At 44.8% G+C, this 283,272-nt stretch overlaps 5 protein-coding genes, 1 non-coding gene and 1 pseudogene across 32 annotated transcripts; 4 read left to right on the forward strand and 3 right to left on the reverse strand.

Annotated features, from left to right (window-relative positions):
• Positions 1-26,668: 26,668 nt before the first annotated feature.
• SOWAHD (sosondowah ankyrin repeat domain family member D) lies at positions 26,669-28,502 on the reverse strand. The gene has a single exon (XM_070290860.1). The coding sequence runs from the start codon at positions 28,193-28,195 to the stop codon at positions 27,227-27,229; it is 969 nt and encodes a 322-aa protein (XP_070146961.1). The 5' UTR covers positions 28,196-28,502; the 3' UTR covers positions 26,669-27,226.
• Positions 28,317-184,338, forward strand: SEPTIN6 (septin 6). Of its 27 annotated transcripts, XM_070290852.1 has the most exons (16): positions 28,338-28,510; positions 39,475-39,603; positions 62,811-62,943; positions 100,037-100,123; positions 104,267-104,343; positions 108,208-108,310; positions 124,613-124,727; positions 133,738-133,933; positions 153,510-153,696; positions 156,562-156,723; positions 165,986-166,082; positions 168,214-168,382; positions 171,549-171,681; positions 174,089-174,279; positions 176,465-176,509; positions 180,049-183,109. In XM_070290852.1, exons 6-15 carry the CDS (start codon positions 108,281-108,283, stop codon positions 176,466-176,468), a joined length of 1,284 nt encoding a protein of 427 aa, XP_070146953.1. In that variant the 5' UTR covers positions 28,338-28,510; positions 39,475-39,603; positions 62,811-62,943; positions 100,037-100,123; positions 104,267-104,343; positions 108,208-108,280; the 3' UTR covers positions 176,469-176,509; positions 180,049-183,109. The 27 variants fall into 27 exon arrangements, with proteins under 27 accessions (XP_070146960.1, XP_070146958.1, XP_070146959.1 ...); XM_070290836.1 differs by lacking the exon at positions 104,267-104,343 and having other exon boundaries at positions 108,211-108,310; XM_070290850.1 differs by lacking the exon at positions 62,811-62,943.
• On the reverse strand, positions 102,091-102,217 carry LOC138931271 (small nucleolar RNA SNORA40). Its single transcript, XR_011446517.1, has one exon. It is a non-coding gene; the product is annotated as a small nucleolar RNA SNORA40 (small nucleolar RNA).
• A 5,184-nt stretch (positions 184,339-189,522) lies between the features above and the next one.
• LOC138930507 (anaphase-promoting complex subunit 10 pseudogene) lies at positions 189,523-190,132 on the forward strand (annotated as a pseudogene).
• Positions 190,133-191,244: 1,112 nt separating this feature from the next.
• Positions 191,245-206,618, forward strand: NKRF (NFKB repressing factor). Its single transcript, XM_070290861.1, has 4 exons — positions 191,245-191,349; positions 191,422-192,025; positions 202,246-202,376; positions 203,396-206,618. The coding sequence occupies exons 2-4, from the start codon at positions 191,760-191,762 to the stop codon at positions 205,351-205,353; spliced, it is 2,355 nt and encodes a 784-aa protein (XP_070146962.1). The 5' UTR covers positions 191,245-191,349; positions 191,422-191,759; the 3' UTR covers positions 205,354-206,618.
• Positions 206,619-209,288: 2,670 nt separating this feature from the next.
• Positions 209,289-219,616, reverse strand: UBE2A (ubiquitin conjugating enzyme E2 A). The gene is made up of 6 exons (XM_070290862.1): positions 219,333-219,616; positions 219,131-219,211; positions 218,742-218,767; positions 212,199-212,288; positions 210,824-210,912; positions 209,289-210,577 (listed from the first exon to the last, which is right to left on the reverse strand). The coding sequence occupies exons 1-6, from the start codon at positions 219,374-219,376 to the stop codon at positions 210,449-210,451; spliced, it is 459 nt and encodes a 152-aa protein (XP_070146963.1). The 5' UTR covers positions 219,377-219,616; the 3' UTR covers positions 209,289-210,448.
• An 8,376-nt stretch (positions 219,617-227,992) lies between these two features.
• On the forward strand, positions 227,993-240,264 carry STEEP1 (STING1 ER exit protein 1). Its single transcript, XM_070290863.1, has 7 exons — positions 227,993-228,232; positions 229,295-229,412; positions 234,825-234,866; positions 236,542-236,680; positions 237,210-237,299; positions 237,926-238,018; positions 239,833-240,264. Exons 1-7 carry the CDS (start codon positions 228,109-228,111, stop codon positions 239,893-239,895), a joined length of 669 nt encoding a protein of 222 aa, XP_070146964.1. The 5' UTR covers positions 227,993-228,108; the 3' UTR covers positions 239,896-240,264.
• Positions 240,265-283,272: the final 43,008 nt, after the last annotated feature.

The following is a 283,272-nucleotide window of genomic DNA, read 5'->3' on the forward strand; positions in this document are numbered from 1 at the left end:
ACTTTTTAAAAATAAACTGTGGGGGGAGGGATGCTTGCCATAAGACATGCAGGATCTTAGTTACCCTACCAGGGGTTGAACCCACTTGGCTGCCAGGAAAGTCCCATAAAAAGCATGTTTATATGCTGTTCTATGGTGTGAACCAGGGTTTGGCAAAGTGGTCTCCCGCCTGTTTTTGTACGGTCTGTGTACTAAAGTTATGCATTTTTAAATGGTTGAAAAAATCAAGTATTTTTGACATTTAATAAATTCAAGTTTACCTACCAGGCATTATTCCTAGGTACTTGGGATTAACCAATGGATGGATAGACAAATGTATGTTAGGCTAGTAATAGGCCAATACACAGGCCATAGCTAATGTCTGGGAAAGATGCATGCTCAATTACTCAGTCATGTCTGACTCTTTGGACCACAGGTGCCTCTGTCTATGGGATTTTGCAGGCAAGATTAATAGACAGGGTTGCCATTTCCCACTCTGGGGGATCTTCCCCACCAAAGGATCAAATCTCCTGCATTGGCAGGCAGATTCTTTAATCACTGGAGGGAGCTAAAATGCCCTAGTTACCTGTGGAGTTAGGTTGGAACTGCAGCAGGGCAGAGGGGATCCTGTTTGGTGTTATCTGCCTACCCAGTTTGTACACCACCTGTGCTGGAGCAAGCCAAGAAAGCAAGTGACAGGAGCTGTCAGTGCAGCAAGTGGGGGTAGTGGCCATACATAGCCAAGGGGTCCCTGACTTGTAACCACACTAGGAGACACATGACCACAATGACCACTGTACTCACCAGAAGTTTTAGAGTGGCTGCCAAATAACCAGCCTAGGAATGTGGGCGCTACCAACAGATCTTGGAAGCACATTTTCTAGTTTACGAATCCCAGATTTCAAATATTTCTTCTTAGTGCATCAATCTTTGCTTTATATTCAAAGACAGCTGTCACTGTGTGAACAGCAAGGCAGAGGGACTTTATAACAATTGACAGTCATGTGATGGAAGTTACTAACCATTTGGGCTTCTCTGGTGGCTCAGAGGTTAAAGCACCTCCCTGCAATGCAGGAGACCTGGGTTGAGAAGATCCCTGGAGAAGGAAATGGCAACCCATTCCAGTATTCTTGCCTGGAGAATCCCATGAAGGGAGGAGTCTGGTAGGCTACAGTCCACGGGGTTGCAACTGAGCTACTTCAGTTTCACTTTGGAGTCCTAGGGATACCTCAGCCTTATCATTCAGAGTAGGTGGGAATTCTTGAGCCTAGGGAATTTATGAAAAAGCTAAGGTCACATGGCAGAGGGAGCTTTCTCTACAGACCTTAAAAAGGAGGGTTAAAATTGAAAGAGAAAATGATAGACATTTTGGGTGGGTTGGTTGGCCATGTAAAAGGGGTTTGTTTCTTTTGAGCCTGGGGTTGGCCAGGTCCTGGATCCAGTGGCTCCACACCGCACCTTGTTTAGTCGATAAGTCATACCGGACTCTGCGACCCCATGGACCGCAGTGCCAGGCTCCCAGTATTTGTTTGCTCCATGGACTAGATCCCTTACTTCCTGAAGGGAGGAATAGGAGCTTTGAGACGTGTAGGACTTAACATTTATCTTTAAGAGGTACAGTGTAAGATCAGCTTTTGAAAGACAGTCAACCCCATGGTGACCTAAGAAGCAGGCAGCAGAGTCTGGCCAAGAGTTGGCAGTCTGGAGGAACAGGACTACAGAGTCTCTGTATTCCAGTTCTGTTGGTGCATCAGCTGTGAGCCTCAGTGTCATCTGCAACATGGGGCTAATGGGACTTCCCTCAAAGGGCTTTGAGGATGAAGTAAATAATGCACAGAAGCAGTTGATTCAATGACTAGGAAAAGGGAGAATAAAGGGGAGTGAGCAGAAATAAAAGTTTTGGTGTGGGCTGTACTCATGGTCAGTCACTCAGTCTAACTCTTGGGACCCCATGAACTGTAGCCCACCAGGTTTCTCTGTCCATGGGATTTCCCAGGCAAAAGTACTGCAGTGGCAGAGATCAAACCTGTGTCTCCTGCTTTAGCTTCCCTGGTGGCTCAGAGGTTAAAGTGTCTGCCTCCAATGTGAGAGACCCGGGTTCGATCCCTGGGTTGGGAAGATCCCCTGAGAAGGAAATGGTAACCCACTCCAGTATTCTTGCCTGGAGAATCCCATGGATGGAGAAGCCTGATAGGCTACAGTCCATGGGATTGCAAAGAGTCGGGCATGACTGAGCGTCTTCACCTTCACCTTCTTTACCACTGAGTCACCTGGGAAGCCTGGATAAAGCAAAAATAGACACAGGGACTGAAGATGGTGGGAAGGGGCAGGTTGGCATGGGGGGATCAGGCAGAACTGGTGTGGAATTGATGCTCAATATTAGCCTTTAGATAGATAGCCGTTCCCTATTTCCAGGGTTTGCATTTGGAGTAGAGTAATCCCTTGAGGACTTGGAAAGAAAGGAATAGGGTGACTTAAGAGCTAAAATCCTGGGCCTTACACTTGCCTCTAGTTGAATCCCAGCTCTGTTCAGAGATCCACTGGAGAAGGGATAGGCTACCCACTCCAGTACTCTTGGGCTTCCTTTGTGGCTCAGCTGGTAAAGAATCTGCCTGCAATTCAGGAGACGTGGGTTGGGAAAATCCCCTGTAGAAGGGAAGGGCTACCCACACCACTATTCTGGCCTGGAGAATTCCGTGGACTGTATAGTCCATGGGGTCGCAAAGAGTCAGATATGACTGAGCAACTTGCGCTTTAAGGATTGAATGATAATGTCTGTAAAGGATCAGTTCTACCAGATAATCCTCCCATTTTACAGATTGAAGAAAAGTGAAACAGTTCTCAAACAAAAAAATTTTTTTTAAAAAGCAAATTCCCTGGCAGTCCAGTGGTTAGGACACCGTTTTCATTGTGGTGACCAGGGATAAAGAAAAAAAGTTACACAATCCTCATTCCTGCTAACAGCCACTAACAGTTTGAGTAACTTACAATGGCAGGTGACTGCTCTCAACAGGAATGTCAATGAGAACCAGGTTGAACAGGGAATTGATTTTTCTTGGAAAGAGCGGGGTGAAATATTAACCATTTACACTTCCCTGAGGGTATTTTACCCCAGAGAAGCAAACATGAAGCCCATGCTTATGTACAATGTTGAGTATTTGAGGAGCCAGAGGCAAGTATGACCTGCTGGGTGATGCAATCGAGGGCATGCCGTGAGTCTATGCCTGTGCATGTCACATATGCCCATCTAGGAAGGCAGGAAGGGAAGGTGGCAAACCCTCAGGAAATGAATCGATCGTTCATTGGGAGCAACCTCCCCCCCCCCCCAGGGGACGTTTGGCACTGTCTGGAGACATATTTGGTTGCAAAAAATGGGGGGAGGGGAGGTGCCAGTGGCAGCTAGAGGATGTTTAGCCAAGGATTCTGCAGAGTCGGACACAACTGAGGTGACTTAGCACACACACATGTTGTTAAACATCCTTACATCCGTAGGACAGTCCTCTACAACAGAGAAGTGTGTGTGTGTTTGTGTATGTGTTCACACGCACTCAGTCGTGTCTGACTCTTTGGACCCCATGGACTGTAGCTTGCCAGGCTCCTTAGTCCGTGGAATTTTCCAGGCAAGAATACTGGACTGGAGTGGGTTGCCATTTCCTTCTCCAGGGGATCTTCCCCACCCAGGGGTCGAACTGCGTCTCCTACATTGGCAGGCGGACTCTTTACCACTTCACCACCTGGGAAGCCCACAACAAAGAATTATCTGGCTGAAGATGTCAGTAATGCTGAAGTTGCGAAATCATGGTTTAATAGCACTGAAACCAGCCAGAGTCAGCTTCTTGAGACAGATGTGCTGGGCTCACCACTTCCCCCTCCAACCCTTCACACTACTCTTGGGAAAAATCTCACTCTTAACATGGCCCCAAAGGAGTAGGGGTGGCTCCCACCCTCTCTTCACTCAAAGTTGGATCCAGCCACACCGGGCTCCAGGTCTCAAAGCACAGCTCCACCCAACCTCAGCCTTCCCACTGTTACTCCCTTGACCCCCTTCACCTGGTGAACTCCCATTCATCCTTCAGTTCTCAAGCTACTTTGCACCTTCTGGCGGTGACCTTCCTTCACTGCCCCTCTCCCCTCAATCTAGTCAGGGCCTGCTGCTTAGCACCTCTTAAATCACCCCTTGAGTTTCCGTCCTGATTGTAACTGTAAAGGTCTATATGTGGTTAGTTAATTGATGTCTGTCTCCCTCACTTGACTGAGCTCTGCAAGGATAGGTCAGTCTTGCTCATTGCTGATTGCTTTTATGTACCAGCATCTGGCATAACAGAGCTGCCCAATAGATACATTTGTTGAGTGAGGAAAGCAGGCACTCAATAAATTTGTTGAATAAATGAGGAAAGGGATACATACGGGAGCAAGAGCAGTACAAAATGTGTGCCTTGATGTGTGTTTACAAGGAGTGAAGGAAGAATGACTTGCCTGGGGAGTTGGGAAGGCCTCACCCAGGTTCAAGAGGCCAGTGGTGTGTGTGCACATACATGCATGGTAGCTAGGCAACTGGGGTTTAAGGTGCTAGGGGGAAAATTGGAGACTCAGGCACATCATGGAAGCTCAGGCATAACTGGTAGGGAAAGGTGAGAACTTCCCAGCACTCACCCTCTGTTGGGGTACCTTGTCACCACACTGCGGGGCCGACGCTTGCCCTTGAATTCCGGTCACTGACGAGGCCACCTGCAGCTGCCTAGAAGCAGCAGGACAGGACTCGTGTCTCACCCTGATCCTAAATGGAACTGTGTTCTCTGGACCAATTTGAATAATTTAGAGTCCAGCAGAGTTGATACTACAGATGTTTTAGAAATGTTCCATAAAGACAAAGATGCCTATCTTTGAGTGAGAGAAATGATAGAAAAAATGCACCAAAAAAGCCAACACCAACAGCACAGGCAAGGCCAGAGGCATTTTCTAGAAGAAGCAAAGAAAAAGTTTCAAAGTTAACAACTCTCTCCTCTTAACAAAACACCAAAACTCCCACTACTATCAATACTGGAATTACAGGCCATTTAAAAAATTCTCTTGAAATACAACATATACACAGAAAAGTGCCCTTTCCGTGTGTGCACCTCGGTGAGTTTTCACAGCGTGAATCTAGCTGTGTCACCACCACACACATTGTTTCAGTTTGCTGTTTTCTGTGGGTGTTTTCAGAGGCTTCAGGAATACTGAGACATGTCAAGGACACCAGGGATAATCCTGAAACATTAATCTCTGAGCTGTGGGATCTGAAAAAGACATACCTTTTTGACCTGAGACCAAATTTTTTGGTTTGGGTTGCAAGGAGTTCAAGCTAGAGTCTAATGTTTCCTCTCTCAAGACACTCAGGGACGAGTCCCAGGTTCTTATCTGGAGCTGCTTGTTCTGTGGGAGCCTTTGTAGCTGTCTTACGCACACCCTGGCACCTCTTTCTGAGAGTTCTCTGAGTCACTTATTTGGGTGGGTTCCAAACAGCAAAGGGTAGAGGTAACTTTTTCTGTTGTTATCAATTCGTTATTGTGGTTGTAATAAAAAATTTTTGTGTAATTTTTGGTCACACTATACAGCATGCAGAATCTTAGTTCCCGGTCCAGAGATCAAACCTGAGGCCCTGGCAGTGGAAGCATGGAGTCTTAACCACTGGACTGCCAAGGAAGTTGCTGGAATAAAAAATGTTTAAAAAAATAACTGTAGGGGAAACTGAATGCAAGGTATATAGGAACTTTCTATAATATTTTTGCAACTTTTCTATAAACCTAAAACTATTTGAAAATAGACTATTGATTTTAAAATAAAATGACCAACCATACATCTAAACCTAGGGGTGAAATTGATTGATTAAGCATGCATTTTAAAGCGCTCAAGGAGACATGCTGATCGGCGAGTGAGTCCCTGGTATGTTTATAAATCACCAAGGCTGTCGAGCTCCACCAATGATGTCTACATCATAAACAACTACCTTAAGGCAGTGACTACTCAAGTTAGTTCCCCATTTGTTGGCAGAGGAAATGCACTTTGCTGTTTTTTTCACAACCCTCTGGGTTGTGCTTTGGTTAATTGCATGGAGACTGCAGAGTGACAGGGAAAGCTCACAGAGCATTGCAGCTGGGCAGGTCTGGGTTTATATCATGTACCTTTCATTCACTACTTTGGGGAGTTCCTTAAGCTCCCTGAGCATGTATAAAATAGAAGTGAATAATACTGTGCCACAGACTTGCTGTGAAAATTACATGAGATGGCATGTCTAAAGTGTCTAGTCTATTGCCAGGACTTAGTAAATGGTAGCAATCATGTTTCAGAGTTTCTGATGTAACTTAGTTAGTATTAGCAGGACTTAGTAAATGGTAGCAATCATGTTTCAGAGTTTCTGATGTAAGTTAGTATTAGTTAGTTGCTCAGTCACGTCCTACTCTTTGCAATCTCATGGACTGTAGCCCACCAGGTTCCTCTGTCCATGGGATTCTTCAGGCAAGATACTGGAGTGGGTAGCCATTCCTTTCTCCAGAGGATCTTCCTGACCTAGGGATCGAACCCGGGTCTCCCTCATTGCAGGCAGAAGCCCCTCCTGGTATAAACCTATAACCAATATTTTGTCTTCTTTTTTTCTTTTTCGTTCTTTCCTCCCTTCCATCCATCCTTCCTTGTTTCTGTCCTCCCTCCCTGCCCCTCTCCTTCCTCTTTTATTTTTGACCAGATTGGGGAGGGGATGGACAATATCTGTTGCAGCAGGAAATAACAGAAAGCTGACACTGGTGTAGACATTCAGGTGCAAACTGAAAACTGAAAGTGAATGGATAAAAAATAAGCTGCTATAAGACTTGTTAAATTAGGGAGAAAGTTGAAGTCTGGAGTCCAGTGCTAAGAAAACAGTAAACAGTCCCAAGAATGTGAGGATGTTCATCTCCAAATAGGAACAGGGAAGAATAACCTTCATTCATTTAACAAATATTTCTAGAACATTTACATGTGCCAAAGAGTGTGCCAGCTGCTGGGGTTACAGTGGTGAATAAGTGACACGTGGACGCTCCTGAAGGATCTCATAGTCTAGTCCAGGGGCGACACATATACCCTTGCAAGTTTATTGATTTAATACTTGCGTGTGACTCATGCTTGTGTGGTTTTTTTAATATAATAAATGCATTTTAAAAATGAATGTCATGACCCACTAATAGGTTGCATCTGCAGTTTTAAAAACGCTGATGTGAACTGGGAAGTAGACACATAGACAATGTTATAAGTGCAATGATAGAGAAGTATTCCTCAGGGTCAAGGGAAGTATTCTGAACTCAAATATTTTTAAAAACTTTGGTTAAGGCCGATGCCAAAATAGTATATGTCCCTAGTGTGAGATACATTTTTGCATCTTGAAATCACCAAAGTGACACTCATATGTTTGTAATATGCATATGCATATATTTAGCATGTAATTTGTGGACCCCAGAATGACAACATTTTATACAAACAAAAGCTTTGTGTTTTAAAAGACACCTTTTCACTCACATTTTGAAAAACACTAGAGATAGTATGTTTTTCCATTATCAATTGTCGGGTAACAAACTCCCCACACAGTGACCTAAAAGGAACATTTTGTTTCTGTAATCATTTTTACTTCCTGGGTTGGGAACTGGAAGCTATGCTCCCAAGCTGGCTTTTACACTCACATGTTGGCTGCCTGGGTGTTGCTTGGCCTTTCTCTCCACATGGCATCTCAGCCACCAGGCCTCTCTGTGTGGCTTGGGCTTCTCAGTGTGGTGATCTCAAGGTAGTCGATTGCTTAGGTTGCAGCTGGCTTGACTGACTGTTCCAAGAGACAGGAACAGGAAGCTGTTGCCAGTCTCCAAGGACCCAGAAACTGACAGGAGGACCAGCTTCACGGCTTCTGACCCACACAGTCACACGGGACCCTGTGCTTAGTTTGATGCTCTGCTTTTGTGATCTTGAAATTCTTAATACATTTTTTGGTGGGATCTTTCATGTTCATTGTGGGCTCTGACCAGTATATCTCTCTGGCTGTATTTTGCTGGTCTAAGCACGGAGCCTACCTGGATTCAAGGAAGGGGGATAGAGATCCCACCTGTCGTTGGGAAGAGTATCACAGAACTCGTATTTGTCTTTAATCAGTCACAGCATGGTAGGAGAGACAGCATGGGAATACTGGAATCAAGAAATCTGAGGGCTTTCCCTGGTGGTCCAGTGGTTAAGAATCTGCCTTGCAATGCAAGGGACACTGGTTTGATTCCTGGTCTGGGAAGGTCCCACATGCCTTGGAGCAGCTAAACCCATAAATCACAACAACTGAACCAGCACTCTAGAGCCCAAGAGCTGCAATGACTGAGCCCATGCACTGCAACTGCCGAAGCCTAAAACCCTAAACCTCCACAACTAGAGAAAGCCCATGTGTGGCAATGAAGACCCACCACAGCTTAAAAAAAATTAATAAATCTTAAGGAAAAAAATAAATCTGAGGCCTAGTCCCAGTTTTACAGCTACAATGAGCCTGTTACTGACAAACCAAGTCACCTTGGGGACTTCAGTTTTGTGCCACTCAAAATGTATATCTGATTCATTAGAAAAAGTGTTTCCACAGTGCTCACCAAAAGGAGCATGGGAACAGAAGAGAAATGAGCTCCAAAGGGGGAAAAAAAAAACCTGCAAATCTAAACTCAAGCCTCCAGTCTCCACTTGTTCATTCTGCAAATACCTAATGCAGAAGCAGACACAGGGTTCTGGGTGCTGGGCTGCAGCAGTGAGCCGTATTAACAGGTCCCCATCTTCACAGGCTAACAGTCTGCAGGGGGCGGGCGAGTGTGCCGACCGCCAGGGACCCTGATGCTAAGTGCTGTGGTGAGGAGGGCACTGGGTCCTTGGGAACCTACCCCGAACATGGGAGGGAAGGAGGGGCTGAGGAAGAGCAAGCTGAGTCCCCAAGGCCAAAGAGGAATTAGATCTGGTGGGTGGAGTGTGGTGTGTTCATATCCTACACAGAGGAGACAGACGGTGAAAAGGCCCAGTCAAGAGACACAGATGTATAGAACAGTATTTTGAACTCTGTGGGAGAGGGAGAGGATGCGATGATTTGGGAGAATGGCATTGAAACATGTATAGTATCATATAAGAAATGAATCGCCAGTCTAGGTTCGATGCAGGGTGCAGGATGCTTGGGGCTGGTGCACTGGGATGACCCGGAGGGATGGTGTGTGGTGGGGGAGGTGGGAGGGGGGTTCGGGATTGGGAACACGTGTACACCCGTGGCAGATTCATGTTGATGTGTGGCAAAAACAATACAATATTGTAAAGTAAAAATAATAATAATAATAAATAATAAAAAAGAACTATTTTAGGGACTTGAAAGTCACTCTGTGTGGCAGAAGTATGGAAAGGGGACATCCTTGGAGGTGGTGGGAGAGGGTGCCAAGTGGAAGTAGTGATGAATGAGGAAGCTGGAGAATAAGCAGAGGCCAGATCACTAGGAGACCGACGCCTTGAGAGAGAGATTGGATTGCGTCTTGAGACCCAGAAAAACATTGAAGGGCTTGAAACTTGACAGATGCCTATCTGGTTTGGGTTTAAGAAGCTACTGAGATTAGTGTGTGGAGTGCTGAGATCAGACTGGCTGGGGATGGGGCAGGACTGGCTAGTAGAGACTAGTGAGAGGCTGTGGTTTGTCATCTGGGTGAAAAAGGATGGTGACCAGCATTAGGGCAGAGGCAGTGGAGACAGAGTTACATGGGCAGAGGAGAGATTTCCTAGAAGCAACAAGACTTGTGACTGAGTATAAGTGGAAGAGGAAGAGGGAGGTGGCAAGGATGATGCCCAAATTTCTGGCTTAAGAAGGTGGATGGTAGCGTCATTTGCTGAGAGGGAAAGACCATGAGAATACTGTTCTGGTGGGAAAGTAGAGTGAGTAATCAAGCTGGTTCAGTTTGGGGTCTATATCTAGCTTGGGATGGCTGTAAGCCTTTCAGGTGAAGGTATTCCATAGACAGCTGGAGAGTGAAAATGCGAGTCAAGAGAGAAATGGAGAAAGCTGCTGGGTTTTTTTTGACCCGAGTGACAGCTTGTTTGAATCATGATTTGAAGGGCCCAGAAGGGAAGAAGTAGGAAGACTGAGGGGACTGTATGCAGTCACTGAACCAAAGCTCCCAAGGGCTGAGAAGTAATGACTCAGAACTCAGGATTCGGGATTTGTCTCACAGACAAAGAGACCCCAGGAGTTAAGAGGTCAGACTCCCGAGTCTGGGTTGGAACACTTCATTCTATTACCTTCTGACTGTGAGACTTTTGGACAAGTCACTTGCTTTCCTTGAGCCTCAGTTTTCCTTGACTACAAAATGGGGAAATTATGAGAACCTACCTCAGAATTTTGAGCATGATGATTAAAGGAGATAATGCATGCAATATGTTTCAGTTCAGTTCAGTTCAGTCGCTCAGTCGTCTCCGACTCTTTGCGACCCCATGAATCGCAGCACGCCAGGCCTCCCTGTCCATCACCAACTCCCGGAGTTCACTCGGACTCACGTCCATCGAGTCGGTGATGCCATCCAGCCATGTCATCCTCTGTCGTCCCCTTCTTCTCCTGCCCCCAATCCCTCCCAGCGTCAGAGTCTTTTCCAATGAGTCAACTCTTCTCATGAGGTGGCCAAAGTACTGGAGTTTCAGCTTTAGCATCATTCCTTCCAAAGAAATTCCAGGGCTGATCTCCTTCAGAATGGACTGGTTGGATCTCCTTGCAGTCCAAGAGACTCTCAAGAGTCTTCTCCAACACCACAGTTCAAAAGCATCAATTCTTTGGTGCTCAGCCTTCTTCACAGTCCAACTCTCACATCTGTACATGACCACAGGGAAAACCATAGCCTTGACTAGATGGACCTTAGTCGGCAAAGTAATGTCTCTGTTTTTGAATATGCTATCTAGGTTGGTCATAACTTTTCTTCCAAGGAGTAAGCGTCTTAATTTCATGGCTGCAATCACCATCTGCAGTGATTTTGGAGCCCCCAAAAATAAAGTCTGACACTGTTTCCACTGTTTCCCCATCTATTTCCCATGAAGTGATGGCAATATGTTTGCTGTCAACTAAAAAAAGCCTCCCTCCAGAAAAAAAACCCTCCCACAATCTAAAATATGTGAATTATGTTTTATTTGGGGACCTGACTGAGAACTATAGCCCAGGAGACAGCCTCTCAGAGAGCTCTGAGGAAATGTTTCAGAGAAATAAAGGAGGAGCCAGGATATATCAGAGAAGGCAATGGCACCCCACTCCAGTACTCTTAACTGGAAAATCCCATGGATGGGGGAGCCTGGTAGGCTGCCGTCTATGGGGTCACACAGAGTCGGACATGACGGAAGTGACTTAGCAGCAGCAGCAGCAGCAGGATATATAGGAGAAAAAATGGGGGAAAATGTAGTCAAACATGAAAAGATTACTGCTAATCACACAAAAACATCTCAAGTTAATGATTTTAGTGCTTTTCTCTGTGTGGAAAAATTCGGGTGTGGGCTATAGAAGTCATTTCTTAGATATGCATCTTAACTATCTAGGGCCAGTATCCAGTTTCTCTCTCTCCAGAATTCTCCTTGGGAGAATTCGCCTTGCCGTCAAGGCGTTTGCAGTGGCTGCTGGTTTGATAGCAGGCGACATTTTATTTACTAAAACATCAGGCAACATTTTTTTTCGTCCACATTACTGTAGTGCCTGGCACACAGTTAACACTGCATCAGTGGTAACTGTCATTACTATATCAAAGCACAGGAAGGGAAAAATGAGTGCACATGAAGGTCAGTTCATAGATTTGATTGCAGGAAGTTGAACAAATTCTTTTTAGGTGGTTTTTATCTTTTTGATGAAATAGAAAATGAGGTTATCTACTGGGGGGCTACTTGCTAACATTTCTGGGGGGTAGAAAAGCCACTCTTTTGGCATTGAGTAGGATACAGGACAGTCACTATCAACAGAGGGTCAACAGACTACCAGCCACTTAAATCATCAAGACTTGCTTTTATTTTTAAAAAAACTTTTTATTTTGTATTGGGGTATAGCCAATGAACAATATTGTGATAGTTTCAGACGAACAGCAAAGGGACTCAGCCATACATATACATGTATCCATTTACCTCAAACTCCCCTCCCAGCCAAGCTGCCACATAACATTGAGCAATTCCCTGGGCTGGACAGTAGGTCCTTGTTGGGTTGAGGGGAAGTGATAGCTAAGGAGTTTGGGGTGGACATGTACACACTGTTACCAATTAAGACTTGCTTTTAAATTAAAGTAAAAATGAAAACAGCAGAATGACTCCTCATTTTGTAGCCTAGTACTAAAACTTGTAGAGTACAGGGAATTCCATGACGGTCCAGTGGTCAGAGGGCTTCCCAGGTGGTGCTAGTGGTAAAGAAGCTACCTGCCAATGTGGGAGACTTAAGAGATGTGGGTTCCCCGGGTCGGGAAGATCCCCTGGAAGGGGAAATGGCAACCCACTCCAGTATTCTTGCCTGGAGAATCCCATGGACAGAGGAGCCTGGTGGGCTATGGTCCATAGGATCACCAAGAGTCAGACACGACTGAAGGGACAGCACGCACACACGCTAGTGGTTAGGACTTGGCACTTTCACTGCTGTGGGCTTGAGTTCAATCCCTGGTTAGGGAACTAAGATCCTGCAAGCAGTACAGTGCGAGCAAAAACTAAAATAAATTTAACTCAGTTATCATAAAAAAAAAATCTTGTAGAGTACATATTCAGAAGTATTTATCTGATTTTTTCCTGATCTAATATTTTTTAATAAGCTTTATTTTTACAATAGTTTTAGATTTACAGAAAAGCTGAGAGGATAATATAAAGTTCATAGTTTATTCAGATTTTTTTTAGTTTTTACCTAATTGCCCTTTTCTGCTCCAAGATCCTATCCAGGACACCACTTGCATATGGTAGTTATGTCTCAGCGTGGATCCCTGTTCCAAGTTCACAGGACAAAAATCTCTGGAACTGACCAAGCCCCATAGCAACTGTTGCCGCGATCCTCCAGATCTAAACTGGACAGTTCCCTGAGATTTTTGTCCTATGACCTTGGTATAGGGCTCCACACCTGTAACTTTGGTATAGGGCTCCACACTTAGGCTCCTCTTGGCTGTGACAGTGTCTCAGACTCTCCTTGTTTTTGATGACTGTTGTTGAACCCAAGTGTGTGGGCCCAATGCACAGGGAGGCCTAACAAGCCGAAACATCTGAGTTTAAAGCAGAACTCCTTGCTTGGCAATAAACCTTTCTCTGTTCCAAACACTGATGCTTTGCTTGGTTTGGCCTATGTATCAGGCTCATGAACTTGGGTTCAACAACACGACCTTGACAGGTTGTTGTTTTGTTTAAGTATGTGACTATTTTTGGTTGCACACAGGGTCTTTGTTGCTGTGCGAGGACTTCGCTTGTTGCTGAGCATGGGCTATAGAGCTGCAAACAGGCATAGTTGCTCCACGGCATTTGGAATCTTCCCAGACCAGGGATCGAACCCATGTCCCCTGCACTGACAGGTGTATTCTTAACCACTGGACCACCAGGGAAATCCCCAACCTTGACAGTTTTGAGGCATACTGGTCAAATATTTTGTAGGATGCCCTTCTATTGGATTTTGTTTGATGCGTTTCTCATTATGAGACTGGTTATAAGTTTTGGGGAAGGAAGATCACAGAGGTAAAGGGCTGTTCTTATCAGGTCATTTCAAGGGTATGTACTCTCACCATGATTTATCACTGTTGATATTAACCTTGATCAACTGGCTGAAGCAGTGTTGATCAGGTTTCTCCACTGTACAGTTACTCTATTTTCCCCCTTTCCAACTGTACTCTTTGAAAGGAAGTCAGCACATGCAGGTCTCTTAAGAAGTGGGGAGTTATGCTCCCCTTCTTTAACTCTTCAAGGGTTGAGTATCTCCATAAATTATCTGAAATTTTTCTGCATGGGAGATTTGTTTCTTATTCCCTATTTATTTATCCTATCATTTCTTTATATCAAGATGGACTTGTGGATGCTTATTTTATACTTATGATATAATCCAATACTCCCCCAGCCCAGAATCAGCCATTTCTTCAAGCAAAACAAGAAACCTTGATTCCTTTTATTGAAGAATGGTATTTAGAAACCACTATCCAGGCATTAGACGTGTTCTATCTGAATAAACTTTAATTTGATCACAAATTTATTATCCCAGAGTAACATAGTTGCTTTTGGTATGAGTCAAGGTTCACCCAGAGAAGCAGGACCAGTAGGAGATATATGTTAAGGGATTTATTGCAAGAAATTGGCTTCTGCAATTATGAGGACCGAAGAGGCAAACTGGGAATTCCCAGGGCAGGCCTTCAAGAAAGCAGACAGGACTTCATGGGCACCAGCCATCCACTGGCTGAAGTTGCTGTCTAACAGAAGAATTTCTCTTGAGGCTTTGCAACTGATTAAATCAGGCCCATTCAGATTATCAATAATAATCTCCTTTACTTCAAGTGAGCTAACTATGGACTTTAATTACATCTCGAAAATACCTTGACTGAAACACCTAGATTAGTGTTTGATGACTGGTAGCCTTGCCAAGTTGACATATCAAAAGACCATCAATCCAGGAGGACCTTATCTGTTGAGTGTGTTCCATAAAGTACATTTTCTTGATGACTGAGAAGTATACCCTGATGAACCCCAGCTTTTAGACTGTTACTTATTTAGGAAGCATCATAAACTTCTCTGCCTTCTTCAGTGGAGATACTAAACAATTTAGTCTGGTTGTAATGACCCAGGGCCCCTATGTGAACACCGTTTATCACACTGAACTGAGCTTACAGGGATGCTTCAGGGACTATGAGGCCTGGAAGGAGCCTTATCTCCACATCCGGGGATTCATTGCTCTAGCTCTTTTAGTTCCTCTGTCAGCTTTCTATTTATATACTTTTTCCTCTTTCCCTTTCTGAAAGCTGCCCCTCCTCACTTCTCTTGCATTAATTCAATAACTCTGTGTGTGTTCTCACTGCTCTCAAATCTAAGAGGATATTTGTCTCTGGTTCTTTCTCTTTCTTTCTTTTTTTTTTTTAATTATTTTTTAAGTAACAGCTTTATTAAGGTACAATTCACAGACTATACAATTCACTCATTTAAAGTGTAGAGTTCAGTGGTTTTTAGTATATTTACAGATATGTGTAACCATTACCACAGTCAATTTTAGAACATTTTTGTCACCTTAAAAAGAAATTTCCAATAGAAAGCCCAGAAACAAACCCATGTACTTATGGTCAATTAATCTATGACAAAGGAAGCAAGAAAATACAATGGGGAAAATACAGTCTCTTCAATAAGTGATGCTGGGACTACTAGGTAGCTACATGCAAACAAATTAAATTAGAGCATTCTCTAACATCATATACAAAAAATAAACCCAAAATTAAAAAAAAATTCAAAATGGATTAAAGACATAAATGTAAGACCGGATACTTTAAAACTCCTAGAGGAAAACATACACAGAACATTCTTTGACATAAATCACAGCAATATTTTTGGATCTGCCTCCTAGAGTAATGGAAATAAATTAAAACCAAAAATAAACAAATGAGATCCAATTAAACTTAAAAGCTTTTGCATAGCAAAGGAACCCATAAACAAAAAGAAAAGACAACCTATCGGCTGGGAGAAAATATTTGCAAATGATGCTACTGACAATAGATTAATTTCCCCAAAAATGCTAACAACTCATATAGTTTAATATAAAAAAAACCAATGTCAGACTTCCCTGCTGGTCCAGTGGTTAAGACTTCATGGTCCCAATGCAGGACGTCTTGGTTCAGTTCTTGGTCAGGGAACTAGATCCCACATGCAACTAAAGATTCCACATGCTGCTACAAAGATTGAAGATCCCAAGTGCCATAACTAAGACCTGGCACAGCCAAATAAATGAATAAAAATATTTAAAAACCCAACCCAACCAAAAAATGGGCAGAAGACCTAAATAGACATTTCTCCAAAGAAGACATACAGATGACCAATAAGCACATGAAAAGATGCTCAATATCACTCAATGTTTCATTGTAGTTTGTAAACCAAAACTACAATGAGGTATCACCTCACACCAGTCAGAATGGCCATCATTAAAAAGTCTACAAAAAAAAAAAAGTCTACAAACACTAAATGCTGGAGAGGGTGTGGAGAAAAGGGAATCTTCCTGCACTCCCTGCATTCCCTGGTAGGAATGCAAACTGGTGCAGCCACTGTGGAAAACAGTATGGAGGTTCATTAAAAAAGTAAAACTAGAGCTACCATATGATCCTGCAGTCCCACTCCTGAGCATACATCCAGAGAAAACTCTAATTCGAATAGATACATGCACCCCAATGTTCATTGCAGCATTATTTGCAATAATAAAGCAATCTAAATGTCCATCAACGGAGGAATGGATAAAGAAGTAGTACAGATATATATTGGAAAATTAGCTATAAAAAAGAACTAAATAATGCCATTTGCAGCAACATGACCTAGAGATTATCATATTAAGTATATCAGACAGAGAAAGACAAATATATTGCTTATATGTGGAATCTAAAAAAAGACACAAATGAATTTATTTACAAAACAAAAATAGTCACAGACATAGAAAACAAACCAAAAAGAATTAGGGAAAAAAAGAGGATTAGATGGAGAGAAATTAGAAGCTTCAGATAAACATATACATACTACTATATATAAAATAGATAAACAACAAGGACCTACTGTACAGCACAGGGAACGATATGCAATCGTGTAATCTGAATGCAGGATCTGATTTCCCCAACCAGGGACTGAATCCTTGCCTCCCATAGTGGAGGTGCAGAGTCTTAACCACTGGGCCCAGGGAAGTCCCAATAAAAAAAAATGATTAAAAAAATGTCCTACCCTTTAGCTATCACCCCCCTCCCATCCCTCATCCTCTTCAATGCTAGGCAACCATTAGTCTTCTTTCTGTCCCTATGGATTTGCCTATTCTGGACATTTCATATTAATGGAACTATATAATATGTGGAATTTTGTGACTAGCTTATTTCACTTAGCACATATTTTCAAGGATCATTCATATTATAGCAAGAATCAATTGTGGTTTAGTCGCCAAGTCATGTCAGACTCTTTATTGACCCCATGGACTGTAGCCTGCCAGGCTCCTTCTCTCCATGGAATTTTCCAGGCAAGAATCCTGGAGTGGGTTGCCATTTCCTTCTCCAGGGACTCTTCCCAACCCAGGGATCAAAACCGTGTCTCCTGCATTGGCAGGCGGATTCTTTACCACTGAGCCACCAGGGAAGCTGGCATGAATCAGTACTTCATCACTTTTCATGACTGGATAAGATTCCATTGTATGGCTACATCACATTTTGTTTGTCCTTTCCTCTGTTGATAGAAAACAGCATTGTTTCCATCTTTTGGTTATTATGAATAATACTGCTATGAACATTCACATATGTTTATATTTTCATGTCTCTTGGGTAGATACCTAGGAGTGGAGTTGCTCAGTCATATGGTAAATAGGTTCTGGTACCAACTCGATGGACATGAGTTTGAGTAAGCTCCAGGAGTTGGTGATGGACAGGGAAGTCTGGCATGCTGCAATCCATGGGGTCGCAAAGAGTCAGACACAGCTGAGCAACCTGAACTGACTGAACTGAACAACGAACAATTTTCCAACACCAGCTGAGTGTTCTACAATGCAACTCATTTCTGACACTACACATAGACAGCATCAGTTTCCATAGGTCCAAGGTTCAATCCCACAAGACTGTCCCTGGCCCCACCCCTTCAGATGCTTGTCACAACCCCAGACTCTCACCTGTGCTTCTGACTGACAGGCTACAGATGGGAGCTTCCAACTACCACACCCCTTGGGTTTCACAGGCCAGTTGCAAGTGCAGGTTGTTACCTGTACTGATCGACTGGCTATAAATCAGAGATCCCCTGCTTGGGATCGATTCATTTGCTAGAGAGGCTCACAGAACTCTGAGAAACATCCTGTGTACTAGATCACTGGTTTATTATAAAATGATGTAACCCAGAAACAGCCAGATGGAAGAGACGCAAAGGGCAAGGTATGAAGAACAGGTTAAGCGCTTCCATGCCCAATCTGAACGTGCCATGTTCCCCAAATCACCATGTGTTTAACCAACCTGGAAACTCTCCAAACCCTGTCCTCCATTGGGCTTCCCTGGTGGCTCAGCAGTAAAGAATCTGCTTGCAATGCAGGAGACCCAGGTTCAATCCCTGGGCAGGTAAGATCCAGGGGAAGATCCCCTGGAGGAGAGCATGGCACTCCGGTATCCTTGCCTGGAGAATTCCCATGGACTGAGGAGCCTGGTGGGCTACAGTTCATAGTGTCACAAAGAGTCAGACATGACTGAAATGACGTAGCACACACGCACTAACAGAAGCTTCATTAGATAAGCACAACTGATTAAATCACTGGCCAATAACTGATTCAACCTCCAGCCCCTCTCTCCTCCTGGAGGTTGGTGGGAGGGGTGGTACTGAAAATTCCACCCCCTCCTCGCACCTTTGGTTCCCCTGGCAACCAGCCCCTAACTTTAGGTTACCTAAGGGCTTTCCCCAAAGTCACCTTTTAACATACAAAAGCCACCTTTATCACTCTTATCGTAGGAAATTCCAAGGGTTTTAGGAGCAGCTCTGCACCAGGAATGGGGTTGAAGACTAAATACATGTTTTTCATCATAAATTTTCAGAGAAGGCAATGGCACCCCACTCCAGTACTCTTGCCTGGAAAATCCCATGGACGGAGGGGCCTGGTGGGCTGCAGTCCTTGGGGTCGCTAGGAGTCGGACACGACTGAGCGACTTCACTTTCACTTTTCACTGTCATGCATTGGAGAAGGAAATGGCAACCCATTGCATGAGTGCATGCTAAGTCACTTCAGTCATGTCCGACTGCTTGCAACCCCATAGGCTGTAGCCCACCAGACTTTTCTGTCAGTGGGATTCTCCAGGCAATACTGGAGTGGGCTGCCATTTCCTTCTCTAGGGGATCTTCCTGACTCAAGGATTGAACCCAAGTCTCACATCTACTTTCATTGGCAGGCGGGTTCTTTACCACTTGCACCACCTGGATAGCCCCATAAATCACAGTATTACATATAATAATCCCATGTTTAACTTTTGAGGAAATGGCATACTATTGTCCAAAGTGACTGTACCATTTTACATTCCTACCAGCCATGACATTGAGCACATTTTCCTGTGCTTGTTGGCAATTTGCATATCTCTTAGAAGTGTCTGTTCAAGTGTTTGCCACTTTTTATATCAGGCTGTTTATATTTTTGTTGAATTGTAGGAGTTCTCTATATATTCTAGATACTAGGCTTCCCTGGTGGCTCAGGGGTAAAGAATCTACCTGCAATGCAGGAGCTACAGGAGGCGCAGGTTCGATCCCTTGGTCAGGAAGATTCCCATGGAGAAGAGCATGGCAACCCGCTCCAGTATTCTTGCCTGGAAAATTTCACGGTCAGAGGTACCTGGCAGGCTGCAGCCCTCAGGGTCACAAAGAGTTGGACACAACTGAACGACTGAGCATGATCAGTCTAATAACTGCGTGGATAACGTCTCAAGTGTGATAAGGATTAGCAAAGGTGCAGTTCAAACATAGCCTGAGGGTCAGAGAAGACTTCCCCAAGGAGGTGACATTTAAACTGACATTTGAAGGGTAAGAGTAGACCAGGTAAAAGGGGGCAAGGAATAGAGGGAGAGTGTTTCTAAACAGGGAATAGCATATAGGAATCCCAGAGCTCAGGAGAACACAGCTCTTTTGAGGAACAGTGAGGACTGTGTGGCTGGAGCAGAGTGGGGGTGGGTTGAGTGGGGAAAGAATGAAATGTCTTAGGGAGAGAATGTAAAGTAAAGAGAACTTTCCAGGACTTTAGCCTGGTAAGTGCCAGCAACTGAAGCCATAGGAAGTCATGGAAGACTAGAGAAGAGAGTTTCAAGGAGGAGGAAGTAGTCCACACTGGCCAGTGGTGTCAAGAAATGATGGGTGGTAAAGAATCCACCTGCCAATGCAGGAGATGCGAGTTTGATCCCTGGGTCTGGAAGATCCCCTGGAGAAGGAAATGGCAACCCACTCCAAGATTCTTGCCTGGGAAATACTATGGACAGAGAAGCCTGGTGGGCTACAGTCCATGGGGTCACAAGAAGTTGGACACAACTGAGCAACTGAACACAAACACACACGTGCATGCTTGCCAAGAAGTGAACAAAGGTGAGGACTTCTCTTTGGCAGCTGGGCCCTGATAGCTCAGTTGGTAAAGAATCTGCCCGGAGTGCAGAAGGAGACCCTGGCTCGGGAAGATCCCCTGGAGAAGGGAAAGGCTACCCACTGCAGTATTCTAGCCTGGAGAAGTCCATGGACTGTATAGTTCATGGGATCGCAAAGAGTAGGACACGACTGAGCGACTTTCACTTCACTTCAGGTCATTCTGGGAGACCTTTGTGGCGGAGGCAGAAACCAGAATGCAGAGGAGTGATTAAGAGGTGAGGAAATGGAGGGACTTCCCTGCTGGTCCAGTGGTTAAGAATCTGCCTTGCAATGCATGGGATTCCTGGTCGGGGAACTAAGATCCCACATGCCGCGGAGCAACTAAGCCCATGCACAGTAACTACTGAGCCCATGTGCTCTGGAGCCTGCAGCTGTAAGGCAGCAAAAAAAGAGAGAGAGAAAGAGAGAGAGGTAAGGAAACGGAGATATGAAGGGAACTGCCTTCCTTTGGAAAAGTTTGGCTGGGAAGTGTTTGTCACCCAAAAAGCCTGGCTCCTAGTAGGTGGTCAACAAGTGTTTATTGCACTAAGCTAAACTGAGGGCGCTCTCCAAGATACAGAAGAGGGACAAATGACGGAATTAGGCTGTGGGAGGAGGCAGGCTTGAGAGCATGCATTACCTCTTGAAAGGAGACAGGCATGCTCCTTCCCTTCATTAAAATGAACGGAAAGAGCGAAGACGGAGGCTGGGTGTGGAATGCAGGGTATGTTGGCTGGGATAGGAGGGGGCATTTCTGTAGATAACAGGGTCAGGAGATGAGCAACTTGTATGCTTTTATTCTCTTCAGAGGATTTCAGGTTCAGCTCTAAGTCCAGTTTATGACTTTCTCTGGAAATAATAGCTAACCTGTTTAATAGCTGGTGGGCAATTACTTAGTTGCTGCTTTGACTTCTATGGGCTGAGAACAAGGTAAGTCAGCTTGTTTTGATTGTGTCTAAAGTAAAAATGGGTAGGCGGTGAACAACATCAGCAGAGGAACCAATACCTCCTTTGTGGAGCAGCCACTCATCTAGTACAAAAGGAAAATAATCTGCAATCATGGACACATTTTGGTGGTGGGACAATGCAGGTAACCACTAGAACCTGCTGTGTACCTTTCAATTTTTCCAAATGAGAATTTGTTAGTAAATTCTTTTTTTTTTCCTTTTTAAAAAATATTGATTGATATGGCTGCATCTGGTCTTAGTGGCACCATGTGGGATCTTAGTTCCCCAACTAAGGACTGAACCTGTGTTCCCTGCATTGAAAGGCATATTCTTAACCACTGGACCACCAAGGAAGTCTCCTAATAAATTCTTGAATACATTTGTTAATGAATACATTTACTGTTATTTCTTATTTCCTATGTGTCCTGCGGATTGCTAGGTGTTGTGCATTGTGTTTTCTCGAATCATCGGAACATCCCTGCAAGGGAGCTTGTATTGGTCCCATGTTACTGCTGAGGAAACTGCAGCTCAGAGAGGTGAATGATTTGCTCAAGGTCACTAATCAGTAGCAGGTTTGGAAGCCAGGTTAGACTGAGTGCTTTCGACCACTCTAGCTCTTTTGGCGATTTTGCTCCAGGGGCCACTGTGCGCCCTCCGCTGGTCTAAGATGGATGCACGGGGTAGGGAGGCGAGGTCCAACCCAGATTCACCTCACTAGCTCCTCACTTGTCAGTTTTACATCTGGGGCTCTGAGGTGAGCTTCATTTGAGCAAAGGCTGCGTGTGTGCTAAGTCTCTTCAATTGTGTCCGACTCTTAGGGACCGCACGGACTGTAGCCCGCCAGGCTCCTCTGTCCATGGGATTCTCCAGGTAAGAATACTGGAGTGGGTTGCCATTGCCTTCTCCGGGGGATCTTCCCCACCCCAGGATTGAACCTACGTCTCCTGCATCTCTTGCATTGGCAGGCGGGTTCTTTACCGGTAGTGCCACCTGGGAAGCCCCAAGCTAAGGCTATGGAGAAGAAAAAAAACAAAGTCTGAAGGCCACTGCCTTACACAGGGGTCTCTGAACTTCCCAGCAGAAGCCTGGCTTTCCTTGAAGCATTTCTCCTGAAAGACACTGCTTGAATGATGTGTTTTCCCCCACTTGTCTCTCCTGACACATCTATCCTCCACAGGACTGTAAGAGTGATTTTTCTAAAATCCCATCCTGTTTCTCCCCTGCTTAGAAACCTATGGCTCCCAGCTACCTCGAGGTTAAAATTCTCTGTTCCTCTTTTAGCATGGCCTTGAAGACCCTTTGTGATCTGGACCCCCGTCTACTTCTTCTCCAGAGTTGCTGTTAATTACTCCCCAGCTCCCACCTTCCTGCCAAACTGGCTGACTCACATCTCCTGGTACTCGCTCTGTGCACTGATACATACTCCAGTGGTCCTGCCAGGAGGCTGCTCCCCTGTCTCCACTGACATACTCCTGCTCACCCCTCCAGCCTCAGATCAGGTATGATCTTCCTCCCCAAAGCCTTTCCTGCACCTTTTGGCCTGGGTTAGGCCCCATCCTCTGTGCAGGATCCCTTCCTCCAACCCTGTTGCTTACCTGGTTACAGCCCTGCTTCAGCGTCCTTTTCTTGTCCATCTGTCCCACTAGAATGCAGATTTGCATCATCTGCTTAACTCTGCTTTGCTCCCCTGGAAAGAAGTTTCTCAGGGAACTTGTTCTTTCTCTTGGGGTGAGCATACCAGAAATGCCAATGGCTTGATGTGAGGCATGCGGAGTTTTCAGCATGGGAGTTTGTCCCCTGCAGCCAAACCTCAATTTTACATGGAGGAGGTAGGCTAAGCAACATCACATGATGAAAAAAATTTGTGGGAAGAATAGCTGACGACAGGAAAAAACTCTAGAAAGCTGCTTTCAAATCTTCCAGCTGACTTGGTTTTCATTCTGGACAGAACAGGGCAGATGCTTGTCGTAGGTCCTTGAATCTGCTTATAGTTAAGATTCTGAGGTTCGGAGTTTTCCTATAAGAACGGACTACTGTTAGAAGTGTCCTTTGGATGTGGGGCAAAGTCACATGCCAATCTTCTTTCTAAGCCCTGTGGCAGGAAGGGAAGGCCTTCACCCAGCCAGCCTTCACCAAGCCCAACCCACCTTGGGAGAGGCTGTGAAGCAGAAACCACCATCCTGCATCAGTTAGCCAATTTGCATCTAGAAAATGGGCATGGGGGTGGAGGAGGGTTATACCAGGTGCCCATGCCAAATACCACAAGCAGGAGATGCTTGCCCTTCCACTGCGGACATCAAAGAAGTTCTTTTACATTTTTTCTTTTTCTTTGGCTGTGGCGCACAGCTTGTAAAATCTTAATACCCCGACCAAGGATCAAAACTAGGACCCTGCAGTGAAAGCACTGAGTTCTAATCACTGGACCACCAGGGAAGTCCCAAAGAAGTTCATTTAGAAGATGAAAAATTAGCGCATATATATGGAATCTAGAAAGATGATACTAATGAGCATATTTGCAGGGCAGCGGTGGAGACACAGACATGGAGAACAGACTTGTGGACACAGAGGGGGAAGCAGGGGTTGGGAAGAACTGAGAGAGTAGCATGGAAACATAGACACTACCATGTGTGAAATAGATAGCCAGTGGGGATTTGCTGTGTGACTCAGGAAGCTCAAACTGGTGCTCTGTGACAACCTAGAGGGGTGAGATGGAGAGGAAGGTTCAAGAGGGAGGGGACATATGTATACCTATGGCTGATTCATGTTGATGTATGGCAGAGACTGTCACAATATTATCCTCCAATTAAAAATAAATATTTTCTTTTAAAAAAGAAATGCTACATTCAGAAGAACTGTACATAAAGGTCTTAATGACCCAGATAACCACAATGGTGCGATCACTCACCTAGAGTTAGACATCCTGTAGTGTGAAGTCAAGCGGGTCTTAGAAAGCATTATTTTGAACAAAGCTAATGGAGGTGACAGAATTCCATCAGAGCTATTTAAAATCCTAAAAGATAATGCTGTGAAAGTGCTGCAACTCAATATGCCAGCAAAATTGAAAAACTCAGCAATGGCCACAGGACTGGAAAAAGTCAGTTTTCATTCCAATCCCAAAGAAAGGCAATGTGAAAAAATGTTCAAACTACAGTACAATTGTGCTCATTTCACATGCTAGCAAGGTGATGCTCAAAATGCTCCAAGTTAGGCTTCAACAGCATATGAACTGAGAACTTCCAGATGTACAAGCTGGGTTTAGAAAAGGCGGAGGAAGCAGAGATCAAATTGCCAACATCTGTTGGATCATAGAAAAAGCAAGCGAATTCCAAAAAAACTTCTGCTTCATTGATTATGCTAAAGCCTTTGACTGTATGGATCACAACAAACTGTGGAAAATTCTTAAAGAGGTGGGAATACCAGACCACCTTACTTGTCTCCTAGAAAATCTGTATGCAGGACAAGAAGCAACAGTTAGAACCCAACATGGAACAACGGACTGGTTCCAAATTGGGAAAGGAGTACGTCAAGCTTGTATATTGTCACCCTGCTTATTTAACTTACACGCAGAGTACATCATGTGAAATGCCGGGCTGGATGAATTCCAAGCTGGAATCAAGATTGCTGACAGAAATATCAGCAACCTCAGATATGCAGATGATCCCACTCTAATGGCAGAGTGAAGAGGAACTATAGAGCCTCTGGATGAGGGTGGAAAAGGAGAGTGAAAAAGCTGGTTTAAAACTCACATTCAAAAACCCAAGATGATGGCATCTGGTCCCATCACTTCATGGCAAATAGATGGGGAAAAAGTGGAAAATGACAGAATTTATTTTCTTGTGCTCCAAAATCACTGTGTATGGTGACTACAGCTACAAAATTAAGACACTTGCTCCTTTGCCGACAAACGTTCGTATAGTCAAAGCTATAATTTTTCCAGTAGTCATGTACGAATGTGAGAGTTGGACCATAAAGAAGGCTGAGCACTGAAGAACTGATGTTTGCAAATTGTGGTGCTGGAGAAAACTTGAGAGTCCCTTAGATAGAAAGGAGATCAAACCAGTCAATCCTAAAGGAAATCAACCTTGAATATTCATTGGAAGTAATTCATTGGAAGGACTGATGTTGAAGCTGAAGCTCCAATACTTTGGCCACCTGATGGAAGAGTCAGCTCATCGGAAAAGACCCTGATGCTGGGAAAGATTGAAGGCAGGAGGAGAAGGGAGTGACAGGGATGAGATGATTGGATGGTATCACCGAGTCAACAGACAGGCGTTTGAGCAATCTCTGGGAGATAGTGAAGGGCAGAGAACCTAGTGTTCTGCAATCCATGGGTTGCAAAGAGTTGGACACAACTTAGTGATTGAACAACAGCAATGTTGTGTAAATATGTTTAAGGTATAGTTACTAGAGACATGGGGCAGACTGAGAATAAATAGGAAGGATTTGGATCATTTCATGGATAAGAGTCTAATGGGTTATTAAGGGCAGGTGGGAACATTTTGAGCTGAGAAGAGGCAAACAGGCCTGCCAGGCAGAGATGGAAACCTGGACGGATGCACTCAGGGTGGTGTCTCTGGGCTGTGTGGGGTGGTGACTCAGTTCCTCCCGGCCTTCAAGGACTGGGATGGGAGGGCTAAGGACATAGCAGTCCATTGCAAGGGCCACCCAAGCCTCCAGGGATACAGTGCTATTTCAAAAATCTGCTGTTCTCAGAGACAGCATGGATTTCCAGCCACCCACTGCTTCTCCGTCTATTCAGCTCCAATCAAGCAACCCTCCTGTATTCTACTCAGTTCACAGTATTTCTAAATGGGAGCAATTTACCAAACTACAACTTATATATTAAATAAAATTAAAAGAAATCCGCAATGCTGATGATTAAAGCCCTTTCTTGGAGACAAGTGCCAAGGGGTGTGTCTCATTGGAGGGCAGAAGTCAAGGTAAATTCATGACTCACCAGGAAATATTAGAAAAAAATATCTGGAAGCTTTTTCCTTTTACTTCCCCTCTGCTTCCTTCATGGAGAAGGAAATGGCAACCCACTCCAGTATTCTGGCCTGGAGGATTCCATGGACTGAAAGCCTGGCAGGCTATAGTCCACAGGGTTGCAAAGAGTTGGACACGACTGAGCAACACACACACACACACACACACACACACACACACACACACACACACCCCTCCCTGCAGACAGCTCCTCTGGACTGAGACTCACAGGAGGCCAGACCTAGATGCCAAAGAGTCTGGGAGACAGGTAAACAGCGTGTTTCTACTCAGGGCCAAGGTGAAAGTAGCTCCTTTGGTGTACAGCTTGGCCACTTTCTCTTGAGAGTGAGGTCCAGAGTCTGTTTTGGACCTCCTCCCTGCAAACACAGGGAGCTTCTCCCTTGGTGGTTAATGAAAAAAAAAAAAAATGTCACTCAAATGACAACTTTATCATGTGAAAGGAAAACATTCCATTTTAATACGCTAAAGAAGTCATTGGGGATACATTAGAAAGGGTCCCCTACCGGTAAGCCCTGCTTGTCTCCTGAGCAGGTTGACAAGGGCTGGTTCATCCCCCAAAATAACTTGTTAATAGCTAAGTCAGGCCTGCAGTTAGACCTCCTCTGGATCACTGGTTTACAGTCTCATCTCATTCTTCTAGCAAATGTTTCCTAATAAACCCAGAGCTTCTGCCTGCCAAGAAATGGCTACTGGAAGCATAACTTTCCTTGTCCCAAGCTTCTGCCCCGAACTCCTAAATCCTGTAGTTTGGGGACTCGGCACAAGGACCGCTTGGTGCCTGGTTTCAGCGTCTCTTGGCCGGTGTAGTACAAGACCCACACCGAGGGGGTCTGCTCCTGGCAGGCCCAGCGCCCATGGCTGCTGCTCGAGCTGAGTCCCGGGCGCCTCCCCATGGGGGTGGGGGGGCAGGTCGCGGGACCACCCAGGACAGAGGCCTCGTCGCTGCGTCGGGGTCCCTCCACGCTCTCCAGTCTCCGTCGCCTTCAACGGTCCTGGAAGAAGGGGAACATATGGCGGAGAAAGCCTTGAATTTGCGCCACCCGGCTGCCCACGGAGTCTTTCCCCTTGGCTGGCGCCACCGCTGGTCTGGCCGTCTTCTCCACGACCTGCGCGCCCACTGCACTCGGGGCGTGTCTCAGCGTCCACGCGGCGGCGCCGCTGCTGCTGCTGTTGTTGTTGGCGTTGTTAGGATTCCCGTCTCGGCCGCCTGCCCTCTCCCAGTCCTCGGCCCCCGACAGCTCCCGCAGGCTCCAGGGCGCGTCGGGCCTCAGGTAGTGACAGGCCCGGTGGCCGCTGTGGTCGCGGCGCGTGGGGTCAGCTCCCAAGGCGCCCACCAGCACCTTGATGACCATATCGTGGCCCTGCAGGGCCGCCAGGTGTAGGGGCGTGAGGCCGCCGCTACCCGGGGCGCTCACGTCGAGCCGCAGCCCCTGGCGCTGGGCAAAGTCGTGCACTAGGATGAGTTCCTCGTGGCGCCCGTGCTTGGCCAGCCAGTGCAGCACCGAGTAGCCCGTGATCGGGTCTCCCCGCAGCAGTAGCCCCGGCTCGGCCTCCAGCAGCTCCTGCAGTGCCTCAAAGCGGCCTTCGGCGGCCGCCAGTATCCACGCGTGCTCCCGGGGCTCCAGGCACAGCCCGCTACCGCCCAGTCCGTTCGGCCCGCCCGGGGACTGCTCCTCCAGGCGCTCCTCGGACAACCACCCGGCGGGAGCCGCCCCCTGCAGCCCCAGCAGCTCCAGCCGCGCTCCCCGCCGGCGCGCCGAGCCTGTTCCCGAGGGCATCAGCGCGCCAAGGAAAGGGGGCTCCCTGGAGGCGGCGGCGTTGCCCCGGTACCTGCTCAGGCTGCCGGCGTCCACTCTCGAGGGGCGGGGCTGCGGGGCGCTCCGCGGGCTCAGCTTGGTCGGTGCGAAGGAGGCCTTGGGGGCCGGCTTGGCGGCCCCTCGGGGCTCGGCCATGGTCCGGCCGCCACGGCGGTCCCAATGTCTAGCGTCGGCTGCCCTTCCCGGGCCCCACCGAGAGGAACTGGCGCTGGCTTTGGGGAAGGAAGCAGCTTGAGCAATTGAGCTCGGAGGGAGGGAGCGAAGGAAGGGAGGAAAGGGAGGGAGAGCGCAAGCGAGCCGAGGGAGGGCCCGGGCGTTGCGGGGGTGGGGGCGACGCGGAGGGGTGGGAGCTCCGGCCCGGCCCCCAGGACGAGCCCCTCTCCAGCGCCCGGGGTGCAGCCGCCGCCTCGGTCCCCCCAGGTTTCGGGCGTCCCCGCCCCAAACGGCCAGGTGAGCTGCCGGCCCCGCCTCCCGCCCGGCGAGGGCAACCTTGGGGCGGGCGCGGGGGCGGGCTGCGAGCGGGGTTCGAGAGCCGCCCGGAGCCGCCCGGCTGCTCCAAACGCAGGGTTCTCTGAATCCCCACAGCTACCGGGGTGAAGAGGATCCAGGGAACCCCCTCGCCGGCGAACTGAGCTCGGCTTCCAGCCCAGGCCTCCGGGAGCGTGATCTTTAAGGCTCCGGGGCGCTAGCTCCCCGCCCCTTCCTTCGTCCTTCCCTCTTATCTCCTCAGAAGTCTCCATGCACTTTGTCCTTGAGCCGCCTTTGTCCCGCGCCTCGCATTCGGGGAGGTGGCCTGGCTGCCCCGTGTGACTAGGGTTCCCTTGCACTCCCCTTTTGTGCCTTGACCCCTTCCCGCAGTTGCCCCGGATTCCTGCAGAGAAACTCGGGAAAGGGTCCAGGCGGGAGCCCTTTCAGGGAACTGAGGACTATTCCCTTGCTTAGGGCTTCCCTGATGGCTCAGTGGTACAGAATCCGCCTGCCTATGCAGGAGACTTAAGAGACGTGGGTTGGATCCCTGGGTCGGGAAGATCCCCTGGAAGAGGGCATGAAAACCCCCTCCAATATTCTTGCCTGCGAAGTCCCATGGACAGGGGAGCCTGGTGGGCTACAGTCCATGGAGTCAAAAAAGAGCTGGACAGGACTTAGCGACTAAACAACAGTATTATCCTGCTTCTTCTCCGGGGGCTCCCTACCCAGCTCTCTGTCCTCATCTCCTCTTTAACCTTTCCTGACTAGCCGTGAAGAAGTAGGTGAATCAGTCATTGGCCAGGAACGCCTTACCCTCTTCGGAGATGTATCCTGCTCTCTTCTAGAAGGACCTGCTGATTTCTGGGAATTCATTGTTTTAGGGTTTTTAAAAGAGGAGGCTGTTTTACCTTTTCACTCCTAACAGCCTCCTCTTTGTTCTTTTCTTCTCTCAATAAATGGTAGTTCTTGCATCTCCCACACCCTCCCCCATGTTAGGGAGTTCAGTCAGTGAGCAGTGGGGAGCCACAGAAGGTTCTTGAGCCATAGACACAGCCATGATTAAGGTAGGTTTAAGGAAGATGATTAGGGGTTTCCCTCATAGCTCAGTTGATAAAGAATCTGCCTGCAATGCAGGAGACCCAGCTTTGATTCCTGGGTTGGGGAGATCCCCTGGAGAAGGAAATGACAACCCACTCCAGTGTTCTTGCCTAGAGAATCCCATAGACAGAAGAGCCTGGCAGGGTACAGTCCATGGGGTCGCAAGAGGTGGACATGACTGAATGACTAAACCACCACCACCAAGGAAGATGATTATGGGAGATGCAGAAAGCCAGGAGACAGTTCCAATAGTCTAGGCCAAAGGGAGGCTAAGCCAGGCCCCTCTACTGGGTCTCACAGTGATGGAAGGTACCAGAGGCTTTTCCACCTTAACCCTCAAATATTTGAGACCAGTCCTAAATATCTGGAGCTTCCCTTCATGACACCCTATGCATTTGTAGTCCATTTTTTGAACATTTTTTTCATGTGCCACTCTGCCAAATGCTTATATGTGTTATTCTATTAACCTTCCCAAAGATCTCAAGAGCTAAGTATTGTTACTATCCTCCCTTTGCACAGAGGTTAGGCCACTTGCCCAAGGTCACCCAGAAGGAAGTAAAAGAGCAGGTATGGGTGACACCATAGCCTTTGTTCTGGCACAGAGGACCTGGCATTCAAACCAAGCTTATCAACTGCAAATCACTCACACAAGTCCCAAATTCCAGCCAAATGAGTGCATTTGTCCTAACCTGAGCATATCTTGAATTCACCCTCCTCTACCCAAATGTCCTCCCTTATAGCTTCTATTTGGTGAAGTTCTTCCCCCTGCCCTTCAAGGTTGGTCTCAGTTGCCACCTTCTCCACTGAGCCTCCTCTGATTACCCCTGCCCAGAATGATCCTTTTCAGTCCTCCAGCCACCTATTTGGATTACTCCTTCGGCAGCCAGAAGAGACTGCCCTGGGTTGTATTTCTCTCCCTTAGCTCTGACATGCCAATCAAACTAAATTCTTTGATGACTCTGTTGTGCTGCCCTTGTGCACCTAGTAGGTGAGTGAGAAATACTTTAACCACCTTTTAGTTTGGCAGCCTGGGGAAATGTAATTGTGTATACCTGTGGCTGGGGTGGGGGTGGGACCATTGTATGCACCCGTGTTGGGGGAGGTGTCTGCCCGCAGAACCTGGAGGGGGGGATCCCACTCCCGCATCTCTGCCCCAGACTGAATCTGCAGGACACCTAAAGCAACTCATAGACTTGGTCAGTTCGTGAAACAGAAGCAAAAGGTGAACAAGTGGTTGCTTCACTAAGCTAACCAAAGCCACCTCGTGACCTTTGCTGATTCCTCAGAGACCAGGCCCAGAGTGGGCCCCAAGCTTTCAGGCTTTCATTTTCAAAATGAACCCTGACTGACAAGCAGCTACTTCCGTTGCTCTAGAAACTTCCCTCCACAACCTCAAATCTGTAAACACCAAACCACACACACTTCCAGAATATGCAAACAGCTGCAACAGTGTTTTTTTTTAATCAAAATGCCAGCATGGAGAATGCAGGATGGAAGAATGCTTGAACTATTAATTTTCCTCACCACTAAGCAGGTAGTTCCCTTCCCTATCAGCAGTAACATTATCTCTGGTTCCAGTTCAACGACCGCAAAGGCACAGACCCAGGATGCACATGCCCTTGCTTAACTGTTGCCAGAGACCGAAGCCAGGGTGCCGCCCTAGCAGCTCTTTACTTAGTAAGTGCTTTGTATAGGTCACCAATTGCATACACGATTCAGCAGAACCACAGCGCCCATCTCTGTTTCAGTAGACAGGGTCTGTGGACAAAGAATGTGCTTGTCATTCCAGTAAAGAAATGCCATCAAGCCATTGGCCACTGCAGCCGATGACCCCCTGCATCCCTCCACCCTGTGTGCTCTGACTGAAACTCAGGATGGAGAAAAAAAGGATACTGGCCCCAGAGAGTTTAGATGCTTATATAAGGAATACTTTCAATAAGCCCAGGCTCTTACATCTTGCCATACTCAGGAAAGGGCTAAAATCACTAGTTTGAGATATCTATTTTTGGGGGGGGGATTAGCAGTAATCTTTGATATTCAAACACATGCTTTTACTTTTTCTTCAAGAGCTCCATATATCCTGGCTCCTCCTTTACCTCTTTGAAAGAGTTCCTCAGCGCTCTCTGAGAGGCCATCTCCTGGGCTATAGTCCTCAGTAAGTCCCCCGAATAAGACGGAACTTGCAACTTCTAGGTTGTGTGTTTTTCTTCAATCAACAGGTCTCTGGAGTGGGGTGAAGAGAGCAGAAAGCAGAAGAGATAGTACAGACCCTCCTAAGCCCAAAATGCCCATCTTCTGAGGCAGCTACTCCCCCTGCAAGGGAATGGGGCAAAACCCTTAAAGCCTTTGGAGATGGCCTCTTGAAAAGTTGGATGTAGGGTGAAGGTTTGGATTTCGAATGGTGGTAGTGGTTGTTGTTCTAGTTGCTAAGTTGTGTCTGACTCTTTGAGACCCCATGGACTACCCCACCAGGCTCCTCTGTCCATGGGATTTCCCAGGCAAGAAGACTGAAGTGAGTTGCCATTCCCCCCACCCCCAACCCCCTCACCCCCTACCCCCTACCCCCTCCCCCGCCAGGGAATCTTCCTGACCCAGGAGTCGAACCCATGTCTCTTGTGTCTCCTGCATTGGTAGGTGGTTTCTTTACCACTGAGCCATCGGGGAAGCCCTTAAATGGTGGTACTTGGTATCTTTTCCAAATGGCAGCCTCTCCAGTGTTTCTGGGGGTTTGTTTATTTGTCCTGGAATATTCAAACTATAAGAACTGTTAATGTTTCCTTAGTCAGGGTTTTCATTTTCCAGATAAGGTTTAGCTGTCAGAGAGGATGGAAGGACACAGAGAAACTTTAAGCTGAAGTATTGAAAATCAAACTTGATGAGGAGTACAGCTCAGAAATCTTATTGGAGGCTGGTGGGAAATCATAATTGAATTACAAAAATTTAATTTGCACACAGGAGAAGGTGTACAAATTCACCCCAGGAGAAGTCAAGAGCATGTGTATCTGGCTCACAGTGGAGTTTGCCAATGGAGCTCATGGATTCAGAAAAATTCATGGGGGGGACTTCCCTGGTGGTCCAGTGGCTAAGACTCCACACCCTCAATGCAGGGGACCTGGATTTGATCCCTGGTCTGGGAACTAGATCCTGTATGCCACAACTAAGACATAGTACAGTCAAATAAATAAATATAGATATTAAGAAATCCATGAATGTAGAGCAGATATGAGCAGATTGTGTGAAATATGAGAAGTAAAGTTCCCTAGGGCAGGAGCAGGGAACATTCTTAAGGTTCCAGATATAAATGATAAGTCTCCTTTCCTCCAAAGACCTGTGCTGATATCACCACATGATTCTCAGTAAGAGAGAAAGCTTCTTTCTCACTGAGCAAAAGAGCTTGACTATGAGTGTGTAAATGTGTGTTCATGTGTGTGTGCACACACTGACAGACATCACTGCCTCTGGTTGTCATTTGCCTCTTTCCAAGTGTCAGGGCCTCTGAAGGGATCCCTGTGAAAGGTTTAACATTCTGAATATCTTTTCCTTAGGTTATAGAACAAATCATCTTTAGTAAACACTTAAAACATCCTCTTTTTAGTGTTTTGGACTTGCTTTTTTCCCCTTTTATAAAAAAGTATGATCTTACTTTGGGAGCTGGGTAAGCTTGGAATAATAGAAGGTGGTAAGACCAAGCTGAAATCTGTGTATGATGAGAACACGGTTTTTCAAAGTAACTGAAGAGAAAGATGTGGGCAGGGAGCAGAAAGAAATCTTTAGGCCTGAGTGTAAGCAGGAAGCCTGCCTAAGACTCGAGCTGTAATGGCTTAACTGGAGTCCAAGTGTCAAGCGTGGGCCATGAAGTGTAAGAAGAAAAAAAATTTCCGTTACATCTTTTACTGACGGTGAAGAAAAATATCACCTCATTGAAGAGGCCTGAGGTGTTACCATGTGGAGACACAAGAGGGCGCTCCAACTATTATTAGACATTAAGAAAACCAGATTATATTCTTTGCAGCCAAAGATGGAGAAGCTCTATACAATCAGCAAAAACAAGACTGGGAGCTGACTATGGCTCAGATTGTGAACTCCTTATTGCCAAATTCAGACTTAAATTGAAGAAAGTAGGGAAAACTACTAGACCATTCAAGTATGACCTAAATCAAATCCCTTATGATTATACAGTGGAAGTGAGAAATAGATTTAAGGAATTAGATCTGATAGATAGAGTGTCTGATGAACTATGGACTGAGGTTCATGATATTGTACAGGAGACAGGGATCAAGACCATCCCCAGGAAAAAGAAATGTAAAAAAGCAAAATGGCTGTCTGGGGAGGCCTTACAAATGGCTATGAAAAGAAGAGAAGCAGAAGGCAAAGGAGAAAAGGAAAGATATAAGCATCTGAATGCAGAGTTCCAAAGAATAGCAAGAAGAGATAAGAGACTTCCTCAGTGATCAATGCAAAGAAATAGAGGAAAACAAGAGAATGGGAAAGACTAGAGATCTCTTCAAGAAAATTAGAGATACCAAGGGAACATTTCATGCAAAGATGGGCTCGATAAAGGACAGAAATGGTATGGACCTAACAGAAGCAGAAGAGATTAAGAAGAGGTGGCAAGAATACACAGAAGAATTGTACAAAAAAGATCTTCATGACCTAGATAATCACGATGGTGTGATCACTCACCTAGAGCCAGACATCCTGGAATGTGAAGTCAAGTGGGCCTTAGGAACCATCACTACGAACAAAGCTAGTGGAGGTGATGGAATTCCAGTTGAGCTGTTTCAAATCCTGAAAGATGATGCTGTGAAAGTGCTGCCCTCAATATGCCAGCAAATTTGGAAAACTCAGCAGAGGCCACAGGACTGGAAAAGGTCAGTTTTCATTCCAATCCCAAAGAAAGGCAATGCCAAAGAATGTTGAAACTACCGCACAATTGCACACATCTCACACGCTAGTAAAGTAATGCTCAAAATTCTCCAAGCCAGGCTTCAGCAATACGTGAACCGTGAACTTCCAAATGTTCAAGCTCGTTTTAGAAAAGGCAGAGGAACCAGAGATCAAATTGCCAACATCCTCTGGATCATCGAAAAAGCAAGGGAGTGCCAGAAAAACGTCTATTTTTGCTTTGTTGACTATGCCAAAGCTTTTGACTGGGTGGATCACAATAAACTGTGATCATTTTGGGGCGGGGGGCTCCAAATCACTGCAGATGATGACTGCAGCCATGAAATTAAAAGATGCTTACTCCTTGGGAGAAAAGTTATGTCCAACCTAGACAGCATATTAAAAAGCAGAAACATTACTTTGCAAACAAAGGTCCGTCTAGTCAAGGCTATGGTTTTTCCAGTAGTCATGTATGGATGTGAGAGTTGGACTACAAAGAAAGCTGAGTGCCGAAGAATTGATGCTTTTGAACTATGGTGTTGGAGAAGACTCTTGAGAGTCCCTTGGACTGCAAGGAGATCCAAATAGACCATCTTAAAGGAGATCAGTCCTGAGTGTTCATTGGACGGACAGATGTTCAAGCTGAAACTCCAGTACTTTGGCCATCTGATGCGAAGAACTTACTCATTTGAAAAGACCCTGATGCTGGGAAAGATTGAAGTGAATTGAACTGAAGAAAACCAGAAAGGTCAAACAGATTTCTACCTGGGAACAGAGACATTGCAGGCCCTTTATTGATGTGAATTCAGGTTTCTACCCAGGATCAGGCTGCTCACCCTTGGCCCTTAAGTAGATTCAAGGAAGGAGGTACTAGCCATATGGGCTTTGGTGAGAAGGTCAGGGTGTCATGTTGAAGAGAATGTGAACAATCTGGAGAGAGAAGGAGGGTGATGAATAGAACAAATGTTTCCTTACTTTATTCGAGAGGTGTGAGTTTCTGTAATATGTAAGACTTGCAATGATAATGCTTTATGGTTTTCAAAGTGCTTTCATATTTTTAAATTATTTCTTTGATCCGGGCAGCAAGGCTGTGAGTTATGTAGAGAAAACAGTATTTATAGCCAACTCTCTCACACAAGACTGAGAGAAGTTAAGTGAACTGCCCTGTATCATGCAGCTCAAAAGTGATGGAGCCAGACCTGTGCTCATGCCTCTGGGTCACACTGCCTTACTCATTTGGGTGCGGCGGGCAGGGATAGCTCTCTGTGACATTGTGCAGAAAGTGAATACTGTCCCTGGTGACTTCCACCTCTCTTTTTGACATCCAGGCGCCCATCGCCCAATGTAGCACTCCCTAATAACATGGACAGCAACCACGTGCTGGTATTGAGCACTTAGGTGCTTGGCAGGCTCCATGCTAAACATTAAACCTGCCTTATCATGCATGAGTATTCACAATAGCCACAATGCAGAAACAGCCAAAATGCCCGTCCACTGGTGAATGCATAAGCAAAATGTGCTATATCCATGCAGTGAAATATTATTTGGTGACAAAAAGGAATGAAGTAATGATACATGCGACATACAACATAGAGGAACCCTGAAAGCATTGTGCTAAAGTGAAAGAAGCCGGACACAAGAGACTGCATGCAGGCTGATTCTATTTGTATGCAATGTCCAGAAGAGGCAGGTCCACAGACACAGAAAGTAGGTTGCCTAGGCTGGGTGAGGAGAGTTGGGGAGGGGAAGGGAACGCGGAGAATGACTGCCACTGGGTTTCCTCTTGGGGTAATGAAAGTGTTCTGGACTTAGATATTGGTGATGGTGTCCCACCTTGTGCATGTACAAAAACCCACTGGATGGTTCATTTCACTTTATAATGGTGGTGTTTATAGTATGTGATTTATATTTCAGTAAAACTGTTACCAAGAGTGCATCATCTCTCTTGTTCTTTTTTTTCCTCTTAATCTTTATAACAGCTCTAGGAGTTGGGGAATAATGAGAACTTGAGGCTCAGAGAAATTAATTGGTCACATTCTTGCAGCTAGTAAATGGCAAGGGAATACATCCAACTTTGCCTGAAGGCAAGGCTCTTGCTTTTCTTTCTTTTTTTATGGGGGTGTAGTTGCTTTACAATGTTGTAAGGCTCTTGCTTTTCACCATTTCACAGTGCCTCTAATGCATTACTCATATAGAGGATATGGTAAGAGCCAATATTCACCAAGGACTTATTGTGTGCCCAGCACATTGCATTCATGACCTGGTTGATGCCTACAACAACGTAGGCACTATTCAAGCAGAGGTCTCTCAACTTTTTTGATTGTACATCTCTCTACTGAAAATATTTTGAGAAGCATTCTCAATATTTAAGTGTTTTGTAAAATGATGTACATGTTACTCTATTAATACGTTATGTATGTTCTAAAGCATACATCAAAAGGACATTTTAAAAGGATGAGATAAAGATGAAATATCGTTTAAACTTTTTATAATATCTGCAGTACAAAAAACTCTTTTGGCTCTCACTACGATGTCATGAATACATTTTTTCCCCGCAGAGAATGTGACTGCATACACTTCATTAAAAAAAAAAAAAAACTTGGGTGAGTATCAGTTCAGTTCAGTTCAGTCACTCAGTCGTGTCCAACTCTTTGCGACCCCATGAATCACAGCACGCCAGGCCTCCCTGTCCATCACCAACTCCCAGAGGTCACTCAGACTCATGTCCATCGATTCGGTGATGCCATCCAGCCATCTCATCCTCTGTCGTCCCCTTCTCCTCCTGCCCTCAATCCCTCCAAGCATCAGAGTCTTTTCCAATGAGTCAACTCTTCGCATGAGGTGGCCAAAGTACTGGAGCTTCAGCTTTAGCATCATTCCTTCCAAAGAAATCCCAGGGCTGATCTCCTTCAGAATGGACTGGTTGGATCTCCTTGCAGTCCAAGGGACTCTCAAGAGTCTTCAACACCACAGTTCAAAAGCATCAATTCTTCGGCGCTCAGCCTTCTTCACAGTCCAACTCTCACATTCATACATGACTACTGGAAAAACCATATAGTAATATAGTAATACAGCTATAATTATAGACTATAATACAGCTATGTGAAGGTGTGGATCTAAGTTTAGTTTGTTTCAGCACTTGGTTGCAGTGACTGTCATAGATGAGAAAGATGTTTGAATAACTCTCAATGGAAGGCAGATTCCAGAGGCTGCATTTACCATGTCATCACGATTCTTTTTCAATTCCACCCCCCAATTATGCAATGTTTTTTGATAAAGTTTAGCTGGTAAGCCATCTCCTTTCCTGATGCCAATTATTAACTTTTACCATCCAATCAGCACTTGTTGCACTTTTGCGTTTTTAACAAATGGGTTTGAAATCCACCAAAACTCTACAATTGAAAGATTTTAAAACAGGGTAGACATTTTCAGTCCCAGATTTTAAGTGTGTAGATATGAGAGGTTTTCTAGGTATGAAACTTACATCATTTTTGGCAATAAAATTACATAACAATGAAAACACAAATATCTGTTCTCCAAATGTTCTCTCCATGAACTAAGTTTCCTTCCAAAGCAGTTATTTTCCTCACTCACTGTTGAACTCTCAACTTAACCTTGAAGACTGACATGGGGGTGTATTTATTATAACTGTTTAAAAAAATACCCACTGACTCTTAAAGGACCCTACAGAAAAGGTCAGTAAATTTAAAATGCATTTTTCTGTGAAGGGAAATTTTATCTTTTAGTCTGAAAACTCTTTTAAGTGCCCTGCCACAAAATAACCAGCTAACCTCTATGTGATAACACAGAAGTTAAGAAAGTGACAAAGGGAGTGTCACTCCCTACCTTGTTACAAAATAGACTACTGTGAACATTTCAGAAGTCTAGTTTCTGTACTATATTTTTAAAGTCAATCACAATTCTTTTTAACAAAAAATTATCTATTTACCTATTTTTTACTACAAGGGGTCTTCGTTGCTGTGTGTAGGCTTTCTCTGGTTGCGCTGAGCAGGGGCTACTCTCTTGTTGCAGAGTACAGGCTCCAGGGCAGTCAGGCTTTAGTAGTTGTGGGTCACCGTCTTAGTTGGTGACCTTAGTTGGTAACAATGTTTGTTAGTTTCCACATGTTAGTTTCCACATGCCTTCCCAAATCTTTCCAAACCAAGGACTGAACCCATATCCCTTGCATTGGTAGGTGGATCCCAATCACTGCACCACCAGGGAAGTCCTCTCTGTACCCTACTGATAAATCTTTTAGCACTTTGTACATTTTAGGCTTCAATATCTTTGCTGTGAAAGGTTGCCAACTTTTTCAGTAAACTTCCTTTGAAATTCACCCCCACCTTTTGAAAAAACTTCCTGTCAAAGTAGCACTTGGAAAAAAATTAGTCATTTTGTTCATACAACATCTTCTTTCTGTCTTTCCTTTGGTAGCCCGTATCATTAGAGTAAAAAACTGCTTTTCCAGTTTTCCTGCAAGGCATTAAAAAAAAATTAAAGCGTTTCAATACTCTGTAATGACCTACATGGGAATAGAATCTAAAAAAGAGTGGATATATGTAGATGTATAACTGAGTCACTTTGCTGTACAGCAGAAACTAACAAACATTGTATATTAACTATGTATGTGTTAGTTAGTCGTGGCTGACTCTGTGACCCCATAGACTGTAACCCAACAGGCCCTCCTGTCCATGGAATTCTCCAGGCAAGAATACTGGAATGGATTGTCATGCCCTCTTCCAGGGGATCTTCTCTACCCAGGGATCAAACCCTGGTCTCCTGCATTGCGGGCAGATTCTTTACCATCTAAGCCACCAGGAAAGCAGATTTTAAAGTTCTTGCTAATCATGATAGCTTCATATCATTATTAGCTAATATATCAAAGCAAAGTATACACTTAAAATGAGTTTTTTATTAACATAGCAGACATGAATCATATTTTAAATAGCTTTCTTTTTTTCCAGGTTGAACTTTTTTTTTTTCTTTTGGGCATGTCACACGGCTTGTGGGATCTTATTTCCCTGAGCACGAACTGAACCCAACCCTGGCAGTGAAAGAGTGGAGTCCTAACCAGTGGACTGCCAGGGAATTCCGTAAGTAGCTTTCTTGATGTTTTCTTTTTCTTTCTTTTTTTTTGGGGGGGGGCTGATTTCTTATCAGAACCAATTTGTTCATTGTTGTTTTTATAATGCTTTTAAGTGGGGCTGATGAAAAGCTTATACTAGGAATGGGAGATGAATCAGTTTTGCCATTTTCCTGTTGCCCACTTGTATTCTTCATAGTCTTCATTCAGGCTGTGGTTTATTTGTCGGAATCTTTTCAAACCACTTTTCCATTTGAGGAGAACTGGTTTAGTTAAAACCAGATGATATAATCTGTAAATTCAGAACCCAACACAGACATTACAGAACTTTTCAATAGGCTAAAAATGAAAGAGGGTGGATGCCACCACCAAACCCTTCTGTGCTGTGAATTTACCATTCCTTCTTCGGGATATACCCATCAGTGTCCATCTTACAAACAGATCAAATGAGGGTGCCAGTGTCACCACATGTCTTGGGTACATTATAGTTTAATGTCTTTTATCTTTTTGCTTCAAAATAAATTTAACTTAAAGCTGGAATATTTTCTTCATACACCTCAATGTATCGTCTTGTACATGTCACTTTAGAGACAACTGGTTTATTACACTGATTCCATTTTACAAATGAGACAACTGAGGTCCTGACAGGCAAAGAAATGAACTCAAGGATACACAGCTAGTATGTGATAGAGCTAGTATTCAAACAGACCTGTTTGGGTCCAGTGCCCATGCTCCCTCTATTACAACCAAAAGACCCTGGCTGGTTCAATGACACATGATTTCTGGTGACACCAGAAGGAGGGAAGATTGATGATCTTATTAATAACTCCCAGCTGGGGGCTCTTTTCCCTTCAGGTGGTCTACAGAAGAGAAAGGGGCAGGCTTAGAAGGAGGACACTTGCAAATCTGGAATCTAACCACCAGTCATCAGGCACTTACTATGTGTAAGTCACAGAGCTCAGGGACTTCCTTGGTGGTCCAGTGGTTAAGACTGCACTCCCAATGAAGGGGGCCTGGGGTTTGATCCCTGGTCAGGAAGCTAGATCCTGCATGCTGCAAATAAGACCCAGAGCAGACAACAACAACAACAACAACAACAACAACAACACACACACACACACACAGCCAAGCACTGAATCCTTATGACCCTGGAAGGGAGCTCCGAGTGGTATGCCCAATTCACAGTTGACAAAATGGAATAGATGGTCATGCTGGCACTCCAAGCCAAAAATGGAATGACTCCCAAACCTGGGATCTTAACCAATACACAGTGTGGCCTCTAATCCACCTGCCTCATAGACAGTATTGTTTCAGTAAGCACACAGGAAGAGCAACATGCCAGGCTCTGGGCCAACTGCTTTCCATGTATTGCATCTCATTTAACTCTCACAACAGCTTCATAAGAAAGGTACTGCCAGACACTGTCCCCATTTTACAGATCCAGAAACTCAGAGAGATTAGGTAACTTGTCCAAGGTCATCAGGGTTGCCAGCAAGTGGCAGATCTTCTTCCAGTCTGGCCTCCCTTTCATCATTGCTTTGGGCAGGGACTGGGCAGAATCTTCCAGAGCCAGCCTTTCATGGGGAGGCCACATCCATCTACCAGCATCTCCTCACTGAGTGGATGGAATCCAGAGAGGTCAAGAACAATGTGGTCTGTGGGCAGATGCCAGCTCAACAAGATAAGAAAGGACATTAAGAGTTTGGAAAGTTTTTTTTTCAGTCTTTTTATATTTATTTATTGAAGTATAGTTGGTTTACAATGTTGTCCTTGTTGTTTATTTTATATACAGTGGTGTGTATACTTTAATCCCAAACTCCTAATTTACAGCCCTCCTTTCCCCTTTGGTAACCATAAGTTTGTTTTCTATGTCTGTGGTCTATTTCTGTTTTGTAAATAAGTTCATTTGTGTCATATTTTACATTCCACATATAAGCAATATCATATGATACTTGTTTTTTTTCTGTCTGACTTACTTCACTTAATATGGTAATCTCTAGGACCATCCATGTTGCTGCAAATAACATTATTTCATTCTTTTCTATGGCTGAGTACTATCCCATTGTATATATACCATACACATACATAGTATTTTTAAAAGTTCATAATAAATACCTTTATTTAGTGATCAGAATCATTCAAACATGGGGCTTGCCAGGATAAAGAATAACAGAAGAGGTACTTGGTGATGAGAGTTTGGGAACTGGGCTATAAGACTCTCTCAGGACAGATGATGCCTGCTTCATCTTAGAGTCGTCAGTGCTGGCGCGTACCTCAAGTGCTCATTACATACACAGTGCAAAGAGAACACATTAATACAATAAGCTCCCATGTACCCATTTCTGTGTGTGTTTATTCGCTCAGTTGTGTCAACTCTTTGCGACTCCATGGTCTGTAGCCCTCCAGGCTCCTCTGTCCATGGGATTCTCCAGGCAAGAATACTGGAGTGGGTTGCCATGCCCTCCTCCAGGGCATCTTCCCAACCCAGGGATAGAACCCAGGTCTCTTGCACTGCAGGAAGATTCTTTACCATCTGAGTCACCAGGGAAGCCCATTACCCAGCTTCAAGAACCATAGCTCACGGCCAATTTAGCCTTCTTATGCTCCCACCTGACTGACCCCTAAACCTCCTTGCAGATTGTTTTGAAGCGAGTCCCAGATATTGTATAATTCTACCCAGAAATAGTCTAATATGTCACTCTGAAAGATAAGTGCTTTATAAATGCAACATCATCATACCTAAAAAATGAACAATAATTCCTTAAATATCATCTAGGGACTTCCCGGCTGGTCCAGTAGCTAAGACTCTGCCCTCCTGGGTTTGATCCCTGGTCAGGGAACTAGATCCTCCATGCTGCAAGAGAGTTTGGAAACATTTATACAAGTTCGATATTGCTGCAGCATCCAAGTGCCTAATTATTTTTCAAAAAGTTTTACCAAAGTATCTGTTCACAGCAGATAGTTTGAAAAGCACTGGTATAGACAAATCTAGTCCATGCTCCATGCCCACAAGCTGTCCTTTTGAGAGTAGGGGTGATCAGTTCTGAGCCAGCAGAGGGGGTGAATTGCCTGCAAATGATTCCCAAAGGATTATAGGAAAGCCTTGGTTCAATCAAGTTGAACCTGATTCTGAGGGTTTGTCAAAGACAATAAAGGCCTGATCCTGTTCCTCTTGGGAAGCCTCCAAGAAGAATGAGGCAGTTGGCTTTACATGATGTTGATGCTGCCTTAGAAGATCCAGCCTTATCTTTATTTCGAGGACACCCTCAGTAGTTCTCCAATGACTGTCCATCAGCAGAGGGCATCACTGTGACATCCTCCAATCCAGAGATGCCACTGCTGTCCTCAGTTTCCAGAGGCATTGCTATCTCCCCAGATACAGGACATGATCCAGTTAACTGTTGGGAGCATAGGCAGTGAGGTGTTGGGAAACGAGATTGTAAAGTGAGCTTTAGGAGCCTAAGATAAAGGTCTGGGCAGATGACCAGACTCGTTTTTCCCTTCCGCTTTCTGTCAGTGCAAATGCTGCCTATCCCAGTGCAAATGCTGCCTATCCTGGCTCTGCTTTCGCCAGGCAGCTCTGCTTGACTACTCTGATCCTAGTTACTTCCCCCTTCACAGCATCTTTATATCCTGTCACACCCAACACTTCATCATATAGGGTCCTACATGGTTCTCATGTGACTTGTCTCAATTTCTTGTGTAGGTTAAAGGTTGCCAAAACAACTGCAGGAGAAAAGGCAAGGATTTAACAACCAGAACTGAGACATGACAAGAGGGGCCTGGGCCTCAAGAGTAAGGGGGCTTCCCAGTTATCATAATTGAAGTCTGAGGTTAGGGATGGCCCAGTAGTAAGGGTGACTCCCTGCAGGGTCCCAGAATGCTGGGCTGGAACTGCTGATGTCCTTCTGGGCTAGAGCTGGTGGATGGGCTGAGTCTGTAGCTAGAGGGTTGGTTGATCCTCGGAAAGTGGCTCTAGACTTGGAGGGGGAGGAAGAGAATCTCGGAACCAGGTAGGACCTGAGCCTGCACTGTTCCTTGGCCTCCCATCCAAAGCCCTTCACAATGTGACCCCATCATAATGGTAACAGTTAACATCTGGTGAGCACTTCCTATGTGCTCCAGGTTTCCATGTATTAACTCATTTAGTCCTCAAACTAACCTTGTGAGCAGGTTTCATTATTATTCCCATTTTACAGCTGAAGAAAATGAGGCAGAGAAGTTAAGAGGTTAACTGACTCCCCCAAGTTTGCACAGCTAGCATGGGGCGGAGCTAGGATTCAAACAGGCAATGTGGCTCTAGGGGCAGAAGTTCAGCCAAAAGCCTTTGCTCTGAAATCTTTGTCTTGTAATCAGGGCCTTCAAAGCCTTAACTTGAAGGACTGGCTCTAATAGTGGAGCTCTCAGATATGCCAGCACCTGATAGGGGAGAAAATTCGGATCTCAGAGGCTTTCCCTTAGAGGCACACTCAACTCTGCCATCCGAACCCTAAGTTTCACAGTGGCTCCTCTGTGAGGCTGTATCTACCTCTTATATGAGATAAATGAGGGAAGAGATTCCCCTGCTTGGGTTTGTGGCATCCTTCTAAATGACCCCAGGCCTCCATGCCATGGACTCAGTGTTTCAATGACCCTTGTATGGGCTGAGTTCACTTGGACATTGATTCCACTCAAATGAGTGGAACCTGGTTAGACCTCAACTTGAAGCAGTTTTAGAAGGATTTTGTATTGTGCCCCTTGGTCATTCATTCTATTTCTGGAGATCAAGAAATAAGGAATTGCCATTATGGGTGCTGAGACTGTCTTCATCTGTGTATTCTGTGGTTTTGGGGAAATAACTCTATTTTTTTTCTTTTTTTTAAATGAAGGTATAGTTGATGATATTCACTATGTTCCCTGTGCTGTATAATATATTCTTGTAGGTGATTTATTTATTTTGCAAAATCATTTTTGAAATTTATTTGGCTACGCTGGGTCTTGGTTGCAGCACACGGGATCTTTGTTGCATCGTGTGGGATCTTCGTTGTGGTGCACAGACTCTCTGTGGGTGGCGCACTAGCTCAGCAGTTGAAGCATGTGGGCTTAGTTGCTCTGCAGCATGTGGGATCTTAGTTCCCAGATCAGGGATTGAACTGGCATCCCCTGCATTGCAAGGGAGATTCCTAACCACTGGACAACCACGGAAGTCCCTCATTTCATACACGACAGTTTCTATCTCTTAATCCCTTACTGCTATCTTGCCTCTCCCCTACACTGTTAACCACTACTTTGTTCTCTATATCTATGAATCTATTTCTTTTTTGTTATATTTGCCACTTTGTTGTATTTTTTCAATTCCACGTACAAGATATATCATACAATATTTGTCTTTCTCTCTCTGACTTGTTTCACTAAACACAATTCCCTCTCTGTCTGTTTTCTTCTATGGTTATAGGGCTTCCCTGGTAGCTCAGCTGGTAAAGACTCTGTCTGCAATGCAGGAGACCCTGGTTCGATTCCTGGCTCAGGAAGATCTGCTGGAGAAGGGATAAGCTACCCACTGCAGTATTCTTAAGCTTCCCTGGTGGCTCAGCTGGTAAAAAAGATCCACCTGCAATATGGGAGACCTGGGTTTCATCCCTTGGTTGGGAAGATCCCCTGGAGAAGAGAAAGGCTACCCACTCCAGTATTCTGGCCTGGAGAATTCCATGGACTGTGTAGTCCGTGGAGTAGCAAAGAGTTGGACACAACTGAACAACTTTCACTAGGGCAGGTGTGGGCGGTCCTTCATGACTGGTCTGCTAAGAGCATGATGTTGGTCCAGGTTGGCAGAGAGGCAAGGAGGGCCTCAAGCTGGGCACAGGCTTTCAAGAGGAGACATTGTCCCTGAGTCAGCTCTCCCCATGGGTGGCTAGAGACATCCCCAAAGAGCAGGGAAAAGGAGGAGAGAGCACTGCGGTTGGTCGCAGTGCCTTTGCTAATGGATTTGTGCACCATCTTTGGCACGCATACCACAGGTTCCCAATCCCTGGAAGAAAGTCAACCCTGACCCTGCTGTAACAGTTGAGGGATCAAGGTCAACTGCCTGCTGGATGCTCTAGGACCCTGGAGCCACCAGTTCAGTAATACCTATCCTGGGGTGGTTCCCATTCTTCTGCAAGTTTAACTGCTCCCTGAAGGCACAAGGAAGAACTGGCCCCAGACTGGTCACCCTTTCCAGTTGGCCAGCTGGCATCATCAAGAGTTCTGTTCCTAGGGTCCCCTGGCAGCCTGTTTGGCAAGAGCGGGCTGGGAAGAATAGTCACTTGGTTTGTTTTCTGTCTGCCAGACGCTCAGAGCTGCTGGAAATCCAGGCGGATGCAATAACTCGACATGGTTTCATTCATGGAAATCCAGAGGGAGGACTCACTCCTTCCAAAGATGGATAGGGCCCTCATGCCTAATCTGGCAAGTCGGGTAGGGCTCCCATTTCTCCACACATTTCAAAGTCTAATTAAATGCCGGGGCTGCCTCATGTACCTCCTTCTGTGCTCACTGAACACTTGTTTCTCAGGGCTCCTGGGGACCGAAGATTTTGTAAAGGAACAAAACAGACCAAAAACACATATGCAAGTTATCCATATTTATGAGTGAACAATGAGTAAGACAGCAGATTGATGAAGCTTCCCCGCCAAGAGAGGAATTGGATTCCAGGCTGCAGGAATGGCAGGACAACAGCCAGAGCAAAGCGGGTGGGGGCGCAAAAAGCTTGCCCTGCGCAGGATTGGCCAGACTCAACCCGGAATATTGTGCTCACTTTGGGAGCCCAGCTACAGGGGTGACCGAGAGTGAAGGTGAGAAGAGTTGGGAGTGTTTAGCAGGAGGAGGAGAAGGCTCCCGGGAAACATGACAGCTGCCTTTAGAAAACCAGAGGGCTGGCCCGTGGGAGAGAGGAAGGGGACTTAAGGCAGAGTGGAGGAGTGGAAAGTGTGGGCTATGGATTCAGGAACCCTCAGCTGAATTCTTCACTCTGCGATTTACTAGGCCTGCTCTCTTAGGTCGCTTAATCTCCTGAAGCCTCGTATTTTTCATCAGTGCAGTGACTTGAAAGATAATTCCTCCCTGGGCTATGAGGATCCACTGAGAGGAGGGTCCATAAAAGAATACATGAAATCCGCAAACAGCCATTGATATTGCTGTGAGTCTGTGGTCCCAGAGCGCATAGCCTGGTCCAGTGGGTGAAACTGACAGAGAGGCAAACTGTGATGCAGTACAGTTACAAAGAGCTACCTAACCACTCTAGGGGTAGTGGATACAAATAACTGCTTTGAGAAGTAATCAGTTTGTCATCACTGGAGATGTTCAAGCAAAGGCTGGACCAGTATTTTCTAGGAGTCCCGTATATGGGGGAGTTCCCGTATATGGAAGAAAGCTGGAGCAATCACCTCTAAGGTCTTTTCCAACCCTTCGGGTGGAGGTTTTGTTCTTTAATATTAATTAATGTATTTATTTGGCTGCGTCAGATCTTAGTTGCAGCATGGCAGCTCTAGAGCATGTGGGCACAGGGGTCGATAGTTGTGGAGCACATGCTGAGTTGCTCTGTGGCGTGTGGGGCCTCAGTTCCCTAACTAGCGACCTAACTGACATCCCCGACATTGCAAGGCAGATTCTTTTTTTTAAAAAAACCTTTTATTTATTTATTTATCATTGGTTGGAGAAGGCAGTGGCACCCCACTCCAGTACTCTTGCCTGGAAAATCCCATGGACGGAGGATCCGGGTAGGCTGCAGTCCATGGGGTCGCAAAGAGTCGGACATGATTGAGCGACTTCACTTTCACTTTTCACTTTCCTGCATTGGAGAAGGAAATGGCAACCCACTCCAGTGTTCGTGCCTGGAGAATCCCAGGGACGGGGGAGCCTGGTGGGCTGCTGTCTATGGGGTCGCACAGAGTCAGACACGACTGAAGCGACTTAGCAGCAGCAGCAACAGTGCTGAGTCTTGGTTGCCATATGCAGGCTTTCTCTAGTTGTGCTGAGTGGGAGCTACCCTCTAGTTGGGCTTCTCATTGCGGTGACTTCTCTTGTTGCGGAGCGCCGGCTCCAGGGCGTGCGGGCTTCAGTTGTTGCAATGTGTCGGCTCAGTAGTTGTAGCTCTCAGGCTTAGTTGCCCCGAGGCATGTGGAATCCTCCCAAACCAGGGATCGAACTTGTGTCTCCTACAGTGGAGACATGGAATCCTAACCACTGCAAGGCGGATTTTTAACCAGTGGATCACCAGGGAAGTTCCCAGGGTTGAAGATTCTATACTGAGCTTCTGCCAAGTCTTGTTGGCATTTGACGTGATTCCCTCTCACTGACCTCAATACTTTGCTCCAGCAGTAGCCGCCTCTCTCCTGTGTCACTTTCCCCCCTCTCTACTGGATCCTTTCTATCACCACACAAATAGGCTGTTTAACCTTGAAATGAAGAAAGAAAGAAAAATGGTTTCCTCCGGCTGTTGCCCCATTTCTCTCCTTCCCCTTTCCTAAACCTTTCAAAAGCATGATCTGCATTTGCTGTGCACCCCACCCAGGTCTTTCTTCTCGAGCTCTCTCCTTTACATACTCCAAACTGGCTTTTGTCACTGTCATGCTACCAAAGTTCTTCTTGTTAAGATCACTGTGAGATAATAGAGACTGTATATACTGATCTCTGACCCAGTTGCTGGCACAGATCTCCTGAATCCCTTGTAATTTCCTAAGTGATAAGAACACTTTGAACGTCTTTTGTTCTGTGTCTTTGACCCCATTGCGGACCCAGGCCTCCTAAAACCCTGGTAAACTTGTAAGTAATCAGAGCAAGGTGGGTTTCCCAGGTGGCTCAGATAATAAAGAATCTGCCTGCAATGCAGGAGACCAGAGTTCAATCCCTGGGTTGGGAAGATCCCCTGGAGGCAGTCATGGCAACCCATTCCAGTACTCTTGCCTGGAGAATCCCATGGACAGAGGAGCCTGGTGGGCTACAGTCCACAGGGTCACATAGAGTTGGACACGACTGAAGCGACCGAGTGTGGCACACAGAGCCATGAGGAACATCTTTTGTTCTGCTGAGGTGGTTCTCGGTGCATGGCTTCTAGATGGGAGTGGTCTCCAGAAAGACCAAGCCACAGTTAAAATCTTGGGATTTTCAGTCCCCCCCCCACCCATATTCTCCAGAGAGGGAAGAGGGGCTGGAAATGGAGTTAATAATGGATCATGCCCATAACATTTATAGAAGCCTCCATAATATCTCAATAGTAGGGGGTCTGGAGAGCTTTCAGGTTGATAAACACACCCATGTCAGGAGGATGACACATCTCAGCTCCACAGGGACAGAAGCTCCTGCACTTGGGATCCTCTCAGACCTCACCCCATGTAGCTCTTCATCTGGCTCTTCTGCGGCCTTTATCATATCCTTTGATAACCTGGTAAATGTGTTTCCCTGAGTTCTGTGAAGGGTTCTAACAAATTAATTGAGCCAAAGAAGGGGATCGTTGGAACCTCTGATCTGTAGCTGGTTGGTGAGAAGCATAAGTGATACCCTTGGCTTGTGACTGGCACCTGAAGTTGGGGGTGTATGTGGCAGTCTTGTGGGCCTGAGCTCTTCACCTGTGAGATCTGATGCTGTCTCTGAGTAAATACTGTCAGAATTGTGTTGAATTATTGGTCCCCCATACCACTGGTGTCTTAGAATTACTTTTTAGTGTGGGGAATCCCACTCCCCCTACATTTGGTGACCAGAAGTGTCAGAAGTGAAGTGTTCTCTTTGTAGGTAGAGACACAGGGAAGAAATACACAGTGAAGAACCAGGTTTTTCCCTACATAGGAAGGAAAAATACTGAGGTTTTCTCTACAGGATCACTAACAACCTGTGTGTGTGTGCTAAGTCACTTCAATCATGTCTGACTCTTTGCGACCCTGTGGACTGTAGCCTGCTAGGCTCCTCTGTCCATGGGAATTCTCCAGGCAAGAATACTGGAGTGGGTTGCCATGCCCTTCTGCAGGGGATCTTCCCGACCGAGAGATCGAACCCGTGCCTCCTGCGTCTCCTACATTGCAGGCAGATTCTTTACTGCTGAGCCACGAGGGAAGCCCCATCAGCAACCTGCTGCTGCTGCTACTGCTGCTGCTAAGTCACTTCAAATCCAAGGATCAGTTTTCTCCATCCTCCTGTGACTTGTCTCATCTGCATAACCGACCAAGTTGATCTCTTCTTCATCCTCCTCCACAGTTTCCTACCTTCCTGGTTCTCAGTCTCCTTGGCAGGTTCCTCTCATTGCCTGACTTGGAAATGATGGAGTGCCCCAGGGCTGTGTCCTGACATCTCTTTTCTTTCCTCATGTTTCCCAGTGGTCTCATCCAGCCCTGTGGCTTTAAATATACATACAGACATGGTTCTTGCCTCTATATAATGCACAACTCCCACAGTCATAGTTCCAGCAGGGGTCTCTTTTTTAAAAAAAATTTTATTGAATTATAGTTGATTTACAATGTTGTGTTACTTTCTGCCGTAATGCAAAGTGATTCAGATATATATATATATATATATATATATATATATATATATATACTTTTCCATGATGTTTTATCACAGGATATTGAATATAGTTCCATGTGTTACACATAGGACCTTGTTGTTTATCCATTCTCAGTATAATAGTTTGCATCTGCCAATCCCAAACTCCCAATCCAACCCTCCCTTTGTTTCTGTTTAGTAGATAAGTTCATTTGTGAGGGACCTCTATCTTGAACTCCACACCTGTATAACCAACGGCCTTCTTGGCATCACCATCTGGATATCTAGTTGTTACATCATATTTAGCAGGTGCAACACCAAATCCTTGATGCCCCCCCCCCAAACCTGCTCCTCTCAGTCTTCTTCATTTCTGAAATGGGGGCTACATGCTTTCAATGGAGCACTCAGACCAAAAAACTTGGGTCAGATTGGGGCAGGCCACCCCCAATATGCCACTTTGGCATATTAATTATTTTGAATTAAAATTGTCTGAGAAACAGCCAGTGCAGAAAGGACACTATGACCCTCCTCTCTGTCCCCCCGAAAACAGGAGATAGGGAGACATCCTCATTAACAACAGTAGGGAGGTCTCTTCAACCCTTAGAGGAGCTGTGTTAACAAACTCTGCTTGGTTACTTCACTGATTAGTACCCAAGCCTAAGTTTCTTTGTTTTGTCATTTCTTCACACATTTATTGTTTCTTTGTCTGAAAGGTATAAAAGCTGCCTGCTTTGGTCATTTCTTTGAGCCTCATATTTCTATGAATTCCTGTAAGTACCAAATCAAAATTTGATTTTCTCCTGATAATCGGTCTTACATCAATTTAATGACTAGACCAACCAAAAGAACCTAAAAGGATAGAGGGAAAGTCTTTTCCTCCCCAATAGTTTTCACACATCCCACAGCCAGTTCCTCAGCAAATCCAGTCAGTTCTCTCTGCAACAGGTATTCGAATCCAACCACTTCTCACTTCTGGGTAAAACGCAGCTCACATCGCATCACTTCTCTGCTCAGAAAGGCCCAGTGGTTCCATCTTACTCAAAGCCCAAGTTTTCCTCTCCAACTAGTCTCCGCACCCCTCACCCTGCCTGCTCTGGGAATCAGCTGACTTTTGCTTCAGGACCCCGGCTAGGCTACTGGTATGGAATGCTCCTTCCCCAGGTGTCTGGTTGGCCTGCTCACTCACCTCCTGCCTTCCCTGATCATTCTATTTAAAATTGAACCTCCTCCTGCCATCCCCTCCCTGCTTTCCTTTTCTCCCCAGGGCTCATTATCACCTAGCACACTATCAGTTTCACTCACTTATGTTACTTCCCCGCCCCCAACATTAGAATGTCAGCTCTATGAGGGTAAGGATTTTTAGGCTGTACAAGCCTCTCTACCTCTTAGAACAGTGTCTGGCACAGGGTGAGTGCTCAATACATGTTTGTTAATCTCCCAGATGGACTGGTAAGTGACAAACACAAGTTGTAGAACAATGAGAATTAGCGTGATCTAGTTTATGTAAAAGAACACCCACAAAGCGCCACTCTGCACCTGTATACATTCATGCATATGGATGTAAATTCATGCAACGGGCTCCGAAAATATTACTGAGTCCAAGCTAGCTCTGCTCACCACATGACAGGTCAATGAATCCGAGAGATGAGGTGTTGAGGCAAGGAAGGGACTTTAATTTGGGGGCCAGCTGACCGAGAAGATGGCAGGTTAGTGCCTCAAAATAACCATCTTACCAAGGCCTGGTTGCCAGGTTCTTTTATGGATCAGAGATGGAGGGGAGGTGAGGAAACAAAGTAAAAAGACTATTCAATTCTTGCAAATATCCCCTAGAATGGCAAGCCTCAGGCAGGGGAATATGTTACTTTCACTTTCTTATAGTCCTTTACAGAAGGGAGGCTGAGGTTATCTCCCTGAGGCAAGTCATTATGTATGTTTATAATAATAAAAAAGGGTTAAAGTCACAGAAGCTGGTCCAGTGTAAACGTAAAATTAACCCTTCCTGGTTACAGAAGGATCACACCAAAGCACTGACACTGCTTATAAGCAGGGCTCTTCTCAGTGGGCCTGGGGGTGCATGGGAGTGTCCAGGGAGATTTTAGTCATATCTGTGTAGTCCTGTTAGTTGTTCAGCCGTGTCTGACTCTTTGGACGCTATGGACTGTAGCCTGCCAGGCTCCTCTGTCCATGGGATTCTCCAGGCAAGAATACTGGAGAGGGTTGCCATCTGTAAAGTTTTCTTTTCTCCCCTAGGAAAATGTATCCCTGTCTTACTTTAATAGGATTTAAAAGAAATGAAAATGAAGCAATTAAAAGTCACATTTTAAAGTGAAGACAAAAGTTTAAAGGACTCATTTGTGCATGCTCAGACTCTTTGTGACCCCATGGACTGTAACCCACCAGGCTCCTCTGCCTGTGGAATTTTCCAGGCAAGAATACTAGATTGGGTTGCCATTTCCTTTTCCAGGGAATGTTCCTGACCCAGGGATTGAACCCAGGTCTCTAGCATTGGCACGCAAATTCTTTACTGTCTTTACAAGGGAAGCCCTCAAAGGCACTCAGGAGTGATAAAAGCCATTCTCAGGGCTGGGGCCGGCTGAGAGCTTCCAGGATGCACCTCCCTCCTTTCCCATCCTCCCACCCTGAATAAGACACATGATTTTTTTTAGGCCTTGTGGTTTGTGGGACCTTAGTTCCCCAGTCCGGGATTGAACCTGGCCCTCACAGAGTCCTAACTACTGGATGCCAGGGATTTCCTGACACATGGTGTTTCTGTAACTGGGACTGGACTCACATAGTTCACTTTTTGGTGGGGGACCCAGAGCCCCAGCTTCTCACCCAGATCTCTGTAAGTTGAAGGTCTGAATTCCGAAGTGGCAGGAACAGAGTCCCTGAGATGCTAGATCCACAGACCCAGGTTGCCTCTGGCCATGTAGATTGGTCCTGGGAATTCTTCTTTCTAGAGCCTTCTCTCATGGCTGGGGTGAAGGATGGAAGAATAGAACACTGGTCAGAGTTAACATATAATAATCTTGCACCTCCGCCCCAGACTCAGTTGATGGGGGACTGACTCCATTCTGCTGCCAGAAGACAGAAGACAGCAGATCCCTGTGTTTCAGAGAGGAAGCCAATTCTGACTCCATGTTGGAAACTTTTTCTTGGACTTGCTTCTATTATTATAATCATACTCAATGGCTTGCCTGGAGGACCCTGCCCCTTTGCTTGACTGTAAACTAAAATGCCTTTGTTCAGCTCCTGAAGAGAGAGTTTTTCCCTGCTCACCTGTGAATAGAAGAGATTAACAAACACATCCCTTCTGAAGGCTGGACATTCCCTTGGAGATGTTTTGCAAGACAGAAGGCCCTTTCACTTTACTTCCTCACTTCATCTCCCTCTCTAAGCTGACTTTTGACTTTAGTTCCTCATAGCTTCTCTCCCTCTGATCTGTAAAAGAACCTGGCATCCAGACCCCAGTAAGATGGTTATTTGAGGCACTAGCCTGACATCTTCTGGGTCTGCCAGCTCCCCAGTTAAAGTCTCTTCCTTGCCTCAACACCTCATCTCTCAGATTCATTGGCCTGTCGTCTGGCGAGCAGAGTGAGCTTGGACTTGGTAACACGTGAGAATTGGGTTTCTCACTTCTGCCTGCCCTTCACCTCTGATCTCACCAGCAGGGCCAGGCTGATGGACAGGCCATGGACAGGCCCCTACCTTCTTACCAGTAAGGCCTGGAAGCCACATTTCTGTGTTCAATTCACAGTATTGGGGAAGGAAAAAAAAATCTCCTTTACCCTTTCTAAAGTTTTCTGGTTGGTCTAAGAAAATGACATGAGATAGACTAATAGAAAATCCAAATTTAATTATGCATGTGCAGGGGCTCTATAGAACACCAGTGCCAAGGACAAGATGAGAAGTGGTGGGGTGGGGGGGACTTCAAAGGGGAAGAAGGCAGTTTTCATGGAGATAGAAAAACAGGGGTTTGGTAAATGAATATTTGCTGGGCCAAGCAGAGACAGTGGGATACAGAGAAGACTTCAGTTTCCAGACCCTGGTGAGTCTCCTTACTGAAAGTGTTTACCACAGACTGGGACTTGAACCCAACCAAAATCCAGTTTGGGACTCAAACCCAGCCAAAATCCTGCTTGGGACTTGAACCCACAAGCTGGAACTCAATTCAGTTCAGTTAAGTCACTCAGTCGTGTCCGACTCTTTGCAACCCCATAAATCGCAGCACGCCAGGCCTCCCTGTCCATCACCAACTCCCGGAGTTCACTCAAACTCATGTCCATCAAATTGGTGATGCCATCCAGCCATCTCATCCTGGGTCGTCCCCTTCTCCTCCTGCCCCCAATCCCTCCCAGCATCAGGGTCTTTTCCAATGAATCAACTCTTCACATGAGGTAGCCGAAGTATTGGAGTTTCAGCTTCAGCATCAGTCCTTCCAATGAGCACCCAGGACTGATCTCCTTTAGAATGGACTGGTTGGATCTCCTTGCAGTCCAAAGGACTCTCAAGAGTCTTCTCCAACACCACAATTCAAAAGCATCAATTCTTCGGTGCTCAGCTTTCTTCACAGTCCAACTCTCATATCCATACATGACCACTGGAAAAACCATAGCCTTGACTAGACGGATCTTTGTGGGCAAAGTAATATCTCTGCTTTTGAATATGCTATCTAGGTTGGTCATAACTTTCCTTCCAAGGAGTAAGCGTCTTTTAATTTCATGGCTGCAGCCACCATCTGCAGTGATTTTGGAGCCCAAAGAAATAAAGTCTGACACTGTTTCTACTGTTTCCCCATCTATTTGCCATGAAGTGATGGGACCAGATGCCATGATCTTCGTTTTCTGCATGTTGAGCTTTAAGCCAACTTTTTCACTCTCCTCTTTCACTTTCATCAAGAGGCTTTTGAGTTCCTCTTCACTTTCTGCCATAAGGATGGTGTCATCTGCATATCTGAGGTTATTGATATTTCTCCTGGCAATCCTGATTCCAGCTTGTGCTTCTTCCAGCCCAGAGTTTCTCATGATGTTCTCTGTGTATTAGTTAAATAAGCAGGGTGACAATATACAGCCTTGACGTACTCCTTTTCCTATTTGGAACCAGTCTGTTGTTCCATGTCCAGTTCTAACTATTGCTTCCTGGCCTGCATACAGGTTTCTCAAGAGGCAGGTCAGGTGGTCTGGTATTCCCATCTCTTTCAGAATTTTCCACAGTTTATTGTGATCCACCCAGTCAAAGGCTTTGGCATAGTCAATAAAGCAGAAATAGATGTTTTTCTGAAACTCTCTTGCTTTTTCCATGATCCAGTGGATATTGGCAATTTGATCTCTGGTTCCTCTGCCTTTTCTAAAATGAGCTTGAACATTTGGAAGTTCACAGTTCACGTATTGCTGAAGCCTGGCTTGGAGAATTTTGAGCATTACTTTACTAGCATGTGAGATGTGTGCAATTGTGCGGTAGTTTCAACATTCTTTGGCATTTCCTTTCTTTGGAATAGGAATGAAAATTGACCTTTTCCAGTCCTGTGGCCACTGCTGAGTTTTCCAAATTTGCTGGCATATTGAGGGCAGCACTTTCACAGCATCATCTTTCAGGATTTGAAACAGCTCAACTGGAATTCCATCACCTCCACTAGCTTTGTTCATAGTGATGCATTCTAAGGCCCACTTGACTTCACATTCCAGGATGTCTGGCTCTAGGTGAATGATCACAGCATCGTGATTATCTAGGTCATGAAGATCTTTTTTGTACAATTCTTCTGTGTATTCTTGCCACCTCTTCTTAATCTCTTCTGCTTCTGTTAGGTCCATACCATTTCTGTCCTTTATCGAGCCCATCTTTGCATGAAATGTTCCCTTGGTATCTCTAATTTTCTTGAAGAGATCTCTAGTCTTTCCCATTCTGTTGTTTTTCCTCTATTTCTTTGCATTGATCACTGAGGAAGGCTTTCTTATCTCTTCTTGCTATTCTTTGGAACTCTGCATTCAGATGCTTATATCTTTCCTTTTCTCCTTTGCTTTTCACCTCTCTTCTTTTCACAGCTATTTATAAGGCCTCCTCAGACAACCATTTTGGTTTTTTACATTTCTTTTTCATGGAAATGGTCTTGATCCCTTTCTCCTCTACAACATCATGAACCTCCATCCATAGTTCATCAGGCACTCTGTCTATCAGATCTAGTCCCTTAAATCTATTTCTCACTTCCACTGTATAATCATAAGGGATTTGATTTAGGTCATACCTGAATGGTCTAGTGCTTTTCCCTACTTTCTTCAATGTAAGTCTGAATTTGACAATAACGGGTTCATGATCTGAGCCACAGTCAGCTCTGGTCTTGGTTTTGCTGACTGTATAGAGCTTCTCCATCTTTGGCTGCAAAGAATATAATCAATCTGACTTTGGTGTTGACTATCTGGTGATGTCCATGTGTAGAGTCTTCTCTTGTGTTGTTGGCAGAGGGTGTTTGCTATGACCAGTGTGTTCTCTTGGCAAAACTCTATTAGCCTTTGCCCTGCTTCATTCCATACTCAAATGAAGTACGAGTTTGGCTGGGACTCAAACCCAGCCAAAACCCTGCTTGGGACTTGAACCCACAAGCTGGGACTCAAACCCAGCCAAAATCCATGGTACCTGGTTTCAGGACCTAATGAAGATCAGGTTGTTGATGTCTCATGGCAGAAAGAATTCAGTGAGACAAAGTGACAGATAAGAATTGGATTTATTCAGATTCAGAGAGAAGCACACTCCACAGACAGAGTGTGGGCCATCACAGGGCGAGTGTGGCCCTGATATTTGGCATGGTTAGTTTTTATAGCCTGGGTAATTTCATATGTTAATGAATGGGAGGATTATTCCAACTATTTTTGGGAAGGGGTGGAGATTTCCAGGATTTGGGCCACCACCATCTCCTTGGTCTTTTAACAGTGCCTTAAGGGGACAACAGAGGATGAGATGGTGGGAGGCCTGGTGTGCTGCAGTCCATGGGGTCGCAAAGAGCAGACATGCCTGAGTGACTGAACTGAACTGAACTGGAACGGTCATGGCACCTCTGGGTGTGTCATTTCACTTGCTGATTGAGGATCAAGTTCTAGTCTTATCTGCCATCTTTGTTCCATTTGATTCTAATTGTCATATGTTGTGTCCTTGGGCTATGTCATTCATTCAAAAGTTGTGCCCTGCCCCTTTCCCTCCTATTACATTACCACAATGAGACCATTTTCTTCCCAGGTATCTTTGATGGTAGTTCTCTTTCTGGACCAGGCCCCCATCTAAATTATTTTAGGCTGTTAAGAAGGAGGTAAAACAAGACTTTCTAACTCTTTTGATTCCTGAAAATTAATCAACTTAAGACAATCCTCATGACAAAGAGACTTTTGAGAGTAACCAATTTTGCTCCCCAACAACAGTCACAAAGGACGGGTTCATGTGCTATTTTCTCCAAAGACTGCCTCAAACTCTCCCCACTCTTTCACTTCCCTCCTTCAGTCAAAACTGCCCACCTGGGCTGAAGCCCCTGGATAGGGTCGATTGAAATACTTTTAACAAAGCTGAGGGCAAGAGTTATGTCTTGGTCTTCTTTCTGCCACCAGCCTGGGCAGTCCCTAGCCTAGGCCTTGCCCATATGTCCTGTGCTGCCGGCTGGCTGTACTGGGCCTTGTCATTGTCCTTTAGCTCTGTTTGGGCTTCCCTTGTGGCTCAGCTGGTAAAGAATCTGCCTGCAATGTGGGAGACCTGAGTTTGGTCCCTGAGTTGGGAAGATCCCCTGGAGAAGGGAAAGGCTACCCACTCCAGTATTTTGGCCTGGAGAATTCCATGGATTGTATAGTCCATGGGGTTGTAAAGAGTCAGACACAACTGAACAACTTTCACTTTAGCTTTGTTCAGAGAATATTCTGACAAGCCCTCCTCTGGCCCCTCTTCCCATTGCAAACAGACCTGTGGTTGGCAGAGCTGGTTTAGAAGCTGTAAAAGAGGAACTCAGCCTTTTCCTTCCTATTGAAGGGAAGCAGAATATACCACCCTAGAATATGTCTCTTTGGCATATTGATTATCTTTAACTGATTATTTTTAAGAAACAGCAGACATGGGTGAAGCTCTGAAAACTGAGTGGGCATTCCTCTTTAGTAAAAGACAGTTACATTTGTAGGGAATATCTCCATGTGTAAAGGTGTCTCCCCCTTTTTACTAGGAAGAGAAGGATGACTCTGAATCTCTAGAAACTCTTATCAATGCCGAAAGCAATGACTTAAATCTGCATAACAGCTTTTTCACTGCTTACCATGCTTTTCCTGGTAACCTCCCCAAACTGCCGCTCATCCCCCCCCAGCATCTTTTGCCTGGTATGGTATCATCTTTTGATGGTATTTAAAGTGATGATCACTTGGGCCATTTCTAGAAGTAACTCAGTTTTCCTGGGTCTCTCCTGTGTGTATAGGAGTTATACATGTTATTAAACTTCTGTTTGTTTTTTTTTCCTGATAATCTATCTTTTATTACAGAGGTGTCTCAGCCAAAAACCTAGAAAGATACAGGGAGAATCATTTTTTCTCCTCCTATACTCTGTAGGGGAAAAATCCAGTTCTTCCACTTTATGTATTTCTCCCCTGTGAGTCTCCTCTACTACTGACGCCAGACACTTCACTTTCAGTCACCAAATACATGGCTTTTCCCCTACATCAAAAAATTCTGTGACACCAGCTGGGTGTCCTACAATTTAATTCCATTGTGATATTATGTACCCAGTGATAGCCTCAGACTTCACAGGTTAAGGGCTCAGTTTCACAAGAGTGCCCTCAATCACCACTTCAGCTGCCACTGGTGACCCCAGGTTCTCATCTATACTGCTGGCCAACAGGCTATAGGGCTAGAGATCTGCAAAATTCCAATGACCCTCTCCTTTAGTTCAACTAATTTGCTAGGGAGGCTCAGAAAACTCAAGGAAATGCCTATGTTTACCAGCTCATCAAAGGATGTAAAAAAGAATACACCGATGTATAGCCAGATGAAGAGACACACAGGGCAAGGTCTGGGAGGGTCCCAAGTGCAGGAGCTTCTGTCCCCATGGAGCGGGGACGTGTCAACTTCCCATGTGGATGTGGTCACCAACCTGGAAGCTCCCAAATCCCTTACTATTGGGATTTTATGGAAGTTTCCTCACATGTGTATGATCCATTATTAACTCCAGTTCCAGCCCCTCTCTCCTCTCTGGAGGATGGAGGTGGAGCTAAAAGTGCCATGCTTCCAATCTTGGTCTTTCTGATGATCAGCTCTGTCAGGGAGCCCTTGGGCAATTTGCAAAAACTGGGCCCTCTGCCTCACTCTTCATGAACAAGTTTCCTGTTTGTAGAAGGAAGTGGTAACAATGATAATATTAATACCTACTTCTGAGGTTGTAGTGACAATGAAATTAGTTCTTCACCCCTGTTAAAGCTCTTAGAACAATGTCTGGCACATAGTAGGTGCTTGATACAAGGAGGCAGTTATTTTTACTTTTATTGATATCATCTTTTATTTAGTTTACTGGTTATAAGGAATTCCCTGGCAGTCCAATGGTTAGAACTCTGTGCTTCCACTGCAGGGGTCACGCGTTTGATCCCTGGTCAGGGAACTAAGATCCTGCAAGTTGTGTGGCACAGACAAAAGAAAAAAAATACTGATTATAACAGCCCAGCAAGAGAGAACTAGCAGAATGGGCTTTGGAGTCAGACAAACCTGGTTTGAATGCCAACTTGGGAACTTAACTAGGTGTCCTTGGCAATACTCTGCATGGTTCTGTGCCTTGGCTTCCTTCACCAGACAGTGGAGGTCGTAATAATTACTTCTGCCTTCTAGCAGTGTCCTAAGAATTGAAGTCGCTCTTCCAAAGACAGTACATAGCATGATGCTGGCTTGTGGCAACACTTAGTTAATGGGAGCTGGGTTTGGTTTGGTTTTATGAGCTTCTTATACAAATTTTTTTCTACTGGAATATAGTCGCTTAAAAATGTTGTGCTAGTTTCTGATGTACAGGAAAGTGAATCAGCTATCTGTATACATACATCCCTTCAGAGTCACCCCAGAGCATTGAGTAGAGTTCCCTATGCTATACAGTAGGTTGGTTTAGCTGGTAAAAGAATCCGCCTGCAATGTGGGAAACCTGGGTTCATTCCCTGGGTTGGGAAGATCCCCTGGAGAAGGGAAAGGCTACCCACTCCAGTATTCTGGCCTGGAGAATTCCATGGACTGTATAGTCCATGGGGTCACAAAGAGTTGGACACGAGTGAGCAACTTCCTCTCACTCAGTTATACATAGTAGTGTGTATATGTCAATCCCAATCTCCCAGCTCCTCCTTTCCTGTTTTATGACCTTGATTCGGCCGTGAGTTCTCTGACTGGCCTCAGGCTCCTCCGTCCTCTTCTTGGTGCTTGTCTGCTTCAGCTGTCACTCAGAGAGCAGTATTCGGCCCTCGCCTCCTGCGTTGGGATCCACTCAGTCTCCTCCCACCCCTCAGCTCCTGCCTGATGGGCTGTGACAGGGGCCCTTCCCGTCCTCTGGTGCCCTTTCCAGCCCCTGGCCCACTCACCTCCTCCAGGGAGGGGACTTCAGGGCTCCTGGCCTGGACTTTGGTGACTAGACAGGGAGTGCTATGTCTACTTGTCACCAAGATGTTGAGATGGCACGCATTCGGCCACCTTGCCCTGCAGCCCCAGCTCCCAGCTGAGAAGGACGCTGCGACTAGAATTACCGTCATGCCCCCAGCCATTCCCAGGCCTGCAAGTGACATTTCTCTGCTACTTCACGGTCATGAAGGAGGGTTCTGTGCAGTTTTCTCTGGAGCCTAGACAGCCCTCCCACCCTCTCCTGCCTCTCAGCTCAGCTCATCACCTCCTTCCCTCAACCAGTGCCTCAAACTGCCAGCCTGACACAGCCTCAATGTGACAGACACCACCCCGGGTGCTGTTTCATCTGTCTTTCTGCTATGCCCTGTCTTCTGTCTCCTCTGGCACTATCGCCTTCAAAGGGCTCTCGGCTCCGAGTGGGTCCTCAGCTCTGAGTGGGTCTTCTCTGCGAGCCTTGTCGGCTGCCAGCCGGCCCTCTCTGAAGCTCACTCTGGGGAGGGAGTCCTGCCAAGGGCCGACCTGGATCTCTGTTGTGAGAGAAGCAGCCACCATGTCCCCCAGAGAGACACTGGCTTCCACACTCAAGAGCCGCTGTGCCTTAGGAATTCGCTTCCTCTGCTCCTCAAATTTAAAAAAAAAAAAAAAAGGCTAAAATGGGCAGCCAAGGAAAGAGGGAAAGACCTTACTGTGATTGAAGCCCTGGGTCTGCCGTCAGCCATCTTATTCTTATTCTCTCTGAGCCTCTGTTTTCCTGTTTGAAAAATGGACACAAAGCGAATGACTTCATTACGTCCCAGGCCTTTTGTGAAGGCTCCATGAAATCATGGATGTGAACACTTTAAAAAACTATTTATTTGTATTTATTTGCCTGCACTGGGTCTTAGTTGCTGCATGTGAGGTCTTTGATCTTCGTTGAGGCAAGCAGGATTTTTAGTTGTGGCCTGAAAATTCCTAGCTATGACATGTCAGATCTAGTTCCCTGATCAGGGATGGAACCCCGGCCCCTTACATTGGGAGCACAAGCTCTTAGCCCCTGAATGTGAACACTTTCGCAGCTTATCAGTGAGGAAAAGAGCTGTTGCTGCTGTCATGTGTGTTGTGCGTACAGCACTGCAACTCAGACACAAAATGCTGATTTGTGTGTGTGTGAGAATGGAAAAAAATTGCCATTGATTCTCCCTGAAGTACTCAAGGACTTTGCTCGATCAAGTGTCACGTGTCGGCACCATTAACCCCTTTCCTCCCCACTCAATGGAGCATGGTCATCCACACTCAAGCATACTGTACTGGTCCCTCTCTTCAAGAAAAACACAACCTTTTTGACCCAATATCCCCATCTACCCACCACTCCACTTCAGGGTCCTCTTTTGCAGCAAGACTCCAGGGAATTCAAGTTGTCCTCCCTGGCAGTCTCTAATTCCTCACCTCCCATTATCTCTTGAACACATTGCGGTACAGTACGTACCTCACCAAGCCTCAGAATCCACCCTCGGCAAGGCAAGACCAGCTACATCATTTGCAGGGCCCAGGGCAAAGTGAAAATGTGGGGCCCTTTGTTCAAAAGTCTATTTGTTTCCCACAGTTATCATAACAAATCACCGCACATTGTGTGGCTTAAAACAACACAAATGGATTCTCTCACAGTTCTAGAAGCTGGAAGTCCAAAATCAAGATGTCAGCAGGGTGGGTTCCTCCTGAAGCCTTTTAGAGTCCATCCCACCTGCGTCTCCTAGCTCCTGATGGCCACAGACAATGCTTGGTGTCCCTCGGCTTGTAGGCGCATCTCTCCAAGGTCTGCATCCGCGTCCATCTTCACATCACCTTCTGGGTGTGCCTTTCCCTACTCTTCTCTCATTGGGACTCACAGGGTTTAGGGCCCACCCTAATCCAATCTGATCTTACTTTAAGATCTTTACCTAAAGTACATCTGCAGAAACCCTTTCTCCTAATATGATCTTTGGGGAGAGGGCTTGTCATCCATCCCATTGCAGAAAGTTGCTTCAGAATATCCAAGGACTTCCCTGGAGTTCCAGTGGTGAAGGCTTTGTGTTTCCATTGCAGGGGGCATGGGTTCGAGGAACTAAGATCCTGCAAGCCATGTGGCATGGCCAAAACAATTTTTTTAAGTTTCCAGATGGCGACAGAAGAGCCTGAGATCAGTGGGGGACCTTGCTGAGAGAGAGCTGTCCCCATGCATGCCCATGAGGTGGGGGTGTGCCAAGGCCATCCACGGCCTCCCTTCCTGCTGTTGAGTCCAATGGTGAGTTCTGAGTCCTCATGTTACTGGGGCTCTCAGGGCGTTTGACGTGGTTAATCACTCCATCCTCCGTTTGAGCCTTGCTTCTCTTGGCTTCCCGAACAGCAAACTCTCCTGCTTTTCCTTGGAGCCCCCTGGCCAGTCAGTCAGTCCGTCCTCAGGGCCTCCAGCTGCCTCCTTCTCCCCTTCTCCTCTAGTGTCCACGGCTCTGGCTTTGGACTGCCTCCCTCTGTGTACTCCCTCCCTTGAGGGTCTCTCTGGTCTGGTTTGAGGTTTATAAACACAGACACCTGCTGCTCTGAATCCTCCCCTTAGAGATCCAATAGGCCTTGCAAACTCGGCAAATCCAAACTGGAGTACTCCTCAGCTTCCTTTCGTCTCCTCCGTGTCACCTAATGGCATCTCCAGCCTTCCAGTTGCTTGGGTGAAGACCTTTGCACCATCGTAACTCCGCGCTTCCCTCTCGCGCCTCCCCAGCCTACTCAGATGTCACCACACCTTGCTGTGCATGGCTCACAAGACCCTCCTGTGATTGGGTCCTCTTCTACCTCAGCCACCCCATCTCCTATGGCACACATGTACTGAGTCAAAGGGTGAATCTATCTGACCATGTTGCTCTCCCAGCTTAGACTCCAACAATGCTCCCTCACACCTCCATGCCTTTGCCCACGCTGCACCGTCTCCTCAGAAGGTGCTTCCTGCTCCTACTCTGCCTGGAAAACTCTTGTTCATCCTTGAAGACCCAACCCAGCTGTCACCAGCTTTGTGAAGATCCCACATCTCCAGGCAATTGGCCAGTCTTTCATCCCTCTGTGACCCTGCAGCATCCTACAAGGGCCTCAGCTAATGCCCCTCATGCGATCTGTCTTCTCCAGTAAATGGGGCACTTCCTGAGGGCAGGCACTGGGTCTTCTCAACCTGTATCCTCAGAGTCTAGTCTGGTGTCCACTTGGCTCTCTGGTAAAAGTTTGCTGGCTGAATGAATAAATGAACCAGCAGATGAGGCTGAAGAAGGGAAAAGAAAGGAGGGAAAGAGGGAGCTCTTTCTCAGTGGGTGTCCTCAGGGTGCCTGGGAGCCCTGTTCTCCAGACTAATCCTGACACTCTGCCCCTCATCCAAACTTAGGTGCTAAGCTCTCTGCCACAGGGCCTTAGTTTCCACTATCCCCAAATTAGAACCCACAGTCTGACAAGTTTAAGCATGAATTTTAGAGACAGCAAGACTGAATTTTTGAAATCTGTCACATGCAGGACCTATGTCAACTGAGGTTGATATTCTGGTGAATGTCATGAAGAATCAGGGCTTATGGATCTGATATGTGTGCTGCATGCTAAGTCGCTTCAGTCATGTCCAGCTCTTTGTGACCCTATGGACTGTAACCCACCAGGCTCCTCTGTCCATGGAATTTTCCAGGCAAGAATATTGGAGTGGGTTGCCATGCCCTCCCCTCCAGGGGATCTTCCCGACCTAGGGATTAAACCTGTGTCTCTGGCATCTCCTGCACTGGTAGGTGGGTTCTTTACCACTAGCACCACCTGGGAAGCCCCGTGGGTCTGATATCAATACATATTTATTAGAGATTACTTACAAAATATGGGTAAGTACAGAGAGAACCCATCCACAATCCTACACCCTAGATGCATTATTACTATTTTGACGTAACATCCTCTGGTATGTATGTAGGCATTAATGTATGTGCATATGAAACATAGTACACACATGTAAGTGCATATGTAAAATACATGAATGGAATCTCACTGCACTTTCCATTTCATACCAGTGGATCTCCATACTGTAGCAGGTGACTGCCCCCACCATCTTAATTCCATTAATAGCAGTTTGGTGCTCATGCCAGACACCCCAGGAGGTGTGGCTCTGTCTAGGTGCCCCATGCCACTCCCACCTGCAAGCAGGATCTCTAGATGTGCCAATGTGCCCAAAGGGCCAGGGCCGGCCGTGGGCAAATAGAGCAATGGTGGGCAGAACCAGGAGCTGGGGCAACCCTAACCATGGATCACCTATTCTCCAGATCCTTCCCATGAGGATCAGTGCCAGCTTTCCCAGGAGCTGAGGGAGGGGACATTCCACAAGGATGAAAAGGGAACCCTGCTTGGAGAAATCCAGCAGTTGGGGGGCTTTGCCGCCTGAACCGACTGTCTGAATGCTATGCTGCTGTGTTGCTTTTTTCCAGATGCTTCTGGGACATCACACTGAATGGTGTAAGAGGCACTCATATTTTCTCCTCTATATTAAAAAATGCAAAAAATCAATAACAACATTTACCCCAATCACTTATTTTCCTTGCCTCTCCCAAGGTAACACCTTTCCTTTGTTGTTCAGTTGTTCAGTTGTGTCCAAGTCTGTGCAACCCCATGGACTGCAGCACACCAGGCTTCCCTGTCCTTCATCTCCCAGAGCTTGCTCAAACTCATGTCTATTGAGTCAGTGATGCCATCCAACCATCTCGTCCTCTGTTGTCCCCTTCTCCTCCTGCCTTTAATATTTCCCAGCATCAGGGTGTTTTCCAATGAGTCGGCTCTTCGCATCACTTTTCCTAGAAGGAAATTATTGGAATGAAAAAGATGTGTGTGTGTGTGTGTGTGTGTTTTTAAATAAAACGGAACCTGGAGGTAAGAACTTGGTGGGCCACTAAGGGGCAGCAAAGCGCGCCTATTCTTAAAGTAAGACAAGAAAGCCTTGCACATCCAGCCAGTAAGGAGAATAAGTCTTTGGCTATATAGCAATAAAGGCTCAGCCACTGAATTTACAAATGACCCACTCCAGTGTTGATCTTTGAAAAAGCAATGAGTTTAAATTTCATCTGAACCACGTGAAATATGCCCTTGGGCTGGTCACTATCTATTTCACGCTCAAGTTACTCAATCTTAAACTAGGGATACCTGCTTCTCAATACCACACCATTTACATATCATTGTCTTGATAATTAAGTGGGATAACTAAGGTAATAGGTAAAATGCTGGGCATAAAGCAAATATTCACATGTTAAATATCACTATAACCACATAAAGAACCAAGGGAACTCTTGTGAAAGTCATTCAGTCGTGTCCAGCTCTTTGTGACCCCATAGACTATATGGTCCATGGAATTCTCCAGGCCAGAATACTGGAGTGGGTAGCCTTTTCCTTCTCCAGGGAATCTTCCTGACCCAGGAATCGAACTGGGGTCTCCTGCATTGCAGGCAGATTCTTTACCAACTGAGCTATTGAATAGCTATCATATGTCAGGCGCTTTGAAGCCTTAGAGCAATCAAGCGAGGAAAGTGAGAAGTTAAATGAGAGACTTAATGAATGACAGTTGACAGGTTCAATAACATGGTCAAGGCCAATTAGCTAGCAACAATGCATGGGTGTTGTTGTTTAGTTGCTAAATCATGTCAGACTCTTTTTCAATCACATGGACTATATCACATGCCCAGTTCCTATGTCTGTGGAATTTTCCAGGCAAGAATACTAGAGTGGGTTGCCATTTCCTTCTCCAGGGGATCTTCCCAACCCAGGGATCAAACATGCATCTCTTGCGTCTCCTGCACTGGCAGGTGGATTCTTTACCACTGTGCCACCTAGGAAGCCCAGCTAGCAACAATACTAGCAGCTAACGCAAAGCAGGCACTAATTTTTGCCAGGCACTCACTGTTCTAAGTTGCATGAATTATCTCACGTCTTACAGCAATCCTCTGGTGCAGGTACTATGCTTATACCCATTTGTCTGAAAGGGAGACTGAGGCACAACAAGAAACTGCCCCAAAGTCACTGCTTTTCCCTAAGGTTGGCTCTGTCATCTTAATCTCCAGTTCTCAAGTAAACCCTTTTCCGATCATCATCAGCAGATATTTATTGTGTGTCAATGATTTACAAGGACAGGGAAGCCTGAAGTGCTGCAGTTCATGGGGTCACAGAGAGTTGGACACGACTTAGCAACTGAACATTAACAATTTACAAGACATTGTGTTGAGCACAGTAAAGACTTGCACTGTTACTGAGGGACATAAAAGAAGACCTGACTGGAGGGAAGCACCATGTTCAGGAACGGGAAGACTCAATATCTAAAGATGTCAGTTGTGGCATGTAGAATTCATAGTTGTGAGATAACAGAAAATATAAGTGTTGGGCTCTGGCCTGGTTGCTGGCACAGAGCTCCTGAAACCCTGTAATTTCCTAACTGATGAGAGCAAAGGAGCATCTTTTGTTCTAATATTTGGTTTTTAACCCTGGTTTCTGACACAGGGCTCCTGCAACCCTTGTAATTACCTGAGTGGTAGGAGTGTCTTTTGTTCTCATGAGGCGACTCTGGGTGGGCTCCTGGATGGCTCCAGGTGGGGGCTGGTCACCAGACAGAAAAGCCATGTTTAGAAGCTTGAAAATTTCAGTGACGCCTGCCGTCCATTCTCTTGAAAAGGGAGAAAGGCTGAAAATGGAATAATAATGTTCAATCACGACTATGTCATCGAGTCGCCATAAAAATCCCTAAAGTATGGGCTTTGAGAGCCTCCAGATTGGCGCACAGTTGGAGGTGCCTGGAGAATAGTGCAGCTGAAGAGCAAATGCAAGCTTTGCCCCCTTCCCACATTACTCGCCCTGTGCATCATTTCCACCTGGATATTCTTCTGTACCCTTGTCATAGCCTTTAATTAAACTGGTAAATGTGAGGAAGTGTTTCTCTGAGTTGTATGAGCTATTCTAGCAGATTAATTTGGCTTCCCTGTAGCTCAGCTGGTAAAGAATCCACCTGCAATGCAGGAGACCTGGGTTTGATCCCTGGGTTAATTGACCCCTAAGGAGTGGTGTCACTGGAACCTCTGATTTGCAGCAGCTTGGTAAAAAGCACAGGTAACCAGAACTTGCAATTAGCTTCTGAGATCGGGGTGAGGGGGCATTTTGTAATACTGACCCTTAACCTATGGGATCTGACACTAGCAGATTGTATCAGAATTGATACAATCACCAGTACCTGGTGGTGTACTGGTTGGGATTACGGACTTACAATGCCACGGTCTGGGTACCATCTCTGGAAACAGAAATCCCACAAGTCATGCAGTGAGGACAAGGGCATTTTGATGAGGGTGAAAGGGAGTGAAAAAGCTGGCTTAAATCTCAACATTCCAAATACTAAGATCAGGGCATCCAATCACATCACATCATGGCAAATTAAGGGGGGGGGGGGTGGAAGCAGTGACAAATTTCATTATCTTGGGCTCCTAAATCACTAAGGACGGTGACTGAAGCCATGAAATTAAAACATGCTTGCTGATAGCTCAGTTGGTAAAGAATCCACCTGCAACGCAAGAGAACCTATTTCGATTCCTGGGTTGGGAAGAGCCCCTGGAGAAGGGAAAGGCTACCGAACCAGTATTCTGGACTGGAGAATTCCATGGACTGTATAGTCCACGGGGTCGCAAAGAGTCAGATAGGATTGAGCAACTTTCACTTTCACTTCATTGCGAAGGAAACCTATGACACAGCTAGACAGTGTATTCAGAAGCAGAGACATCTGTTTGCTGACAAAGGTCTGTACAGTCAAAGCTATGGTTTTTCCAATAGTCATGTACAGATGTGAGAGTTGGACGATAAAAAGGCTGAGTGCCGAAGAACTGACGCTTTCAAACTATGTTATTAGAGAAGAGTCCCTTGGACTGCAAAATCAGACCAGTCGATCCTAAAGAAAATCAATCCTGAATCTTCATTAGAAGGACTGATGCTGAAGCTGAAACTCCAGTAATTTGACCACCTGATGCCAAGAGCCAATTCAGTGGAATAGGCCCTGATGCTGGGAAACACTGAAAGCAAAAGGAGATGGTAGCAGAAGAGGATGAGAGGATTAGATAGCAACACCAACTCAATGGACAGGGATTAGAGCAAATTCCAGGAGATAGTGAAGGACAAGGAAGCCTGGCCTGCTGCAGTCCATGCGGTTGCAAAGATCCGACAGACTTAGTCACTGGCCAACAACAGGCAGTATTTTGTCCTGATTAGCTGACTCCTAGCCTGCTATTTGCTCTGATTGGCAGAGTGCTAGCCTGTACTTGCACTGATTGGCTGACACTAAGCTGGTACTTTGCTCTGATTGGCTAACTCCTAGTCTCCACTTTACCCTGATTGACTCCAAGCTTGTAGTTGTGGTGAGTGGCTGAATCCTAGCCTATACTTTGCCCTGGTTGTCTGACTCCAAATTTATGCTTTGCCCTGCTGGGGTGACTTCAAGATTTTACTTTGCTCTGATTGGGTGACTCCTATGCTGTACTTTGCACTGATTGGCTGAGTGTTAGCCTGTATTTTGCCTTGATTGGCTGATGTCTAGCCTATCTTTTGGTGTGATTTGCTGACTCAAAGCTAGTACTTTGCTCTGATTGGCTGAGTGCTAACATGTGTTTTGCCTTGATTGAATGACTCCTAGCCAGTATCTTGCCTTGATTCGATGTCTCTTAGCCGGTTCAGTTCAGTTCAGTTCAGTCGCTCAGTCGTGTCCGACTCTTTGCGACCCCATGAATTGCAGCACGCCAGGCCTCCCTGTCCATCACCAACTCCCGGAGTTCACTCAGACTCACGTCCATCGAGTCGGTGATGCCATCCAGCCATCTCATCCTGGGTCGTCCCCTTCTCCTCCTGCCCCCAATCCCTCCCAGCATCAGAGTCTTTTCCAATGAGTCAACTCTTCGCATGAGGTGTCCAAAGTACTGGAGCTTCAGCTTTAGCATCATTCCTTCCAAAGAAATCCCAGGGTTGATCTCCTTCAGAATGGACTGGTTGGATCTCCTTGCAGTCCAAGGGACTCTCAAGAGTCTTCTCCAACACCACAGTTGAAAAGCATCAGTTCTTCGGCGCTCAGCCTTCTTCACAGTCCAACTCTCACATCCATACATGACCACAGGAAAAACCATAGCCTTGACTAGACGGACCTTAGTCTTAGCCAGTAGTTTGCTCTAATTGATTGACTCCTAGCCTAGCCTTTGTCTTGACTGACTCGAAGCCAGTACTTTGCCTTGAATGGCTGACTCCTAGACTGTACCTTGTCCTGATTGGCTGGCTCTTAGCCAGTTGTTTGCTCTGATTGGTTGACTCCTAGAACATACACTGTTCTGATTGGCTGACTCCAGGCCACTATTTTGCCCTGATTGGCTGGCTCCTAGCCTGTAGTTTGTTCTTATTGGCTGGAAATTAACACGTTTGCTCTGATAGACTCCTAGCCTATACTTTGTTTTGATTGAATGACTTCAAGCCAGTACCTTGCCCTGATTGGCTGTCTCTTAGCCAGTAGTTGGCTCTGATTGCTGACTCCTGGCTTGTACATTGCTCTACTGGCTGACACCTAGCCTGTACTTTTCTCTGATTGGCAGGCTTCAAGCTTGATAGTTGGCCCTAATTGAAGTACTTCTAGATGGTACCTTTCCCTGATTGGCTGTCTCATAGCTAGTAGTTTGCTCTGATTGGTTGATTCCTAGCCTATTCTTGACTGGAATAGCCGATGTCAAGGTTTTGCTTTGCCTCTGATTGGCAGACTTGTAGCCTGTGCTTTGCTCTGAATGGCTGAGTGCCAGCATGCAGTTGCCTTGATTGGCTGCCTCCTAGACTATACTTTGTCCTGATTGGTTGACTCCAAGCCTGTACTTGCCCTGATTGGTTGACTTCTACCCTATAACTTGCCTTGATTGGCTAGCTCTTAGCCAGTAGTTTTCTCTGATTGGTTGACTCCTAGTGTAGGGAACAAGGTATAAGGAAGGTTGAGAAGTGCTTGCAAACGAGACTCTCAACCAGGGCTGGACATTCTTGCAAATGAGATGTTCAGCTAAGAATCCTCTGTTTGCTCCCTTGGGAAAAGAACATTTCTTGCACACAAGAATGTTTCTCTGATTCCTCAAAAGGAACAGACCCAGAGACAAAACGGATTCTAAGTTGATAAGGAAGTTCCCCCAAACAAAGTCTTAGCTGCAGTAAATAAGTCAAGGTAAAGGTTATCTCGCCCTGCGCCTGTGCACTGTATAGTCTCTGAATCATAGTGCTTGGCAACTTGTCCTATAGGTTGTTGTGCAAGGGATATAAAATAAAGCAGCAGCAAAAAAAATAAAATAAATAAAATAAAATAAAGCAGCTGTAAGAAGCAAGTGTTAAAATATAAAGATTCAAACCACTCTGCAGTGTTGGTGTTTCATTCCGTCGCCAGCACCTAGCATATATTTTGACCTGATTGGCTTACTCTAAGTCCATATTTTTTCCCGGATTTGCTGACACTAATTTGTACCTTGCCCTGATTGACTATCTCTTAGCCAGTAGCTTTATCTCACTGGTAGAATCCTAACCTATACTTTGTCCTGATTGGCTGACTCTAAACATTTGCTTGATTGGCTAGCCTGTATTTGTCCTGATAGGCTGACTCCAAGCCTGTACTTTGCCCTAATTGGCTGAGTCCTAGGCTGTACTTACCCTTATTGGCTGTTTCTTAGCCAGTAGTTTGTTTTGATTGCTTGCATCCTAGCTTGTACACTGATCTATTGGCTGATTCCTATCCTGTACTTTGCACTGATTGGAAGAATCCAACTTTGTATTTGCCCTTGATTCGCTGACTTCTAGACTGTGCATTGACCTAATTGGCTGTAACTTAGCCAGTAGTTTGGCCTCTTTGGTTGACTCCAAGCCTATCTTTTACCCTGAGTGGCTGATGCCAAGCTTGTACTTTGCTCTGATTGGCTGACTACTAGACGGTACTTTGCTCTGAATGGCTGAATGCTAGCCTGCATTTTGCCTTGATTAGCTGAATTCTAGCCTATATTATGTCTTGATTGGCTGACTCCAGTCTGTATTTTGCCTGATTGGCTGACTCCTAGCCTATACCCTTTCCTGATTGACTGATTCCTATCCTGTACGTTGCCCTGATTAGCTCCTTCTTATAGCCAGTAGTTTCCTCTGATTGATTGACTCTTAGCATTTATTTTGACTTGATTGGCTGACTCCAAGCCTGTACTTTACCCTGACTGACTCCTATCATGTACTGGCCCTCTTAACCAGTAGTTTAGGCTGATTGGCTGCCTCCTAGACTATACTTCGTCCTGATTGGCTGGTTTCAACCCTTTACTTTGCCCTGATTCAATGATTCCAAGCATGCATTTTACCTTGACTGACTCCTGGCGTGCACCTGCCCTGATTCTCTGACTCTTAGCCTATACTTTGTTTTGATTGGTTCACTTCGAGCCTATACTTTGCCCTGATTGACTGAACCCTAGCATGTACTTTGCCCTGATAGGCTGACTCCAAGCTTGTACTTTGCTCTGGTTGGCTGACTCCTAACCTGTACTTTGCTTGGATTGGCAGAATGTTAGCCTATATTATGTCATTGTTGCCTGAACCTAACTGGTACTTTTTCCTGATTGGCTAATTCCATGCCAGTACCTCACCATGATTGGCTGACTCCTAGCCACCTCTGTGCCCTGATTGGCTGACTCCTAGCTAGTAAGTTACTCTGACTGGTTTACTTCTGGCCAGTTCTTTGCTCTATTTGCTGACTTCTAGCCAGTACTTTGCCCTGATATGCTGACTCCTAGCCTCTACTTTACCCTAATTGGCTGACTCCTAGCATCCTCTTTGATCTGACTGGGTAACGTCTAGCACATACTTTGTTCTGATTGACTGAAAACTAACCTCTACTTTGTTGTTACTGGCTGCCTCTTACCAGATAGGCTGAATCTGAGCATATACATTTTCCTGATTGGCTGAATCCTAGACTGCACTTTGCCCTGATTGCCTACTCTAAGCTTCTAGCTTCCTGTGATTGGCTGACTACTAGCCTGTAATTTATTTGAAGAAAGTATGGTAAACCACTAGGGGAGTCTATGCTCACCTAAAACATATCCTTTAGGTTTATACATTGGGTGGGTATGTACTCGGTCCCTTCAGTGATGTCCAACTCGGAAACCCTGTGGTATGCAAGGTTCCTCTGTCCATGGGATTCTGCAGTCAAGAATATTGGAAGGGGTTGCCATGCCATCATCCAGGGGATCTTCCCAACCTTGGCTCGAACATACGTCTCCTGCATTGGAGGCAGATCCATTACTGCTGAGCCAACTGCGAAGCCCCATCGTTATACACTGAAGGATATTAATAGATGCAGGGGTTTAGATCTGGTAGACAGAGTGCTTGAAGAACTACGGACAGGGGTTCATAACACTGTACAGGAGACGGTGACCAAAAAGGTCCCTAGAAAAAGAAAGGCAGTAAGGAGCAGCGGCTATGCTTTGCTGGAGCAGCCATGAAGAGATACTCCACGCCCAAGGAAAGAGAAACCCAAGTAAAATGGTAGTTTTTGCAAGAGGGCATCAGAGGGCAGATACACTGAAACCATACTCAGAAATCTAGTCAATCTAATCACACTAGGACCACAGCCTTGTCTAACGCAATGAAACTAAGCCATGCCCGCAGGGCAACCCAAGATGGGCGGGTCATGGTGGAGAGGTCTGACAGAATGTGGTCCACTGGAGAAGGAAATGGCAAGCCACTTCAGTATTCTTGCCTTGAGAACCCCATGAACAGTATGAAAAGGCAAAATGATAGGACACTGAAGGACAGGGAGGCCTGGAGTGCTGCAATTCACGGGGTCTCAAAGAATTGGACACGACTGAGCAACTGAACTGAACTAAACTGAATGCAAAGTCATTGTCTGAGAAGGCTTTACATATAGACGGGAATGAAGAGAAGCGACGAGCAAGGGAAAGAAGGAGAGATACGAACAGTGGAATGCAGAGTTCAAGAGAATAACAAGGAGAAATAGATCTTGCGTGAACAATGGAAGGAAGTAGAGGAAAACAATACAATGGAAAGGTCTCAAGAATACTGGAGATATCAAGGGACTGTTTCACGCAAGGACTGGCACAGTAAAACACAGAAACAGTAAGGAAATAACAGAAACAGAAGAGATTGAGAAGAGGTGGCAAGGATACACAGAAAAACTATACAAAAAGAGTCTTCACAACTGGAATAACCACAGTGGTGTGGTCACGGACGTCCTGGAGCATGAAGTCAAGTGGGCCCTAGGAAGCATTACTACAAACAAAGCTAGTGGATGTGATGGAATCTAGCTGACCTATCTAAAATCCTGAAAGATGATGCTGTTAGAGTGCTGCACTCAGTAAGTCAGCAAATTTGGGAAACTCTGCAGTGGCCACAGGACTGGAAAAGGTCAGTTTTCATTCCAATCCCAAAGAAGGGCACTGCCAAAGAATGTTGAAATATTGGACAATAGCACTCATTTCATATACTCAAAAAAAAAAAAAGGTTATGCTCAAAATCCTTCAAGCTAGTCTTCAGCAGTATGTGAACCGAGAACTTCCACATGTAAAAGCTGGATTTAGAAAAGGCAGAGAAATCAGAGATCCAAATCCAATTGCCAATATTCGTTGGACCATAAAGAAAGGGAATTCCAGAAAACATCTGCTTTTGCTTCATTGACTACACTAAAGCCTCTGTGTGGATCACAAGAAGATGTGGAAAATTCTTAAAGAGATAGGAATACCAGACCACCTTACCTGCCTCCTGAGAAACCTGTATGTGGTTCAAGATGCAATTGTTATGGGAATTAGCTGTATGACTCAGGGAACTCAAACCCAGGGTCCCTAACAACCTAGAAAGGTGGGATGAGGGAGGTGGGAGGGATGTAAACTGGGAGGGGACATAGGTAAACCTAAGACTGATTCATACTGATGTTTTGTAGAAACCAACAAAATGCTGTAAAGCAATTATCTGTCAATTAAAAATAAATAAATTTTTTAAAATAAAGCAACTGTTAGAGCCTTACATGGAACAACTGACTGGCTTAAAATTGGGAAAGGAGTATGAAAAGGCTGTATATTGCCAGGCTGAGCGCCGAAGAATTGATGCGTTTGAACTGTGGTGTTGGAGAAGACTCTTGAGAGTCCCTTGGACAGCAAGGAGATCCAACCAGTCCATTCTGAAGGAGATCAACCCTGGGATTTCTTTGGAAGGAATGATGCTAAAGCTGAAGCTCCAGTACTTTGGACACCTCATGAGAAGAGTTGACTCATTGGAAAAGACTCTGATGCTGGGAGGGATTGGGGGCAGGAGGAGAAGGGGACGACCCAGGATGAGATGGCTGGATGGCATCACCGACTCGATGGACGTGAGTCTGAGTGAACTCCGGGAGTTGGTGATGGACAGGGAGGCCTGGCATGCTGCAGTTCATGGGGTCGCAAAGAGTTGGACGCGATTGAGCGACTGAACTGAACTGAACTTATTCAGCTTTTAGGCAGAGAACATCATACAACAGGCTGGGCTGGAGAATCACAAGCTGGAATCAAAATTGCTGGGAGAAATGTCAGCAACCTCATATATGCAAATGATGCCACTCTACTGGCAGCAAGTGAGAGGAACTAAAGAGCTTTTTGATGAGAGTGAAAGAGGAGAGTGAAAAAGCTGGCTTAAAACTCAACATTCCAAATACTAAGATTAGGGCATCCAGTCCCATCACTTCATGGTAAATAAAAGGGGAACAAGTGGAAGCAGTGACTGATTTTATTATCTTGGGTTCCTGAATCACCAAGGATGGTGACTGCAGCCATGCCATTAAAAGAAGCCTGCCCCTTGGAAGGAAAGCTATGACAAACCTAGACAGTGTATTCAAAAGCAGAGACATCATTTGCAAAGAAAGGTCCATCTAGTCAAAGCTATGGTTTTTCCAGTAGTCATGTACTGATGTGAGAGTTGGACCATAAAGAAGTCTGAGCACTGAAGAATTGATGCTTTTGAACTGTGGTGTTTGTGAAGACTCTTGAGAGTCCCTTGGACTGCAAGGAGATCAAACCAGTCAATCCTAAAGGAAATCAACCCTGAATCTTCATTAGAACTGATGCTGAGGCTGAAACTCCAGTAATTTGGCCACCTGATGCCGGAAGCCAAATTTGTGGAAAAGGCCCTGATGGTGGCAAACACCAAAAGCAAAAGGAGATGTAAGTGGATGAGCCGATTAGATGGTAACACTTACTCAATGGACAGGAATTAGAGCAAATCCGGGAGACAGTGAAGGACAAGGAAGCCTGGCCTGTTGCAGTCCATGGGATTGCAAATATCCGACAGACCTAGCCACTGAGCAACGACAACAAGCAGTATTTTGTCCTGATTAGCAGTCCCCTAGCCTGTAATTCATGGGAAATAGATGGGGAAACAGTGGAAACAATGTCAGACTTTATTTTTTTCAGCTCCAAAATCACTGCAGATAGTGACTGCAGCCATGAAATTAAAAGACGCTTACTCCTTGGAAGAAAAGTTATGACCAACCTAGATAGCATATTCAAAAGCAGAGACATTACTTTGCCGTCTAAGGTCCGTCTAGTCAAGGCTATGGTTTTTCCAGTAGTCATGTATGGATGTGAGAGTTGGACTGTGAAGGCTGAGCGCCGAAGAATTGATGCTTTTGAACTGTGGTGTTGGAGAAGACTCTTGAGAGTCCCTTGGACTGCAAGGAGATCCAACCAGTCCATTCTGAAAGAGATCAGCCCTGGGATTTCTTTGGAAGGAATGATGCTAAAGCTGAAACTCCAATACCTTGGCCACCTCATGCGAAGAGTTGACTCATTGGAAAAGACTCTGATGCTGGGAGGGATTGGGGGCAGGAGGAAAAGGGGATGACAGAGTATGAGATGGCTGGATGGCATCACTGACTCGATGGACGTGAGTCTGAGTGAACTCCGGGAGTTGGTGATGGACAGGGAGGCCTGGCATGCTGCAGTTCATGGGGTCGCAAAGAGTCGGACACGATTGAGCGACTGAACTGAACTGAACTGAGCCTGTAATTTCCCATGAACGGAGGAGCCCGGTAGGCTGCAGTCCATGGGGTGGCGAAGAGTCAGACACGACTGAGCGACTTCCCTTTGACTTTTCACTTTCATGCATTGGAGAAGGAAATGGCAACCCACTGCCGTGTTCTTGCCTGCAGAATCCCAGGGACGGTGGGGCCTGTTGGGCTGCCATCTATGGGGTCGCACAGAGTCGGACACGACTGAAGCGACTTAGCAGCAGCAACAGCAGCCTGTAATTTTCTCTGATTAGCTAAGTGCTACCGTATACTTGCACTGTTTGGCTGACTCTTAGTCTCCACTTTATTTTGATTGGTTGACTCCAAGCTTGTACTTTGCCCTGATTGTCCGACTCCAAATTTGTGCTTTGCCCTGCTAGGGTGACTGCAAGATTCTACTTTTCTCTGATTGGGTGAGTCCTATGCTGTACTTTGCACTGATTGGCTGAGTGCTAGCATGTGTTTTTCATTGATTCAATGACTCCTAGCCTGTTCCTTGCCCTGATTGGATGTCTTATAGCCGGTAGTTTGCTCTGATTGATCTACTCCTATCCTATTCTTTGCCGTGATTGTCTGACTCCAAGCCGGTAATTTGCCCTAAATGGCTGACTCTTTGGTTGTGCCTTGTCCTGATTGGCTGTCTTTAGCCAGTTCTTTGCTCTGATTGGTTGACCCTAGCCTGTATATTGTGGTATTGGCTGGCTCCTAGCTACTACTTTTTTCTGATTGGCAGAATCCAAGCTTGTACTTGACCCTGATTGGCTGACTTTTAGACTGTACCTTGCCTTATTTGGTTGGGTCTTAGCCAGTAGTTTGCTCTGATTGGTTGTGTCTTAGCTTATCCTTTAACCTGAATGGCTGACGCCAAGGTTGTACTTTGCTCTGATTGACTGAGTGCTACCCTGCATATTGCCCAGATTGGCTGAGTCCTAGCCTGTACTTTGTCCTGATTGTGTGACTCCAAGCCTCTACTTTGCCTGTTTGGCTGACTCTGAGTTTGTACCTTGCCTTGATTGGCTGACTCTTAGCCAGTAGTTTACTCTGATTGGTTGACTCTGAGAATCCGGATTGGTTGACTCCAGGCTGATCTTGTGCCCTGATTGGCTGGCTCCTAGTCTGTAGCTTGCCCTCATTGGCTGGCTCTTAATGTAGTTTGCTATGATTGATTGACTCCTAGCCTATACTTTGTCTTGATTGACTGACTCCTAACCTATACTTTATCTTGATTGATTGACTCCAAGCCAGAACTTTACCCTGAATGGTTGACTCCTAGCCTGTACTTTGCCCTTATTTGCTGTCTCTTAGCCAGTAGTTTGCTCTGATTGCTTGACTCCTAGCCTGTACAATGCTCTACTGGCTGGCTTTTAGCCTGTACTTTTCTCTGATTGGCAGGCTTCTAGCTTGATACGAGGCCCTAATTTGATGACTTCAAGATGGTACTCTGCACAGATTGGCTGGCTCTTAACGCAGTTTGCTGTGACTGATTGACTTCTAGCCTATCCTTTGTCTTGTTTGATTGACTCTAAGCCAGTACTTTGACCTGAATGGCTAACTCCTAGCCTGTACCTTGCCCTGACTAGCTGTCTTTTAGCCAGTAGTTTGCTCTGATTGCTTGACTCCTAGCCTATACATTGCTCTATTGACTGACTCTTAGCCTGTACTTTTCTCTGATTGGCAGGCTTCAAGCTTGATACTTGGCCCTAATTGGATGACTTCTAGATGGTACCTTGAATTGACTGGCTGTCTCTTAGCCAGTAGTTTGCTCTGATTGGTTGACTCTTAGCATATACTTTGCCCTGATTGGCTTGCTGTAATGGTACTTTGCTCTGATTGGCAGACTCCTTGCCTACACTTTACACTGCTTGGCTGACTCCAAGCTTGTACTTTGCTCTGATTGGCTGAATCCTTGCCTGTACTTTGCCCTGATTGTCTGACTTCAATTTTATACTTGCCCTGATTTAGTGACTTCAATGGAGAAGGTGATGACACCCCACTCCAGTACTCTTGCCTGGGCGATCCCATGGATGGAGGAGCCTGGTAGGCTGCAGTCGATGGGGTCGCTAAGACTCGGACACGACTGAGCGACTTCCCTTTCACTTTTCACTTTCCTGCATTGGAGAAGGAAATGGCAACCCACTTCAGTGTTGCTGCCTGGAGAATCCCAGGGACGGTGGAGCCTGGTGGGCTGCCGTCTATGGGGTCATACAGAGTCAGACACGACTGAAGTGACTTAGCAGCAGCAGTGACTTCAAGCTTCTACTTTGCTCTGATTGGGTGACTCCTAGGCTGTACTTTGCATTGATTGGCTGAGAGCTAGCCTGTTTTTTTGTCTTGATTGACTGACTCCTAGCCTATCCTTTGGCCTGATTCGCTGACTCCAAGCTGGTACTTTGCTCTGATTGGCTGCGTGCTAGCCGGTGTTTTGTCTATACTAAGCTAACGTCTGACTCTTAGCTAGTACTTTGATCTGATTGGCAGATTCCAAGCTTGTACTTGACCCCGATCAGCTGATTTTTAGACTGTTCCTTGCCCTGTCTTATTGGCTGTTAGCCAGTAGTTTGCTATGATTGGTTGAGTCCTAGTTAATCATTTGCTCTGAATGGCTGACACCAAGACTGTACTTTGCTCTGATTGAGTGCTACCCTGCATTTTGCCTTGATTGGCTGAGTCCTAGCCTACACTTTGTTCTGACTGTCTGAGTCCAAACCTCTACTTTGTCTGGTTGGCTGACTCGGATCCTGTACCTTGCTTTGACTGTCTGACTCTTAGCCAGTAGTTTACACTGATTGGTTGACTCCTAGAATATGCTGACTTCATTGGCTGACTCCAGGCCAGTATTTTGCCCTGATTGGTTGGCTCCTAGTCTGTAGCTTGCCCTAATTGGCTGGCTGTTAACCAGAAGTTTTTTCTGATTGATTGACTCCTAGCCTGTATATTGCTCTATTGGCTGACTCCTAGCTCGCGCTTTGCTTTGACCGGCAGAATCCAACTTTGTATTAGGCCCAGATTTGCTGACTTCTAGACTGTTCATTGTCCTAATTGGCTGTATCTTAGCCAGTAGTTTGGTCTCTTTGGCTGACTCCAACCTTGTACTTTGTTCTGATTGGCTGACTACTTGCCTGTACTTTGCTCTGAATGGCTGAATGCTAGTCGTCATTTTGCCTGGATACCTGAATCCTAACGTATATTATGTCTTGATTGGCTGCCTCCAGCCTATACTTTGCCCTAATTGACTGAACCTAGCTGGTACTTTCCCTTGATTGGCTGACTCCATGCCTGTACTTTGCCCAGAATGGCTGACACCTAGCCCATACCAGATGGCCAACACTGAAATCACATTGATTATATTCTTTGCTGCCAAGGATGGAGAAGCTGTATACAGTCAGCAAAAACAAGACCGGAAGCTGGCTGTGGCTCAGCTCATAAACTCCTTATTGCAAAATTCAGACTTACATTGAAGAAAGTAGGGAAAATCACTAGACCATTCAGGTATGACCTAAATCAAATCCCTTATGAGTATACAGTGGAAGTGTATAGATTCAAAGGATTTTGAATAGATTCGAAGGATTAGATCTGATAGAGTGCCTGAAGGACTATGGAGTGAGGTTCATAACATTGTATAGGAGGCTGTGATCAAAACCATCCCCAAGAAAAAGAAATGCAAAAAGGCAAAATGGTTGTCTGAGGAGGCCTTGCAAATAGCTGAGAAAAGAGAAGGTAAAGGAGGAAAGGAAAGATATATCCATCTGCATGCAGAGTTCCAAACAATAGCAAGGAGAGATAAGAAGCCTTCCTAAGTGATCAATGCAAAGAAATAGAGGAAAAGAATAGAATAGGAAAGACTAGAAATCTCTTCAAGTAAATTAGAGATAGCAAAGGAACATTTCATGCAAAGATGGGCAGAGCAAAGGACAGAAATGGTATGGACCTAACAGAAGCAGAAGAGATTAAGAAGAGGTGGCAAGAATACACAGAAAAACTATACAAAAAATATCTTAATGATCCAGATAACCACGATAGTGTGATCACCAACCTAGAGCCAGACATCCTGGAATGTGAAGTCAAGTGGCCCTTAGGAAGCATCACTACGAACAAAGATAGTGGAGTTGATGGAATTCCAGCTGAGGTATTTCAAATCCTAAAAGGTAATGCAGTTAAAGTGCTGCACTCAACATATCAGCAATTTTGATAAATGTAGCAGTGGCCACAGGCCTGGAAAAGGTCAGTTTTCATTCCAATCCCAAAGAAGGGCAATGCCAAAGAATGCTGAAGCTACTGGACAATTGCGCTCATTTTGTATGTTAGCAAAGTTATGCTCAAGATCGTTCAAGGTAGTCTTTAGCAGTACGTGAACTGAGAACTTCCACATATACAAGCTGGATTTAGAAAACGCAGAGGAATCAAATATTCAATTGCTGATATTCATTGGACCATAAAGAAAGCAAGGGAATTACAGAAAAAACATTTACTTTTGTTTCATTGACTACACCAAATCCTTTGACTATATGGATCACAACAAGCTGTGGAAAAGTCTTAAAGAGATGGGAATACCAGATCACCTTACCTGTCTCCTAAGAAACCTGCATGTGGTTCAAGAAGCAGCTGTTAGAACTTTACATGGAACAACGGAGTGGTTTAAAATTGGAAAAGGAGTACAAAAAGGCTGTATACTGCCAGCCTGTTTATGTAACTTTTAGGCAGAGAACATCATGTGAAATGCCCAGCTGGAGAAATCACAAGTTGGAATCAAGGTTGCTGGGAGAAATATCAACAACCTCACATATGCAAACGATACCACTCTAATGGCAGAACATGAAGAGGAACTAAAGAGCCTCTTGTTGTGGCTGAAGGAGGAGAGTGAAAAATCTGGCTAAATCTCAACATTCAAAAAATTAAGATCAGGGCATCAACTCCCATCACTTCATGGTAAATAAAGAGAGGAAAAGTGAAAGCACTGACTGATTTTATTATCTTGGGCTCCAAAATCAATGGGGATGGTGACTGCAGTCATGAAATTAAAAGACGCCTGCCCCTTGGAAGGAATGCTATGACAAACCTAGACATCGTATTCAAAAGCAGAGACATCATTTGCAAACAAAGGTCCGTCTAGTCAAAGATATGGTGTTTCCAGGAGCCATGTCCGGATGTGAGAGTTGGACCGTAAAGAAGGCTGAGCACCTAAGCATTGATGCCTTTGAAATGTGTTGCTGGAGAAGTCTTTTTAGATTGCAAGATCAAAGCAGTCAATCTTAAGGAAATCAACCCTGAATATTCATTGGAAGGAGTGATGCTGAGGGTGAAGCTCCAATACTTTGTCTGCTGCTGCTGCTGCTGCTGCTGCTATGTAGTTTCAGTCATGTCCAACTCTGTGCGATCCCATAGATGGCAGCCCCGCCAGGCTCCCCCGTCCCTGAGATTCTCCAGGCAAGAACACTGAAGTGGGTTGCCATTTCCTTCTCCAATGCATGAAAGTGAAAAGTGAAAGGGAAGTCGCTCAGTCGTGTCCGACTCTTCGCGACCCCATGGACTGCAGCCTACCAGGCTCCTCCGTCCATGGAATTTTCCAGGCAAGAGTACTAGAGTGGGGTGCCATTGCCTTCTCCATCTGGCCTCCCTACTGAGGCTATTAACACTCTCACTTTCATCATGCTTTTTAGTAGCTGTTTATTTTTACTAAAGATTCTACCATGAATTTCTCATCATGTTGATAAACATAATTTGCACAATCATTTTTAATAGCCGCATAGTATTCCACAGTATGAATGCACTGTGATTTATTTAACTAATAATATTCTGTGGTTGAACATTTAGGTTGTTTTTCATCCTTCTACTATTATAAACAACGCTTCAAGAGCTATCCTCCTGTTTATACCATTATGCACACTAGTGGTCATTTTCTTGGAATAAAATTTCGTGGATAGAATTGTGGAGTGCAACAGTGTGAACATTTGCAGATCCATCCATCAAGGACATAGCATTATACACACCCAGCACCAGAATATGACAGTGCTCATTTTCCTCAATCCTTACCCACACTGGGTATTCTTTTTCCAGGGAGAATTAAGATTTATCTTTTAAAAAACTTTTTATTTTGTATTGGGGTATAGCCGATTAACAAACAATGTGATAGTTTCAGGTGAACAGCAAAGGAACTCAGCCATACATATACATGTATCCATTCTCCCTCAAACTCCCCTCCTATCCAGGCAGCCACATAACATTGAGCAGTGTTCCATGTGCTAAACAGTAGATCCTTGTTGATTATCCATTTCCACACTGGGTATTTTTAACCACTGCCAATCTATGGGCACAGTAGGGCAGTTCATTGTTGCTTTGATTAGCATTTTAAATTGTTCCTGAGGTTTATTCATTTATTTAACAAATATAATTCAGGGCCTACAATGTGCCAAACACTGTATTTGACACCAGAGATACAATAGTGAACAAAAATAGCCACAGATGTTGACCTTATGGCACTTACAAGCTAATGAAAGAGATAGACATTAATCAAATGATCCCATAAATAGAAAAAAACCTGCAACCACGATAAGGGTTATGGAGGAGAAGTACAAAGAGCTCTGAGAGCATAAAATAGGGCACTTGGGCCATCAGGCTTTTGAACTGTGATGTTGGAGAAGACTCTCGAGAGTCCCTTGGACAGCAAGGAGATCAAACTAGTCCATCCTAAAGGAAATCAGTCCTGAATATTCATTGGAAGGACTGAAGCTGAAGCTCCAATATTTGGGCCACCTTGTATGAAGAACTGACTCATTTGAAAAGATCCTGATGCTGGGAAAGATTGAAGGTAGGAGGAGAAGGGGATGACAGAAGATGAGATGGTTGGATGGCATCACCGACTCGATGGACATGAGTTTGAGCAAGCTCTGGGAGTTGGTGATGGACAGGGAAGCCTGGTGTGCTGCAGTCCATGGGGTCACAAAGAGTCAGACATGACTGAGGGACTAACTGAACTGAACTGTGCCATCAGGAAAGGCTTCTCTGACGAAGTGATAACTGGTAGCTGAAGGGAGAGTTTGAGTCACCAGGTGAAGCAGGGAATGAAGCACCCATAGAGGGAACAGCAAGTGCAAAGATCCTGTGGTAGAAGGGAGCACGATGAGGCACTTGAAAGCAGTCCAGTGGACTTGGAGTGCAAAAGGACTGATCTGAGAGATAAGCAGGGACTAGGACATTTGGGGTGGTTGAAGGGGTTAAGTATTTTGGTCTTCATCCTAAGTGCAAAGGGAAATCATTGAAGAGTTTAAAGCAGGAGGATGACATAATAGATCTGCAGTATGAAAAGATCACTGTGGCTCCAGTGTAGGGAACAGACTGGCAGGGAACCCAAGTGGATGCACATAGACCATCCAAGAGGGCAGTAGTTGAGATGAGTGATGATGAGAGAGGTTTGGAGCAGCAGGTAGTTTTATGGATGGAGAGCAACTCATGGATACAAACTGGTAGTATCAGGACAAATATTATGTATAGAACTAAGAATCAAGCTGAAAATGAATCATCACCCAGTCCCGTCTGTCTCCACATGGACTCTCTCTTGCATCTATTCCACAAACCCTGTTCCAACTCACTCATCCTCTCCTGCCCAGACCATACACCAATCACTTGCATGGTCTCAGTCTCACCTCCAGTTTCTTTCCTGGACCTGTCATCATAGAGATTTTTCTTAATAATAGCTTTATTGAGATATAATTCACATGCCATACAATTTACCTGTTTAGAAGGTACAGTTCAATGGCTTTTTAGTGTTTCACAGATATGGGTAACCATCATCACTTATCTAATTTTAGAACATTTTCACCACCTCAAAAAGAAATCCCATAGCCATTAGCACTCAATTCCCATTCCCTTCCAATCTTCCCAGCTCTTGGCAACACTAATATACTCTCTGCCTCTGTAGATTTCCCTCTTCTGAACACTTCATAAAATTGGAATCATACAATATATGATCTTTGGTGACTGGTTTCTCTCACTTAGCATCATGTTTTCAAAGTTAATCCAAGTTGTAGCATGTATCAGTACTTTATTCCTTTTGATTGCAGGATAATATCCCATTGTCTAGATATACCACATTTAAGTCATCAATATTCATTGATTGATGGACATTTGGGTTGTTCTGACTTTTGGGCTATTATGATTCATGCTGCTATGAACATTCATGTACTGGTTTTTGAGTTAATGTATGTATTCATTTCTCTTGGGTCTATTTCTAGGAATGGAATTGCTGGGTCATATGGTAACTCTGTGCTTAACATTTGAGGAACTGCCAGACTGCTTTCCAAAGTGGCTTATACATCACTGCCAGCTGTCAATGAGGGTTTCAATGTCTCCGCTTATTTGCCAACACTTATTATTATACGTCGTTTTGATTGTAGCACACCATCCTAGCAGGTGTGAAGTAGGTCTATCTCAGGATTCAAAGTGCAGTCCACTGAAGGCTAGTGGTGTTGAGCATCTTTTCACAAAATTATGCACAACTTGTCTATCTTCTTTGGAGAAATGTCTACTCAGATCCTTTGCTGCTTTTCCTTCTTGTTTTTTTTTTTTTTAAACTTTTATTTACTTACTTATTTGGCTACACCAGATCTATGTGGCAGCACACAGGATCTTTAGTTGCAGCATGCAAACTCAATTGTGGCATGTGGAATCTAGTTCCCTGACCAGGGATCGAACTCAGCTTCCTGCACTGGGATTGCTGAGTCTTAGCCACTGGATCACCAGAAAAGTCCCTCCTTTGCTTATTCTTTTATTTTTTTTCTGAGGTTTAGTGGTTTTTTTTTTTTTGGGGGGGGGGTGGTATAACTGACATATAACATTGTATTAGTTCGGGTATACAACATAATAATTTGATGTTTGTTTATATTGTGAAATAATCACCGTAATAAGTCCATCACCGTGCATTAGTCAGTTCAGTTCAGTTGCTCAGTAGTGTCTGACTCTTTGCAATCCCATGGACTGCAGCACACCAGGCTTCTCTATCTGTCACCAACTGCCAGAGCCTACTCAAACTCATGTCCATCGCGTTGGTGATACCATCCAACCATCTCATCCTCTGTCGTCCCCTTCTCCTGCCTTCAATCTTTCCCAGCATCAGGGTCTTTTCCAATGAATCGGTTCTTTGCATCAGGTGGCCAAAGTGTTGGAGTTTCAGCTTCAGCATCAATCCTTCCAATGAATATTCAGGACTGATTTCCTTTAGGATTAACTGGTTAGATCTCCTTGCAGACCAAGGGACTCTCAAGAGTCTTCTCCAACACCGAAGTTCAAAAGTATTAATTCCTCAGCGCTCCGCTTTCTTCACAGTCCAACTCTCAGATCCATACATGACTACTGGAAAAACCATAGCTTTGACTAGATGGACCTTTGTTAGCAAAGTAATGTCTTTGCTTTTTAGTATGCTATCTAGGTTGGTTATAGCTTTTCTTCCAAGGAGCAAACATCTTTTAATTTCATGGCTGCAGTCACCATCTGCAGTGATTTTGGAGCCCCCCAAAATAAAGTCTTTCACTGTTTCCATTGTTTCCCCATCTATTTGCCATGAAATGATGGGACCGGATGCCATGATCTTAGTTTTCTGAATGTTGAGTTTTAAGCCAACTTTTTCACTCTCCTCTTTTACTTTCATCAAGAGACTCTTTAGTTCTTCTTTGCTTTCTGGTATAAGGGTGGTGTCATCTGCATATCTGAGGTTATTGATATTTCTCCCAGCAATCTTGATTCCATCTTGTGCTTCATCCAGCCCAGCATTTCTCATGATGTACTCTGTGTATAAGTTAAATATACAGGATGACAATATGCAGCCTTGGTGTACTCCTTTTCCAACTTGGAACCAGTCTGTTGCTCCATGTCCAGTTCTAACTGTTGTTCTTGACCTGCATACAGATTTCTCAGGAGGCAGGTCAGGTGGTCTGGTATTCCCATCTCCACCCAAAGCATGATCTGGCTACTGGTAATTCAGTCCTCTCAAATTCTGACTCCCAGACACAAGGAATACTTTAGAGTTCCTTGAACCAGCAGTGGGATTTCTTCTTTCTGGTCTTTGCGTGCACTATTATTATTGCCTCAGTTCAGTTGCTCAGTTATGTCCAACTCTTTGCGACTCCATGGACTGCAGCATGCCAGGCTTCCTGGTCCATCACCAACTCCCAGGGCTTGCTCAAACTCATATCCATCGAGTCAGTGATGCCATCCAACCATTTCACCCTCTGTTGTCCCCTTCTCCTCCTGCCCTCAATCTTTCCCAGCATTAGTGTCTTTCCCAATTAGTCAGTTCTTCGCATCAAGTGGTCAAAGTATTGAAGTTTCAGTTTCAGCATCAGCCCTTCCAATGCATATTCAGGACTGATTTCCTTTAGGATGGATTGATCTTCTTGCAGTCCAAGGGACTCTTAAGAGTCTTCTCCAACACCGCAGTTCAAAAGCATCAATTCTTCAGCACTCAGCTTTCTTTATGGTCCAACCCTTACATCCATACACGACTACTGGAAAAACCATAGCTTTGACTAGATGGACTTTTGTTGGCAAAGTAATGTCTTTGCTTTTAATATGCTGTCTAGGTTTGTCATAGCTTTTTTTCCAAGGAGCAAGTGTCTTTTAATTTTATGACTACAGTTGTTGCCTAAGCTATCTCTAATCTCAACTGTTCCTTTCCCAGGGAACTGTTACTCAGGGTTCAAGACCTAGGAAAGTTTTCCAAACCCACATGTGATTAACCTGTTACTCTTCCATGGTCTCTCAATACCCTGTGCATATTGACCTCTGCTTACTGCATGGCACATCTCCTCTAGAAAAAAGTTGGAAATGTGTCTGTCTCCCTCAACAGACTGGAAGCTCCTTGAGGGCACCAACAGATCTAGGTCATCTCTATTTTTTCCAGCAGCCCTCATAGATTAGCCTGAGCAAAGAGGGGAGTGTTAAATTTTATTGAATAAACAAACAAGGGCTCAGTCTCCACTGATGCTCAAGCCAGTGTGTTTATGACACTATTAAATGAAGAGGCAAGAAAAGAGTTCGTATACACTGGTCATAGCTGTATAAAAACAGACATGTGGGCTTTGAATATTGAGAGATATTTAGGAGGTGAAATAGATTGGTTTTTGTAAGACTGAGATGAGGGTTGAGGAAGAAAGATGACTCCTATGATTCTGATCTGTGTGACAGGATAGATGGTGGTGCTGTTCTCTGAGACGTGGATCACTGATGAAAATCTGGTTGAGGGTCAAGAGCAGGAAGGGGATGATGTATTTGTTCTTGAATTTGTTGAGTTTATTTCTTTTGAAATATCTAATGCTGATGTCAGATGGATACATGAGGCTGGAGCAAGATAGTTGGGGCTGGAGGTGCAAATATGTAACGTATTGGATATTGTCCTCAACAATATTTTTTATTTTTTGATGATGCCACGCAGCCTGTGGAATCTTGCTTCCCCAACCAGGGATCAAACCCATGCCCCCTGCATTGAAAGTATGGAGCCTTAGCCACTAGACCACCAAGGAAGTTTCAACAATAGTTTTTAATAGCCAGCAGAAAAGAATTTTACATGTCTCTTTATTACAGTGATCAGAAGTGGAAGGCATAGCATTAGAAGTAAAACTCAGGGAAGGTGATCCTGCAAAGGTGACTGAACACATGGGTTTCAAGTGGTCTAGTTTGACTGAAAAAGAGAACTCAGAGTACCCAGGAGAATGAATGAACTGTATGTCCTCATCCAACGTGTGTGACATCCTGGGAAAGGGCACGTGTTTGTGTCTGCTTGAGAGTTTTAGCAAAACCAACTAATCTAATTTACTTAAGAACTAATACAGCACTTATTATGTGCCAGTACTATTCTAAGCATTTTACAAATTTCAACATATTTTATCCTCATGACAACCCCCTAACACAGGTCATCTTATTATCGTTATCTGAATTTTACAGGGAAAGAAACTAAGGCACAAAGAAGTTAAAAATTTTGCCTAATGCACATAGCTGGCAAGAGGCGCACTGATACTTAAACCTAAAGGGTCTGACTCCAGAGTCCTTTTTTTTTTTTTTTTGTAGTGCCAACCCACATGAATTAGGTATCAACCAGCTTTTTATTAAAATTTTTAAAAAATTTTATATTGGAATATACTTTATTACTGGAGAAGGAAATGGCAACCCGTTCCAGCATTCTTGCCTGGAAACTTCCATGAACAGAGAAGTCTGGAGGGCTACAGTCCATGGGGTCGCAAACAGTCAGACACAGCTGAGCAACTAGCACAAAGCTTGTGGCCAATTAACAGTGTTGTGATAGTTTCAGGGGAACAGGGAAGGGACTCAGCCATACACATGCATGTAGCCATTCTCTCCCAAACTCCCTTCCTATCCAAGCTACCACATAACATTGAGTAGGTCCTTGCCCAACCAGTTTTTTTAAAAGGACTTTAAAAAGTTCAAAACATGGAAAAGTTCACTTGTTATACGTAGAGCATCTGCTTTGAAAGGCAAATAAGATTTCAACAATGTATTCAATCCAAGAGAAATTTGGTGGGCCCAGCTGTCATTGCCGCATGCCTCATGCCATGGATTTTCCAAGTCTGGTTCACCACGTGATGTGACGGAGAAAACAATAAAGACTATGAATTTCCTCTGTGCTCACATCTTTAATCATGAACACTTTAGGAGCTATTTAGAAGAGATTGATCCCAGGTATGGAGATTTACTGAGCTGCCATCTCCAATCAAGGACTTTTTGGAATCAGAGGCCCCAAATCCAATTTGTTAGACCTCCAGTGATTCACAAGATTATATTTCCTTATGGATATGACAAGACATCAGAGCACATTGAACTTGAAACTTCAGGGGACAAACAAAAGCTCTGTTGATTTGTTCAAGGAAAGGCAGACTCTACCTGGACACCTGGATGGGCAGATGGGGACTGGAAACCCCTCTGTTCCCACTGCTGAACTGTCTTGGGTTCAATACATTCCTATATTGTAAAGAAGTCTGTAATAGATTTGGTGGGAAAGAGGTCACACTTGTGTGATGGTTCCCTTCCCTGGATGTAGGAGGGATGCAGAGGAGAGTTTACACCACAGGAGCCCAAGAGCCCGGGACTAGAGGAGGCAGTCTCTTACCTCAGGCTAGATATGCAGAGTCAGGGATCTGTAAGCCAGAATGACCAGAGCAATATAGCAGGGGCAGAGCCAGCCTCCAGGACTGGGCCATGCTTGGCAGGTGCCAGGAATGGTTGATTGTCCTGTATTTCATGCATCCCTGGTAGGGTGCAGAGTGCCCAGGAGAGTTTAAGGCACAGTAATGGGATGGCCAGAAGAGGTTGATAGTTTTCTTTTTTTTTTTTCCCTAGTATAATAGCTTTGTCCTTGCTAAGTAGCTTCAGCCATGCCTGACTCTTTGCCACTCTATAGCCTGTAGCCCACCAGGCTCCTCTGTACATGAGATTCTCCAGGCAAGAATACTGGAGTGGATTGTCATTCCCTTCTCCAAAGGATCTTCCCAACCCAGGGACTGAATCCCTGTCTCTTATGTCTCTTGCATTGCAGGCGGATTCTTTACCACTGAACTATCAGAGAAGCCCATATAATAGCTTTAAAAAATATTTATTTGTGTCTTTATTTGGCTGCATCAAATCTTAGTTGCGGCACATGGGATCTTCATTGCATCATGTGAGATCTTTTGTTGCAGCCTGTGGACTTAGCTGCCTCGCAGCATGTGGGATCTTAGTTCCCCGACCAGGAATTAAACCCATGTCCCCTGCATTGCAAGGTGGATTCTTAACCATTGAACACCAGGGAAGCCGCCAGCATAGTAGTTTTGCGTGCATGCATGCTAAATTGCTTCAGTTGTGTCGGACTTTTTGAGACCCCCATGGACTGTAGCCTGCCAGGCTCCTCTGTCCATGGGATTCTTCAGGCAAGAACACTGGAGTGGGTTGCTGTGCCCTCCTCCAAGGGATCTTCCCACCCCAGGGATCAAACCCCTCTCTCTTATGTTTCCTGCATTGGCAAGAGGGTCCTTTACCACTAGTGCCACCTGGGAAGCCCATAATAGTATTAATTCACACACCACACAATCCATCTGTTTCACAAGTTTTGGTGAGCATAGACAGTCCTTTATTTTCACAAGCAAAATATGCTTTAAAAGACATTTTTATTGCTTGTAGACTTTTGGATCGCTGCCATTCTGACTGGTGTGAAATGGTACCTCATTGTGGTCTTGATTTGCATTTCTCTGATAATGTTTGATACAGGATACAGGATGCTTGGGGCTGGTGCACTGGATGACCCAGAGAGATGATATGGGGAGGGTGGTGAGAGGGGGGTTCAGGATTGGGAACTCATGTACACCCGTGGCAGATTCATGTCAATGTATGGCAAAACCAATACAGTATTGTAAAGTAAAAAAAAAAGAAAATTAAAAACAAAAACAAAAAACAAACAAAAAAGACATTTTTATGACTGCCTTGGGAGCACAAACAACATTAGGTTGTCATTTATTCATTTACACATTGCTTACAACTAAATCAGAAAACCTACTATTAGTGTGTGTCAATGTTCAACATTGTGAACTGGATTCATCAAGAATTTTGAGGTGAACATTCTCCCAACCTCTCAGTTTGAATGGCCAAGCTCTAAACAAGGTTGAGGTCTTTCTAATGCAGCTGAGAGTATGTTCTCTTTCTTAAGACTGCCGAAATGGAAACCCCCATTGGGAGTGTCTCTGGAGTCAGCATGAGACAGCCCTAGACTAAACTAGCACCCACTGTTTCAGGTCATTTTGTTAAGTGCCAGTGTTCTGTTCTTATTATTGAATCAACCAAAATTTATCACTGATAAACAACAGACCTACAAATGTGCACTTTTGAGTGAATACAGCTGATTAAACTTGGAGGGGATGCTTTTGTATTACTGTTTCTACAGTCCATATTGTTGACCAGCCAACAAGCCATATTTCACTATTACCATTAGTGTATGCAATCTGTACATATCTGTATCTTTTATCATGTGACTTACAATGGAAAAAATGTGGATGCCATACCCCAAGCAAGCTATCCTCAAATTTCAGTTTTCTTGTCTAGATTTGTGATCAGAATGACATGGCAGATCATTTAAACTTGTCATCTCTGATAAGGGCTTAGAGAGCTTTTTTCTCTCTGCTGTTTATGGAGGAGTGATGCATTTATTTTGGAAACCAATAAGGGAGGTGGTTGGTATATATTATATTAGGAAAGTTGACCTCTGGTCACCAAAGTGGAAGGTCATAGGCCTTCTGGAGGTGAACCATGAAGCTATTTATGGTGAAGTCAAATCTTCCAAGAAGCAGGAAGCAGCTTGGACTATTTGCTAACAAGTCAAAAAACACTCCGTTCAGTCCCTAAGTTTCACAGTATGGAAAGTGAAAGTTGCTCAGTCATGTCCGATTCACTGCGACCCCCCATGGACTGTATAGTCCATGGAATTCTCCAGGCTAAAATAGTGGAGTGGGTAGCCTTTCCTTTCTCCAAGGGATATTCCCAACCCAGGGATTGAACCCAGGTCTCCCAGATTGCAGGCAGTTCTTTACCAGCTGAGCCACCAGGGAAGCCCAAGAGTACTAAAATGGGTGCATGACATTAACCAATAACCAGCCATAATCCTGCTAGAACCTCAGTACTATTCCTGCTCTGCAAAGGTCACGCAGGCTCTCTCTAAGGAGTGGGTATTGAGCATGCCATATAAAAGCAAGCTTCCAGAAAGGGTTTTTGTCCTTTCTGCTGAGATCCTACCTGTGCTCAAGGCATGCTTGTTTTTACCTTGTTTACTTTTATTTTTTTAAAACGTTTATCCTTTATAATTTTTTGGCCACCCAGTGAGGCATGCGGGATCTTCCTTCCCTGACTAGGGATCAAACCCACACTGCCTGCCGTGGAAGCACAGAGTCTTAACCACTGGACCACCAGGGAAGTCCCCCTTGCTTACTTTAAATTTTTTTTATTGACGTATAGTTGATTTACAGTATTGTGTGAATTTCTTCTGTATAGCAAAGTGACTCAGTTATACATATATATGTATATGTATGTGTATATATATATATTTTTGTTACAATAGTTTATCACAAGATATTGAATACAGTTCCCTATGCTATATGAAGGACCTCATTGTATGCTTACTTTAAAAACTACTTGCTCTTTGAGGGAGAATGGATCCATGTATATGAATGGCTGAGTCCCTTCGTTGTTTACCTGAAACTATCACAACATTGTTAATCGGCTATACCCCAATACAAAATAAAAAGTTAAAAGAAAAAAAAAAGTCCTTGCTCTTCAAAGTCCCCATAACCCACATCTCTGCAGGGAAAACAAAAGGTTTTTAATTCTGGAACCTACTCCCCCATCTGCTATATACACACCCATGCTCACCCTCAGTTTTTGACTCTAGCTCAAGATAATAGACTCACAGCACTGGAACCCACATCTGAACCTCTGTTTACCATCTGCACTTCTCCACCCAGTAAGTGTTTTCTTCTTAGACCTCAGCCTGATGAGATGACCATTGCCTTTCTCTTTTACACCCAACCATCTCCTACTTCCATTCAGGCCTCAACTTAGTTATCACCATCTCTGGAAAGCCTTACTTTGTTATCTGAATTGGGTACCCATCCCCTGAGGGTCTCAGAGCATCCGTGGTTTTCTCTTGTTGTGTTATAATGGCCTGCATGTCTTTTTCTCCCTCCACTCCCCCGTTATAATAGCACTTGTACACTGCTATGTCCCCAGCATTATGTACACTGCTCAGCAGCACTCTGTAAACCTCTACTGAATAAACAAATAAATGAATCCATTCCACTGGCTTACCCACCCCTGAAACTCTGGCTGTATCCTTGGCTTGACCCCTCAGCTGCAGATTGACACTATGGGATGTCTGATTTTAAATAATGTGAGTTCCCCATGAGTGGGCCTGGCTGAATTAGCTGCAAGTCAATATGCCCCCAGGTGAGTGAGCCTACTTTATAAAGTTATTTAACACTTGACCAATTGAGTATGGAAAATACACGCTACAGTCAAAGGTTACAATTTTACCTTAATTACTTCAAATAGGAGCAAAATACGAGATCTGATTATCTTTTGAGGTTCTTCTTGGCAGGTGATGATAGAATCTTGTCACTAGCTTACTTTTGTAAGGTCCCTGAATGTCTCATTTGCCATGGTAGGCGGGACTATCTGTGCAGGTGATTGAAAGGCAGATTCAAATTATTGGAGCAGAAATTTTAAAAGAGGGGGCGGGCTCTTGGCAAGTCTATGTCCTATAATGGTATTTAAAATAATAAATTGAAAAGATGAGGTTAGAGTGTTACCTGACCACAAGTAGAACTCACAAGATGGTAGTACCTTGGTGAAGTCACTGAGAGCCACAGTCTGTTCACCACCTTTGCAGTTTAAAACACCTCAGCTGGGGACTTCCCCAGTGGTCCAGTGGTTAAGACTTTGCCTTCCAATGCAGTGGCTGCACATTTGATCCCTGGTAAAGGTCAGTTTTCATTCCAATTCCTAAGAAAGGCAATGCCAAAGAATACTCAAACTACCGCACAATTGCACTCATCTCACATGCTAGTAAAGTAATGCTCAAAATTCTCCAAGCCAGGCTTCAGCAATACGTGAATCGTGAACTTCCTGATGTTCAAGCTGGTTTTAGAAAAGGCAGAGGAATCAGAGATCAAATTGCCAACATCCGCTGGATCACGGAAAAAGCAAGAGAGTTCCAGAAAAACATCTAGTTCTGCTTTATTGACTATGCAAAAGCCTTTGACTGTGTGGATCCCAATAAACTGTGGAAAATTCTGAGAGAGATGGGAATACCAGACCACCTGACCTGCCTCTTGAGAAACCTGTATGCAGGCCAGGAAGCAACAGTTAGAACTGGATATGGAACAACAGACTGGTTCCAAATAGGAAAAGGAGTACGTCAAGGGTGTATATTGTCATCCAGCTTATTTAACTTATATGCAGAGTACATCATGAGAAGTGCTGGACTGGAAGAAACACAAGCTGGAATCAAGATTGCTGGGAGAAATATCAATAACCTCAGATATGCAAATGACACCACCCTTATGGCAGAAAGTGAAGAGGAACTAAAAAGCCTCTTGATGAAAGTGAAAGAGGAGAGTGAAAAAGTTGGCTTAAAGCTCAACATTCAGAAAACGAAGATCATGGCATCCGGTCCCATCACTTCATGGGAAGTAGATGGGGAAACAGTGGAAAAAGTGTCAGACTTTGTTTTTTTTGGGGCTCCAAAATCATTGCAGATGGTGACTGCAGCCATGAAATTAAAAGACACTTACTCCTTGGAAGAAAAGTTATGACCAACCTAGATAACATATTCAAAAGCAGAGACATTACTTTGCCAACTAAGGTCTGTCTAGTCAAGGCTATGGTTTTTCCTGTGGTCATGTATGGATGTGAGAGTTGGACTGTGAAGAAGGCTGAGCGCCAAAGAATTGATGCTTTTGAACTGTGGTGTTGGAGAAGACTCTTGAGAGTCCCTTGGACTGCAAGGAGATCCAACCAGTCCATTCTGAAGGAGATCAGCCCTGGGATTTCTTTGGAAGGAATGATGCTAAAGCTGAAGCTCCAGTTCTTTGGCCACCTCATGCAAAGAGTTGACTCATTGGAAAAGGCTTTGATGCTGGGAGGGATTGAGGGCAGGAGGAGAAGGGGACGACAGAGGATGAGATGGCTGGATGGCATCACTGACCCGATGGATGTGAATCTAAGTGAACTCCGGGAGTTGGTGATGGACAGGGAGGCCTGGCGTGCTGCGATTCATGGGGTCTCATGAATCATGGGGTCTCACGACTGAGTGACTGAACTGAACTGAACTGAACTGGGGAACTAAAATCCCAACTATCTTGTGGCCAAAAACCAAAATGTAACGCAGAAGCAATATTGTAACAAATTCAATGGAGACTTTGAAAATGGTCTACATAAAAAATACCTGAAATATAACAAAACACCTCAGCTTCAGAAAAGCTAATTCATCATAGCCAGTTTCACAAAAAATAAAGCAGAGTGCCAATTTACTAATAGACAAAAACTGCAGAACTCCAAGGGAAAATCATAAAGGGAGATATTGATAGACTTTTGACTATACAAAGAATTTAACTTCTTTACCCAAAAATCCACTATAAATAAACTTAATGACAAAGGGTTAATATCCTCACTATATAAAGAGCTTATAGGACTAAAGAAGGAGAAAAAAGTGTTTCAATATAAAAGTAGGCAAGGGACACGTATGAGAATTTCATAAAAGGAAAAATATAACTGATAACTGAACATAAATCTTTCTGCTGTTAGTGGTGTGCTGAAGCCTACTGGCAGGCTTTGTGACCTCATGGACTGCAGCATGCCAGGCTTCCCTGTCCATCACCAGCTCCTGGAGGTTGCTCAAACTCATGTCCATTTAGGCAGTGATGCCATCCAACCATCCCATCTTCTGTCGTCCCCTTTTCCTCCTGCCTTCAATCTTTCCCAGCATCAGGGTCTTTTCCAATGAGTCAGTTCTTCGCATCAGGTAGGGCTTGAGACTTCATATTAACAGTTTGACGTCAGTTGTTGTAAGAATATTTATACCATGGAAATCAGCTGCTGCTGCTGTTGCTAAGTTGCTTGAGTCGTATTCGACTCTGTGTGACCCCATAGACAGCAGTCCACCAGGCTCCCCCGTCACTTGGATTCTCCTGGCAAGAATTCTGAAGTGGGTTATCATTTCCTTCTCCAATACATGAAAGTGAAAAGTGAAAGTGAAGTCACTCAGTCGTGTCCGACTATTAGCAACCCCATGGACTTTAGCCTACCAGGCTCCTCCATCCATGGGATTTTCCGGGCAAGAGCACCGGAGTGGGGTGCCATTGCCTTCTCCGATGGAAATCAGCAAATGCTACATATCCGGGTTGTTTCCCTCACCCCTCAAAGAACCAGTTATTAAGCATTTACCAGCTCATCACTGTGTATATTCAGTGACTCTCTCTCACCTGGATCCTTTCCAACAACATTCAAACATTCTCAAGTCTTTTCTGCCATCTTTAAGGAAATCTCAGCCCCCACATCTTCCTCCAGCTACCATTCTGTCTGTTTTTCTTCACAGTCAAACTTCTCCAAAGAATTGACTCTATTTCCTGACTTCATTTAGTCATTTTCCAATCATCCTTCAACATACTCAAGCCAGTTTTTGCCACCATCACTTCCCTGAAACAGCTCTTGTTGAGTTCATTGACCTCCACGAACCTTAAATTCTATGAACAGTTTTCCCTTACTTTCTTTGACCTCATGGCAGTATTCAATTCTGTTGATATTTACCTTCTTGAAATTATCTTGTCTTTGGGCTTTGATGGCACAGGATACTGGTTTTCCTCTCTAGCTTCTCCTTTTCAGTTCCCTTCTCAAGTTCTTCTTCTCATTTCCCATCTAGAAATGCTGGTGTTTTCCAGGGATTAGTCTTGGGTCCTCTTCTTTACTCTCTCCCTAGGTCATTTCATTTATTCCCATGGCTTTACACATTACCTATACACCAATGACTTCTTGATTTTTGTCTCCAGGCCTGACCTTTTATGGGAGCTCCAGTTGCCTACTTGGCATCTTCCCCTTCAGTGTTTCAAAAGCATCTCAAACTCAAGCTAGTTCCAAACTGGAGCCAAAGATGGTCTCTCTCTTCTTCAAACCAGAGGTTTTCCAGTGTTCCCCATCTCCATAAAAAGCACCACCATACAAGCCAGAAACATAAGAGTCAACTTTGGCATCCCTGTCTCCTCCATCTCCCACATTACCAAGTCTAGGTTGTCTTTATCTTCTAAATAGCTAGCCAGTAAGCTTTCTTCTCTCCATCTTCTACCACCCTAGTACAAGCCTCCATGATCTTTCAGCTGGACAACTAAAAGAGCCTCCTAACTGGTTTCCTTTTTTAATTAATTAATTTATTTGGCTGTGCTGGGTCCTCGCCGCTGTGTGGTCCCCTCTCCAGTTGCAGTGAGCAGGGGGTACTCTCTAGCCATGGTGCTCGGGTTTCTCATTGTGGTGGCCTCTACCACTGTGGAGCACGGGCTTTAGGGTGCATGGGCTTCTGGCTCCCAGGCTCTAGAGCACAGGTTCAATTGTAGTGGCGCACAGGCTTCATTTCTGTGTGGCTTGTGGGATCTTCCTGGACCAGAGCTTGAACCCATGTCTCCTGCATTGGCAGGTGGGTTCTTTACCACTGAGTCACCAGGAAAGCTCCCTAACTGGTTGTCTTCCTTCCTTCCTTTATTTTGGGCCATGCTGTGAGGCATAGGATCTTAGTTCCTTGACCAGGGATTGAACCTGTGGCCTCTGCCATGGACCACCAGGAAATTCCCTTAACTGGTTTTCTGCCTCCATTTTCTTCTCTTCAATATGCTCTCGACACTGAAGCCAGGGAACTTTTCAAAACACGAGTCTGATCATGTCATAGTCCTGTCTCAAATCCCTCAGTGGCTTCCCATTGCTTAGCATAAAAAATTCCAAACAGCTCGGAACAATGACCAAAGCCCTGAATGATTTGGCTCTATGCCCATGTCTCCAGCCTCATTGCATTCCACTCCAGTCTGTCTGTACTCCAGGCACACCAGTTTCCTGTCTGTCCCTTGAATGGAGCCTCGGCACATGCTCTTCCCTTTGCTCTTTCCCTTTCACTTTTGGCTTCAGTTCTCCCTTCACCTAGCTGACTCCTACTTAATCTATAGATCTCAACTCAAACACCACTTCCTCCAGGAAGCCCTCTACACTCACAGGCTAAAAGTGAAAGTGAAGTCGCTCAGTCGTGTCCAACTCTTTGGGACCCCGTGGACTGTAGCCCTCCAGGCTCCTCCGTCCATGGGATTCTCCAGGCAAGAATGCTGGAACGGGTTGCCATTTCCTTCTCCAGGGGATCTTCCCCACCCAGGGATCGAACCCAGGTCTCCCGCATTGCATGCAAACACTTTAACCTCTGAGCCACCAGGAAGCTCTGGTGGCTAGACTGAGTCAAATCTACATCCCCCCACCCCTGCCATTATAAGTTCTCAGGGCACAATAAATACCTCCTTGCCATTATAAGTTCTCAGGGCACAATAAATGTCTCCTTAATTGCTCTAGGGGCTTCCTGGTGGCTCAGAGGTTAAAGCGTTTGCCTGCAATGCAGGAGACCTGTGTTCGATCCCTGGGTCAGGAAGATCCTCTGGAGAAGGAAATGGTGATGCACTCCAGTACTCTTGCCTGGAAAATTCCATGGACGGAGGAGCCTGGAGGGCTATAGTCCACGGGGTCGCAAAGAGTCAGGCATGACTGAGCGACTTCACTTTCACTTTCACTTAATTGGTCTTATTGCAGTTTTAGTTCTTCCTTTATGCATATGACTATTTGATTATTATCTGTGCTCCCTGCTAGACCATAAGCTCCATGAAGGCAAGGACCAAGTTTGTTTTTACTCATCATTGATCTCTGGCACCTAGTCTAAGACTTGGTATACAGTAGGTACTCTGGTGGCTCAGATGGTAAAGAATCTGCCTGCCCTGCAGGAGACCCAGGTTCAATCCCTGGGCTGGGAAGATCCCCTGGAGAAATGATTGGCTACTCACTCCATCCAGTATTCTTGCCTGGAAAATTCCATGGACAGAGGAGCCTGGCGGGCTACAGTCCATGGGGTCACAAAGAGTCAGACATAACTGAGCAACTAACACGTTCACTTTCATTTTTCAGGTACTCTATTAATATTTGTGAGGCTAATGATTCCTATGTATAGAAAATACATAAAACAGCAATTTCCTAGTGGTCCAGTGGTTAGGACTCCATGCTGTCACTACGGAGAGTGCAGGTTCAATCTCTGATTAGGGAACTAAGATCCCAAAGCTGCTTGGCACGACCAGAAAACAAAAACAAAAACCCCACACAAAATGAAGCCAACCAGTATTTCTCCCTTTGTTATGGCTTCCAGGAAGCTGAGAATCCTATTTAAAACTTAAGTACAGCGATTATATCAACCCACTAGATTTAGCATATCTGAATCCTCTCTTTTGATAATGATGTTCTATTCCCAGTTTATTGACCCATAAAATATGCTTTGGAATAAGATACTCTGTGTGTGTATGCACATGTGTATGGATACAAAACTAAACCAAAGCATTTTCAAAGCACTGACAGAATGATTTTAAAAATATTTAACTTCACCTTAACCAATGACTAATGGTTGGTGATGGTGAAGCCCGTATCTCACTGAGGTGTCATTACCATCTTGATTCTGTTTCTGTGGCTTATTTCAATCCCTTCACAGTGCTGGTGGCTCATCTATGGAAGACTGCAAGGTCACTGGGTAGACACCTTGTTTCTCTAGACTCTGTACGATGTCTAGGGGCTGTCGGTGAGTATCATTCAACTCACAGAACTTATTGTCTTTTTAAACCTCTTTAAAAATTAATTAAGTGATTGATTTACTTATTTACTTTTGACTCTGCTGGGTCTTCATCGCTGTGCTCTGGCTTTGTCTAGTTGCAGCGAGTGGGGCCTCCTCTCTAGTTGCAGTGCACCAGCTTCTCATTGCAGTGGCTTCTCTTGTTGAGGAGCCTGGGCTCTAGGGTGCACAGTAAACCTTGTTTTAATCTTGTGAAATGTAACACATATCCTGAAGCATTCCTAAAGCAGAAAGACAAAGCAAAAATCAATACTTATAAAGCAAACACCCATGTGACCATTGCTAGGTTAAGAAATTGAGCACTGGGGGAATTCCTTGGCTGTCCAGTGGTTATGACTCGCTGCCTTCACTTCCAGGGCTGGGTTCAATCCCTGGTAGGGGAACTGAGATCCCACAAGCTATGAGGCATGGCAAAAACAAACACAAAAAACAAAAAAGAAAAGAAACAGAGCATTGGTACTCATTGTCTATGCTGCATCTTGGTTACTGCCTTATGACGTATTTGGTATTCACTATTCTCTGGTGGCCCAGATAGTGAAGAATCCGCCTGCAATGCGGGAGACCTAGGTTCAGTCCCCAGGTGGGGAAGATCCCCTGGAGGAGGGCATGGCAACCCACTCCAGTATTCTTGCCTGGAGAATCCCATAGACAGAGGAGCCTGGAGGGCTATAGTCCGTGGGATTGCAGAGAGTCAGGCACTACTGAGCGACTAAACACAAGTATAGTGCAGGACATTTGACTGTTAGTGGGTATATATCTGAGTCTTCCCTGGTGGCTCAGATGGTAAAGCGTCTGCCTGCAATGCAGGAGACGCGGGATCGATCCCTGGGTTGGGAAGATCTCCTGGAGAAGGAAATGGCAACCCACTCCAGTACTCTTGCCTGGAGAATCCCAGGGACGGAGGAGCCTGGTAGACTACAGTCCATGTCTGGTTTCCTCAGTTAGACGGGAACTTCCCACAGAACAGAAGCCATATCTCATATTTCTTTCTACCTCTCCCAGTGCCCAGTGCAGTGCCCTGGTAGGTACATCATGCATTTTACATGATTATACATCTTAGGCAAACTCTGTGACTCTGGGAAAACCACTGAGGACTAATTGTGGTGAACAAGAATTGTTTGGGAAAATACAAAATTGTATCATTTGTCTAAAATGGTGTGTACAGGTAAGTTTCTAAGGATAGCTAGTATCCCTGATGGGGGTGGTGAGCCAAACCTGCCCTTGAGTTCTGGCTCTTGCCCAATGCAGAAAGTCAGCCTAGAACCATGGCAGTAGCCTCCTGACTGCTCTCCCTGTCTCTGTTCTTCTTCTTTTTTTTTTTTTTTCTGCACAAAGGTTTCTTTTTATTCATAACATAGGCAAAGTTATTTAAGTCAATAAATTTTTAAGGATGTTCACATGTCCTGATTCTTTCCACTGCCAATCACCATAGCTCCTCCAAAGTTGTCATCTTCAAGGTAGCCCTTTCAAAAAGTTCTGCTCAATCCACAGCTGTGATGTTTGCCACAGTTGTTTTAGTTGAGTCTTTTTGATCTTTAATGGAGTGCACTTCAAAGTTTGCCACCTGTAATCTTCAAGATCCAATTTCCTCAAGCAGTTTACTATAGGATCCTGTTTAGGTTCAGGAGATGGGATCTGTCTAGTTCTCTAAAAACTTATCAAGTTCAAATCATATTAATTCCTAAGTTATCACACCCTAAAACTTGACAGAGATAATTGGGATATGCCAATACCTTTGGAAAATCCAGACACTGTATTCCGAAGATAAAAGCCTAAAAAAAGAAGCCCATCTTTGTTTCATGTCAACATTAAAACTGAGTACTAGGATCAATACAGCTGGTAATTTAAAAGCTTATTTAACTCTACAGCCCTGGAAGCAATCTTTATGCTCATCAATACACACCCATTTTATGGATCATGTTCCTTCTTATCTGTATCAAAACTCATACTGAACAATGAGTTGTGGGTTGCAAAAGAGGATTTACTTTCACACTTGTCTGTAAGTCTTTGTCCACAAATTAAACAAAAACAAACACAAGTGCTATCTGTCTCTGTTCTTGCCTTCATTCAATCAGTTATTCTTGTGGTGTCTTGAGTGCACTGTGTAAACCTAGATCTCACTGCTGTACCGCCACTCACTAACCATCATGCAGTGGTTCTCCACAACTGCCTGGAGAGCTTCTTACACACCATACTCCTCCCAAGCAAAGATTCTGATTTGGCAGGTCTGAGGTGGCCTCTTGGCCTCTGTTTCTATAAGAAGAAGGACAGGTGATTCTGCTGCAGCCATTCATCAAGAAACTCTTCAAACACTCTTATTCTCAAGAGGGTGCAACCTTAGCATCTTTAACATGGTGCACAAGGCCCTTATAATGGATGCCCTTTTTAAAGCATGCCCTATTCCCTCCCTTCCAATCCGATCCCATGTCACTGTCACCATCATTTCTTGCCTGAACTGCTACAACCGTGACTTAATTCCCGAGTCCTAACTGCTTTCATCACTCTCTGCTCCAGTCTCCTCCCCAAGCTGGAACAAGAGTGACATTTCAAAATTGCAAATGCATTCATTCTGCTCCCCTGCTCTAAACCCTTTGGTGGCTCCTCACCATCTAAGGGACAGTTTCTCCAGCTGGTTCAGGTGGCATGGCAGCTGGAAGTCATGGTATTCTTTCTAGAGTGCCAGGAAATAATTGATATATTCCATGGCACCATACAAAATCAAACACGTTTCAAAAGAACACTTCTGCTAGCAGAAAATACATCTACATAATGTGAGTGTGATACAAAATCATAGCCACAAGCACAGATGTCCATGAAAAAAGAAATAAACTGTTGAATTAAGCATGATCAGTCCTGGGACTGTCTGTTTAATATTCTTGTGCTATATGTTCATTCATTCTGTTGCCTGCTCACAGATAAGAAGGAGCATCTGTCAAAGACTGAAGAAAACTTTGTGGTTAAAAAAAGTTAAAATAGAAAAGTTTCTACCCATTAATTGATTTTTTTTTCACTGTAAGCATCCGTCTCACTTGGCTCCAGAATGGAGCAGGTGTTGGCCCTAGAGAGCACAGCTTGAGACTCCAGACTCTGAGGCGTAAAGGCTGAGCTCTTTGGCATGACCAACGTGCCCCTTCAAGCTCTGATGCCAGCTTCTCTCAGCCTCATTTATAACCGCTGTCCTCTCCTCTACCATTCCCTCTGGCCAAGAGTTGGAATTCCCTAAATGTTCTTGCCTTTTTTTTCTGTGATTTTACACATGGTGTTCTGCTACTGTTCACCCCACCCCTTGATGGCCAGATAAGCTACTACTCTTTCTTCAGGATTCAATCCAAATGGGTCTTTTTTTTTTCTTTTTGGCCATGCTGCGTGCCTTGTGTGATCTTAGTTCTCCCAGCAGACCAGGGAGTGAACCCCCGCCTTTTGCAGTGGAAGTGTGGAGCCCTAACCACTGGACCACCAGGAAAGTTCCCAAATGGGTCTTTGAGTTGCCTTCCCTCACCTCTCTGGGTGTCTACCTCCCCAGGATCTTGCCCCTGCCTGATTAGATCACTTATCCCATTACTGGTTGTTTGTGGAGCTGGCAACTGGCCAGGGGGCTACCTCAGGTCACAACAGGGTTTCTTGCCATCCGTTTTTCTTGAGTCCTCCGGCACTGAGCACAGTGGCTGATGTGCAATGGAGGCTTAGGTCATATTCGTGGAATGAAGAGTAAAATTTCAAAGGAAGCAAAGTTTATCTTTAGAAACTTCCAGCTGCCTACAGGGGTTCCCTCTCCATCTTTTAGGGCACCCCTTTTCCAACCTAGGCACTGTCTTCTCATGCTGCCCATTGGAGTAATCCACCAGGATCTGCCATTAGTATGACAGTCCAGGCTTCAGAATTTTCCCTCAATATCCTGCCAAACTTTACTCACTCCTGTGTCCCATCCATGGCCAGATTTCAGGTAAACCAGTGGTTCTCAAACTTTAGCATAAATGAGAGTTCCTTGGAGGACTTGTTCAAACACAGGTTACTGGGTCTCAGTGCTCGAGGTTGTGATTTGGTAGGTCTGTCTAGGCTGGGGCCTGAGCGTTTGCATTTCTAACTTCCCAGGTGACACTGAGACTGTTAGACAAAGATCACCTTTTGAGAACTACTGGAATAAACTGATGTCAAACCAGAGGCAGGAGGTAATGATGCACAAAGGAATCCTTATTTCCTCTTGACTTAGCCCCTTCACTGAGTTTCTGATTCTATCAGCATTGTCCGATTTGGTTAATCTCAGGTCATTTTCCCTCTACTTCACTTTGTCCTCTTCTTCCAACTTTCTGATCTTATTTTTCAGATGATTATCGGCGTCTCCACTTTAGAGCAACGTGACCATCCTTTCGTCTTCCGTAAAGCCAGTTTCAGGACAAAGCTCTTTCCTGAGCTCTTAGTTCCATTTCACTGCCCTCTTCTCCCTCCCTCCCCACATTGCTGACCCCTTCCCCCAGCCAGTCTGAGCACTCCCTTCCCCAGCCATCAGGGTGAGTTTTCTAAAGCTTGGCTTTAATTACGGCCCCCTCCTATCTAGCAGGGATGGCCATTTCCCCTCCCTGGGGAGTCCGGTTCCACAAACAACATTAGCAAGTTAATGACAGTCACCTGCTGGCCTGCGGAAGTTGCTGCTTGCTCCAACTTCCTTAAGGACAGTGGAAACACTGAAAACACCACATTTACATGCTTCCGTTTATCCATTCACTCAACAAACATTGATTGAGCATCTGCCAGATAACTGTGCAGGGCCCAAGGGACCCTGTGAGGATACAATGAACATGAAAATAGGTTCATGGGTCCCGAGGATCCATGAGACCTCAACAGGGACAGACATGCAAGGAGGTGACTGACCACTAGTGAGCCCTCCTGCCTCACCCCTTTGTGTCCGCCCTGTGCCTGGGCTAGTGACCCAGGACCAAAGACTGGGAGATAGAACCCAGCGAATTTCCAAATTTCTTTGTTCTCCTTCCCTTCCCCCCACTTCTTCGTTGAAATAAGGGTGGTAATCCATAGCATTCAGTTATGGCCCCCCCTGCATGGAGTCAGGCAAGGAATGTAAAGCCCAGAATGCAGTGAGCTAGAGCGTCTCTACACATACACACACCCACACTGACCCTCACATTGACATGCACAGACTGACAGACACACAGCACTGGCATGCACAGCTTTTCATACATACCAATACACAGCAGAAGTACACACTGACACACACATCGATACAGACGCACTCACTGAAACACACACACACGGTAGCAGATAAAAAAAACAAACAGTAAATACATGCCTGTACACACACACACAGTGACACACCTTGACACACAGATACAGCGGATGCACACTGACAGACAAATGCACACCTAGGCACACATCAACAGCCACTGCACCCCGCAGAAACCCGGAAGCCTGAGGCGCTTGCAGCCGCAGGTGGCAGGTTTTTGAGAGACCAAAGGGTTGAGGGAGACTTGAGTTACACACTTGGTTCCAGTCTGCGAGGGCCATTGTTTTGGAGGCGGAGGCCTCCGCGAGGTTGTGAGGGTTCCTAGGGACAGAAGGGCAGAGGGGGGCATATGGGCGGGGCACCAAGGTTTCGGCGCTTCGGTAGCCCCTGTACCGGGTGGAAATGCTTCGAGTTTTGGTGGGCGAGGAGCGCTTAGGCGGGAGCGGGGTGATGTTGGAAGGGGGCAGGCAGGGTTCCCAGGGAGCCCCGCAGTCGGCCAGTCCAGCTCCGCCGGGCACTGCGCTTGCTCGCCGACGCTGCGGGTATCAGCTCTCAGCTCTGCTTTCCAAATGTACAGCTCGGCTCCCGCCACCCACCAAACCGCAGATCCAGGTCAGAGTTAATGACCTCCAGCCCTTCCCCGCTCTCCACGCCCCAGCCTTTGCAGCGCAGACCTGTCTGCCGGCCAGACACCGGGTCTGCGAGCCGCCCGCCCCCACTGCTCCCCGCTCCGATCCGGTCCCGGCCCAGCCTTATGACTGTTCCGCAAATACCAGCCTGGTCCCGCACGTGTCGGAGACCCGAATCCAGGGCCTGGCGCTTCGCCCAGGCCCTGCCCCAGCGCCCTGGCGGGCCTCAGAGACGATAGTCACCCTGGTTCTCTGCCACCATCATCTGCCCTTCCGGCCAGCGCTGTCCGTCCACAGAGCTTCCTAGTTCTGTTCCCTGATTGTGCCAGGCTCTTCTCTTTCGGCCCCTCCCGGGTCTCCCGCACAATGGGCACCTCCAGAGCCTGGCTCTTCTGTCCCTACAGAGCCACCTCCGGAATGTGTCTCTTCCTTCTCCTGTACCCGCCGCCGCACCGCCCCCTCCCCCCGCCCGCCCCAGTCCAAACCCTCTGTCCGCCGGTTCAGAAAATGCTTAATTGGGCGCTTGGTGGATGCCAGGCCCCGAAGTAGGCTCTGGGAATGCATTTTGCGGAGTCGTTGTTCTCAAGGTTCACACGCACGTGAGGAGCTTCCGGAGACCGTGTGACACGCACTGTCCCGGCAGGTGGAATCGGGGCCAAGGGAGCGCCTCCTATGGCCACCCCAGTTTCTCTGCCTGCCCTTTTCCCCACGCGCGGGCCTCCGGGTCGGGTCTCTTCTCCCTCTCAGAGCTTCCCGTTTTTCTTTTTTCCTCCCTCCTTCCTCTCCACCGCAGGCGCTCCCGCCTCGGGCCAGCTCCCATACCGCATCCCGGCCCCCTCGCCGGCCGGGCTTCCCCCCAGGGATCTGTCTCCCCCCGCGGTCCCGGGTTCCACTCGAGGATCCAAGTCCCTCTCAGAGACCAGGGCGCCTGCCCTTTTAAGGAGTGGAGTAGCATGATCCCGCCCGCTCTGGCCTCGGACACGCCAGGGAGCTAGCAGGGTCCATGGCCAGGAGAAGGGTTGCGGGGCGTCAGGCCAAAGAGAGGGAGAGGTGCTGAGGGCAAGGGAGGGGACCCGCGGCGACGGAGGGCCGAGAGGAAAAGGAAAGCCGGCGGGCAGAGCCTCTGCCTTCGGAGGGTCTCCCTCTGCTCACTGAGGCCGCCTAACCTCGGGTTGACCCAAGGTTAAGGGGAAATCAGGGGGCGGGACAGAGCCCCTGGAGGCTGCTCGGGTTCCTCTGCGAAATCCCGAGCTGGGATTTCAGCCCCCGGCACCTCCTCTGAGAGTTGCCTGCGGTCCAGGCTCTACAGGGGGGTAAGTCGTCCGAGCCTCCGCTCACACGCCGATCGTCTAGGGCTCGGTGGGGAGAGGAGGCGCGGGACTCAACGGTGGTGAGCTCGGAAATGACAGCCCACAGCATCCGAGGCGTGGAAACCCCAGGGCAGAAGGGGCGCTTCATGTCAGGACCCGTGGCCTCGGAAACCGCATGTCACAGCTCAGTTGCGGGGCCCGCAGTACGGCTTCCCCCAACCGCCCGCCCCCTTTCTAAGCTCTGCTGGGAAGCGGCACCTGCCACAGCTCTCCCCCTCCTGGTCCCCCACCGGCCTCAGCAGCCCTCCCGGACCGGGGTGGGGGAGGTGTGGTGGAGCACCGAGACTCCAGCGGCGGCCGCTCCTCTTCAAGCACCCTGAGATTTCGGTGGGGAGAAAAAGGGGGTCCGGGATGCAGGGAGGAAGAAGAGGAGGACTGCAGGGGTCAGCAGCCGAGCGGTGCGCGGCAGGGGGGAGGGGCGGGGGCTCCCTTCCAGCCTCAGGGGTCTGGGGACTCGGGGATGTAAGGCGAGAGCAGGGGGGTGTGACAATTCAGCAGAGGTCGGGACGTACCACGGAGCCCAGTGGCGGGGGGGCGGGCAAAGGACTGGGTCACCGAGGGGAGCCCCCGTCTCCCTTCGCACAGGCCTACAACTGAGGTTGCAAGGAGAGCTGGAACCCTGCTCGCAGGAGAGGGAAGCGGCGCGTTAAATCCACCCCCACGCCGCACCCCACTTCCGAGGGGGTGGGCGATAGAGGAGAGGTCGGGGTTGGAGCAGCAGCGAAGGGGCCCCTCCCTTGCACCTCCCCCCGCCGGACTTGGTTGCGCCCAAAGTGTAACACTTTCTCTTTGTCGGAGGAGCTCCGCTGTTTCCTGTGCTCTAGCTCCCGTTGCGGCGGCGCCCGTGGCAGCCCTGGCGGACGCAGGAACGATGGCAGCGACCGATATAGCTCGCCAGGTGGTGAGTGCTGGGCTTGGGTGCCAGAGTCGGGGCCGGGAGCCTCGGAAGAGCCGAGGAGACCTGGCCGCCGTCACGGCCGCCGCAAAGAGGGGCAGTGGGCACCATCCAGGAGACCGGACGCGGCGGGACTTATGCTCCTAGAGTCAGCGACTCAGTCCCCCAGCCTTCCGTCCCCGAGAACCGTGGTGGCGGGCGGGTGGGGGAGGCGGGGGGACTGGTCCAGGCTGCAGGCCGGCGGCTGAACTTGCATTGCCCAAGAGCTGCAGCCGGCGCCGCCGCCGCCCTCGCTGCAGCTGCGGCCCCGCCGCTGGGGCGTTGCCGAATGAATGGCCGCACGAGCCGCCGGGCTCTTCGGTCCCCGGCACCCTGGCCTCCCTCGGGGGGCCAGGCCGCGCCCCAGCGCCCCGCCACGCGCCGGGACCCGGGCTTCCTCAGCCAGAGGGGCGTGAGACTGGGGTGAGCCTGGGGCAGGAGGCGGCGAGTGGTGAGGGGGGCGGGGAGGTGACTGGCTGGGGTAGGGTTTTTCCATATGCATTACATATGTGACTGCGTCTGTGTGTGTGTGTGTGTGTGTGTGTGTGTGTGTGTGTGTGTGTGTGTATCACTGTGCGTGTGAGTGCGTGCGCGCGCACTCGTGCCTCCCCGGGCGGACCACGCCGGTGCCCGGCTTGTCTGTGATCCTTGATGCGTCCGCCTGTTTCTGGGAGTGTACTCAGCTCCCTGGTGCGTGTCCCTGGGTCCGGTTGCTTCTCTCCCCGTCTGCTTGTGCTTTGTGCCTCTGGGTCTCATTTGTGCGTCTGTGTGGGCTGCAGTCCGCTGGCCTGTAGACGGCTGGCTAGCTGCGTATTTTGGCGTGTTTCTGACACCTGACCCGGGTTTTGCGGGACCCTGGGGGTGGGGGGATCTGTCTCCAGTGCGAGTTCGGTGTGACTGGGCTTGTGTGCCAAAACCTGTGGCGCTGCCTTCTTGTCATGGGACTCAGGAAAATAAGTGTGACGCTTGCAAAAGCGATGCCGTCTCTCTCTTTTTGTTGGCAGCCGACTCTGGAAAAAAAAAAAATTCTTCGTTTAACGAACTGAAGTTTTCCAGCCTGGGATGTGCAGAGAAATTATACTGAAGTGACCTGAGGCTCCATGTTTGTTTTTTTAGACCAGAAGTTTCGTTGCAAAGGGAGGGGAATGTTTCCGCTTGAGGGAACAACCTGGCCTTTCTATTCCTCCCTGAGTGTCTGGGATTTCTAAGAAGCCCACAGTTACTAGCGCCCTGAAGTGAGGAAGGAGACTGAAGTAGAGCTAGGTCACATCCCATGACAGTAAATATCCATACTACTTGATGAAAATTTCTGAAACACACACACACAGGGTTTTTAAATCTTGTGTCATGCTTATTTAGGGAAATAGTCCATGCAATGCAATTCTAGTGCAAATATATATATATAGCCTCTAGGTATTTGGTGTAATTGAAATTGATTTGTTTTCAAAATCTGAATTCAGAATCTGGTAGTATTTTTTCTACAGGACACTGCTAAATTTATTCCACCGTCTTGTTCCTGTTTGGAAGGGCAAGGTGATTTCTTTGGATCCTCCCCTACTGCCCTGCAAGACCCCAGCCTGGAGTTCTTTAGGCATTCAGGATGTGGGAGGACCAGGAGTACTTGGGAGACCATGCTCTGTGATAATGGCGTTTGAGAGAATGCTTTTCTCCCCAGGATTGGCACTCTAATATGTATTGCATTAGTGTTTTGAGGGCTCCCTCAGTGCCTTTCTGCTCCTCTATTTTAGCGATGGCATGCCTTAAGGAGAAGATTTAGTCCCCTAGATTACACTTGCTCCATCCTTAGTGACCAAGAAGGATGCTAATGAATTTGCACTGACCTGCCCATACTCTCTCACCAGTTCCTCTAGCCTGAATCAGGGTTGCAGGGCAGATGTAGCAAAGGGGAACCTTCCAGAAGGTTGTGTTTCACCTGGGGCTACCCAGAGATCCCCTTTGTTTTAAAAATGGAGGGGGTTGGTTTAGGGCCACTTGGATTGCTCTGCTTGGTTCCAGTTTGCTCTGGGTGGCCTTACCCTACTCTACAATGAAGAACAAAATTGTATGCCAGATCCTGAAGCTGAAAGAGCAGTCAGAGCCCTTGAGACCTTGTTATTGTGATAAATGGGTTGCTGGGAAAACTGACGTCACTCTCCAGGCCCCCCACCTCCCCCAGTCAGTGAAGCTCTTGTTTCTGTGTCATTTGTCTCTCTGCTTGCCTTTGTGTCTGTAAGAAGTTGTAATTCACCAGAGGAAGATGCAATTAACTTGGAAGACCTTGGACGTCTCGTTGCTGATTGTTTCTTTCAGCAAAGGCATATTCGGGCTTTGGGAAAAGAAGACTAGAGTCTAAACCTAAGTGTGCCTAGCCTAGGAGTTCTTTTTAATGAGCTCTGAGATACGGTGCCATGCAAGTAGTGCTCCGGTGTGTGTGAGGGATGGGCTGGCCTCTCCAGAGTCAGTTGAGGGTCACTCTGGCTTGTAAGATAACATCATTAGTGACAAAAACAGACCTTAGAGTTCCTGGGTAGGACCCTTATTTGTGCACACATGCAACTTGAAAGCTCAGCTTTTGTGTCCATAACACAATCCCACCCTATTTGAATGAACACCATAAAGATTCTTTGTGACAAAACTGTTTCTTTATTGTGTCCACAGGGTTTATTTGATTGACTAGTAAGTGTCGAGCACTATGGCTAGCCCTGGTTAAGGATACTAAAAAAAGTAATAGATGTACTTCCTGGCTTTTACACTTATTCTAGTCTAGTTGGAGAGACTAATTGTGTACATGGGGAAATAATTAGAGAACTACAGAAGATTCTTGGGATGTTCCCATCTCCAGCCCCTGCCTGTGATGTGGCTTGGGCTACTATTAATATATACTCTAATGGGACTTCCCTGGTGGTCCAGTGGGTAACACTTTGTCTTCTGATGCAGGGGATGTGGGTTTGATCCCTGGTTGGGGAGCTAAGATCCCGCCTGCCTCTCGGCCAAAAAAACAAAACATAAAAAAGAAAAACCCAGAAGCAATATTGTAACAAAGTCAATAAAGACTTTAAGAAAATGGTTACATAACAAACCCTTAAAAAATATATGTTTATATATGGTCTAGTGGTTTTCCGTACTTTCCATTTAAGTCTGAATAAAGTCGGGAAAACCACTAGACTATATATATATATGTGTGTATATAAACACACAAATATATTTTAAGGGTTTATTTTTGTTTTTATGTAGACCATTTTCTTAAAGTCTTTATTGACTTTAGTCCATCTAGTCAAAGCTATGGGTTTTCCAGTAGTCATGTATGGATGTGCAAGTTGGACCATAAAGAAAGCTGAGCACTGAAGAATTGATGCTTTTGAACTGTGGCATTGGAGAAGACTCTTGAGAGTCCCATGGATGGCAAGGAGATGCAACCAGTCAATCGTAAAGGAAATCAGTCCTGAATATTCATTGGAAGGACTGATGCTGAAGCTGAAACTCCAATATTTTAGCCGCCTGATGTGAAGAACTGACACATTGGAAAAGACCGTGATGCTAGGAAAGATGAAGGCAGGAGAAAGGGATGACAGAGGATGAGATGGTTGGATGGCATCACCAACTTAATGGATATGAGTCTGAGCAAGCTAGGAAGGCATGGTATGGGCACCAGAGGCCACAGCTGCTGGCTCTTGCACTGAGTTGTTTCTTTCAGTGTTGCTTTTTAGGGTCCAGCCTATAAGTGCTGGCCCATAGAAAGTAGGACTTACTGATTCTGATTTGAACCAATCCCACGGTGTGGACAATGATACTTTCCTTCAGGGGCAGCCAGATAATGGTCTTTCTCCCTAAAGAAAGAGCTTGCCTGGCCTAATGCTGCCAGGGTACCACCTACAGGTGGCTGCACTCTGGTTTTGCTATCAAATGACACTTAACCTTGATTCCCATTGCAGTGCCCTGCCTCAGCCATCTCCACCACCTCCAACTAAAAGTCATATTCTGCCCCAAGCAGGGAGAGGAAAACTGTAACATAAACCCATTATCTCCGCAAATACAGCATATGCAAATACAGCACTGAAGAAAACTTGCATGCCCCCAAATAGTCAAATTTCACGAATCTAAGTCGAGGGTCTGTGGATGATCATGGTACTATTTTCCAACTTTTCTGTGTGCTTGAGACTTTGCAAAGTTAAAAGTTGTAGGGCAATGGCAATGTCCGTCCTCCTCCTCACAAATGCCACATGGCCCCTACCCTCGGGGAGTTTACAATCTAGTAGTGGAGGCAGACACAATTAACTATGATTATCCCTGTGATGTGCTGCAGAGGAGAGCTACTGCCTGCTAGGATAATTCATTACAAGGGGACCTGATCCAGCCCTGGCCAGGGTTGGGGGGGCAGTGGTGGTGGGTGATAGGAAAGGCTTGCTGAGGACTTTAACCAGCAGAAGGATAGGTGTGAAGATGGGGGAGAACTCACTTCTGCTCTCAGGCTGGGAACATTTCCTTTGTTAATTCACACACTTTTATTTTCATTCATTCCTTCTGCATGTGTTTATTGGGCACCGACTGCCAGGCTCTGTGCCAGGTGCTGGGAATATAGTGGTGGGCAAGGCCCACACGACGGCCCTCTCAGAGCTTCCAGATGAGAGGCCAGAATAAGCCCTCTTCATATCCTAAAACCCGGAAATGTGAGTGTCAGCGGCATTCTTATTACAAAACTGCATTACAACCGAGCAATTTGCCTGTATAGTATAATGAGATTTTGATCTGCAGTCTTGTGCACAGCATTTACTTTGTAGAGTCTCTGCTGTAAATTTTCTATTAATTGCTGGCTTTGTTACCCAGCCCAGCCCCTCCCTTTGTGTGCTGTAAGGGAGCGAACCCATTGCATTAGCCTGAGCAAAACTAATTAGGAATCTAAGTCCCCTGGGAAAAGGTATTCCAGAACGAAATGGGACTGATTTCTGGACTTTCCTGGGTTTCTGGATTATCAGAGCCGTGGTTTCATATTAGTATGAACAACTCAGGAGTGCTTTTCAGTCACGTGTACGTTAAAACCACATTCGAGAAAGAACCAGCAAGAAAAGAAAGAAAAAGAATACCATGGATGAGTGTAACATGTGTCTTTCAACGATCTCAAAATGCTTCCATCTGTATGATTTCATTTTCCCCAACAGCTTCCTGGACGAGTATTATTGTTCTTTTCATTTTATGGGTTCAGGGAGACCAAACGACTTAGTCCAAAGTGTTATTGCTGGTCAGTGGATGAAGCAATGAAACACCTACCAGATGATACAAATTCAGTTTTTAAAAAACCCTGGCCTTGTCATCATGATTCCAAGAAATAAAAATCCTGACATGTCCCTTCTTCCCCCTGTGTTCACTGCATCTCCCCCTCCCCCCAGCACACTTAATCATAGAGGTCGAGAAAGACTGTACTTGGGTGCTTGGGAGATGCTCTGATGTTAAAAAGAGATTCTCAGCTTAAACCCCAGATAGCACAGTCATGGCTATGTGTGGGCTTTCTTTCTTTCTTCTTTCCCATATTGCTTTAAATAAAAATCTTGGAGCCACCAGCCATGTAATGATGGATTATTTTAAGTAACAACTGGAGGGGGGGTGCAGGATGAATTAGAAACACAGACCCTTCCTCCTCGGTTTGGCAGGAGGAGGCTTCTGCTGCTGGGATTTGAAACCGTGGGTTTTCTCTGCTGCCTGCACAGAGGAAGGAGGCCACATGCTTGGGAGGGGGAGAAATAACGTTCCCGCTTCTGCAGTGTCTTCTCATTAGAGGCAGCCATCTGCTGAATTACGCAGCATGCTCTCCACTGGCCTCAGAGTCGGGTCATTCCTTCCACTCACATAAAGGAGACTGCGGGAAAGATTCGCGGGCCTTCTCAGGGACAGGACCCAGGGCTCAGGTTTCTCTGGCAAGGGCCTTCTCTGATCCCCGAGGAAAGCGCCGGGGTAGCAGGGGCCGAGCCTTGCTTTCACGGCCTTGATGAGGTGTGAGGTCGTGTTCGGTTTCCTTTTGCAGCAGAGGCCCCAGCTCTGAGCACTGGCGCTGAGGCAGGAACTGGGTTTTTTCAGATCCCCTTTAAATGAGACCAGATGGAGGCAGAGGCAAATTCAGGCTCCCCAGAGGACAGTTGGGCATTCATCCAGAGGCCTGTGAGTAAACCTTTTTTTTTTTTTTTTATTCTTTTTCTAACAGATTGGAGATAACAATGGCCAGAACACCTAGGAGACTCTGTTTAAATGGCCTGATTGGAAGTGAAGCTGTCTGGCTTTTGTGGGAAAGTTGACCCACCCTGGGCAGGGGTCACCCCTGGCCTGAGGTGGAGGAGATCTTTTACCTAGAATCTGGCTGGTTGGCTTCAGTAGCCCTGGAGCTCTTAGAGGCCAAACTGAGGCTCACGCCTTAGTCAGAAGAGAGGGAACTGGGAGCTGGAGGTGGGAGAGAAGAGGCAGAAGAGGGGCACCAGCCTTCATGAGCCTGTTCCACCACCCTTCTCCTCCTGACTAGCATCAGCCCCAAGCCCCGTGTCTTGGAATTCTAGCAGCAGAAAGAAATCTCTGTGCCACTTGAGTCAGCCTTTCCATTTGAGAGTGGCTGTCTGCTTGTCAGGGTCCCCTCACTGTTCTCTGCCTCGAAATCACTGTGTGACTGGGGACACGTCATTTCCTCCCCCCGAGTCTCTGTTTCCCCTTTTGTAGAATGAGGCGGTTGGATGAAGTGATCTTTAAGGGCGTTTCCAGCTCTAACGGTGTACGGTTCTTGTGTTTCCTAGTCCTCTGGCCTAATTTCTTTCAGGTCCTTGACTGCTTCTGCTTCCAAATGAGATGGCAGAATTTAAGTCCACCTTTTCCTTGCTTTGACTCCTTGAGCTGGGTGGAAAGACTGTTGTAGAGAAAGCAAGCCAGTGGTTTTTAGCTTAGCAGGGTCTCTGGAACTGGAGTGGAAAGCAGTGACCCTTCAGATATTGTCTGTCTATCCGTGTAGGTCTATATAGCTATTGTCTTCTTATAAAGGTACATGACAGCTGAATTTTTGTCCATTGAATCCCCTTTTAAATGCACTAGGAGAGCTAGCTATTTAATAGAATCCTGCTGTGCATCCTTTTACAGGAGGAAAAGCCACTCTGGAATTGATCCAGTGTATTAAGATTTGCCACAATTGGGCCTTCTGTCTCCATGGGGGCATGGTTTCCTGTGTGCTTCCCCAGGATCCCCTAACTTACTCCCCACTGAAAGGCACTGGGGCCCCCAAAGTGTGGTGCTGGCTTTTGCAGGCTTTATGTCTCATCCAAAAGCCCCCCAAATTTCTCTCTTCCAGTTAGGGCATTATTATTACTATCAGTTTCCTCAGCCCAGCTTAATCGGAGCCAGGGAAATCCTGATTTTCATGTGTTAGGCATACTGGAGTTTTTTACTTGTGCTTTTGTGCTTCTATGGCTAATAATGCAGGTTATTAACATGATTATCTCTTTCAGTTGTATCCAACTCTTTGCGACACTATGGACTGTAGCCCTCCAGGCTTCTCCATCCATGGGATTCTCCAAGTAAGAATAGTGGAATGGGTTGCCATGCCCTCCTCCAGGGAATCTTCCCGACCTAGGGATCGAACCTGCATCTCTTATGTCACTTGCTAGTGGTAAAGAACCCACCTGCCATGGACAGAGGAGCCTGGCAGGCCACAGTCCATAGGGTCATACAGAGTCAGACACGACTGAAGCAACTTAGCATGCACGCACTCTGCAACACTGGAGGCAGCAAATAGGGCTAGCATCCACCTGATTGCTTCATCAGGTTATGCGATTTGACTTTGCCACCTGTTTCACATGAATTTGTTGTTGCTGTTGTTGTTTTTGGCCTCACCAACTTTGTGCTTTGTGGGTTTTCTCTAGTTGCGGCGAGCAGTTACTCTCTAGTTGTGGTGACTTCTCATTGCGGTAGCTTCTCTTGAAGCCACAGGCTCTAGGATGCGTGGGCTCAGTAGTTGTGGCACACTGGCTGAGTTGCTCCGCAGCATGTGGGATCTTCCCAGAGCAGGGATTGAACTCATGTCCCCTGCATTGGGAGGCAGATACTGAACCACTGGACCACCAGGGAAGTCCCCATTATACTGTATAATAATAAGGCATAATGGGGCTTTCCTGATGGCTCAGCACTGAAGAATCCGCCTGCCGATGCAGGAAACTTGGGTTTGATCCTTGGGTTGGGAAGATTCCCTGGAGAAGGAAAAGGCAACCAACACCAGCACTCTTGCCTGGAAGACCCCATGGACAGAGGAGCTTGGCTGGCTACAGTCCATAGGGTCGCAAAGAGTCACACACGACTTAGCAACTAAACAACAACAATATATTATATAATAATAACAATAATATACTATATAATAATGTTTTATATATATATACACATATATATATAATGGGGCTTCCCACATGGTGCTAGTGGTAAAGAAACCGTTGGGAAAATCCCCTGGAGGAGGCCATGGCAACCCACTCCCGTATTCTTGCCTGGAGAATCCCCACGGAGGGAGGAACCTGGGGGGCTACAGTCCATAGAGTCACAGAGTTGGACACAACTGAAATGACTTAGTATGCATGCACCTATGTTATAATAAGGAAAATATGAGGTTTTATTGTATTATTGGTAAAATAAATATTTTATATACAATAAAGCTGCCTGAAAGCTGAATACTTAACTGAATTATCTGATTATCTGTATATAAAGCAACTTTTTCATTGTAACTAAATATTTTGCTAAACAAACGAAAAAAAGATTTTGCTAAACTATCTGAGGCTACTTTCCTGCCTAGGAAAATATCATCATAGATGCTTTTAAAAAATAACATTTTAATTCTGATTATAAAATTAAAATATGCCTACTGTAGAAAGTTTGGAAAACAGAGGAAAGCACCAACTGAATTGTCTGATTATCTGTACAGAAAGCAACTTTTTCTTTGTAACTAAAGATTTTGTTAAACTATCTGAGGCTACTTTCCTGCCTAGGAAAATATCATCATAGGTGCTTTTAAAAAATAACATTTTATTTCTGATTATAAAATTAAAATGTGCCTACTGTAGAAAGTTTGGAAAACAGAGGAAAGCACCAACTCTTATAGCCCCTCCAATCCCAAAGCGACCATTGTCACCATTTTGGTATATATTCTTACAAGCTTTTAAAAATGCATATATACTTATTTTCCCCATGATTGGGATGATCCTGTACATACAAGGTTTTGTTTTTTTCACCTAACAGTATTTGGTGATCATGTTCCTATGCTATTAAATATTCTTGGAATATGTTTTTTCAGTTCAGTTCAGTTCAGTTCAGTTGCTCAGTCGTGTCCAAGTCTTTATGACCCCATGAATCGAAGCACGCCAGGCCTCCCTGTCCATCACCAACTCCCGGAGTTCACTCAGACTCACGTCCATCAAGTCAGTGATGCCATCCAGCCATCTCATCCTCTGTTGTCCCCTTCTCCTCCTGCCCCCAATCCCTCCCAGCATCAGAGTCTTTTCCAATGAGTCAACTCTTCACATGAGGTGGCCAAAGTACTGGAGCTTCAGCTTTAGCATCATTCCTTACAAAGAACACCCAGGACTGATCTCCTTCAGAATGGACTGGTTGGATCTCCTTGCAGTCCAAGGGACTCTCAAGAATCTTCTCCAACACCACAGTTCAAAAGCATCAATTCTTCAGCGCTCAGCCTTCTTCACAGTCCAACTCTCACATCCGTACATGACCACTGGAAAAACTGTAGCCTTGACTATGAATATGTTCTTTACCATCCGCTTAATAGTCCATCATGCATCACTGAACTATTCATTGAGTTTGAACATCCTGAGATTTGCAGGGTCTCTCACAGGTCAATATTCAGAGCTGGGGATGGATGTAGAGAATGGGAAAGTGTGAGAAATCAGGCCCACCACGAAGTGACACATGAGGCTGCCAGAGAGAATCTGATTTCTGTGTTTCTGTCCTTTCCTAGCATCTCCGTGCCAAGGCCAGAGGAAGAAAGTCAAGGGCAAGCCCAGTTATCAGCCATCAGTTCCAAACTTTTTGTTTTGGCCTTATCCTTCAGAGTGACAGCTACTAACTTGGCCACTCCAGGTTTTTTTTATACCCCAGTTTGAAATGGAGACAGATGGACCCTCCTTTTCCTATGCCACAAAGGTTGGGGGGGGACAGGAGTGGCCCATTTGGGTGCTTCGGGACTCTTTATTTTCAGAATCACAGCAAGGGGAAACTGATGCACAGCTGGAACTGCCTTCACTCGTTCTTCATAACGTGATCCTTCGAATATTCAATTAAAACACGAAATTGGCATGTCCTCAGGGGAGGAGGCAGAAGAGAAAGAGAGTGGTGTTTCTGCCTGTGATATGAAATGTGGTATAACGTATTTCAAAACCGCAGGTGCCTGCAGATGAGGTGAAAACAGGAAATGCAGTTGGGGAGGGGAGTGGGGGCTCCTCCAGTTCTCAGAAGCACACTTTCATTTTTGCCTTCCTTTCAGCTGCTCTCAGACTCTGCATCCTAATTACCCCTGCTGCAAAGCTGAGTGAGAACTCTCTTTTCTTGTATTAAAGATGTTTTTAAATTACACAGGTAATGTGTGAATACATTCATGCTGTAAAAGAATCAAACAATGCAGAAGCGCACTCACTACCCGCTTTGAGTAAGCCCCTAGTTCCGGTCCCCTTTCCTGAGGTAGCTTGAGTTCTGGCTTTTTAAGAGATCTTTTTGGTTGCCTTTCTCTGCACTCACATTCATGTATGTGTTAATACACACATGTAGGGATTTTTGCATGTATTGACTCATACTGTGCTTATTGTTACACAGCTTCTGTTTTTCTACTATAATATGTTTCAGATATTCCCATCAGTACCTATAGACCTACTGCATTCTTTTTATGTATTGGAGTATGGTTGATTTCTTGATCTTTGGGCTCCCCTCATTGCTCGGCAGTAAAGAATCCACCTGCGATGCCTGCCAAAGCAGGAGACGTGGGTTCAATCCCTGGATAAGGAGGATTCCCTGGAGAAGGAAATGGCAACCCGCTCCAGTATTCTTGCCTGGAGAATTCCACAGACAGGGGAGTCTGGCAGGCTCCGGTCCAGGGGATATCAAGAGTCAGACAAGACTTAGTGACTAAACCACCACCACCATAATTGATTTACAATGTTGTATTAATTTCAGGTGTACAGCAAAGTGACTCCATTATACATATATCTACTTTTTAGATTTATTTCTCATATAGGTCATGGCAGAGTATTGAGTGGCGTTCCCTGTGCTATACAGTAGGTCCTCGTTAGTTACCTATTTTATTAATATATATATTGTAGTGTGTATGTCAATCCCAATCTTCCCATTTATCTCTGCCCCTCCTTATTCCCTGGTAACCAAAAGTTTATTTTCTAGATCTGTAATTCTATTTCTAGACCTACTGCATGCTTTTTAATGGCTGCAGAATATTCCAGAATGTGCACTTACCATAATTTAGTTAACTATTTTCCCATTGTCGGCTATTTAGGGTTTTTTCCCCTAAGTTTTCAGCATTATAAATAGTACTGTAATGAAGTTCCTTGTATTGTATGTACATGCATCTTTGTATACGCATGTGAGTTTCTGTAGAGTAGATTCTCAGGGAAGGTTGCAGGGTCATGGGAGACGAGCCATTTAACATTTAGGTGGCTCTGTCCTTTCTAGCATCTCAGTTTAAAGCCTCAGACGTGGCACCACCTGATACTCAAGATGGTAAGAGTTTAGTGACAGATGTGCTGGGCCAGGTTGCCAGTTCCATCTCCTCTTGTGCTCTTTGTAATCCAGGGACATTCAATGAACTGCAATCAAAGCAATCAGGCCCTCAATTAATCAGGCCACCTTAAGGAGAAATAGGAGAGAGATAAACTACCAGAGGTTCAGAGAGGAAGGGGGGGTGTGGAGAAACTTCCGGGGGCTGTCATAGGGTCAATGTCCACTCAGCCCAAATTCTGTCCTTTTCACCTCTATGTATTTACCTCTGAACAATGGGGACTGATATTCATAACGGTGACCTTGACATCTTCTAAGATTCAGCAAAGCAGGAGTGAACAGTGCTCGCCAGACAGGATTTCCTAAAGCAGGAACTGCATTTACAAATTCATTTTTGAAGCTTTCTCAGCTACAAGGACTGAGACATACAATTTACTGTTTAAATCTTGGTTAGCAAGAGAGACACATTACTCAGATTCCATGTTCCCTAGTTCCTAGTACTGGACACCAGATAAAAAGACAGAAACAAAAAATGATTCTAAAAGTTATCAGTGGCCTTCACCAAATCCAGACCAATGGTTATTTCTTTGTAATAATTCCTGACTTCAACTTTGGCCTCTGGTGATAGAAAACTAATTGGGTCATCTCTTACTTTCCTGATCATTTCCCTCCCTCTTGGAAGAATTCTCTTCGTCTTCCCATTCCTTACTTGTATATTTCTTATATTCAATGTTTAGTTCTTTTCTCCCTGTACTGTCTCTTGAAGAACACATCCAGTTTCATACTTCTCACTCCTAAATTTGTCTCAGTCCCGAATTGTCCCTGAGCATGCAATTCCATATAGCTAAGTACATACTGGACTTCTTCGGGATAGATATGTCACCATAAAATCAAAACTATCTCATTTTCTTTAATATAGAAAATGCTTTTACAAATCCAGAAAAGAAAGACAAGCACCCATTTTAACAAAATGGGCAAAGACACGGATAGGCAACTCACATATACATAGACACAATCGCGTACACAGTTGAACAATAAAAAAATATTCACTCTCACTAATAAAATGCAAATTAAGTGACATGATGCCATTTTCCAGTGACAAAATTCATGATGGTTAAAAAGTCTCAGAAGCTCAGTGCTAGTCTAAGTATGTGTAAACAGACATGCTCACACATTGGTGTTGGAAATAGACATTTGTAATATTCTGTGTTGAATGATTTCTCAATGTGTACCGAAGTCTTTCCAATGTGTGTGCCCTTGGACCCAGCAGGGTTTAATTCTAGGAATTTAGCTTAAGGAAATAATCAGAGACTATGCAAACGTGTAAGGACATGAATTATTACTTAAAATGGTTGCAAACTTGGAAACAGGCTAAAGGTCTAGCAGTGGGAGATGGGTTGAGAAAATGTGGTAAATTCTTACAATTGAATGCTACATGGCCAAAAAAGTATTGTTTTAGAATATACTTAATTACTCAAGAGAACATCCATACTATATTAAGTGTCAGGTTATCAAGCCAAGTGATGAAAAGGAATATATATACAGAATTATCCCATTTTGTAAAAAAAAAATAGAGATAGAGAAAGAAGTATATAGACTATAGGGAAACACACATAAATATTAGTGGTGATTATCTCTGGAGAGTGATATTATGAGTGATTTTTATTTTCTTCTTTATAGTTTTCAATATGTTTTAAAATTTCTACATGAACATTGATTACTCTTATAAAAATCTGATAAATGTAATTTTAAAATAATAGCTGTTTAAAATGAGAATCTTCGACTTTTCCACTAAAGCACCCTCTCCTGGCTTCCCTTTTTCTGCCCTTGGTGCCATCAATCCAGGCTCCCAAGCCTAGGACCTTGCAGCCTGACAGCTTTGATTGTTCCTTTACTCTCTGCCCCAACACTCACTGAGTCTCATTCTTCCTTTAGAACAGCTCTCAAATTTGTTCCTCTCTCCTGAGTCCCAAGTCAGATCCGTTCATTTCAGCCAGCATTTATTGTCACAGTGCCTGCTTGTCACTCTGCCAGTTCAGCGTTATTGGAGTCACCCCTAATATGTCTTCCTGCCCCTGCCCTCCCTCTCCTCCCACTGATCAAGTGCCCTGCAGCTCAAATGATGTTTTGAAAACACCACTTGTGTCACGGTCCTTCCTGCTCAAAACACTCAAAATGCCCCTTTCAAACCCCATTGCCTGGGGAATAAAGGCCATATGTTTTCTTCAGCTATTTCAGGCACTCACAGCACTGGGCTAGGTGGGAGATAACTGTGGCCATTTGAGGGGTGTTTGGTGAGGTTTTGGCAATGAACTCAATCTTTAAGAATAAGATACGGAGTCCTCCCCACTGCCCTTCACTATCTTCAGTTTGAAAATTCCCTTTCCTCACCTTTTGGCACTTGGACCAGAGGCCTTGGAGCAGTGCGAAGTTTCATGGTGCCGAATTTGGAGACAGGAAGAGGCAGCCAGGGGCGATAAAATAGGGCTCAGGAAACCTCGACTCTGAGTCCGTCCCAATTTCTGATCTGCTAAGTAGGAGGCTCCATCAAGAAAGCAGATGGGCTCCTAGGTTTCTGTCTCTCCTGCAGCCTTGAGGACCAAGAGTGAACGGTGGGAAACTTATATCTCTCTTTGATTGTTTTGATAAAAAGAAGGAGAAAGGGGTGAGGGAAGGCAAAGAGGGGCAGATGTAGAACAAGCCCTGAGTGATGCAGGCCACACATGAAACTCAGCTGTCTTCAGGTACCCCTCTGGGGTCCAGAATCTACCAGCCAGGACCAAGTGATGGCATATGGTTGTCTGTTGAGAATACTCTGCTGGAAGTGTGTGGGGTGGGATGTATGAGGGTAACCATCTTGCCAGATGGCAGTCACGGGCACTTGTCCTATCTCTTCAATGACCTGGTGACACCGATGGGAGTTGGATCCCATGCTGGGGGGAGGGCTGTCTGGGAACCAGTGGTGACAATGCCAGCTGCTGAGGGGCTCCCCCACCAAAGCAGTCCGTCTGTCTCAGTGCAAAAGTTTACCCTGATGATCTGAGTCGAAAAGCAGGGCCCGTCCAGCCTGAGAGGTGCCTGCTAGCACAGCTGGTGGTGCTGGGATAGGACTCCTGGCACCTCCTATGTCCATTTTGGATTGCTCTTGGCACCTTTCTGCGTACGGAAATCTCAGTGGACTCCACCAAACAGAAAGTCTAACTCCCTGTGTAGCCCACCCTCCTGTCTAGCTCAGCTGTCCCCCACTTCCCCTTTCGTCTCTGCACCCCTCCCTGGGGGCCACTGGCACTTAGCTGGCTTCTTGAGTACAAGCAGGCCCCTTTGGTCCCGCCCCCTGGCTCCTTGGAAGCCTTCCTCAGTGTGAGGTTCTCCCTGTTTTGTAGAACTGCTAACAATGAGAACCCTTGGGACATGCAGGCAGAGCAAAGGCCCCCTGCTTTCCAGGGCTGCAAATGGCTTACTTGACCCTGATGGAGACCAGGGAACCCGGGGCAGGCTGAGGGCAGCTGTGTAGCTGGACTGTCACAAAGTGTTCCATGGCATTGCCTATTGTTTGAGGGTCTGAGGGGAAGGAGAGTGTCGCAGTGCAGTGAGAGCTGCAGCTACTGTTGCTGGCGTGCTTATCACACTCTGTGCCCCATGCTCAGGGCATGAAGAGCATTATCCTATCCAGTCCTCACACCAGTCCTGCAAGGTAGTAACTACTACTGCCTGGTTTTACAGATGCGGAGATTTTGAGAAGTTGAATAAATGTGTCTGAGGTCAGGAGGTGGAGACTGTGGGACTCCCACTCAGACCTGCCTGATTTTTAACCTGTATGTTGTGCCACCTTGGTTAGATCCCCAAAAGTGCCCTAGAGAGAGGAGTAATTGCTTTTTAAATTTTTATTAATTTTTTTTTTTTTGGCTGCCCTGGGTCTTGGTTGCCCAGTGTGGGCTTTCTCTAGTTGTGGTACGTGCGCTTAGTTGCCCCTCGGCATGTGGAATCTTAGTTCCCTGTCCGAGGAGCAATGACTACATTGGAAGGTGAGTTCTTTAATGGTGGACCACCAGGGAGGTCCCAGTAATTGCTTTTGTGAAGTTTCTTTGTCATGTTTGCTGAACACTTATATGTGTTTCAGGCTTTGTCCTAAGCTCATTACATGTGTGTTAGCATATTGAGTCTCTCAATCACCTGTAACATAATATCGTCTCCAACAGAGTTAACCCAAGAATGGGAACCTCCAGCCCCAGTGTTCTCATCCTCTGACCCCACCCCCCCACCCCGTACAAGCCCTCTCTGTAGTTGGCTGCGTGTGAACTGTATTGACATTCATTATGGAGCCTCAAGGATGCCAGAACCCAAGAATCCATGATTTGTAAGCTAATGGGTCATTTTGCTTTGGATTAGGAACTAGCTAAGGGGAGATGAGCCCGACTCCCCGAGTGTGTGTTCCTTCCTAGCACAGAGGGCACTGGGATGGGAAAAGTGCAACCCAGGTTGCTTGTGAGCACGTCCTCATTTTCTCTCCTCCCTCCCTTTCCAAATTAGGGTGAAGGTTGCCGAACAGTCCCCCTGGCTGGACATGTGGGGTTTGACAGCTTGCCCGACCAGCTGGTGAATAAGTCAGTCAGCCAGGGCTTCTGCTTCAACATCCTGTGCGTGGGTGAGTATTTCCATAGCAGGAAATTCTATTACAGAATATGGATCCTTAATGGCTGGATGTGGCTTGGCAGGTAATTAGGTTCCATAGTGTGTCGTTCTGATCTATTTGCAAGAGTATTTCTCCCCGTCTTCTTCTTTTATCCCTCTGCTTGTTTTGTGAGCAGCTAGCTGTAATTACACTTTTTTTTCTCTGCCCAGACCAGAATGTGGGGCCATCCCTTGAGGGTGGGAGGAGCTGAGCTGTGTGACACCCAGTGGAAATTCTGTGAGGGAGCTGACCAGTTCTTGTCAGGTTTGTTCTGACTGTAGAGAATAAGAGCCAGGGCAGAACTGGGAGGGAGGTAACGGCTGTGGAAAGATGCCTGCTTCCCAGCTGTGGGCAGTGGGTTGGGTCTGTCTGTTTCCTCTGCAGCCGTGCTGTGCTTGGTACACTTTGAGCTTAAGCACAGGGACCACACAGCTGTGTGGCAAGTTCTTTTATTCCCTTTAAGTGTATCTATGCCTGGATCTTTAGTCTCAAGTGTGGGAACCATGTCTTAGTCACCTCTACTGTGCTAATCACAGCACAAAGAGAGTTCAGTGATGTACATGAAATGAATGAATGAATTATCCCCGCAGGAACCACTCACTATACTTCTCAAACACTTTCCCATGTTAGCAATTTGCGTCCTTACTAGGACTCTGGGAAGTGAACAGAGCAAGTGGTATTCATAGCCTCAAGGAACAGATGGAGACCAAGAAACTCCAGAGGATAAGGGACTTATCTCCACACAGGTCAAGTGGTAGAGCCATGACAAGGACCCAGGTCTGCCTGACCCTTTGTTCCTCCCACTGCTTCTGTAACTGCTGCCTGCAACACCTCTTGAGAACCCAGAAGCGTTTTGGAAACTGTCACACTCCAACCAAACACATCTGAGGAATAGCAGTTCCCTGAAATTCTTTAAGAATCTCTCTCTAGACCTTGCTGCCGTGCTGTGCTCAGTACTGTCCAACTCTTGGCTGAGACCTTAAATAATCCCAGATTTACAAACATGATCACAGCATATAATTTTCACTATACGGTGCAGTAAGGCATACCTGCATATTTTCAGTGACGTACCTCCAGACCATAATGGCTGTATAAATACCATAATAATGGCAGTTTTCATGCCAATTAGAACACTCAAACGCTTGCTAATTGCCTTTTCTTATTTTTGTATAGAGCTTATGGGGAGTTCATTCATGTTGAGGGTCTGAACCACAACTGAATTGCATATTTTACTCTAATGTAGTCTAAAGTGATGTTTTCTAACTAAGGCCATTCCTTTCTGTGGGACTCTTTTATTTTTTTGTCTCCATCCCTGGCACTCCTCAGATCATTTCGTGGAGCAGAATAACTGCACTCTCAAAGACAAGTAGAAAAAACAAAGCCACTTCTACAACTGGGGGACAGGTGGTCAGCTAGGCTCACTCAGTAGCGACAAGACTCACTCCCACTGTCCAGCTCTGAAGTCTATGAGATGAAAATACATGCTTCGCAGATTACTTATCAGGGGCCTGAAAATCCACGTCTAAGCTGTTAATTCTTCAACTGCCAAAAGTTGACCCATGGTTATGATGAAGTTCTATTAGGAGAGGGATACAAAACAAACAGCAGCTGTGGTGATCAACATCAAGATCAAATGCCATCACATCCAATATTAGCACTGCCAGATCTTTCCCATCTTTGGCTGATGGCCAACTTATTTCACATAATATTTGATTACTGAAAACTTCTGCACAAACATGATGGAGTCCCTTGGCATTCCTCCCAGAGCTCCGGATGACCTGCGCTGAAGTTGAAGGGACGAGAAGTGAAGGCCCACCCATGTCAGCCTCTCAAACCAATCGCAGTTGGGTGGCTGGTACAGCTTTGGGAGAGCCTAAGTGTGGGGTAATTGGCCATTCGGACCACAGGCTCTCCTAGGGCCCAGAGGAAGAAGCAGCCAAGCTCCAGGCAAAGTGGGCGGGAGAAATAGTAAACCCCCACTCACCCAGGCAGTTACTACTGTAACTGCTTCACTGTGCACCTGTGGGGATAGAATTGCTCAACTGCCGGGGACAGACCCTCCAAGAGAAGGGGAGAAAGGAGACCCTTACACCCAAGGAGTCCCCTTCTCTTCCTCTCCCTACCTGAAGTTTCAGGAAATGGCTGTCCTAGTAACTCCCCTTTTAGCCCTGCGGGTGCACCCCTTGCGTGCACCTGCCCAGATTGGGTTAATTTCATTCCCCATCCCTGATCCACAAAAGCCTGCAACTCATACATCCCCGTCTCTGGCTGGGCTCCCAAGCCTGTCCTTGCTCTGAGAACCCACATTTTGGCCCTAAGTCACGAGTGGCTTACAGTAGCTCTTCGGCTGCCATCTCAGCCTGGCCATGGGGCGGGGTGCTGTCGCTTACTTGGCGAAGGGTCCATGGCTTGGCCGCTGAAGGTGATTGTTTCTCTCACAGAACCTTCAGTGACCATACTTTCGTGCCTACTGCCTGTGCATAACAGTCAGTTTTACTCCCTTAATGATGGCTAGAAAACCATTTTGTTTGCATAGGGTATGTTTCCCAAAAAAGGATTTTCTTTTCTGATCAAGCATTTTAAGTAAATTTTAAGTAAATGTAAAATTATACTAACCCCAGCCTTGGTTATTAACAGAGACCTAGGATATTTTCGTCACAGCAGTGTTCATCTGGTGCTAGGCTCTGATCAGAGGCTCCAGCAGCAGAGTGAGTACCCTACACACATATGTGCACGTGTGTGTGAGGGAAACAGGCTTCCCTGGTGGGTGGCTCAGATGGTAAAGAATCTGCCTGCAGGAGACCTGGGTTCAATCCCTGGGTCAGGAAGCTCCCCTGGAGAAGGGAATGGCTACCCACTCCAATATGGAATTGAGAGGGAGAATTTTTATGAATCAAGAGCATAGTTTTTATGCAAGGGCCCCAATAATAACATCTACGATTATTTTTAAAGGGCCAGGCACGTGGGTGTGAGCATATTATGTCTCCTTTCCAACAGCTGACAATAAATACAATAATTACTGAATGGGATGAGATTCCCCTCCCCCCCTAAAAAATCTACTAGTCCCTTAGCTTTAGAAATCACTAGGATCCCAGGATTCTAGACATAGTACAGGAAGCCTTGGAGGAACCACTTGAGTCAGCAGTGCAAACATTCGACTAGGAAGGAACCCCAAAGAGATTCAACCCTCTGAATGTGCCAGCAACAGAGAATGCCTGTGAAGAGCACAAAGGGTCATAATGATAATATTTACTTTGAAGCTGCTCAGGATTCCAGGCTCAGCTGGGCTCTGTTGAACTTGGGGGGAAGAAAACATACAAGAGAAGCAGGATTGAGGCTCTGCAGAAGGAGGGGAAGGGCAACTAGCATTCTCTCAAGGTCAGGGGGCGATGGTTTCAGCCCACCGTCTCTGGGAGAGGCAGCCGTCCACTTGTCTAAGAAAGGCTGCCCGTGATAGTGTGCTGGTCAGCATCGAGCAACCCACTCTCAGGAGAAACCTTGCCGTGGTTTATAGCATCTGCTGGTTTCCCAGCTGTCATTATTCTTACCATGCTGCTGTTGCTACTAAGTCTCACCATAGCTGGTTTTAAACTGCATGAGGGCTTGGGAAGAGCTGCAGGAAGCCGGGCAAGCCAGCTCCAGCACACCACTGTTTGCCAGGTCTCTGCAAGATGAGGAAGGCATAGAGGGCAAGGTCACAGAGTCAGACAGGACCCTTTCCCCATCCATAGGCTCCCTTGGCCAACAGGAGTTCCTGGAGAGTTTCCTTTTGGATACCTCCCGGTTGAACTCAAAGACATCTCTCTTGGTTTTTTCCAACATTCAAAGCCAAAACAGACAAGCTCCATGCGACTCTGAGTTCTGTGCCAACAGAGATTGTGGCTGTCCTGTTCATTGCTGTATCCCCAGCTCCTAAATCTGTGCCTGGCTCCTATTAGAGGTTCTAAAGATTTGTTGACTGACTGAACCAGCATATCGCACCTATTAGACATGGGAGCATATATGGGCTCCAGTGTCAGACTGCCTGCAGTCAAACGCTGGCATTGTCACATCCTACTTTTGTGACCCTGGGTCAGTTTCTTCCTCCACATTTTATAGATGAGAAAAGTGAGGTGCAGAGAGACTGAAGAGCAGGGGCAGATGCACGCAGCTAGGAAGTGCTTTGGTTAACTCATCGGTAAATTAAGGACAAATAGTATGGGCCTTAGGAAGCATCACTATGAATAAAGCTAGTGGAGGTGATGGAATTCCAGTTGAGCTATTTCACATCCTAAAAGATGATGCTGTGAAAGTGCTGCACTCAATATGGCAGCAAATTTGGAAAACTCAGCAGTGGCCACAGGACTGGAAAAGATCAGTTTTCATTCCAATCCCTAAGAAAGGCAATGCCAAAGAATGCTCAAACTACCGCACAACTGCACTCATCTCACACACTAGCGAAGTAATGCTCAAAATTCTCCAAGCCAGGCTTCAACAGTACATGAACTGAGAACTTCCAGATGCTCAAGCTGGATTTAGAAAAGGCAGAGGAACCAGAGATCAAACTGCCAACATCCGCTGGATCATAGGAAAAGCAGCACAGTTCCAGGAAAGCACCTACTTCTGCTTTATTGACTAAGCCAAAGCCATTGACTGTGTGGATCACAACAAACTGTGAAAATTCTTAAAGAGATGGAATACCAGACCACCTGACCTGCTTCCTGAGAAATCTGTATGAAAGTCAAAAAGCAACAGTTAGAACCAGACATGGAACAACAGCTGGTTCAAAATTGGGAAAGGTGTTCATCAAGACTGTATATTGTCACCCTGCTTATTTAACATATGCAGAGTACATCATGTGAAATGCCGGGCGGGATGAAGCACAAGCTGGAATCAAGATTGCCAGGAGAAATATCAACAACCTCAGATATGCTGATGACACCACCCTTATGGCAGAAGGCAAAGAAGAACTAAAGAGCCTCTTGATGAAAATGAAGGAAGAGATGGTGAAAAAGCTGGCTCTAAACTCAACATTCAGAAAACTAAGATCATGACATCTGGTCCCATCACTTCATGGCAAATAGATGGGGAAACAGTGGAAACAGTGACAGACTTTATTTTGGGGGCTCCAGAATCACTACAGATCGTGATTGCAGCCATGAAATTAAAAGACGCTTGCTCTTTGGAAGAAAAGCTATGACCAACCTAGACAAAGTTATTAAAAAGCAGAGAGACATTACTTTGCCAATAAAGATCTGTCTAACCGAAGCTGTGGTTCTTCCAGTAGTCATGTACGGATGTGAGAGTTGGGCCATAAAGAAAGCTGAGCACCAAAAAACTGATGCTTTTGAACTGTGGTGTTGGAGAAGACTCTTGAGAGTCCCATGGACGGCAAGGAGATGCAACCAGTCAATTGTAAAGGAAATCAGTCCTGAATATTCATTGGAAGGACTGATGCTGAAGCTGAAGCTCTAATACTTTGGCTACGTGATGAGAAGAACTGACTCATTGGAAAAGACCCTGATGCTGGAAAAGATTGAAGGCAGGAGAAGGGGATGACAGAGGATGAGGTGGTTGGATGCCATCACCGACTCGATGGACATGAGTTTGAGTAAGCTCCGGAAGTGGGTGATGGACAGAGAAGCCTGGCGTGCTGCAGTCCATGAGGTCACAAAGAGTCGGCCACGACTGAACTACTGGACTGAAACTGAATGCACAAGCTTATTTGGGGGAATACAGAGGAAAATATATGTAAGGTATTTATTTACAATGGTGTCCACATAAGTAGGTGCTCCAGAAGCAATAACTTTTATTATTATTACTCGAACCTGCTTGTTTTATGGAAAAAGAGACTGGAATCCAGAAAAGGGGGAAAGGCTTGGCTTAGGTGACATAGTCATTTAGTGATAACCCGCCTGGGACTCTGCATTTAATCACTTGCAACAACTGAATTGCATGAGGTACCGGAGGATGCAAACATTAACTGTAGATGAGGAAGAGGCTTAAGCTTTTCTTCGTCACAGTGGTGTTGAACTCAGGGTAGAGAGGTCAACACCAGACTATCCCAGGGAATATAGTTTGAAGAAGCAGATTTCATATTTCATGTTTTAAAATGAAATCTTGAAAAAAAATCTAGTCTTTCCAGGTTCCTATCTACATTAAGCAAAGTGAGAGGAAATCCTCTCTACTGGTGGAGATGACTTAAAAAGGGTTAAGAAAGCCTGCTGTCCACTCTTGAGGGAGGAGGAGAGAGATATTGATCCTTGGGGACTCCTCAGGTTTCCTGCTGGAATGTAATGGCCAAGTCCCCACCTTCCTGCAGGGGCGTGGAATCTGCTGACCTGATGTGAGTTAGGCTCCCCTCCCACCCTCAATGCTCAGCCCAGGACAGCATCCCAGGCTTAGGCTGGGTCTGTGCCAGCCATGGAGAGGGAGAGAGTTCCTCGCCCCCCCCCCCGCCGCCCCCCAGCCTCCACATTGATGGCAACCTGGGCGGGAGCACTGAGAGCAATGGGACCAGTTCTTGATTTTCTGCCCTCTTCTCGTGTTGCAATTCATCACAACTCCCTAGACACCCGCTGGGTCTTTTCTTCCAGACACTCATCATTGAGTGTCTAATTTCCACAGCCTTTTTGCGCTGGCAGGCATCCGGATGGTCATTTTCCCTGTTGCCCTGCCCTGCCCAGGCCGCCCAGCCTCCCTTTCTCCAGCTGCACAAACAGGGTGGGCCCCTCCCTCTGCTCACTGCTCCTGAGGGCTCTGTGTGAGCCTCTGCTGGGCGCTCCGGGGAGTCCTAGAAGCTGCCCGTCCCCTGCTCTCCAAGAAGTCTTAGGATCAGGGAGTCAGGGGCCAGCTCTTGGTGCTGGGGAGTCAGGGCCTACCATGTCTCAAGCCACTCAGCAGAGAGCTCATGGAACAGGAGAAAGGGGCTGAAAGTGGGGATGTAGAGGGACGATTTATTAGGCATGAACAAAGACGGGCTAAAATGTAGCTTGAGCCTCAGCGCCCGAGGGAAGGCGAGTTAGGGGGAGGAGCCACCCTGGTTTCCCAGCTCAGAGGTGCTGGCCCCTTTACAGTGGAGCTGCGCCCCACTTCAGGTGGGGAGGCGGATGTTGTGTGCCATTGCTCGGCCAAGTCTGCCACCTCCCATGACAGGGGCCCCCCACCTCGCCAGATTTTTCTGGGGATGCAAATACTTCTGGTGCTCTTAGGGAGGGAAAGAAAGGGCCGCTTTTGAGAGAGTGTTTGCTGCTAATAGGTGTAGCAGATCCTGGCTGGAAATGTGATCTGTGTAAGGAACATTTCCCTGCACCCCGGCACTCAACCGCATTAGTCAGACCTGGCTATGAAATCGGGCTGGGGGGCCGGGTAGTCAGGCTGAGTTGAATGTTCTCCTTGTTTTCCCTCTCTGTCTCACCAATCTCTCCACACAGAGAGAGCTCAGCAGAGACAAATATTTTTTTCTTAATTTATTAGTTTTTAATTGAAGGATGATTACAATGTTGTGTTAGTTTCTGCCCTACATCAGTATGGATCGGCCATAGGTATACATATGTCCCCTCTCTCTTGAGCCTCTCTCCCACCTCCCACTCCATCCCACCCCTCTAGGTTGTCACAGAGCCCTGGTTTGAGTTCCCTGAGTCATACAGCAAATTCCCACAGGCTATCTATTTCACATGTATTGGTGTATATGTTTCCATGCTGCTCTCTGCATTCAGCCTACCCTCTCCTTTCTGCCACTATCCACCCCCACTCCCCCACCGTGTCCATAAGTCTGTTCCCTGTCTGTGAGAGACAGATGTTTTTAAAAGCACCTCCTGTATTCATAGCTCATTATTCGGGATGAAAGAGGTTTGCAAGATGCAAAGCTAGACACACCCAGAGGGTGGAGGAGAGATGGACCATTTATGGGTTATGGGTTGAGCAGCTATAACCCCAGCCCTGGACTGCCCTGGAGATAGTGCTGTCGGTCACAAAGAGGGACTTGCCAGGCCAGGATTTGTCCAGGGCAAACCCACTCCCCACCTCCTCCCGACCCTGCTCCCCATCAGCAAGACCTGTCAATTCTTACATCTCAAGGGATGGGAGCAGGGAAGGGGAGCAGAGGGGTGATGATAGCGGGGCAGCCCAGGTCTCCAAAGCGCAGTCCTTGGCTCTTGGCAGTGGCTTAACATCTGTTGCGGCTCTCGGCTCTCAGGAATAACCTCCAAGAACCTTCACCAGTCCCCACAGCCCTGCCCCCACTCCCTAGTGTGAAAGCCAAGACTTTGAAATTCCAGTGGTTGAATTTATTAGTATCCTGCAGCCTGTTAGTTAAACAAACAAATGACTGGCTTGTTTGAAATCTAAAGGGAAGGATAATTTGTGGCCTGCTGAATTCCCTCCCCATTAGCTAAAAATGGTCTCCCCACTGGGATGTGTATCCCCTGCTGTCTGGGGCTGGCAGGGAATGGGGGGCCGGTGCTGAGAGGAGAGAATATTTATTTGAGGAGGGACTTCTGTCCCTTCTTTTAAACTTGAAGATAGCCCTTAAATTTTTCTTATGAAAGATATACAAGTTCCTTGTAGAAAACTGGGACAATAGAGAAAAGCATAAACAAGGAAGTGAAAACCACACACAACCCCACCACCCAGACATGACTATTTGGTAAGAGTACACTGTATGCCCTTCCAGTCGTTTCCTAGGCATGACCCTGCCTCTCCATCACTGCCTTTTAACACGGTTTCTTTTTCTGAGTGTAAAAACAATGCATGCTCAATTTTCAAATAGTACAAAAATGTGAAGACTAAAAGGAAAATTACCCTCATTCCACTATCCTGAGATGACTACTGCTAATACATTGCTGCAGTTCCTTAGGCTCCTTTTCACTTAACTGAGATCACCTAGTCCATCTAGTTCTAGGCGCTCTTCACTTAGTGTCTTACTGTGTATAGTCTCCCATGTCAGTGACTATACATCCAAAATATGTGTGAATGCATCACAATTCATTCTTTCATTTTTCAGGAGAGACAGGTTTGGGCAAGTCCACCCTCATGGACACCCTGTTCAACACCAAGTTCGAGGGGGAGCCAGCCACCCACACACAGCCGGGTGTCCAGCTCCGGTCCAATACCTATGACCTTCAAGAGAGCAACGTGGGGCTAAAGCTGACAATTGTTAGCACGGTGGGCTTCGGGGACCAGATCAACAAGGAGGACAGGTAAGGGAAGCGGTGGAGTGGAGAGGCGGGTGGGAAGCCCACGGGGAGGAGCTCACCACTGGGTTCTTGCCAGACCTCCTGTCAGATGATGCAGGCTGTCAGCAGAGAGCTCACTAGCACCGCCTTCTGCCGGGGTTCCTGTCTATTTCAGTGCTCTACTCCACATGCTCTGCCAAAAGCAGGATGTCTTTTTCCTTCATTCAGCAAACATTTATTGAGTTCCTACCTTGTGCCAGGTACTGCCATGCTCTAACAATCTAAAGAAGAATGACCTTGTCTCAGACCTTGAGGCAGTCACGGGGAAGCCTGGTCTTAAATCAACAAGTTCCTTTGAGCATGACCTCCTCTGTAAAGATCAGGGTACAATGTTACAGTGAGAATGGGAAGGAGAGAACAGTCAGCTCCACTCAGGGCAGGGTGTGGGGTGGGGAAGGGGGTGGGGAGAGGGGTGTTCAGGGAGGCCTGCACAGAGGAGGTGTGCCTGACCTGGCCTTTGAAGGGCAAACGATTTTGCTCGACAGACAGGGAAGTTTGAAAAGGGCATTCCAGGGAGGGACAACAGCTTGTATGAAGGCAAGGGCTGTGGAAGACCATGGCATGCTCTAGGGGACGGCACTTGTTCTGTTTGGCTAGACCAGGAGTGAAGCTAGTGAAGGTTGTTTCAGGACTGCCACTTGCCCACGACCCTCCAAAGCCCTGGGACTAATTTCTAGTCATTGTGTTATTTGCTATTTCTTGGAGGGCCCTTCAAATCATATAAGCTTAGGTCCCCATGATAGCCACTCTGTCCCTGGGCTGGTGCTTGGCATGAGCTGGGGAACAGTAAGGGTAGATGAGCCTGAAGAGGTAAGAAGGGGCCGGATCATGGAGGGGTTAATGGAATATGTGGATATGGGGCCACTGAAAAGCTCTGTAAAGTAGAATGATGTGGTTGGATTGGCCTTTGCAGGGGGGCTTTGGGATAGTATGGGCATGGGCTGGAGAGCAGGAAGACCAACTAGGAGACTGTTGGACCAATTTGATGGAGGCCAGGAGTAAAACAGGGAAGAGGAGACAGATGGGGTAACTGTTGGGTAGGTAAACTCAAGAGGACTTGGTAGAGAGGCTTGGTGTGAGGTCAGGAAGGCAAAAGAAGAACCTAGAATAAATAAGGCTGAGATTTCTGGCTTTGGAGAGTGGACAGATGGTGGTGGCATTCAGTAAGAGGAACTCAAATAGAACCAGGTTTAAAAAGAACCAGTTCTGTTTTGGACACGGTGAGCTTGAGATGCCCGTGGCCTGTTGAGAGAGGAGGCATCCTTCATCGGTTGGCAGGTGAATGTGCAGGGTTTCGAGGTGAGGAAAGGGTCTGTGTTGGCAAAAGACTTGGGTTATCAAGGTAGAGGGACTGTGTTCCAGCCGCAGACATACGTAAGATCATCCAGGGAGTGGAGTTGAGCAAGGTGAACACTGGGCTAAAAACAAAAGCCTGGGGATGTTAAGTCAGCAGATGGAGGAAAAGACATCCTGGAAAGAGACTGAGCTGGAATAAGCAAAGAGGTGGGAGGAGAGACTGTGGGCGGTTGAAAATGGTGTGCCAGGGAGGGCTGGAGTGAGGCTCAGATGAGGACAGGATGAGGGCTGGGTTGAGGTGGGGAGGGGTCAGACACCATCTGCATTTAACTAAAAATCACATGTAATCCCACATGCTCTTCGCAGAAAAGGTCATTCATCATTTTGAGCAAAGTGTCTGCTCATCCTTTGAAAATCCCCTTGCTTCTTAGCAAATTTATATCCCAAATTTTTCTATCTTTCCCTTAAAATAACAACAGCCACACTCGTTTCCTTATAATGAATAGATATATTTAGCTCCTTAAGATTTGAACTGAATTCTGTTTTCCATTTGCAATTCTAGACGAAGGACACCTCTGCTTTTTATAGGCTTGTTTATTGTGCTAATCTTGTTTGGGGGAGAATAAATTAAACCCTGGGGGAAAGGGGATATTTGGGTCACAATATGAGTGATTAATCTCAGCTGCAGATTGCTCAGCATCTCCTCAATTAAATATCGTACGGTTCTCAGTAACATACGCTTGACACGCCGAACATTGGAAAATGTCTGGATAATGATGGTTTGGGAGGGCTGAACTGATAGAACCCCTTAGAGGCTAATCTGCTTCTTTTATATTTTTAGTATGCTTACTGTTTGTCCTAATTATAAGTGTGATACATGCTTACATTAAATAACAGAAACTCGAATAAGTAGAAATGAGAAGCCTCTAGGAAATGGGCTGGGGAACAGGAGTAGTGAGTTCCAAGGATTTGTAACAAAAAGCCATGTTTTCTCCATTCTGACAAGGCCACAAAGGCATAGATAGATCAGTGCAGCTGCACTAAAATAGAGCATCAGAAAGCCCTGCTTTACCCAGGATGCGGAGGTAAACTGAGAAAAGCAGGGACGAAGGCTAGAGCCTGAGGAAAGCCACTATTTTTTAAGAAAAAGAACCATAAACTGGACTTCATTAATATTAAAAAGATTCACACTATTAAGGAATTGAAAAGACATGTCACAGACAGGGAGAAAACATTTGCAGATCATATGTCTTATAAAGGACTTGTAACCAGAGTATTTTAAGAAAGCTTACTTTTCCAAAATAAGACAACAACCCAATTAAACAAGTGAGCAAAAGATCTGAATACACATTTCACCAAAGAATATACATGCATGATTCATAGAAACATCAAAAGATGCTCAACATCATTAGCCATTCAAGAAATGCAAATCAAACCCACAACGAGTTATCACTTCACACCCACTAGAATGGCTATAACCAAAAAATAGAAAACAACAAGTATTGGTGAGGATGTGGAGAAATCAGAACCCGCATGACACTGCTGGCGGGAAGGTAAAATGGTACAGACACTTTGGAAGAGTGTGGGAGTCTCTTCAGAAGAGACTTAAACACAAGCTTGTCATAAAAGCCAGCAATAGCACTCCTAAATATATACCCACGGGAAATGGAAATGGGAAGGCCACCATTTGAAAGATGCTGGAGCAAAGGAAACTGGAGGGGGAGACAGAGCACAGGCTGGAAAAAAGCGTGTGCTTAGGAACCTAGGCTTTGGGCTCTGACAGAGCTGGGTTTGGCCCCATCCTGCTACCTATTAATTCAGGGATGTTGCATGGGATGTTTTTTTTTCGGGTCTCAGCCTATCTATCCATAACCAGTGTTGTGGTTCTTATGATTGCAAGAGTTATAACCATCAGGCAACTTGAAGGGGAAAGGGGGTTTATTACTCACAGGTCCTGGAAAGGAGAAGGCATACCTGGGGCCACACAGCAAGGTCAAGGGTCAAGGGTAGAGAAAGAGAGAGAGGACCTGGGCCAGGGGTTCTGATTTCCCTGGGATCAAGGGTGGGTGAGGGTGGATGGCCTGTAGTTTTGCAGGCTTGCTCTTTATTGGTGAATTTAAAACGTGAGAGAGAAAACAAGTGGCTTAAATGGTCAATTATAGAAATTCACCAAGATCCTTAAAACAAAGAAGCCTGGGGTGGAGGGGTGAGGGGGTGGGGAAGGCTGGTTCCTTATCTTTCTGTGGCTGGCAACGTGTTTATTCGAGATAGCCGTCCTTGAAGTAATGTCTTATTGAAGTGGATGCCTCGGAAATCAAAGCTTAAATCAGGCACTTGAGTTACAAAAAAATGCAAGTTACAACTGTCAGGGCTCACCCGACAACTCAGCACTTAAATTCTTTTTTGTAAGTGTTTTTGGCAGTGCTGGCTCTGCTGAGCGCAGGCTTTCTCTGGTTGTGGTGAGTGGGGTCTACTCTATAGTTGCAGTGGCTTCTCTTGTTGCAGAGCACGGGCTGCAGAGCGCGGGCTCAGTAGTTGGCAGCTTACAGGCATATGGAATCTTCCTGGACCAGGGATCAAACCCGTGTCTCCTGCATTGGCAGATAGGTTCTTAACCACTGGACCACCAGGGAAGTCTGGCACTTAAATTCTTTATGCCTCAGTTTTCTGTAAAGGGGAGATGGTGATAATACTAGTATCTACCCAGAAGGTGATGGGGGAGGCATACTCCACATGTAGGAAATGCTTAAACAGTGCCTGGCACAAGGTAACTAATGAACAGAAGATATTGTCATGATCATGACTTTTATTGGTAGAAGAATCAAGGGAGAGTTGTATCATGTAGCATATGGGAGGATATGATAAATAGTGTCCAGGAAGACAAAAGCTGAAAAATATTGGGACTTCCCTGGTGGTCCACTGGTTAAGACTCTGAGCTTCCACTGTAAAGGCAACAAGTTCCATCCTTGGTCAGGGAACTAAAGATCCAACATAACCGTTTGGTGTGGCCAAAAAAAAAACAGAGGAAAAATATTCATTAGGTTTGGCAACATGAATGGAGGTCATTAATAAATACACTTAAAGTAATGCTCAAAATTCTCCAAGCCAGGCTTTAACAATATGTGAACCGTGAATTACCTGATGTTCAAGCTGGTTTTAAAAAAGGCAGAGGAACCAGAGATCAAATTGCCAACATCCGCTGGATCATGGAAAAAGCAAGAGAGTTCCAAAAAAACATCTATTTCTGCTTTATTGACTATGCCAAAGCCTTTGACTGTGTGGATCACAATAAACTGGAAAATTCTGAGAGATGGGAATACCAGACCACCTGACCTGCCTCTTGAGAAATCTGTATGCAGGTCAGGAAGCAACAGTTAGAACTGGACATGGAACAACAGACTGGTTCCAAATAGGAAAAGGAGTACGTCAAGGCTGTATATTGTCACCCTGCTTATTTAACTTATATGCAGAGTACATCATGAGAAACGCTGGGCTGGAAGAAGCACAAGCTGGGATCAAGATTGCTGGGAGAAATATCAGTAACCTCAGATATGCACATGACACCACCCTTATGGCAGAAAGTGAAGAGGAACTAAAAAGCCTCTTGATGAAAGTGAACGAGGAGAGTGAAAAAGTTGGCTTAAAACTCAACATTCAGAAAACGAAGATCATGGCATCCGGTCTCATCACTTCATGGGAAATAGATGGGGAAACAGTGGAAACAGTGTCAGGCTTTATTTTTGGGGGCTCCAAAACCACTGCAGATGGTGATTGCAGCCATGAAATTAAAAGACGCTTACTCCTTGGAAGAAAAGTTATGAACAACCTAGATAACATATTCAAAAGCAGAGACATTACTTTGTCAACTAAGGTCCGTCTAGTCAAGGCTATGGTTTTTCCTGTGGTCATGTATGGATGTGAGAGTTGGACTGTGAAGAAGGCTGAGTGCCGAAGAACTGATGCTTTTGAACTGTGGTGCTGGAGAAGACTCTTGAGAGTCCCTTGGACTGCAAGGAGATCCAACCAGTCCATTCTGAAGGAGATCAGCCCTGGGATTTCTTTGGAAGGAATGATGCTAAAGCTGAAGCTCCAGTACTTTGGCCACCTCATGCGAAGAGTTGACTCATTGGAGAAGACTCTGATGCTGGGAGGGATTGAGGGCAGGAGGAGAAGGGGACAACAGAGAATGAGATGGCTGGATGGCATCACTGACTCGATGGATGTGAGTCTGATTGAACTCTGGGAGTTGGTGATGGACAGGGAGGCCTGGCGTGCTGCGATTCATGGGGTCGCAAAGAGTCGGACACGGCTGAGCGACTGAACTGAACTGAAGAATAATAATTCTAGGGGTATTGTGGGTGAAACTAGTTTGCCATGAGTGAATGGGAGATAAGGAAATACAGGCATCAGCCTAGCAAAAGGAGCAATTGAACAGAAAAATGAGTCCAAGATCAAATTCCTGTTTCTGTGAGAATTTAGCATTTGTCATTAGCAAGGAAAAGAATGGACTATTCAAGAAAATGTGCTGGGGAAATAGGTCATCCATCAGGAAAAAATAAAATGAGACCCTCCCACACAAGTACCAGTCCCCAAAATAGATTCCAGCTGGATTAAAAACAATTTCTAAAAATACGAGGAGAAAACATAGGAGAATATTTTTGTAATTTTGGAGGATAGAGAAGGCCTTTCTAGTTGTGATGTAAAGTCCAGAAGTCAGAGAAGACTGACAGATTTAAATTCGTTAAAAGTTAAGCAAAACAAAACCTTTGTCTTGTGGATGAAAAATGTCGCCTGCCTTATCAATAAACAAAGGATGTTACATCCAGGCAGCGTCCACTGAGGCCACCCACAACAGTGCATTCCATGGGGACTCAGGATGGATGGAGAAAAGCAGAATACTAGCCCTGGACAGTTAAGATGCCTATCAAAGGCATGATTTCAATGAGCCCCGCCAGACTCTTGCCTCTTTCCATACATAGAAAAGCACTGCGCTCATTAACTTGAGATGTCTGGTTTTCTTTAACTAGCAGTAGTTTTTTGATGGCCTGACTACCTGGATTTTGTTGCAAAACCCGCTGGATATCTTGTCTCCTCTGTTACCTCTTCGGAGCAGTCCCTTAGAGCTGAGAAGGTGTCTTCTAGGCTTAAGTCTTCAGTTTTGTCCACCAAATAAAACATAATTCTCAGCTTCTAGGTTGTGCATTTTTTCAGTCAGTAGTCTATTGAAAGATATTATAAGCAAAAGCAAAACCGAACTACTGATGGGGAGAAAATATTTGGAACCAATATAGCAGACATCGATCCCTGGGTTGGGAAGAGCCCCTGGAGAAGGGAACAGCTACCTACTCCGGTATTCTGGCCTGGAGAATTCCATGGACAGAGGAGCCTGGCAGGCTATAGTCCATGGGATTGCAAAGAGTTGAGCACGACTGAGTGACTTTCTCTTTCACTTTTTCATATAGCAGACAAAGTGTTTTTCTAAAATGTAAAAAGAACTTCTGCAATTCAGGGAGAAACAAGTAGTTGACAGAAGGGGAAATGTAAATGGACCATCAATATATAAAATGATGGTCATTCAACTTCTTCAGTGATCAGGGAAATGTGAAATGAAACAATGAAGTATTTTTTTCATCTATCAGATTTGCAAAAATAAAACATAAAAATACAATATCCATTAATACCAGCTAATTTCATTCATCTTGCTGGGAGTGTAAATTGATACAGATTTTGTAAAGGGTATATTTGACAGTATCTATAAAATTTTAAATGTGATAAGCTAATTCCTTAAAATAAATCTATATATATATAAATATACATCCTGTTGATTTTGTTTCTCTGGAGAGCCCTAACTAATACAACCATCAATATCAATAGATATCAGGGCTTCCCTTGTGGCTCAGTGGTAAAGAATCTGCCTGCCAATGCAAGAGACACGGGTTTGATCCCTGGGTCAGGAAGATCCCACATGCTGCAGAGCACCTAAGCCTCTGTGCCGCAACCATTGAGCCTGTGCTCTAGGGCCTGAGAGCTGCAACTGCTGAAGCCCACACGCCCTAGATCCTGTGCTACGCAACAGGAGAAGCCACTGCAATGAGAAGCCCAACTAGAGGGTAACCCCCGCTCTCCACAACTACAGAAAAGCACATGCAGCAACGAAGACCCAGAGCAGAAAAGAAAATTAAATTCAGTAGATATCAAGTTTTTAAGTCTCAAAATGAATTATTTAACCATTAAAACATTTCACTCTAAAAGAACTCTTGTTTCCAAACAAAATAAAAAATGAAAAAAAAAAAAAAGAAATGTGAGTATCTTTTGATCCAGCAGGTCCATCTTTAGGTATACAGCTTAGAGAAATGATTGCACATGTTTGTAAAAGGCCCACAGAAAGGATGTTCACTGTATCATTGGTTCAGTTCAGTCGCTCAGTCGTGTCTGACTCTTTGTGACCCCATGAATCGCAGCATGCCAGGCCTCCCTGTCCATCACCATCTCCCGGAGTTCACTCAAACTCACATCCATCAAGTCGGTGATGCCATTCAGCCATCCTATCGTCCCCTTCTCCTCCTGCCCCCAATCCCTCCCAGCATCAGAGTCTTTTCCAATGAGTCATCTCTTCGCATGAGGTGGCCAAAGTACTGGAGTTTCAGCTTTAGCATCATTCCTTCCAAAGAACACCCAGGACTGATCTCCTTCAGAATGGACTGGTTGGATCTCCTTGCAGTCCAAGGGACTCTCAAGAGTCTTCTCCAACACCACAGTTCAAACGCATCAATTGTTTGGCGCTCAGCCTTCTTCACAGTCCAACTCTCACATCCATATATGACCACAGGAAAAACCATAGCCTTGACTAGATGGACCTTAGTCGGCAAAGTAATGTCTCTGCTTTTGAATATGTTATCTAAGTTGGTCATAACTTTCCTTCCAAAGAGTAAGTGTCTTTTAATTTCATGGCTGCAGTCACCATCTGCAGTGATTTTGGAGCCCCCAAAATAAAGTGTGACACTGTTTCCACTGTTTCCTCATCTATTTCCTATGAAGTGATGGGACCAGATGCCATGATCTTCGTTTTCTGAATGTTGAGCTTTAAGCCAACTTTTTCACTCTCCACTTCACTTTCATCAAGAGGCTTTTTAGTTCCTCTTCACTTTCTGCCATAAGGGTGGTGTCATGTGCATATCTGAGGTTACTGATATGTCTCCCAGCAATCTTGATTCCAGCTTGTGCTTCTTCCAGTCCAGCGTTTCTCATGATGTACTCTGCATATAAGTTAAATAAGCAGGGTGACAATATACAGCCTTGACATACTCCTTTTCCTATTTGGAACCAGTCTGTTGTTCCATGTCCAGTTCTAACTGTTGCTTCCTGACCTGCATATAGGTTTCTCAAGAGGCAGGTCAGGTGGTCTGGTATTCCCATCTCTTTTAGAATTTTCCACAGTTTATTCTGAAATTAACTGTATCATTGGTTATGGAATGAGAAAAAATTTTAAGCAGTCTGAATTTCCACCAAGAGGGCAACTAAATGAGCTATAGTACTGCCATACCATGGACCTGTACTTAGCCATATAAAATAACGAGTTAAGTCTATACATACTCACATAAACAGGTTGCTAAGTGAAAACAAGAAGTTGAAGAATGATACACAGATCATGATGCCATTTGTATAAATCTGCTGCTACTGCTGCTGCTGCTGCTAAGTCGCTTCAGTCGTGTCTGACTCTGTGATGCCATAGACGGCAGCCCACAAGGCTCCCCCATCCCTGGGATTCTCCAGGCAAGAACACTGGAGTGGGTTGCCATTTCCTTCTCCAATACATGAAAGTGAAAAGTGAAAGTGAAGTCGCTCAGTCCTGTCGGACCCTTAGCGACCCCATGGACTACAGCCTTCCAGGCTCCTCCATCCATGGGATCTTCCAGGCAAGAGTACTCTTTCCCAATAAAACAAACATTTCTCCCTTTCTCCCCCTCTCCTTCCCTCCCTGCCCCTCTCTCTGTTTATAGAGACATAGAAATAAGTCTGTATGAATAATCAAACTAAAAATAGTAGTTACCTCTGAGAATAGTAGATTAAGTACACATATTGCTTGCATGATTATGAATAATTTTTTTTAAATTGAAAAAATTTCAAAGGAAGCAGATATACTGGGTGTAGACTGCTCCATTAAAAAGCTTTTCTGAGCTGGGAAAAAGATAAAGCAGCATCCAGAGGGAGGCAGGGTGGTCATGGGTGAATTTTATGAGGATGGAAGAGATGAAAAGGGCTTGAACAGGAGCAGAAACTTCAAGGATAGATAGGAAGAGGCCAATGTAAGGGAAAGAATCCATAAGACATAGTAACCAGTTGACACGGGGGATCTAGTTCAGGTTATAAAATTCTGAATGCCTACTGTATGCCTTGAGAAGGAGATGGCAACCCATTCCAGTATTTTTGCTTGGGGAATCCCATGGACGAGGAGCCTGGTGGGCTACAGTCCGTGGGATTGCAAGAGTTGGACACAACTTAGCGACTAAACCACCACTGTGTGCCAGGTACAGTGTGAAGGGCCAGGAATACTAAAAAATAAGGGATAATCTCTAATTAAGGAACTCACAGTTTAGTAGAAGGGGCAAATATTTGTGCACAAATTCTACATAATATGGTAAGTACAGTAACAGAGATGTGTGGAGAAGGACTGTGGGAACAGGCAATCCAGCCTGGTGGTGGGAGTATATAGTTTGGAGGCTGCAGAAAGGGGAGAGGAGGTGATCAGGAATGACTGGGCTAAGTTTTCAAGTTTTGCAAGATGAGTACAAGGTAGCCAGCTGTCTTATAGTGGGTATTCAGTATACATTTGTTGAATGAATGATGAATCAATATAATATATACATTGATGGGGAAAATAAACACCTCTTAACTTTTCATGATTTAAAACTCAAAGTAGCGGCTTCCCTGGTGACTCAGTGGTAAAGAACCTGCCTGCCAATGCAGGAGACGCCATTCGATCCCTGATCAGGGAAGATCTCACATGCCTTGGGGCAAGTAAGCCCGTGCACTACAACTGCTGAGCCTGTGCTCTGCAACAAGAGAAGCCACCCCAGTGAGAAAGCTCGAGCACTGCATCTAGAGAGTGGCCCTCTGTTCTCCACAACTAGAAAAGAGCCCACACAGCAATGAAGACCCTGCACAGCCAAAATAAATAAGTAAGATAAAATTTAAAAAGCTAAAAATATCCAACTCACAGACATACAAAACAAATTTATGGTCATCAAAGAAGTATAAATTAGGAGTTTGGGATTAACAGATATACACTATATAAAATAAATAAGGACCTACTGTACAGCACAGGAAACTATATTTAATATCTTATTATAACCTATAATGGAAACGATCTTAAAAAGAAAATATATCTATATCTATCAGTCAGTCAGTTCAGTCACTCAGTCGTGTCCGACTCTTTGCGACCCCATGAATCGCAGCACGCCAGGCCTCCCTGTCCATCACCAACTCCCGGAGTTCACTCAGACTCACATCCATCGGGACGGTGATGCCATCCAGCCATCTCATCCTCTGTCGTCCCCTTCTCCTCCTGCTCCCAATCCCTCCCAGCATCAGGGTATCTGTATCTATAGATATATCTATATATGGCTTCCCAGGTAGCACTAAATGGTAAAGAACCTGCCTGCCAATGCAGGAAGTGCAGGAGACGTGGGTTCAATCCCTGGGTAGAGAAGATCCTCTGGGGTAGGAAATGGCAACCCACTCCAGTATTCTTACCTGGAGAATCCCAGGGACAGAGGAGCCTGACGGGCTACAGTCCATAGGGTTGCAAAGAGTCAGACACGACTGAAGTGACTTAGCACGCATGCATGCATGTGTATACATAACTGATTCATTTTGCTGTACACTTGAACACAACGTAAATCAACTATACTTCAAACAACAACAAAAATCCCCCAAGTATCCATTGAGTGTGTTAACTAGGATGCTGGTGAGGGTGGAAAGCAGTCTACAATGTATTGAGGAATGAAGATGAAGTAGAAATAAATAAATGAGTAGATTGTGCTTTCAAAAAACATCTTTATCCATGCACTAAATATGTTTATAAGGCGCCTGTTATATGTCAGGCCCTGTAGTAGGTGCAAAAGAGAGACTTGACTGGTAAGGAAAGAGAAGACACAGGGCCGTAGTTGGAGAGAAATGTGTGGTTGAGGAGGACTGGCTAAGGAAAGATCTTTTTTGTTTTTTTGAGACGAGGGAAGACGTAAGCCTGTTCATAGGTTTCAGGGAGGGGGAGTGATCAGTAGGAGGTGAGGAGCTGATAGATAGAAGGTTCTCCAAAGAGCCTGAAAGGAATGAGATCAAGTACACAGGGGCTGATGGACGTTGAACAGGATGAGGGATGCTGAGGGATACCCTCAGAGGCTAGAGGGTACAGAGAAGGCAAGGGAGTGAGACAGGTTGGGGTAGTATGAGCCTGGTGACCTTGATTGTGCTGATAAAGTAGAAGGTGACATGGTCCTGTGAGAGGGAAGGGTCACAGATGAGTTTCAGAGCTTGAGGAAAGTGGGGACAGTTTGGCCTGGTCAATGAAAGCAGTGGGAAGGAGCCAATTGAGCCCAAGCAAAGGGATGTCATATTGTTTTAAAGGCATATGTGAGGTTGGAGGCCAGGAATTTGGGTGCCAAGACCCCACGTTTTGTGATTGCTTCTAGTCAACTTCAGCGGCAGTGGTCTAGGAGCAGAGGGAAGATACTGAAATGTATCCAGTCCAGCAGTTCAGCCAGGCAAGGAGGGTGCAATGGGAGAGGAGTTGATAAAAGAGTGTTTGGGGCCATTGATTAGGGGGTCAGCCCAGGCCAAGAAGAAGATGAGGCCATGAGGTGCTGATAGCCTGTAAGATAATGGAGAGACCAAGTACCAGAGGATTCTGTGAGGTGAAGGATCAAGTTTAGGCCCATCAGAGACATAGGAGAGCTGGAAAGATGTGTGGCAGTGGTCAGAGAGTGGAGTGTTAGAGGCTATCTTGGGTGAGGCTGGCCTGGCGAATGGTCTGGTGTGGAGGTGGCTGAAGTAGAAGGGTCTGGAGGTTGGGGAAGTTGAGGCCATCAAGGAATAAAGAGGCTGAAGGCTGATGGCTTGTCCACAAGCACATTGCAGTCACCCAGAACAGGAAGAAAGACTGGGTCAGGCACCTCCAGAAGCGGATGGAACAGGTCTCAAATGCAGAGTGTTGTTTTAAACAGAGGTAGAGGAGTAATGGTCTAGAAGTGCTCAGAGTCTGCCTGGATGCCCACCGCACTGAGCCCAGCGTACACAGGTTGTGGGAGAATGAGGAGCCTACACAGAAGGGGGCTGCTAGGCAGTGGGGTCCTCAGGAGAGAATTAGATTTCCAGTAGCATAAAGAGATAGGCAGGTGCTATGAAGAGGAAGATGGCATATGCTACTTCTCAGACTTTAAAGTAGCATATGAGCCACTGTGGCTCTTAATGAGATATAGATTCTGATCCTGTGGGTCTGGGTTGGAGACTGGAGAGTCTCCATTTCTAACAAGCCTTCCGATGATGCTAGTGCTGCCAGTTTGGGAACCACACTCTGAGTGGCAGTTTTGTTCACCATGGTTCAGGAGTTTCAGAGGGCACAGTGGACATAGTTTGGAGGGATAGTGAGTCTATGGACATAGTTTGGAGGGATAGTAAGTCCACGAGGAGAGAGCAGAATAGCAATGAGCATAGAGGAAAGAGGTGATTGGAAGGATGGAGTAAATGATGTGCTGTCACTCTGAGAATCTGATTCCAGGAGACCAGACCTTGTGATATCTTGGCTTTGATGCCTGACATGGTACTGTTTGAGTATGATGTCTGTGACCAGGTCTTCTGGGTTTCCAGCAGGGGAGCTTCTGATAGCTGTGTTTGCACAGAGGGCTGGCATGTGGGAGAGGGAGACTGGGGTGACTTCTGGGTGTCTACGAAGTGTGATAGGAGCCAGTGGTAACTGAGGCCATGACAGTGAACGGGACCACCCAGGGCTAAAGTGCCTGTGATGTGCAGAATGACCGCAAAAGATGGTCCAGGATGGAACCTCAGAGACAGGCCAAGAATTGAAGCTAAGGTGAGTGAGAAAGAAGAGTTCTTATAGAGGTAGGAGCTAATGGTGGCAGTGAAGCCAAAGGACAGTATTTCAAGAAGGGACTGGTTAACATTATCAAGAAAGAAAACAATTGAAAGATAAAACTCTTACTTTTCTGTAATATCTTTATTTACAAAATCCAATATAATCAACTTAAAGACAAGGTAGCTAATTTCAAAATAAATATGCAGAAAGTCATAGACTTCTTATCTGACAACAACCAATTAGAAAACAGTATGGAACAGAAGACCCTATTCACAGTAAAAACAAACAAACAAACAAACAAACTCTTACTATAATCTTACCCACAAGACCTTCTGTGATCTGTCTCCATTACCTCACTTGCTTTATCTCATTATTTTTGTATTTCTTGAAGTGAAAGTCACATAACATAAAATTAACTATTTTAAAGTGAACAAATTTAGTGGCATCTAATAAATTCACAGTGTTGTGCAATCACTGCCTCTGTTTAGTTCCCAAACATTTTCATCATCCTCAAAGGAAACACATTAAACAATAACTTCCCATTACCCTTTCCTCTCAGCTCCCAGTTGTTATTCTGTTTCCTGTCTCTGTGAATTTGACTATTCTAGTACCTCATAGAATAGTCAAAGGAGCCTGGCAGGCTGCGGTCCGTGGGGTCGCAGAGAGTTAGACTCTACTGAGCGAGTAACAGCAACAGCAGTACTTCATAGAAGTGAAATCATATACTATTTGTCCTTTTGTGATTAGCTTCTTTCACTTAGCATAATGTTTTCAAGGTTCATCCATGTGACAGCATGTACCTGAATTTTCTTCCTTTTCATGACTGAGTAATATTCCATTGTATGATATTCCACATTTTATCAGTTGATGGACTTTTGAGTTGTTTCCACCTTTGGCAATTGTGAACAGTATATTGCGCTTCCTCATTCCCTAATTCTCTTGCTCAAATTTGTCAAGCTTGTTTGCGCCTCAAGACCATTGCATTTGTTTTTCCTTCTGCTTGGAATGCGCTTCTCCCACATTCTCTTATGACTGTCATTTGCATCCTTGAAGCTCAAGTGCCACATCCTCAGAGAAGCCTTCCCTGATCACTGTATTTAAAGTAGCTGAGCCCTCAGTCACTTTTTATCCCATTGTCCTATTTTATTGTCTTCATAATGCATATCACCATCTGAAATGAATAAGAAATAGTGTCTAGACTGGGCTTGTTTCTGCTATTGGCCCCTTAAACCAGTGAGGCCTCTGGGCTCAGAATAACTTGCCTAAAATATATCAACTCTATAATTCATGGAATTCTCCAGGCCAGAATACTGGAGTGGGTAGCCTATCCCTTATCCAAGGGATCTTCCCAACCCAGGGTTCAAACCCAGGTCTCCTGCATTGCAGGCGGATTCTTTACCAGCTGAGCCACCAGGGAAGCTGAAGAATACTGGAGTGGATTGCCTATCCCTTCTCCAGGGCATCTTCCTGACCCAGGAATCAAACCAGGGTCTGCTGCATTGCAGGTGGATTCTTTACAGCTGAGCTACTAGGGAAGCCCACCAAAAAAATACAGTTACCAAAATACTTTAAAATTGTGATATAGGAATCTGTGTCCTTCTCTACTAATCTCTGAAATAACAATAGCTATATGCAGGTCTAATAACTATTATAATTTAGAGGTCATGATTATAAATGCTATTTTGAGATATTTGCAACAATTATAGGAAATGAAAAATATTGGTAATTTCTATTGGTTATGAAATCACAGGCACTGCTAAAGTTACTGTAGACTGTTACCTACTTTGTTTTTTGCTGGAATGACTTTTATTTTTTTATTGGAGTATAATTACTGAAATCAAGCGTTAGCAAAGATAAAGAAAAAGGAATACCTGTGCACTGCTGGTGGCTCAGCCATCATGGAAAACAATTTTAAAAATAATAAATAGAACTACTATATGATCCAGCAGTCCTGCCTCTGAGTACATATTGCAAAAGAAATGAAAACGGGATATTCAAGAGATATCTGCACTCCTGTGTCCATTGTGACACCATTCACAACAGCCAAGATATGGAAACAATCCAAGTATGGAACAACAGATCAATGGATAAAAATTGTCTTCTTTTCTTTTTTCTCTTGTCTTCTTGATAGTAGCCATACTAATAGGTGTGAGGTGATATCTCAGTGTGGTTTTTAAACAATTTTTAATGGGAATATAATTGATTTACAATGTTTTATTGGTTTCTACCATATTGCAGCATGAATCAGCCATAAGTATACATATGTCCCCTCCCTCTTGAGCCTCCCTCCCACCCTCACCCACTCCTACCCTTCTAGGTTGTCACAGAGCTCTGGGATGAACTCCCTGCATCATACAGCCACTTCCCACTAGTTATCTGTGTTACACATGGTGATATATATGTTTTAATGCTACTGTTTCAATTTGTCCCACCCTCTCCTTCCCCCGCTGTGTCCACAAGTCCATTCTGTATGTCTGCGTCTCTATTCCAGCCCTGCAAATAGGTTCATCAGTACCATTTTTCTAGATTCCATATGTATACATTAATATATGATATTTGTTTTTCTTTTTCTGAATTACTTCACTCTGTATAACAGGCTCTAGGTTCATCCACCTCAGTAGAACTGACTCAAGTTTGTTCCTTTTTATGGCTGAGTAATATTCTATTCTGTATATATGTATCACAACTTCTTTATCCATTCATCTGTCTCTGGACATCTAGGTTGCTTCCATATCCTAGCTACCATAAATAGTCCTGCAATGAACACTGGGGTACATGTGTCTTTTGAATTATGGTTTTCTCAGGGTATATGCCCAGTAGTGGGAGTGCTGGGCCATTTGACAGTTTCATTTCTTTTTTAAGAAATCTCCATACTGTTCTCCATAATGGCTGTATCAATTTACATTGCCGCCAGCTGTGCAAGAAGGTTCCCTTCTCTCCACATCCTCTCCAGCATTTATTGTTTGTAGATTTCTTGATGATTCTGACTGGTGTGAGGTGATACCTCATTACAGTTTTGATTTGCATTTCTCTAAGAATGAGCGGTATTAAGCATTTTTTCATGTGCTTATTGGCCATCTGTATATCTTCTTTGGAGAAATGTCTGCTTAAGTCATCTGCCCGTTTTTTGATCGGGTTGTTTGCAATTATTTTCTCCTATTCCGAGGGTTTGTCTTTTCGTCTTGTTTATGGTTTCCTTTGCATTACCTACTTTTGTACCTGAAGAAACTCTAAACTTCAGTTACAGCTTAGTGAAAAAAGATGTTTCTTCCTATTGAAGTTCATGGATCCTATGGATTCTATCCATAGACCTCTTCAAGGTCTGTGGACCCCAGGCTAAGGAATTCTTACTCTGAAGGGACTTCCCTGGTGGTCCAGTGGTTAAGACTCCCAGCTTCCATTGCAGGGGGCATGGGTTTGATCCCTGGTCATGGAATAAGATCCCACATGCCATGTGGCATGGCCAAAAGATAAAAAGGAATTCCTACCCTGAAAAGTAAAAGATAAACAGTCATGAGAAAGAGGGGTAGAATATATTGGAGCTGGGTTTTTTAGCAGATCATAGTAAGCCAGGGAAAATGGGCTGGAAAAAAGCTGCCTTGGGGTGTAAGGGATGTAGACATTTCCAGTTGATAAGGATATGAAGGAAGCAAAATCTCTGAAGGGGAGCCAGGTGTCCCTCAGAAGAAAGCAGTTGTTTTTTTTTTTTTTTTAGAAGGAAGCATTTTTGTGACACAGTTGCTTATAGGAGTAAGGGATTTTGTTTACCATGGACTGGAGTCCAGTGAGCATGACAGAGTGGGATGGGAGAGATGGCCATTGAAGGAAGATGAGCCATTGGGAGTGGGAGTGGGACCCTTACTAAATTCCAGATACCATGTGGGACACTGAGGATAAAAAGATGAATACGACTCTAGTTCTAAGGTAAATAAATACAAAGGATGTAATTTATATATAGCATGATCAATGTAATTAACATGGCTGTATGTTACATATGAAAGTTAAGAAAGTAAATCCTGAATTCTCATCAAAAGGAAAATTTTGTTTGTATTTCTGTAATTTTGTACATATGTGAGACGATAGATGTTTACTAGAGTTATTGTGATAACCACTTCATGATGTATGTAAATAAAATCATTATGCCGTATACCTTAAACTTATACAGTGCTATATGTCACTTACATCTCAATAAAACTAAATTTAAAAACCAAAATGTCGGGAAAAGGGTAAAAATGAATAAGACAAAGATGAGTCATCCATTTAGGATTAGACTGAACCAAATCCTGTGGGTGGATTGGCTGCTCTGATGATGCCTCTCTTCAGAGACCCTAAGGGCCAGAGGCGTTAGCAGAAAGATAGACCCAGTGTGTCACTAGAGATGCAGGGAGTAAAAAGCTAAAAATGCATTGCTTTGTGTCCTCCTTGGGTCCCTTCTGTAGAGCAAAAAATAAAATAAAAAAGTTATATAATGGAGGAAAAAATATGGGTGTGCCATATTTAGATCATTCGAATGAGCCAGTCACCCAAAAATTAATTAAACAAACCTAAGAGATGTATTCCCCCCGCACTCTGCTAATTCTTCAGGAACCTTCTAAGGATCCCTGCAACCAAGTGATCCTTTGATGCTATTATGCTTCAGAACAGTGTTTGGCTCACAGGGATCAAAGGAAGAAAGAAAGGACTATATTTTTAGATTTTTCTCTGGGGCTCCAGAGGTACCGTGCACCTGGCTCTCTCTGTAGCTTTCAGAATCTAGAATTTTGTGATTTCCTTTTTAAAAAGCTCTTTTCTCTTCTCTACTAGGGGAATCTTTCAAAAAGGCTCGGGTAGGGGGCTACTGCAGCTGAGAGGCACTGGCTGAGCCCAGCTCCTCCTTCCATCACATTCCCTTCCCACGGTGGTCTCTGCGGACTCCCCATCTGGCAGGGGTCCCCAACCTCCCAGATTCTAATGCCAGGTGATCTGGGGTGGAGCTGATGTAGTAATAATATTAATAGAAATAAAATGTACAATCAATGTAATGCACTTGAATCATCCTGAAACCATCCCCAAACCATCCCCACCCTCCTGCTTCTCCACCCCCGTTCTTGGAAAAACTGTCTTCAACGAAACTGGTCACTGATGCCAAAATGGTTAGGGATCACTGCCCTGGGCCAGATAGCAAACCTCTTCTTGCTTGAAGGGAGGAAACCCCGGATGGAGAGGCAGCAGACAGGGAGATGAGAACAGAGGCAGGGTGGAGGCTAAGCTGACTTAGTTAGAGCAGAAAGAGGCTGTAGGGGCCATAGAGAAGAAAGAAGCTTCCCAAGACAGAGAGGAACAGAGGACTGACTCTTGGCTAAGACTCTTTAGCAAGACTTGGAGCCACACAGGAGCTCTGTGCCTGGGGACTCAGTGAGCTTGGGAGTGGGGAGGTGTGCACACGTGTTGAGGTTGTGTGTGTAAGACTCTACCAAATTTTCAAAGTTTCAAAATTTTAAAGTTACCTTAGGGACTTCCCTGGCGGTCCAGTGGTTAAGACTCTGCACTTTAATGCAGGGGGCGTGGCTTTAGTCGGTCAAGGAGACATCCTGACCACCCCTGGGTACCCAGCTCGAGTATTAGCTGCTGCAGGGGAGACACAGGAAGCAACGACATGAGCCCAGCCTGGGGCACCATCCGCTCATCCACAGATGCCAGGGGGCTCCACACTGCATCTGGGCCCCATGGGACAGAGAAGGGCCCCTCACTGTCCCTGCCCTTCACAAGGACACAGTCTGTTTGAGGGGACACTAATCCTTGTGAAGCATCAGTAAGCCATCCAATAGCATAATTCTTTGTCACACTCCCGAGGCCCAGAAGGGCTTTCTGGCATCACTGGGGAATTTTGGAGGAGATGGGCATTCATCCGAGTCTTGGGGCCTGGGAGGGCCAGACTGGGATGAGAAGAGAGAAGCGCTCATTCCAGAGAGAAAGCACACTGATGAACACACAGTTGGCTCATGTGGGAATAAAAGAGGTGGCTAGTCTGACGGGAGTAGAGGCCTACTGAAATCCAGTCAGGTGGGAGGAGTCAGATTACCGAGGGCATTTTGAACTTCAAAAAGAGCTTTGAAACCTAACAAAATCCAGGTGTCTGAAAGGGTCTGGCCATTTCCCCACTCTGCCCTGTAGCTACAAGCCCATCGTGGAATTCATCGATGCCCAGTTTGAGGCCTACCTGCAGGAGGAGCTGAAGATCCGCAGGGTACTGCACACCTACCATGACTCTCGCATCCACGCCTGCTTGTACTTCATCGCCCCCACGGGTCATTCCTTGAAGTCTCTGGACCTAGTGACAATGAAGAAGCTGGACAGTAAGGTAAGGAGGCAGGGGCGAGGGTGGGTGGGAGGTGGGGCCTGCTGGACCCCTCCTGGTGGTCTCCTGTGCCACACTGATGCCAGAGTCCGGCAGAGGTTCTGTGGCATTGGCATCCTCCCCTTCATTCCCTTTCCCTCCATAAAGATGATGTTAATTGCTCCAGCACCTGAGTCGTATGCTTTGTGATGTTTTCCCAGCACCAGGCATGAGTGTGCACTGAGCTGTCTTCTGCCCTGATCCCTCTTGGGAATAAAGGTGGATGCAGGACAGATGGCTGTCTGAGTCTAGGGCCTCAGACTTTGGGTGGTGGAAAGGTGTTTTTTTTTTCCTTTATCACAATGTTAACTGATCTATACTGGAATCAAACATGCAAGCTTGACTTCAAAAGTTATTATTCTTATTATCAATAATAATTTTATCATAGCAGCTAACATTTATTAAACCTTTATTATATGTCACCACTGTAAAAGTGCCTTGTGGAGTGTCTCATTGAATCCTCACAACAACCCAGTAAAGCAAACACCATCATTACTCTTATTTTATAGAAGAGAAAACTGAGGCTCTAAGAGGTTTGGAGACACCCATTGTCATAGAGCCAGCCCTGGCAAAGCCTAGATTTGAACTCGGCTCTGTGGTGCCAGGTTACATTGCTTCCACACCCAAGGGAAATGGCTGTGGGATTCAGGCACATCCCGCTTTAAGATAAACTGAAAAATGCAAGTCCCACATCAGATGTAAATTAGACAATGATTCTTCATGTTAAAGGATTATTGGTTGTGCAAGATAATTGACCATGGGATTCTTTAAAAAGCCTCATTACTAGTACATTTCCTCCCTTAACATCTCATATGTGCCTGGCACTGTGATGAGTCCTTTATATGCATTGTTTTTATTTCATTCTTCCAATAATCCTGCGTGGTAAGTATTATTATTATTCACATTTTACACACGAGGAAACTGAGGCACAGTCAGATAGCTTGCTCAAGATGACTTGTAATGGATCTGGGATGCAGACCGAGCTCTCTCTAACTCCAGGGAATTTATTTTACAAAAAAAAAAGAAATCTTTAAATGTGGTTGTTTAGTAGCACCTTCACTATAATCACTGAGTTTCAGCTGTCATCAAAAGAGGAGCAATTTGTCATTTTTCACAGCAATGAGTTCACCGCCTGTGAGTAGCGTGCTGCTCAGGAAACATCACCATGCCCTGCATGTCATGAATAAGGCAGCACGGAGCCATGTGGTGGGCAGCCTGGTAGGCAGGCTGAGTTAGGTAGGCAAAGTTCAGCCTATGTTTACAGCATGCCGATGGGGGAAGTGGTGAAAAGAGACAAGAATTGACTGCCTGCTGCATTACCTCGCCAAGGCTTCAACCTCCATGCCCCAAAGACCTGAAGGGAGGTGCCTCCAAGGTCCAGTCTTTCTTTGACCAACACCTGAAGCTGCGGCGTCAGCCTGGAGAGGCTCTCCAAAGGCAAAGAGCAAAGAAAGGGGAAATTTCAAGTCTTGAGCTCTTTTCAGGGCCCAAGCACCATCCACACCAGCCCATTGGAGTGTGCTGGCAGGACCAGCTGTGCTTGTTGTGTGAACTTGAGCTTGGCTCTGCTCTGTCTCACTCAGGCACGTGCCTTTCCAGTTGCTTGACCTTCCAGCAGTAAAAGCCTTGTCCCTTCTTGGAAGAATTTCAAGGATTAAGGTTCAGGTGGATGGGACTTCAGGGCAGCATCAGGCCTTTCTCCTACATCTGTACAAAATTGGGCATCTGCTTCTGCTTTCTTTACACAGAAATTAATCAGGGACTCTGACAGTTAAGCTATTTTTGGCTAAGTCTCAGATCAAATTGGGCTCCCCTGGTAGCTCAGCTGGTAAAGAATCCTCCTGCAATGCAAGAGACCCCAGTTCGATTCCTAGGTCAGAAAGATCCTCTGGAGAAGGAATAGGTTATCCACTCCAGTATTCTTGGACTTCCCTGGTGGCTCAGATGGTAAAGAATCGTGCAATGTGGGAAACCTGGGTTTAATCCCTGGGTTGGGAAGATACCCTGGAGGAGGGCATGGCAACCCACTCTAGTATTCTTCCCTGGAGAAGCCACATGGGCAGAGGAGCCTGGTGGGCTACAGTCCATAGCGTCACAAAGAGTCGGACACAACTGATCGACTAAGCACAGCACAGATCAAATCAGTAACGGAGGGTGGTCTTCACGTCAGTGGGCTGCTTCCTTAGTGTTGGCTCCAGAAAGAGGGCCGTGTATGCATCTTCATGGAGCCCTGCCCTGCCTCACTTCCCACATGGGTCTCTTTCACCTAGTTTAGGGCTAGCCCCCACAAGATGGGTTGGGACAGTTGACTGTTGACAAGGAGTGGCCTCTTCTCCCCTTGTCCACCACAGATTCCCAGTTGTCATCTTTCTGCTTCAAAATCACCAAAGCAATGACCTTGATATTAAGATATCACGCAGCTCATCAATTTGGATCTGAGCTGGTAGGATAAGACTACAGACTGAAAAATGAGGTTCAACTTGGATCTGAATCCCAGTTCCAGTATGTGTGTGCTCTGTGGCCTTGGACAAGCTACTTAGCCGCTCTCTGTCTCAATTTGTCCTTGGTAAAATAGTGGTACTAATACCTTCTGGGAGAGTTTTCTGCCAGGGTTAATTGTGTTAATCCATGTAAAGCACTTATTGTTCAGTGCCCAGCAAACAGAAAGCACTCATCGTCATTTATTATACTACTGTTTGGCTATGGAGGTGGCCAGGCCTGGACTATTGGGTTGAGCTGCTCCTTCTGGCAGCTGGTAGAAGTCCTAGGTCACCTACTCTGAGCTGCAGATTTCCAATAATGATGCCCCTTTGCTCTTCCCTTCTCTAGGTGAACATCATCCCCATCATTGCCAAATCAGATGCCATTTCTAAGAGTGAACTAACCAAGTTCAAAATCAAAATCACCAGCGAGCTTGTCAGCAACGGAGTCCAGATCTACCAATTCCCTACAGATGATGAGTCAGTGGCAGAGATCAATGGAACCATGAACGTGAGTGGGCTTCACACAGGGCTTCAATTTTCTGGCCATTTGCTCTTTAGGATTATTATTTTGCCAAATAGTAGTCAGACCTCACCATCCATCTTAGTGTAATCAACTCGATTATCTGAGTCTCAGGTATTTGTGAGAAAGAATTTAGAGACAGACAGCTCCTCCCTCCTCAGACATGCAGAGATAAATAGCCAGAGACTGCAGGAGGGAATGGCTGACCCCAGGAATCGGTTCGACCAGGGGATTCCGACGTCTCCTACCCTCCTCTTTGACGCCTCTCTCATCTAGGCCAGGCAGCCCCTGGGGGACTGCCAGAAAGGCAGTCTTTGTCTCAGACCAGAAAAATGTCTCGACAGTTGATGCAGCAAAAGAAGGCAAGTGTGAGAAAGTTGGCTGGCTTTGGAGACTCGAGGATAATCTGTACTCAGATAATCAAGCCCTCTGCCCCTGGGAGGAAAAATGACACGTAGTCTCCAATTTTTCTGGTGACTAGAGAAATGTTATTTTTAAACTTCATGATTATGTTTTGCTTTATTAAGTGTGAATGAGTTGAAGGGAAAAAATGAAAAAAAAAAAAAAACCAACCAACCACTTGCCATGTTTCCTCTCACTCCCCCACTTCCCCTCCTAGAGGAATGAGTAATGAAGGAGGCAGGGAGTCAAATGGCTCCTCATGCTTCTTTACAATGTGTTGATGCTGTTGCTGCGAAATCTTCAATGTTGTGATTTCAAGGAGACAGCTAATAGCTTGCAGAAAGCCTCTGCTTTGGGAACAGATTTCTTTTTCTCTATTGAGAGTCATCAGTTTTTTCCTAATGACATAATGCCTGAGTATAGCCAAATGCAGGAAAGCCTTGTAATAAAAGCCATTTTTAGAAAACTTTCCTGCTGCCACCGCCCCCTAAGTCATCATTACGCATCAGCTACCACCTCCTATGAATCAGCCAACAAATTAGCCTAGTGGGGCAGCAAGTCACTGTCTTGCCTGCCTTTTTGCCCATCAGCACACCAGAGATATGTTTGTGATGAGAGGCCCTTGGTTATCTTTGACAAACCTGGCTGGAGGATAGAACTGTGTAGATCATGGGAGGTGGAGTTGTGGCTTCTCTGACTAGGCCTGAATATTGAAAAACTAATTAAAAAAAAAAATAAGGTTACAGCATATCCTCTCCAGCCGCCAGGACATTTTGATGAAAATTAGGTTCTGCTAGGATAAGAAAACCCGAAGGGGCACCTAATCTCCAGAAAACTGGAGCTTAGAGAGAAGCGTCATCTGGTGTCACCACACTGAGGTCTGGAAACTTGTACTCACCTCAGAACATCGGGCCCCATGGATACCTGAGTCACTAGGCAGCTTTCAGGCTGGTGGTTTGCTTGGCTAAGGATGGATATGGATATGGTCGAAGAGTCCTCAGCAATCTCAGGGTGTCACACAGAACAACCTCTGACTATGTGGTGGGTCAGGAGTGACCATCATTTTGGGCTCTGCTTTCAGCTTACCTCTGGGCCGTTGCTTGAAGCCCGTGCAGCCTTGGCCTCAAGGTGGGAAACTTCCTGTGCTATGAAGCAGTAATCCTCAACTATGCTGTTTCACCTGTGAAGAGATTTGGGATTTGGGGTCCTTTTTTTTTTTTTTTTTTTTTTTACAATAAATAGTCCCAGTGTGCCAAAGCTTCACTTTGAAAAACCTAATTTGAGTGGATCTGAGGTTATCCCTGCAACATCCCTCAGCACTCATTCTCTTGCGTTCCCCCAGGCTTTTTTGTATGTGACGGATGGCTCAAGACAGGGGTGGCTTACAGCTAGCATGCCTGAACTGGGCGTGTGCATGGGAGGGGGCATGCATGTGCAGACTGTGTATTACATGTGTTGTGATGGGGGAAGGCGGGGGGAGTAGCTGCTATGAAATACATACAGAGAATTGCTTAGCCTGACTATCCCTGGAGCAACTGTGTCACACTGGGCCTTCCAGACGAGTTGTGGCCTGAGAAGCAGCAGCATCAGAGAGCTGGGGTTGGGTGGTAGGAGAAATGGATGCTGGCCTCTCAATTCTGGATTTGACTCCAGCCCCACAGTCTCAGCCACCCTAGCCAATTGTCATGGGAACTGGGTTGGAAGAATGGAAGAAGCCTCTTGCTCTAGTGGAGAAGACTTCTCAGTCATCCCTTAGCTCCCCACTTGGGATTTTCACAGCAGGGAATGAGAGTCAAGAGGTCTAGCCTCCCTCTTGGCTCCTGGGTGGCTCTGAAAACACTTATTTCGGCTCGGAGTGCTCAAAAGAGAGAGGGAGAGGTCTTGCTGTATGCTACTTTCCACCAATACTCTGATAGCTCTCAAGGTGGCAGACTTGAGTGCTAAAATTTGCTCTGGTGTGCTGTGCTAAGTCGCTTCAGTTGTGTTTGACTCTTTGCAACCCTTTGGACTGTAGCCTATCAGGCTCCTCTGTCCATAGGATTTTCCTGGCAAGAATACTGGAATGGGTTGCCATACCCTCCACCAGGGGATCTTTCCAACCCAGGAATTGAACCCGTATCTCTTATGTCTCTTGCATTGGCAGGCAGGTTCTTTACCACTAGCACCACCCCGGGAAGCCCAAAATTTGCTCTGTTGTTCAAATTGAATGTTCTTTGAATGGTTCAAACCACGGCCAGGGAGCAGGGAATAGGCCCAGTTACTCAATTTGGCTCAGTCAGCTGGCTGCCTGTGAGCTGTCAGGTTTGGCCCCAGCAAAGGCATTTGGGCCCAGTGAGAGCATATGGGTGGCCAGGAGGGTCACAGGGAGACCCATAGGTACAAGTCTGTCTCCCCCCACCCCAAGGCAGCAGTGCCATTTCCATAGTTCGCAATATTTGTGTGTGAATCACCACCAAGGGTGAACTTGGGAGGATCAGTCAATGCTCTTGGGCTTCCCTGATGGCTCAGATGGTAAAAGACAATTCTCTTGCTCGGTGGCCAGTAGGAGCCTAGAATGAAGGCCAGTTAACTAGCCCCACAACTGGGAAATATTGTCCTCCTGGGAGGAAGCTATGCCCACTCCAGATCTTATCAGATGAAGAATCAGTGGTCCTGACAATGTATTTCACTGGGCTAAGGGGGATGGTCATCTAACCTCCCTAATAGAATGGGTGTCTTAGAAACAGAATAGAATAGTTCAGGCTGGTTGACTCATTGAACACTTTTAAATGGACCAAGAGGAATTTAAGGGACATATGAGACCATAAAGATAGTGAGTCTGGGCACTCGTCCTCTGCAATGGCCCACACTCTGTTTGTGGAGTGTGTCTCTCTGAATAAATCTACTTCTTACCTATCACTTTGTCTACAACCCCATACCCTGGGCTTCTCTTGCCTTCCAAGATAGCCCCCAGTCTGTCTACAGAGTGTATTTCCTCCCTGGATAAGCCTTCTTTCACTCTAAAAAAAAAAGATAGAGAGTCTGGGAACAGACTCCCAAGAGGAGGCTTGGGACTATCCCTTGTTGGAGTTTTCTGAGACAGGGGCCCATCTGAGGTCTCGGGTGAGTGAGAATTACATGGAATCCCCATAGGAACCCATACATGTTTTAGCAGCAGTGCTGTCTTGCAAGTCTCCTCTCAGGGCCCACACCTACAAAGTGCCAGCCCCAGGCAGGTAGGGGGTAGGGGCTGGAGGGTTTACCTTCTCCCTGCCCTGCTCAGCTCTATTCTAGTTGTCAGAGCCACCAGGCTCTCAAGAGCAGCAGCAAGGTGGCCAGAGCCAACCCCACGATTTCCTGCCCTTCACGGTTAAAGCTGAGCTGACCTGCCGCCCTGGGTGGTGGCAAAGGCTGGCAGCTACAGTGTGGTGTCCTCACTGCTCCTTGGGAAGATTTGGGCATGGGAGGTAGGAACCTGGGCAACTCCTTTCAGTTGTCCGTACGCCAGTTTTCCAAATCACGAGTGGGGCTTGTAATAACTGCCCTGGAAGGCTGTTGTAGAATCAAATGAAATCTGCCTGGGACCACTCGGAAATGAGATCCTTGCAGAAACTTATCAGAACAGACTTTGATGCCAGTTAGAAACGAGTGTGCCAGGGGAGGTCTCAGAGCCCTCTGAAGCTGCCATGGCAGGGACTGTGTGTTTCAGAGTGGGGAGGGATAAAGTGACAGCAGTTTAAAGAGGAGGGGAAAGCAAGTGACCCTGTCATGCTAACTGAAAATGTCTTTTGGAGATAAAAATAACACACCCAAGGGAATACTGACTTTTTTTTTAATGCCTTTATTCTCTTCTGGATTTTTTTTTTCTTTTTTCGCTCTTAAGCCCAGAGAAGTACTTCCCACTTCACATACCCTCCTCCCGCATCACTTTCAGCTGAGAGCCCAGGATGTGTGGGAATGCTCCACCACCAGTCCCCTGGTCTAGCCCTCTGTCATGCTGCCCCTTCAAGTGACTGAAGCTTTGAGGTCTCTGCAGATGGGGCAGGCTTTTCCTGAAAGTGTTTGGGGGTGAATTGGAGGCTGCCAGCATGTTTTGGGTCTCTGAGGGGGAATAAATTGTGCCCAATTGAACCCCCGCCCCTTCTGACCTTGAGAGCCGGCTGGCTGAGGTCAGAAATGCTTCAGCCTTTAGGCAGGGTTTCCAGGATTTCACACATACCACCCCCGCCATGGCCCTATTAGGACTGACAAAACATTTCCTACCTCCACCCCTTGCTCACTTTCCATATCCATAGCCTTGTCCTTCCCTCCTTCTTCTGTCCCCTATTTGGGGACAGTCACAGCAGTGGGATGTGGCAACACTGAGATAATCATTGGAGAGCAGCTGAGAGTGGGTGAAGGCCCAGCACCTCAGCAGGGGGTCGGGGGAGGAGTGGTTTAGCAGATGTGCTGGGGCTGAGCTCCCAATTGACACCTGTGTTCTTCCACTCTGAAGAACATTCTTGGGTGCAGGGCTAGAGGAGAACAGAAAGGAAATATTGACTGTGAGGTCAGATTTAAACCGCCTCTTACAATTTGGCCTTGCCTGGCCAGTTCACCCCCTGGGTTTAGAGTGCTCCCCTGATCTGCTGCTCAAACCCCAAAAGGGAGTGGCAGACCAGCAGGGGTGGGCTTTGAAGTCAGAGAGACCTGGATTCCACTCCTAGCTCTGCCCCTTACTATGGTGGCACTGCTGGTAAGTCTCTTGGCCCTTCTGGACCTCAGTTTTGTCTTTTATAAGATGGGTATAATAAGCATACCTATTTCCTAGTTTTGTAAGATTCAGCGAGATAATGCCACGTAGAGCGCCTGGCACATGGGACAGAGAACTGCTGCTAATATCAGGTCTATAGCTCCCGATCCCTTAGTATGATTGCTACTACCTACTTTGGGAACCCTGCTTTGACTTCCCATGGAATCAGCTTCTCCTTCCTCTGTGTTCCTCCAGCCTCTGTTCATAGTCTGCACCTTACTGTGTTATCATTGGTGTGTCTCTCCCCTCCCAAACTGTACAATTGCCAGGGCTAGGCTCTGAGCTTTTTCAGTGTTGTATTCTTCTTAATGCCTGGCACATAGCAGGACGTCAGTTCAGTCCAGTTCAGTTCAGTTCAGTCACTCAGTCGTATCCGACTCTTTGCAACCCCATGAACCACAGCACGCCAGGCCTCCCTGTCCATCACCAACTCCTGGAGTCCACCCAAACCCATGTCCATCAAGTCGGTGATGCCATCCAACCATCTCATCCTCTGTCATCCCCTTTTCCTCCTGCCCTCAATCTTTCCGAGCATCAGGGTCTTTTCAAATGAGTCAGCTCTTCGCATCAGGTGGCCAAAGTATTGGAGTTTCAGCTTCAACATCAGTCCTTCCAGTAAACACCCAGGACTGATCTCCTTTAGGATTGGTTGGATCCCCTTGCAGTCCAAGGGACTCTCAAGAGTCTTCTCCAACGCCACAGTTCAAAAGCATCAATTCTTCGGTGCTCAGCCTTCTTCACAGTCCAACTCTCACATCCATACATGACCATTGGAAAAACCATAGCCTTGACTACACTGACCTTTGTGGACAAAGTAATGTCTCTGCTTTTTAATATGCTCTCTAGGTTGGTCATAACTTTCCTACCAAGGAGTAAGCGTCTTTTCATTTCATGGCTGCAATCACCATCTGCAATGATTTTGGAGACCAAAAAAATAAAGTCAGCCACTGTTTCCACTGTTTCCCCATCTATTTCCCATGAAGTGATGGGACCAGATGCCATGATCTTCGTTTTCTGAATGTTGAGCTTTAAGCCAACTTTTTCACTCTCCACTTTCACTTTCATCAAGAGGATTTTTAGTTCTTCTTCACTTTCTGCCATAAGGGTGATGTCATCTGCATATCTGAAATCATTGGCATTTCTCCCGGCAATCTTGATTCCAGTTTGTGCTTCCTTCAACCCAGCATTTCTCATGATGTACTCTGCATAGAAGTGAAATAAGCAGGGTGACAATATACAGCCTTCACGTACTCCTTTTCCTGTTTGGAACCAGTCTGTTGTTCCATGTCCAGTTCTAACTGTTGCTTCCTGACCTGCATACAGGTTTCTCAAGAGGCAGGTCGGGTGGTCTGGTATTGCCATCTCTTTCAGAATTTTCCACAGTTTATTGTGATCCACACAGTCAAAGGCTTTGGCATAGTCAGTAAAGCAGAAATAGATATTTTTCTGGAACTCTCTTCCTTGTTCAATGATCCAGCGGATGTTGGCAATTTGATCTCTGGTTCCTCTGCCTTTTCTAAAACGAGCTTGAACATTTGGAAGTTCACGGTTCACGTATTGCTGAAGCCTGGCTTAGAGAATTTTGAGCATTGCTTTACTAGTGTATGAGATGAGTGCAATTGTGTGGTAGTTTGAGCATTCTTTGGCATTGCCTTTCTTTGGGATCAGAATGAAAACTGACGTTTTCCAGTCCTGTGGCCACTGCTGAGTTTTCCAAATTTCCTGGCATATTGAGTGCAGCACTTTCACAGCATCATCTTTCAGGATTTGAAATAGCTCAACTGGAATTCCATCACCTCCACTAGCTTTGTTCGTAGTGATGCTTTCTAAGGCCCACTTGACTTCACATTCCAGGATGTCTGGCTCTAGGTGAGTGATTACACCATTGTGATTATCTGGGTTGTGAAGCTCTTTTTTGTACATTTCTTCTGTGTATTCTAGCCACCTCTTCTTAATATCTTCTGCTTCTGTTAGGTCGATACTATTTCTGTCCTTTATTGAGCCCATCTTTGCATGAAATGTTCCCTTGGTGTATCTAATTTCTTGAGGCGATCTCTAGTCTTTCCCATTCTATTGTTTTCCTCTATTTGTTTGCATTGATCACTGAGGAAGGCTTTCTTATCTCTCCTTGCTATTCTTTGGAACTCTGCTTTTAAATGGGTATGTCTTTCCTTTTCTCCTTTGCTTTTCGCTTCTCTTCTTTTCACAGCTATTTTGCATTTCTTTTTCTTAAGGATGGTCTTGCTCCCTGTCTCCAGTACAGTGTCACGAACCTCCATCCATAGTTCATCAGGCACTGTGTCTATCAGACCTAGTCCCTTAAATCTATTTCTCACTTCCACTGTACAGTCATAAGGGATTTGATTTAGGTCATACCTGAATGGTCTAGTGGTTTTCCCCAGTTTCTTCAATTTCAGTCTGAATTTGGCAGTAAGGAGTTCATGATCTGAGCCACAGTCAGCTCCCAGTCTTGTTTTTGCTGACTGTATAGAGCTTCTCCACCTTTGGCTGCAAAGGATATAATCAGTCTGATTTCGGTGTTGACCATCTGGTGATGTCCATGTGTAGGGTCTTCTCTTGTGCTGTTGGAAGAGGGTGTTCGCTATGACCAATGTGTTCTCTTGGCAGAACGCTATTAGCCTTTGCCCTGCTTCATTCTGTACTCCAAGGCCAAATTTGCCTGTTACTCCAGGTGTTTCTTGACTTCCTACTTTTGCATTCCAGTTCCCTATAATGAAAAGGACATCTTTTGGGGGTATTAGTTCTGGAAGGTCTTGTAGGTCTTCATAGAATAGAACCATTCAACTTCAGCTTTTTCAGCGTTACTGGTCGGGGCATAGACTTAGATTACTGTGATATTGAATGGTTTGCCTTGGAAATGAACAGAGATCATTCTGTTGTTTTTGAGATTGCATCCAAGTACTGCATTTCGGACTCTTTTGTTGACTATGAAGTGGGTCAGAATATCTGAGATCAAGGCCTGTTTGTCCAAGCAGGCTAAGAAAGCTTGTTTCAGTGGACTTTTTGCTTCTCTGTGTAAAGCCCTTCTGAGTAAAGCTCTACCTGGCTTGTAAACAGTATTTAATCAGTGGTTCCATTTGGCCAGTGGTGACTCAGCACTTCCTGTGGAATGGAGCATTGGGAGCATGTCCTGGGCCTCAGTACGACTAGGGGCACCTGCCTCTTCTCTGATGCATGAAAGCAGCCTCATTAGCTAGGCCTTGTGCCTTACTCTCCCTTTCCACCTCAAGCACCAAGCCATACCCACCGTTTGTACTTTTCTTTCCTCTGCTATTCCTGTGACTATTCAAGGAGTATTTATTAAGCACCTACTGTATGCGGGGTGCCAGACTGTACACTTGAGCCCTTGGGCATATTCTGTCTTCTGTGATTTCAGGTATAGAATTCAGTCTTCCCTAACCAGATTGTAAGCTCCCAGAGGGTAAGGGAGTGAATTTTCTATTCCCTTTGTTTCCCTTTAAAGCCCCTGAAACAGAACTCAGCTCAGTGATGGGCACCTGGGTAAATACTTGGGGACTTGACTTCTAGGCTCGAGAGTTTGAGGCAAGCTCTTGCTCCAGGATAGTATGAGACCAGGGGCATCCACCTCAGTCAGCAGTGTGGTTTCTGTGCGTGTCTATTCTTAGGGCTCTCATACTGTGGGGAAAGGGAGCAGTGGTTCCAGCCCCCTCCATTCTCCTTTAGTCTCTCTCCACACATAGCCCTCTGTGTCCCACTCACCTGCCTTCGGAAGGCGCTTCGCCTCAGCAACCATGAAGACTGAATAGCTGGCTCATCTGTGTATCTGCTTATTATTCTGCTTATTTTCTGTCTTTGTTTCCTATGCACTCGGCCATATCCTGGTTACCTTCTATTGTGAATTTCTGAACATGCAAAGCTTGCAGTAGGCCTCTCTCCCTACACATCCTGGGAGCTTATGAAATGCCTCCTGATGGTGGCATCAGTGAGAGACACTGCGGCAGGGGTACCGAGGCCCCTGCGATGAGCAGCAGCTGTATTGGGGCCACTCAGTGCCTTTACCCGGAATTCTCAGCTTTTGTCTGCCTCCTGTTTCAGGCCCACCTGCCATTTGCTGTCATTGGCAGCACAGAAGAACTGAAGATAGGTAACAAGATGATGAAAGCTCGGCAGTACCCCTGGGGCACTGTGCAAGGTGAGTGAATCTCCGGGAGAGGGGCTACGCTCAGCAGTCCCCTTCTATCTGTCCCTTTGCTTGTCCCCAGCCACTGTGTGACCAGTTCCTCACTTGTCCCCAGTTTCTACTTATTCATCTTGGGCCTCAGGCATCTCTAGGGGTCACCAGCAGGCAAACTTTGGCTCCATACCTGGATTCTCTGCACTGAGCAAGCTCTCTGTCTCCAATGGAGAAAGCATTCCTAAAACAAACATAAATGTACTTGCAGCAAGGTAGGACAGAGAATGTGAGAAAACAGGTGTACCCACTTGAGTGTATGAGACGTACAAGAATGTCCACAACAGTGTTGTTCATGATAGCAAATAGTTAGAAACAACCCAGAGCCATTAAAAATAGATTGGGTGAATTGCAGAATGTTCAAATAATGCAATATTATACCACAGTGAAGATGGACGGACTATACATCTACAGCAATGCATCTCACAAACAGCATGTGAGCTGCGTAAATCATAGACAGATACAAGCTGGATGATTCCATTTATATGGAATCCGAAAATAAGCCAAAACTGAACTTTAGGTATTCATGCATAAATCATAAAACTATAAAGAAAAACGAAGGAAGGATAAACCCCCATGTCAGGACGGTGGTTAAGTCTTGTTGCTGGGAAGGAGAGGCATGAATGAGATCAGAAAGGGACACAAAGGGGGAATTCCCTGGTGGTCCAGTGGTTAAGATCCCGCCTTCCAAAGCAGGGGATGCAGGTCCCATCTAAGATCAAACCAAGATTCTGCAGTGCGGGCAAAGTTTACAAAAAAAAAAAAAAAAAAAAAGGAGGGGATGTCTAGGGTAATGTTTCACCTGGGCCATAGATACATTGGTGTCCTTTTTTTTTTGATCCTTTAAACTGTACATTTCAAGCACTCTTTTGTTTGTATGATTACTTTGCAATTTTAAAACGGTCTGTTGCCTATAGGCTTGAGAAAATTCCTTTTGAAGTCTGCCTGACACATGTTAAGTAAGGTGCTCTTGATACTAGTCAGGGTTACTATATGTGAGAAGGTGGTTGGTTTACCATAAACTCATCCCGTGTCCAGACACCCCCACCACGGCCCCCACGACCTTCTCCCAGACCTGTGAAACGGAATCTGGGATAACTGTGCCTGTTCATCTCGGATGCCACTGTCCCAATGTGGTCAGGCCAGACACCCCCATTCCAGCAAGGTGGAACCGTGCCCAGAGATACTCTGTCCTGGTCACCATTGCTGCCATCAGGTCATTATTCACCCTTTAAAAACACCTGTTTTGAAGCATCCACCATCCAGATGGGCCACTCATGGCTCACATCCCTCCTTGTCACAACCATCTAGCCATGTCCTAGTTCTACACTCTTATTCTGTGGACTTTGATACCTGGTCATAGGCTTTGCCTCTCCTTTAGATGGCCTGGATTGGAATCCTAACCCTGCGACTTCTAGCTGTAACATTGCCTAACCTCAGTGAGACTCTGCAAGGATGAGTCCCTTATCCGCCTGCTGAATTGCTAGTCTTCTTTCACGAGTCATCCTAGGGGTCTGTCCCCTCTTTGGTAAAGTCTTCATGCTCCCTGAAGTTCTCAGGACTCCCTTTTCTGGGCTTCTGTGGTTCCCTGGCTATGTATCTCCATGTTGGTAATTTTTGTATTGTATTACATTTGTGTGTTTGCATCTGTCTTTCCATTAAACTGGTAGCTCCTATGGGCAAGACCCCATGTGTCTGAATTCCCAGTGCCTCATACTATCCTGGGAACAAAGATTCTGCAAGTATTTATCAGACAGATGGCTGAATGTCCATTTGCATTGTCCTAAAAGTGGTGCGAAGCAAACATTCCTGTGAGTGTCTGATGGGTAAATTTGAGTTGAGTCTAAATGTCTACCAGATGTGTTCTTAGATACTTTTATGGTATTGCTGTTTTCCATTACTGTCATTCTTATAATTTTTCATCTGCCTTTTTAGTAGAAAAGCCAGTTAGAAGGCAACATCTCGACCTCTTATTATACACAGGTTAAAAGGTGATGTCACCGTTAGATATTTCACCTCTCGTTTTGTCCATTTCTGCTTCTTCTGGCCTTCCTTTCAATGGACTTGCAATACCTCAACCCCTGAAATGCAGTTGAAAATGAAGCCCACTGTGACTTTGTGAAGCTGCGGGAGATGCTGATCCGAGTCAACATGGAGGATCTCCGAGAGCAGACCCACAGCCGGCACTATGAGCTGTACCGCCGCTGTAAGCTGGAAGAGATGGGCTTCAAGGACACCGACCCTGACAGCAAACCCTTCAGGTACCTCTCCCATCAGCCCTGCCCAGCCCAACTCAGCCCACCCGGGGGCAGGGGGGAGGCTTGCCCTGGAGAATTCACAGGGCAGGCGAGACACAGGATCCCAGACCTAGCGCTGGAAGGCTGTCACTTGCCAGCTCCACTTGCCTGTCCCTTCTCTGCCCTGGCACACCTGCCAGGGGATGCTGTGGCATGGTGGGCTTGGTAAGCCCCGCTGCTGTGCTTATAAGAATGGGGGCGGGGAGGAGGCCAGGGGATGGGCAAGGCCTGTGATATTGCTGCCACAGGTGTTCGCATAGTAGCTGTGAGCCCTGAGCCTGGGCCTTGTGCCTCAACGTGGCAGTTTGTGCCTGCCTGCTGATCCACATTCTTCATCGAGCTCCTGCTGCTCTGTCAGGTTTCCAGTCTGTTCTTTACCCTCTCCCCATGATCAAAACCAGGTGGGACCAGGCAGCAGTCACCACACATGTGTCGATGAACTTCCAGCTCTTCATTACTGCCCTTTAGCGTTTGTATTCAAGTGCAAGGTTTGTTTTGACCACCAGATGTGACTAATCCTTGACACCTCAAATCAGAATCTAAGATGCTTTCAGAAAAGAGGAAAAGTTTTTGAAATCATTGCTTCAAATGCTTTCAAATAACTATGCTGATGGGAGCTATGTGAATAAGTGTCTGATCTGTATGCATAATATGTGATGTAAGCCTCACGTTGTAAATTACCATGTCACATGTAGTGCCCTGTATTGGAACATTTCAGGAAATGTCAGGCCTTGATAAACCAGTGAAGGGCTTGCTTGTGGGATAAGAAGGCCTGCAAATGGCCTCTCAGATCCCACAAAACCTTTTCACAGCAGAAAGCCAGCCTGGAGGCATAGAATAGCCATTCCTTTGGGGATGTCTGGTTCTGGAGGGGTAAGTTGATTGCCCTTCATGGACAGGGACCGCTGGAGCCCCTGGAGTTGAAGGAAAACGTGTTGGTCTCTCTGATGGGTGTTCCGTTAGCTTTCTCCCTCCTACACTTCAGACTGCTTTCATCTGCATCTGCGGGGTAAGAGGTGTCCTCTAGCCCCCTCCTCTCCTCCTCGGCTCCATCCTGACTACCTCTGTTTCTCACATCTTTGCCTTCTGCACACTTTCTCTGCTGGCTCCTTTCCATCTTGTGGGCAGACATTCTTATCTTAAAAAACTCTCCCTCACTCTGCTCCTTGTCACCAGCCTCTGCCCTGTCAAGGAATTTGGCTGTGATGGGAAGAAGAGAGAATGGTTCTGTATTTACTGGCTTCTGTTCCACCATGCCACTGAGTAGAGAGACCTCTAGGTCAGCAGTCACATATTCCAGTGTGATCTCTGAGCCCCATCTTCTTTTTTTTTTTAAGAATTTTTTGAATGTGGACCATTTTAAAAGTCTTTATTGAATTTGTTACAATATTATTTCTATTTTATGTTTTGGTTTTTTGGCTGTGAGGCATGTGGGATTTTACCTCCCTGATCAGGGATCAAACCCACACCCCCTGCATTGGAAAGCGAAGTCTTAACCACTGGACCACCAGGGAAGTCCCCCATCTTTTTGTTAAAAATCTCAGCACAGTGCTTGATATTCCTTCCCGCTGCCTCCTTCCTGAAATTCTTTGTGGTTGGCTTTTCCAGCATCGGTCTGTCTGGTTAGAGTCCTCTCTCACGCTGTTTTACTCCTCAGCCTCTTCGGCAGATTCGTCTCATTCAGCTTCTTCCTTTCTGTGTCTTTCTCAAGGCTTCTGCTACTCTCACTCTCTATTCTCTTTGTGGCTGGTTCTTTCTGCTCTCACAGTCCTAAAGAAATAGATCACTCCCAAGTTAAAATGTTACTTTTGAGCTCAAACTCAGTGATCCCACTGCTTCCTGGATATTTTCACTTGGCCATCCATAGAGGATGCACCTGAAACTCAAGCTGTCTCAAATTTAATTCATCTCTTTCCCTCTTGAATGTACTCATTCTCCATTCACCTGAATCACCTTTGACTCCTCTCGAGTCCTTGGAGTTCTGCTTCCCTCGCTGGTCTCCCTTTCCCTCCCAGCCTTCCCATTAAGATCCCTTCTTTCTTTCTTTCACTGCATCGGGTCTTCATTGTAGCATGCAGGATCTTCACTGTAGCTCGAGGCCTCCTCTCCGGTTGTGATGCACAGGCTCTAGAAAATGCAGCCTTAGTAGTTGCTGCCTATGAGCTTAGTTGTCCCAAGGCATGTGGGATTTTAGTTCCCCAACCAGGGACTGAACCCATGTCCCTGCATCAGAAGGCAGATTCTTAACCACTGGATCACCAGGAAGGTCCCAAGATCCCATCATTTCTTACTTTGTTGGAAAGTCTGTCCTTCACGCAATGCCCAGAGTGGTCTTTCCCATTTTCAAATTGGATCAAGTCAGCCCTGCTTAAAACGCCCAAGTCTTAACATGGCAGCCAACGCCTGCTCTCTCCTGCCACTCTCAGGAACCTTATCTTCCATTACTCCAGCCACATGAGGCCATGCCTGACACCCCAGGTATATGCCATTCCTTCTCCATGTGTGCCTTTCCACAGGGTACCCTCTTCAGAGCACCCACCCTCTTCTTCACCAGGCTTACTCCTATTTCTAGGAAACTAAATCCAGGCACGGGGGTGGGGGGGGGTGGGGGTGGGCAGGGAGACATAACCTAGGCATCTCCCACTGACTGTGAGTTCCTTGATGGCAGGCACAGTGGCTATTGGCTCCAGGTATTGAGTGACTGGCATAGTATCACTTAATTCTGTGTCCAGCATGTGGTAGAGTTTCATCAAGTGTTTGTTGAACTCATTCATTAATGTGGTCAGTTTCAGAGCCAGGACCTGGCAGCATAGTGCAGATGGAAGGACCTAGATTATGAGAGGAAACCCAGCATCCGGTCCCAGCTCTGCCTCTAACTTGCTGTGTGATCTTGAGCGAGTCACCTCACTTCTCTGGGCCTTATCTGTAGAATCAGGGTATAGAAGCACATAGAAGTTCCAAGTCACTCCAAGTTCAAAGCCAGGTGCCCACAGCGCTGTGCTTCTGCTTTTGCATATCTCTAAGAACTGAGGAAGGGAGGGTGGGGGAACCCAGGAGGATCATGGGGGCTGTTTTTCATTGAACAAGAGCCATTCCAAAGGCAGGGGAATTAACCTGACCGTGTTTGCAGTTTACAGGAGACATATGAGGCCAAAAGGAATGAGTTCCTAGGGGAGCTCCAGAAAAAAGAAGAGGAGATGAGACAGATGTTTGTGCAGAGAGTCAAAGAGAAAGAAGCTGAACTTAAAGAGGCAGAGAAAGAGGTAAAATGTGGGTTGGCATGCTAAGTGGGAAGGAAAGGGAGGCTGAACTTAGGTAAGACAAGGGATTTGCCCCAAGAGAGCAGCTGGGGGAACGTTGGGGCCTCAGGCAGGATTGGGACACAGCATCTGTAGCCCTGCCTTGGCTGGCACAGAGAGGCTGTGAGATCTGTGTCTTTTCCATCCCTCAGTCCCCAAGGCCGGGATATTTTCTCACTCTTTGTTATTTAATTCTCTAGACCCCCACTGTCCCATATAGTAGCTATTTAAATGAACTGAAATGAAATAAAGTTTAAAACTCTATCATTTGCATTCACCATATTTTAAATGCTCAATCTTCATGCAACCTCGGGGCTATGAGATGTTGAACATTTCCATCACTGCAGAAAGTTCTATTGGGCAGTGCTGCTCAACACTCAGGACCTGACATTGCCCCTCAAGGTCAGGGGCAGGCTGATTTTTTTTGCCCCCCCTTTCTGGGAGTTCATAGCTCAGAAGGGACAGTTGATCACTTTCTTGGCGATCCTGCCCCATCCTGCCTGCTCTGATGACCATGAGGAAAGATGGTCCCAGGGAGTCCTGGGTGCTGTGTTGAATCCTAAGCCAGTGACAGCTGGTGTGTTTCCCACCCACTTCCATTCCATTTCACGCTAGTGCTAAAGAACATCTGTGCAGCTCTAGTGAGTTTTTAACTAAGGCTTGATGGTCTATCTGGACTTTACTTAAGCCATGACTAATAGACTGCAGTTAGCCCTTGCACCATTGCCTTGCCTCCAAGGTCCCACTACTGATTCCCCTACTGCTGCCAGATTAATTGGCCTCAGCCACAGTTTTGGTCATGTCAGCAACTGCTTCAGCTCTCTAGGCTTCGAAACCCATAAAGAAAGGAGCACTTAATTACTTCCCAAGTCTCTTCTTCTTTTAATCTGCCAAGACTCTCCAGTGTTATTGCCAAAGCCCATGGCAAGCGTATTGACTTCATTTCAGTTTCACTTTTCAAAAGAAAAATATCACCCAGTACTTTTAGGAAGAGAGGTAAGGTGATCCTTTGAATGAATGAAAGGCCAGTAAGCAAAAGCCAACTGGACACCACTGATCAGCAGAGCTTCTACCAGCAGCCTACCCTGAGTGACTTGACCCAACAAGTCTGTCATCCACCACCCCTTACTTGGTGACAGGCCCAGATACCTATAGGATACCCAGCCTCCTCCACGGTGTGCTGTGAGGGCTGTAGAACCCTCCATTCCTTCCTGAATCCTCAAAAGATACTGAAATGATGCTTGAGCTGTTCTTACTACTCAGGATAGTTTATCACATTCCAAACACCCCCAGTGTGTGTGTGCTCAGCCACTCACTTGTGTCCAACTCTTTTGTGACCCCATGGACTGTAGCCCACCAGGCTCCTCTGTCCATGGGATTCTCCAGGCAAGCGTATTGGAGTGATTGTCATTTCCTACTCCAGGGGATCTTCCTGACCCAGGGATCCAACCTGCACTCCACTCCATTATTCTTGCCTAAAAAAATCCCAAGGACAGAAGATGGGCCACAGTCCATGGGGGTGTAAAGACACGACTGAACATGCATGCACACACCCCTAATTCCCCTGATCCATTCATCACAGTAACATATTAGAACATTGTTGCGCTTCTCCTTTGGGTTTCTGACTCTAATCAGGACTAGTTGAACCTCCCCTTGATCAAAGCTGAGGTTTCCACATCCATTTCATTTTCTAAAGTTCTTTTCTTTCCTTCCACAACCACAGACAAGTGTTTTCTTTGACCAGCTTCAGCACTGTCAAAGTTTTCTCTGCAATCTCCAATGAGTCTCCCTAGTTGGAGAGGCTAAGAAAAGGCAGGGGCCCCTTTCCTATTGAGAGATCTTATTATATGATCATCTAAAGAATGAGTTGACTTTGGGCAAATTCCTTAACTTCTCATACCTTCTGTTTCCTCATAAAATGCAGATAATAACAGAACCTGCCTCATAGGGTTGTTGTGATGATTAAATGAGTTAATACATATAAAGTGCTTAGAAAAGCCAGTACCTGGCCTACAGTAAGCACTCAATACATGTTCTACATTATAAGTGATGTTATTATTTTTCATATGTAGTAACTATGGGGACTCCTTTAAATAAAATGCTTGCTTAGACAGAATGCATGTTTCCCTGACCATATTCAGGAGCAGAAGTGTGGAGATAAAATGGCGGAAGAGAACCATTCAGAACATGATGCCCTTTGGTGACATTATAGCTGTCCCTGGCAGAAATGTCTCCTTGGATCCCAGGGTCCTTCATGGTCACTAGCCCGCCCACCCCCACCTCACCCCCACTCCATCCCCCCACCTCCCCCCCACTGTGCTCTGCTCAGCTGAGCTCTGCTCTTCCCAAACCCCCTGTGCTTCCCTGCCAGCTGCATGAGAAGTTTGACCGTCTGAAGAAACTACACCAGGACGAGAAGAAGAAGCTGGAGGATAAGAAGAAATCCCTGGATGACGAAGTGAACGCTTTCAAACAGAGGAAGACGGCGGCCGAGCTGCTCCAGTCCCAGGGCTCCCAGGCTGGAGGCTCACAGACTCTGAAAAGAGACAAAGAGAAGAAAAAGTAAGTGGCAGGCTGCTCTGGGGTGAGGGCCTCTTTCTGCTCCTGCTCATCCCCTCAGGCTGGTGACAGAGGCCAGCTGTGGGCTGATAGGCTCCTTTGGGCCCCTGGACCTGGTCTCGGTGTCCCCACAGGCCCCACAGATTCCCTACATCTGAGGAGCTGAGAGAAGGCGAGGGTTGTGTGTGGCTTCAGAGGACCAGCCCCTCTGCTCCGCCCACTTGGTGAAGTCCTGCCAGCTCAAGGCAGGAGGAGAGGGAGGGAAAGGGGAGGAAAAGCAAAAGGCAAGTGAGAGAGTAGAAAGAAGAAAGGCGGAAACGATGAGAATCTGCAAAGTTACAAGAAGGAGATGAACAAAAAGAAGGACAGAGAGAGGGTAGCAGAGGCCTCTGGGCCTCCTCTCCCCCCGGGAGGTGGGAGCTGGAAGTGCTCCCAGGCCAGCTCGCTCATCCTATGCCGGAGGTGGTTCAGCCCTGGAGCCCCTGTCACCCCCCTCAGTTCTAAGGGCTGTGGCCAACAGAGTTTAAGCATTGCTGCTGAAGGCTGCAGCCCAGTCCTGGTTTCTCACCCCTTCCTGTCCCTCCCTCTTGGGTGCTTAGTTGTCCCCAGCCTGGGGTGCTGGGAACTTGGCAGGGAATCCTCAGATGCTAATATCCTCTGCAGGCCCCACCCTCCACTGGGGAACGAATCTACGGTCTGTCTGTCTCCCCCTGGGGTTTGGCGACACAGGACATTGGGTCAAGAATGCTGACCCGAGCCCTGGCCTCGCTTGCTGGGGTTACCCATTCCTCATCCCAGAACCAGATAAGAGAAAAGCATTTCCGATGGGACCTGTACAACAGCAGGAAAACATCTAGTGGTCTCTTGCACTCTGGTTGTTTGGGCAGTGTGACTGGAGGAGCCAAACTAAAGTGGTCTGAGGATCTACAGCATGGCCATCGTCAGTGCCTTCTGTTCTTAGCCACTTTTTGCTGGACTCCATTGCTAGTTACTGGCTGGAAGGAGGAAACATCTTCCTTTCTTGTTTCCCCTGGCTCATCACTTAGGAATAAAGCAGTACCACATTTCACCAAGAATAAAATGCAACAGTAAAATATCTTAACTTTGAAGGCACTAAGTTTTGCCATCTGATTATTCGTTTTTCAAAAGTGTCATTTGGGCATTTTCACCATTTAGTTCAGAGATTTTTGTCATGGAGTCACAACACTGTATGTCAAAATCACTGACGATCTCATTTTTTTTTTTTTTTTTTGGTATTACATGATAAAATTCAACTACCCCAAACAAAGCCTCTTTGGACACACTCTATATTAACTGACCTCTAATGGTGTGTTAGTTGTAGCAGCAGGAATGGATTCCTATTTTTAAGATCAGAAAAGTCTAAATTAGTCTTCCAGCTCTAACCTGCTGCCTTCACAGTCCCGAGGTGTTTGTTAACAGGATCCCTGGGGCAGTTTCACAGCCTGCTGGCCGGAATTAGGAGATTCATTTGTTGGGACCCCACTGACACTCAACTATATAAATAGTTCCCATTGAACTGTTCAGTGGAAGTTCTTCCCAGACCAGGCTTTCTCCTAGTTGCCTCCAATTGACTGACCACCACCCCCACCCCTAAGCCAAAAACCCCACGTAAGGAGACATGTCTCTCCAGTCTTCCAGGAATATTTGGAGCTGGTGATGGCACCCTTTTCCAATTTTGAGATGAGTGAAAACCTCACTCACACCAGGCACGTCCTATTAACAAGAGAGCCTGACAAAACAGCCTGCTGTCTTCTATACTTTCAGATACATGTGTCTGCTGGTCTGGGCTTCTTATGTAATTCCCCAAACAGTTGCCTAACCTCTGGAAGACCCATCTTTAGCTCGGTGTCACTCTGGTCCCATGGTGATGATGGCGGGGGGTGGGGGGCGGTGAAGGGCAAAAGTGGGGGTAGAAGCATTTCTTCTGGAGAGATGGTGGTTGGATCTAATAGAGTCACCTACTGAGAATTTCCTTTGGCTGCCCTTAAAGAAGTTAAGAAAAAGTACTGGTGTTTCAGGGGATCCCTACCAGCCCACCCTGCCACCTTCCCCTCCCCACTCCTCCTAATCTCCTTTGACCTCTAACTCTTCATTATTTGCATCAATTCATAATATTTGATTTCTCCCCAAGCTCACTCCATCTTCATCAGCTCTTACTGTTTTACAGTTAACTCTGCTGTTTGCTGCATGCTGCATGATACCCAGGGCCCTGGTAAGCTTTATTAACTCTAAATAGAACTGGCAGTGGCTTCTAGAACACATATCCCCAAGTCTCACCCCCTGCCCAACACACATATCTATTATCAAAGAAGCTGCCTCATTGTTCTAGCCGGCTTTCTCTTGTGACTTATAATATTAAGAAATAGTCTAGTGTGATTCCAAGTGTACATGTGCAATATTTGCCTTCCTGATTAAAAGTGGGGTGTTTTCAGACCTGTCTACCTAGCCTAGGTGGAACCTGTGATAGGTATTTGAGGTTTCCATTTTAGCCACTTTTTTTTCTTAAGGAGACTTCAGCATTACTTTCAAAATTAACTAAACTGTAGTGATGAGGGGAACTGTTGGGTTCACAAGCCCTGTCCTGCAATGTCACAGTTAGCTTTGAGCCCCAGGTTTGGGAAGGTTTCAAGTCAATGGAAACTTGCTTCTCTGTTTCCCTCTGGAGGCTGTTTCTTATCTGAGGGGTTCAATTTTTCTAATTTCATTTGGCTATGTAATCTCCCAAAACCATAATAAAAGGAGAAGAAAGTGAAGAGTTAGATATTATAGAGAATTCCTTATACTCTATCCACAAGTACCAACTTCATGAACACCTCTGATGAGGAGATAAGCAGGTAACCTTAGTAAGATGCATTCCTGAGGGCTAGGTGTCATGTCAACAGGAGTAAATAAGCAGCCCCTGGCATCACATAGTTTATAGGTTGATTATAGCAGTGATTAAGCTTCCAGATCTATTTTACTAGACAGGTAGTGAGTGGGGAGGAGCACAAATATTTTCAATATAACGTAATTAGGAGTATTACCATTTAAAACTTTACCATAGAAACTTTCAAACAGGAACAAAAGAAGAGAGAGGATAATACAATGGAGCCCCATGTACCCACCCCCCAGCCCCCAAAGTACTGTCAACATAAGCCAGTCCTGTCTCATTTATTGCCCCCAATTTGGCTGGATTATTGTAAAGCAAAACACATCTCATTTCATCTGTCACTACTTCAGCATGGATCTCTAAGAGCTAATGACTCTTAAAAAAAAATAACCACAATGCCACCATTATCACACCTCCAAATTTAACAATTCATTCGCATAAAATTTCTAGCCAGGGTTCAGAATACCCTCGTTGTCTCATAAATGCCTTTTAGATTTGGTTTGTTTGGATCGGGGAATATAAAATATTGAGAAGACTTCTCCACACTCACCATGAAGTTTATGATTTAAATGGAGAACCTCCTGTTAGTCACCAAAATAATTGCTGCAGCTACTGCACCGGGGACTTTGGGCAGCTGGCAAAACATCCTGCTGCTGCTGCTGCTGAGTCACTTCAGTCGTGTCTGACTCTGTGCGACCCCATAGACGGCAGCCTACCAGGCTCCCACGTCCCTGGGATTCTCCAAGCAAGAACACTGGAGTGGGTTGCCGTTTCCTTCTCCAATGCATGAAAGTGAAAAGTGAAAGTGAAGTTGCTCAGCCGTGTCCGACTCTTAGCGACCCCATGGACTGCAGCCTACCAGGCTCCTCCGTCCATGGGATTTTCCAGGCAAGAGTACTGGAGTGGGATGCCATTGCCTTCTCCAGGCAGAACATCCTACTTTCAAGCAAATCCCTAAGAGGAAGTCCATAGAGGCTTCTGAAACATAAGGCCTATGAAATTGGGCCAAAGGAAACAACCCTTAAAGAACAATGAAATGATTTCTTGTCTGGCTTAAAGGCAAGACTTGGAGCCCTGTGCATTGACTTGAATGAAACCTAGGAAGACACAGTTCTGGAGTGTATGTCCATGGCCGCAGTCCTAGTGCCCAGCAGAGTGGCTGATGCTCGGTTCACGTGTATTTCCTCAGTTCCCCTATTTTCAAGGAGGAAAATAGGAAAGATGCATCCTGCTCAGTTAGCTTTCAGTTCGTGAAACCCAAATTAACGTGGTTTGACACAGTTTGGTTCGGCTTTCCCCGAGCAAATCAGTGGTAGTGGCCATTACTAAAATGAATCCTTTCAAAACTATAATTAAAGCCACAATTAACGAGCAAGAGTCAATTGACAAACAGTGGGAACAGCCAACCCTGACCCTAAGCAGGTTGGCTTTTTCTGGCATGCTTCTCCCCAGCAGACCACAAGAGCAGTTCCAAACCAAGTAGAGATTGCCGTCTGTAGCCGTCTGCAGTTGGAACAAAACGCTTCCTCTGTGGCCCACACACAGTTGTAGGTATTCTGGCAGGGGGACAGAGTATGATGTATGGACAGTTCGCCTAGCGAAATATTTCAGCCTTCCCAGGCCGCCCAGCCCTTGCAGTGTTCTATAGGTTTCTTTTCCCCTGGGAAATAGACAAGGAAGAACAAGAAAGCTGAGCTTTCACAGGACCTTTTAATACTATTCAAAGTGTTTTTCCGCACGCTCTCTTATTTTCACATTACGACAGTCCTGTGAGGCAGAGGAGGAAGGTGCTGATCTTCAGTTCACAAGATGAACAAAATAGAGGCATGGGGTTAAGGGACTTACCAAGGTTGACACAGGGAGTTATTGGCAGAACTGGAATGAGAACGCAAAACTGGTTCTGGTATAAATTGCCATCCTCATGCGTGTGTGTGTGTGTGTGTGTGTGTGTGTGTATGTGTATTCACTCTGAGGAAGCGACTGTACAGATAGACTCAGCTTATGCTTTTAACTATCCCTCCCCAATATCTTTAATGAAAGAAATGTGTTCAGGTAAAAAAAAGAAATAAAACCAGGGGCTTGGGTCCACAGGCAAGGAGTTCTCAGGGACACTATGGTGTGAAGGAGAGTCATAATCAAGCAACCCAGGGATTCAGGCTCTGCCCCTGTAGGTTGTGATTCTTTGTGACCTTGGGCAAGTCAGTTGGGCTCGCAGTGTTTCTCAGCCTCCTCATAAGTCAGATGGGGACCAATACAACTTGTCCCCATTTATGTCACAAGGGTGAAGTTTGAATGGGAGAAAGTTCAAAGTGCAGAGTGAACACAAACCAATAATGGATTTCCATTGTTCAGGTTTCCAGGTGACTGTGGTTAGACCCTGGTGCAGAGGCCAGTCACCACCCCCAGATACTTCTCAAACAGATCTTGCCCCAGGGGACCAGTTAGTGGACTGGGGCTCTTCTAAGGTGAAACCTCTACCCCCTCGGCATTTGCTGTGGAGTGAGGCCATCACTGGTTGAGAGCCTGGCACTCTGTACTGTGGCCTGAGCCACTTGGAGATTTGCTGAAGGTGTTCCTGTACAAGGTGTCTGGGTCGGGAGCACTAGTCAGGACCTAATCATTAAGAAGAGAGAAAAAGAATTCTTGTGGCTCTTGATTATTTTACTAGCTGATGCCATGACGATCGCTACTCAGAGGTGTGTGGGGGTGAATGAGAGAGAAAGCATGTTCCCAGAAGCCAATACAATAAGACTTTAAGACCATCTAACATAGCTATATTCTAATTTATCCATCAGTCATCATGACAATTTTCTTCTAACCTTTGTTTTGTTTTTTACATTAATCCATCCATTCATTAACCCAACTTCTCTTTTCATTTTCAGTTTGGGTTTCCTGTAGACGCCCTTTTCCTGCGCAACAGAGCTGGGCCTCCCTTTCTCTAATTCCCCCTTAACACGTCTGCGGGGCACACAACCTGTGCCCTCCCCTTTCTTCCTGCCAAGGTTTATAGAAGCCCGAGAGTCTGAGGACCCAGTCTGGCCTCTGGGCAAGAAGCCAGCAGTCACGTGGTTTAAAGCTGCATCCTGCATCCCAGTGCCCCTCCCAGCGCCCCCAGCCGGCCACTCCCGCCCCGTCTTTGACTGTAACATGTGCAGGGGTTCTGCCTGCTCCACGGGACCACCAGCTTCCCTGTTCCAACTCCGAATGCTGTTTGTTCCCCCGAGGTATTTGCATCCAGCCTGGCTGGGTGAGCACCAGTCAGCAGGGTTTTCCCCCTTAGTCTGCAGTCACTTGGCTTCCCCAACCACCACTAAGCCCCCGACAGGAACCACAGCCTCTCCTCAGAGGGTTCCCAGCCCTTTCCAGTTTTGATTCACTTAAAAGTGACTGCACTCAAACTCTGTTAAGAACCTGAAATGAGTTTATTTGCACCCAGCCCTTCCCAGACAACACAACTGCTGAAGAAAATAGCATAAATGTCCCTCTCTGTAATTCTGAGTACCCTACAGATGCAGGAGGGAGAATAAACCTGACTATTAGTACCAGCGGAGTGTCTTATGGAATTGTTATGAGGTGTCTCACATCTCCTCTGTAATTTCCCTGAGAATGCCACACCATCCCAACAAGGCAGGGTCAGTAGCAGGTGTAAGCATCCTGTGTCATAAACTGCCAGACCGAGTGGTTCAAGAATCAGTGTTTTTAGTTCAGCTTTGAGGAATCTTCCAGTCTATTTATTTAGTGAATTTGATGATGATGAATTTCAATTTGTATTTTGCATGTGTCTCTTATTAAGAAGAGGAGGTGAGACTGTCAGTCGAAGAAGAGAAAAGAGATGCTGTGCCTTGGAAGGTCCCTAACTTTGCCTCTAAGGATTTGATATTTGAAAACTTCTAGCCTGGATTTGTATAATGGGGCCTCTCTGATAGTGGCTTTGGGAACCCCTTGGAAGTTGAGAGCCCTCCCTTGTCAGGGCCATGAGGAACATTGGACTTTGGTGTTAGACTAGTGAGAAAGTGAGAGCTGGCGGTGACTGGCAATGATCTATGGCTAACACGCCGTTTCTCTGCCCTTCCTTTGCAGTAATCCATGGCTGTGTACTGAATAGTATTCCCTGCTACAGCTGGACTGGACTCCACTTAGCCTTTTAAGCCAAGGTTCCTATTGTAACTGACAGCTTTCCTTTGGGGTGCCAGGCAGCCGGGTCCCCGGCCCCTGCCATGTTCTTCCACTTCAAGCCCCACCTCTTCTTTCTATTTCTGCCTCACAGTCCCACTAGCATTGACCATGACCTTTTTTATTTTTGAGATTTTTATTTTTTGGTCACTTGCTTTGAAAACACACAATCGAACAAGGCTATGCCAAATTTTCAGGCCTTTTTGAAGTATTGAGAATGGGAAGGGGGTGTTCTCTTTTCAATAATAGATAATAACAGGAAGCAAAAAGTAGAAACGGAAAGCAAACGAATGCACACACTTTATCTTTTCTTGTTGGCAAAGCAAGAGGACAGTTTTGAGATGTATTGTTTGGTGAGTCACTGACTGGTGAGTGGCCAGAAGCAAGTATGAAGGTGATGCTGCCAAAGCAGAAGCTAGTTTCTTGAGAAAATCCAAGTCACACAGTGGAGTATTTTAGGAGACCCTATGCTTAGAGATTTAAAAGCCAAAAAAAAAAGCTTGGATCCTCAACTTGGCTCAGGGAGATGCTAAGTTAAGGCTGTCAAGTTTCCATGGGAAAGGATTCTTATTTGCAGCTTTGACCAGTTTCAGAGCTGCTTCCCAAGGATCCCAAACTTAAACAACTAACAGTCTCCATCCCCTGCCCCCCCACCCCCCCACCCCCTGCCACAGTAATTATTTGCATCACAAATAGGAGGTCCCCTCATTTACATTTATTTACAGATTAACTACTTGAGGTTTGAGTGGTTCTGAAAACTTCAAAAGGTATTAGAGCCACCCAGCCTTTGGAGACCTTCAGAGACTGGGCAGGAATTTTGTATGAAAGGAGATATTTGGGCCCAGAAGACAGGTAGGACCCACTTTTTGTAAGAGGAAATCGAGGCGCAGAGAAATGAAGGGACTTTGCCAGAGATCCCAAGGCTGTTTCATGGCAAAAGTCAGGCTAAATTCAGTGTCTTCTGAGACCCGATCCTTTTCACAAATGGATTCAATCTGTTCATGTTCATTCCTGGAGACAAGTCTTTTGATGTTCAGGAGAAAATGAATAGTTAGTATTAGAGCACCTTTGAGGTTTTATTTCCCATAGAAAAATATTCGCAGATGGGGTGGGCAGGGATGGGCAAAGCAGAGGACTCTAGTCCTGCCCCTGAACTGAGTGCTTCTGCTGACGATAAGAGTCATGGACACCTGTTAGCTGCTCAGCTTTCCTGGGAGTCTGGAATGAGGCATGTGAGTGCGGAAGTTTAACAGGTGCCAGAGATGACCCTTGTCATCAAGGAAGTTTGGTAAACAAAAATCTAACTTGTGTGTGAACATGAGACCTTTATAAAGTCAACCAAGGCTATGTAAAATAATGAAAATGCTTATTTTATCGGGTAGCTTGTCTCACTGTAAACAGATTTTTTTTTCCTTCTTCAGTGAAAAAAAATTTTTACTGAGTATAATTGTTACTATTAGAAAAAAAAAAATTACCCTAATACTCTGTTTACTTCTGGTGAAACAAAACCAGTCATTAGAAACGGTCTGTGTCCCGCCCCACCCCTACCCTAGACTGAAATGGTTTTCCTGAAAAATCCCCACATGTACACACACACACACATACGCCTCATTTCTCTTAAGCCAAGAAGTTTGCTTTTCCTAGATGCAGGATAGATCACTTTTGGTTTTGTTTATGTTTTTTTGTTTGTTTGTTTTAATCATTTGGCATTCACATGTGGCTGTCAATATGCGCTCTTTTTTTTTTTTAATTAAAACAAGAAGCTTGAAACTGGTGTGTGGTATTCTTAAAACCTTCTCAGCAGATTTTCCAGTGGTGATGGCCCATCAGTGACCCCATTTCTCACCTGTCTTCTCCATGTATAATCTGTGCTACCTCACACTGCCCAGCTCCCTGACCCTGTCTTACTTTGAATGTCCTTTTTCTTTGGCTAATTTCATGTTTTCTTTCTCTTTCCCTCTCCAGCTTTTTTTAATCTTGTCTTCAGCAGCTGCACTAAGTCTAAAGGAGAAGACTCCCATTATAGAAGAGTTAGGGTTTCCATATTGTGTCAAACCAGAAACCAACCAATTTCCTCTCCCTCCAAATTGTGTGCACACGTGCGTACACACACACACACACACACACACACACACTCAACAAGTGTTCATGTGTCCAGGCAAGAAGCTCTCTCCCAACTTACATGGTATTTTAAATGGAAGTGTTTTGTCCTAATCTAATAAGGCAGGAAAAGATCCGTCCGAGCTGGAGAATGGACCCAATGTAACCTCAGAGAGACAACTGCAGGATGACTCACCCAAGTGTAAGTGACTGAGGCAGGAGACCTCAGCTGTGGGTGTGGGAGTACTGTTCACAAGTTTTTCATTTGAGTTTTCTGTTTTTCCTTGTAAACACCATTTCTCCGGTTCAATGGGTTGATTGTCTACAGCCACTATTAAACATTTCTGAATATGGATGAGAAAGTCAAGCAACATTCATATCTTCAGCATTCACAGACCTTCTGCAGACCCCCTCAGCAAGTGGGGCAAGTGGATCTACTAACATTCAGGTGGAGAAAGGAAAGGAGAAATGGGGGAGTTTAAGCTTAGTGAGAGCAAAATTACTCCATTCATCCTTCCAAGGCCAGTTGGGGTTTTTGAGAGAGGTTTCTGCTCAATGTGGGACCTGGAGGGAGAGCTTTGATGTTGATAAATCTGCCCCAAATTCATTGGTTTAACTTGGATCGAAATGCCATGTGAGTGTGCTCATCCCCATATAGCCCTACAACTATTGCCATTCCACTGTCCCGTGTCTCTTGAGAGAGCCTCTTTGCATGTTTTCCAAAATCTGTGTTCATTCTTCCTTTCTTCTCCTTTGTTCTTTTTGCTCAGAGATGTGACCAGTCACTGCCCCTCTGGGGCTTTCATTTGCCAGGAGAAATATCCCAAAACCAGCACTGTTTAGCTTGATACCTTTATAATGTCCATGTCAATTTTCAATAAAATTCAAAGAAATGCTCAGTGGCTGTGTGATTATTAGGTGATGCCTTAGGAGGAGTGGGTGGCTTCCTTTCAAGAGGGTGATTTGAGGGGCTCAGGGAGGCACCATTACCCTGTTTGTAACCTTCCTGGGTGGGCTGCTGTGCCCAAACCCCCCATATGGGTTTGAAATTTCCATGGGCTTGCTGGGTGGGGGAAGTCCTTTACTTTTCCTTCATTAGCATGGATTTCACTGATCCGTTGAGCTCATCTAGGATAATAGATGGAGAAAGTGGAGTGCCAGATCCTATAGAATAAGAGTCGATTGAGTTTTAATTCCAGAAGGAAAAGGACTATGCTGCATGGCTTCTCTTATTATTACTGTGATGTGAACATCCTGAAAATTCATGGGCATGACTCCAAAAGCCTTCTATAAATAGGGTCTACTAGAGAGGGAAGCTTCCTTGTCCCTCCCAGCATTCAAGTGGGCAAGAGGGACAGTGGTCGGTTTTCATAATTCTGGCCACAATCATGGTGGAATTTCCTTCCCTCGCCTTCATTTCCCGAATAGCCAGATGCTGGAGACCGGAAGGTGGTTGGTACCCTCTCCGCACCAAGCCCTTGGAGACCTCTGAAGGGAAGGGGTACCAGGGAAAACGACACTGGCCTGTATCTGTGCAACTCGCACCCTAGAGAGCAGCCGAGCGGGACAACAATCGCCCGTGACGTCACTGAGCCCCCAGCGTCCTGGAGGTGTGGAAAAATACCGGTTCTGGAGCCAGACACTTGCTAGCTGTGTGTGTTTGGGGGCAAGTTGTGATCAAAACCTCCCTGTAAAAGAATATCAGCAACTCCCTTGCAGGGATGATTGCAATGGTTTCGTGAGCTACTGTAAACTAAGGAGGTGGGTGTTCACTAAAGGAAATCCCTACTAAGGACAGAGTTTCCCCTTTACTAGAAATATCTTAGGTTCTTCCAATCCATGGTTTCTCACCCTCAGTATTATTATTGTCTTTTGAGACCAGATAATTCTTTGTTGTGGAGGCCGATGCGTGCATTGTAGCATCCTTACCCACTAGATGTCAGTAGCACACTATACTACCCCATCCCCAGTTCTGACAAAACTGTCTCCAGATAATGCCAAACGTCCCCTGGAGGGCAAAATTGCCCCAAATTGGGAACCATTGCTCTGGGCCATGGGTCAGCAAACTTTTCCTGTAAAGGGCCAGCAGGCAAATATTTTAGGCTTCGCAGGCCACATGGTGTCAGAAACTATTTTACTGCTCTGCTGCTGCTGCTGCTAAGTCACTTCAGTCGTGTCCGACTCTGTGTGACCCCATAGACGGCAGCCCACCAGGCTCCCCCATCCCTGGGATTCTCCAAGCAAGAACACTGGAGTGGGTTGCCATTTCCTTCTCCAATGCATGAAAGTGAAAAGTGAAAGGGAAGTCGCTCAGTCGTGTCCAACTCTTCGATACCCCATGGACTGTAGCTACCAGGCTCCTCCGTCCATGGGAGGGTCATATAAACACAGGGAGTGTGACTGGATTTGGCCTGTGGGCCACTGTTTGTCGATCCCACTTGTAATGCATTTTGGTGCTTGTTAACACATCACAGGTGGCGCTAGTGGTAAAGAATCTGCCTGTCAATACAGGAGACACAGGTTCAATCCCTGGATTGGGAAGATCCCCTGGAGTAGGAAGTGGCAAGCCATTCTAGTATTCTTGCCTTGAAAATTCCATGGACAGAGAAGACTGGTGGGCTACAGTCCTTGGGGTCGCAGAGACAGACACGACTGAGCATGCATAGATGAATGCATCACAAAACCTAAAGGTCTTAGAAGTGACTGGCTGGTAAAAAGAAATCAGAAATGAAGGCAAATGGCTGATATTTTAATACAAGTTGGTGGGGAAATGGGCTTGGTTAACTAAAATTTGTGTATCATTTTCCTAGAGCATAGATGGGGGCAAGGGTCTGCTGGGTTGCTGAGAGCCAGTTCCTAGGGACTTGCTAAGCAGTGAGAAGGCCAACTGCTTCTAGGGACAGAACCAGGCTTCTAATACCTTCAAAATGGCTAAGCAACCTTGGCTCCAGTTGTAAGCAACTGACGTTAAGCAGTGTCCTTTTGTGTTTGAAAAGCCCCCACTCAGCTGAGTCCCCTTGATGTTCATCTGAAACTATCACAACATTGTTAATCGGCTATACCCCAATACAAAATTAAAAGTTAAAAAAATCCTGCCATTGAGGTTCATGTCTATCTTCTCCTTGAAGCCTTTCTTGACCCCATCCACCTGTTTTGATCTCTTCTTCCTTTTCAAAAACCTCCTGGCTGAAATTCTTTAATCTTCTCTGCTTCTCATTTGAGAGAGTTCATTCTTCAAGAGATGTTAAGCTTCCTTTAGGGTAGGAACATCATTTACAGCTCCCCAGTGGGCCCAGGAAAGTGCCAGACACACAATAAAGAGCGATTAAGAGATAGCTAGATGGCGATTCTTCTGGAGAAGGAAATGGCAACCCACTCCAGTGTTCTTGCCTGGAGAATCCCAGGGATGGGGGAGTCTGGTGGGCTGCCATCTATGGGGTCACACAGAGTTGGATACGACTGAAGCGACTTAGCAGATGACGATTCTTCACCAATTTAGGGAGCTATTGCACTTTTGAAAACATTTAATTTTGAGATTAAATAACAATAATAGTGCAAAGTACACTCACATGCTTTTGACCCAGATGTACCAACTGATAATATTTTGCCCCATTTGCTTTATCATTTACATTGAGGTGCCCTCTTCCCCTTCCCCTGGAACCAAATAGATAGAGAAAGATACATAATATTTTTTCTGAACCACTTGAAGATAATTTACAGGTATCATGGCCTTTACTCCTAAATATTTCAATGGGTATTTCCTAGCAATAAGGATATTCTCTTACATAGCCACAGTTACCAACTTCAGTAAATTTAACCATATTATACTACTTTAACCTATTGAATAGTATGTGTGCGTGCTAAGTCACTTCAGTTATGTCCAACTCTGTGACCTCGTGTAATGTAACTTGCCAGGCTTCTCTGTCCATGAGATTCTCCAGGCAAGAGTACTGAAGTGGGTTGCCGTGCCCTCCTTCAGAGGATCTTCCCTACCCAGGGATGGAACCTGAGGATCCTGTGACTCCTGCATTGCAGATGGATTCTTTACCCACTGAGCCACCTGGGAAGCCCATTGAATAGTATACTTTACACCAATTTTTCTTGCCATATAAGATTGGCTCTAGAATCATGCACTGTGTCCTCTTACTTTAGTGTCCTTTCATCTGAAACAGCCTTTCTTTGTCTTTCATGATACTGATATTTTTGAAGTGCCATTAAAAAAAAAAAAGATTGTTGTCATTTTGGGTCAAGGTGTTGCCCAATTTCTCCATTATATAATTATTTGCATCCTCTTCTTTGCTACTAATAAACAATCTGTGAGGAGAAAACTGTAAGTCCATGCAAAATCCTCATCAAAAAATTCCCCCTAGATTTAGCATCTACTGGTAATTCTTGCCTGAACCAATGATGATTTTCTGACTCCAGCATTCCCTTCATATTTACCAGTCAGCACATGGTATGCTATTGTAAGCAAAGGCCCTCCCCTTTCCCTCATTATTTATCTACTTGGTCTCACTGTGGACTTATGGCTTCCTATTTTTTCAATGGCTCGTTACTGTCCTTAATAATTTGGGTACTCAAATTACCAGGCTTTGGCCAGCTCCTAGCTATTGCTTTTAGTCCATTAGTAGCCATTCCTCAAGAGGATATCACAGTGCAGAATACTCTGGTTAAGAACTTTTGGTGATCTGATTTCTGGGATAAATTATGAGGGTGGTGCTGAGCCAGGTTCCAGGTTTCCCTCTTTTCTTCACTCACTGGCTCCCCCACAGGAAAGGGAAGGGAAGGAAGCTCAGAGCTGACAGACTATGTGTGTATGAGTGTGTGTGTGTTTATGTTTCATGTAAAAACAGTGGTGGAAGCCTGTGGTAGAGCAGAGAAAGATGATGGAGGGGAGGAGGACAGGTGATTACATGAGGTTTCTGGATTGTATTAGGATGACAGTGTTTGCCATTATCAGACTTCCCTCCTCCATTTCTCTTCAACCATTATTCAGATAATTTACTTCTGCTTAGGGGTTTCAATTCCTGCTCAGTGAGAAAACATCTGCGATGTGTGAGAAGGGAATGGACTGAGCTAGGTTGGCTGAAGAATTTTTTGATCAGAAGGATTACCAAGGAAAGAAGGTCCTGGAGAATGTTCCAGAGCAAATGGCCTCTAACAACAATTTCATCGCCTTTCACTCTGTAATCCAAATTCAAAAGTCAGGTTGGAATTATTTGTTCCTATATGATGGAAGAATTTTCATCCAATCTGAGAGGAAGGCATTTTTCTTTTCTCAATTCCTTTTCTAAGAAAGATGTGTATTGATTGTAATGCTGATACTGATAAAAGTTGGCAGCTTAGGTGGAAATTAATCTATCTTAAAATCAGCTTAAAATGTAGGCCCTAAGAAAATGAGTTTCACAAATTTGAGACAACAGGAAGAGCCTTCATTCATTCAATCATTCATTTAATTCAACAAATATCTATGGAGTTCCTACAGGAGCCAAATGTAGGTGCTAAAAGCAAGACAGATGAGTTCCTTGCTCTCATGGCACTGTCACAGGGGGTGAGGAGGAGTCAAACATTTTTTTGAAGTTCAAAAGGTGGTACATACTGTGAAGAATAAAACAATAACAACAACAGGGTAATATAATGGCAAATGAGTGGGGAGCACTGGATGAGAAGTCAGGTGACCTAGATTCTGATCGCAGCTTTGCCAGAAGCCACCTCTACAGACTTCAGTTATCACTCTACCTCTCTGACCTTATTTTTCTCATACAATAATGATTGGAATTTATGATCTCAAAGCTTCCTTTCTAGTATCAAGTTCTTTGATTTCATGGTTCAAAGACTGTCATTACTTCAATAAACATGAGTACCTACCACAGAGTCAAAAACAGCACTCCCTATGTAATGGGAGAGACAAGCATGAAAATAAATCATTATTAAAGTGAAAAATGCTGTGATCTTCTGCTCTGGTCAGCCCAAAACAGCCCTACATATAAATATGTCACATAATGATAAATACATCCTGGGGAGTGGCGCAGAGCTGCGGCGGATCCAGAAAAACTGAGTGGCAGCAAGTGGAGTCCGCAAGCTAATATTTTTTAAATGACCACACCAAACAAGACACCTCCTGGTGCTGACCCTAAGCAGTTGGAAAGGACTGGAACAGTACGGGAAATTGGGTCACAAGCTGTTTGGTCACTCTAGTCTTGTAAACCAGGATTTGGAGTGGATCAATTACAAGATGACAATCTAGAAACTTACTGGCAATCAGATGGATCCCAGCCTCACTTAGTGAACATACAATTCAGAAGAAAAACAACAGTGAAGACATGTATTTGTGCGGATTACAAATCTGATGAAAGCTACACTCCAAGCAAGATCTCAGTCAGAGTAGGAAATAATTTTCACAACCTTCAAGAAATTCGGCAACGAATTGGTGAAACCAAGTGGCTGGATTCATGTTCCCTTAACTGATAGTCATAAGAAGCCAATTCGTACATTCATGATACAGATTGCCATTCTAGCCAATCACCAAAATGGAAGAGATCCCCACATGAGACAGATTAAAATATACACACCAGTGGAAGAGAGCTCCATTGGTAAATTTCCTAGATGTACAACTATTGATTTCATGATGTATCGCTCAATAAGGTGAACTTAGAACAAAAGTCATTAAACATCTTATCAGTTCATATTAAATCTGGTATCTTTATTGAAAAATAAATTAATTATTTTGCAAAAAAAAGAGATAAATACATCCTAAAACAGTTAAAAGGGGACAATGGGTAAAAGTCACTTCATCCAACTGTCATCCTGCTATGGAACACTGAGTTCTAGACAGGACTATTTCTCCCCACCAACGCGATAATTAGTTCCAGGACAACAGAGAAAACCCAGTTTCTTTTCCCTTTGTATTGACTATACTGAGCACACAGTGAGTGCTGTGTAAATTCCTACCGACTGGGGGCTTTCCTGGTGGTCCAGTGGTTAAGAATCTGCATTCCAATGCAGCGAAGCCCGGTTTGATTCCTAGTCCTCGAACTAAGATACCACAATTAGACATAGCCTGGATGCCCCAAGGAAGACCCAGTGCAGCCAAATTAATAAATACATAAAATTGTTTACATGAAAGATACCAATCCCACCCTTATATAAAATAGATATATAAATTTCCGCTGACACTCATTAACTACTTCCATAGCACAGACGGGCAGACAGTGATTGAGGGACTGGAGGAGACCACAGGTCTAGTGAAAACGTTTGCCTACAGAGTGAGCCATTTGGTGCTGTGCACCTTTTAGTTTGGGGGCCCCTTTTGTATTTTGTAATATTCTGCACGTTTTAAATTGATAGTTAATACAGGATTATTTGAAACCGTGATCAGAACTGTGTGAACACGATGCTTGTATTTGTCAGCAATTGGGATAGAGTATGGACGATAAGTGGGTTTGGATGATTTTTTTCTTAAGTATTTTGTTTTTACTATTACTTCACAATAAAACAAAGCTAATGGTGCACGACGCACAGATAGCTTTTCAAGCTATCCTCTGAAGAAAGGGCGCCTCGGAGAGCTTACATTAAGAAAAAAAAAAAAAAGTGTGATACCCATTTCAAACCCAAGTCCCTCCCACTGTCAGAAACCCAGGGGAAAGCGTCAGGCGACGTGCCAACAGTCACCTGAGAGAGCCTTCTAGGGAGTTAACGGAACCATGTTCCCAAACCTCAGAAAAATCTTTCAAAAATCCCCTTCCCGGAGCCCCGCCCCACGCTTGTGATCACAGTACGTCAAAAGCCCCCTAGTCGTCATAAGAGGGGAAGAAAACGTACGTCGCGCGAGACTCAGCGACGGGATTTTGAAGTTAGGGAACAGCCGTGGCGCACGCGCACTGGTCTCACAACCTCAGGGCGGCACGCGGGTAGGTAGACTAGAACTCAGAGAAAGGGGAGCAGAGCGTGCAGGTGTCTTTTTTTTTTTTTTTCTTTTCCAGCGCAGTGCGTGAATCTGAGGATCGCCGGAGTTGCGGAGCGCTGGGCCCGGCTCGGTTTCCCCGGCGCGCGTGTGACTCTGCCGGGTGCCCTCGTGCTCCTCCACGAGTTGCAGGAGTGCAGCGGGCGTGTACCCGGGTTGCCGGGACAGGAGCTCGTGGTCGCCTTTCCCTTTTAAACGGTCGCCCCTCACGTACACACTCCAGTACCCCTGAGAGTTGGTCTTCGCGCCCCCCGCACGCCCCTCCTCACCCGGTTCCTCCCACCAACCCCCCGTTCCCGCTTGCTCCTGATCGGGAGTCGACTTCATCCCTGGGGTCCCTGCTTGGGGGCGGAGAAGATGGCTGGCGGACGTCTGCTGTTGGGGGGCGACTTCCTGTCGCCGCCGCCGCTACCCCCCCTCCCGCCGCCGCCGCCGCCGCCCCTCCCGCCGCCCCCGCCCGAGCCAGTGCTGGAGCAGTGGCGCTATAGCCACGAAAGTGACTGGCAGTGGGCTCTGCGGCGCAGCTTCATCTGTCGGCACCTGCACAGTTATCCCGGGGCTGCCCTAGACCAGCTCCTCGCGCTCTCCGCTGCCTGGACCAACCACGTTTTCTTGGGCTGCAGGTGAGTAAGGTGTGAGGGTCGGGCTGGGGACCCGGGTGGGGTGGGGATCAGTGAAGAGGGTCGGGATAGGGAAGGAGGGGGCGAGTAGGGATGAGTGCTTAGAGACTGGAGATTTGGAGGTGCTGGAGGACTCCACTGTTGGCCCGGGGCGGGCGGGGGGGGGCGGTTGGCTGAACGAGGTAGCTGCAGATGACATAACAGCTAGAAAGGTGCGGGGATCGCGGGAGAGGCCTCTCCAGGACCAGGGATGGAGATGAAGCAGCGCCTGGGAGAGGATTGCCGAGAGGTGGTCATTGTGATGGTGTTTTGGAGGGCGTGGGAAATGACAAATAGCAGAGCCTCGGACCTGCGTAGGACCTTCCAGGGATGCGGTATCCGCAGAGAATATTCGACAGTCGGGGTTCCGGGGTCTATGGGGGGAGAGGAGAGGGGGTCTGCGGTTGTAATCCTAGTCTCTGGAGCGTCCTCTCTTTCCATTCCCGTTAGATTAAATAGCAGCCGCCTAGCTGGGTTTTACTGTTTTCTCTTGGGGAGGCGGTTTGTATGAGGTCTCTCAACCGCAGGGTCCGCCTTGCTTGTAGATTTGCGCATAATGTGTCTGGACGCAAACAAAGAAATGGTTATATCTACTGTAAAAGTGGATTGCCCTCATTTCACCTTAAATGTGATCAGTAGGATTAACATTTGGCCTCTGAGTGAGGTTTTAGGTGTGTGTTTGTCGCCGCCCCCCCCCCCCGCCCCCGCCGCGCCCCGCTCCCCTTTCTTAGAACCTAGTGCCTGTTCTGAACAGGCCTCTTTGAAAGCTCTTTGCATTCAATGGAGACTGCAGTATGGTTCCAACGCATGTTTTTAAAACAGACTACTTGGACCACTGTCCTTCAGAACCTTCAAATCGGCCCTATACTAGACTAATCATTCCTTTGATAGACTTGAGAGGTTTGGTTTTTTTTGACACTTGCTTCAGGGCAAATTTTTTAGGAAGGATGAGAAATTATGAAAAATGATCAGATCAAATTCAACCAGTTCAGTTCCAGGAATGATTGTAACAGATACAGATAAATAAGATTGTCTGTGGTTAATGCTTAATTATTGAACATAGATAGCATCCAGTGTGATACTTGTTTTGCTTCCATAACACAAAGATATTTTTTCTGTCTTCTCTAGATTAGTGTACTTTCTGCCTCCAGAGATAATGACTGTTTCACTGGAGGAACTGGTTATGACTGGGAAAGCCTCAGTAATTAATCAAGTCAGATAAATCTAACTGACTTGCACTTAACAATATTGTTCTGGCAATTGGAATGGTACCTTTATCCTATAATCTTAGATGTCCTTAATATCACAGAAGCCGTGGGAAATCTGAATCCTTTAAGAAACAAACTTACAAGAGTTGCTATAATGTTACCCAATAGCTTAACTGAAGAGTAATGTTTACATTCTATCTGTTAACTTAGATATAGGAGAAAGGGAAGGGGCAATAAAGAATCTTGGAAGCTAGGGACCAAGTGTAATCTTCCACTTGAGGCAGGCTTTATGTCAGCTGTCATCTTCAGGTGAGTAAAATCTGTATTCCAGTACTTGTTAACGTCGGTGTTGGCAGAGCTCTTGTTTTCTGGTCTATTTTTCTGTGACAGAAGACTCTTCTTTTCTCCCAGGGGGACTGCAGAATGCATGGTGACACAGCCCACTCTAAACTGAAATCATTAATTTGTCGTTGAAGGCCCATTCCCTGACTTTTAGAACAGATTATAAGCAGTAGCCAGAAGAGAACTCTTTGCATTTTGTTTCCCACTTGCAGGACTTTCTGTGTTCTAATTTAGCTGGGACTGAAAGAACTCCTAGGTCAGGGATAGCTTTTAAAAATCCTTGATCATAAGACCAAGCCAGGAGGAGCTCACATGAGCAGGGGAGCAAATCATGTTTCAATCCCTTTTGGTGATAGTGGCTATTCTCAGGGAACAAGTTTTAATATCTTGTTGACCATCTGTAACATGTTTCTCAGACTTAAGCAGCATCAAAATCTTAGGCTTCTTAAAACACAGATTGCTGGGTTCTACTGCCAGGGTTTCTGTGAGATGGGACCCCAGAATTTCTGTTTCTAACAAGTTCCCAGGTAATGGATGTGGGACCCTAGAATTTCTGTTTGTAACAAGTTCCCAGGTAATGGATGATGCTCATCCAGGGACTACACTATGAGAACTGTTGTCTTATAGGATAAATAAAACAATGTTTTCTAATCTGCTTTTTGATCATTTTTTTCCCTCAGTCTAGGCAATCGGGAAGCCCAAATAGCCGAAATTATTTATCTTCACCTTTTCTTGTCTGTTTCATAAAAATAAACAACGTGTCAAGATTTTTTTTTTCTGTAGGCCATTTCTAACATATATCTTGTGGCTAATGAAAATTTAGTGCAGTCTTATCAACCTCATCTACAGCACAGACATAATTGTTCATATGAATGCCAAGGGACCTGTGCAGTTTTTACTTAAAATTGTTGATAGTGTGTGTATGTTTAATAAAGCAGAATGTTTGGTTAACTGGAGCATTCAGCTTTCCAATCATTCTTCATCAGTAGTATTAGAAACAGAATCCAAAAAAAAGAGAAAGAAACAGAATCCTGATCTATTGACTTTTGGTGAGATATTAATCAATAGAGAAAATATATCCTAAAATGAATCCAGTTTGCCACCTTGATTATTTGTCTTTTCTTGTTGATGTGAGACTGACGTTTGGAAGGAAGATGCTGACTGGGCTCATGTTGTGAAACTAACTTTGCACATAGTAGGTAGAGTGCATCAATCACCAGCTGATGAAATATGAGTGGGAGCTTTTAAAAGCTGTATCAGTAATGTTAGTTGTATGTTATTCACTATGTAGGAGTCTTTTGAATAGGTTTGCATAAATAATTTTATACTTGGAAATCCTAACCTTTGCTTAGTTTTCAAACCTCACCTTTTAAATTTGGACCTAGTAGAGCAGTTTAATAATTTTTTTTAATTTGAAAGAAAGCTTCTATTACTGAATATTTATTAAATTCCAGGTGCCATTGTATATCATAAATACACACCTATAAGCACGTGTCTTTTTTCAAGAAGGTGAGATTCATGAAGTCAGATGTCTTTGTCCATTAGAAATCATCTTTTTGTATGCTAGGTATGGTGGCACAGTTGTGATTTCCAAAAAGCTTAATACATGATAACCTTGGAAAACCTTAAAGACCAGCTGGGGCTTTTTGGTTTTCTTTTTTAAGCATTTACAACCAAATGGGTTGTAAATGCATAGTATGCATACATCTTAAAATTACTTTGTTGGACTTGCCTTAATGGTACTTTACATCATGATCCCTCCATGAGATAAAATACTGTATAGCCATTAAAAGTCATGTGCTAATGACATGGAGAAAAAGCTTATGACATAATAAATTAAGAAAAACATCAAAACCCCAGCAGATTACAAATCAACATAGATGATCTGATAGTGATTTTTTTTTTTGCAGGGGTGGGGAGAAGGTGGTATGGGAAGCATAGAAAAAGGAATAAAAAGTAAACCCCCAAATGTTAATGAAATTATCAGTGGTTGGATTTGTAGGTGTTTTCTTGATGGATTCTCTAAAATTTCTGGAGTAAAGGTGTTACTTTTTAAATCCACTAAAAAAATGCACTATGGAAAACTGAGTGATGAAAGCTCTATTTACTGCCTTGGCTTATTTCAGATTTGTGGAACCACTTCTTTATCCCTGGGTAGGTACTCTTTGGAGAATATTTTGAAATAGGACTGAAATCCTAGTGGTCTTCATAGTAAAGATTAATTAAAGATTAATGTAAAGATTAGTATTTGTTCTTTGAATAGCCAAGTGTTAGGTACTACACCGGAGAAGGCAACGGCACCCCACTCCAGTACTCCTGCCTGGAAAATCCCATGGACGGAGGAGCCGGGTAGGCTGCAGTCCATGGGGTTGCAGAGGGTCGGACATGACTGAGCAACTTCACTTTCACTTTTCACTTTCATGCATTGGAGAAGGAAATGGCAACCCTCTCCAGTGTTCTTGCCTGGAGAATCCCAGGGACGGGGGAGCCTGGTGGGCTGCTGTCTATGGGGTCGCACAGAGTCGGACATGACTAAAGTGACTTAGCAGCAGCAGCAGGCACTACACAGTCTGTTCCATTACTGTTCCAGCTGGTTGGGATTCTTCAGTATTATGACTTCCTAATAAAGGGCTGAGAAGATGACTATATTGGCAATCAACACAAAGGTTTATTTTTATAGCCTATGGGTGATGTTAAATTTTGTGGCAAATGTAATGAATAGGGAACAGTAAGTAGGTATAATCATTACTAATGCTGGAAGAAACCAGAGAGAAAATGTGAATGGAGTAGGTCCCAAATGCATCATTCATGCACACTGAATGGCATACATGCCATTACACTTGGATGCCATGTTTGGAATCAGTCTATAAGATCTGGAGAATTTTAACTGGAATTCAAGGTGAGTGGTTTGGTTGTAGTACCAGTTTTGGTAGCAAAATTGGCAACACCAGTTTAAGATTTGTAGACTTCATCTCATTTTCATAATCTTTTGCTTTCATCTCATACCTTAGAAATTGTACTCACAAATCTTTTTTAAAATTATTTTATTTGTGGCTGCACTGGGTCTTTGTTGCTGTGTGCTGGCTTATTCTAGCTGTGCCCAGCAGGGGCTACTCTCTGGTTGTGGTGTGTGGGCTTCTCATTGTGGTGGCTTTTCTTGTTGTGGAGCACAGGCTCTAGGGCACGCGGGCTTCTATACTTGCAGCATGTGAGCTCAGTAGTTGTGGCGCACCGGCATAGTTGTTCCATGGCATGTAGGAACTTCCCAGCTAGGGATCAAACCTGTGTTCCCTGCATTGGCAGGAGGATCTTATCTACCACCAGGGAAGTCCCCACTCCCAAATCTTAATGAAACTGATATATATAATGTATGACATTTTAGGCTATGCTTTTTGATGTTTAGATAAGACTAAGTAAAAATAAAATTACAGCATTTAAATACTGGTGTTAGCAGCAGCAGTTATCAGTGGGAAGTGTGGATTACAACTGGGCTAGCTTACAGGTCATCTGTCAGAGACGGCCACCATGTCACTTCTCTCTTTTGCAAGGAAAGACATCTGATGGGTGCGGGACCTATTGTGTTGAAAATGGATGTTATCCTCTTTGAAGTTCAGAGCCTACTCATGTAGAGGAGTGCTAGTTTCTCATTTTCAGAACTTTCTTGGGGAATTCCCTGGTGTTCCCTGGTCCCTGGTTGGGGAACTAAGATCCCGCAAGCTGCACAGCATGCCCCCTGCCCCTACCCAAAGAAGAACTTTCTTCTCACATACCACCAGAAGTCTTTTTTGGTCTTAGGCTTAGAAAGGCTCTGAAGGTGAGAAGAGTGAGTAGATACCATGATAACCAAAACTTCACTTGAGCCCATAGTTTTCTCTGCAGGAAATTGATATTCTATCAAGGGCAAATGTACTTCATAAGGAGTCCTTTTTATTTTTTTAATATAAATTTATTTACTTTAATTGGAGGCTAATTACTTTACAATATTGTATGTTTTAAAGCTTTTTAGTAAGGAAAATCAAACACAAAAAGTAGAAGAGGTTAGTGGAAACTCATGCATGCATCATTCAACTTCAGCAATTGTCAACAGTCTGTCATGCTACCCTTCTCATTTCGTCTTGCCCCTAGTATTTTGTGCGAGGTAGTCCAGAATATATTAAAGAAAACCTTGCCATCATTTCTCTTGCAAATATTTTAGTATGTATCTGTACCAGATGATTTTTAAAAAATAGTCATAATACCATTATTCATACTCAGAAAAATTAATGATAATTTCTCAAAATGATCCGATAATGTTTTCTCCATTTGTCGCAGAATGGTTTGTTTGACCCACGGTCCACACATATCTGACTGATCTGTTGCCTTTAACCATTCCCTCTCCTTTTATTTTCATGCTGTTTATTTGATGAAGAAATGGACTGTCACATAATGTTTCCTTCATGATGGATTTGGCTGGCTGTATTCTTGTGGTGGTGCTTAACATGTTTCTAGGAGTTAGGGGCTTGATTAGGTTTGGGTGCAATTATCTGGTGGTCAAGAACACTTTTTAGATCTTTGCCCTGTCATATCACATCAGGGACACATGTCTGATTGTCCCATTTTTAGTGAGATTAAGATGATAAAGTTCTCCAACAACTTTTTTCAATTGAAAATTTTATTGACATAATTATTGATTCACCTGTAATTGTAGGAAATAATATGATGCCCTGTGCTCTTTACCCAATTCCCGCAATGACAACATTTTACAAAGTTAATATATCATAATCAGGATAATGACATTGTTACAATCTGCAGTCTACACAGATTCCTCCAGTTTTACTAATACTTGTGTGTGTGATTCTATACAGTTTATCACAGGTGTAGGTTTGCATGTCCACTACCATCATCAAGATATTGAACAGTTCCAGTACCACAAGGATCCCTCACATTGCCCTTTTACAACCACATCCATTTCCCTCCCACTCATACCCAATACTGCGTGTATCAATAGTTTATTCATTTTTTTGGCTGAGCAGTGTTCCATGGTGTGTGGTAAAGACATCTGGGCTGGTTGTAGTTTGGGGCTGTTACAAATAAAACTGTTATGAACATCCGTGTACAGTTGTTTGTGTGCACGTATGCTTTTATTTCTCTGAGATAAATGCCCCAAAGTGCAGTTGCAAGGTCATGAGGTGATTGCATGTTTAATTTTATAAAAAAACTTTCAAGTTGTGTCCCAGAGTGGCCATATCATTTTATATTCCCACAAGTAGTGTACAAGTGATCCAGTTTTTCTGCATCCTTGTCAGCATTTAGTGTTGTCATCATTTTTCACTTTAGCCACTCTGATAGCTACAGAATAATATCTCATTTTGGTTTAAGTTGCATTTCCTTGGTAGCTGATGATGTTGAACATTTCTTTTTATCTGCTTATTTGCAATCTGTATATCCTCTCTGGCGAAATGTTCTATTCATATCTTTTGTTCATATATACACATTATATATATGTATATATTTTACTGTTGAATTTGAGAGGTCTTGAGGTCTTTATACTAGATACTAATCTTTTGTCAAGTATATGGTTTGTAAATATTTTCTTGCTCTCTGTAGCTTGTCTTTTCATCCTCTTCACAGGATCTTTTGAGAGCAAAATTTTTTAATTTTAATGAAGTCAATTTTATTAACTTTTTCTTTTATGGATCATACTTTTGGTGTTAAGTATAAGAATTCTTTGCCTAGCTGGAGATCTTGAAGATTTTCTTCTGTATTTTTTGTAAAAACTTTTTAGTTTCACATTTAAGTTTATGATGCATTTTGAGTTAACTATTGTATATGATGTGAGGCTTAGGTTGAGGTGGTTTGTTTAGGTTGGATGCCTACTTTGTCCAGCACCATTTGATAAAAAGACTCTCCTGCCACCATTGGATTGCTTTTAGTTTTATAAACAGTTGAACATGTCTGTGTGGGTCTGTTTCTAGGTTCTTCCCCATCAGCTTTTCACCTGATAAGCTTTTATTGTTGTTCAGTTGCTCAGTTGTGTCTGACTCTTTGTGACCCCATTAACTGCAGCATGTCAGGCTTCTCTGTCCTTCACCATCTCCAGGAGCTTGTTCAAACTCATGTCCATTGAGTCAGTGATGCCATCCAACTATCTCATCCTCTGTCGTCCCCTTCTCCTCCTGCCTTCAATCTTTCCCAGCATCAGGGTCTTTTCCAATGAGTCAGCTCTTCGCATCAGGTGGCCAAAGTATTGGAGTTTCAGCTTCAGCATCAGTCCTTCCAGTAAACACCCAGGACTGATCTCCTTTAGGATTGGTTGGATCCCCTTGCAGTCCAAGGGACTCTCAAGAGTCTTCTCCAATGCCACAGTTCAAAAGCATCAATTCTTTGGTGCTCAGCCTTCTTTATGGTCCAACTCTCACATCCATACATGACTACTGGCAAAAGCATAGCTTTGACTAGACAGACCTTTGTCGGCAAAGTAATGTCTCTGCTTTTTAATATGTTGGTCATAGCTTTTCTTCCAAGGAGCAAGCGTCTTTTAATTTCATGGCTGCAGTTACCATCTGCAGTGATTTTGGAGCCCAAGAAAATAAAATCTGTCACTGTTTCCCCATAGTTTGCCATGAAGTGATGGGATTGGATGCCATGATCTTCATTTTTTGAATGTTGAGTTTTAAGCCAGCTTTTTCATTCTCCTCTTTCACCTTCATCAGAGGCTCTTTAATTCTTCTTCACTTTCTGCCATAAGGGTGGTGTCATCTGCATATCTGAGGTTATTGATATTTCTCCCAGTAATGTTGATTCCACCTCATGCTTCATCCAGCCCGGCGTTTCACATGATGTACTTGGCATATAAGTTAAATAAGCAGGCTGACAGTATACAGCTTTGACCTACTCCTTTACCAATTTTGAACCAATCCATTGTTGCTTTTTGACCTGTGTACAGGTTTTGCAGGAGGCAGGTAACGTGGTCTGGTATCCCCATCACTTTAAGAATTTTCCACAGTTTGTTGTGATCCACACAGTCAAAGGCTTTAGTGTAGTCAATGAAGCAGAAGTAGATGTTTTTCTGGAATTATTTTTCTGTGATCCAACAGATATTGGCAATTTAATCTCTGGTTCCTCTGCCTTTTCTAAATCCAGCTCGAACATCTGGAAGTTCTCATACTGTTGAAGCCTAGCTTGGAGAATTTTGAGTATTACTTTGCTAGCGTGTGAGATGAGTGCAATTGTGCAGTAGTTTGAGCATTTTTTGGTATTGCCTTTCTTTGGGATTGGAATGAAAACTGACCTTTTCCAGTCCTGTAGCCACTGCTGAGTTTTCCAAATTTGCTGGCATATTGAGTTGCAGCACTTTCACAGCATCATCTTTTAGGATTTGAAGTAGCTCAACTGGAATTCCATCACCTCCACCAGCTTTGTTCATAGTGATGCTTCTGAGGCCCACTTGACTTTTCACTCCAGGATGTCTGGCTCTAAATGAGTGATCACACCATTGTGGTTATCTGGACCATTAAGATCTTTTTTCTGTATAGTTCTTCTATGTATTCTTGCTGCCTGTTCTTAATATCTTCTGCTTCTGTTAGGTCCATACCATTTCTGTCCTTTATTGAGCCTATCTTTGCATGAAATGTTCCCTTGGTATCTCTGATTTTCTTGAAAAGATCTCTATCTCTCCCATCTTACTGTTTTCCTCTATTTCTTTGCATTGTTCATTTAGGAAGGCATTCTTATCTCTCCTTGCTAAACTTAGCGGCCATTGATGATCATTTATTGTTGCTTTATGGGTTGCAAAATGGTAGGAATCTATCATTCCTTCATTTATTAGCTGGAATGCTTCTGTAAAGGAGATTTTCTTCATCAACTCTTTAGTTTTTTCTGAGGTACAATTTGTACAGGGAAATGCTGGATAAATGCTTGCTTTCTTCTTTTAATGTTACTTGTTTGGGGAATAATGACTTGATTCCCCACCGTCCTCCAAAGGTGACCAATAATGAGTTTGTAAGTATTACTGTGAGCTAATGGATGTTTAACGTGCTTGATGTGTTTCAGTCCACTGTGGTTATTCTTGATATTCAAGTTGGCTCACTTCTGAGTCCGTTTGACAACAACCCCTGAGGTCTTTGACAGCGTTCTTGTTTCCAGGCATGAAAATATCTCCCAGATTCTACATTTCTTGGCCCAGACTTGGGTCCAGCCACTTCTTTCAGGACTCTGATTCCATTTGGTGGGAAATGATAGAAACCACAATTTGGATGTTAACAATCCATCTCTTATTAACATTCTGAGTACATTATCATTATCATATATGTATACATGATATATACCATATGTATATATGTATACATGATATACATCATAAATGTATGTATGTAGAGAAAAATAAATTACGAGTTTATATGGGTACTTTTAATTCCAATTAAAGATATGGTCTTCACCTAAATTTCTTAATATTTGTGTTTGTATATCTTCTAATGACAGTAACATAATTGCTCATTTGATACATAACTATTTTAGGGCAGATTCTTCAGTTTTATAGCCAAGACATTCTGTTAGTAAAGTCCTGTGGGAGCAATTATAAGATGGGTCATCTAGAAACTTTTCAAAAACTGCATTCTTGTCTGTTTTAACTGTAGATTATATTCATTTAAATAGGTACAGCCCACGCTTGATGGAAAAAATTCTCCAAATGGCTGAAGGTATTGATATTGGGGAGATGCCTTCATATGATCTGATGCTGTCCAAGGCCTCCAAAGGTCAAAAACGTCACCTCTCAACATGTGATGGTGAGTATACTGTTTCTGGAAGGTGGGATTTGAAGAAACAGTGTGGCTTCTTTTTTAAAGATATGAGTGTGGTATATGATTTTAAATAACATTGGTAACATCAGATCTTACACACTGTAAAAGTTTTAACTTTCAGTTTGTACATTTTTTTTGAGGATGCTAAATAGAACTGAAAGCTAAGAATACTGAATTCATGCTATAATGCTGTCCTTGAAGGATAATGCTTCCATGCCATGGAACCTCCCTTAAGCATCTAAGTAACTAAAGCCTCCTGGATGGGTCTGTGGTAGACCAGTTTTCTACTAAACAGTGTTATAGGGAGAAAGCTCTAGTGTCTGGTATAGCCTCAGCAGAGTTCTTCCATAGCTTTAAATTTGATATCCTCTGTAAATCATTAGTTTCCAGCTGAAGTTTGTTGTAGAAATAAAATAAAGCAAACTAAAATTTTGAATTTGAAAATCTTTGGGATCTTTTGACAAATATTTTTTATTTTTTTTTTAGTCGCAACTATGTAAAGCATCATCACAGAGTCGGTCACTTCTGATACAAAAGAGAGGCTTTGTAAACGCCTCTGGTCATCATCTCTGTTGCATTAGAGCCATCTGTTCCATTTGCAGTCCTTAAGAAGGGAGCTTTTCAGCACAGGTGGTATGAGATCATAGTGGAACATCCTCTTACTCAGTACACTTCACCTGTGCTTTAACTCATTAGATGCAGAAGCATCTACCCGTCGTGCATGGTGGTGACCTGCATAGTTGAGTCAATGGCATATTTTCTGTCAAGTCTCCTCCCTTACACGTGGAAGGACAGGGAGCATCTCTCCTTATGTTGGAATCTTACATTGATATTTGGGTCCCTTCACCTAAATGACCTGAAGTTTTTGTGATGGGACATAACTTTTACCAGCAGTTCAGCTTGCAAAAAAAAAAAAAAAAAAAAAATTGGTTGGTACTGTTTTCCTGCTTGGTTCTTTTGAAATATCCCTTTTTAATGAATTGTAAATTTCACTCATTCTATAGGTCAAAATCCTCCTAAAAAGCAAGCCGGTTCCAAATTCCATGTGAGACCTCGTTTTGAGCCTGTACATTTTGTAGCTAGTAGTTCAAAAGATGAAAGACAGGAAGATCCTTATGGCCCTCAAACAAAAGAGAGAAATGAACAAACACATTTTGCCAACATGCCAAGAGACATCTACCAAGATTATACTCAAGACTCTTTCAGTATACAAGATGGGAACTCTCAGTATTGTGATTCATCAGGATTTATTTTCACAAAAGACAAGCCTGTCACAGCCAACATGTATTTTGACAGTGGGAACCCTGTCCCCAGCAGCACATCACAGCAGGCAGACTCTCAGTCACCTCCTGAGCCTTCACCATCACAGACATTTCCTGAGTCAGTGGTAGCTGAGAAGCAGTATTTTATTGAAAAATTAACAGCAACTATCTGGAAGAACCTTTCTAATCCAGAGATGACATCTGGATCTGATAAAATTAATTACACCTATATGTTAACTCGTTGTATTCAGGCATGTAAGACAAATCCTGAATATATATACGCTCCTTTAAAAGAAATCCCTCCTGCTGACATCCCCAAAAATAAAAAACTTCTAACAGATGGTTATGCCTGTGAAGTTAGATGCCAGAACATCTACTTAACTACAGGCTATGCTGGCAGCAAGAATGGGTCCAGGGATCGAGCTACTGAGCTAGCTGTAAAACTCTTGCAGAAACGTATTGAAGTTAGGGTTATCCGAAGGAAATTCAAGCACACAATTGGAGAGGACCTTGTGGTATGTCAGATTGGCATGCCTTCATATGACTTTCCTCCAGCTCTGAAACCACCAGAAGAGCTGGTGGTGCTGGCTAAAGATGCTTCTGGGCAGCCGATTTTTAATGCTTCCGCCAAACACTGGACCAATTTTATCCTTACAGAAAATGCAAACGATGCAATTGGTATCCTTAACAATTCTGCCTCATACAACAAAATGTCTGTAGAATACAAATATGAGATGATGCCAAATCGTACATGGCGTTGTCGAGTATTTTTGCAAGATCACTGCTTAGCTGAAGGTTATGGAACCAAAAAAACAAGTAAACATGCAGCTGCTGATGAGGCTTTGAAAATCCTTCAAAAAACACAGCCCACTTATCCATCTGTCAAAAGTTCACAGTGCCAAACAGGCTCTTCACCCAGGGGATCTGGAAAGAAGAAAGACATAAAGGATCTTGTAGTTTATGAGAATTCTTCCAATCCTGTGTGCACGCTGAATGACACAGCTCAGTTTAACCGAATGACAGTTGAATACGTCTATGAAAGAATGACAGGCCTCCGATGGAAATGCAAGGTGATTCTCGAGAGTGAAGTAATTGCAGAAGCAGTTGGAGTGAAGAAAACTGTCAAATATGAAGCTGCGGGGGAAGCTGTGAAAACCCTCAAAAAGACCCAACCGACTGTCATTAACAATTTGAAGAAAGGAGCTATTGAAGATGTGATTTCCAGAAATGAAATTCAGGGCCGCTCAGCAGAGGAGGCTTATAAACAGCAAATCAAAGAAGATAACATTGGAAATCAGCTGCTGAGAAAGATGGGTTGGACGGGTGGTGGTTTAGGTAAATCTGGTGAGGGCATTCGGGAGCCAATCTCTGTCAAAGAGCAGCATAAGCGGGAAGGGCTTGGTCTTGATGTAGAGAGGGTAAATAAAATTGCCAAGAGAGATATTGAACAGATCATCAGAAACTATGCCCGCTCCGAGAGCCACACGGATTTAACTTTCTCTACAGAGCTGACTAATGATGAGCGGAAGCAAATACATCAGATCGCCCAGAAGTATGGTCTTAAGAGTAAGTCTCATGGGGTGGGCCACGACAGATACCTGGTGGTAGGAAGAAAAAGACGGAAGGAGGACTTACTCGACCAGCTCAAACAGGAAGGCCAAGTGGGGCATTATGAGCTGGTGATGCCTCAAGCAAATTGAGATCTTGCTAATTTATTGTGCAGATGCCTGAGGCAGATTTATGAATTAAAGAAGTGATGCTATATGTACTGGTTGCAGAGTATATTCATTCTTACGATGTTTCACCTTGTTCATTTCATATAGTGCTTTATTAGATATTGCAACTTGAAGAATACTGTCCACTTGTATTAGCTTAATCCAGCAGATAATATTGTGCAGTTACTGTTTATGTCTTTGATGTTGCTGTGTCCCTCAGATTTTAGTGGTTTGTACAAAGCAAGAACACATATCCAAATGGAATTTCACCCCAAGAAAGAAATTCCCATTTTAAAGGGCATAGCACAGCAATCTGCAACAATATGTAAAATTGATGTTGACTACAATAAAACTGCTAAGTCGCGTCAGTCGTGTCCAACTCTGTGAGACCCCATAGACGGCAGCCCACCAGGCTCCTCTGTCCCTGGGATTCTCCAGGCAAGAACACTGGAGTGGGTTGCCATTTCCTTCTCCAGTGCACGAAAGTGAAAAGTGAAAGTGAAGTCGCTCAGTTGTGTCTGACTCTTTGCGACACCATGGACTGCAGCCCACCAGGCTCCTCTGTCCATGAGATTCTCCAGGCAAGAGTACTAGAGTGGGGTGCCTAGAGTCTTAATTCCAACTTAACTGAAAATGTCAGATCATTTTGTATTATCTATTTTCATCTTTATGTGAAGCCAGTTATAGAATGTTTAACAGTAAATTGTGCTGTATGTGTAAATGTCCTTACCAACTAAATGATGTAAAACTTTCTTAAAGTAATTTTAGTGTCCATTTATTTATAACTCTTCCATGTGGTTTCCAGAATATTGGAAGTGATTTACTGTATCTTGTGATAGGAGTTTTAACAAATTCTAGTCTTCACACTGAGAGAGCACTACTTGAGAGATGAATTGAAAAGTTTTCAAAATTTTGATTCAGTCTGAAGAAAGGAAGCTGGAACTGTCTGTTCTTGGTGCCTTGCAGAGAGACTCGCAGCAACTCTCCGTTACAGCTTTCATGTGGCTTGGATGTACAACACATCCAAGGTGGCCACAGCTGTGGTAGAGCTTGGTAAAAGACTGAAGATACATTGGTGCTTTGATGAAAAGGTCAGTTGGCTGGTCCTCTCTCGAAAAGCTTATTTAGCCCCCAAAGCCAACTTTGTAACATATTTAAAACTGCTATTTTCGCTTATTTCTGGAATGTAAAAAAAAAATGTATAAAAAGAATTAGCGTATGCTTCCTGAATAAAAAGGAGCCAAAGTTGATCAACGTGGTGGTGTGCTCATTTCTGGGAAGCAGCCTGGTAGCAACACTTTGAGTCTTTGGAGAAGAGAAGTGGTGTTTGCACAAAACATTTCAACACTAGAACACATATGGATGAACATGATGACTTAGCAGATAGGAACAGCCAGTCAGCGACCCATCATGTTTTCCCTGGGGACCAACATGCTGGCTGCAGCCAAATCTTAGGCTGCTTCCTTTTACATGATTTTGTTTTTGTATCTCAGGTAAATCAACTGTTAATATTCAGAGGTGAATATTGATAAACACCTCCAATGACTTCATATTTAGAACAGTTAGGTTGCTTACAGTGTCTTAAAACATTTAGCACCAAACTTGACATTGGCCCACAATGAACAACTTCCTTTCCCTTCTTATGTATATTTTGCATTAAGAAGCTGTCCGTTGTACTTAAATCAATATGTAAAACATAGAAGGGAATTTTTTTTTATGCCTGGATCTCTATGGCTTTCAGTCACCTACAGTGATTAACACAGTGTATGATGTTTGCTTTCCACTAAGTTTTGTCCTACAGTGTCTGGCCTTTCATAATGTTAGTAGGATGAGGAATGAGGCGTGCATTTTATTTTGGCCCTTAATCTTTTAACAGTGGCAAAGGGAACTGACCTAAAATGTTTATAGACTTTTTAGGATTATGTTTTTTACCTACTAGTCTCATGCCAACTTTGAGAAGCTATGGTTCAATGAGTGTACTAGAAAAGCCCACCTTCACCTCTCTTGGGTAAGGGTGGCTTTGGAGATTGAGTGTAAAAACTCCTTTCTCTCTTTATATTTCTTTCCTCTTCTCAAAATGATTCAGGGGCCAGAGTAGGGTAATGTTATATAAATCTGGTTGTTAAAATGAATAGAATATTAATGTAGTTAAGCTCTGAAACAATGGGGCCAAGTATATATCTGGTTCTCAGTTTGAGGGTCCAGATTTCCTAACTTCTTAGGATCAGCCTTGGTATTGATGTGGAACTAGGGTGAAGTCATCTAACTCTGCTTGAGAATATGTTGAGAAATGGAGTTGGCAAGAATGAGCTGCTGACAACTTTGCTGTTCTATTTTGTCCCCTTTTTGTTGGTTCTTGTATTTTCCCTTTCTTTGAGACATGAGACAGCAGTCATTTTAACCCAGTACTGTAACCTTGCTATAAAACCTGCACAGGTACATGAGCAGCTTTAAGTTTTGTTTGAATAAATTATACTGAGGAACTAACTCTGCTTTCAGTTACATATATATAGCATTAAGGCTCACAGATCTACTTTTTAGATTTTTTCCCTCCCCTTTGATTACAAAATAAATGGAAATTTCATGCATTGTTGGGATTCTTTTAAAAATAGTATACAGTACACTATTCACTGTGCTATGAGTAACTCTTGAAGCTGGAGATGGGTCCTAAATAAAGGACTCTTAATTACAACTCTAGCTCTTCATCATACCCCCTTTGCCATACCAGCAGGTGCAGAATTGAAGATTCAAGTTCAGTCTGCCATTTGAAAGGTGACCTCACATATGTGTTTTAAACTTGACTGTTATAAATTAGTGTATGGTGTTGTTAGCCTGTGGCGTTTAAAAAAAAACTGTAAAGAAAAAAGGCAAATCTGCATTAAACTTTGAAATGAATGATTCGTGGTGCCTTTGACCATGGATATGATGCTTTGGGGAAGTCAGTTTGTTGACGCTGTTGTAAGATTTTAAAAGGATTATCCCATGAAAGATACTGGGAATAATGTTTCTCAGGAGGTATACGAAAGAAAAAAATAATAAACGTGCATATTCCCAATCTCACCTTAATTTTTTCAAGTATGAGTAACAGTGTCAATATTCAAGATACTCAACCACAGGAATTCCCTCGTGGTCCAGTGATTAAGACTTGGCGCTTTCATTGCCATGGCCCGTGTTCAGTCCCTGGTTAGGGATCTAAGCTCCCAGAAGCCGTGTGGCACAGCGAAAAGAAAAACCCAGCCACAGTAGGATGAAGAAATTTATGTAAAACTAATCTGCCAAATAAAGACTAATTTAATGTCATTCTACTTAGAAGCAGAAATGAACTTACTAAGGATGTTGTTCCCAGGTGAATCTAACCAGTTTGTGTTCAGTGTAGGATGGGCTCCCTCACGTTGAAGCTCCTTTAAATACACCAGAAGGACTTAAATTTCATTTATCACCACCCCTCCCACCAAGTTAAGTGAATTTCCAGAGTCATTGTCCTTGTCTCTATAAAATGAACTAGGTTGCTCCTTGGAAGAAAGTTTTGTTTAAACAAGGTTAACACTGAGGATACCTGTATTCCCAAACTTTACTCGAGACTTAAAATATCATTTTATAGTAGTTTGTTTTTTAAGCTAAGGCTTTTTTTTTTAAGAGGTAGAATGTCAGGATCAATGTTAGACCTTTGTCTCTAAGGATGATGGTAAACCTCCAGGTTAATTCTCCCCACTTAGCAGTTTCATTCCCTTAACTGCCTACAATATATGCTGAAATAACTTTGTTTGAATAGTTTCACATTCTGTTAGAATGTTTTAAGAAGCATAAAATACTTAAGACTGAAAAGAATAAAGGTCCTCTCCAGCAATATCTTCTCTTTTCCCTCTCCCAGGATCTATATTCATACTCAGCTAAAACATAATTATACTTTGACTACAAAATTTTAAGGTTATTTTTATTTACAAGTTTTGAAAAATGTACATTTTTTACATGGGTTACTTATGCAAAGTTAGATTTAAAAGAGTGATAAATGCACAAAAGGTGTCAATGGAACATCAGACCAAACATTTACAAGCCTTGTCCCACACTGCTACTTAAAGGTACTGTCTGTCTAAAACTATAAATATTCAAAGAAAAGACTGCAAACATTGATTTTAATGTTCTTATAATACTGAAAGGGGAAGGAGAAACTAAAGCATGCAGCATTAACTGAGGATTTGAGTGGAAAATAGTTTGCCATAGATATGTTCCCTTCCTTGGGTTAATTAAAAGAAAAACAATGTGGGATTATAAATTTGTTTACATAGGGCAGAACAGCTCCTTTAAAAAGATTAAAGTTTCTCCAGCCTTCCTAGCTTAATTAAAAACTAATGATTGTTTCCATTCCTCTGCTCCCACACCTCTTTAGAAAGTGAAAATCCAGAAGACTGCAGTATTCCGAAACTTAGCTTGGGTGTGTCCAGTGAATATCTTGCAAGGAGAGAATGTGTGAGTTACATGACTGTGGCACTCCTTTGGCCAAATCTTTAACATTCTCCTTCCTACAGTAAAAAATAGTTCAGATTGATTAAATCTTAGTATCGTAGCCTTTTAAGCTTCCACTGCTCCTTCAAAGTGGGTGTTTACAAGGATTTGTTTCCGTTTTCTACATGCGATATTCCCAAACTTCATTTCTAAATCTAACACAAGTGAAGGACCAGCCAGGGTGAAGGCTTCAGCAATCATTTTGTTAAAAACAACATTCTGGTCATCAAGCTATGCATAAGCACCACTTGTAAAACAATTTTAAAAGCTTAGTGTAAAGTACAGTAACACAAAACTGCCCTAAAACTGGAAATAAGATACAAGAGAAGGGAAAGTAAGCATTAGTAATTTTTGCACGTAACCCAGGTACAGTACATTTGATCTCATAGAGGGTGTTCTCTGATGTTTAAGGAGAGGGTAGAAGGGATAGGAAAAGCTTGGCAAGAGACAATGGAAACGGCACAATAGCTATTTTGCTTTTAATAAAGTAAATGTAATGACACTGAAGAACAAGAAGATGACAAACACATCAATACATATTTTCCTTATGACTGCTGCTGCTTTTCTTCCACCCAGGTCAACAGTCACGCCAGCTCTGTTCTACTATCGCAGAAACACGTTTTTCATACTCCCGCTTGTTCTCCTGGTACAGCTGAGCAGCCTGGCTATTTGCTGGACTATTGGGATTGGGTTCATCCAGTAGAGACTATAGAGACAATTTGTAACAAGTCAGTTCCTCAGTGCCTAGATATAATCACTTGAATTATCCTAGGTAGCAGCTAAATTTGCTCTCAGCATAATAATCTTCAGTTACATTAGTCTGCTATAGCTAGGCAAATATGTTTTCTGGTGGCTTAGGTCTTAATGACCTACTTTTTACTTAACTATGACTTTCAAAAAACAATTGCTAATATAAATGTATCAAAGGATAGTCACATTAAGGAAAATTCACCTGTATGGATGTTAAAATGGAAGACACATCATAGGTTGGACTCCAACGGTTCTGAAGTATGTCCAGACATATGCTACCATCTGCATAGACTAAGAGCATAGAAGTAGGTTATGTTAAACATAACAAAACCATTAAGGTTTTAACATCATAGTCAAGACAAATAAGAGTCAAGAATACTTTGCTTTTGAGGTTTAAAAAGATTCCTAAGCTGCTTCTCAGTTATATTTCTAAAAGAAGTGTCATAATCACTACTAGTGAAACAACTGGGATGATCAGAGAATGTCAAATATCATTTGTGTAAAACTGGAAGATACTTAATGTTTGTTATTCTGAAAAGACTGTCCTGTTATCCAGGAAACCACACATATTTTTTAAACAGGGTTCCTAGTCATCCACAGACTTATGGGAAATTCATTCCATCAAATTTCTAAACACTACCTCTTCTCTGAAATAACAAAAGATAGCTCAGAGTTCCCAAAGTTTCGTTTTGGCATGAAGATAAAAATATCTGATGCCCTGGAATATTAACCTGAATAAAAGGCAAGTTGTTCTAGGCTTGCTACTAGGAAGGGAAAAAAAGTGAAGTACTAAGTTAGAATCACCTGTGGTACTTTTCTGCTGCTGCTGCTGCTGCTGCTAAGTCGCTTCAGTCGTGTCCGACTCTGTGCGACCCCATAGACGGCAGCCCACTAGGCTGCCCCGTCCCTGGGATTCTCCAGGCAAGAACACTGGAGTGGGTTGCCATTTCCTTCTCCAATGTGTGAAAGTGAAAAGTGAAAGTGAAGTTGCTCAGTCATGTCCAACTCTTAGCGACCCCATGGACTGCAGCCTACCAGGCTCCTCTGTTCATGGGATTTTCCAGGCAAGAGTACTGGAGTGGGGTGCCATTGCCTTCTCCGGGTACTTTTCTAATATACTGTATACCTGAACCTCAACCACAGAATCTGATATTCAGCAGGTCTGGAGTGAGGCCAGGGCATCCATAGCTTTTAAATGTTCCATGCTAATTCTGATATGCATCCAAAGCTGAAAACGGTTGTTTTAAATGCTAGTGAATATAATTACAACACAAAACTACCCAAATCTGGCCTTACATTAAAAGGAAACCTCAAGGACACCTTTATTTTTGTTTATTAAGTAAATTATAAAATCATCAAAACCAGAAGGCTCTCAGATTCCAGACAAAGGCAGTGTCCCTTCTAGGACCTAAACCAAGACAGCAATAGGCCACCATGAACAAGACCAGCTTTCAGAAAACAGCAAGATGCCTACACAAATACTCAGGTACTACAGACAAATAAAGAGGAAATGGGGAATACTTCCCCAAATAAACAGTACAGCAGTTGAGAATACTCTATTCAAAAGTGATACTTGCCATTTGGATGGAACATCTTAGAGACAAATCTAACCGTCGGTGGCTTATTTGGGTATTCCTCAGTGAATTCTATTGTAAGCTTAAAGGTTCCTGTAATTAGAAAAGCAAGGGTTAAGAAAACATTTATCATTTTGTTCAGTAGTACTTTGTTTTTAATGCTACATGACTTGTTTTTCAAGTATTATATGAAATAATGCAAAGATATAGAGTAGGAAAGAGACCAGGTAAGAGGTACAGCTCTAGGAACGGCCCGAAAAATGAACAGTGTGAGAACCACCGCTCAAAGGTGATTCATTTTTTGTTTTTCCATTATTCTCCCCCAAACTTAAATACAGCTATCTTAAACTCAAAATTACTGCCTGCGGGATAACTTTAGCCCCTGTATATTTTGAAGACATCCTTAAAATGACAAGTAACTACAGCCAAAATTTGGCCTTCCTCCTTTAGAAGACTGAAAGACCTTAATAAAGTCCAATTTTCATCAGCTGTCATCTTAAAACTCTCCAGTGATTTTTTTTCTCCAGTGATTTTTAAATGGACTAGAAAGAATGCGCACAAAGGTTCAAAAACCAATGCTAGAAATACAAATCAACAATCAAATTATTTTTAAAACAGCAGGAAATAAGTATAAAAGTGTTCCCTGGCTCCTTTTCATGTAATAGCAACTCTATAATGAAAACATAATTGAATGTAAGCCAGAAAAAACTTCACAGTCTCTCTTAAAAACCCTTAAGTATGACTCACAAGGTACTTAACTATAAAACCAACTCAATAATTCACACTAATGGAGGGAATTAATGGCAGAAATAATTTTAAAATCACATTAGATTGCATTCATGTCTCCAGTAAATTTCTTTCTAATGATGTTTGTTTACGCTACCATTGAAACAAATTATTTTTCTTGAATATGTGTCAACTAAGGTCATGGGAGGCCCTAAAACATACTAGGTTAGAAACTTATAAGAAATGGACAAGCTGGATCTAATTCAAGAATTGTTGGGGGACTTCCCTGGCGGTCCAGTGGTTAAGACTCCATGCTTCCACTGCAGGGGAGCAGGGGATGTGGGTTCATTCCCTGGCTGGGGAACTAAGATCCTACATGCCATGAGGCACAGCTAAAAAAAAAACAAGAATTGTTGGAAGTTGTGATTTGGGGAGATTATTCCCTTCAAGATGTTATTTTTAATTGGTTTTAATAAATTCAAGAAAACAACTGGGCAACTGTTTTTTCCTGACTGAAATTTCTTCAAGTAATCTTAAGGAAACAGTTACTATCTGGTATAAGTTGATGCATGTTCCACTATATTACTCTGGTCCATTTAATACATTACTGATTCTAATACAATAGAACACATTTCAGGTAAGATTATAATGTGTTACTGGTTCCTTCAGAGTTGGCAATTTATTTCTTCCTTGCTTCCATTCCACCTTTCCACTTAAGAAAAAAGATCACAGTCATTTTACTCCTAGATGTTACATATAACAATACCAAAATGTGTGTTTTCTACCAGCAAACTGACAGTAAACAATTTGCTAACAAAGGTGCCCTTGGTATGAACATGCGTCCCAAAGTTTCAGCATAATGTAAAATGCAACATACGGAGACATACTCCTCAAACTATTTTTACTCCCTAAAATTTAAAGTCAGATCTAAAGCTACTATGAATTATAACTAAGGACAAACAGTATGCTGCTGCTAAGTCACTTCAGTCGTGTCCGACTCTGTGCGACCCCATAGACGGCAGCTCACCAGGCTCCCCCGTCCCTGGGATTCTCCAGGCAAGAACAATGGAGTGGGTTGCCATTTCCTTCTCCAATGCATGAAAGTGAAAAGTGAAAGTGAAGTTGCTCTGTTGTGTCAGACCCTCATCGACCCCATGGACTACAGCCTTCCAGGCTCCTCCGTTCATGGGATTTTCCAGGCAGGAGTACTGGAGTGGGGTGCCACTGCCTTCTCCGAAGGACAAACAGTATAGTATTTGGAAATGGATAAACATGCTATAGTCCATCAGAACACACCTCACCTTTATCACCACCTGGTCATAACTCTTCCTATTTTTGAGGGAGAAAGCACAGTTCTTTCTTTTTCAGTTCTACTAATATTACAATATGCAAGAAAAAGCAGGAATGAGTGTTAGTTCAAAACTTTGCGCTTCCTTATGTATCTGAAGTATAAACACATTTGGCTCAGTGTTGATATACACTTAAATTATAGCTTGGAGATTTATCATCAAGAAATTGCTCTAAAATTGGGCAGATTTAATAGTATGCAGAGCTCCCAGGTACTTTAAATTAAAATGATCATTAAATATGGTACTTAAAGGTGGTAAAGCCACACAGAAGGCCAGCATAAGTATAAATAGTGGGGCAAAGCAGAAGCTTTGCACTCAGATCTGGGTTCAAAGCCTTGCTTTGCGACTTGCTCGTTATGAAACCTTGGGGGAAGCTGCTTAACTTGACTATACCTCAAGCTCCTCATCTGTATTATTAACCCATTAATAAATTATTAAATATTAATTATTATTATTAAAATGGGTTAATAATAATACCCACTACATAACATTGTTGTGAGGTTTAAAAGAGAGAAAGATGAACAGTGATATAAAACAAGTGCTTCATAAATACTTTAGTTACAATAATTCTACAGTTTCACATCTCTAGACCCAGTTGAAGTAGGCAAAACCCCAAAATCCAAACTATTATCAGGAAGAAAAATACAATTAATGAATTCAAATACTAGACAGTACTTTCTTTCTGGCCTACATCAAACACTCACAGTGAAACGCAAGTTGAGAACGTACGCTGGTGGTTCGCAAAACCCTTGACTTGAGCTTTCTGCCTACTGCTTGCTGAGAAGTTCAACAAGGTGGTTACCTAGCTACCCAAGAAGTTAATCAAGTCTTTTAGAACAGCTTACTTGATATCTTGAGAAGTGAAACCACCTGCTTATGTCAATATGAATATAAATTAGTAGGACTTACCCACATCTTACTCAAAGTACACATTTAAAGGGATGTTTCATACTTTTAGGGCTTCCCTGGTGGCTCAGAGATTAAAGTGTCTGCCTGCAACATGGGAGACCCAGGTTCGATCTCTGGGTCAGGAAGATCCCCTGGAGAAGGAAATGGCAACCCACTCCAGTATTCCTGCCTGGAGAATCCCATGGACGGAGGAGCCTGGTGGGCTACAGTCCACGGGGTTGCAAAGTGTCAGACACGACTGAGCTACTTTTTCTTTCTTTCTTTCTTCATACTTTTAGCTGCATTAAACAATAAGAACCTCTTCAGTACAACTTTCAATGCAATTTCTGAGATCCAAAATGAACATTAAGGATATTTAAAATCCTAGAATTAATGTTATGCAATTGAGCCTAAGCTTATCCTCTGAATATTTGGGAGGCTAGGCTTTAAAATAATTGAAAACTTAAGCCTCACCATTGTTGTACACAATCTGTACTGATTTTTTATCTTCCTGAGGAGGCCACAACATTGTAAGGAAAGTAGGAATTAATCCATCTATACCTAAGGACCTGGACAATTATATAAATGTGTTAAACCGCTGGTGTAGAGCAATAGGGAGTGATTTGGCTAGTGTATGTTCTGCCTAAAAATAGTCACAAATTCAACTTTTGAAAATATTGTACTGGCCAAAGAAAGCACCTCTGTAGGTGTTTTTTGCCATTTAACCACCAGTTTGTGACCCTTGAGGAAGCAAAGCACATATACTTAAATTTTTTTGATGATTGAAAAAGTCTGACTTATAAGATAATAATCAACCTTCATTACAGGATTTATGTACCTTAAGAACACCCCTTGTGGACTTTTAAGTGATTCATTAAAAAAAAGACACCAAATTCTTAAGAATACATCCACTGTAAAAATCAAATACTAGTATCTTACTGTTTCTATTAACAATTTTCAGATGACGTGGTAGAAAATATATTGTTTCTTAACCTTCATATTCAGCATACATGCCAAGATATTTTATAAGGATGAATTTACACCCAATGTTTTGTTTGGTAGTGTAAGCCCTTGGGAACATAGCCCTCTTACTTCAAGTGTGTGAAGTTAAATCAAAATACCTTGAACAGTTCCTATTTTTAAAAGTTCAGCTCTTTAACTAGGACCTAGCTGTTCTGGACGGAGAAGGCAATGGCACCCCACTCCAGTACTCTTACCTGGAAAATCCCATGGACGGAGGAGCCTGGAAGGCTGCAGTCCATGGGGTCGCTGAGAGTAGGACACAACTGAGCAACTTCACTTTCACTTTTCACTTTCATGCATTGGAGAAGGAAATGGCAACCCACTCCAGTGTTCTTGCCTGGAGAATCCCAGGGACAGGGGAGCCTGGTAGGCTGCCATCTATGGGGTTACACAGAGTCGGATACGACTGAAGTGATAGCAGCAGCAACTGTTCTGAAAACGTCTGCTCCAGATAGTTACAAGGAATTAGCAAAAGTAGTTCTGAAGCTGTTGATTTATATCATACATTGACAACAGCAAAATCAACTATACCACTTGTTCCTAATCGGGTCTTTCCAGTAAATTTCCTAGCTATAAATAACAAGTATTTTTAAATGGTCAAAAAAATTCTTGTAACCTTGGTTAGTGTTTGAGACACCTGAGGAAGCATTCATGGATAGCAGACTGCTCAAAAGAATGAATCAGAAAAGGGTACTGTCATTCAGCCTGAGTAATTCCTTTCAGTAATGTCAGGGTGGAGAGACACATCATCAAAAATAGAACCAGTAATGTCAAGGGGGAAGGTCCAGGTAGATAATGGATTCCATAAGTACTTCTCCAATTCATACCACTTAAAGCGAGAGAAGCACCCTTGAAATATTTAAGTTGCCAACCCCTAGCAAAGCGATGTACTATTAATAAAGTTGCGCCCAGCATAAAGCAGTCCGAATAAAAATCAGGAGGAAAAAAGAAGCCAATGAAAATAATTTGCTTTGCTGGAGCTAAAGCAAATACACAGCTAATCTGCACATAAAGCTTAAGTATGAAGAACCAGCAACCGATCTAATGGAGGAAAACTAAGCCTAGCTAGCTTCTGCTATGGATCAGAATCAGTTCAAATGATTTACCTCACACACCAAAGTAGTATGCCTTCAGGATCATACTCCCTTGCTGTCATTTCTTTTTATCAAAGCACTGAAGAACAGTGATATTTACCCAGGAGGTGAAGGCAGAGAAGAAACAAACCACCTAGATTACTGTTTACAATCTGCTAGGGAAATCTGAGTGTTTGAGACGAATCCTAGAATTGGTTTGTATTCATTTACCTCACAACATGCTGTGGTTGGTAACATCCAAAGGCAATCTGACTTGGCAACTTTGCTTGTACTGAGTAGTTTGTAGAAATGCTTTTGTTGCCACCTTCAAATGGAGGTGTATGCATATGTGTGTGCATATGTGTGCAGATTTCTCTCAAAGGCTATATGACCAAAGGAATATAAGGCATTGAGAAGAAAATAAATAACAGAAAGACCCTTTTCTGTTTAAAAATACCTCAAATATTAAAGATGTCAATCAGTAGTTCAAATACTTTTAATCATCTTTTTAAATGCATTAAGCTTTCAAAAGCAATTAACTATACACACACATACACACACATTTGAGTGCACATAAAACTATATCTATGTCAATTTCCTGGTTGTGCATAGTCATTCCAGATGTTACCAGGGGAGAGGGGGGAACAGGTGAAGGGTACACAAGGTTTCTCTGTATTATTATTTATTACAATTCCACACAAATCTATAATTATATCAAAACAAGAAACTTTAAAAAGTCCTTAAAAAGCAACTTAGTGTGTTTTTAAAAGTCAAACCTAAACCTAAAAATCATGTACCTGTAAGTACGTGTAGTATCTTGAAGTAGGTTGGACACTGGTAAGAGAGTACTTTAAGGCTCCCCTCAATTGTGAAACTGCCTTGAGATTACTGATCATAAAGTCTTGATAAAAGCACACGCTGAAAACTCATTTAAAAATAAGAAACAAGGAACTGGCTATTGAAGGTGCCATTAAAGACCACTTTAAAGCAGTGAGGCTGAAAAGCACTCAATGTCAGATTATAGAAACCAGACAGTTGTGTGCAAGGGATTCCTGCATCCATTCAACATCCAACACCACACATGAGGCACCTGCTGAACACAGTTCCCACCCTTGTGACAGAATTCTGAACCAGACAGTCCCTGCGGTCTCCGAGTTGATCAGCAAGTGGTTGGGTTGATCCTGATGGAGGGGGTGGTGGTCCTGAATTTAGCAAGATCACAACCCAAACCTCACAAACCCTTAACATCAGTGGTATTATGCTCCTTTTAAAAAGTGACTGCCTTACTCAGATTTTTTTAAGCAGCAGTTCTAGTCAAGCGGACAATAGCCAGAACAACCTGCCACAGACTGGACTCCTCTCAAGTCTTTAGCAGGCAGAGGCTAGGGAGAAGCGGGTTATTAAGTAGGAGGCACTTCCAGGCTGACTGGGAAACACTTTCCCCAGAAGATCAGGGTCCCAAAAGGTGGGTAAAGAAACTCTCTTACCATCCTCAAACGGGGTCCCTTCAGGCCTACAACACAGAGAGAAACAAGTCAGTTCCCACATCAGGGGCTCCTCTCTCCCCGGTTCATCTGTTCGCCCCACCTCTGGTAAACCACCGCTTCCCGGGTTGCAAAGCCACGACCAATAGAGCTTTGGGGCTCAGAAACCCCAGGCAGGCCGAAGCGCCACCGCTCCCCGCCCCGCCCCCCTCCGAACCCCAAACGGTTCCCCTGGCAGCGCGAACCGAGCTAATCGAGGCACAGGCTCCGGGGAGGCGCCTAGGCCCAACGAGCCCCAAACCTTCTCTCTCAGTCCCCGCCTCCGCACCGGGTGGGTCCCAGCGGGCACACGGGTCCCCCGGCCCTCACCACCATCCGGAACGCAGACTCACCCAAAAATGACCGCGTTCCAAACCATGATGTTGTTCTCGGACGGAGCCCCGCTGACTCCGGCAGGAGGATCCTCCTGTAACCTACAGGGAAACACCACAGGAACCTCCCGCTATCCTGAACCCGCCGCCCGCCCGGCCCGCTGCCGGCCCCGCCCTGTACCCCGGCGGCAGCCCCCGGCCCCTAGAGTCCCGGGCGGGTTACCTCTTGAAGTCCCTCATGAGACGCCGCCGAGCCGGGGTGGACATGTCTCTAGCGGGGTCAGGGGTGGGGCATACACCGAGCTCTCGGGTCCCCGCGGGCGGTGAGGAGGCTGAGGAAGCCGGAGGAACCAACGGAGAACCGCCTAGAGGAACCGCACTGCCTCTCCTAAGTCGAGGGTCGATCTGGCGCCGGCTTAGCACCACCCCAGAGTAGACCGGGGCTGAACCAACCTGGAAGGAAACGACGGGGGTGGAACGCCAAACGCCGGACAGACCGTACCAAGACGGGACAGGGGTGGGGGGGGAGGAAAGTTGCTTAGGTCATTAAACCCCTGAGGGACCGGGGGAGCGAGGGTGAGAAGCAAGCTGCGGGCCTCATGTAATTGCCGGGAACTCAATAGGATCGGGTGGTGGAATCGGTCCACCTTCACTTGCCAATTCTAAGACGAACCGTGGGAAGCTTTTTTTCTACTTTTCCTTTTTCTTCGTCTTCTTCTTTTTTTTTTTTTTTTTTTTTGAGATCAGATCACTTATTAAAGTGCGCACAGTGGCTGAGGGGGAGAAGGATGAAGTCTCAATCTCAATGAGGACAGAGTGGATGAAGGCGAAACCAGTTCTCCTAAAGCCAGAAATCTAGGGGGTACACCTCCTACGGACACGGGAAACTGGGGAGGAAGCTGTGTGACTGGTCAAAATCACTGAACATCCAAAGAGTAAATCGACCTCGATGGTGAGGTCGAGGGTCCCTTCTCTATGGGATGAATGTGCGGGCCCCAACATTTAGGCCGATGATCACCCCCAAAGCAGAATGAAATGGTGATGTGTGTCCTGGGGGAGGGAATGAGAGCTGGAGGCAAGCAGAATGAGGCTTTAGCTTTGGGCACTCACAATTTGGCTCTGGAACCACATTTCCCCTTGACAGTTCAACAAGCCAAGTGGCTACTATATGTTCAGAAGAGTCCAAGGGTATGAGAATATCCGATTGCAGAGAATTGGAAGAGCAGTGAGTCTGAAGTAAAAGGAACGGTAAGATGCACGTGAAAAAGCTGTAGGTTGCAGGGAAGAGTCACAGTTAGTATGTGGACCTGCAAAAGCAATAACAGTTTTAAAGAATGTTTTTTAAAAAGGTCAACTCCAAATAACATAGAAGGTAGGCAAAATACTCATTTAAGAATTTTTTGGAAATATGAGAAAAGTAGGTCTAGGTTCACTCAGGGAGAGTTTTGAATGCCAAGCTGATGGCTTCCTTGGAAGTTGGTTGAGCAGAAAGGCAACATGATCAGAGCTGTACTCACTGGAGACGGGTCCCAGGACAGCAATTAGAAGACTCTTGAAGTATTCCAGGTGAGAGGTAGTGAACCAGGCAATGACAATAAAAACAGACAGGACTTGCCAACAGAACGTGGGGACAAGAGAGAGGAAGGAGTCTACGGAGGCTCAAGTTCTGGGGACTTCCCTGGTGGTTCATGGGCTAGGGCTCTGTGCTTCCAATGCAGGGGACACCGGTCAACCCCTGGTCCCAGAATTAAGATCCCAACAAGCCTCCAAGTGCAGTGTAGCTAAACAATGGCTCAAGTTCTAACCCCCAAGATAATTGGGAGTTTGAAGTACCATTACCTGAATTAGGGAAAAGAGGGGAAGGGCAGTTCGGGGAGAGAAAATTGGGGGACTTGCTGAGTTCATGGGACTAGTGAGACATCTACCTGAAGATGTCCAGAAGATATCAGATGTGCAGGAATTTGTTTCTAAAATGGGAGACAGGAGGCACTTGACAATGGTAATGATTCTAGCTGCTGCTTTATAACAGGTACTCTCATGGCCAAGGATTTATATCTCCCATTAATTCTAATATATCAGTTAAAGCAAATCTCCCTAATATACCATCACATTATGGCTGTGGTGGGAAGGGGATACAAAAATAAATTTAAAAACTTCCTTTTCCTCTCATCTAGGAGCTTGCTGTCTACTAATACACACATATGGAATCAACAAAAGCAAGATTTATGAAAGCAAGTGCATTAGTTTTCTATTGATGTTTAACAAATTGCCACAAGCTGTTAGCCAACTTCAGTTCCTGTGGTTGCAGGACTGAAGGCCCCATTTCCTTATTGGCTGCCAGCCAGGGACCAGTCTCAGTTCCTAGACGTTACCTACACTCCTTGCCATGTGGCCTACTCCATCTTCAGATCCAGCAGCAGAGAATTCCTCTCCCATCAAATCCCTGTCACACTTTTAAAAAATGTATTTCTTTTCCTCTCACAATTTGAATCTCTTTCTTTAGGAAGAGCCCAGCTCACTTTAAGGCCTTATCTGATTAGGTTAAGCCCACCCCAGATAGTCTCCTGATCTTAAAATCATCTCATTTGGCACCTTAATTACATCTGCAAAATTGCCTGATAGCAGAACTCAGATTACTATTTGACTGAATAGCTCGAAGAAGTGACCAGAAATCTTGAGGAAGGGGGTGGCATCTTAGAATTCTGCCTCCAGAGCAGCAGCAAATTGCAGAGCAGAAACAAGTGACTCCACAGATGCTGAAGAATCTGTACAGCAGGGGAATCATCAATCTGGTGGGGTTAGAGCAAGCTTCCTGAAATGGGTTTATTTCAGTGTTGCTTCAGAAAAGATGAAAGCAGGGCTAGGGAGGGAAGAACACAGGTAGTTCCTAAACAGCACAAAAGTGGACATGGAGCTTAACCAGGATCTGGGGATAGTGGGCAGATTAGAGAGGCTACTGCAGACTGACAAGACCTTGACTTGGAAAAGTGAGGATGACAGAAGTTGATTAAATGCCCTCAAATATGAGGATGAGGAATTCAGGCTTGTGAGGCAGCTTTTACAGGTGTTTGAGCCTGAGAGAGATGTACTGAAAACATCCCACTGAGAAATGGTATATAGTATACTGGAGAGGAGGTGAGGTCTGGGAGGTTTCTGGATATAAGGGACTGGGTATAAATGTCTGAAACTCATTGAAGGCTAGAGATGCCGGTGAGTGTGTTGTGGGCTTGTCTGTTTTCTGAAACTCCTTTGCTGTATAGCTAAGGAGCAGCTCTCTGGGAGCCCCAGGGCACCAGGGTATGGGGAGAGCATTGCCTGACTGCACAGTGGAATTGCATTGCAGGAATACTGTGCCCCCACATTCCTCATCAGGAGCAGGGTTGTCATAGCAAGCAGCACACAGAAGATCGTTCTCTAGCATAGACGGTTATAGGACTGGAATGTACTAACTACAGCAGAGCCGGCCAAGCCTTCCTTCCACCCTCCTTACCACCTTGATATCTTGAAGAAATACCTTCTTCACAGGCAAGCATCCCCTCTTCCCTCCCAAGAACAGGAGTCAAGAAACTAGAAGTCCTTTTCAATTTAAAGACAAGTTTGTCAGTGATGTGGGCTTCCCTGATGGCTCAGGGGTAAAGAATCTGCCTGCAATGCAGGAGACGCAGGTTCGATCCCTGAGTTGGAAAGATCCTCTACAGGAGGAAATGGCAGCCCACTCCAGTATTCTTGCCTGAAAAATCCCATGGACAGAGGAGCCTGGTGGGCTAAAGTCCATGGGGTCACAAAAAGTCAGACATGACTGAGCGACTGAGCAGCATGCATGTGTTAGCAATGCCTGAAAAATCCCATGGACAGAGGATAGTATTTAATCATATTTCATGACACATAAAGATGATATGAAGTTCAAATGTCAATGTCCATAAATAAAGTTTCACTATGGTTGCTTTTGTGCTGCAATGAAAGAGTTGAGGAGCTGTGACAGAAAGTGTGTGTGGTGCCCTCACCACTTCCCACTGTTGGTCAGTCCACTACAAATCACAGTGACATGGCTGTAATCCAACAGTGTTTTGGGAACCACTTCTTTCACCATGTTTCAGCATTAAAAAAAAATTACAACTGCATGCCTAGCATGTCAAAACAAGAAAATAAGAAAGTGGATTTCAAATGTTGTGCTTTCAAGGCATGGTGGAGTGTAGATGACTTGGTCATCAATGTAGATGTCAAAACACTGTGTTTATTACACAGTGATGCTATAGCATGGCTAAAAGAATACAATATACCTCGACATTACCAAACTAAGTACTCACCACCATGTTCCCAGTTCACAGGAAAGCAATGGTTAGGCAAATTAGAAAGTTTAAAATAGAATATCTTATCATAGCAGAATTCTTCACAAAAGTGAAAAATGAAAACGAGGTTGCTGCCAAAGTAGGTTTCTGAGTGGTTCGATTGTTAGCCAAGCAAAGAAAACCATCTACTTACTGGTGGTGAGTTAATTAAATTGTGTTTGATTGCAAAAGCCAAAGAAATGTGTCCAGGGAAAATAAACTTTTTAAAGTTTATTTTAGGCTTTCAGCAAGAACAGTGGCTCAGAGGTTGAGGACATTGGAAGCAACACCAATAGTAAGTTTTAAAAAACAGGGCAAATGGTTTCAAGTGTTTTCCCTTGGTTCTTGATAAGTTGACAGAACTTAACAATACTCCTCAATTGTTGTTATTTACTCAGAGGGTCAATGCTGAGTTTAAAATGATGGAAGAATTGGCCTGTACGGATAGCCTGTGAAAGTCGCTCGTTGTGTCCGACTCTTTGCAACCTCATGGACTATATAGTCCATGGAATTCTCTAGGCCAGAATACTGGAGTGGGTAGCCTTTCCCTTCTCCAAGGGATCTTCCCAACCTGGGGATTGAACCCAGGACTCCAGTATTGCAGGCAGATTGTTTACCAGCTGAGCCACAAGGGAAGCCCAAGAATACAGATAGCCTTGTAGATGACTGCAGATGGGAATATTTTCAGAAGTCAGGAAAGCACTAGTTCAATACAATCTGAAGTAGAATCTGCTAAGATGTATTTCAAATATGTACGAAGGAGAAAAAGACTTAGTTGGGCAAATGTACAAAACTTGCAAAAATGGAAGTTGTTTAAATCCTATAGTCATTTGTTATCTTACTGAACAATAGGTACTTCACAGGAAAATATTTTAGTCTATCTTGTGTTACTCAACCATTCGTGTCAACAGTGAACTTCATTCACTCTTGTGGACTAAATATTGTCAATTTCATGAATTTTTGTCAGATATAGAGGCTGAATATTCTAACTTGACCCACCAACAGCAGTTCAACAGCTTAGCGATTGTAAGGATTTTTTTGTTGTTGTTTCATCTGTTTGTTTTTGTATTTTTATAGCTCATGGCTGGAATTGAGAAATTTTTCTGAGCCAGAAGAACCACCCTCAATCACTATTATTGAATACTGAATGGAATTAGCTTTTGCTGGACACTTAATAATGTTACTTAATAAATTTAACCTAAAATTACAAAGCAAAAATGCTTCTTACATGTGACATTTATGCTGCAGTGAAATCATTTCAATGACAACTGACACTTTTTGAACCACAAGTAATGTCTAGTTACTTAATCACTTCCTGTGCTGTTAAAAGTTAATACAGACTAGATTTGCATTCCCACACGAATTTTCTGTGGATATATTTTCTGAGCATAAAATCCATGGTGTTTTATGGACCCTGATGTGAGTGCAAAGGAAATTTCTGTATTTCAAAAGCAGTTTAACTGTGTTTTTGAGGAACTCCCACTTAAACATCAATTGGAAGTGATCATTCTGCAATGTAAGAATATGCTAAAACACAAATGTCAAGAGAAGAATCTGATAGAATTCTGTAAGTGCGATCTAAGAGATCAATTGTTGTTTAGTTGCTAAGTTGCATTCGACTCTTTTGCAACCCCAAGGAATGTAGCTCAGCAAGCTCCTCTGTCCGTGGGATTTCCCAGGCAAGAATACTGGAGTGGGCTGACATTTCCTTCTCCAGGGGATCTTCTCAATCCAGAGATCTCTGCATCTCTTGCATTTCAGGCGGATTCTTTACCGCTGAGCTACCAGGGAAGCCCCAAGAGATGAATATACTCAATTAAAACTCAGATGCTTGTGGATTGATATTAGTATGTGGCAGTACTTATCTGTGTTAAGATTTTTCTCAAAGATGAAATACATAAAATCTCATTACTACAGATAAGCATTAACAGATAAATACCTGTATCTGATTTTTTATTAAGACCTTTATTAACAGTTGCTTGCAATTTGTCGATTCTTTTGAAAAAATCAAGTTGTAAGTTTTTATTACAGATTAAAAATGAGATTCTTAGCAATCTTGACAAATTGAAACAATTTATAAACCTTTAAAAATGTATTAAAAAATAAAAGGGAATTCCCCAGTGCTCCAGTAGTTAGGACTCTGCACTTGCATTGCAGGGGGCATGAGTTCCATGCCTGGTTGGAAGCTGAGATCCCACATGCTGCGAGATGTGGCCAAAAAAAAAAAAAAGTGTAACTGATTTTGATAATAGGAAACACTCACTTTGAATGCTAATTAAGTGAAATATTATCCTCTTCATAAAAGAATGTCATTCCTCTCACTAGAATTCCATTGATAAAACATTTGTGAAAATTTGTTTTCTCTAGTGATATAAATACCTACATAATGTTCTTGATTTTACCTGTTGGCTTTCAAAGCCTAAATTATTTACTCTCTAGCCTTTTGCCCATCCCTGAACTAGACTAAGCCACATGAGGGAGGGAGACTATTTATAACTGATCACTATGCAACCAGTATGTATTATTAAGCACATTGCCTGCACACAGTAGAAGATAAAGAAATACTAAATAACATAGACTTATAGGGATGACATTGCACTAAGACCTAAGGAGAAAATGCTGTGAGTCTTAAAGACTTGACACTTCTTTTATGCTTTAACTCAGGTTCATTTGAAGGCTAGCAGATGGCTTTAAATTCCCATTGGTTTACATCTTGTATATCTAGAACACTACCCTTCTTCCAGCTACTCTGTCAATTTTCTGGTCACCAGCTCCTGCTTTCTTCAGTAAGTTCTCTGTTAAAAATCCACTATTTTGGTGTCGTCATTTGAAATGATCCAATGTAAGCTGTCTAAATGTCCTTATTCTGGGTGGCCCCAGGTTCTGGTCCTCCACAAAGAGCATTCTGGGAGAGTTTCTGGGTTGAGGAAGGAAGGGTGGGAAGATGTTCCCTAAACCTGTGGCAAACGGGATCATTCAGATGTCTCTATTTGCAAATCACCTGATTAGCATAGAGTATCCAAAAATACATAATGAAGTCTCATGATTCAACAATACAGTAATAAATAGCCCAATTAAAAATGGGCAAGGATTGGAGTAGGCATTTCTCCCAATACGATATTTAAATGTAAATAAAAAAGTATATGCAAAGGTGCTCAGTATCATTGGCCATCAGAGAAAGGCAAATCAAAATGGCAATAAGATACCACCACACACTCACTAGGATGGCTATAATAATAAAAAAAGATTATTGGTGAGGACATGAAGAAATCATAACCCCACATACACTGCTGGTGGTAAATGTAAAATAATAAACCTGCTTTGGGTAACATTCTTAGGAGTTCCTCAAAAAGTTAAACATAAGGTTATCATATAACCCAGCAATTCCACTCCTTAGTAAACATCTGAGAGAACATATGCCCTCACAAATCATAAAAGTATAACATATGTTCTTACAAAAACCTGTTCACCACTGTTCATAGTAGCACTGCTGTACTCATTAGATTACAAAAGTGGAAATAACCCAATTGTCCACCAACTAATGAATGAAGATACACAATGTGGTATATCCATACAACAGAATATTATCCAGTCATAAAAAGGAATGAGGTTCTTTTTTAGTGATTATTTTAACTAATTGATTCATGGTACAACATGGATTACCTTTGGAAACAAAACTGAAAGAAACCTGATACCAACAGCCACATATTGTATGATTTCATTCATTAGAAATTTCCAGAAGAGGCAAATCCAGAGAGACAGAAAGCTAGATTAGTGGTTACCAGGGGCTGGGAAAGAGGTGGAAAGAGTGCCAGCTAAGGGATTTCTTTTGGGGAATGATGAAAATATTAGGTAGTGGTGATAGTTGCAAAACTTCGTGAATATACTAAAACCCACTGAATTATGCACTTTGAAAGGGTGAAGTATATGTTATGTGAACCAGATTTCAAGTTCTAAGATTCCTCGACTTCGTTAGGTACTCATCCTGAATCAGTCAGTTGAGTTCACTTGCTCAGTCGTGTCCAACTCTTTGTGACCCCATGAACCGCAGCACGCCAGGCCTCCCTGTCCAGCACCAACTCCCGGAGTCCACCCAAACCCATGTCCATTGAATCGGTGATGCCATCCAGCCATCTCATCCTCTGTCGTCCCCTTCTCCTCCTGCCCTCAATCTTTCCCAGCATCAGGGTCTTTTCAAATGAGTCAGCTCTCCGCATCAGGTGGCCAAAGTATTGGAGTCTCAGCTTCAACATCAGTCCCTCCAATGAACACCCAGAACTGATCTCCTTTAGATGGCCAATCAAATCACATTTAGAGGCACATTTAAAATCTGTATTATGCATACAAAGTGTAAATAGCCCTTTTTTATTTCTAGTTACATATATGTATATACATATGTAATATGTATAGTAATATAAATGAATAATTTAAATGATGAAGAGTGTCCCAAGTAAAGCAGTCCCCCAGAACTTAGGCCAAGGCAAAGGAGGTTCTGGCAGAGACCAGGGATCCCCCCGTGCATCTTGGACTAATGGGACGGCCCGGAAGTTCACGTGACTACCGTTGACACGTGACCAAGTTTCCGTTGGAGAGAGCCGCGACGCATATGTGACGTCACTTTTGCGCGACCCTTAATTTTGGCTTAGCGTTTTCTGGTTGCCGCTCTGAAGTATGCCTAAAGTAGTGTCGCGGTCCGTCGTCTGCTCTGACACCCGGGACCGGGAGGAATATGACGACGGCGAGAAGCCACTTCACGTCTACTACTGTTTGTGCGGCCAGATGGTCCTGGTGCTGGGTGAGTATTCTGCAAGGAGTGCAACTTCGGGTTCTCGAGGGCGGATTTCCCCTGGCTGTGATCTGAGAGCCGCGTCTCTTTGAAGATTTTCCCCTCCATTAAAATCCTCCGTTCCCATCGCCGCCTCACTCCAGGGAGCTTTTCTGTATTGTGCTTCATCTTGTAATTCTGTATGCAGACCGCCTTCAAAAGGAAATTCCTCCTTTAGAAAAAATATACTCCCTGTTCTCCCTCTCTGCCTCTAGAAACTTTGTGACCTTTCTGCCGCGTACAAGGATTTTGTAATAGCTTTTATCAAGTGAAAAGAACTCTTCCCCATTGAGCCTACATTTTCCTCGAGCTATAACCTCATTTCTTTGCTTTTTTTACAGCAAAATTTCTAAAAAGAATTGCGTCTGTGGGCTGTCTCTGCATCCTCATTTCCCATTCCTTCTTGCCCTCACTTTTTCACCTAACCATATAAACATTATTTGTCAAAGTTACTAACCAACGTGTTACCTGTTTCAATGCTCAATTATCAATGCCCATTTAAATCCCCCTCTCAGTAGCATTTTACAGAGATGATCAGTCCGTCTTTCTTGAAACCCTAACCCTAGCCCAGTATCTCAGAATCTTTCTTGACTTCTGCGTTCAGCCCATCAGTACATTCTTCAGGTGCTTCCTTGAAAAGCTGTCCAGAATCTGACTACTACTTACCACCTCCATTTTTACCACTCTAGTCCAAGCCCCTCCTTTCCTAAGCATATGTACCAGGAACAGAAAGAGTCATAGAAAACTTGAAAGGCAGTGCTGGGAAGGACTTTTGAGGTAATATAATCAAATAAGGGGAAAGACTCCCAAAGAGGAAGTGGTTTGCCGAAGATCACCAGTAACACAGCTGGAGCTAAATCCAGGCCTCCTAACACCAAGTCATTTTTTTGTTGGAAAATTTAATAATAGCCTTCAATAAATGTGATAATTTTAGTAAAAATTACAGTGCAAAGGCCCCCTGCCGAAAAGTTTTGATTGCCTCAGGGTATTTTTCAGTGACTCTTGTGACCAAATCTTTCTTCATTCCTTTAGACTGTCAGTTAGAGAAGTTGCCCATGAGGCCCCGGGACCGGTCCCGTGTGATTGATGGTGCCAAACACGCCCACAAGTTTTGTAACACCGAAGACGAAGAGACTATATATCTTCGGAGGTAAGACCTTGATGTTCTGTCTAGGATTTTCTGCTTGTGTTGGGGTCTAGTTCTGAGAAGTATAAATACCCCATCTAGTATCAAACAGGTCATGTATTTGGGGCCCAATACTTTGACATTTGTGGTGGTTCTCAACTTCTGTTAATACAGCCATGTTTTTATTGTGCACATGTTTTTATTGTGCTTTGCTGAAATGGTGAAATGTGATTCTGTTGTCATTTGATAGCTGTAATTTGGGGGTTTTGCAAGTAAAATGAGTTTATTCAACTTGTAATCTCTTGGAGCACACCAGGGCACACTGCGTTAATGACTGGATCTGCAAAGATGAGTAAGGCACCGTCCTTACCATTAAAGAGCTCATGGCTCAACAAGGGAATGGACTACCTATTGTGATATGATAAAATACTGGTGTGAACAGAAGGCTCTGGGAAAACAGACGGGAGCAGGTCATCTTGCCTGACTGGTGGTCAGGAAAGACACCAAAAGGTGGTGGCATTTGTGTTTGGCCTTGAACTAGGATTTCATCAAGTAGATGAGGAACATTCCAGGCGGAAGGACTATAGAAGCATTAAAAGCATCGAATACAGTGTGCTTGGGAAATTTAAGTAGTCCCTTGTGGCTAGAGCCCAGGTTACCTTACCAGAACGGGTTCGTGGAGCCTGGAGTAGGGACAGAATAAAATGCTAAAGTAGACAAGTTTGGATTTTATCTGTAGGCAATACACTACATCAAGTAAACAAGCAAAGAACCCTGCCCTTACAGAGCTTATATTCTATTGTTGAACCAGAAAAAACTACCAGCTGACATCTAGCTATGTGTATTTAAGAAACTGAACTGTTATCAGCCCACACTGATGAAAAGAGTTAGAAACTATTGCTAGGCAACATTCAGTGCCAAATCAGGGTAGAATTATGCAGTTGAAGAGGAAAATGGTTATATACAAAATACAAATGGAGGGTGCAGATTATAAAACATATGAAATTCACAAAAGAAGGCCCCCCAGGTAACACTGGGGAAGATTTATACATAACATGCTCTATCTAAAGCAAATTCATTCTCTTGTGCTTTTCCTCTCTGTTAACCTTTATTTGGGTTTCTGATTTTGAAAATTATTAACTATCTTTAGGATTATCAAAATATTTATTACATGTATTATATTAGTTAATACAGACAGTAATCTAACAACACAACTAAGCCACAGGCTCCTGTGGCACTATAAGGCAGATGCCCTCACCTCTAGGCCAGAAAACTGGGTGGCCCCAGACTGCAGTGGCAACCCTGGAATCCAATCAGCCTGATCCTGGGAGTGAGCCAGCCTTTAGTGCCCGATATTGCCCAGGCCAGTGGTCTCTGGCCAAGTGCCTCTGTTGGGCCAGAGTTCTCAGAGTTTACCAACAAGGCATGGTAGACTTCCCCCTTGGTTGACGTAGTTCTTGCTCTAATCATGAACAGTCTTTTCAAGGGCCCACTTGAGCATGCTCCCTTCCTAACCAGGGCGAAATTTCAGTCTGATCATACCTTCCTTTTTAGCCAGCTGAATGTGGGAGCCCTGGTTACTGAAAATATGGCAGTCTGCCTAATCACGTGCCCTGCAACCTGTCACTTTCCACATCCACTACCAGCCTGTCTTGATTATGGTGTCTTTGTATTAAGTTTTGAAATTAAGTGTGAATCTACCAACTTTGTTCTTCAAGATTGTTTTCTGGCTATTCTGGATTCTTTATAATTCCATGTGAATTTTAGGATCAGCTTGTCAATTTCTGCCAAAAAAAAGCCAACTGGGATTTTGCTAGGGATTATGTTGAAGTTGTAGGTTCATTGGAAAGTATTGCCATTTTGACAACATTAAGTGTTCAGTCCATGAACATGGAACGTCATTCCATTTACTTAGCTCTTTAATTTCTTTCAGTGATGTTTTGTAGTTTTCAGTGCACGGGTTGTGCACTTCTTTTGTTCAGTTTACTCCTAAGTATTGTATTCTTTTTGATGCTGTTGTAATTGGAATTGTCAACTGATCTTAGAGGAAAGGTTTGTTGTTTACCAGTGAATATGATGTTCATGTATGTGGCTTAGTAGATGGGAATTTTTCATAGATGCCTTTTATAAGGTAGAGGAGGTTGCTTTCTATTTCTAACATATTGAAGGGGCTTTGAATTTTGTCAGATGCTTTTTTTGCATCTAAGATGATCTATGTGTTTTTTCTCTTTTATTCTGTTATTATAGTGTATCACATTGATTGGTTTTTTGGTATGTTGCACCAATCTTGCATTCCTGGGATAAATTCTGCTTGGCCATGTGGTGTAATCGTTTATATGCTGCTTGATTCGGTTTTTGCTTTTTTTTTTTAGGATTTTTGTCTGTATAATTTTAAGCAACGTTGATCTCTAGTTTGTTGTTTTTGTTGTTCTTGTGATAGTTTTGCCTGATGTTCAGGTAATACTGGCCTCACAGGATGAATTGGGAAGTGTTTCTTCCTCTTCCGAAATGTTTGTGAAGCATTGGTATTAATTCTTCTTTGAACTTTTGGAGGAATTCCCCAGTGAAGCCACTGGTCCTGGGCTTTTCTTTGTGTAAAGTTTTTTGATCACTAAATCAATCTCCTTATACTTGTCATAGTCTAGTCAGATTTTATTTTTCCAGTGAGTTTTGGTAGTTTGTGTCATTGTATCATTCCTGGAATATGTCCTTTTCATCTAGATTATCTGGTTTGTTGGTGTATAGTTATTCATAGTATAATCTTAAAATCTTTTTTTTTAATGTCTTATCAGTAGTAGCCCCTTGATTTTTTTTAGGTCCCAAGAACACTAGACTATTTGTAATTCTCTGAATATGCTCTGCTGTTTTGCCTTTTGTACAGAGTTGCCCCTCTGCTTGAAATCCCATTTTTCTATCAGGACTGCTGACTGCTCACGAAGCCTTTGATAACTGCCTCAGACAGATTTGGTGCTGCCACCTCTGTGTTCCCGTCACCCTGTTCACTTTCCTCCATCTAAGAACTTACCTCTGTGGTTATAATTTTCCTCGCTAAACTTAAATTCTTCTAAGAATTCATTTAGTCAGTATTTATTGCAGTACTGTGCTCAGCTCTGGGAATAGAGTGTGAGACAGACAGGCATGGTCTCTGCTGATCTCTGATCTCATGGACCTTACAGTCTAGTGGGATGACAAAAAATAAAGTAATTATGATTATGGAAAGTCATACGAATGAAACAAAGGGCTCATCCAGGATCACATGAGAACCTCTTCGAAAAGGTGTTCAGGGAAGGCTGTTATAACTAGGTGATATTTGAACTGACACCAAAAAAGATAAGAATGTAACAGGTGAGAAGTGCATTCCAGGCAGAGAGAAGAGTGTATGTGAAAGATCAGAGATGGGAAAGCACTTGTTTATTCCAAGAACAGAGGAAGGCTGGTGTGGAGAGGTCACAGTGAGCGGGGAGGAAAGTAGGAGATGAGGCTGGGCCGGATTCTTTGCCCAGCCAGTGCCTAGAAGGCCATGGTGAGGAGTTTGTGTTTTATTCTAGCTGTCCTGGGAAGTCACTCTTGACTCTCTTTGGAGAACGATTAAGAATGAGATAGTAATGGAAGCAGGTTCTAGAATAAGGGCTCAGAATTTTTATTTTAGATATGAACTTAGAGTGGTGAAGTCCTAACTAAGTATCATATACAAGATTGATTTGATCACACAAAAATCTAAAATTTCCACGTGGGGGAAAAAGTCAAAGGCAAATGTCCAGCTGGAGAAGAAATATTTGCAAGAACCCTTAACATTTGCAAGTTTCCTTAATATAAAATAAAGAGATGGACTTCCCTGGTGGTCCAGTGGTTAAGACTCCATGGTTCCATTGTAGGGGTGCAGGTTTGATCCCTGGTGGGGAAATAAAATCCCACATGCTGCACAGCTTGGTCAAAGCACAACACAAAACAATAAGAATAGAATAAAATGACAACTCAGTAGGCCAAAAATAGACTGACTGTTAATCAAAAAAAGAAAATACAGATGTTTATTAAATATATGAAAAGATGCCTAACTTCACTCTTTAAAAAAATAGAAATGCAAGTTTTGAGATCTCATTTTTCCCATGCCAGATTGGCCATCATATATTTTAATAACACACTGTGTTGGTAAGACTGTAGGGAAACGGAAAGTCTCACATTGGTGGTGGGGTATACAGTGGTTCAGCTTCTGTGCAGAGTAATTTGGCTGTTATCTATCAGAATCTGAAGTGAACACACTCAGAGGATTTACCCAGCAGGTAAGACATTTTGGTTCATTCATACAAATAGAATGGAGCCCTTATAAACAATGAAGCAATTCTTTATCAACTGATTGGGAAGGATCACATATTTTTTTAACCAAGATGTAATTTTAAGTGAACAGAGAGGCTGTTTCACTGTAAGTGAACAGGTGGGCTACATTTGTCTAAAAAGGAAGAGAAAACTTTGCTGTGTCATCAACTCTGGGAGGAAGGGAGGAAACCAGTAATAGTATTTGCCTCTGGGGCTGGGGGAGGGAACTGGGTGCGTGGAAGATGAGAGGATATTTACCTTTCACTTTATACTCTTTTCTATACTATCTGCACATACTGCTTATTTAAAAAGTTGAAACAGGGAGGGGATGGGAGGAGACTGGGGGGTAGCTGGGACAATAATCTGGGGAAGAGATACTAGTGGACTGGGCTGAGATGGTGGCAGGAGGGTGGAGAAGAGTAGGTTCAAGACCTTTTATGGAGCTAAAATCCACAGGATTTGTGGATGAAGTAGATTGTGGGAGATGACGGAAAGAGAAGACAAAGATGAGTCCCAGGTTTCTATGAAGCAACAGAATGAGTGGAAGAGTCTCTACCTCCCAGTTGATTATCTAAGGCAGTGTTGTGTGGGCTGTTGAGCTTGACCACCTTAGTTCGACCTAGGGCTTGAGTTCAACCTATTCTACTTCCTAGCTCTGTGACCTTGGCAGACTGTGTAACTGCTTTGTGCTTCTTCACCCTTGTCTGTAGAATGGGAATGATATCATGACCTACCTCATGGGGTGGTTGTAAGGATTAAAGAGTTTAATACATGTACACTTTAGAACAGCTCCTGGTACATAATAAAAGCTATACAAGTGATTACCACTGTTGTTATTGTTGGTGTTATTGTTACTGTGAACCTGACTGCTTCTGTGACTATAACTACTACCACACTGCCTCCTCTGTCAGGAGGGTGCCTGTGGATGGAAGAAGTGCTTTATTTTTAATTAATTTATTTTTTTGAATAAGTGCTTTAAAATAAATACATGTGTAAATCAACAGCTGATCTAGGAAAGGAAAGCTTTTGAAAAGCCTTTTTAACATTTGAAGAAATGAGCAAGTGAGATTGGTAGGTTATGAGATTTGTTCGTATCTTTTTTAACTTTCATTTTCTGTGCAGACCGGAAGGCATTGAACGACAGTACAGGAAGAAATGTGCAAAGTAAGTATTAACAGTGTGGGTTTCCCTGAGGATAAGAAAGTCGAGGTAGTGATGTGTTAGGAAAAGCATCATTTGGAGACAGTTCTCTGTTATATCTTTATCCTTATAATCTTAACCTGCCTTCAGACTTCAGTTATGCAGATGGGCTTCTTGAAGAGCTGCAGTTGGCCAAATAACATCGCTGACCAACTGGCCACAAAAAATGGGTTTTGAAACGTAGGATTATTTTTTAATTGAGATGTAACTTATATATAATAAAATTTGCCTTCTTAAATGGACAGTTTGATGAGTACTGACAAAAGCATACAGCCATGTACCATCACCCCTCCTGTGACATAGTACATTTCCAGAGCTCCTTTGCAGTCAGTCCCCCTTCCCCTGGCCAGCACTGGCCTACCTTCTGCTGCTGTGGTTTTACCTATTCTAAACTGTGACATAAACTCTGCAGTGTGTGTTCTACTACATACAATGTGTATCTCTTTGATCTGGTTTCTTTCACGTAGCATGATGCTTTCGGGGTTCATCCACGTTATGTGTAATGGTAATTTGTTCCTCTTTATCACTGAGTAGCACACACAGTTCATTTAACCATTGACCCATTGAAGGTCATTTGAGTTGTTAATGGCTTTGGCTATTACAAATAAAGCTGCTGTGAACATTCCAGTATAAATCTTGTGGGAACATGTATTTTCTCTTGGAATGGAGTTGCTCAGTCTAACATAGTGTAATTTAATCCAAACGTATTTATAAAGTTTATTACAGGACCACAGCCCCAAGAACTGTAGAGAGTATTATTTAAAGATATATGTGATTTCCAGCTTTAGGTTGTTAGTAGTGAGAATATGAAACTTTAACAAGTTTAATCTTGTTGATGTAATTACAATTCACTCTTGGATCACCGACTCAATGGACATGGGTTTGGGTGAACTCTGGGAGTTGGTGATGGACAGGGAGGCCTGGCATGCTGCGGTTCATGGGGTTGCAGAGTCAGACACAACTGAGCGACTGAACTGAACTGAACTTGGCTCTCAGAAGACTCAGACTAGGAGAATTAAAGCAGGGAACTGGCTAAGAAGATGTTTTAGTTTACAGCCACATTAGATTTGTTAGATGAATTTAATCATATCTTATGGGTGTGGGTCTACTTCATTTAGCTGAAAATGTAGAGTAGAAATGACCAACCACAGAAAATATGCTGTGAACTTAGTTCTGATTGCTCAGAACTTAATTGGCGGACCAGCCACAGTGGAGCCTTCTGGCTGCTTCTTAACTCTGCTATAATAGAAGAAGACAGAACCCCACACTAGTTCCCCAGACTTCTAGGAAGAATGGCAGCAGTTTTGACTGGAAAGCAGTCACTAGCAGGAGCCAGCGTTTGCCATACTTGTCTAATGATCAGAACTGCATGGGATGCTAAAAGAGATTTGCAGGCCTCAGCCCCCAGAGTAGCTCAGTCAGGGTCCCCTGGGGGAAGGACCTCGGAATCTGATTGGCAGTTGTAACAAGCGCCCTCTGTGATTCTTATCAAGTAGTTTTTTGGGAAACATCGGGAAGAGCTGATCATAAGTTGATGCCACAAGCACACATAGTTGCAGAGTCTGAGCCCACTTTACGAAGCAGTGTTTTGGGGGTTTGGATCCTGAGGCCTGCCTGAGATTCACTCTGTTATTTGTAGGTGTGGGCTGCCGCTCTTCTACCAGTCCCAGCCCAAGAATGCTCCTGTGACCTTCATTGTGGATGGAGCAGTGGTCAAGTTTGGCCAGGGTTTTGGGAAAACAAACATATACACTCAGAAACAAGAGCCTCCTAAGAAGGTAATTATCACCGAAGGAGACAGATGGGTTAATGGAGCTGCAGATGTAGTCCTAAAACTTTAGATTATGGTGCATGACAGCATGCCCCTTGTGTATGCTCTCTTTATTAAGAGGATGCCATTTTTGTATAAGCAGATGTTACAAAACTTTAACATCTATCGTGTGTTCTTTTTTCTTTCCTACAGTCTGCTTTATGAGTAAAGTTGAAAATTGTATGGCTTTTATTCACATGTACTTCCTTTGAAATTTCTTCTTTTTCCAGTGTGAGCAATTAGAGATGGAATGCAGAAAGTTAATCTTTAAATATATTTTGAAAACCCTTGATGTCAAATATTAGAAAACGATAGTGCAGATTAAAAGATGGGCACTTTTAGATAGGCCATTCTGTCCCAAAGAGGTGGATATTCCCCCAACAATCCCTCCCCTGCAACACCCAGGCTTGGGCACTTGCACACTCACACTCATACACACTCAAGCACACACTGCTCAGAGAGATGAACTAGACTGGTTCCTCTTCCTGCACCTCCAGGTGATGATGACCAAGCGGACTAAAGACATGGGCAAGTTCAGCTCTGTGACTGTGTCTACTATTGATGAAGAAGAAGAAGAGATTGAGGCTGTAAGTGCTTTTGCCCTCGGGGAGTTGGATGGAAGGGGATGAAGGGGGACTCTCAAACTAGACCATTGAATAGCAGAAAAGCTAGAAACTTCCCTCGTAGACCTCACTCTAGCTACTAAGGAACACTGTGACAGCGGCTAGTTCCTGTTTCCCTGGATTTCAGGGAAATCTGTTTCAGGGACATCTGTAGGATGAGGCACAGGGAGTTGGACTAAATCAGTCATTTTTTAAAAAAATTTATTGATTTATTTTTTTCATACTGTTTTTTGAGAGGCCTTAGGAGGCACATCCCTCTTCAGTTGAAAAACTACCGGGCTCAAGGATTTCCGGTCCCTTTCAGTCCAGCTCTGACAGTGTGGTCATCTGTCCTTAGCAGGAGAAGCAATTCCCTTTATGGTAATTCAGTATAATGATGTTTACACAGAGATGTTCTCTGTTATTTAAACATGGTTTCAGCTGAAACCTGACTCCCCCAGATTACTGAAAAGCTGAAGAGTGGAACGGAAGCTGAATTCAGCCACTTCAGTAGTGATTTCATAACCCGAGGAGTATAAACTACTCCAGAGGTCTCTGTTATTCCTCTTGGGTGAGACTGCTGGCCTGAGGATGCTTCATTCTTCCCTCAGAGAGAAGTTGCTGACTCGTATGCGCAGAATGCCAAGGTGATTGAAAAGCAGCTGGAGCGCAAAGGCATGAGCAAGAGGCGCCTGCAGGAGCTGGTGAGTGGCGTGGGGTCGGAGGGGGCAGGCACTGGCCTGAACTGTTCCAGTTCCTCCATCTGAAAGACCCTCGGGTGGGCGGGGGAACCCTTTAGGAAGTCTTTCGGGGATGTGGTATAGCTGGCTGCCAGGTGTCTAACCCTGGGTGTGGCTATCCGTACATACCCTGCTCTGTGATAGTGAGCAGGATCCCAACCCCCAATAATAGTTCTGGTTAGCCAGCCCCAACCAGAATGATCATTTAATCTGCTACTTGTGGTCCAAGGTCAGGAGTCCAAGATCAGGCTGCATGGGCACGCCCCCAGGATGGGAGGTGTACAGTGAGGCTACACTGGGGGGCCAGGATTGGGACTTTTCACTGCTGCTTAAAGCACTGCTCCCACCACCACTGTCTGGGCTCTTTGTTGAGCACGCCTCTCCTTGTGTGATGGAGCCTACATTTCTGTTTTCCTGATAATAATTTACGTATGATGTTTCTTTAAGACATCCTCTGTAGAGGATATTTTTGGTGACACAGGTAGTGGGTCTTGAGAGCCATTTGACCTTGCCATAGTGATCTAGAGAGAGCCATGCTTATCAGATTTTCTGAAGTGAAGGGCCAGTGCATCTTCTTTTTAAAAAATTTGTCAAGAGCAGGTTGGTAATTTATAAGATGTCATAAAAAGGAATTTGCCTTAGTTCCTTTTATGAAATTATTTTATTATTCTGTCAAATTGCTATGCGAGTGTACATGCTAAGTCACTTCAGTCATGTCTGACTGTGACCTTATGGACTTTACCTGCCAGGCTCCTCTGTCCATGGGATTCTCCAGGCAGCAATACTGGAGTAGGTTGCCATGCCCTCCTCCAGGGGATCTTCATGACCCAGGGATCTCCGGCATTGGCAGGCAGATTCTTTACCACTAGCACTACTTGGGAAGTCAAATTGCTATAAAAGCGTCTAAATGCTTACTGTCAATTTTTGTTTGTATCTTTGTGGACTGATAACAAACAGTTCATGGACTGCATAACTTTTAAGTAGCACTGTTCTAGAACAGGGTTTGGAGAAGGCAATGGCACCCGACTCCAGTACTCTTGCCTGGGAAATCCTATGGGCGGAGGAGCCTGGTGGGCTGCAGTCCATGGGGTCTCTAAGAGTCGGGCACGACTGAGCGACTTTGCTTTCACTTTTCAGTTTCATGCATTGGAGAAGGAAATGGCAACCCACTCCAGTGTTCTTGCCTGGAGAATCCTAGGGACAGGGGAGCCTAGTGGGCTGCCGTCTATGGGGTCGCACAGAGTCGGATACGACTGAAGCGACTTAGCAGCAGCAGAACAGCATTATTCCTCCTGTTCTGCTAAGAACAGGATACTGGTATGTCATAATATTGATTCCCCCAGCTCTTCAGGGATCCTGGAGCTGTGTAATCCTTATACCGATTGCCTTTGACCACAGCCCTGTGTGTTTACCCCATTTTACCATACAGATGTTATCATCGTCTATGTGTATCATAACATCAGAAAGGTTGGAAAACAGTTGCTATTCATCACAATTTTTTTTAATTAAAAAAAAATTATTTGGCTGCACTGAGTCTTAGTTGTGGCATGTGGGATCTAGTTTTTTCCCTGATCAGGGACTGAACCCAGGCCCTCTGCATTGGGAGTGTGGAGTTTTAGCCACTAGACCTCCAGAGAAGTCCATCATGATTTTAGATACACGGTTCTAGTTTGTACACTAAATGAGCATGAGGGGATCGTGTTGGGGAAGTTAGAATAAGGTAGGAAAATCAGAATTTAATGTCATGTATCCAGATATAAACTTTTCTTCCTTTCCAGGCTGAACTGGAAGCCAAGAAAGCAAAAATGAAGGGAACCTTGATTGACAACCAGTTCAAATGATCAGGACCTTTCTGTGGACCCAGGCTGGAGGCAAGCATTTAAGATCAGGATGAAAAAGAGTGTTTTCTTGACTACATGGACTTATGCTCCTTTATGCTCCAGCAGAAAGCTTTACGTGGCTTTCCAGTGATTATCCTACATTCAGTGAGGTCTTTGAGTCCATCTGACCTGATTTCTAGAGACAGATTTTTCTCAGTCTTTCTGTATTTATGTCTTCTGTACTATTTTTTGTTCATTTGATGTAAACTTCTTCATCTGTGTAGAAGAAGCTCTATGAATAGATCAATGCTTGTGTGTCTCTAGTTTCTGAAGGAGCTGTTCTTATTCCTTCTTCAAAGTTAATAAAATGTTTAAAGATTTTTGAAAAAAGAATATTGTGATGTGTCATAGAAAAAAGCTGCATGAGTTATATTTAAAGTTACAGCAAGCCAGATCCTTTTACGTGGCTCTGTCTCTGTTCTTAGACTGGCAGGTATTGGCTAGGGTTTGAATCTCTCCACTGTCTGAGGAAATCCATAACAAGCCAGAATCTGCTTTAAGTTCCCTTTACCTCAAATATTAAAACTTCAGGCAAGTCAGCCCTCATCAGACATTGTGCTAACAGAGGGTAAAGTCAGATTCCAGTAAGAGGGCAAGATACCTCTGATCTGAATGAAAATGGGATCTGCGTATGCAACCCAAGGGAGCTACCATCCTGTCAAGTAGCTGAGAATGTTGCTTCCTTGTGTGGACATGTGGGAGGGACACGTGATAGAGTAAGACATGATAACTGAGATAAATAAAAGTTATCTGTTGACTCTTTTGTTTAACATTTGCTGTTTGTGAAGGAGCATTGTATACATAAATATTTAATGTCACGCTGCTTCAGTGACACCAGTATGTAGTATTTGCATCATGTTTTTATCTGTTCATCTGTATTGCAAGGTGTTGGGGCAAGAAGAGTACTTTCAGTTCAGTTCAGTTCAGTTGCTTGGTCGTGTCCGACTCTTTGCGACCCCATGAATTGCAGCACTCCAGGCCTCCCTGTCCATCACCAACTCCCGGAGTTCACCCAAACTCATGACCTCCTTATATTACTTACATGGCTTGTACTTAGCATAAGGCATGTAGTGAGAGGCCGATGGGAAATAGTAGGACATTTTTCTTTGCTATTTACCTCCTGATTTCTGAATTTGGAAGGAGAAGTAGTTTAGAGTGAGGGTAGATATGAGCTAGCAAGAACTGGGAGAAAATAGGGGTGGGAGGCCTGGGAAAGCCTGAGATTGGGCTGTGTGGCCAGGATCTCACACTGCATTTAGCTTTCATGTCTCTTCAGTCTCCTCTGATCTATGACAGTTTTTCAGTGGTATCTCCTACTTTTAATTTGCATTTCCCTAATGACAGATGATGCTGAACATATTTTTCTTTTTTTTATTGTGATAAAAAACATAACATAAAATTTACTGTCTTAACCATTTTGAAATGCACAGTGTTGTGCAACAGATTTCTGGAACTTTTTCATCTTATAAATCTGCAAGTGTATACCCATTAAACAATAACTCTCCCTTTCCCCTCTCCCTAGTTCCTTGAACCTCCATCCTACTTTCTATCTCTATGGATTTTACTACTTTAGAAACCTCATATGAGTGGAATCATCCCAGTAGTTGTCTTTTTGTGATTGGCTTATATTTTGCATTGAATAATATTCTCGAGTTTCATCCATGTTGTACCATATGATAGAATTATGCATAGACCATGTTTTGTTTACACATTCATTCATCAATGGACATTCACGTTGCTTCTACCTCTTGGCTGTTGTGAATAGTGCTGCTGTAAAAACACTGGGTACAAATCTCTTTTCAAGACCCTGCTTTCAACTCGCTTGATTATATATCCAGCAGCGGGATTGCTGGAACATATGGTGGTTGTTATTCAGTTGCTCAGTCATGTCCGACTCTTTGGGACCCCATGGACTGCAGCATGCTAGGCTTCCCTGTCCTTCACCATCTCCTGGAGCTTGCTCAAACTCATGTCCATTGAGTTGGTGATGCCATCTAACCATCTCGTCCTCTGTTGTCCCTTTCTCCTCCTACCTTCAATCTTTTCCAGTATCAGGGTCTTTTCCAATGAGTCAGGTCTTCGTATCAGGTGGCCAAAGTATTGGAGCTTCAGCTTCAACATCAGTCCTTCCAATGAATATTCAGGGTTGATTTCCTTTAAGATGGACTGGTTTGATCTTGCAGTCCAAGGGACTCTCAAGAGTCTTCTCTAGTACCGTAGTTTGAAAGCATCAGTTCTTTGGTACTCAGGCTTTGTATCGTCCAACTCACATCTGTACATGACTATTGGAAAAACCATAGCTTTGACTGTACAGACCTTTGTCAGCAAAGTAATGTCTGCTTTTTAACATGCTGTTTATGTTGGTCATAGCTTTTCTTCCAAGGAATAAGAGTCTTAATTTCATGACTAGTCACAATGGAGACAATGATAGACTTTATTTTCTTGGGCTCCAGAATCACTGTGGATGGTGACTGCAGCCGTGAAATTAAAAGATGCTTGCTCCTTGGATCATATGGTAATCCTGTTTAATTTTTTGAGAACCATCCATACTATTTTCCATAGTGACCGTACCATTTTTCATTCCCATCAGTAATATCCAGGGCTCCAATTTCTCCACATCCTCACCATTTCTTTTCTTTTTTTTGTCTGTTTCTCTCAGCTTGTAGGATCTTAGTTCCCTGCCAGGGATTGAACCTGGGCTCTTGGAGGTGAAAGCACGAAGTTCTAACCACTGGACAGTCAGGAAATTGCCTTTTTTTTTTTTAATAGCAGCCATCCTAACAGCAATGATATATCATAGTTTTGACTTGCATTTCTTCAGTGATTAATGATGTCGAGCAATTTTTCATGTGTTTTTTGGCCATTTGTATATTATACTTGGAGAAATGTCTAGTTGAGTCCTTTGCCCAGTTTTAAAATTGGATTATTTGATTTTTTTCATTGTGAGCATATTTTCACTTGCTAATTTTCCATCTGTGTATCTTCTTTGGTGAAGCATATGCTCAGATCTTTTACTTAAGCTGGATTTGTTTTTGTATTATTGATTTTTAAGAGCTCTTTATATAGTCTGGATAGAAATCTTTGATCAGGTATGTGATTTGCAATATTTCCCAGTCCATGGTTTGTCTTTTCTTTCTCTTAATAGCGTAGTGCCTTTCTGCATGACCCAGGATCATGCAGATTTTTTTTCTGTATTCTGAAAGGTTTGTATTTACATTTAGATCTATGATCCATTTTGAATTAATTGTTGTATAATGTATGAGGCATGTGTTAAGGCTTTTTTTCCTTTCATAAACATGTCCAGTTATTCCAGCACCATTTGTTGAAAAGACGTTCCTTTCACCTTTCAGTACCCTTTGTGCCTTTGTCAAAAGTCTGGGAATTCCTTGGTGGTCCAGTGGTTAGAACTCAGAGCTTTCACTGCCATGGGCCTGGGTTTGATTCCTGGTTGGGGAACTAAGATCATGCAAGCCGCATGGCATGGCACGGCCAGAAAAAAAAAAAAAATCAGTTGACTATATTTTTGGACTTTGTCTTCTGTCTATTGTCTGTCTATTCTTGCATCAATACCACAGTATTTTGATTTGAGTATTACAGCTTTATATATATCTTGAAATTGGGTAGTATGGTGCTTCTTTGTTCTTTTTTAGAATTGTTTTACTTACTCTAGTTCCTTCGGCTTTCCATATAAATTTAGTGGAATGGTATGGTATATCCAGAATTCTTGCTGGGGTTTTGATTGGAACTGTGTAAAATCTAAAGATCAGGTTGGAGGACTTCCCTGGTGGTCCAGTTGTTAAGAATCTGTCTTGCAGTGCAGGGAACACAGATTTGGTCCCTGGTTAGGGAACTAAGATCACACATGCCACGGAGAAAGTAAGCCTGCGAGCTGCAACTACTGAGCCTGCGCTCCACAACTAGAGAGCCCGTGCGCTGCAATGAAAGATTGTGCATGATGCGATGAAGATCCCACGAGCTACAACTAAGACCTTAAGGTAAGGTAAGGTGAACTCGCTCAGTCGTGTCAGACTCTTTGCGACCCCACGGACTGTAGCCTACCAGGCTCTTCCATCCATGGGATTTTCCAGGCAAGAGTACTGGAGTGGGTTGCCATTTCCTTTTCCAGAGGATCTTCCCGACCCAGGGATTGAACCCAGGTCTCCCGCATTGTAAGCAGACGCTTTACAGTCTGAGCCACCAGGGGAGTCTCTAACTAAGACCTTATGCAGCTAAATAAATAAATATGATCAAAAAAAAAAAAAAGATCCAACTTGGGGAGAATTGACTTCTTAATAATATTGCATCTTCCAACCCATGAACATGGTCTATCTCTCCATTTATTTAGATCTTTGATTTCTTTTGTCAGTGTTTTATAGTTTTTCATATATAGATACTGCCAATATTTGGTTCAAATGTATACCTTCATTTCTTCTGATGCTATTGTAAACCTTGTTGTTGTTGTTCAGTCACTAAGTCGTGTCTGACTCTTTGCAACCCCATGGACTGCAGCACACCAGGCCTCCCTGTCCCTCACTATCTCCCAGAGTTTGCTCAAGTTCATGTCCATTGAGTTGGTGATACCATCCAACCATCTCATCCTCTGCTGCTGTCTTCTCCTTTTGCCTTCAATTGTAAACCTTACCTCCTTTCAAACAAGGGAAATCATCTCAAGATGTATTTCCAAGCTCGCTAGGCTTATTCTTGCATAAACTCAGGCTGTAATTTCCATTTATCTCTTGACCCCACGCCCTGAGTCCTCAGTATGACTTGTCTTATGGTGGTGTTCTGACTCCCAAGAACCAGTGCCTGAGTATTGCTCTTTTCTAGTTGACAGTAACTCTGATCATTGCTTTTGGGGAAGGCCATACAGCAACTTCATATTACATACTTGTGGCAAGGTCAAGGGGGATGCTTCAACTCTTGGTTTAGAGGTCTCTGGGTCAACCAGTCTGGAATGGCAACAGGCCTGGGAAGTGGGCAGTGACATTTCATTATAGCAACAATGAATAGAGTTAGGTGTACACAGGCCAGACCTATAGTTCTTTATTTTTTCAAAAAAAAAAAAAATTACAAAAATCTGTAGGGTAACAGTCTTCGGCCCAGATATTTTAAGTCACTGCCAATGAGTCCTAATGTTCAAACATTTTGGCTTAAGCTTTGAACTTGATTTCTATTATGGCAGCCATGCTTAACTGAAAAAATAGATACCTCTTACCTTCTTTGAATATTGTAACATCTACCCTGCAAGCTCCCAATTTAGAGTCAATCCTACAACCTGCTTTCTCTGATTTTTTGCCCAAATAGATGAATGTCCACATGTTATAAATTAGTGGAGTTTGACACTGTGAATTTATGTTTCCCATATCAGATGGGTTCTCACCATAGCTGGTTAATCCTACTATGTGTTTTGGGTCAGGCACTCTCCTGTTCCCCTCAGAAACAATTTAGAGCCTCCACCACTTTTCCCAAACTTCTCTGCCTAAGCAGCTGCTCTCTCTGCATATGATTTTCCTTCCCAAAGCACCAAGAACATAGGGGCACACTTGGTTGCATATGCTCTCATCCTTTTCTCTCTTTAGTCTCAGAGGAAGAGGTGGCCCTCTTCCTGCTCAAGGCTCATCCACCTTTTATTCAATCAACTAAAATATATATTAAGTATTTATTATTTGATAGATATTGCACTAGAAGCTGGGGATATAGTGGAGAACAAAGCAGTTCACATTCTGGGGGCAGGGGTGACCAACAAGTGAACAAGAAAATTATCAGGGGCTTCCCTGGTGGCTCAGTGGTAAAAAATCTGCCTGCCAATGCAGGAAGACACGGGTTCAGTCCCTAGTCTGGAAGATTCCACGTGCCATGGAGCAACTAAGCCTGTGTGCCACAACTATTGAGCCTGTGCTTTAGAGCCTGGGAGCCACAGCTACTGAGCCCACATCCCAGAACTGCTGAAGCCCGTGCTCCCCAACAAGAGAAGTCACTGCGATGAGAAGCCCACTCGCTGCAACTAGAGAAAGCCTGCATGCACAGTGAAAACCCAGCACAGCCAAAACTAATACAAAATAGAGAGTTCACAAGCTGGTCAACTCGTGAAACACATATCTTTAAAAATTGCCCTGAGACTGCTTTGTTGTTGTTGTTGTTAGTCGCTCAGTCGTGTCTCACTCTTTGTCACCCCATGGACTGTAGCCCACCAGGCTCCTCCATCCATGGGATTCTCCAGGCAAGAGTACTGGAGTGGGTTGCTGTTTCCTTCTCCAGCGACTCTGCTTGGAATGAAATAAACAATACATATATATTTTAAAAAGAGAAAATTATCAGTTAAAATAGCGTGATGTGATAGTGACAGTGGTCAGGATGGACTCTAAGGAGGGGCTGTTTGAGCCATATAAGACCTGAAAGATGAGAATACAAAGTCAGCCAGGTAAGGGCCAGGGAGAAAGCATTCCAGATGATGACAATGGAAAATATAAAGGCCCTTTGCAGAGAGAAGCTTAGCATGTTGAAGGAACAGAAAGAAGGCCAATGTGACTAGATTGTAATGAGTGAGAGAGAATGAACAAACAAGAGGCGAGGTCAGAGGAGTGCGCAGAAGCCAGGCCATGTGTGGCCTTACAGGCCTAAATAAGAATTTGGGGTCTCAAAAGTACAGGGGGAAGTGACTAGACTCTCAAGCAGAGGAGTAACATGATTTATGTTTTAAAATCATTCTGGCTGCTACATGGAGAATGGTTTGTTGTTGAGAGGCAAGAAGAGAAGCAGGGAGACCAAGGAGAAGACTAGCGTAGTAGCCCAGGTGAGAGATGAGAGCGGTTGGACTGGGGTAGTAGAGAAAGTGAGAAAAAGTGAATGGAGTGGTGTTCTGGAGGTTTTGTTATCAGTACTAGCTGCTAGACTGTGAGAAGTGAGGTGAAGAGGGAAATCAAGGACAACTTCTTGATTTGTGGTCAAATAACTTGGATGAATTGAAGTGCAATTTATTGAGATGAGGAGGAACCCCATTCAGGAGATAGCCAAGTGCTCTGTTTTGGACATGTTATGTTTGAAATGCCTATTGGCTATTGAAGTGGAGATGTCAGCTTGGCAATTGAGTATGTAGTCAGGCGGGGAGGTCCAGCTAGAGATAGAAATTTGGGAGTTTTCAGCACATTGGTGTTATTTAAAGAGATGTTATCCATGAGATAGGCTGAGACTCCCAAAGATGTAAGTGTAAATAGCAAAGAAAATAGGTCCAGAGATTGAATCCTGGTGCACTCCATCTTTAAATGGTCAAGAGATGAGGAGAAATCAGCATGGAATACTGAATAGAAATGGCTAGTCAAGTCAAAGGAAAACAGAAATATCCTGACAGCTAAGAGAAGTAGGTGTTTTATATCAGACAGGGGCCAGTTAGAAAACAGAAGCCACACTCAGAATTGTAAACAGGAAAATTTAACATGAGGAATTGCTTACTTAGGTGAGACCTATTCGTCCTGGGAAGAGCTGAGAAGCCAAGGAGGTGATGGTTAATTAACCCAGAAATTTAGCAACAGCAGAAAGCTGCTTCTCCTCTCAGTTCAGTTCCGTTCAGTTGCTCAGTCGTGTCTGACTCTTTGCAGCCCCAGGGACTGCAGCACGCCGGGCTTCCCTGTCCATCACCAACTCCTGGAGCTTGCTCAGACTCATGTTCATTGAGTTGGTGATGCCATCCGACTTCACCTCTACTGGAGGTAAAAGTGATGTCCCTTAAGTCCAGATCAGGGACCACACAGCAGAAGCAGGAAGGCTAGCCCTGCAGGAGTTTTGTCCATGGGGGGAGGCCTATCTAGGGGGAACCACAGAGGATGTACAGTCACCGCTGGAGATGACACTCCAAACGAGGGAAAGGAAGGGGAATACCCTCACTTGTCCACTTCTCTGCTCTTTCATCTTAAGCCATTGATTCTCATTGGCCAAATGTATCAGGAAGTCAGAGGGACAGGGTGGCTGGGAAATGTCTGTTCTACGCCGCAGAGCAGGAGAAGAGGGAATGGCTCTGAGAGCAAACAGCCAAATGACCACCACATGTAAGTAAGATGACGATTTGGAAATGCCTGTGGCATTTAGTGATATGGAGGTCATTGGAGACCTTGACAAGAGCAGTTCAGTGGAGTGGTATGAGCAAAAGCCTGGAGGAGTGAGTTCCAGAGAGAATAAAAGAGGAATTGGAAGCCATGAATACAGGCAACTGTTTTTAGTGTTGCTATAAAAGGAAAAGAAAGAATTGGGAGTAGATGAAGTGGGAAATAAGGTTGACAGTAGGTATTTTCGAGATGGGCGAAATAACAACATATTTGAATGGTGATGAGGAAAAAGCCAAGACAGAAATAAAAGTTGATAATGTAGGAAAGAGAGGAATTACTGGAGTGATGTATTTGAATAGGCAGGAGGGGATGAGATCCAGTGTAGAATTGGCATAAAAATAGGATTTGGAGAAAGTCATTCATAAATTTAGAACCGGCCTTAAACATCACATGCTCTAATGTCCCACATGCAGGGATTCAGACACATATTGGTCCAGGCTTTGCTTGAAAGTCTCCAGTGAGGGTAAACTTACAATTTCACAAAGCACCCATTACCATTTTAAGACAAATATAGTTGTTAGAAAAATATTCCCCTTTCAAAACAATCAGATTTAATTATGCCTTGTTCTGAATTGGGTTTTGGTTTGGACAAGCCAGCTATAAGGGTCATTTGGAGGTCAATTGGGAAAATGTAAATATATGGTATTAGTTGAGATGAAAATTTATTAAAATGGTGGAGATTGTTGGCTGAAAAAAAGTTTGCAGAACAGTGTGGAGAGAGAACTTATTTGTTCATGTCTACTCACATACATATGCACATAAACAGAGATCTGAAAGTGTACGTATGCATTAAGATATTAACAGTGCTGATCTTGGGTGATGAGTATATGTCATTGAGTTCTAGTAGAGCTTAAGTAAATAGATCTTACACTGTTTTAGGGAATAGAAAAAGATAAGTTTTCCCAATTTTTGATATGAAATAGGATAACTGATACCAAACCTGACAGTGATACAGAAGAAAGAAATATATGGACCAATCTCACCTGCAAACAGATATAAAAATCCTGAGTATAGTTCTAAAAGTTCTAAATAAAGTATTAACAGATAGGATCCAGATGAAATTCTAGAGGCAATTTCATTAATGTCAGGAACAAGGCTGGCATGCTTGCCATCACTGCTATTACTCAATATTATTCTGGAAGTTCTACCTCACTGAATAAAATCAAAAAATTGAGAGAGGGGTTTCCTTGGTGGCACAGTGGATAGGAATCTGCCTGCCAATCAGGGGACATGGCTTCCATCTCTGGCCTGGAAAGATTCCACATGCCGCAGAGCAACTAAACCCATGTGCCACAACTACTGAGCCCAGGCACCTAGAGCCTGTGCTCTGAAATAAGAGAGAAGTCACTGCAATGAGAAGCTCTCATACTGCAAGGAAGAGAAGCCTCTGCTTGCTGCAACTAGAGAAAGCCCTTGTATATCAGTGAAGACCCACCACGGCCAAAATAGATAAATCTTACAAATACAAACAAAAAACCCCCCAGAAAATTTGAGAGATATAAATATTTAGAAGAAAGTGTCAAAATTATTATTGTTTTAATTAGGCTTTTTAGGGTGTTATAATAGATATTCAAGTTATCATAAATGACAAGAATTTATTGTAAGGATATACATGAGAATAAGGAATCATGAATAGAAGATATTTCTTAGTTATGATAAAAGGTATCTGTAAAAAAAAAAAAATCTTACACCAAGTAATCATACTTAAAATCTTGCCTCCTAAAAGGAAATGAGCGAGGGATTCCCCATATTACCATTGTGTTGGAAATCCTAGGCAGTGCAATAAGAGAAGTAAAAAAACAAAAACTTTAAAGACTTGGAAAGGAAGAAACAACACTGTAATTGTTAACGGAAAACAGGATTGTGTACATAGAATATTCAAAAGAATTGAAGGATAAGCATTTGAATTGATAAATGAATTTAGAAAGGTTGCTGAACACGTGGACAACATTGAATATCAATTGTATTTCTGTATATGATCAACAAACAGTTGGAAACTTCAAAAATATAATGTTAAGTCATTGCAATAGCATAAAAAGTACCCAGGGATAAATCTAGAAAAACACATGCAAGGCCTTGACATAGAAAGCTATAACAGATTATTGAGAAAAATGAAAACCTAAATCAGTGGAGTGATGTACTGTGTTCACAAACTGGAAGATGCAATATGTTTAAGGTGTCAATTCTCTGCAAACTGATTTATAGATTCAATGGGACCCCTTTCAGAAATCCCAGCATTTGTATATCTGTGCGTAAGTGCGGGAGAACTGACAAGCTAATTTAAATTATATGGAAATAAAAAGGTCCAAGAATAGCCAGAGCACTCTTGAAAAACTAGTGGGAAGACTTATTCTACTAGATATTATCTTACTATATAGTGAAAATAATTAAAAGAGCAAATAGGCAGTGATAGGCAAATAGATCCATGAAATGGAATAGAATGTCCAGAAACACCTGGACATATCCTGTACAGATATAACAGATATACAACAAAGGTGCCACTGGGAAAGGATTAAAAAAAACTGCTGGGACAACTGTCTATCCATATGGCAAAAATAAAAGTTGACCACTCCCTTATATCATCCACAGAAATCAATTCTAGGTAAATCATAGATCTAAATGTGTGAAGTAAAAATATAAAACTTCTAGAAAATAACACAGCAAAAAGTTTCATTGTCTTTGGGAAATGAAGGACCTTCTAAAACACAAAAATACTAATCATAAAAGAAAAGATGGATATATTTGATGACATTAAAATTAAAAGAGTTTGTGTTATTAACAGAGTGAAAAAGCAAGCCACAGAATAGTGTTAGTCGCTCAGTCGTGTCTGACTATTTGCGATCCCATGGACTGTAGCCCACCAGGCTCCTCTGTCCATGGGATTTTTCAGGCAAGAATAGTGGAGTGGATTGCCATTTCCTTCTCCAGGGGATCTTCCTGACCCAGGGATCGAACCAGATCTCCCGCATTGCGGGAGGATTCTTTACCGTCTGAGCCAGTGGGAAGTAATACAGAAAAGTATATACAGAAGTAATACAGGAAGTGATACAGAAAAGTATATATAGAAACTGATAGCCAAGATATCTAAAGAACTACAAATCATCTTTTAGATAATAGAGGGTTTGACTTTTGACTCTTTGGGCACCAGTGCAGTCCCCAGATCCCCAAAGGGAGGCAAAGCCACTTATTCTTTTCTTTTTTTTTTTTTTTGGCCTTGAGGCTTGCAGGTTCTTAGTTCCAGACCTGAGGTGGAACCTGTGCTCCCTGCAGTGTAAGCTCAGAGTCCTAGTCACTGGACTACCAAGGAAGTCCCAAGGCCACTTATTCCTTTTGCCTCTGAAGGCAGAACCAGAGTCAGGAAGGGAGGTGGGAAAGTGGGACTTTGAAAGAGAATTTGCTGTCTAAAGACCCTAATTGAAAAGATTTTTTCTCTCAGAAGGACTAGAGGGAATAGTGTCCACATCCCATCATGCCCTTCATCATAGCATCTCAAAGGACAAGTGAGTGGAGTACTTTCTGAAGGTAGAAGGGTGGACTGCATAAACTCTAAAGGTCAATTCTTTTTTTAATATTTATTTTTGTTTCTGTGTTTTTTTCTTTTTTGTTTGCTTTTTTTTTTTGGTTGTACTGGGTCTTAGTTGCAGCATGCAGTCTCTCTCTCTTTTTTCTTGAGGAACCTCCATACTGTTTTCCATAGTGGCTGCACCAACTTATATTCCCACCAACAGTGTAGGAGGGTTCCCTTTTCTCCAGATCCTCTCCAGAATTTGTAGACTTTTTTTTCCACTTTATTTTTTAATTGGAGGATAATTGCTGTACAGAATTTTGTTCTTTTCTGTCAAACATCAACAAGAATCAGTTGATTCTTATTCAGATTCTTGTTCATGCGATCTCTTAGTTGTGGCAGATGTTATCTAGGTCCCTGACCAGGGATGGAATCCAGGCCCCCTGCACTGGGAGTATGGAGTCTTACCCACTGGACCAGCAGGGAAGTCCCTAAAGGTCAATTCTTTTTTGTGTGTGTGTGGGGGGGTGGTGGTGATTTTATTTAATTAATTTATTTATTTTAATTGGAGGCTAATTCCACCACAGTATTTGCCATACATTGACATGAATCAGCCACAGGTGTACATGTGTCCCCTGGTCCTAAATCCCCTTCCCTCTTCCCTCCCCAACCCAAAGGTCAATTCTTAATTTCAGCTTGCTTCTGCTGGCTCAGCCCTAATTCCAGACTGAGGAGGAGGAGTTTCAAGGAAGCCCCCATCTGTCCTCCCAGGCCTCGAGGTTGGGGGTGGAGTGGGGAATCCAGGCCTGAGAATCCAGTGAGGCCTTTGGAATGAGCTGGAGAGAGGGAGTTATTAATAGGCATTCCTGTGGGACCTCCCCTGCCTCCCCTGTGAGTCTGAGCAGGGTTTGGAGGGCTGCCAGGCCGGCATCTGGTTTGGCTCTCCCACTCCTAGGCACCAGACACAATCTCCACTCCTTGTTCATTTGTTCTGACCTCAGCTCCTGCTATGACCCCCTCAGCTCACTCCCTCCAGCCCTGGTGGTCTCCTCCCTGACCCTCAGATATGTCAGACACATTCTTCCCTGAGACCTTTGCATTTGCTGTTCCCCTGCCTCGAACACTTTTCCTTCAGGTATAGGCATGGCCCATCCCCTGCCCTGTTTCAGGTCTTGACTTAGATGCCATTTTCTCAGAGAGCTCTTTGCTGCCCATTCTATCTAAAATCTCATTACCCGCCCCCCAATACTTCCTATCTTCCTTCCTTGATTTCCTTTTCCCTTCAGAGCCTGTGTATTTTATCTGCTTATTTATTTTTGGCTGTGCTGGGCCTTTGTTGCTCTGGGGGCTACTCTCCAGTTGTGGTGCGCGGGCTTCTCACTGCAGTGGCTTCTCTCGTTGCGGAGCACAGGCTCTAGGGCCTGTGGGCTCAGTCATTGTGGCACATGGGCTTAGTTGCTCCTTGGCAAGTGGGATCTTCCTGGACCAGGGATTGAATCCGTTTCTCCTGCACTGGCAGGCAGATTCTTCACCACTGAGCCACCAGGGAAGCCCTCCTGTGTATTTTTGTTGCTCATTTTGTTTACTGTCCGGCACTCCCACAGTGAGGACGGATGTTTTTTGAGGGGGTCACTGTTGTATCTCAGAGCCTAGTAGTTCCTGGTAATGTAGGAGATGCTCAATAAATAATGGTTGAATGAATGAATCAGCGCTTATTGAGTGCTGACTAGGTCCCCGCCTGTGCTGGATGCTGAGGGTATGACTGAGAAAGATGCAGGCCTTGGCTCCTCAGGGAGTTTGCTGTCTCTTCAAGGAAAGAGCGACAAGGAAGCAGGTCTGTTGGGAGCCCCCATTGTGAGACCCCAGACACGAGGAAGAATCCTCGCTTGGTTCCTGCACTCCTGCAGTTCCTGATGGCAGCCCCACTCACAGTGGTTTGGTTTCCAGGTTTCAGAGTGGGGGCCGAACAGGAGACTGCACCACCAGAAATGGGTCCCTGACTTTTGTTTGGCTTCTTTGAAGCTGGGCCTGAGAAAGGAGTCCCTGTAACCTGTTGGCTGCTGCACTGGAGCCCCGCCACTGGGCCCTCTGCAGCAGTGTCACAGCATGCCCACCCTGACCGAGGGGCTCGTCACCATGCGCTGTAATCACCCATCGACCACCCTGGGGCCACGCTAGAAGGTGAGCACGGGGCAGGGGCCAAGTCTGTGCTGCTCACGGCTCTAACCTCTCGCTGTGTACTAGCCCAGGCCCTGGACCACACTCACCAAGGAGCACGGGCACTGCGGGCCAGAGTGCCCGAGTTTGAATCCCAGCTCTGCCACTTACTACCTGTATAATCTGGGGCAAGTCACTTAATATTGCTTGTGCTTCAGACTTTCCATCTGGAAAATGGAGACAATAGCAATACCCCTCTCATGGGGTTATGAGAATGAAGTGGGTTAATATTGCAAAGTGCTTAGAATAGCACTTGGCACATGGTAAGTGTCTGATAAATAGACACATGCTAAATACTAGCTATTGCTTGAATGAATGGACTGCAGTGATGGGCACCCCCACCTGTGCTAAGCTTGAACGTGAATCCCATGTGTCTCTAGCTCTGGGACAGCTCAGATCAACTGAATTTCTGGTAATGGTGTTAGGGAAATTTTTTTAAGTAGTCTTGTTTAGGCTTCAGAGGCAAGCAGAGCAGGCTTCTGACCTTGCTTCTAACCTGCCTGGACACTGCCTGGATTGGGAGTGACTGCCTGCTTTGAGTGCAAGACTCATAGCACGATAGATAAGATGGGGGAGACATCTTGAGATTGTTGAGTCCCTGGAGGGGGCCTGGCCAACCAAGCCCCAGGCATAGCTGCATTCCAAGTTTTACAAAACAAAACAAACATCATTAACAGGAAACCAGGCTTACAGTTTGGTCACAGGTTGATGACGATATCAGTTTTCGTCTGTCCAGGAATTATAAGCAGGAACTCTGAACTGTGATCTTTGAAATCTTACTCATTGAGCAGACACGCTGCCTGGGATCCTTTTCCCAATCTGGACTCCAGATGTGCTGTGACATGGGACTTTAAGTATGGATGTTGGTCAAAACCCAATTTGGTGACGTATTCTCTGCTCTATTTCTCTTTTCTTTTAATGTTAGTATGTTGAATGTAAGCTAGATAATTCTCTAATAAATATCTGTATTATTTATTTGTATATAACGAGTCACTTATTTTGTTAACAAATCCTTTGAACCTGAGACCCAAGTGAAAACTTTTGGCAAAACAAATGGAGACCAAACCACAGCACCCAGGATGGCCACCCTCAGAGCAGGTTTCTGTCTGTGTCCTCTTGTATCCTTTCCTGACTTGATCTCCATTTCCGCCTTGTAGCAGTGCTTGTGGAACCCTTGGTGTCCCTAGTTTTCATCTGCTCTGCCAGGGAGCTTCATTTCCCTCCATCTCTGTTTTTACATTTGGGGCATGGCGCCCTGATCCCTTTGTGAAAAAGCTTAGCACTTTCTTATTGTCTGCAGGCCAGGGCTGGGTTCAGTTCAATTCAGTCGCTCAGTCATGTCCGACTCTTTGCAACCCCATAAATCGCAGCACACCAGGCCTCCCTGGCCATCACCAACTCCCAGAGTTCACTCAGATTCACATCCATCGAGTCAGTGATGCCATCCAGCCATCTCATCCTCTGTCGTCCCCTTCTTCTCCTGCCCCCAATCCCTCCCAGCATCAGAGTCTTTTCCAATGAGTCATCTCTTCGCATGAGGTGGCCAAAGTACTGGAGTTTCAGCTTTAGCATCATTCCTTCCAAAGAAATCCCAGGGCTGATCTCCTTTAGAATGGACTGGTTGGATCTCCTTGCAGTCCAAGGGACTCTCAAGAGTCTTCTCCAACACCACAGTTCAAAAGCATCAATTCTTTGGTGCTCAGCCTTCTTCACAGTCCAACTCTCACATCCATACATGACCACTGGAAAAACCATAGCCTTGACTAGACGGACCTTTGCTGGCAAAATAATGTCTCTGCTTTTCAATATGCTATCTAGGTTGTTCATAACTTTTCTTCCAAGGAGTAAGCGTCTTTTAATTTCATGGCTGCAGTCACCATCTGCAGTGATTTTGGAGCCCCCCAAAATAAAGTCTGACACTGTTACCACTGTTTCCCCATCTATTTCCCATGAAGTGATGGGACCAGATGACATGATCTTAGTTTTATGAATGTTGAGTTTTAAGCCAGCTTTTTCACTCTCTTCTTTCATTTTCATCAAGAGGCTTTTTAGTTCCTCTTCACTTTCTGCCATAAGTGGGGTGTCATCTGCATATCTGAGGTTATTGATATTTCTCCCGGAAATCTTGATTCCAGCTTGTGCTTCTTCCAGCCCAGCATTTCTCATGATGTACTCTGCATAGAAGTTAAATAAACAGGATGACAATATACAGCCTTGACGTACTCCTTTCCCAATTTGGAACCAGTCCGTTGTTCCGTGTCCGGTTCTAACTGTTGCTTCTTGAACTGTATACAGATTTCTTAGGAAGCAGGTCAGGTGGTCTAGTATTCCCATCTCTTGAAGAATTTTCCACAGTTGGTTGTGATCCACACAGTCAAAGGCTTTAATGTAGTCAACGAAGCAGAAGTTTTTCTGGAATTCTCTTGCTTTTTCTATGCTCCAGTGGACATTGGCAATTTGAGTTCTGGTTCCTCTGCCTTTTCTAAATTCAGCTTGAACATCTGGAAGTTCTCAGCTCACATACTATTGAAGCCTGGCTTGGAGAATTTTGAACATTATTTTGCTAACATGTGAGATGAGTACAATTGTGTGGTAGTTTGAAGAATCTTTTGCATTGCCTTTCTTTGGGATTGGAATGAAAACTGACCTTTTCCAGTCCTGTGACCACTGCTGAGTTTTCCAAATTTGCTGGCATATTGAATGCAGCACTTTCACAGCATCATCTTTTAGGATTTGAAATAGCTCAGCTGGAACTCCATCACCTCCACTAGCTTTGTCCTTGGTGATGCTTCCTAAGGCCCACTTGACTTCACAATCCAGGATGTCTGGCTCTAGCTGAGTGATCACCTGACTGTGGTTATCTGGGTCATTAAGATCTTTTTCCTATAGTTCTTCTGTGTATTCTTGCCATCTCTTCTTAATATCTTCTTCTTCATTTAGGTCTGTACCATTTCTGTCCTTTATCGAGCCCATCTGTGCATGAAATGTTCCCTTGGTATCTCTAATTTTCTTAAAGAGATCTCTAGTCTTTCCCATTCTATTGTTTTCCTCTCTTTCTTTGCACTGATCACTTAGGAAGGCTTTACTTATCTCCCCTTGCTATTCTTTGGAACTCTGGAAAGGATGGATATATCCTTCCTTTCCTCCTTTGTCTTTCACTTCTCTTCTTTTCTCACCTATTTGTAAAGCCTCCTCAGACAACCATTATGCCTTTTTGCATTTCTTTTTCTCGGGATGGTTTTGATCACCACCTCCTGTAAAATGTCACAAACTTCAGTCCATAGTTCTTCAGGCCTTCTGTCTATCAAATGTAATCCCTTGAATCTATTTGTCACTTCCACTGTATAATTGTAAGGGATTTGATTTAGGTCATACCTGAATGATCTAGTGGTTTTCCCTACTTTCTTCAATTTAAGTCTGAATTTTAAAATAAAGAGTACATGATCAGAGCCACAGTCAGCTCCCGGTCTTGTTTTTGCTGACTGTATAGAGCTTCTCTACCTTTGGCTGCAAAGAATATAATCAATCTGATTTCGGTATTGACCATCTGGTGATGTCCATGTGTAGCGTCCTCTCTTGTGTTATTGGAAGAGGGTGTCTGTTATGACCAGTGCATTCTCTTGGCAAAACTCTGTTAACATTTGCTCTGCTTCATTTTGTACTCCAAGGCCAAACAAGGCCCAGTATCTCTTGACTTCCTACTTTTGCATTCCAGTCCCCTATGATGAAAAGGACATTTTTTTTTGGTGTTAGTCCTAGAAAGTCTTGTAGGTCATCAGCTTCTTCAGCATTGGTGGTTGGGGCATAGACTTGGATTACTGTGATATTGAATGGTTTGCCTTGGAAATGAACAGAGATTATCTTGTCATTTTTGAGATTGTGCCCAAGTACTGTATTTTGCACTCTTTTGTTGACTATGAGGGCTACTCCATTTCTCCTAAGGGATTCTTGCCCACAGTAGTAGATATAATGGTCATCTGAATTAAATTTGCCCATTCCAGTCTATTTTAGTTCACTGATTCCTAAAATGTCAGTGTTCACTCTTGCCGTCTCCTGCTTGACCACTTCCAATTTACCTTGATTCATGGACCTAACATTCCAGGTTCCTATGCAATATTGTTCTTTACAGCATTGGACTTTACTTCCATCACCAGTCACATCCACAACTGGGTGTTGTTTTTGTTTTGGCTCCGTCTCTTCATTCTTTCTGGAGCTATTTCTCCACCCTTCTCCAGTAGCATATTGGGCACCTACCGACCTGGGGAGTTCATCTTTCAGTATCATATCTTTTTGCCTTTCCATACTGTTCATGGGGTTCTCAAGGCAAGATTACTGACGTGGTTTGCCATTCCCTTCTCCAGTGGACCACGTTTTGTCAGAACTCTCCACCATGACCCATCCATCTCGGGTGGCCCTGCATGGCATGGCTCATAGTTTCACTGAGTTAGACAAGGCTATGACCCATGTGATCAGTTTGGTTAGTTTTCTGTGATTGTGGTGGGTGGCCATTTCTTACTCCAGGGGATCTTCCTGACCCAGGGATTGAACTAAGACCCAGTGCAGTCAAATAAGTAGATTAGTTAATTTTAAAAAATCACTGGTGTAGTCCTCAAAATGTGGGAGGTATCATAGCCCTCCTGGGAAACGTACAACCTTGCCATCAGATTGTTTGGGTGCTATCATGTACTGCCTGTGACCTTGACCAAGTCACTTTACCTCTTAATGAGTCAATGTCCTCATCTAGAAAGTGAAGATAATAGTACAGTCACACCTTGGAGATACTGTGGGTTTGGTTCCAGATCACTGCGATAAAGCAAATATTGCAGTGAAGTGAGTCATATGAATTTTTTGGTTTACCAGTGCATATAAAAGTTATTTCTACATTATACTATAGTCCCTTAAGTGTACAATAGCGTTATGTCTAAAATAAAAACATGTACATACTTTAATTTAAAAAGACTTTATTTCTAAAAATACTAACCAGCATCTGAGCCTCCATTGAGTCATAATCTTTTTGCAGTAGTAACATCAAGATCACTGATGATGGATCACAGTAACACATATAATAATGAAAAATATGAAATATTTCAAGAAATATCCAGATGTGACACAGAGACATGCAGTAAGCAATTTGCTCTTAGAAAAATGGCACCAGTAGACTTGCTCAATGCATGCTCAGTGGCTCAGTCGTGTCCCACTATCTGAGATCCCATGGACTGTAACCCACCAGTGTCCTCTGTCCATGGAATTTTCCAGGCAAGAATCCTAGAGTGGGTTGCCTTTTCTTACTCCAGGGTATCTTCCTGACCCAGAGATTGAACTTGAGTCTCTTCTGTCTCCTACATTGGCAGGTGGATTCTTTATGACTGAGCCACTTGGGAAGCCCTTGCTCAGTGAAGGGTGGTCACAAACCTTCAATCTGCAAAAAAAACACAGTGTCTGCAGGATTTCCCTGGTGGTTCAGTTAAGACTCCACACTTCCATTGCAAGGGCCTATGGTTTCGATCCCTGATTAGGGGACTAAGATCCTACATGCAATAGAGCCGCCAAAAATGACAACAACCACCTCTCCCCCTAGTATCTTCAAAGTGCACTCAAGTGAAGCACAATAAAACAAGGTCTGGTTTTCCCCAGATATATGCCCCAGTGTTCACTGCAATACTATGGAAGCAACATAGATGTCCACTGAGAGAGGAATGGGTGAAGAAGATGTGGTGTATATACACAACGGAATATCATTCGGCCAAGGAAATAGTGCCATTTGCAGCAACATGGATGGACCTAGAGATCGCCATACTGAGTGAAGCAAGTCAGACAAAGACAAATACCATATGATATCACTTATATGTGGAACCTTAAAAAAGGCTGCCAATGAAGTTATCTACAAAACATAGAGTTACAAATGTAGAAAATAAACATGGTTACCAGGGGGTAAGGGAGAGGAGGGATAAATTAGAAGATTGGGATTGACACATACACACTACTATATGTAAAATTGATAACTAATAAGGACCAACTGTATAGCACAGGGAACTTTACTCTGTAATGGCCTATATGGGAAAAGAATCTAAAAAAGAGTGGGTATATATATATATAACTGATTCACTTGGTATACATCTGAAACTAACACAACATTGTAAATCAACTATACCCCAATTTTTAATTGAAAAATAAAAAAAAAAGCAAAGTCTGCCTATACTTGCTGTATAGAGTTCTTCAGAGGAAAAAAAAAATGACATCATGAAGGCACACCCCTGGGGCTTCCCTGGTGGCTCAGTGGTAAAGAATTTGCCTGCCAATGCAGGAGACACGGGTTTGCTCCCTAATCTGGAAAGAGCCCAGATACTGAGGGGCAACTAAGCCCATGCACCACAGCTACTGAGCCTGTGCTCTAGAGCCTGGGAGTCACAGCTACTGAGACACGTGTCCCAGCTACTGAAGCCTGCAAGCCCTAGAGCCTGTGCTCCACAACAAGAGAAACCACTGCAATGAGAAGCCTGCACACCGCAACTAGAGAGTAGCCCCTGCTCACTGCAACTAGAGAAAAGCTTACACAGCAATGAAAACCCAGCACAGCCCCAAATAAACAAGTAATAGCTTTTTAAAAAAGCAAAGCCCTTAATAGACTGTGTGGAGCATGATCAAGTAGGCGTTATCATTATACTCTGTGCATGTGTGTTTCTGAGACTAGAGGCTGGGGGATGGTGGACAGTGGTTGGAGATATTGGAACTCTTGCCTGGATCTGACAGGCTGCTGGAAGGAGCTGTACGAGCTATCCAGAAAAAACTTGTGCTCAGTAGCAAGTCTGTGTGGGGAAGCAGGGGGAGGCCCCATCTTAAATGTTGACTTTGTTCTATATTTTGGCTGTGTCATTTATTTCCTAGGAGTCATATTGCTACTGCCAGTTACACAAGTTTTTGCTACTCACTCACAGTTACTCGTGGATGACAAGCTGGTTTCCTGTGAGAGGCACAGTTGGCGGTGTAGCCCACACTCTCAGCTGAGTGAGTTCTCATTCTAACCACTCCCCATTGTGTGGGGACCCTCTCTTCTCTGAAAAGCAAAGCATCATTTTTTTAATAACTCTCCACATAGTTCCTGCGTGGATTTTCAAAGCCCATTTAATTGAGCCATGTACTTGTTTTTTGTCACTCTAGTACCTGACAAGCTACCTGTTCTGATTTCATCATCACAGCAATGGCTTTGCTTTTGTGACTTCCTAATTAATTTTCCTTTGAATTTTCCCACATTTTGGATTTGCCTACTAATTAGATTTAATCCTGACTCCTGTAATTTTCACTCATCTGCTCATAGACGTGTTTATTTTCTTTATTGTCAACTCTGAAAGAGTTTTCTGATTGGGTTGCCATGTTTAATATCCACATTGTTCTATTTCCGGTTAGCCAGATTGTTGCCATTAGCATAATTAACTATTATCATAACAAAAATGAGTTAGATACCGGCATTCTTGAATTTAGGTCTTGTTTAGGCAGATTCTTTACCAGCTGAGCCACCAGGGAATCCCAAGAATACTGGAGTTGGTAGCCTATCCCTTCTCCAGCAGATCTCCCCACCCTAGGAATGGAACTGGGGTCTTCTGCATTGCGGATGGATTCTTTACCAGCTGAGCTACTAGGGAAGCCCTTGTTTAGAAAATAGTTGAGGTAAAAAGTTTCTGAATTTAGGAACATGGTGCAACATAATATTGTTCTCTAAATGATATATAGACATTTCCTAGTACAAACTATTTAAATCCAAGGGAGGACAGAGCCATATAGCTGAGGATGAGGGACCCTGAAACCTGAATGCTATTTGAGCCTGCCAAAATGATTCTTTCTCTAGTTTCATAGACCCCAACGCCACCTGGCGATCCAGCCCTCTGCCCCTGGGCAGGTCCTCTTCCGGGTCCCGAAGCAGCCATCCCACCACCATTCATTCCATTTGCCTCCAGCCCACAACCCCCGCCAGCACCCCCTTTCAGCAGAACGACCTGTTTCCATTTTCATGGAGCAAAATTCAGGCCAACAGTGTAAAACTTCAGCCTCAACCCGACTGGCCCAAAGATTCAACTCAAGTGCAATGGCACTCCCTTCCTCTCTGTGGCGGGCATTGTATGTACTTCCCTGGACCCTCTTCATGATGGAAGGACTCAGTGCCTAAGCCCACAGCCCTCAGCTGGCAGACCCCTCTGGGGACTGTCTCCACGGAAGAGAGCTGCTTTGCCCAAAGGCCAGCCAACTTCCTGGGGCACCCTGTACCCAGTGAATGACTGATGAGGGGGTGTAAAGGTCCAGCCCCTGGTCTCAGCTCCTAGCTTCAGAGCTTCCCAATGGGGCTGGCTGAGGCCTTTGTCCAACCTGCTTTGCAGCCCAGTCCTGCTTGCATTCCTTCCCATCCTCAGGTGGCGATCCCAGGAGAACTCCCTCATAGCCCTACCCTGAACCCCTCGTCCTGCCCACAGTTGAGAACTACCTCCCCCATGTACTCAGGTCCAGTCCCCTGGCCTCTCCTTGGGCCGTGCTCCTTCACTTATGTCGTCTCTCTTCCCTGTAGCTTTAAGCTCTCCCTCTCTCTCCATCTCTCCCCCTCAATGTGGAGATTTGAATAAATACCTTCAACAAAAACCTCCTTTGACACAGAGCTCCCTTGCAGCTTTGGTCACTTCTTGCCCTTCAGTCTCAGCTGCTGGAATCAGCCGTCTGCAGTGTGGTTCCTGCCTCCATCACTGCTGAAATGTCTCTCCTCATGTCCCTGCTCTCTTTTCTGGTACATCTGGCTCTGACAGCCATTCTCTCCTCCCTTCATTGCTAGGACACTTGGCTCTCTCTCATTTCCTTTTCGTGCTTTAAGTACCTGTGCACTAGCTCCAGAGTTCCATCCTTAGCCCTCTTCTCTTCTTATTCATAATTCTGTTCCTCATCTCATTCATGACCATGGCTTCAGCTCCCCTTACATACTTGTGCGTGCATGCTAAGTTGCTTTGGTTGTGTCTGACTCTGTGCGACCCCATGGACTGTAGCCCGCCAGGCTCCTCTGTCCATGGGATTCTCCAGGCAAGAATACTGGAGTGGGTTGCCATGTCCTTCTCCAGGGGATCTTCCCCACCCAGGGATCCAATCCACGTCTCTTATGTGTGCTGCATTGGCGCCATATGGGAAGCCCTCTTTTGTCATGATCTCTCCCTTATCACCTACTTCTGTACACCCACCGCATTCTGTTGATTCTGCTTATTTCAGGGCTCTTGAATCCCTCCTTTATACCCTCCCTGACAACGTCCTCATTCAGGCTTTGAAGCCACAGAATCTAGACAACTGCAGTGGCCTCCTCAGCAGGTCCTTCACAGCCTGCCCGTCTCTCTGCTGCCAGAACTGTGTTGCTTAATAGTGCCTTGGATCACAGTGGTCCCCTATTCAGAATGCTCCAGCGACCCCCCCACCCCACCCCTCATTGCCTTCAGAATGAATTAAAAACTCCTTTCAGGGACTTCCAAGGTGGCCCAGTGGTTAAGACTACACAATCCCAACGTAGGGGGCATGGGTTCAATCCCTGGTCAGGAAACTGACATACCACATGCTGCATGGTGTGGCCAAAATATTAAAAAATAAAATAAGAATAATAAAAATAAGTTTTCAAAAACTCCTTTCACTGGCATCTCTCTGATCTGGCTGCTGCCAGCCTGGTTTCATCACCCTACCCCTACTCCCACCTAGCACAACGGGACTTCTTGACGTGCTTTGAACATGCCTCACTCTCCCCATCTCAAAGCTTCCTTTGTACATGTCCTTCTCTCTGGAAAACTGCCTCATTACTCCCCAGTTAGTCTTCCCTCCCCCATCCCCATTTATTCTTTGAGTGTCCTTGCAAACTTTCCCGACTCCCTGAGGCTTAGGCCCTCCTGCGCCTTCCCTCCTCTTTATAGACATTCCCTATTCAGTGCCCCTCTTTCCATGTCTTTCTTTCTACCTGGCTGAGTTGCTGGAAGCCAACAGTCCCAGCCTGTGGTCCCAGTACTTGACATGGTATTTGGTAGTTGGCTGCCCCTCATTAAGGACTTCGGGGATGAACAAGTCAACAAGGCCCGAGTGTAGCAGAAAGAGGAAAGAGAAGCAGCGTGTGGGGCGGCAGACAGCAGATGCCCTGGGCCCATGATTCTGCTCTGAGCAGATACCATGTCTTTGGTCTCTGCTCTGCGCACATTATCCCCAGATGCAATCTGCATTGGCCCAGAGGTCTGTGGGGTGGCTGTGATCTTGTTGCCTCTCTGCCTCAGAAAAGGAGCCCAGGTAAAGCCGAGTCTGCAGAGCTCTGCCTGGGGGCCAAGGCAGGCATAGAAGACCCTTTCCTGCTGCTCAGTGGCCATTCCCACCTGCACCTATGGTCACTGGCAGGGCTACCCACCAAACCCTTGGCTGACTGTCTTCATGTGGAAAGAAGGGAATTTGAATCCTGACAAGGCTCACTACTGCTTTTGCAACAACTTTTGTATACAGCAGACGGCGCTTGCCACCCGGGTGGCAAAAGGATTCCAGCAATGCTGAGATGTTGGTGCTCTCAGCGGGCGGTTCTGGGTGGAGTCTGAGATGGCTCTTCCTTTTCATCCCAGGGTGCTAGACAAAAGTTCTCTGTGTGCTGCAACATGAAAAAAGTTGCTTCACATTGTTATTAATAAATAATATCTAATCCTTCTGGTCAAGTACCAAGAATTTCACAAGTGCCCCCCTGGGGCCTTGGCATCTTGAATTAACCCATCCATCTCCCCCCACCCCCCCCAGTTAAAGCTTTGTCTCAGGTTTTCAGGTATGGTGGAGGGGACTTTGTTTATCCCTGTTTCACAGATGAAGAAACTGAGGCATTAGTGAGGTTGAGACCTACCCACTGCAGTACTGGCATAGATGAATCAACCTGGTAGGAGTAGCTGGCTTCCCCCACACCGGAAGATGTGAGAGCACAGCCTAACTGAGAGCCAAGCCCTCTCAGGCTGCCCAGCCAGCGCAGTACCTTTACACTCTGCCCACCAGAGGTCAGTAGGGTCTATAGGAGCAGAGGGGGTACCTGAAGGCGGCTCCACGGCAGTGGCAGGTGGAGCTCTTCTCTGTGATAACAGCCTTTCCAGGATGTGCCTCCTCCCCAGACAGATCAGGAGTTGTGCCAGGCCAGGGATGTGCCTCTCCTGGGAAGGCTGTGGAAGTTTCCAGGGGCAGCCGCCTTCTTGTATGGCCAATCCTCAGGACACGATGAGCCAGTTGTGGCAGGTAGTTGCTGTAGGTGCGGGCTTCCCAGGTGGCTCAGAGGTAAAGAACCCACCTGCCAATGCAGGAGACGTGGGTCCTATCCCTGGGTCGGGAAGATCCCTGGAGAAGGACATGGCAACCCACTCCAGTATTCTTGCCTGGAGAATCTCGTGGACAGAGGAGCCTGGGGGGCTACAGTCCATAACGTTTCAGAGTCAGACACGACTGAGCCGCTAAACAGCTGCCTGTAGGTGGAGCACCTATCCCACGTGCCCTGTGTCTGGAAGGCTGTGGTCATCTCCACAGGAATAACTGTAACCAAAAATATATATCACAAGGTTTGTCCACTGGGCCAGAACCTTCCTGGGTGAGGGACGCTGCGGGTGGGGGAGACTTGAAGAGCCATCTATATAAACATCCCCAGGATTTAGAATCAGGACCTGGGTTTGAATCCTGACATGTCCTTTTATTAATCATGACCTTGGGCAAGTTACTTCCCTCCCCTAAGCCTCACTCTCAAAATTAGTATCATGGGGAATAATAATACCTGCTTTTCAGGGTTGTCCTGACCACTTACTCATCCCCATTTGACAAATAGCAGAGGTCCTAGCAAGTCCTGTCCTAGACTTGCTACCAGAATCAGGGCACATGATGCTTAGATTTAATACCTGGCACACTGTAAGTGCCAAATTAATGGTAACTTCTCTTTGAATGTCAGGCCATGAATTGGGACTCAAGGGAGCAGGCAGTTGGAGGCATTCTGAATAGAAGAGTAGCAGGAGAAAAACACTATTAGGGAAGGTTGCAGTGCAGAGGCAGGATTGAAAAAGGCCAGCCTTATCGTTTCCACAGGGTTATTATGAACATCATAAAGCACAGGCAGAGCAAGAGGCCAAGGGCTGGCTCTTCAGGACTTGAGCCCAGACTGCAATTGGGGACCGGAAGTAGCAAGAGGGAGGAGGGGCTGGGAGGAATCCTCCTCTCTGCACCCTGGAAGCTGCTGGGCTTCATTTTCAGATCACCTTGCCTGTCTTTGGGCAGTGGTTTCAGGATGTGGGAAAAGGTGTGGGTATGTCTATACTGCAGCAAGGACATGAGCCAGGGTGTTTGAAGGACATGAGAACACAAGGGTATAAAAATGCCACCCTGTGGGTGAGACTCCACTCTTCTAACCCAGACGAGGGCATCATGGGATGCAAAGACACCACCATGGTCCTTGAGTCCTTCAGTAAACTGTCAGCCATGAGTTTACCCAAGTCTTTCAGAAACTTGTCTTTTTCAGCCTCTCTCACCAACTGGGATGTTTTCCGCATGTTTGCTTCCTTCTAAAGAAATTCTTTTCTTAAAAACACCTCTCAGGACTTCCCTTGTTGTCCTGTGGTTAAGACTTGATGCTCCCAATGCAGAGGGGTTCCATCCTCAGTTGGGGAATTAGGGTCCCACATGCTGTGTGCCACAGCCATCCTCCCTTCCAAAAAACCAAAGCCAAACAAAAAAAACCACACCTCTCCCAAACTTCACATGATGCCCTTTTCCTAGGGTATCAGCCTTCCCCTCTGCCCACCAGATTGCAGGTGTGTGTGTCAGCAGTACACAGCATGGCTGGAGGAAACCAAGGAGATCTTCTAGAAGAGCCCCTTTAATTTTCTAAAAGCTGGCTTAAAACTCAACATTCAGAAAACTAAGATCGTGGCATCCAGTCCCATCACTTCATGGGAAATAGATGGGGAAACAATGGAAACAGTGACAGACTTTATTTTCTTGGACTCCCAAATCACTGCAGATGGTGACTGCAGCCATGAAATTAAAAGACGCTTGCTCCTTGGAAGAAAAGCTATGACCAACCTAGACAGCATATTAAAAAGCAGAGATATTACTTTGCCAACAAAGGTCCATTTAGTCAAAGCTATGGTTTTTCCAGTGGTCATGTATAGATGTGAGAGTTGGACCATAAAGAAAGCTGAGCACTGAAGAATTGGTGCTTTTGAACTGTGGTGTTAGTGAAGACTCTTGAGAGTCCCTTGGACTGCAAGGAGATCCCACCAGTCAATCGTAAAGGAACTTAGTCCTGAATATTCATTGGAAGGACTGATGCTGAAGCTGAAGCTCCAATACTTTGGCCACCTGATGTGAAGAACTGACTCATTGGAAAAGACCCTGATACTGGGAAAGACTGAAGGCAGGAGGAGAAGAGGACAACAGAGGATGAGATGGTTGGATGGTATCACCGACTCGATGGACATGAGTTTGAGCAAGCTCTAGGAGTTGATGATAAACAGGAAAGCCTGGCATGCTGCAGTCCATGGGGTCACAAAGAGTCGGACATGACTGAGCAGCTGAACTGAACTGAGACTGACAGTTAGAGACATGAAGTGACTTGTTTAAGGTATCACAGCTACTAGGTGGTAGGTAAAACCGGAAATATCCATAGACATCCAGTCGGAAAACTGACCTGTACTTTTCTTCCCAAGCCAAATGGTTTCCCATTTAGGTTGTATTTTTCTGGATCTCCCTCATTGCCTCTGTTCTCTCCACCCCACCCCTCAATTTCTTTTCATTCTGTCTACTTGTCGGGTATAGGTGCCAAACTAGCCTAGGCCAATCAGGAGAGCCAGCAGCAGGAAGTAGAGCAGTGGGCTCTGGAGGAGGGCATAGCAACCCACTCCATTATTCTTGCCTGGAGAGTCCCATGGACAGAGGAGCCTGGTGGGCTATGTCAGACATGATGGAAGCGACTTAGCATGCAGGCAGGTGTTCTGTAAGCGGGAAGTTCAGACACCAATTGTTACTCTTCCAACCTAGGAGAAAAGTCACCTCTGCCACCATCCCCCGCACCCCTCCCCAGCCCCTTCTCCATCCTGTGCCCTCCGAGGCCAACGGAAGTGCTCACTGGGAGCCATCTGCTCTTGGCATCAGCCTGAGAATGTCCTGGCAGCTGAGAGCGCAGTGCTGCCCTCCTGTGGTATAGGGGATGGGAACTGGCGAGGGTGCCGATGCAGACAGGAGGGCTCAATAGGCTCTGAAAGGGGAGGGTTCAAACAGATTTACAAAAGTCCCACTCTCTGCCGGGCACCCATGTCCCACCCAAACTACCCCACACAACACATCTTCCAGCCGGTGCCTTCTGAGCACACCATTCATGGTTTGGAGAAAAGGAGAGGCCGGCTGTGTAGTTTGCAGAGAGGCATGACTCTCTGGACTCCCATGTCTTCGGGTCACTAGAACCGTCGCGCTTATGGCTCCACACAACTATTAAGGAGACATTGTAAAACCATGCCTTCTTCTATCAGCAGGCCCTGGGCTGAATGACCTGGGGAGTGTACCAAGTTGGAAGTTCTGGTGTGCATGTCTGGGTTAAAATATTAAAACTTTCTGTTTCCAGGCCAAACTTTGCCCCTGTGCTCCAGACCACACACTGTGGCTTCAATTCAAGCACCTCCTGGCCAGCCCCGCTTGGCTGTCCCAGAGGCAACTCAAATCTGATAGCCCCAACCACGCTAGAATCCTTTCTCTCCCCCTCAAACCCACAGTCTGTCCCTCCCAATGAGCCCTTTCTCGATAAAGTCACTGATGCTCATTTATGTGGCCAAGCAGGAAACCTGGGCACCTCTCTCATCCCACTTGTCCACATGTCTGGGCACCAAGTCAGGCCTCTTCCATTCTGCACATTTTCACTTCACCAGCCTAGCCCTGCACACCCTGGCAAGACTTGAGGTCAGGCCACCATCACCTGGACGTGCAGTCTCGGCCTCTTGATGTGTTTTCCTGCCTCCAGGCCCCCCATCATCCCTACCCACCCACCTCCATTCTCCACCCTGTCCATAACCAGTCCTGAATGGCGCACCTAAGGCAACAGGAAGAAGGCCCTGCCTGACTGAATAGGTCTTTATCTCGGAGTCTCAGGTACCTGAAGTTCCAGTCAATTCTGGGGACAGACGCTGACTTCACAGCTAGCTCACGCTTGACCACAGCCCAGTTTATATGATTTATCCTATTGACATCAGATTTTCCTGGACAGTAAGGACAGAACATGAAATAGAAAGGAAGTTTTGACACCAGTGAGGAAGTCAGGAGCATGCCCAGAATAGGGTGATGCACCTGTCCACAGAGCCAGAGGGCATTTCTGGGATTTGGGGAAGTGGCTTCCAGAAAAGGGGTAGCCTGGGTCCTGCAGGGACCACCGGGAAGGAAGACTACCCTGGCAACGGAGAGGTCTCAGGTGGGCAGCTCCCGCAGTGACGGGAGCTCCAGGTCTTTCTGGGGTGGAGTCACTGAAGATTTCCCAGAGGGAAGGTGCTCAGATCTTCCAGAATGTGGTTTCGGGCTTCCTTTCAGAAGAGAGGGAAGAATTGGGGAGAGGAAATTGAGGGTGAGGCTGGAAAAGCAGTTCCCATTCTCCCCCTGAGACTTCTGACCTCAGGAGGTAAGAGCCCCACGTTTCTGCTCTGGGTAGGTGGGGCCTGATTCTCAGAGTCTGAAGGAGGCATCTCGCCTTTCTTTCCTGGTAAGTCTTCACAAAACACAAGGCTCTCTTCGCAACCCCCATCCTCTAGGTCTGCCAGAGAGACAGCCCCCTACAACAACAGCCCCGCCAGCCCCCTACTATAGTCCTGCAAGATCAGGTTGAAGCCCAAGCCCTCCTTGGCTGCCCAGACAGATCCAGGACACCACCCCGCCAGTCCTCCAGCAAGGTGACACCACTGAACTTCTCGGGAAGGGACCACCATGCTCATCTTTGGACCTCTAGGGTGAAGTGTCACCTAAACATAACAGGCACTCAGAAAATTAGCCCTCTGCCTTCCTCTGCTCAGCCTACAGCATGCTGCCTTTTTCTCTCCATCCTTGAGCATCCTCTGAAGCCAAGCCCCTTCCCTGACCTCTGTTGAGATTATATATTTAAAAAAAAAAAAAAAAGAAAAATTTTTTTTTGGCTGCACTGCGTGGCATGTGGGATCCTAGTTCCCTGACTAGGGATTTAACCTGTGTCCCCCTGCAGTGGAAGCATGGAGACTTAACCAGTAGAGTACCAGGAAAGTCTCAAGAATATACCTTTTTACCTTCCCTCCCAGCCCTGTTATACAGTGTATGTTGCAATGATTCCAAATCTGCAAACTACCCAAAGCTACAAATTAGAAATCCAAATATGAATCAACATTGTGGTGCAAGGCCTTTTTTAAAAAGTATTTCTGTTGTGTGTATCTCATTGTCCTCCAGATAAAACCCAGATTCCCACTGTAGCACTTAAGTCAGTTCAAGATTTGGCTGCTGCCAAATGGGGAGATCTTGGTCAAAGGGTACGAATTTCCAAGTATGAGTCAGTTCTGGGGATCTAATATACTGCCTGCTGACTATGGCTAATAATAGTGCATTATAAACTTGAAAATTGTTAAGAAAATAGATCTTAAATGGTCTCAGCACAAAAACGAAATGGTAATTATATAACATGATGGAAGCGTTAGCTAACACTAGTGAGGGTAATCACTTTGCAGTAAGAAAGTACACCAAACCATCATGTCCTATACCCTGGTCCTCTGTCTGTGACACCTGATCATAATTGTTTTATTATTTGGAAATAATTTCAAATAAAAATAGCACTAGGAACACTTGTATACCCTTTACCCAGAGTCACCTACTGTTAAAATTTTATCCTGTTTCCATTATCATTTGGCTTTTCTCTCCACACACACACTCTGTATGTACAGTTGACCCTTGAAAAACATAGGGTTAGGGGCGCTGACCATCTGAGCAGTCAAAAAATCTGAAAATCCATGTATAACTTAGAGTATCTGTATAACTTATACATATATGTGTTTCCTCTGTGTCAGCAGTTCTACACCCAAGAACTGTGTAGTATGGTAGTTTTTACTTTTGAAAAACATCCCCATATAAATGAATCCATGCAGGTCAAACATATGTTGTTCATAGGCCAACTGTACATCTTCAAGGGCTCTCTCTGTTTCTGTCTGTCTCTCTCTTTCTCTATCCATATCTGCACACTTAATTATGTATATATAGTATATGGTCACACACCATACACATATATACCTATTTGTATATCCATCTTTTACACATACACACTTTTTCTGAGGCATTTGAGAGTAAGGAGTACACACCATGACCCTTTACGCCTCCACTTCAATTTGTGTCTCCTCTGCCATAGCCATGGCCCAGCTCTCAGTTCATGAACTGAACACGGTCACAATACTTGCCTCTACTGTCCATATTTTCCTTTTGTCAGGTGACACACTGATGTCCTTCAGGACATTCCTCCCTGTCTAGTACCAGAGTTACTCTAGGGTCAGGTATTGAACTGAGTTGCTCCTTCTTTAGCTGTCATTAAACTGGAACATTCCACAGCATTTTGGGGGTCTTTTATGACCCGGTGATTTCTGAAGACTACATACAGTTCCTTCTCCTGCTAGCACTTTTAACAGAATGAATGCTCCTTGTGTTGTTTCCTCGAGTCAACTGGGGTCGTGCCTCCCTGCTGGCACGCTGCTGTGGAGCTAATATGCTTTCTGATGTGGAGGTACTCAGTGTACGTCTGTCTCTCATTGGTGATGCTAATTTTGATCACCAGTTCAAGGTGGTGCCCGATTTCTCTACTCTGTTGTTTAGTTGCTCAGTCATGTCTGACTCTTTGTGACCCCATGGACTGCAGCACACCGGGCTTCCCAGTTCATTACCAACTCCCAGAGTTTGCTCAAACTCATGTCCATTGAGTCAGTGACACTTGACTTTATAGCTACTCTTCAGTCTCTCCCTTGCCCATAATAAGCAGCCTATGGGGAGACACTTTATGCAAATATCCTGCTTCTCATTAAAAATCTCCACTAAATTTAGCAGCTATGGATGGTTTTTGTCCAATCTAATCTCTATAATGATTGCCATAAAATGATGCATTTCCAGCTTCCACACTCCCTCCATCCACATTTACCAGGGTCAACTGTATTTTAAAACGTGTGTGTGGAGAGAGAGCCCAGATGATAAAGGAAACAGGACAAAATTTTAATTTAAAAATTTGCCACTCTCTAGGGAACTTCACTAGCGGTCCAGTGGTTAAGACTCTGTGCTTCCACTCAGGGGGCACCAGTTCAATCCCTGATCAGGAAACTAAGACCCCCACCATGCCACGGTTTGACAAAAAAATAAAAAGTAAATTAATTAAAAAATATAATAAAATTTACCACTCTAACCATTTTGAACCACTTTTGGTTCACCACACCTGCTAGGGCTTCCCTGATAGCTCAGTTGGTAACAAATCCACCTGCAATGCAGGAAACCCAGGTTCGATTCCTGGGTCAGGAAGATCCCCTGGAGAAGGGATAGGCTACCCACTGCAGTATTCTGGCCTGGAAAATTTCATGGACTGTATAGTCCATGAGGGCACAAAGGGTCGGACACGACTGAGTGACTTTCACTTTCACATCTGCTAAGGGCTCTTGGCTAGTTCCTATTCACCCTTCAGTCTGGGCTACCACAAATGGTGGTGTGCAACTCCAGGGGGGACCCTTTACATTGTAGCCATGTCCAGTGGCAGCCGTGGGTCTTAGTTTCTCGGAAGTTCCTGCTGGAAGCTTTCCCAGATTCCCCAAGTGTCAGTTAGGCAATCCTGCTCTTTGCTTCCAATGCTCTGTCTACTAACCCCATCAGCATCCTTGTCATGTTATATTATCATTGTCTTCTTACTTCTCTGCTTCCCTCATTGGGATACGAACTTGTCAAGTGTAGAACTTTCTCTTTCTCCTTCTCTGCTGTGCCCCGCCCAGAAGATATATCCAGCAAATGTCAAAGCAGTTAAAGAGTTGGGTCTCGTATTACAGCTAGTTACCTATATGGCCAGCTTCTCCGGTAGAGGACAAAGTCTTTAAGGGCAAGGACCACACTTAATTCATCTCTGTATCTTCTGCCCCTCCCCTTAGTACTTGGCACAGGGCCTCGTTTTGTAACAGGCGCGGAAAGAACCTTTGCTGAATGAGTCCTCATGTGTATACTGGTTGTTAAGGAAACGTGTTTATTCCCTTTCCACAGAACTGCACTGAACTCTGTGGGCAACGCCTGTGAACCATGTGCTGTGCCCTTTGTACCCCTACTCTTCTGGCCCAGCTGGGCCCAGCCCTGCCTGGTCACAAGGCACAGGGAATGCAGGGGCCTGTGGTGGGGATCACCAGGGTTCTTGTTACTGAGTGCGACTCTGAGAGTGACCGATGGCTGTCAGGGACCCATCCTGAGGCCTGAAGCCTTCCCAGATGACAGTCCCTGGCTCCTCCCAGGGACCCTTCCCAGGAGCTCCTGGCTGAACTATACACAGTTGGCAAGCTGATCTTGGATGCCTTTCTGGTGCTAGATCATTCGGAAGGCACGCTGCTCTGTGGTTGGGTTGATGTGGAAACAGGAGAGACCTCGCAAGACAGCCTAGGAGGAGCTGGGCTGACCACCTGTCCCTTTTGTCTGAAGCTTAGCCTGCCACTCGGGCAGAATGACCTCTGATGACTACCCAGATCTGGACCTGGATTCCAGGCTTTCATCTTGCTCAGCAGTCCCTCAGAGTGGAGGTCTGTTGCCATAGCAGCACCTACATCTTTGGGGAGGCTGAGCCATGCCCCTAGCTTGGCAACTAGAGCAACTCTTCCCAGAAGGCACTGGCTGGCGAAGCTCTGGAGAATGCTCAGCTCAGCCCCCTAGAGGCAGAATGGAGCCTCAAAAGCATCCCCAGGCAGGCGTCAGTGTAGTGAGACAACTCCACCTTTATGCTGAAATTTTAGCCTAGATACCGGCTGTTCTTTAGGTTTTCCTCTCTGTGTAAGACAGCACTCAGTTTTTTCCCAGTAGGAAAAAAAATGCACTCAGGGGCCCAAGATCAGTTAAGTGAAACTCTTGAAACTTACAGCTAGGTAATGGCTAAATTCAGGAAAATAGATATAACACGGGAACTGCTAACATTAAAAGTTTTATTTTTTATTTCAAAAGCACTTATATAGCATTTACAGTATGCCAGGGACTGTTTTAAATGCTTCACAATCTAACTCATTACCTTCTCAAGACAATCTTTTAAAGTAAGTACAGTTATCATCCCCATTTTTACAGTTGAAGAAAACCGAGGTGCAGAGAGGTTACATAACTTGCCTAAGATCACACAGCTGATCAGTGGCAGAGTCAGGACTCCAGCCCGGATAGTGTGACCCCAGACCCTGTTCTCTTTACCCTTTTGTCCTGCTGCCCCCCTGGGTTTGCGAACCTTGTGAGAACAGAGCAGGACAAGGAGTGGGCCTTCTCCCTCAGCACTCTTTCTTCCTTGGGCACTTTCATTATAGATCAAGTGGAGTCCAGCCTGTCCGCTAGTCACCTGAGGAGGAGTGAGTGAGAGAGCAAGAGTGTGTGTGAGAGAGAGAATGCGAATGAAGGCACTCTCTGAATGCTTGGATGCTTCTGGAAAAGTCAGCTCTAGCAGGGGCTGAGACATACCGCCATGGTTCCAAAACTCCTGCATTTTATTTCCTGAGCCAAAATTCTGAGCTGAATGTGCTTAGAGACTTCCCAGAGATGAGCATGGCATCTCTTTAACCCTAGCCTCAGGCAACAACCACCACCAAAGAGCAGCCAGAGCTAAGCTTTGGCCTGACAAATAAACAGCAGGGAAGAAAGTGAGTGCACCAGGATGGCGTTTCTGAGCTCAGATGTGAAAGGTGACCTGCTGTTTATAGTCAGCAAGGCCCCAGTGACCTCTTCATAAAGCTCAGTCCTGAGAAAGCACAGTCAGAGCCCAATGGGTAGCATGTCGGTACGCCTGTGAGAACCTCAACTAGACAGAATGGATTCCCAGGGCATGGGTGAGGGCAACAAACTTCGGAGCAAACAATCCTGCAACCAACATAATTTTTTGGCAGGCCTGTGTGTTTGGCCCTCTTCTGGGCACTGGGAATACAAACGTAAGAATGCTACCATTTGTGCTGACCTCTTGCATGCTCATGTCTACAAAGATGATCCCTGGTTGGGGGGGTTATCGGTGGGATCTGGGGACAGAGATCTCTTGGCGGTAGTTAGGGACCCGTGGTAGGAGGGTGACCATGTTGCCACTGCAAACCCTTTCTGCCTTGTGAGTTTTGTCTCAGAGGCACATGTTACCTGTATATGACCTCTGCAAAAAATAAATAACATAAGAGGGAGAGAGAAACATGAAGATGAGTAAATAGGAAAGTCAACAGCAGGATAAGGGCCCACAAGGACATGTTCAAAGAGCTGTGGGTTGTGGGTAATGGAAGAACCAGGACAGAAAGACTGAATTTACCAATTTGTCTTCCTGGTTTGGGACATAGGCCAGGCTTTAGCCATGCCAGTTATTTTCAAGAGGTTTTTTTTTTTTTTTTTTTTTTAACAATGTCCTCACTAAAGTAAAAAAAAAGTGTGTTTTCTAGTCTCCCCGCCCCCCAAACATGTCCCATGAAGAAACTACTAACCTGACAAGAATGTGGAGGCAGGTGAGGCCTGCCCAAGGCAGAAGGGATTTTGTCCTTCCACAGCTTCGGCTTCCTCCTCCCTGCTTCATGGACAAAGGTGACTGCGTGGTAAGAACCATTCACCTGGCAAACACACACGGCTCCCCAGCCAGGCCTGCCCCAGGCACAGAGAAGTGTCTCTCAACAGGCTGGGTGTCTGGCTGGTCGTCGGCCAATGCTGCCTGCTCACCGAGCCTCACCAGGCTGAGCAGCTGGCCCAAGCCTGAGAACAAGGGTCAAGAAAGCAGGTTCTGGTGGTTTTCAGGATAACAAATGGACACTGTCAATTTTCTAGTGTGGAGTATGTCTTTTCTGGATTGTATGCTGACAGTCTTCAATCCTGGTCTGACTTTCCCTCACATGCCCCTTGCTACCTGCCGGCTTCCTTTCTCACTATGATCACTACCCTTACGGAACGCTTTCGTGGGCCAGGCTCAGGCTAAGTGCTTTACATGTATTGTATTTCACCCAGTCCTCACAAACACCCAGTGAGGAAGGGACTGTGGCCCTCTTGGCTTTAAAGATGAAGAGACTCAGACTCAGAGAGACAAACAGCTAGTAAGTGGTGGTGACCAGACAGTGGTTACAAGCCCGTAATCACTGCGCTATTAAGGCTTTTAAGCACTCTGTGGTACTGCCTCTCATAAAGTTAATTTTAATATTAGCCTAATCCAACCCTATTTAGGAAGGGAAGTGTGCTGCCAAAAAATCACTTATGATATCCTAAAGTTAAATATAAAAGTTTTTCTGTGATTTCTTTTTTGGGGCTATTTAGGCCAAGGCTTTCTTCCAAGGGCCTAGGTACCCAAGGGTTATATGGGTGCATACCATTTGGGTAGACAGGAAATGAGCCCAGCTCAGCTGGCCCTGAATCAGGGCCTGAAAAAAGATCTCTTTATAAGATCAGCATGAAAGTCTTTAGACCAGGCCCCAGGGACTAAAAAATGCCAAGAGCATCTTTCCAGTTTATTGCCCCTTGCTTGGGGTGGGGAGGGTTCTGCCTGGGGATGAGTATTTTGTAGCTGATAGCTGAAGCTTTTGTGGGAGAGAAGCCAACTTCTAGGTCCCATTGGGTCATCACCTTGGAATTGTAGATGCACATTTAGGATTCAGAACAAAGAAACTTTCTGACTTCCTTATTCTGTACTCTCCATTTAGTCCTACAGTGGGTACTCCTGCAGACAGACAGTCCCTGGGACTCTTCTCCTTCTTAGCTTGCTGTCCTGGTGGTTAATTCTGTGTAGACTAGGCTGAGGGATAGCTAGTGAAACATTGTTTCTGGATGTGTCTGTTAGAGTGTCTCTGGAAGAGATTAGCATTTGAATCAGTTGTAGAAGTAAAGAAGGCAACCCTCCCCAGTGTAGGCGGGCATTACCCAATCTGTTGAAGGTATCCCACTCTCCCTGCCAAAAGGACAAAAGGCAGGAAAAAAAGTCAAATTTGCTCCTTTTGATTCGTCCATCTTCTACTGGGCTCAGACACTGATGCTCCTGGTTCTTGGGCTTTTAGACTTGGACCTAGACTTATGCCATTGGCCACCTGGCTCTCAGGTCTTAAGACTCGAACTGAGTTACATCACCAGTATGCAGATGGAAGGTCTTGGGACTTCTTGGCCTCCATAATCACATGAAGGTGAAAAAGTGTTAGTTGCTCAGTCGTGTCTAACTCTTTGTGACCTGATGGACTGTAGCCTGCCAGGCTTCTCTCTGTATGGAATTCTCCAGGCAAGAATACTGGAGTGGGTAGCCATTCTTTCCTCCAGGGGATCTTCCTGACCCAGGGATTGAACCTGGGTCTCCTGCATTGCAGGCAGATTCTTTACCATCTGAGTCACCAGGGATCACATGAGCCAATGTCTATTATAATACACACATTCTGATTCTCTGGAGAACCCAGACTAATAGACTTAGTCTCACGGATTTGCATTCATCTTCTAACATGCTGAGGCTGGACACCAAGGGACTTTTCTAGCAATAGTCACTGGAGACACTCTTTCCTTCATATCTCTTCCCTGACTTCTTCCTGCTGAGGGAAGGACTCAACTGCCTCCCTGTCTGGCCCGAGGGTCCTGCTGCACCGACCCCAGGGCAGCTGCCCTGTCCTTGCTAGCACACACACAGTGGGCCGATCTGTGACCTCGCCCACCAAGTCTGAGGACGTTTACTCTTTCCCTCTTCCTGGAATGCCCTCCCCACGCTGCTCTCACCACTCCTGCCTCTTCACCTTCAATGACTCAGGGTAAAACCTACCTCCTATGCACCTGCCATGTGTCTTCCAAGTTTTTCTGTATTCAATATGTAGCCCATTGCTTTATGACTACTATTAACAATAACAAGGTCTTCAGAGGATTTCCCTAGTGGTCCAGTGGTTAAGAATCCATACTTCTACTGCAGGGGACATGGGTTTGATCCCTGGTCAAAGAACTAAGATTTCACATGCTGCATGATGCAGTCAAAAAAACCAACCAGACAAAAACAAAAGAAAACAACACAAAAATCCCAAGGACTTCAGCTAACATTCATTGAGAGCTGTTGTTAGACTTTCTCTCATTTACACATTATCTCATTGAAATCCCACAGCCACACTATAAGACAGGTACAATAACAATTACTCTCCCCATTTTCCAGATGAGGAAACTAAGACTCAGGGAAATTAAATGTCTTGTCCTAGGACGTAGAGCTAATAAGTGGTAGAGCTGGATCTGAACCTAGGTCTCTCTGATCCCAGAGGCATTCTTTAAAGTAATGTGAGTTTATCTGTTCTCTTCCATTAGATTCAGTTCATTAAGGGAGTCTTTTGTTTCTTCGGGATTTTTCCTCCAAACACCCAGTCCTGGGCTCTGCTTGGAGTGGGCTGCCTGATTGATCTCAGTTTGCAGGAGCTCTGCTCTCACCATCACACCCTGCTGGGCATCAGCCTCTGCTTCTATTCAGCTCAGAGAGGGAGATGCAAACAGCAAGGCAGCCAGGAGCCAGAAGCAGGAGTCAGCATCAAGTGTGAGCAATGACCAATGACCCCCCTGAAGTCAGGCAATGGCTCTGTGGCTTCCTGCTGCTCACCTCGTGACCACATCACACTTGCACACCTCTGGCAGTGCAGCTAATGAAGCAGGGAAAATAAATGACACTAACATCCTGTTCGTTCTTGTGCTTGTTTGGACAGCTGGGGTATCTATGCGGGAAGATCACCTTTTAATATCACTTACATTTCAACGGCAACCAGACTCTGCCAGACATCATCTGCCCCCTTGTGGACTGCTTCTCTGACACTTGGGGAGAAGAGGACAGGAAAATAGATGCAGTCTCTAAAATTCCTGGGAAAATACCATTGTCTGAAAATCTTGCAGGGTCTGAGAACTGGTGATTTTCATTGACCAGGGACAACAGAAGCCCTTGTGAGCCCTCTGGGTTCTTCTACTCTGACTGGGGCTCCCAACAGCACCTGGCTCCTCACACTTTGCAGTTAAACCCACTTAGCAGGTCTCTGGATCTTTTTGAGCTCATACCTGTCTCCCGTTTTAGTCTGCAGCCAGCTCTCAGCAGTCTTCTTTCAAAAATAATAACTCCCCTTCCTGCTCCTTTTCCCATCATCCCTTTCCTTTCGCCTCCACTGCCCCCGCCCTAGCTTGTCCTAATCCCCTGCCAGTTAGAGCAGCCTCACGCCTGCACCTCCTCCCCTCCCGCCCTGCAACCCTCACCTCACCCCACTTTGCATAGGAGGTTCGTGCTGTCAACAGGGTTCAAGTTCAAAATCCCCAACCTTCCCCTTAGCCGAAATTACTGACTGATGGCTTATTGTCGCTCAGTCGCGTCCGACTCTTTGCGACCCCATTAATCGCAGCACGCCAGGCCTCCCTGTCCATCACCACCTCCCGGAGTTCACTCAGACTCAAGTCCATCGAGTCCGTGATGCCATCCAGCCATCTCATCCTCTGTCATCCCCTTCTCCTCCTGCCCCCAATCAACATCAGAGTCTTTTCCAATGAGTCAACACTTCACATGAGGTGGCCAAAGTACTGGAGTTTCAGCTTTAGCATCATTCCTTTCAAAGAAATCCCAGGGCTAATCTCCTTCAGAATGGACTGGTTGGATCTCCTTGCAGTCCAAGGGACTCTCAAGAGTCTTCTCCAACACCACAGTTCAAACGCATCAATTCTTAAAGCGCTCCTCAGAAATCTGTTCCAGCCTCAGGGCTGGGATCACAATGGCTACCAACAGTTTCTGTCTGAGGGTTGTCACAGGCAATTTATACACATTCTGTCCTTGAATCTCCAAGATTATTATCAGAATGGAAAATGAGTCGCACAGATGTTAGCCAAGTCTGTGTTCCTCTAATCTCCATCTGACTTGTGAGGTGTGGGAAGCTTTGGTCTCAATTTGGCCCAATTTATTCATCTCCCTCCCTTTCTCCCCTCCCTTCCACCCCTCCTTCTTTCCTCCCTCCCTTCCCTCCACACTTATCAAGATCTTACTACACTATGTGCCAAGGATTGTGCTAGTCACTGGGGAGACAATAGTGAGGAAAAAACTACCCACTGGCACTTGCAGTTTGCAACCATTCAATCCTTCCTGCCTCGCCCCTCTACTCAGGCCATTCCTCTGTCTAGATGGTCTTTCTTCCTTGTATTTCTTTACCAAAATCCAATCCAATCCTCAAAGCTGATCTCGAGTCTGAGTCTCATGCCTGCCGGAGAGCCTTGCCTGACCATCCACCCATAGTGATTGCTGGTGTCATTCAACACTTACCATCTGAACAAGTCACTTGACACATGCAAGACCTTCTTGTATCCTTAACGTCCACATTTATGCATGGATCTTGTAACCCTGACTTTGTTGCAGGGAGCAAGCCAATTCTGACTCCATGTTGGAACTGTTTCTTTGACTTGCTTTTCATTGCTAATCACACAGAATGGTTAGCCTCAGAGAATCCTCCCCCTCTGCCTAACTGTTAAACTAAAGTGCCTTTGTTCAGAACCCTGTGTACCTGGCAGGAAGGAAGAAATTAACACATCCCCTGCCTGAAGCTTGCCATTCTAGGAGATGTTTGCAAAATTAATGGCCTTTTTACTTTGCTTCCTCCCCTACCCTCATCTCTGATCTATCAAATAACCTGGCATCCAGACCCCAATAAGACGGTTATTTTGAGGCGCTAGCCTGCCATCTTCTCAGTCTGCTGGCTCCCTGATTAAAGTATCTTCCTTGCCTCAACACCTCATCTCTTGGATTCATTGGCCTGTTGTGCGGCGGGTTGAGTGAGCTTAGAGTCTATAACAACTTGACTGTTCGTCTCATAATGGGAAACATTTTCACTCCTCAAGAAGCATTTATCCGAGCACCTACTATGTATTTTTAGCAGTGCAGAAAGTGATAAACCTTTGTGGAGCCTCTTTGAATTAACAAAAAGTTTTCATAAATAATTTATCATTTGATTGTCACAAAATGCTACCACTTCCATTTTGTTTTTTGACTTAGAAATGGTAATTTAGATTACTTGATAAATATATTCTCCTCATGAAAGTGGAAATACTGTAGGTCTGGCTACCATACTCGTTGACCTCCCCTATGCCTTCCCATTCCAGGTTCTCTTAGAGATACAGATGAAGACACCAAGGCTCAGAGAAGTGACCAAGGTCACAGAGCGAGTGTGTGGCGATTTTCTGACTCTAAATCTCTTGTTTCCGTTTTTCCACGCTGCATCCCATGAAGGACCCTGGTTACATATCTGTCTCCCGGGTGCTGTGCACAGGGCTCTTCACTGAAGCAGGGACTCAGCGGATATTTCCATTATCAGTGGGCTTTCCCACACACCGGTTTCCTCTGCACAAGGCACTCACTGCCTCTGGAGGAGGGCTATACCGGCCCCACCCGGTTAGTGAAGGCTAAGGTGTCAATTGAGGACACACAGGCATCCTGCTAGGCGCCCTTTCTGCCACCTCCGTGCTCTGACATCGAGGACCCCGACACTCCCCTGGGGAGTCATTACAGTGGGACTTCATGGAGGTGAGTCAAGTGTTCTCTGGGCACTCGCTCTGTGGCTACCAGTGTGCCAGGGGCCATGTGTGGTGGTGAGGAGGGCTGATATTTCAACCCTTATGATATTGTTGTGGAGCCAAGACTTCCCAGTACACCAGACACACTTAGCGAGCCAGCCGGCACATATCCAAGTTCTAAATTATGCAAGCGTGGATGATGCTTTAGGGGATCAGGGGAGGAAGAGTATGGCCACAGTGGTCAGAGCAGGATACTTGGAGGAAGTGGGCTGGCCCAAGCTGGGTGGAGAGCAGCTGGCGTGGAGGGCGCCGCAACCCCCCGGAGCCCCACCACCACCACCCAGGCAGCAGTGCTGGGTAGAGCAGAGACGTAGCGCGCCCTCTGCAGGCAGCTGCGAGGAGGCTACTGAGCCCGGAGAGCCGAGTTCGCCATTGGTTGCGGCGGCGGCTGCGCGGCGGGTCTCCCAGCCTGTATCTGTCAGCCAGCCTTGCATTTTCAGCAGCTTTCAGTCGCCATCAGGCCCACGGCAGCCTCATTTTCCCCTCAGGGCGTGCCCAGCCCTCCTCTCTCTTAGTTGCCTGCAGTCGCCTCCGTGGCAGGAAGGGACATCTCCCTCTGCTACTCCCTCCACTCCCCATCCGCCGCAAAGACTATTGTTGCCAACACGCCGAAAGCGCCCACTACAGTGTTTCCCTTGAAAAATCCGGCACCTAAACGGACGAGGCTGGTGGTCTCCAGAGAACCCCGTGGTCATTTCACATCTAAGCACAAATTCTGTGCCCAGCTCAGTTCCAGGAGCCTCGCAAGTACTAACTCATTTAATCTGCACAATAGTGCTGTTCTTGACCCTAGTTTACCACTGAGCAAGCTAAGGCACTGAGAACTTAGTACCTTGTCCACCTCCTGGCCTCACACCTGGAAAGAGGCAGAGCCCTCCTCTAACCACTACAACAAGGTGTCTCCTGACGCTGCAGACATCGGGTCCTTCCCCACCTAGGCGGATGGTTCCCTACACACCGCTCTCCTTCCTCGGGTCTCCCTGGTCATTTTGCAGGAACCACAGCATCTCCTGGCTCTCACTTATGTGGGGGGCGGGGGGTGGGGTGGGGCGGAGCTCTGCTTTCAGGGTTTTTAGCTGCAGGTGCTATTTATAAACATATATGGCTTGCCTCAGTTATCCTCATCTGGAAAATGGTAATCACAGCACCTGCATCAAAAAGCAGCTGAAAGGATTAAATAAGAGAACCCATACACCACTGGAAGAGTGTCTGGCCCACAATGAAAAGTTCAAGAAATGACAATGGGTGAGCAATAAGAGACAGAATCCCTGGGGGCTTCCCACCCACTTTCAAAACAGGGAGCAAACCCACTTGCCTTCAGAGTAGATCAGAGGGTCACCTTCACTCTAGGGTTCTCTTCGGCTTTCTGTGGCCAGGGCTGTCTTGGAAGCGGGGAACATCAGGCCCAGGCACAGGAGTATGTCTGGTCTAATCAGGCCTAATATATCACGTGGGTGTGCAGTCGGTACAGCTCTGATGGCAGCGTCCTCAGGTGCCCCAGTGACATGCCTATTCCTCTCCCCTTGGAGTGGCCTGAGTCATGTTGTGTGGCAGTCAGTGTTCAGCACTGTCACCATCACAACCAGATATCCATCAAGTAAATACTTGATGGAAGGATCTGTGTTTGGGGTTCATGATCGAATAGGCAGCATATATTCCCAGGAAGCTAGGGGCACTTGCTGTGGAGTCATATCTATTTTTCACATAGATTTGGGGACGGGGGGTTTCTAAAGCCCTGGC

The sequence above is a fragment of the Ovis canadensis genome, chromosome X (genome assembly GCF_042477335.2).
Source record: "Ovis canadensis isolate MfBH-ARS-UI-01 breed Bighorn chromosome X, ARS-UI_OviCan_v2, whole genome shotgun sequence".
Classification (NCBI taxonomy): domain Eukaryota; kingdom Metazoa; phylum Chordata; class Mammalia; order Artiodactyla; family Bovidae; genus Ovis; species Ovis canadensis.

Excerpts from the sequence above, each read along its gene's own strand:
- SOWAHD (XM_070290860.1), bottom strand. The coding sequence starts at position 28,195 with ATGGCCGAGCCCCGAGGGGCCGCCAAGCCGGCCCCCAAGGCCTCCTTC.
- UBE2A (XM_070290862.1), bottom strand. The coding sequence starts at position 219,376 with ATGTCCACCCCGGCTCGGCGGCGTCTCATGAGGGACTTCAAGAG. Across the intron at positions 219,212-219,332 it reads CTCATGAGGGACTTCAAGAG|GTTACAGGAGGATCCTCCTG; the intron begins GTAACCCGCCCG and ends GTTTCCCTGTAG. Across the intron at positions 218,768-219,130 it reads TGGAACGCGGTCATTTTTGG|GCCTGAAGGGACCCCGTTTG; the intron begins GTGAGTCTGCGT and ends TCTGTGTTGTAG.
- SEPTIN6 (XM_070290833.1), top strand. Across the intron at positions 156,724-165,985 it reads AGATCAATGGAACCATGAAC|GCCCACCTGCCATTTGCTGT; the intron begins GTGAGTGGGCTT and ends CTCCTGTTTCAG. Across the intron at positions 171,682-174,088 it reads TTAAAGAGGCAGAGAAAGAG|CTGCATGAGAAGTTTGACCG; the intron begins GTAAAATGTGGG and ends CTTCCCTGCCAG.
- NKRF (XM_070290861.1), top strand. The coding sequence starts at position 191,760 with ATGGCTGGCGGACGTCTGCTGTTGGGGGGCGACTTCCTGTCGCCGCCG. Across the intron at positions 192,026-202,245 it reads CACGTTTTCTTGGGCTGCAG|GTACAGCCCACGCTTGATGG; the intron begins GTGAGTAAGGTG and ends TCATTTAAATAG. Across the intron at positions 202,377-203,395 it reads TCACCTCTCAACATGTGATG|GTCAAAATCCTCCTAAAAAG; the intron begins GTGAGTATACTG and ends CTCATTCTATAG.
- STEEP1 (XM_070290863.1), top strand. The coding sequence starts at position 228,109 with ATGCCTAAAGTAGTGTCGCGGTCCGTCGTCTGCTCTGACACCCGGGAC. Across the intron at positions 236,681-237,209 it reads AACAAGAGCCTCCTAAGAAG|GTGATGATGACCAAGCGGAC; the intron begins GTAATTATCACC and ends CTGCACCTCCAG. Across the intron at positions 238,019-239,832 it reads AGAGGCGCCTGCAGGAGCTG|GCTGAACTGGAAGCCAAGAA; the intron begins GTGAGTGGCGTG and ends CTTCCTTTCCAG.